Source organism: Suncus etruscus, chromosome 4 (assembly GCF_024139225.1).
Source record: "Suncus etruscus isolate mSunEtr1 chromosome 4, mSunEtr1.pri.cur, whole genome shotgun sequence".
Classification (NCBI taxonomy): Eukaryota; Metazoa; Chordata; class Mammalia; order Eulipotyphla; family Soricidae; genus Suncus; species Suncus etruscus.
In genome coordinates this window covers 3,886,784-4,175,141 of record NC_064851.1, presented here as the reverse complement: position 1 = coordinate 4,175,141, position 288,358 = coordinate 3,886,784, and the positions used below count along the sequence as shown (strand labels likewise).

Below are 288,358 nucleotides of genomic sequence, written 5' to 3'. Positions count from 1 at the left end.
AAGCCAAAAGGCCCCAGAATCAGCCCCAAGAAAAAAGCCTTCGCCTTCCACAGACCCTTGCTTTTATCTCGCAGAATCAGGTACCACCCAATGGTGGGAGCAGAATCAGGTACCACCCTAGGGTGGGGGCAGAATGCCAGGTCACACCCTAGGGTAGGGCACAATCACCCATAAGGGTAGGGTCAGTAACATAATAATCCCATTGAAATGTTTATATACACAAAAAGTGTGGGCCTGGACGGATGAGGGGAGGGGAGCAGCCTCGGACTTTGGAAGCTGAAGAGTCACTTTATACTACACTAGAAGCACCCCATGTTATTTCAGTGTAATGTAATGGGAATATTTCTCGGTTATTCTCTTACTGAGTAATATTTTTGAAACACTCCACATATAGGCCTGTGCTTCACCATCTGAGATAGTTCTCTGGCACCTTGACTCCTTTATATTCCCTGCATATCGTTTACTTTTTCTATAATGCAGTACCTATATCTGTGACAGATGAGTGTTTAATAAATAGATGCCATCCCACTAAATACATCAACATTGTCTTTTATTTGCATGATACTCAGCAATAATTGGGCATCCTGGTGATATGCATAGGGCTGTGGCTGCCCCAGCGATTAAATTTGATGCCTCCCACTTGTCAGGCATGTGCTCTGTCCCTTTGAGCCAGCTTTCATAACTTTATTTTTCAAGATCTTGCCTTTTCTTTTGTAGAGTGGTTACCGTTGTGCCCTATCAAATCCAACAAGCAGCACATTTCTTTCCTTCTTTTCCAAGGTGGGGGATTACACTTGGGGTCCTGTAAATGCTCAACATGTACTTGCCCCCATAAGCACTCTCTCTGGTCTCTGGTGCCATTTCGTCTTACATTCAGTCATTTCGCTGCTGGTGAGATGCCAGATGTCAGACGTGCTCCTCTGTAGAGAATTAGTATTTGGTTCTAGTGTCTCTAGAACTTTATCTTTTTCATCATTCTCGATTTTTATTCCTGGCAGGAGTACTGTTGTTGGAGAAGGATATGGAGAGCACTGTCTCTGACAGGATCCTCAACGATTTTCTAAGATCTCTTCAGGATGTGACTACGGTGAGGATGTTGTGTGTTAGATGGTGATTTGGCAGGCCCTCACAGGCTCCCACCAGGCGAAGACTCCCCTTCTTCAGGGAAGAGTTGTAGCCATCCTGCCATTCTGGCAGAAGAGCAGAAAGGCTTTCCTGTTAACAGAACACAAGTAGGACTCCATTCCCAGCAGCAGGTCAGCTTTTACATTCATCTTATGACCCCTCTCTTCAGCCCAGGTCCAGCTTTATTCCAATTCCGTTCACTGCCAGGGGTCACTGTGCTGTTTAGAGATGTCTCATTCTTGTAGATGGAATCTCTCTCCTATAGTGTTCTGATGAAGAAGACATCAAGAAAATCCTAAAGAAGGCTAACAGAAAAATTGGTGGCCTGAAATGGCAATATTCACAATGCCGGAAAGTCGCCCATGAAATCATCATGTTCCTGAGACAAATGGTAAAGAGATGAGGCCTTTGGGTTGATGTCTGTGGGAGTCAAAATAACACACGGGTCTGTACTCAGACATGGATTCTTTTGTCTGGAGATTCTGGCACCAAATGGGACATGGGGTGAGAGTCACTTCAGTATCTATCTCATGATCTGGAACTGGTTTGTGTAACCTGAGCATACCTTAGTGGTGGTGGTCCACACAGAATAGACAGACATGGCAGGTAAGGGCTGGTAGAAGCAGAGAGAAAGAAAACATGAAAGGTTGGGTCTTCTACCTTTTCACCTCAGAGTCTGACCTGGTATTCAGACTTACTAGGCATTCCCTGTGTTACAATAACTCAGTGGATCACCTCACTGTACTAAAGAATGTAAGATCATCAACATATATGCTAACTTACCTGTAGAGTATACCTCAAGCAGTTTCGCTAGCTGCACATATTTTGGTACTGAGTTTCTAACACGTCATTCATCTGGTGTCTCGTTTTCTGGGTTAAATCTCTCTGAGGTGTATTTCTTCTCATTTCCTGCCTGCCTTGGTGGTTTGGTAATTTGCTTGCTGCTGCTCTGGAACTCCTAGTCTTTGCTCCCATTCTCAAACTCAATCTGTAGACTTTGCAGGCCATTTGATGTTCTTCTTGGGAATTCTCGGGTTTCCTTCATTGGGAAGGTTGCATGGGATGCATGTTTCGGTGGTTGAGTTTGCTGTCCTCAGAAAGCAGATAATCTCTTGCTAAACCAAGCTAATTCATAGAAGGGTGGGCATTCATCTTGTGGGGATTAGCCTTGAGCAGTTAGATTTTCTCTTTCCAGACACCAAGCAAAGAACTCGAAGAGCTATGTATCACCGTGTTGGCTACAGCAGGGTCCTGGTCACCATATATTGTCGAGGAACTGTTGGACAAAAGGCATCATCCTCCCAGAGGTCTCTTGGTTGCTGTCAGAAATATCTGTGACCGCCAAGGTATGGATCCCTGCGGGGGAGCAGGAGTGGTGTGTGAGCCATGACCAGAGGTAGTAGGCTGGGCACACCGTGGACCTGCACTGAGCTAGATTATATGTGTATATTAGGCAAGAGGGAGACAACAGACGTTCTGCTGGGGACTTGGGAGAAAGATTCTGGAACACGGAAATAACAAAAATGTGTATAGGTCAAGGTAAATCTGAGGGTAAAGGTGCAAGCTTTGAGGAAAGGATAGGGCAGAAGAGAAGCACCACTGGACTGTGCAGAGCAGGGAGCGAGGCAGAACCTCAGATGGCTATGAATGTCTCTATGAATGTCTCTATGAACCTCAGATGGCTATGAATGTAAAGGGTCTCTCCCACAACCTCTGTCCATCCATCAGTTAGGTTGAATGTTGAAACAGTCAAGTCATTAGCCAGATGGTGATTCTGGCTCATTCCTGAGCTGTGGGTTGCAAGAGCAGTGGGAAGCAAGTGGGTATTTTGGGGACAGTGTGGGAATGAGGAGGCATGGGGTGGTCAGCAGGGCAGGCTCGGGGGCTCATGTGCAAATGTAGCTCCTAAACCAATGGTACAAGTCATCTCGCAGACTCTGACGATGCCTTTTTCTTTGTCCAGAAAGTTCCTAGGATTCAGGTGGGGGATGGAAGGCTCTGTCAGACCCAGACTTGTGGGCTGTGAAGGGAAGTCATCTTGCACGGAGCCCAGTATTTCCAGACAACCCCAAAGAGTGTTATCTCAAAGAACAAGTCCTAATTAGCAGTGAAGGAAGCAGAAAGTCATCCTTGGATCCTGACTGCCTGGAGTCCTTGGATGCAGGGCAATGAACTGAACCCAGTTATTCCCACCCTCCAGCTGTCCTCCAGATCCTTGTCTGGTTCCCAATCTCCTAGCCTCTGAGCCAGACTGACTCTTGAACTCTCTCCCAGGTACCATTCAATATACTATCAAAATATGGGACAGAATCCTGCACCTCCTGCCGATTAGCCGGGTTGAAGAAGACACGTTGGCCACCTTTCAATGTGAGGGTTGGGAAGGCCTGGGGAAAAGCTCTGTTGCACTCAGGGAGGAGGAAGGAAGGACAGGAAGAGGCAGAGTAACCCTCAAATGAACCCCAGAAGGCTAGAAAAAGAACAGACCTTCTCTTTCTGGTCTTAGAATAAGGCAAGTTACATAATGGAGATGAGACACAGTGGCTCTTGCTGGCTTCCAGCACTTTGCCTGATCTCCTGGCTATCCTGCTGCCGTCAGGGTGAATGAGATCTGAAATTTTGCTAGTGGGGTGATTTTTGCAGAACAAAATTCCAGAAACCCTTGGGCTTGGGGATGAGAGAGCTCCATTTGTGATCCCCTTTGTGGGAAGAGAATGGTAATAGGAACCCCAACTCTTCTTTTCTCTCCTAGTACTGAAATCAGTAATCACATGTGTCCCAAAGCATGTGAATATGAGAGCAAGGGATGAGGAAGAGAAGAAGAGTATGCTGAATGATTTGGCCATCAAGGCCTTGAACACCATTCTACTTTTAAAGGACTGTCAGTGCCTGGCTGAAGACAGTGAGGTGGGAGTAGCAGCGATGAGGTGGGAGGGCAGGTGTAAAGCTTGAGCCAAAGTGGGGTAGGGAGGGAGCAGTGCGTTCTCACCTTCTGGGACAGACACTTCCACCCACTCCTCCAGAAGAGCATAGCATCTCTCCTCAGGCTTCTCACCCCATCCTGGAAACGATGGGATCAGCCAACACCCTAGTGTACATTCAGCTTGTGGTGAAGGTAGCACTTTAGCTGAATTTCCAGTTACTCCTGATGTTCTGAGCCTTGTGCTAGGCTATCAGAATAAGATGGAGAAGGCCATTTCCTTAGATTTTGTCCAGCTTCATTCCTGAACTTGATCCCTAAAGTTTATTCTGTCCTATTTATAACTTTATCCCTGAACTTTACTCTTAAACCAAGGTGTATTTTGTCTCCTTGGGTACAGGTGACAGAGGAAATTCTGTCAGTATTAGGCCACCTCTTCTTTCTCCTGCCTTTGCCCAACGTGAAGGACCAAGTAAAGGACTGGATAACGGACAAGTTACCAGCTTTGCTATCAACTGACGTGACCCCCGTCTGTATTTCAGAAGTGAGTGGGGTGGTTCTGAGATTAAAATGTAGCCTGCTAAAACATTGCACACTTCTTTTTGTTTACTTTCATTTGGGGGCTGTACCTGACTGTGCTCAGGTCTTACTCCCAGCTCTGTGCTCAGGGGCCAGCGCTTTCTCCAGATAATGTTCAGTGACTATAGATAGTGCCAGGATTGAACCTGTGTTGGCAGCTTGCAAGGCAAGGTGCCTTGATTAACTCCATACTATCTCTCTGGCCTCATTCTATATTTCTCTTTGCTTTTTTTAATGGGGGGGGGGGTGAACATCCGGCAGGTCTCGGGTTACTCCTCCTCTGCACTCAGAAATTGAGACATAGGCTGGGTAACACCAAAGGATCTGAGAAGCTGTCCAGTTAGTACCCCACAGAGGAGGCAGAATGAGCTGCGTATTTTTCACAGTTGTTAATACACTCATTTGCATTCGCAAAGATGATGTGGTGATTTATTTTCAATGAATTATTTTAGATTGGGGCCCCTACCTGGCAGTGCCCCAGGTCACACTTCTTGCTTAGAACCACGGGGTCCTGTGAGCAAGTCTTTTTTTTTTTTTTTTTTTTTGGTTTTTGGGCCACACCCGGCGGTGCTCAGGGGTTACTCCTGGCTGTCTGCTCAGAAATAGCTCCTGGCAGGCACGGGGGACCATATGGGACACCGGGATTCGAACCAACCACCTTTGGTCCTGGATCGGCTGTGCTATCTCTCCGGGCCCGTGAGCAAGTCTTTTGAACCTTCTGAGCCAACTCCTGCCCCTAGAGGTTATTTTTGAAGGGGACAGTCTATTTGATTTACCTCATGTGCTTCCTGTGGGGTGTGAGGAGCTGATCAATTGCCACTTGCTTTCAGATTCACCGGCAAGTTGCAGGAGTACCACGTTATTGGCTACTGACTTTAGCCATCAGACCATCCAGCTTGGTTGACTGAGTACCATTAGGCTCCTCAATATTGCCTGGAAGTTCCCCATTTAAGAGAAAAGAACTGACTTATGCTAATGTCCTTTGCAGTTGACAACATGTTAGAGTAAATGCATGACAATAATAGTAAAAAGTTGCTAAAATATGCTTTTCTTTGTACATGAAGTGGTATAGTGATCACTGGAGTTTTTATCAGGATTAGTTTGATGTTTTCTAGAAGTCTTCTAAAAATCACTAAAACACAACAGCTTTGTAGCTAAAAACCAAAGAAGAATATAGTTGGAATTATGCAAAACCTTTAAGAGTCAAATGAGATAGTGGAAGGATTAAGGCACTTGACCCATGCAACTTGATCCCAGTTTGAACTCTGGTGCCACAAATAGTCCCTCAACCACTACTAGGAGTGAGCCCTGAGTGCTGCTTGTTGTGGCCCAAGAAGGTCAAAACATATTGAAAGGAAAACACAAAACATAAAAAAAAAAATTAAAAAGGTGTTGGAGTAGAATGGGAACATAGCAAAGGACCTAAGAGAAATCCAATATAAAAAAGGCAGTAGGTTTGATCCTAGCGTAAAAATATTCACATTAGTTTAAATGTTCTAAATGGCCCACTTAAAGTAGGAATTATTGGAAAAGTGCAGGTATATATTTCTTTTAGGATAGATGCAAATATAAATACACATTGGTTTAAAAGAAGAGGATAGGCGCGGAGCAATGGCATAGAAGTAGGGTGTTTATCTTTCACACAGCTGACCTAGGATGGACCATGGTTTGATCTCCCTGCGTCCCATATGGTCCCCCAAGTCTGAAGCAATTTCTGAGTGCATAGCCAGGAGTAACCCCTGAGTGTCACTGAGAGTGGTCCAGAACCAAAAAATAAAATAAATAAAAGTAAAATAAGAGGATAAATGTATGTAGTGGTAGACATAAAGGCTCTATTTGTGAAAATACCAAAGTAGATTTTAGAGTTAATAATATCACAAACTATCAAGATTCTCTCTCAACAGATAAGGCTCTTGCCTTGCATAAGATTGATAGGAATGTAATCTCCCAGACCTCTGATGGTCCCTTGAGCTTGCCAGGAATGAGTCCTGAGTGTAAGATCTGAATCATAATCAAGAAAAACACATGGAGTATTTCCACATCATGAATCTATGAAGAAGAGAATTCCCCAAACATGTGCCACCCACTAGGTAGAGAGAAACAATTTGGACTTTGTGACTAGGTTTCCAAATTTTGAAAGTTTGGGGAGCAATAGAAATAGATTTTTCCTTGGCCATGATGAATCTGATTCAATCCTTGAAATCAAAATGACAGTATTGAAAGATTCCTTGAGAACAGAGGCTGTGAGCAATTTTCTGACTTGTCAGGCTAGCTGCAAGGGAGCCATGGCAGTGTGCATTGAGGAATGGAAACATAGCAAAAGACCTACGATAAGTCCCATCAAAACTGGGCACCTCTGCCTTGGAGGGACTCCTGACAGGTCTAGGAAAGCAAGTGACAGTGGTGAGGAAGGCAACTGAGGGGCCTAGAAATGTTGTGGAGAGGGAGTAAGGAATGAGAGGTTGACTGGAGGCCTTGGGAAGCCCAGGCTCTCTGGACTCACTCTGTTTTCATGCCCACACAGTGTGTGTGCCATCTATTACGAGCTCTGCAGCAACACGAGTCCGGGGGTTTTGACACGGAAGGCCAAGTGGATGACATCATGGCCTTACTCCTCAAACAGGTGTGAATGGTGGGGCTGGTACATCTTCATATGTAGTGATTTTCCTCTATGTGAGCCCACATATATTCATAGTACCCATGGATACAATTACAGGGAAATTTTCTGATTGTCCTTAGAGAAAATGTATTTGGGTAGTGGCACCGAGTGATCTTTTTCTGCATAGCAGAAGTAGGTCAAATCCAGCTGAGCTGGAATGCTCAGAATGCTAGAATTCCAGGCTGTTACCACTTTCTCTTTGGGAGTTGCCAGTGTCCCCCAGTCAGGAAGGCTCTTATCTCTGTACAGGCTTCATCTGCACAGTGACTTTATTTATTTTATTGGTTTTTCGGGCCACACCTTTTTGATGCTCAGGGGTTACTCCTGGCTACACGTCAGAAATTGCCCCTGGCTTGGGGGGACCATATGGGACGCCGGGGATCGAACCGTGGTCCTTTCCTTGGCTAGCGCTTGCAAGGCAGATACCTTACCTCTAGCACCACCTCGCCGGCCCCTGCACAGTGACTTTAGTCATACACTCAGCAGGCTTTCCAGAAAGGCCAATTCATGGAATCTGCATAGAGATGGAGATGGTCTCACGTGCAATGGAACACATTTTATTTTGTAGGTTTGATAAGCCACTGTCCCTTTCCCATATGCTCTGGTAAATGGACACAAAGATCCAACCACACTATGCTTCCTCTGAAAGGTGTCAGTCCTTCTCTATAGGCACCTTTGATTAGGAAAAGACTATGGAACCTTTTACAAATGGCTGTTAAGTTTTGAATTTTAAATGCATGTCCACAGTGTCTTCCCTTTTGGCTCCTAGATTCTGTAGACTCCTAGATTCTATTTGCCTTTCTCCTGCTTCCAAAGGACCCTACATTTCAGGGCTGTGTTGTCTGGACCCCTATCCATGTCCTGGGACTCTGATGACCAGCTTCCCAGATCTGATGGCTCTTATCTTCCCACAGCTGAACAGAAGAGATGAATTTAGTGACCCACTCTTTGAGAAAACTGAAAGGATAACCTTTCATTGTTTGCATATCCTGAGTAAGTGAATCCCCTGTGGGTGGGGGGTCTCTGGACCCTCTTTGTCTCTTCCTGCACAGGGGAAGGAGTGGGGATTGATACCTTGAACTGTTTCCACCCTTTTATACAGATGCATATTGTAGCTGTGACTGAAATCAAAGGCCCTGCTCCTCTCTTCCCTGATTGTATCCCTTTCTCTTCACCTGGGGATGCTTTTGGCCTTGAGGACTCAGTGCATAGAAAGGGGCTGAGATCCTGAGGGATCATGAAATGCCTATCGTGAGGAATGTGCTGAGATGTGGGGTCAGGTGATGGCTCTGAGTTTAGTTCAGGTGTTTAATGGGAAACATGATATCCTCCCAGCATACCATGGCCTGTATTCTGATTTTGATACCCTTGTATTTCCACCCTCTCTAGCATCAATAAATAGTAGTAGGGTCCTGCACGTGCTGAAGATGGGCATGCTTTCAGAAGACCAAGAAAGTATAGTTTTGTCTGTGAAGGTGTTCATGAAATTGCTACGAGTGGGTGAGTGGGAATTGGAGTTTTGCTGCTTTCCTATGAGATGACCTTGCTCATCGTTTGCTGGTGCATAGTTTTCATTTGAGCATGGCCAAGTTAGACAGGCATGGAGAGAAAAGGATCGAGTAGGAATGATAAATTGTGCTCAGGATGAACATGTGCTAAGAATAAGGAGGAGATTTTTAGCTGCCAGGGAAGATGGGGAGCTCCTATGGAAGAAGGCAGGAAGACACCATTCTTATGCTAAGTCCAGGAGAATGATGCGCTGTTCAAAGACACCAAGACCACAGTCTCATGCAAAAGCAGGGGGTTTATTTTCTTACAAGCATATGCAGGGGCTGTGCTAGAATCCAGCATAAGCCAGAAACTGCCAGCTCTGAGCCATGAGCTTACAAGCTGTATATAGCATTTCAAACAATAGAAAGTTACAGTAGATTGATTTGCTTTAGGAAGTACATGATATCTGGCATTTGCTCAATCACATTTTTGTAAGGTGCAGGTGCAAGCTTACAGGGTTAACATGACCAGGTTAGAACCATGTCAGAACAGAAAGAAAGTTGAACTGTAACTGGGTTTACAAGGGGGGTAGGTGATCAGGGCAGTCAGGGAACTCAGGGGAAATTTTTCCTTTACACTTATGATAGAAATGCCTGGCAGTGCAGAAAAGGATGCAATGTGAGAGATGGACTCAAATGGTTGATCCCCTGATCCAGTGAGGATTGGGGATCAAAGTTAGCTTCAGAAACGGATTTAGGTGTCTTTCCATTGTCTAGGTTGAAGCAGAGCAATGGTGTGTGCTCCATGACTGCCACTTGGCCTTTTAATGTTTGTTTTTGCTGGTGTTCAGGTTTACTCCTGACTGCAATCAGGCATCTGCCAGGGGGGCTTGTGTTATTTATATGGTGTTGTGGATGGAACTCCTATCGGCCACATGCAAGATAAACACCCTACTCACTGCACTTTTATGCTGCACCCTTCTCCTCACACTCCACTCTATCTTATGCCACAAAGCAGCAGTGGCACCTGGAAGTTGACTTGAGCTCTGTACATGTCTTCCCTCTAGTGCCACCGAGTGAGGAGGTGAAGAGAGAGGTGGTGCAGGCAACCATTACATTGCTGCAACAGGATCCTGAGCCAGTGAGTAGACACACTGTGCTGGCTGCCCTGGGGTACTGAGGACTTTCTGAAATGGAGATGGAGGAAGATGGAAAGGAGAGGTGGTGGGGAGGAAGAGGGTGAGTTTTCCTCATGCAATTTTCAGTGACAGGAATTTCTGTGGGTCACATTTGGACTCTTCTGAATTTCATCAGGATTGAGAAGAGAATGGCTGCTTCTAACCTAATTTCTTTTTTATTTATTTATTTATTTTTGGTTTTTGGGCCACACCCGTTTGACGCTCAGGGGTTACTCCTGGCTATATGCTCAGAAATCGCCCTGGCTTGGGGGGACCATATGGGACACCGGGGGATCGAACTGAGGTCCGTCCTACGCTAGCTAGCGCTTGCAAGGCAGACACCTTACCTCTAGCGCCATCTTCCCGGCCCCTTAACCTAATTTCTAAGCCGTTCTGTGGGCAGCAATGTGCTGTGCCCAGTGGAGATTAGGTGGCATGACTTATATCTGAAACATCTGTGGTGCTAATTTCAAGGTGCCTCTTTTTTTCTTTTCATTTTGTAGGGTAGGGGTGCTGAGTGGGGAACACAGGCAGTGCTCAGAGGTTACTCTGCATCTGTCCTGGGGAGGTATTCCTGGCACTCTCAGTGCACCTGTGGTGCTGGGTCTTGAAGTCAGGATTCCAGCATGCATAGTACAATGAGCCCAATGTGCTAGCTCACTGAGGCTGCAGGAGCTTCCTTTAGCCAAGCTCTGTTGCTAGAGTTGCAGGCAGGCAGCACGGATGACCCTCCAGCTCAATACTGTACAGGGCAGGAGGGCTGGAGACCTTGGGCTTGGTGTATGAAATGAAGGGAACTGGCAGAAAACTGAGGGAACTCTTTTCCCAACCTCAATTGCTACCTTTTCAGAAACTTAATGATGTCAGGATCTTGGGGATCCTGCTTGACATTTCCAAGGAAGGCCAGGAGCATAGGATCTTGCCAGGACTTATAGTCTCTCCAGACTCCACATTCCTGCCAATCTTACTACCTCAAGGAACTAGATGTGCACCCAAAGGGCTCCAGTAAGATGAGAGGAGTTTAGCCTTGCTAGAACTCCAGGGCTGAGTCCAGAAGAATCTGGTCTGTTTGCAGCTCCCTGAACAGGCTCCCAGGGCTTCTGTCCCTAGAAGAAAGCCCTCCCCTCTTCTGATCCTTTGTGTCTTTTTCTGGTTCTTTTCCACAGCCGAGGGTTCATCCGGTGGTCTCTGGTTTTCTTCCCCTGCCTCCCCGAACTCCGCCTGCCCAGGTGCAGGATATCCTTCTGGACTTCATTGCGGTGCTGATCCAGCAAGACTACTTGATACCACCTGAGGGCAACAGCCTCCTGATAGAACTCATGCAAATGATTTTTAATAAACGATCAGTGAGTAGGACCAAGAGCAGGGTCTGGGCAGATGGTGAGCAAGGGAGGGGTGGGCTTCAGTACATGAGGGAGGGAGGCAACGAGAGTAGAGTCTGTGCAGGGGGCAGAGGCTCATTGTTCCGATTTCCTTTTCCATTTCCAGGTTAGATGGGGCATCAGGAAGAAATGTTCTGAAGTGTTAAAGAAGGTACATTCCCCCAGAGACACAGGCCTGGCCATGCCCACTATCCTGGGCCCCCTACCTTCCTGACCATGAAATATTTTGCCCTACTTCTTCTCACCTCAGTGTAGTCTCTACTTTTTCCAACTTCCATAGTTTTGCACACAGCCCCTGGGTGTTTGAGCAGTGGTTTGAAGGAGCAGCCGTGGCACTACAGGAGAGCCTAGAGGAGCAGCTGGACACTGCTCAGCCTTCGTCCTCTGAAATCTTGTGTTCATTACTGGCTGAGCTGTAGTTTTACATGGGGGAGAGATTCCCCCCACTTTTACCTCCCTGGCCTACTCCTCTCCAGGCTCTCAAGTGTCTTGAGGTCTCAGGTAGTACAGAGAAGAGGGTGAGGGAGATTAAATCATTGAAAATCAATCAGAATTTGCTGAGATAGCAGGAAGAAGAGCAGGGCATGGCTGTCTGTCTTCTTCCTGCAGTCATCACTGTGCTTGGCCCCACATTTCCTGGCCCCTGGCCCCTGGAGTGTTCCTCAAGCCTCCCCACTTAGAAGGCTACTGTGCCTCCTCTCTTCCCTCATGCCATGGTGGAGGAAGTCAGGATGTGTGGATGTTTTATTTAGATGTGTTGAGAGGGGTCAGCATGTTTGTTCAGGCTCCCAGGGAAGGAAGGTACTGGCTGGGGATCAGGGTGGAGGATTGGGCCAGATAGATTTGTTGCTGATATTGAAGCTTTTTGCCATATTCTCTGCCAGGTTTCTTTAGCCAAATTGATCACAGTGGTATGTCATCCTGAGAACCACACCATTTTTGTCCCCATGAGCGAACACTTACTTATAAGGTGTAGACAGGAATGGTTTCCAAGTTACTTCAACTACTTTAGCAGCTATCACCAGAGCCGTAAGTACCAGTGGGATTACCGCTGGAGGGGGGACTTTGGGGACTCAGGCTCCTCAGAAAACCCAGTTTAGGAAGCAGGAAGACTGAGTTTTCAAGGAAGAGGGTACAGATGTGTGGGGTTGGGGGCTTCAGGCCAGCATCTGGTCCAGAATGGGAGGAGTTGGATTAAGTGTTAGGGCATTGCCTAGATAAGAAGGGACATTTGGGGCTGGAGCAGTGCTGCAAGTGGTAAAGTGTTGGCCTTACCTACACTAGCGTAGGACAGACCACGGTGCGATCCCCCAGTGTCCCATATGGTCCCCCAAGCCATGAGCAATTTCTGAACGCATAACCAGGAGTAACCCCTGAGCATCACTGGGTATGCACTCCCCCCCAAAAAATAGAAGGGACATTTTTAGAAATAAAGTGATATAGGCATGGTTAGCTATTAGGATAAAACATGAGACTCATGATGTAAAACTATGTTAATTATGTTGTCATGAGACTGTAGCCTTTCGTGAACCTCACTTCCTTAATCCCAAGTCTGAGTCTCACTTTAACTTAGCCCATCTTTGATACTTATCTCAGTGGGACTCAGGGCTGGTTGACATAGTTGGCTTATATTATAGATGTGTATATGCTACTCTGGAAATAAAAACTTTTAAGACTGATTCCAAATGCCACATGTCTTGGTGGTTATTTGGCATAATGCTTCCTTGCCACTAGGTTATCTTCATCGTGGGAAGTATAGATAGGGGTTTGCTTGTGTGAGCTGGAGGTTGGTCGCCTAAACCTTGACTCACTATATCTTCTGTATTCTTTTCAATTTAGCCACCCACTTGACATCCCCACAGGAACTCTTGATCAATCTTTTGGTAAGTGATAATGGAAAGGAAGGATACTAGGTCTGTGACAACCCACTCAGTCATCCACGTTCATCCATGCAGCCGTTTGCTCTTGATTCCTCACTCCTTCCTTCCTCCCATCTACCGACCCACCCTTCCATCTTTCCATTGGTCCTTTAATCAATCCTTCCACAAAGAGTTGAGTACTCCTTAATCCCAAGCATTTAGCTGGTCCTGAGATAAGGAGATAGGCCCAAGGAACATGGGGGCTCTGAAGAGGGAAATCAAGGTCACATAGATCATAGAAAGAAAGTGGAAGCATGATAAATGTGGAATTTAGAGGGGGGAAGAACAGGGATGGAGAAGACCCAGACTGTCTCCTATGCGGCCTTCCGGTGAAAGCACCATTTTGTTCACCTCAGACAAATCCACGTCTTTCTGGATGTCATTTTCTTAGCAAGTAGGTTTTCAGTTTTTCATTTCCTCAGGAATGGCAGGGTAGACATTATAAATGCTTGGAGTGACAACAAGTGCTATTCTGTTGAGGAGTTCATGTTTGAAGTAAAGACATGTATCAAAATAACCACTCATAATGCAGTGAGACAAATCTAAAAACAGGAAGAAAGAGCTCGTGATGGTATTTTCAGAAAGCAGGGATTGACCTCTTCTCTGAGGGACTCCACTGGCAGGCATTCCCAAGCCATACAGGAGGAAGATGGAGTCAAAGAAGCTGAAAAGAGTTTTTTCCTGTATGGATTTTTTTAGAATAGGTTTTTAGAATCTCAAGCTGAGCTCTGCGATTCTGTGCTTTTCTTCTGATTTTCTCTACCTTCCATTAAGCCAGTCTGTGCCTCCTGTTTGAATCTGTTTGACTCTCTTCTTTTGAGTTGCTTGATAATTTGAAATACAATAGCCTCATTTATGAAAATTTATTTAGAAAAATGTGGGAATGGGGAGAGAGAGAGAGACTGAGACAGGCAGACAGAGAAATACATGTTCATGAGAGCACATGGACTTCTGTAGAGGAAGCAGTCTGAGAAAACATGTCTCCAGAATGGCCACTAAGCTGCATCTCTTTTTCCTTCAGCAATTAGCAAGGAATCCATATCTGCAAACTCAACTGGGGAGAAGCTCCCTCATGTTATTATCAGCCGTGCAACCACTCAGCTCCCCAGACCCTCTTCTCAACTCAGATTACTTAGATGTGTTTAGGAGAACAATTACTCAGCTTCTGAATATCCTGCTTGGTAAGGCCTTGCTTGGGAGTGGGAGCTAGAGTTGGGGCAGTGGGAAGATTCTATAAGAGCTGGAGACCCATGATATAGGTGGGATTTAAATCATGAGATGAGAATTGTCCTGTGTCCCAAAGGCTGAGTGTGTGGACTTCCTTCTCCCAGCCTTATGTAGTTTTTTGTTGTTGTTGTTGTTGTTGTTGTTGTTGTTGTTTTTACTAAGTTGAGTTCTGAGGCTGAGTTCTGGAAGTGTTGTGGGTGGATTAACAGGATTTGGCAACCAAGCAGGCCCAGGTATGTCTCCGGGCTCTGGCACTGATTACTTGAATAGCCAGACCATTGTGTCTTCTTCACTTTTGGAAAGGGACCATCTCCTGCAGCCTCTGTCAAGTGGGCTCCCCGTGATCAGGTGGGACTCTGGAGGGGATGAGATGAGGTGATAGGCATCTCAATTTGGGACTAGTTCTTGTGTATGTGCCTGTCCGGGCTTGGACATTCTGACAGGTCTGTGGGGTTCCTTGATCTCTCCTTTTCTAGAACATGATGTGCTCACCCTGAAGCAGCAGGAGTGGGAGAATGAGCTCCTTGAGGTGAGCACGCCCGAGCATTCCCTTGTTCTATGCCCCATCCCCTTTCATTCCTCAGGGAAGGTAATTGGGATGAGCTGCATGCAAGTCTTTAGGAAGGAGGAAAAGCCCTAGATAGCCCAGACAAGGAGAAAGCTATATGAGGCCCTACCTCACCTGACATGCTCCCAGGAACTTTTTTCCTGAGTCCCTGTCTGTTATCTCTACATCAGCATCTTTGACAACATCTCCTTACCTCCAGAGAGCAATTTCTGGAGGCTAAATGGATTGGGCCTTTGTTGTGTCCTCAAGTAGAATATTGGTCTTGGTTACCCATCCTTCCTTCTTTATGATAGACAATCAAACCTTTCTTCAAGAATGAACTGGGAGCCTGGGAGCTGGAGACAAGCTGCACTCATATTGGTGACATTCTTGCCAGTGTCTCTGTCTTGTCCTCCAGTCCTGAGAATGTCCTCTTGGATTTCAACTTTCCTCTCTGCCTGAATTCTTTGTCATTGTGTAGACCTTTCATCTTTCTGACCCACTTTCAAGGGCCAGAGTTTTTCCCACCACCATTCACTGTGATCCTCCTCTCCCTTTATTTTTTTCTCAGTTTTCTGGGAAATACCTCACTGCTGTCAACAATGATGACTGGCTAGAGCAACTTCTCCAAGTCCTCTTGGAAAAATTAAATGGGTCAAACACCAATTTAAGTGACAAGGTGGGTGTGGAAGTTGGGGATTAAAAGAGGGGGAACTAGGAAAACTGGTGTGGAGGAGATTGGGAGAATGTCCAACATCTATGGACCTTGGGGATGAGGAAAGGACTGTTGGTGGGTATAGAGGGAGTTGAGGATGGGAAGAAACTGGAAAATATTCAGGAAGAGCAATTTGATTAACTTGAAAGTGTTCTAGGGCCCGGAGAGATAGCACAGCGGCATTTGCCTTGTAAGCAGCCGATCCAGGACCAAAGGTGGTTGGTTCAAATCCCCGTGTCCCATATGGTCCCCCGTGCCTGTCAGGAGCTATTTCTGAGCAGACAACCAGGAGTAACCCCTGAGCAACGCCGGGTGTGACCCAAAAACTAAAAAAAAAAGTGTCCTAAAGGGCTTGGCTGTCCTTTTTTGGGTGTGTGTGTGTGAATCCACACCTAGTTGTACTCATGGCTTACTCCTGGCTCTGTGCTCATTTTTGTTAATTCTTGCAGGTACAGTATGTGATGCAAGATTCAAACCTAGATTAGCCATATGTAAACCTTAACCCCTGAAATCTCTCTGGCTCCAAATCTGTTGTCTTCCTTGTCCTTTCCAGTATTTTATGAGAGCAGAGATGGCACTTGGGCTCAGAAAAAAAGTTAATGGCTTAAGTATCAGAATGAAGTCAAATATCTGAAGGCCCCTTGTGGGTAAGGGTCTGTAGCTGGTAATTGGGATTAGAAGGTGCATGATATGAGGGGGTTCCATTCCATTGGCTTGTGCTCCTGTCCTGGCTTCTCTGTGCATTCGTGGGGTAACCAGGGTCCATATTCTTAGTCTCTGAGTGATATTAGTCACTTTGTTTGGGTAGAAACAAAAATCACCTCTGGGTTCCAGGAGAACAATGGAGGATCTAACAAGGAAATGGGGAGGGTGTTTCGTCAGTGTTGAAGCTAAGGGAACGCCAGAGCTGTTGATCCTCACAGATCTACAGATCCAGACATAATCCATAGAGTCTTCAAAACATGTTCATAAAATGAAAGATTGATTTGGGTTGTGAGATCTAAGTTTGTCTCCCTCTCACTGAGTAGAACTGATTTAAGCTTAGGTGGGGTAGGGGTGGAGTCTTAGGAAAGAAGTCTCATTCCCAGTGCAACATTCCCATCACCAAACCCAACTACAATCATGTTTGTAATCAAATTGTATAAAAAAAAAAAGAAAAAAGAGAGAAAGAAAAAAGAAAAGACAAAGCAATAGTTATCAAAACAGCATGGTATTGAAATAAGGACAGGTCCTCAGATCAGTGGAATAGGCTTGAATACTCAGAGAATGTTCCCCAGACATACAATCACCTAATTTTTGATAAAGGAGCAAGGAATCCTAAATGGAGCAAAGAACCCCTCTTCAACAAGTGGTGTTGGCACAACTGGCTAGCCACTTGCAAAAATTTGAACTTAGACCCCCAGCTAACATCATGTATGAAGGTAAAATTCAAATGGATTAAAGACCTTGATATCAGACCTGATACCATAAGGTATATAGAACAACACGTAGGTAAAACACTCCAAGACATTGAGACTAAAGGCATCTTCAAGGAGGAAACTGCACTCTCCAAGCAAGTGAAAGCAGAGATTAACAGATGGGAATACATTAAGCTGAGAAGCTCCTGCACCTCAAAGGAAATAGTGCCCAGGATACAAGAGCCACCCACTGAGTGGGAGAAACTATTCACCCAGTACCCATCTGACAAGGGGCTAATATCCAAAATATACAAAGCACTGACAACTTTACAAGAAAAAAAAGTTTAATCCCATTAAAAAAATGGGGAGAAGAAATGGACAGACAATTTGACAAAAAAGAAATACTAATGGCCAAAGGTACATGAAAAAATGCTCCACATCACTAATCATCAGGGAGATGTGAATCAAAACAACTGTTAGGTACCACCTCACACCAAAGAGATTAGCACACATCACAAAGAATGAGAACAAGCAGTGTTGGCGGGGATGTGGAGAGAAAGGAACTCTTACCCACTGCTGGTGGGAATGCCATCAAGTCCAACCTTTATGGAAAGTGATGTGGAGATTTCTCCAAAACCTGGAAATTGAGCTCCCATATGATCCAGCTATACCACTCCTAGGAATATACCCTAGGAACACAAAAATACAATACAAAAATTCCTTCCTTACACCTACATTCATTGCAGCACTATTTACGATAGCAAGACTCTGAAAACAAGCAAGATGCCCCTCAACAGATGAATGGCCAAAAAACTGTGGTACATATGAAATATTATGCAGCTGTCAGAAGAGACGAAGTCATGAAATTTTCCTATACATGGATGTACATGGAATCTATTATGCTGAGCGAAATAAGTCAGAGAGAGAGAGGAAGATGCAGAATGATCTCACTCATCTATTAAGAAAAATGAAAGACACTCTTGCAATAATTTTCAGAGACATCTCATCTATTAAGAAAAATGAAAAATGAAAGACAATCTTGCAATAATTTTCAGAGACAAAAGAGAAGAGGGCTGGAAGTTCCAGCTCACGACATGAAGCTCACCACAAAGAGTGATGAGTTTAGTTAAAAAAATAACTACTTTGAGAACTATCCTAACAAAGAGAATATATGAGGGAAATAGAAAACCTGTCTAGAGTATAGGCGAGGATGGGATGGGGAGGAGAGGGATATTTGTGACATTGGTGATGAGAATGTTGCACTGGTGATGATGGGGGGTGGGTGTTCTTTGCATGACTGAAACCCAACCACAATCAGGTTTGTAATCAAGGTGTTTAAATAAAATATTAAAAGAAAAGAAAAACCTCATTCCCAAGACTGTTCTCTCTGCTGTGACTAAATATTTATGAAATACCAACCACTAGGGGCTGGGAAGGTGGCGCTAGAGGTAAGGTGTCTGCCTTGCAAGCACTAGCGTAGGATGGACTTCGGTTCGATCCCCCAGCGTCCCATATGGTCCCTCCAAACCAGGGGCGATTTCTGAGCGCATAGCCAGGAGGAACCCCTGAGCGTCAAACAGGTGTGGCCCAAAAAAACAAAAGCAAAAAAATACCAACCACTTATTTGCAAAGCATTGTGGGGGAATGGCTTGGGCTTTGAAATGAAATGGCTAGGAATTCTGGTCTCATTGTCAGAGGCGCCCACGATGTAGCTTCTTTGCTCAAGGCTGTCCCTGTGATGTATGAACTTCTCCCTCCCCTCCTAGGCTTTCTTTTTTTTTTTTTTTTTTTTTTTTTTTTTTTTGGTTTTTTTGGGTCTCATCCGGCAGTGCTCAGGTGTTACTCCTGGCTCCATGCTCAGAAGTCGCTCCTCGCAAGCACGGGGGACCATATGGGACGCCGGATTCGAACCGATGACCTTCTGCATGAAAGGCAAACGCCTTTCCTCCATGCTATCTCTCCGGCCCCAATCCTAGGCTTTCTTGTACAAATTATTTGGCTTTGCCCTGTGGACAGCAAACACAACACATCTAGTAGAGAACATGGTCGTCTCCCTTCTCCAAACATCCCATAAGGACCTGCATGAGAGGAAGGTGAGTTGGACGTTGCTGGCAACGTTGGAAATGTAGTTTGATTTGGTCATGTGTTGATGTGGGACCTTCATCTTTCTCCCTTGTGGTCCTCCTCAGGAGGATCAGGGCCCACACCACACCTGGGGTTCAAAGGGTACAGAACTGTTGCATGAGTCCTACAGTGTGAGGGATGACCCGGTCTTCTCTGTTGGTCCACAGGGACCTCCATGAAAAACCCTGCAGTGCTGCTTAGGGGCCTTTGGGGATGTATGTCTTGATATTTGCATGATTGTGTTGTGTGCCTGGGATTGCATCTGGTTGAAAAGCTGTACTGAGACTAACTCTCTGGCCTCTTTTCAGTTCTAGAGGCAAGGTAGCAAGGTGGAAAAGGGGGGGGTCCCAGCTCTGTCCTGCACTAGCTTTGTGCCCATGGTTGCATTGCTGAACCCCACTGGGCCTTATTTTTCACCTTTCACAATGAGCCTCTGGTGACTTTCATGGTGGGTCTTTTCTGAAGTGTTCTTTTCCACGGCCGAGGGTTCATCCGGTGGTCTCTGGTTTTCTTCCCCTGCCTCCCCGAACTCCGCCTGCCCAGGTGCAAGGCCCAAACAGACAAGATTTCTCTGCTAGATTCCTCACACCCAATCATTTTCTCCCATTTGCTCTCTCCCTCTCTCCCTCTCTCCCTCTCTCCCTCTCTCCCTCTCTCTCCCTCTCTCTCCCTCTCTTCCTCTCTCCCTCTCTTCCTCTCTCCCTCTCTTCCTCTCTCCCTCTCTTCCTCTCTCCCTCTCTTCCTCTCTCCCTCTCTTCCTCTCTCCCTCTCTCTCTCCCTCTCTCTCTCTCTCTCTCGCTTTCTCTCTCTCCCTCTTCTCTCATCATATATCCACATGTGAAGAATTCAGGGTGCAATCTGATTATCTTTTTTTTTGTATTTGGTCTTTGGGCCACACCTAGTGATGCTCAGGGGTTACTCCGGGCTCTGTGATCAGAAATGGCCCCTGACTTTGGGGGACCATATGGGATGCCAGGAAATAGAATCGCAGTCCATCCTAGGTCAGTCACGTATAAGGCAAATGCACTACTGCTACACCACGGTTCTGGCCCCAAGGATCTGATTATCTTAAAATTTTATACATATGTGATTCTAGATGTACATAGTCTGGGATAATTTAGCAGCTAATGTTGGCAATGTCATTTCTCTATCTGGAGTTGCAGCAGTTCAATACAAGGACAGCAGGGGTGTCTGTGTGTGTGTGTGTGTGTGTGAGTGTGTGTGTGTGTGTGTGTGTGTGTGTGTGTGTACACATGCACGCATGTCACAGCTAGAGGTCCTCTCTGGAATTGATTCCTGGGTCCTCTCGGGAATTCCTCATAGCAATACTGGGGGATCATCTAACCCTGGGTTGGCCACGTGAAAAGCTAATGACCTCCACACTGTAGTATTTCTGCAGCCTCCAGGACACCAGATTCCCTTTCGATTTCCTGGTTTCACTTTTCTCTTCCTTCCTCTCTTCTTCACTCCTGGTTTTGGGGCAGGCAGTAGCTATAGGTTCTCCTGTGTTGTGGCAGGGGGCTCAGACTATCCATGTTTCAGGGCATTGCAGAGGCGCTCAGTGTCGTGTCCCGGAGCCATCTGGAGGTAGTCCTGGTCCAGCTAAAAACTCATAGTGCTGCGCTCACAGACAAGAACTCATCACCCATCCTGAATATGGCAGTGGTGAATATGGCCTTCCAGGGGGATGGGTGGTCTTCCAGCCTTTTACACAAGCTTTTTTGAGGAATCCCCTAGCCTCCCCCATGTCTCTGAGGCATATGTAGAAATGCTCTCCTTTTTCTCTATTCTACTCTGGGGCTGTTACACCCTTCCCTCACTTGTGTGCCTTAGTTTCACCATAACTCTACTAGTCCAGCTGTTCTCCAGCTTCCCTTTGGAGCCCTAAGAACAATCCTCTCTTGGTACCATCGCATCCCATTCGGAAGCAGCAGGAGGAAAACAATAGGCAAGTTTTTATCCTTCCCCACTTACAGGACCTTCAAAGTGAATGGGGGCTGGTGTGTGACACCATCTACTCCAGCTTCAGCAGAGTCATCGAAGAACACAAAGAAGACATTAAAATATATGTAGATGATATTCTTGTCCTCACCATTGCAAACTACAAGGATGCTATTGCTGAAAAGGTAGCAATACTCTTTCTCCTGTGACCTGCCCCTGCCTTTCTCTCCCTCTCTGCCCCTCCAAGGAAATCCAGATGGGTTTTGATAGACACTAGGGTCTGAGGCATGGACAACTATCCTACTTCTTCTGCCCACCCATTGAGTGCCACTAACTTGAGACTAACTTGGAGGAGGCCCCAGTAGTTTCAGGTCATTTGAAAAGTCTCTTTCCCTTCCATACCTTAAAGCAGGGGTCTCAAACTCAATTTACCTGGGGGCCGCAGGAGGCAAAGTCGGGGTGAGGCAGGGCCGCATAAGGGATTTCGCTTACCGAATATTCGCAATAAAAAATCGCATCAGTAAGAAAAAAAAACGCAAAAAATCGCATTTAACATTTGCATACCCCAAACGGAATTGCTCGGGGTATGCAAATGTTTAAAGCAATTTTTTCTTACTAATGCGATTTTTATTGCGATTATTTGGTAAGCAAATAATCGCGAATACTGAGATATTTGAAGGCCGGCCGCGGGCCACAAAATGTTGTACAGAGGGCCGCAAACGGCCCACGGGCCGCGAGTTTGAGACCCCTGCCTTCAAGCTCTCGAAGTTTGAGCAAAACCTGAATTCACTAGCATGTTTGCAGGAAGAGATCGTTGAAGGAAGTGGGGGCCGCCTCCAGCATTGTTCCTGCCTTTGTTCTTACTTTGTCTGGAACATGCTTCCCCAGAGTTGGGAGTCGAAGGCCCTGCACCCCCAACTAAGCAGCCTATGGGAGAAGGGATTGAGTAGACTGATGATCTCTTGATGACCTCATTGAGGAGGAAACCAGACCTATTGTCATTTGAGAGAAAGTAGGAGTGGGCCAGAGAGCAGACCCTTTACCCTGTAGGGGTGCCGAAGTCCCCCCTTTCCAGGGCTGCACTCAGAAGGATGATGTGGGGCCTTAGCTGAGGGAGGGTTCAGCTGTGGAGGGTTCAGCTCCTCATAACCAGATTACTTGGAGGCAGTTTTCTCTGGGCCCAGGACTATTCCTACCCAGGGGGTCTGAGCAATCTGATTGGTCCAGGACACCACCCTGAAGATGGTCTACCTGAACGCCCTGAGCAAGATAACGACCTCTTTAAGAACCCAGCTCATGGACAGCAATACCACTTTCCCACACGCTCAGGAGCTGGTGACCCTCATGATGGTAAATGCCATTCTGGAGGAGGTGGGTGGAAGTGCAGAGAGGAGGCAGAGAGGGTCCTCCCGGGACGTAGAGCTAGGGCTCACTCTGGGGCTCGCCCTGGCAAGGAGCTGGTTGGATTCTCTGGTCTCCTTTTCCCACCTGAGTGTGTCCTTTGGATGACGTGGCTGTGAGTCAGAGAGTTCTGTCTATCCTCTGGAGTCCTTAGAAGTTCCTGAAAATTAGACTTGTGGGGTGGGAGAAGTGGGTGAAGGTGAGAAAATATGCTCATGATCCTGATGGTCTCTCGTGGCTGGTGTGTGTTTCCCAGAAGTTACTGGAGGAGGAGCCAGTGGAATCCATCACCAGCCTCATTAGGCTAACGGCGCTCGGTGTAATCACTGCCATAAGGTACAGTGTGCCTATCTCTTCAGCTCTGCTGGTATCTCTGCTCTGTTGTTTCTACGCCTAGATCTTCCTTCTGCTTCTGCTGACAGTTACAGGGACCCAGGCAGTAGAAGCCATTTAGGGACCCAGAGCTGCCACTTCCTTTCCTGTTGCCCTATTTGGGAGCAAGGTTATTGCTCTTGGACAGAGACTGCCCCTTTCATCTCCACTGCCACTTGCTGTGGCTTCTATCCAGGGCTTGCTCCTTCTCTTCTCAGGACTGTCCTTGGTGAGACACATCCCTGCTGATCAGTGATCCTCCATTCCCTCCAGACACCCAGTGAATCAAAACTCCTATGTCATCCCCAAATATCACTGGCCCATTTATCATAGTCCTGCTTCCTCCCTTTTCTTCTTTTCCCTGTCTATATCTTCTCCCATTTCTTTTCTGTCTCCTCCTTTCTTTGCTTTTCTCCTAACCTCTTCTTTCTTGCTTTTGTATCTTTGTCTATCATTTCATTGCTTTCTTCAGCTGTTACACCTGGCCTCTCTTCTCTGATTACCTGTCTGCTTCTTCCCTGATCGTAGCTATTTTGAAGAAGAAGAAATAGAAGCACTATACACATGCTTTGAGAGTGTGCTCTCCCTCCCTGCCTCTGCATACAGTTTGTATGATGAAGGCGCTGATGACCACTTGGCGGACAATGCGGTATTAAATTCCTTCTCATTCAGTTCTCTGTTATTTAGGTATTTGGGGTTTGTAGTGGGATGGAAGGAATTTATAGGTCTTTTTTTGTTTTGTTTTGTTTTGTTTTGGGGCCACACCCAGCGGTGCTCAGGGGTTACTCCTGGCTGTCTGCTCAGAAAAATCTCCTGGCAGGCACGGGGGACCATATGGGACACCGGGATTCGAACCAATCACCTTTGGTCCTGGATTGGCTGCTTGCAAGGCAAATGCCGCTGTGCTATCTCTCCGGTCCCAAATTTACAGGTCTTAATGATAATGGAATCATTGGAAGGAAACTCACACCTGAGGAAGGACATTGCCAGCTCACAGAGTCTATTTTCTGTATTTTAAAAATCAAAACAGTTTTCATTGAAAGAAATTTAAAGTTAGAGAGATGTGAAGAGAGAGAGAGAGATGAATAAGAGAGAACTTGGAATTCTCCAGAATGGGTGGTAACAAAAAGCCCAGTCCTTTTGTTTTGCTTATGCTTTTGTGTTGGAGGCCACATGTGGTGGTGTTCAGAGAATACTCCTGACTCTGTACTCAGGGATCACTTCTTTTTTTTTTTTTTTTTTTTTTTTTTTTTGGTTTTTGGGTCACACCCGGCAGTGCTCAGGGGTTACTCCTGGCTCCATGCTCAGAAATTGCTCCTGGCAGGCACAGGGGACCATATGGGACGCTGGGATTCGAACCGATGACCTCTTGCATGAAAGGCAAACGCTTTACCTCCATGCTATCTCTCCAGCCCCCAGGGATCACTTCTGACTGAGCTCTGGGTACCATATGTAGTGCCAAGGATAGAACCCAGATTGGCCATGAACATGGCAAGTACCCTACCTGCTGTACTATCACTCCAGCTCCAGACAGTTCTCCAAGTCTGAACTCAATGCAGGAAATTGCCTTCCTTCCCAGAAGTACTCAAAACTGACCACTCTCCCCAACATTGGACCTTCATTCACTCCTTCCCTTGATAACAATGCAACCACATTGGATGTTCCAGTGTAAGCTTTAGGAAAAGTCCATGGAGAAACAAATTAGGGGTTCGAGGAGCAGGAGCCTTGCCCCATTTTTTCCATGGCAAGAGTTACCAGGCTTAGGGCAGGACTAGGTACTTCACTAAAGAGCAAGGAGTGCATACTCACCATTATACTTTTGTGTTTGTGTTTCCTTTTATTTTCTTTTTTGTCACACTTAGCAGTTCTCAGGGTTTACTTTTAGTTCTTTGTAGAGAGATCGCTCCTGGTTGTCCTGGGGTGGTCATATCGGGTACCAAGAATTAAACCCACAATTATCCCCACCGTTCTATAATTTGGGTCCCACCATGTGAGACCATGTGTGTCAGTAGCCTAGATGGCCGGCCTGCCTCCCTCCCACACTGGAGCAGGCCAGCCTCTGAGTCAGTGCTGCTGACAGAATCAACAGCCTTCTGGGAGCAGACTGCTAGGCATAGCCACGTCCTCAGCTTCTCCCAGGCGATTAGCACTTGGTGGAAACATCCCCTTTCTGGTGAACAGAACAGAGCAATTCCTTTAATTTGGTAGACAGCAAAAGAGGCCTCTTGGAACTGAGGACTTTAAAAAAGAGGAATAAGGGGCCGGAGAGATAGCATGGAGGTAAGGCGTTTGCCTTTCATGCAGGAGGTCATCGGTTCGAATCCCGGCGCCCCATATGGTCCCCTGTGCCTGCCAGGAGCAATTTCTGAGCCTGGAGCCAGGAATAACCCCTGAGCACTGCCAGGTGTGACCCAAAAACCAAAAAAAAAAAAAAAAAAAGAAGAATAAAACTTGGCACCATGTTATAAAAAGCCATGAATACAGTGATGATTATTCCATCTTTGCCCTCCTCCTCTGGGGGCTCTAGTACTTAATCACTCTCAGAAAGGTCACTTGACATCTGGTTCAGTGTGTCCAGGGAGACTCGCATTCCACAATTCCAATTGGGGCATGTGTCTGCCACTGTGAGTGGAATACGAAAGGCTAAGAGAAGGGTAGCATTCTGCCTATATTTTCCTCAGTGTATTTTATGAACCTGGCCTTATCTAAAAGTCTTTGATATGGTGATGCTTCAAATTGAATTTTGTGAAAGATCTGAGATATGGATCTAGTTGCTGTGTTCCAAATCTATGAACATAAATACACGGACATTATATATAAGTGTATTTCTACATAAACATAAATTTGTTCTAAAGCAAAAATAAAGTTCGGGTTGGGTTGGGGTGAAGGGTAAAGATGTCTTTTCCCCACAAGGCTCCCTATGATCTGTACATGAGGCTCAGACCCTTCGTGTGGGAAAAAGCAACAACAAAGAGATCTGGCAGGGTCTTTCAGGAGGGATGGGGCTGAGAACATGACAATTCTTTGAGTCCCTCTTGTCTCCCCAGGATATCTCCAGGAACACTCTGCAGTCTTTTCTAAACCTAATGAAGAAATTGGTTGCCGAGAAACCCTTTAGGATAGAGCGCTTTCTTGAGGTCAGTGGTGAAGAGCCAGGGAGGTTGCTGTATTCCTTTCCCAGGGAGACCATCTGATACCGCAAAGCAAAGTGCCTTCCAAAAGCAGAAGTGGACTCTCTTCAACTATGGGAAAACCCAGAAGTTCAAACTCAAGCTATGGGTGGGTTGATTCCTCCTTAGGGCCTCTGAAGTAGAGACTGCATCTCCTTCTCACTCCTAGTGCTTCCTGAGCATGGTATGGCCCTTCATTTATACGGTTCTCTCTGTGTGATCAAGCTCCCTTCAGATGGTGTGAATTCCCTTTCACCTGAACTCACCCGCAAAGGTGGTCTTTCTGAATAAGGTTTTGTTCTAAGGAGGTGGCTGCTTAGGAATTTGGGGGATTCTTGAATCCATTTGAGCAGATTGTGATCATGGCATAAAGTAAGAGATAAAATAGAGGCTGAAATGCATTTGCTGGTCCTTTAGGGAAAAGACATTGGACCTAAGTGATGTTGGTTTTTCCCTTGGAGAGAAGCTTTCCTCCTTCCTCCTTTACTTCCAGCCATTGCTGTGCCCACTGCCTTTTTCTTAACCTCGCACCTTCCTAGAGGTGCAGGCATGGGCATGGGACTTGTCCACACTGCCCTTGAGATATTTGTTCTGCTGTCAGTTGTGTGACCTGAGAAATGAACTTTAAATTTTTTTTCCTGGAAAAATGAGATAACACTTGTGCCTAGTTCATAGTTCATAGGTATCTTCAGAATAAATGGGATTTGCCTACATGTGGTGGATATGGAGATTATTCCACTGAATGAAATGAGTCAGTATGAGAGGGTTAGACATAGAATAGTCTCACTCATTTGTAGGATATAAGAAAAACAAAAGACTATATGGTAATAGTATCCAGAGCCCAGAGATGAGGGCTAGGAGGACCATGGTGTTTATGGTAGGAAGCATGCCACAAAGATTGGTGAAGGCAGTTAACAGTATAGAGAGTTCCACTATGAAAATGACAGTTGGAACTGTTCACTCTGGACAAGAATTGGGTGCTGAAAGGGCATAAAGTGACATGCATGGTACCCCTTCATTAACAGTGCAAACCACAGTGTCAAAAAAAAAAGGAAAAAGAAGAGAGAAAATCAAAATGCTTTTTCCAGAGTTCCATGGGGATTGGTGGGTGGGAAGCAGATTGGTGGGGACATTGGTGGCAGGAAAAGTACGCTGGTGAAGAGTGGTATACATTCTATGACAGAAACTCAATTATCAACCATTTTGTACCATGGTGCTTGAATAAAATATTTTTTAAAAAAAGAGGAATAAAACTTGGCACCAAGTTATAAAAAGCCATGAATACAGTGATGATTATTCCATCTCTGCCCTCCTCCTCTGGAGGCTCTAGTACTTACTCACTCTCAGAAAGGTCACTTGACATCTGGTCAGTGTGTCCAGGGAGACTCGCATTCCACAATTCCAATTGGGGCATGTGTCTGCCACTGTGAGTGGAATACGAAAGGCTAAGAGAAGGGTAGCATTCTGCCTATATTTTCCTCAGTGTATTTTATGAACCTGGCCTTATCTAAAAGTCTTTGATATGGTGATACTTCGAATTGAATTTTGTGAAAGATCTGAGATATGGATCTAGTTGCTGTGTTCCAAATCCATGAACATAAATACATGGACATTATATATAAGTGTATTTCTACATAAACATAAATTTATTCTGAAGCAAAAATAAAGTTTGGGTTGGGCTGGGGTGAAGGGTAAAGATGTCTTTTCCCCACAAGGCTCCCTATGATCTGTACATGAGGCTCAGACCCTTTGGGTGGGAAAAAACAACAACAAAAAGAATGAATGGGATCATGTTTCTTAGAGTCTTGGACAAAGGGATGAAGTGCAGGTTGAGATATTTTATTTTGGTGTCACTGTGATGCTTTGCCTGTCACGGTTATCTTTGTCATTCAAAGGAAACAGCTAGAGAAATAGCACAGTGGTAGGGCATTTGTCTTGCAAACGGCAGACCCAGAACCAAAGGTGGTTTGAATCCCGGCATCCAATATGGTCCCCCTTGCCTGCCAGGAGCTATTTCTGAGCCGAGAGCCAAGTAACCCCCTGAGTGCTGCCAAGTGTGGTCCAAAACAAAAAACAACAAAAACAAACAAAAAAACGGAAAAGAAAAGAAACAGCTACAACAGAATTGAAATAAGGGACTCTATTAGAAAGAGAACCTCTTCATCTAGAAAAGAAATCTCTCAGCATGAGTAGTAAAGCAGGTTTCAAAGCAGGCAATCAGGGGTGGTCTGGCTTCAAGTAGGTTAGAGTCAGGGTGACAGAACTCTAGGATACATATTTAGTAGTTTTTCACTAAACATATGCATATCTTTTTCTTTTTCTTTTTTTTTTTTTTTTTTGGTTTTTGGTTTTTGGGCCACACCCGGCAGTGCTCAGGGGTTACTCCTGGCTGTCTGCTCAGAAATAGCTCCTGGCAGGCACGGGAGACCATATGGGACACCGGGATTCGAACCAACCACCTTTGGTCCTGGATTGGCTGCTTGCAAGGCAAATGCCGCTGTGCTATCTCTCCGGGCCCACATATGCGTATCTTAAGGGGAAATGGTGGACCTGTGCAGGTGAAGAAAATACAATAGACATACTTGGCATGTACAGAAAATGGTAGAGGAACCCCGCCAGAGGCTTGACTTTTAGTTTGCTAATGAGGAGAAAGTGACTTTAGATCAAGACTCCACTCCACAGCGTCCACTGATTAATACTGGTCAGCCAGGGCTTGGCTCTGTATCAATTCAGTCAACCCAATGAATGTCACTAAGGGCTTTGCCAAAAAAGGAGTATATTTGTTTACAATTTGTATTTATCCCAAAAGCAGAGATTGTATTACTTGTAAACCTGGGTGGGTCTGGCTCAGGGTAGCCTGAGCTATCTGTCCTTACTGCCCTGCCGAGGGGTAGTCTATGTACTCAATAAAATTGGCATTTCTGGCAAGCAGCTGGCACTCTATCCGAGGCAGAAGACTACCAAACTACACACGTTTCACCCTCAGTTTGGTCTGAATTATTTCATGCATGACCCTGATTCAGACTCATTCACATGTGGGGCGATTTTACACTATTGCCAGGCATCTGGAATAGTGGTATAGCTGGATCACATGGGAGCTCAAGTTCCTTTTTTTTTTTTTTTTTTTTTGAGGAATCTCCATATTGTTTTCCTTAAAGGCTGACAGCTGCTTCTTTGACCTCAAAACAAGAGGGGTGACTGGAGTTGACTAGCACCTAGATAAGTACAAAACTGGGGACTGAAGAAATGAAAGGCCTGATACAAGGCCATCATAGCATTTCCCTCAAGGATAAAATAGCACAATTCTTAGGTAGCTCACCTGACACTTAGAAGGCAAGTTTCAGTCTCCTTTCAAGTTTCTAGATGTAGCTATAAAGGTCTGACTTTTATCTTCTCCTCCCTGCAGGTTCTCAACGATTCCTTAAACAGTAGAACAAATCCCAAGTGGGAACGTGCCATGTGGTGTGCTTCACACATTCTAGGATATGTGGAAGATATGAATTGTTTTAGAGTGAGTGTGCCTGGCCTGGAGCCCCTGCATCTTGTCTTCCCTTGCCCTGTCACTCACCTCTATCCCTGTCCTCCTGGTCTGTCCTAATTTCTTTTTATGTACCTCATCTCCCATCACTTCTCCCTCCTATTGTATTTGACCTTTTTTATTTCCCAATCCCTTTCCATTCTACTTGTTTATATTTGATCCCCTGTGCCTTCATCAGTAGTTAATAGATGTCCAAGTTGCTCCCTCTTTGAGGAGGCAATCTTCCATAGAATAAATCTAAGTAGAACGTAATCCTGATGACCATAACAAATGGCATAGAAATAAGAGATGAAAGCAGAAATGGTTGTAAGGGAGGGTCTTAGGAAAAACAGTCTAATTGAAATTGTAGAGAATTTGAGATAAGCTGGGGCCGGGCGGTGGCGCTGGAGGTAAGGTGCCTGCCTTACCTGCGCTAGCCTAGGAGACGGACCGCGGTTCGATCCCCCGGCGTCCCATATGGTCCCCCAAGCCAGGAGCGACTTCTGAGCGCATAGCCAGGAGTAACCCCTGAGCGTTACCGGGTGTGGCCCAAAAACCAAAAAAAAAAAAAAAAAAAAAAAAAGAATTTGAGATAAGCTTAAAGGATTAGCAGATTGTCAAGAAACCAAGAGGAGACTCGTGTAACAGAAAGCCTAACTAGAACTGTTGTCTGTGTTCTTGAAGCTACAACTTGCCAAATCTGTTTCCACTTGTTTTATGGTGGACTTTGTCACCTCTGATATCTCTGGCACTTGGTTCCCTTCCTCCTGATGGTTTTCTTGGATAACTCATATTAAGAGAGTGGTGGGGATAGCTTGTGACTTGCAGCTCTCCTGTTCAGATGGAAATTACCTTCAATGAACTTGGTCATCTGTTAAAGCTGCTGACTCTGGGCTGCCATGATGATTTGTGCAACGTCTTCTCCCTGTCTTCTCAGGCCCTCAACCACCTCTACTGTATTCTCCTGCAACAAAAGCGTATGGAGCACTTTACTTCCAACTTTTCTCTGGGATCCCTCTCAGGTGTCCCTTACATGGTGTCCATCCCACTTGCTTACACACACACTGTCCATGAGAATAGCAGCCAATAAGTATTTGAGTAGCTCTTGTTTTGTTCTTTCAGGAACCTGGCCCCTACCCCCAACACTCAGAAATAATTTCTTGGGAAAGAAAATTTCCAGAAAAGTTCTAGACAAGTGTCTAGAGCAGGGGTCCTCAAACTTTTTAAACAGGGGCCAGTTCACTGTCCCTCAAACCATTGGAGGGTCTGACTATAGTAAAAACAAAACTTATGAATGAATTCTTATGCACACTGCATATATCTTATTTTGCAATGAAGAAACAAAACAGATACAAATACAATATGTGGCCTGTGGGCCATAGTTTGAGGACCACTGAGGTGGCTCCCCCCTCTTCTGAATCCCATCTCTTCCCTGGTGCAGTTCCTGTCCAGATCAGGTAGCAAACTTGTCCTGAGATGTCACTTTTGTTTATTTCAACATCTACTGACTCCTTCCAGTCCCAAGGGACATAGCTCTCCTCCAACTGACTTAAATCATTAGTGGATTCAGGAGAAGCCAGGGTCAGTGACAGAAATGGGAGCCTAAGAAACCCTGAGTGGGTGAGGCTTCTGGGGGATCTTTGTTTCAGGTATGAGAAGAATAAAGTTGGGATTGGGGGAAGAGGATGGAATCCACGAGAGAGACATGGCCGACATGAACTACTACCAGAGCTATGACACATCAACCATTGGCCAGGTGAAGGGCAGAGTTGGAATACAGGGCCTCTGTTTGCAATCAGTCCTAGATTCCTCTGGAATTGCAGGATGAAGACTAGAATCCCCTCTCCTTCCCATTGTAGTGAGCTGTAGGTTGAGGTCATTATCCCCATGAGCTTTTTGGTCCTCCTCATTTGTTACCCATTTTCCCAGAAACTACTATTTTATGCTAATGATGCTTTGGGAAATGTACACCCCCAGTTCAGACCTTCCTCCCATCCTGCTCAGCTCTCCCTCTCCAGCCCCTGACCTCTGAGGTCCATGTTTCTTCCTCGACACCCCCATGATTCTGTCCCCAGAATATGTTCTCTCTAAACCTGGCAGAGGGCAGCTCAGGCCTAAGGCAAATGTTCATTGTGCTCCCAGGAGAAACTCTCCTTCCACCTTCCAGGAAGAACCAGGGCAAGGTGGGTGGCCCAGCTGCATTGGCCTAACTCTACTCTGTTGCAGGTGTTTGCTGAATTTTTTACTGAGACCCAGCTCACCACCTTCCTGCTGGATGTTGTGGAGGATCAGAAGGGCAGTGAGGTCGAAGTGTGTCTCACGGCTCTCCAGCTGATGAATGCCATCCTGAAAGAGTGGAGCGGAGACCTGATGCAGGTAGTGGGCTCCTCTAGCCAGAACGCAGCCTGCAAGCCTGTTATAGAGCATGCCAAATTCGTGTCCTCTATTGGCTACAGTGCATTCACTTATAAAATGTAATCCTGGGCTAGGCTTTCCTTGCTCTCACTGAGCTCACACATTTGTAGTCCTGACTCCTCATTGCACAGCCTTCTCTCTGGGGGCTTAGTAGCTGAGACAATCTCAAACAAGAGTTGATCTATATTGAATGGATCCATGAGCTTGATTTTATGAATCAGGAAATTGGCCTACTTGGGATCTCTAACCTAGCTCTGTATCCAAAACAAAAAAAGTGTGAGTATGAACTACTGGAAGGGGTGTTCTCCCTGGAGCATTTTATTACTATCCCATGAGTCCCTTGGGTATTCAGCTGCTTGCCCAACCCTTCCTCTTCAGGCAATCACCATCTAGTTGGTAGAACTAAAGGCCTCCTCTGCTGTAAGGTCTTCCCAAACCCTTCTACTTCTCAAATCCCCATGTCGTCTTTTTATAAATTACCAACTTGTTTTCTCAAAACCCTGTTCCCAAGATGGCAAGTTCCCAAGTTACTGAGTGATCTCTGCTTTCTTCCAAATAGTCAGAACACCTCATCAGCCTGGCTCCTCTCATGTTAAGAAATGTTAGCAACAACGAGACCAGAGTCACTGTAGAGTCCATTGTCTGCCTGATGAATGTGATGAACCATGCAAGTGCACAGGGAACCAAAGATATTTTCTGCACCATCGAAAAAGACCTATACCTTTTGATGCGAGAGGTATGGAGCTAAGTTATGGGGAATAGTTGGGAATAGTATGGAATGGGCTGAAGTGAACTGAAGGGTCCGAACCAGGCTCTTCAACTGTGCTGGAAAGGTTACAGATGCTAAGGGACATAAAATGAAGGACTTAGCTGCTTGAAATGGTGGGTAGCATGGCCCCCAGTGGACCCCCTTTGACACCCAGGTGCAGAACATACTCACTGCAAATCCCCACTCAGTTAGAAAAAAATCATCTGATATGAACTTGACTTTGGTGTTAAGGATCTTGTACAGATTTGACTCAAGTGAAGACAGGCAAGAGCCAAAACTCTACCCTCCTCCCAAACAGTGTAGGGACCCTACAATGTGAGGAGCTGCATAAAAAGAACACTTCAGTACAGATCTGAGAACTACATGGACCTTGACTTGGGAGAGAGGTGTCCTGGGTACTCCTGCTGTGCGGACACCCTCAAATTTGGCAGTATATTTTGGATTGGCATTACTTTTCTGTCAACCTGATCTCTGGACATTCCTTGATGGGAGGGGGTTGATGTGCTACTCATCTGTCCATTACTAAACAAGTACACCTAACAAAATCAAAGCTGGTATCCTTTCTCTCCAACCAAAACTGTGAGGACCTTAGCATTTTTCTCTTGGTGGTTCACATTGGATACAACGTACTGTTTTCTTTTGCAAAATTTCACTTATACATTCCTCTGACCTCTGTTTTGATATTGTTTACCTAATTTTTAATTTTATTTTTTTTTGTTTTTTGGGGGTCACACCCGGCAGTGCTCAGGGGTCACTCCTGGCTCTAGGCTCAGAAATCACTCCTGGCAGGCTCAGGAGACCATATGGGATGTCGGGATTCGAACCACTGACTTTCTGCATTCAAGGCAAATGCTCTACCTCCATGCTATCTCTCCGGCCCCTTAATTTTAATTTTTAATTATTTTTATTTGAGGGAGTTACACCTGGTGACACTCAGGGGTTGTTCCTGGCTCTGTGCTCAGAAATTGCTCCTAGCAGGCAGGGGGGACCTATAGGATGCTGGGTTTTGAACCACGTCTGTCCTGGATCGACTGTGTGCAAGGCAAACACCCTACTGCTGTGCTATCTCTTCAGCCCAATTTTTAATTTTTTAAATTGACTTTAAAACTTCAATATTAACATATGTGGCTTAAAGAGAATCATCGTTGAGATTCAGGAGTACAATGTTCCAACCCATCTCAAGAATAATGTCCCCTTCTCTCCACCAATGTCCCCAGAGTTCCTCCCACCCTCAGTCTGCATTTTAAAGTTCATAATCATTTGGTTCTCCTGCTTGCAATGTTGTTGGCTCTGTAGCTGATGTATGTTTTCCTATAACTATATACATGGATAACACCTTGACAGCATTGATGTGCTCATGTCTCTGGTGGCTCCTACATGTGTTACCTCACATCCAACACTACTTCACTGCTTCATAAGTTTTTTCCTTCATTGTCCTTTTCATGTTCTGGCCTGAGATCTATGTAGGGGGAGTACTTGGGTCACGCGTTTTGTTAGTGGTCTCAAAGTTACGGCACGAAGCCCGCTTGGCTTTTCTTACAAGTCTATGTCAGTGCAGAAAATAGTCTTTATTTTGCTCTTCTATTTGATGGTGTCATCTATGTATATATATTACATGTTCTCTGGCATGTTTATCTTAATTGTCCTGTATATATTTGTGTTTTATTTACACTTGAATATTCGACTCTAATAGCTTCAATCAATGTAGTCTTTGATAAGCATAACCTCTTTCTACAGATTTAATTACTGTTCTATCAAGACTTCTCCCCCATTTTTATTATTATTGTGCCCTTGAATGTGGACACAAAATCAATGTAGCGAGGTGTCCCATCCATGCGTCCTTCTTCTCTTGGGCACATCCATGGTGCTCAAGACTTCCTCCTGAATCTGTGCTTGGGGAATCCCTCTTTGCATTGAACTCCACTTGGCCACCCACTTGTAAAGCAACCGTCTTACCCTTTCTACTGTCTCTCCCAAATGGCTTTGGAAGGTGCACATTTCTTTGACGCTGCTAGTCCTCCTAAAAGATTGGTGAATGTCAATATTGGGTCCTGAAGCTTTTTCCCAATCATTCTCTACTGAGCTTTGGTGAAAGTAATACTTACCCCACATTTGCCCAAGACTTGAGAAGTCATGGGTAAACACCATGAATATGTGGACAATTGGATGTGACTCTGGCCAGTCTTTGACTATGGTGCTCTGTGAACTTGCCAGGCATTAGCTGACACCCAAGGCATTGCCCAAACTGTCTCTCTTGACCACATTCCCTGCTCCATTGGGGTCTACTCATCCCAACTGCTGCTGTTTACTAAGGGTGGTAGAGGCCACCCAGATTGGAGGGGAAACTGAACTGTGTGACTGAACCTCAGCACCCCTAAAAATTCCCTTGTGATTTCTCCAGTGTCCCCTTCTGTGACCTCCTTTCACAGCTGGAAGAAGTCCCAGAGTCAGTCTGCTCTTTCCTACCCATGGAACTCTAGATACATTCCAGAGCTGAAGTTTGTCTTGGAAGAAACCTCCTGTCCTCTGGAGAGATGAGTCCCACATATAACATTTCTGTTTGGAGCTCCAAGTAGATTTTTTTCCTCCTTATTTAGGACAATGATTTTCTTCTGTTTGTTTTTGGGTTTTTTTTGTCCCTCAAAGTGCCAATGTGGAGCCATTCTTTACTTGCCATCATGGTCCATCCTACTCATTGGCATCATAGCCTCCAATTACAGGTATTGACATTTCTAGTATGACTTTTACTTGGCACTGTGCCTAGCTTTGAATAGTTGCTTCATGTTGGTTCAGTTAGGGTATACTAAAATCCTAAAAGTGTGGCGTTCACCTCTGATGAGTATTAAATCAATGCAGCTGATGCACAGCTGAAGAAGTTTGATCACAGCATCAAGAAGAAAACTCTGTGTGCTTCAAAATTATGATATTCCTAACTAAATGCCTAGTCCCTTGATTATGAAGTGCCAACTACAGGGAAGGTCCATGGCTGCATATAAACCATTGGCTTGACTTACCTAGCACTGGACCTTACCTACCCCTATGATTTAATAACGCTGAGAGGCCTGAAAAGTATTTCTCAGGTCCATCAGCATGTAACCTGGCAGGCACAGAGAGAAAAAGCCCTTCAGCAACCTTTTTGCTTTTGATGGCAGGAGAGGGAAGAGGTGAGGATTGCAGCCACTGCCACCCTCGGCACTATGCTGAAACGAATTCGTCTCTTAAAACTGGGATCCAGTTTGAAAAATGAAATACGAACATTTATACTCCCACTGCTATTAAATTTTCAGGAAGAAAATCTCAGCATGGTGCAGGTAACTGTGGTCTTTGTTCCTACCATCCTCAGTTTAATCTAGTCCCCCTTCTACTAGACAAGACTCCCTTTCACTTACCTCTTTTATGAGCCCAGACTGCATAGTTTGCTCTACAGCCACCTGTGATGGGATGTACCAACTGCTCTGAACATGGTGCCCCTTCTTGTTGTGTCTGTTTTTTTCTAAGTGTGTTCTTCTTTCTGATGCTCTGTCCTTCTACATGAACAAATCCTATGTTTCACCTGATCCTGATTTCAAGTCTGTCCTTTCAGCCCCCAGTAAGCCCCTTGGAGCAATTGCTACAGTTATAGGACGAAGGCTTTGTGGCTCCTTTTCTCTCAACTGCACAGGTCTGTGCTGAGACCCTTGAACAATGGGCGAAGGTGATGGGGTGGTTGTCGCTAACCCACAAGGTCAAGAATATGGACTTTATCAACCCCAAGTGGAGGAAAACCATAGAGAAAACTATCAAACACCTGGTGAGTGAGAGTCTCTGAGGAAGCTCAGACACAAAATCCTTTTGAGGATCTCAACGCCCAAGGAGGAAGTGGGCAGCAATAATGGAAGATGCTTTGGGTTCCTGGCTTCTTCTCTAACAGCAGCTAACCTGAGAACCTGTTTGACCCTCTTAACATTTGAGTTCTGCCTTCAGAGGCTGAAATGTGTAGAAGATGGGCAGAGAGCAGGGCACAGAGACCTCCTTAGAGTTGAGTTGGTAGAAGAGATTAAAGTAAAAAAAAAAAAAAAAAGAAGAGATTAAAGTAGGCAGGAGTGATCAGGGCCCACATTTGTGAGCTGAGTAGAAAAGGAATTAGCACGAGCAATTTGAATGTTCAGAAACTTGGCTTTGTCTTGCATAGTCAATCAGTTGACACTTATGCTAATAATTAACACGTATTATCAATTAACACTTATGGGAGGGAATTGGGGCAGATTTTACTTGAACTCTAGAGCATGAGGAAGAGTCTCCAGATGTGGGTGTCCTGGCTGAACACTGCATTTTCTCCCTGACATTACATGAGAGCAAAATGCACTTACCATCACACTTGCCATGGCTGGTCTGTTCTGTTGTGGTGTGACTTGAGTCTGAATCTCTCAACTGCAGAGGTGGAAGCTGGCTGAAGCCAATAAGCTGCTGAAGATACTTGTTACCAGATGTGCCCGTTGCACATGAACCTGCACCACCCCCTACGCCTCCCCCCCACCCCCGCAGGTTGTCTGCTGATTATCTTCTCCTCCCTTTGCCTCCACAGGTGCTAAAGAGGAAAGGAAAATGGTTGGGGAGGTTGCTGTCTGATAACTTGACCTTCATCCAGAGCCCTCAGCCCTCCGTGAGGATCGCTGCACATAAGTTCATAGGTAATGCTGTGTTCCTGGCCAGCCTCGTCGTCCTCTCTTCAGGGGTGCTCAGTGGCTTTGTGCTAAAGGATAAGCCTGGGTTCTGCACCAGTGCAACAGTCCAGCACTTCTCCTCATTCTGACCTGTTCAGATGTCTTGTGACCTGGCCTCAAATCCTGCTTGGCAAGGTCCAGGAAAAAGAGGTGGCAGTTACCTGGGCCCCAACTCTGTGGGTCCTCCTGCCCCGTCTGTACTTCTGGGGAGGAGAAACATAGGGCACAGAAACGATGGGTCCAGAGTAAGGATAGCGGTTAAGGTTCATGAATTATACAGGGCCGAGGCTGTTTGATTATAGGCAGAACACAGGCACAATTCCCCCCAGGTAATTCAGGTTACAGCCCTGAAGACCACCCAACATTGCCTGGTCTGTCCCCAGAGCACCACAAGAGTTTCACATCTTGGATCCCTGTATGGAAATTTCCTGGCTGAGAATTGTCAGGAGGGTTCCCCCACCCACCCCCACCGCCCCGTGCCTCTCAGAGAAGATAACCCCCTACAAAAATGAATCATCTCCCACAGAGGAGCTGGTGCTATATAGTACAGTGGATAAGGAGTTTGCCTTAAATGCAGCCGACCTGAAATCTGTTTCCAGCATATCCTATATGGTCCATCAAACCCACCAAGAAGGGTCCCTATGCATAATGCTAGGAGTAACTCTGGAGCAATGCCAGATATGAACCAAAAAGAAAACAAAAAAGAGAATCGTTTAGCAGCTAGGGTGTTTGCCTTGCTTGCAGCTAACACAGTTTCGATTCCCGGGACCTCATATGATTCCCCGAGCCTGCTAGGACTAACTTCTGGGTTTTTTTTGTTTGTTTTGTTGTTGTTTTTGCTTTTTTTTGGGGGGGGTCACACCTGGCAGTGCTCAGGGGTTTCTCCTGGCTCTACACTCAGAACTCACCCCTGGCAGGCTTGGGGGACCATATGGGATGCCAGGATTTGAACCACCGACCTTCTGCATCCAAGGCAAGCACCTTACCTCATCATCTGGCCCCTATGCCACCCCCCCCAAAAAAAATTTTTTTTTTCAAGAAAAATCTTGATTCTACTGGAAACCCACTGTTTGCAAAGAATTTATGGTTGCAACCATTACATAAATTCATGATAGGAAGCTGACATGTAGCAATTTTAACAAGTGCAAAGATTGCGATTCTGGAGAAATTTTAACTCTGTCCTGTTTTTTAGGAATCATTCTGAAGGCTCTGCCAGAAATATCTGAGGAAGATTCAGAGGTGATAGAAACTGGTGAGTTTCTACCTTATATTTTTGGCTTCTGGGTTTCGCAGGGGATGTGGATAGAGTCAAAGAGGCAGGGTGGGGAAATCCTTTGAGACATGTTCCATGTCCTAAAATAAGGTAAATGTTATTGTTGTCTGTGGAGAACAGTAGTTGGGTCAAAGCACTTTTGTTTTGTTTTGTTTTGTTTTGTTTTTGTTTTTGGGCCACACCCGGCGGTGCTCAGGGGTTACTCCTGGCTGTCTGCTCAGAAACAGCTCCTGGCAGGCACGGGGGACCATATGGGACGCCGGGATTCGAACCAACCACCTTTGGTCCTGGATCGGCTGCTTGCAAGGCAAACGCCACTGTGCTATCTCTCCGGGCCCTCAAAGCACATTTTTACTGTCATTTTATTGAGAGCACTCTAAATGAGCCAATTAGTGACTGGCTGTGAGTTCTGGGGAGTGAGTGACACATTTGTGTTCAAGATCTAGAGTCCTGCTCCCAAAACACTTGTAGAGCAACAAGCTTACTCTCTTGTATTCATTAGAACATATTAGAATTCACGTTTCATTTAAGAGAAATATACAAATATCATGTCTTTTCCAAACATCAAAACATTACTACTTAGTGATAAGTGAAAAGTTCTATTGATCCCCAAACCTTGTTTCACTCTATCCTTCCTTGTCTTTTTGGTATGCATCAAATTAAGGTTCTATTAACATAAACAGACTCTTTAGGTATTTTTGTGATTTTTTTGAAATGTATTGATTGGCTGGTTTCTGTCCACATCCAGCGGCACTCAGGAGTTACTCCTGGCTCTGCACTCAGAAATCGCCCATGGCAGGCTGGGGGACCATATGGGATGCCAGGAATCAAACCGGGTCACACCTGGGTCAGCCAAATGCAAGGCAAACATCCTACTGCTGCGCTATCTCTCCAGCCCCATAATGTACATAGACTATTTGTATCACCTGTGAATATATGTGTTCTATCATATATGTGTCTTTCAAAAATATTCATTTTTTCCTTTAAATATCTTGATTACATATATGATTGTGATTAGGTTTCAGTCATGTAAAGAACACCCCCTTCACCAGTGCAACATTCCCACCACCAATGTCCCAAATCTCCCTCCATCCCACCCCACCCCCACCCCCAGACAGGCTTTCCAGTTCCCTCATTCATTCACTTGATTATGGTAGTTCTCAGTGTAGTTATATCTATAACTGCACTCACCACTCTTTGTGGTGAGCTTTATGAAGTGAGCTGGAAGTTCCAGCCCTCCTCTCTATGTCTCGAAGGATTGTTGCAAAAATGACTTTTATTTTTCTTAAAACCCATAGATGAGTGAGACTATTCTGCATCTCTCTCCTTCTGACTTATTTCACTCAGCATGATAGATTCCATGTACATCCATGTATAGGAAAATTTCATGACTTCATCTTTCCTGATGGCTGCATAATATTCCATTGTGTATATATACCACAGTTTTTTTAGCCATTTGTCTGTTGAAGGGCATCTTGGTTGTTTCCAGAGCCTGGCTATTGTGAATAGTGCTGCAATAAATATAGGTGTGAGGAAGGGGTTTTTGTATTGTATTCTTGTGTTCTTAGGGTATATCCCTAGGAGTGGAATAGCTGGGTTGAATGGAAGCTCAATTTCCAGATTTTGGAGGAATCTCCATATCACTTTCCATAGAGGTTGGACTAGACAGCATTCCCACCAGCAGTGTATAAGAGTTCCTTTCTCTCCACATCCCCGCCAGCACTGATTGTTCTTATTCTTGTGTGCCAATCTCTATGGTGTGAGATGGTATCTCATTGTTGTTTTGATTTGCATCTCCCTGATGATTAGTGATGAGGAGCATTTTTTCATGTGCCTTTTGGCCATTTGTATTTCTTTTTTATCAAAGTGTCTGTTCGTTTCTTCTCCCCATTTTTGATGGAATTAGATGTTTTTTTCTTGTAAAGTCCAAACAAGTGGAAGCAGAGATCAACAGATGGGAATACATTAAGCTGAGAAGCTTCTGCACCTCAGGGAATACATTAAGCTGAGAAGCTTCTGCACCTCAAAAGAAATAGTGCCCAGGATACAAGAGCCACCCACCAAGTGGGAGAAACTATTCACCCAATACCCATCAGATAAGGGGCTAATATCCAAAATATACAAGGCACTGACAGAACTTTACAAAAATATTCTTGTTTTTTCCAAGAAATATTTATGCTGTTGAAAGATACAGATATACTGTGTTGTAGGAGCCATATGGGATGCTGGGAATTAAGTCCAGTAGTACACAGTATGCAAGGAAAGTGACCTGTCCTACCTTTTAATCAATTTTTATGGTTGCAACTTTCCTATCTTCTCTGCACTGCTCTCCACATAGCAGCCGGGGTTTCTCAAAAGCAGGTCTACAGGATAACATCTACATGGTCATGCAGAAAGCATCAGTGGCTTCCGGCTTGTGTCTGTGAGGGCCAGAGGGTGGGTCCTTGCATTAGCCCCTAATTTCAGAAAGATTGGCCACAGCTGTCTGTTCACCCTTTCCATCCCTCTCCTCCCTATTTCCCCTCACTGGCAGATATAAGTGCACTGGCTATTTTTCCAAGATGAGTAATCAACCCCACCTGTGGCTGGAATAATTTCTGCCTGAATTTAGTACTGACTCATTCTCTGGACCTGAATTGTTCTGTAACTGGCCTTTCCAAAGGAACCTTCCCTCCCCAGTCAGTTGCCAGTTAGTCTCTGAAACTTCTTCCTTTATACTTCACTCAGCGTTGACTTTTTGTATTATCTTTCTGCCACTAGAATGTCAAAGTCTTGAGCATGAGGAATTAGTCTTATTGTTTGGCCCTGTTAGCCCAGTGCCTGACAACTTTAGTGTCCAGAGATAGTGCTCAGAGTACTCCTATCCAGAGATAGTTACACAGAAGTAACACCTGAGCACCACCTAATGTGACCAAAAAACAAACAAACAAACAAACAAAACCCCTATTGTTGACCTTAGATGTTTAACAAAATACTATGTTTAAAATAATACTGTTTTAAAAATTGCTTGTAGCTATTGCTTGTTGCTCAGTGGTAGAACATACCTCTTATGGGAAATCCTTGATACAAGCCCAGGCACAACAGAAAACTGATGCCAGGATAGTTAAGAAAATGGAAAGTGTTGTGTGTTGGGGAGGGGGAAAGGGTAAGTGATCTCATTTACCTGCCTTTATAGGAAAAATTATCTATAAAAAAATGCCCACAGCTATTCTACTTTCACTATATCTATGACTAAAATAAGTCCAAATAACTTCCTTAACAGTGATTAAGGGGTGAATAAGCGGGCCTTGTATAGACAGTGTTTGGAGAATGGAGAGTCTGAATTCACGTCCTCTCTGGTTGCAGCTCTTGAAGAAATCAATGAGTCTGAGCCATCCATACAGATGCTGAAATCTTCAAATCTGAGTACACTACACCAAATTCCTGCACCCCAGATGAGAACCAACTGTATATCTTGTATACCTGGCACAATGTTTCCATGTTGGAGAAGGAGTAAATTATTTTCATCCAAGAAAAAGGGATCTGGGGAAGCACTGAGGCGTAGACTGGTACGGATGGTGAGAGCTTCATCTCCTCCTATAGTAAACAATGAAGACCCAGGCTCTCTGATCCCACCTGTTGATGTTTAATGGCAATCAAATGCCATTCAAGGCAGTTCCAGAGTGGGAGTTATGACCTCGCTGCTGCAGGAAGAAGATCTTAAAGCTTTCGAGAGGAGACTCACTGATTATATCCATTGTTTACCACCTGCCACTGGATGTTGGAAAAGTGTCCTCCTTCACCTCATTCTGGAATCATCCATTTTTCACCATTAGTTGTATCACTCTCATCGGCTTGTTCTTTGCTGGAATACACAAGAGAGTTGGTGCACCATCATTTATAGCTGCTCAATGTCAAACTGTCTTAGCAGAGTGCATGTCTTGTGATGATACAGGAAAACTGAGTCTGACTGAAACTTAGGCCTCATGTTCAGTGACAATAGGCACGCATTATTGTGGCACCTAAACAGCCTTTCTTCAAATTAAGTTATCCGGCAAAAGCCATAAAGGATTTCTTTCACAGTTGTATATATGAAGTTCATAGACAAGAACTGTGCAATATTTACCCAGATTATCTTGATGTCAACTGGCCTTGTCAGTGCTTTGGTATCCTTGATTATCTGTGTTTCATTATTAGTGTCACTTTAGTACTTTAAATCTGCAAAGATCTTTGTAGGTGACATGTGTGTGTATGTCTGTTACTAAGTTAAACTTAGACACAAAACCTTTTATGTACTTTTTATAATGCATTTTTTGCAAAATACTGTAAAGAGCAAATCAATGCCAATGGTAAAGAGAAAATGTACTGTGGACTGTTCTCCTGTGCCAGTATTTCAGGAACATCTTGCATTTCCACAGCAGCTCTGAGTTGCTGTGTCTTCATCTCACACTACCCTATTGATCAGAATGCAGGAAGAACATCAGACAGCATGGACTGAAGAAAACTCATCTCCGTTATGTTTTAAGAAAGTATAGATGTTTAGAGAAAGAATTTGTGTTAAACCAGATACTGAGCTTCAGCCACTTTTGTGATATTTTCCAGCTCATTTGCTTTCACTGAATGCTAAATATACTTTATATTTTTTAACAATGTTAAGGATACTCCAAAGGCTTCTGAATAGACTGGCTTAGTTATAAATGGCGTGTTGTTAGGGATTTGAGAGCCCCTGTTTTAGGCCGTTGGGTTTGATGCTGTGGTAGACAGGCAGCATGCTCATGTCACACGAGTATCGCTGCCTGCCTGCATCACAAGGGAACTTGGGAGTCACAAACCAGTTCATAGGTGTCACTTTTTAGAGTATTAATGACATACTGTGCATGCATATTGGCCATGTGTACTGTAATATTCCTTAAAGTGAAACTATTGGGATTGCTGTAAATATTTTAAAGAACTGAAGGTGCCTTTTAGCTGTTTATTAGATTTTGAAAAAAGTTTAAAGTATTTCATAAACAATCCTTTAAATTTGATTATATTTTATATTATATATTTATATTATTTATATTGTATTATAATTATATGTAATAATAAATAACAAATATTATGCATTATATTTTATATTATAAATTGTATATATTTATATTTATGTAATTTATATTATTTAAATTCATAGTGTTTTAACTTTTTAATTAAGCAATTCAAAGCAAATTTTAACCAGGACAGCTACCATTTCGCTGAAATGTGTTCATTTTGACTTTTTTGAACTGTAGTAATAAAACTCTCTGGTCCTAAGAAGTCTTAAGAGGGTACTCTATTCTGCAGTGTTTTATTTTCTGTAAATTTTGTAGGTAAATATATATGTTCCACCTCATGCATTTGTAGTCCACCTTCTTCCCAAAGCTGAACACCCCAGCCTCTGTGGCAAGCATATTTGCCAAAGTTTCTGCGACCTTTGCCCTCAGGAAATTTGTAGATTAAATGCTATGATGAGTGAATTAGTGCTTTTTGGGAGGAGCACAGGTCAGGGTCACACTTACAGAGGTACTCAGGAGTTGCTGCTCCTGGTACCTAGGATACAGTGTGGGCCCAGGAAGGGAAACCAAGCCTCCATCATGCAAAGCATGCCTCAAGCCTGTTGCACTGTGTCTCGAGTCTAGGAAGAGGCGTCAGCCAAGTCATTCAAACTCACAGGTACACTGATCTTCTGGCTGAAAATCTTAGGGTGCCCTTGAGGCTTTGGGCCAACCCCTCACCTACCAAATCTCCAGCAGCTACAGTAGTATCCCACAGTTGCCACCATGCCTATGGTCCAGTCTCACGGTGTCAGGGCTAATTTCTTCAAAAACACCAACGAAACCAGCCAATGTTCCAGGCACACAGGTTGAAACTCTAGGGGTCTTTTTGGAGTGGGGATGGCAGCATTCCCCACCTACTCCCACATCTTAAAGCTGCCACCATGTAAGCTCATATCCCATTTCTAAAGATCCTAGGGTTCCTGGAGGGACACCTCCAAATTCTGCAATCCTGACAGACCAGTTTGAGCAGAGCAAATTAGAAGGGAAAGAAGTATGAAGCCAACTATGTGCAATAAACAAAACAGCACGGATGGCTCAACTAGCAACGAACAGCTAAGTAAACCCTGACAAATTGAATGGCTCCATTTAAGATACCACTTTTCTTTTATGGAAGTTTCGTTTGATAATTTTATTACCCAGTTGGTTGTCACAAGCAGTGTAAACTAAATTGGTTTAGAGTCCCAGGGGTCTCAAACTCAATTTACCTGAGGGCCACAGGAGGCAAAGTCGGGGTGATCCTTGAGTGCAAAGTCAGTAGTAAGTCTTGAACATTGGGGGATGTGACCCAAACAACTAAAACAAAACAAAACAAAGATTCCTCTAGGGCAGAGCCACAAAATGTTGTACGGAGGGCCGTTTGCAGCCCACGGGCCTCGAGTTTGAGACTCTGTGGTGGTGAAATCCAGAGACACTAGAGATGAAGATTAGGAGGAGCAGTCCATGGTAGGAAGCTTGCGACAAAAACCAGAGGGCAGTTAGAGAAGGGTCCACTATGACAAGAAGAGTTGGAACTGATCACTCTGGACCGATGGGTGCTGAAAGGGGGAAAATGGCAGGTATGCACCCTTTCTTTACCAGTAGTGCAAATCAGAGAGTCAGAAAAGCAAAGAGAGAAAGGGGGAGACAGAAGTAAAATGTCTGCCTCAGATGCAGGTGGGGGAGGGTGGGCGGGACTGCATCATCGAGGGTGAGAGGGAAACTGGGGTCATTGGTGGCCCTGATGTGCACTGGTGAAGGTTGGGACACATTGTATGACTAAGTCAATCATGAGCAACTTTATCTGTGAAAATAACTATTAGGGCAACCTTGTAAACATTGTTTAAATTTTTAAAAATGAACATACAAAATATGTAAGTGATTTTGTGCCTGGCTTGGGGTTGGTAGGAAACTGGCGACAATGGTGGAGGGAAGGTCACACTAGTAGTAGGATCAGTGTTGGATTTTAAAATGCCAGAAAAAACTGCATTGTCGACAATTTTGAAAACCACAATGTTTAAATAAAGTAAAAAAAAAATCATTTTTACAAAAGGCAGCAGCAGCAGCACAGCCATGGTGAGAATGTGGGTGTGGGAAGAAAAGGAGATTGAGTGATGCTCTCTGCTTCTAAGTTCTTCCCTCATAGACAAGATTTCATTTTTCTGAAATTTGATTTTTTTTCATTTAATAGTATATTTAACGCCATGATTACAAACATGTTTGTAGTTGGGTTTCAGTTATAAAAAAAAAAAGAATACCTCCTTCACCATTGCAACCTTCCCACCACCACTGCCCCCATTTTCCTCCTCTCCCACCCCACCTGTCTTTCAGACAGGCATTCTGTTCCTCTTATTCACTACCATTGTCATGATAGTTATTACTATAGTTCTTTCTCTAAATGCATTCACCACTCTGTGGTAAGCTTCATACCATGGGCCAGTTCCTCCAGCCCTCATGTCTATCGTCTCTGGGTATTAATACAATAGCGTGTTTTATTTTTCTTAACCATAGATGGGTGAGACTATTCTGTGTCTATCTCTCTCCCTCTGACCTATTTCATTCAGAATAATAGTTTACATGTCCATCCATGTCTAGGAAAACTTTATGACTTCGTTTTTCCTGATGTCTCCATAGTATTCCATTGTGTAGATGTACCACAGTTTCTTCAGTCAGTCATCTGTTGAAGGGCATCTAGGTTGTTTCCGGATACTGGTTGTTGTGAATAGCACTGCAGAGAATATAGCTGTCTTCCTGAACGATTCTGAATAAACCAAGGGGAGACTGGCTTTTCTTTGTATTGCAAATGTGTGAATTGCAAGTGAGTTCCGTGGGCAATGTCTGTTGGTGTTGTTTTCTTGCTAGGATTTACACTGTGCCCTCACACACACAAGGAAGTGTGCTGCACCTCTCAGCCCCACACGGGCAAACTGCTAGGAGGCATTTTGATAGAGAATTGACTGAAGCAGTTTATCAGCTGCTAAATTTTCTTAGGCCTTAATGAATCAAAAAGGAAGCATTTTTTTTTTGGTTTTTGGGCCACACCCTGTGATGCTCAGGGGTTACTCCTGGCTATGCACTCAAAAATCGAGGTCATTCCTAGGTTAGCACGTGCCAGTCAAATGCCATACCACCTGAGCCACCACTCTGGTCCCGGAAAAATTGTCTCAATTTGGTTTATGGGCCACATATGGGGGAGGAGTCCAGTTTGCCCAAGGCTGTATGCAACTGGGTCCCTTACAATCCTTCCCCACCATCCTTCGAGGCTATATTAAATCTCCAGAGAGTCCCTGAGGTTCGTAAGGTGAGTCCACAGGGCCATTGACAAGGAGAATCCACTGACAAGGGTTCCGGGAGTTTCCTGGCTCTAAGGAGGGTTTCTGGGTTGACATCCTTCTACTTGCCGACTACCAAGGTGTGTAGATCAACAGTGCAATGTTGTGGCTGGGGAAGGGGTCCAGTGTGGAGAGAGGAGCTGGCAGAGGCTAGAAAACTCAGTGTGGGGGGACAGAGGGATAGTTCAGGGGAAAGTAAGGCACCTGCCTTGCATGCATGCAGCCTACCTACCTGGTTTGAGGCCCGGCACACAGCTCGGCTAGGAGTGATCCCTGAGTGCAGAGCCAGGGGTAAGCCCTGAGCACCATTAGGAGTGGACCCTAAATTCCGAATAAACTCGGTGTCATGAGTTGAGAAAAAGTTACAATAGAACTACAATAGAACTAGACTATGATTGAACTTTAATTAAAGACCATCATCAACTGGCCGAAGTCAGAAAGCAAACCTCCTTCAGACGCCCTTCAAGTCAGCTGACTAGGTTTATCCTTATGAGAAACCTAATATTTTAAAATAGTATAATAACTCAACACAGGTTATTTAGGGAAAAACGGCAATGAAACACATGCTTCTACCCATTATCTTACAAAATCTCTTACTTTTCAACATCCCTAAAATTAGCATCACAGACATGGGTGAAATAAATCAGAAAGTTGAGAGCACAGGTGTTGAATTTGCTTAGTCTCACTGGTCTAATTTTGGGTTGAATGTTTGCCCTCAATATGTGGTTTTATTTTAATTTTATAGAATTTACAAACTTACAATTTATTTATAATAACAAATGAGTAATACAGGGGTAGAACAATACAGTGGGCAGGGCATTTGCCTTAAAAGCAGCCAATCTCAGATCCGTCCCTGGCATCCCGTATGTCCCCCAAACCTTCCAGAAGTGCCCCCAAATAAAAACAAACCAAAAATATAATATATTGAGTATGCAGACTCAATTTTATACGGATGTATCCAAAGTTCACGAAGTCCATTAGATGTAATTTCTTTAGGGTTTACTGCCAACACTTTTTGTTATATTGTATGGTTTGTAAATTCCAATAAGTTTCTCTGAAATCTCAAACATATTATTCTGAAGGGAGATGATGATGAACTGAGCATTTTTTTGGTTTGTCCTCAGCATTTACTTTTTGATGTACTTCCTTTACTTCCTTAACTGGTTAAAAATAAAAGACAGCATAAGCACCAAAACAAAGAACTGTTTCTATTCGTTAAACATTCACACTTAAGCCTATGATGTGAAACAGGTGATAATTTCGATTAGTTGAAAGTGTAACCTTAAAAAAAAAAAAAAGCAGATAAGGAGCCCGAGAGATATCACAGCAGTAAGGTATTTGCCATGCATGTGGCCAACACAGGATGGAAGGGGGTTCGAATCCCAGCATCCCATATGGTCCCCTGAGTCAGCCAGCAAAGATATCTGAGTGAAGAGCCAGGAGTAATCCCTGAGCACTGCCAGGTATGACCCAAAAGCTAAAATAAATAAAATAATTAAATTAATTAAAAAATAAAAGCTTTGGGGGGGCACACCCAGTGACACTCAGGGGTTATTCCTGGCTCTGTGCTCAGAAATTACTCCTGGCTTGGGGTACTATTTGGGATGCCGGGGATCAAACCCATGTTCATCCTGGGCAGCCGGGGGCAAAGCAAATGCTGTTGTGCTATTGCTTCGGCTCCAAAAGCAAATTTTAAATAAAGATCATGCAACAAATGTGTGGGAGTTTGGAAAATAAGTGTTTGCTGTTCTGCTGTCCCCAATTATTTTTTACACTACTATGCTTTGGAATACAAATCATTGGTAAGCATTGGTAAGCAAAGAGATATATGTAGTATGTATTTTATTTGCATTCCTAAATAAATTGCAATTCATACTAAGTGTTTATATTATAATGTAACTTTCAGACAGGAAAACACACAGACTATGGGGTAAATTCTCTAATATAATGGACTCTGGGAGCACATAGGGAAGAACAGTATTATATATTTGGTTTGTATCAATGATGGCTATTTGGGAAAAGAACTGAGGAATAGTACTTAAATTCCTAAGATGAGAAGTTGTGGGAAAGGAGTTGCTCCAAGCAGAAAAAATAGATATAATGTGAAAAAGTTTAGGAATGAGAAACTATGTCTCCCATATTGGGTAAACCATTAGTGGTTCTCTATAGAAATTTTAGAGTGAAAGAAAGATGGATGACAAAGGAGAAAATGTCTAAGGTCTATACCATATCTTTTAACATCGAGTATAAAAGTCAATGGGATCTCATGTGATGAAAATATTGCATGTCTACATGATTCAGTTATATAATTCTTGATATAATTTCAGATGGAAACGCTTGAACTATGGTGGAGGGGAAAAGTGCTGCCACAGAAGTAGGCAAGGGAGGGAAATGGCAACACTGATGAAGCGGAGTGGACACTGCTTATGCGATTGGTGTTGGAGCATTGTGCACCTCAAACTCAAATCAGAAATGTATTAGTTTTTTTGTTTTTTGGTTTTTTTTTTTTGTTTTTTGGGCCACACCCTGTGACGCTCAGGGGTTACTCCTGGCTATGCGCTCAGAAGTTGCTCCTGGCTTCTTGGGGGACCATATGGGATGCCGGGGGATCGAATCGCGGTCCGTCCTAGGCTAGCGCAGGCAAGGCAGGCACCTTACCTCCAGCGCCACCGCCCGGCCCAGAAATGTATTAGTTTTGTAATTCATGGTGAATCAATTAAAATTATTATTATTATTATTATTATTATTATTATTATTATTATTATTATTTGTTTTTTGGCCACACCCAGCGGTGCTCAGGGGTTACTCCTGGCTGTCTGCTCAGAAATAGCTCCTGGCAGGCACGGGGAACCATATGGGACACCGGGATTCGAACCAACCACCTTAGGTCCTGGATCGGCTGCTTGCAAGGCAAACGCCGCTATGCTCTCTCTTCAGGCCCAATTAAAATTATTTTTAAAGATTAAATCTCTTTAAAATGAGAAACATATGTTCTAATTATTGGGTTTAAAAGATAGTTCAAAGGACAGAGAATGTTTGCATGAGAAGGGCTCAGGTTCAATTCCTGACCTCACATGGTCTCCTGAAATTACATGGAGCTTTCAATTATAGAACCATGAACCCTGTTTGGTGTTTGTGTGTCTGACTCACATGCAAGACAAATGCTGTTACTGCTCAGCCCCAAGTTTGTCTTTTTTTTTGGTTTTTGGGCCACACCCGGTGTTGCTCAGGGGTTACTCCAGGCTGTCTGCTCAGAAATAGCTCCTGGCAGGCGCAGGAGACCATATGGGACACCGGGATTTGAACCAACCACCTTTGGTCCTGGGACGGCTGCTTGCAAGGCAAACGCCACTGTGCTATCTCTCCGGCCCCTAGTTTGTACTTTTTAATCAACTTAAAACTATTCATCTACTGAGTTACATCAGTCCAGAATTACAACACTATTTTTTATCATTGTTGTGCCATTCTAGAAGCAAAACACTAATTTTATTATTATGTCTATATAAAATATTTTAATTTGGGGGCCAGCGAAGTGGTGCTAGAGGTAAGGTGTCTGCTTTGTAAGCGCTAGCCAAGGAAGGACCGCGATTCAATCTCCGGGCATCCCATATGGTCCCCACAAGCCAGGGGTGATTTCTGAGTGCTTAGCCAGGAGTAACCCCTGAGCATCAAACGGGTGTGGCCCGAAAAACAAAACAAAAATTTAATTTTGAGGAAGAGCTTTAAATTCCTTCATTAATATTTGACATTTGTATATTTTATTATTTTTTATTGGGACCAACAGAACTTAGGGTTATATTATTTTAAACTTTTGATTTAAATAACATTTATTTATAGCATCACATAGATTTCAGGCTATAACATTGCATATTAACATCAGCACTAATTTTATCCCTAAAATAACTGCATTTTGGGGGGATTTTGGGTCACACCCGGCAGCAGTCAGGGGTTTCTCCTGGCTCTACACTCAGAAATTGCTCCTGGCAGGCTCGGCAGACCATATGGGATGTCGGGATTCGAACCACTGACCTTCTGCATGCAAGACAAACGCCCTACCTTCATGGAATCTCTCCGGCCAAAGTAGCTTGTATTTTTTTTACAGAACTGGTGAGGCTCCTTAATTGGATTTAGGTATAATCTGATTACTGCCATTTTTTCTTATAACTGAAGATTTAAGAAACTATTTTTTTAAATATATATATATGCATATATATTTTTTGTTTGTTTGTTTGGGGGCCACACCTGGTGATGCTCAGGCTATGTGCTTAGAAATCGCTCCTGGCCTGTGAGACCATAGGGGACACTGGGTGATCGAACCACATTCTGTCCTAGGCTAATGGAGGCAAGGCAGATGCCTTACTGCTTGCACCCTTTAATTGTGCTGATGTTGCTGATGTTAATATGCAATGTTATAACCTGTAATCTATGTGATGCCATAAATAAATGTCATTTAAATCAAAAGTTTAAAATAATATATCCTTTTCTCCTTTCCTTTCCCCTTCCTCTCTTCCTCCCCTCATCTCTCCCTTTTTAGGCAATACTGTTACTAAACAAGTATTATGAATAGCACTTCTTTTGCATTCCTAGTTCCTGTTTAGAGTGAACATTTCCAACTATTATATTATTATTATTATTATTATATTATTATTATTATTATAGTGATCCCTACTCTGTCTAGACTTCACTCCTTCCCTCATCATTTGGAAGCTTCCACCACTGGAGGGTAATCCTTTGTATCACGAGGCCTGAATAGCACTACATCCTTGATCCTAGCATGAGAGCAAATATCCAGTAGGCCAAGGATTCCTAAAATAGGTCCTAGGCCTCCTGCAAGTGATTTGATTTTGTCCGTTTGTTGTTGCTGTATTGTTATTGAGCCATATCTGATCATGCTCAGAGCTTACTCCTGGCTCTTCACTAAGGAATTGCTCCTGGGGGTGCTTTAGGAACCATATGGGATTAACTATATGTAAGGCAAGAGGCCCGCCTGATGTACTATCCATTTGGAATCCAGACAATGCTTTGGGAGGCTCTGTAGCAACCCCACCAAAGAATAATCCAGAACACATAAAATTGATTATAACTGTCGGAGAGATAGCACGAAGGTGGGGCATTTGCCTTGATTCCAGAAGGACAGTGGTTAGAATCCCGACATCCAATATGGTCCCCTGAGCCTGCCAGAAGCAATTTCTGATCATAGAGCCAGGAGTAACCCCTGAGCACTGCCAGGTGTGACCCAAAAACCAAAAAAAAAAAAAAAAATTTGAGGGGCTGGCGAGGTGGCGCTAGAGGTAAAGTGTCTGCCTTGCAAGCGCTAGCCAAGGAAGGACCGCGGTTCGATCCCCCAGCATCCCATATGGTCCCCCCAAGCCAGGAGTAACCCCTGAGCATCAAATGGGTGTGGCCCGAAAAAAAACAAAAAAATTAAAAAATATTATCACTACATACAAGACTATTTTATTAATGGAAAAATGCAATTGCTCTAGTCATATAACTCACATATTGTTGATATATATTTACGTACTTTGATTCCCGTCTTGATTTTTGGCTATCTCTTGAAGTTTGGACGATCATTACCTTTGTAACTTTTTCAAGGCCTTGTACCTAAAGTTTAACCGTAGACAAATTAGTATCTGAGATTGTAGTAATCCACAAAATGTTCCTCTAATAATTTACTATATCTCAGACCCTGTATAAATATCTCAATATGGAAATTGAAAATATCTTTTTTTGTCCCCCCATTCACAATACAGACCAGGCAAAGGACCTGGGTTGAGGTGTTGGGGTGCATTTACTGTACCTCCTCTTTCTATACAGTCAGTGTAAAGAATACAGCCTGTGGTAAGCATTGGGAGGCCTTATAAAGATCTATCTATCTATCGATAGATATGGGATAGCTATCTTAAAATAGCCGTATATATTGATTTTTCTGAAGGTCAATATTTCAAATGTATTAACTTATTTTTAAATATTTAATTCATTTATCTTTTTGTTCATTTGTTTTTGGTACACAACTGGTAGTACTTAGGGGTTACCTCCAGGCTCTATGCTCAGAAATTGCTCCTGACAGTTGTAGGGACCATATGGGATATCAGGGATCAAAACTGGGACAGGGCCGGAGAGATAGCATGGAGGTAAGGCATTTGCCTTTCATGCAGAAGGTCATCGGTTCGAATCCCGGTGTCCCATATGGTCCCCCGTGCCCGCCAGGAGCAATTTCTGAGCATGGAGCCAGAAATAACCCCTGAGCACTGCCGGGTGTGACCCAAAAAACACAAAAAAAAAAAAAAAAACCAAAAAAAACTGGGTCAGTCCCAGGTTGGCTGTGTGCAAGGCAAACACCCTACCTGCTACGCTATGGCTCTGGCCCCATTTTATCTATTTTTAAATGAGAAAACTATTTGAGTTAACCATCTCTGATTCTTTATAATGTCATCCAAAGATATTTTAAGGTGGTAAAAAAAACTAAGTGTAAGGCACAATAAATTTCAAGAAATTAAATAACTGTGTTGTTTGTTTTAATACGCTTTCAATCATATGGGGACTAAAAACTATAGTGAACTAAACAGGACATTTTGCTGTGGATAGGGGCATACAGGTTTTGGGTTACCTCAAGAAATTCTTTAACTACACAAGTATAAGCCAGTAAACACACTGAAGCTGGATTATTCATTTTAGAGGGAGAAAAAAACAGTTTAAGATAATTTCTGGATCAGAGTGGTGAGCCATGCAGCTCCCCACACATAATCAGTAGTTGTCAAAGCCATTTATCGCAAACCCATCGAAAGCATTATACTCACTGGGGGAAAACTAAATGCCTTTCCTTTAAGATCTGGCACAAGGCATGACTGCTCCCTTTCACCACTTCTACTCAATATAGTATTGGAATTACTTGCCTTAGCAATTATTCAAGAAAATGACACCAATAGTTTCCACATAGAAAAGGAAGAAGTGAAGCTATCTATCACTCTTGGCAGATTCTATGATACTGTACCTAGAAAATTCTAAAGACTCCACAAAATAACATCTAGAAACAATAGACTTGTATAGTAAAGTGGCAGTCTACAAAGTTAATATGCAAAAATCCAAGGCTTTTATATACACAAATAATGAGAGATAATAAAGTGATATTTAAAAAAATAATCTCCACTCACAGTTGTGCCTCAGAAAATCAAGTGCCTTAGAGTCAATTTAACTAAAGAAATAAAAAGTTATATTAAGAAATTTATTAAAAAAAAACACTGCTCAAGAAATTACAGAGAACACAAGGAAATTAAATATGTACCCTGCACATGAATTGGAAGGAATAACACATTAAAATGTCAATACTTCCCAAAGCAAAGTAAAGATTTAATGCAATACCTATAAAAACACTCATTTTTCAAAGAAGTGAATCTGATGTTCCTGAAATTTATATAGAGAAATAAATGTCCTAAAGTAATCCTTGACAACAAAAAGATGAGAAGAATCGCTTTTCCCAACTTTAAACTGTAATATAAAGCAATAGTCATTAAAACAATATAGTACTGGAATGAAGACAGACCCTCAGATCAGTGGAATAGACTTGAATATCTAGATGTGGACCTAAAAGCATATGAACAATTAATTTTGATAAAAGAACAAAAAGAATAAGTGGATCAAGGAAAGTCCCTTCAAGAAGTGGTGTTGGGAAATCTGGTCAACTACTTGCAAAATAATGAAATCAAACCTCTCCTTTTCACTATTCAGAAGGATCAAATCAAAATGGAGTAAAGACCTTGATATCAGACCTATAACTATAACATATAACCTATAACATAGAGAAAAAACATAAAAATACATTTTATGATATTGAAGCTAATGGCATCTTCAAGAATAAAACACCACTGTCCAACAAGTGGAAGCAAAAATAAACAAATAGGACTACATTAAATTGAGAAACTTCTGCACCTCAAAGGAAATAGTTACTAGAAGACAAAGGTTACTCATGAAATGGAAGAAACTATTCAACTAATACCTATCATATAAGGGGTTAATATCTAATATATATACATATATACACACAGATATATAAGGTACTGATGGAACTTTGCAAGAAAAGTAATCTAGCCATATCAAAAACTGGGAAGAAAAAATGAATAAACATTAAGAAATACAGATGACCAAAAGGCACAAGAACAAATGTTCCATATCAGTAATCCTCAGGGAGATGCAAATCAAAACATCAATGAGGTATCACCTCACACTACAGAGACACATCACAAAGAAGAACAACTAAGTGCAGGCAATCATGTGGGAAGAAAGAAGCTCTCACTCACTACTTGTGAAAATGCAAACTGGTCCAGCCATTTTGGAAAATAATATGGATTTTCCTCAAAAAACTAGAAATTGAGGGGCCAGAGCAGTGGCGCAGAAGTAAGGCATTTGCCTTGCACGTGTCTGACTTAGGACGGACCGAGGTTCAATCCCGTGTCCTTTATGGTCCCCCAAACCAGTAGCGATTTCTGAGTGCATAGCCAGGAGTAACCCGAGCATCACCAGGTGTGGCCTAAAAAACAACAACAACAACAAAAAAAAAAAATATATATATATACATATATATATATATATCCACTAGAAATTGAGCTCCCATATAATTTAGCAACAACACTCCTAGGAATACCACTTCCTATCCCACAAGAACACAAAAACACAAATACATAAATGCCCTCTTCACTCCCATGTTCACTGCAACACTCTTTACAATAGCCAGAATCTGGAAACAATCCAGGTGCCTGACAACAGATGAATGACTAAAACTGTGGTATATACACAATGGAATACTATCCAGCTGTTTGGGGAAAAAACCTGAAGCTATGAATTTTGCTTATACATGAATGCTATGAATATTATTATGCTGACTATAGTAAGTCAGAGGGAAAGGGATAGACATAGAATAATCTGACTCATTTGTAGACTACAAGAAAAATAAATGACTATATGGTAATAATATCCAGAGACAATTAGAGATAAGGGTCAGAAGGTTCAGTCCAGGGTTGGAAGTTTACCACAAGAGTGGTGAGTGCAGGTTGAGTAGAGAAGGGTATACTAGGACAATGGTAGTTGGAACTGATCACTTGGGACAAGAACTTCATGCTGAAAGGGAAGAAAGTGACCTGCAGGACACCTATCCTTTAACAATAGTGCGAATCACTGTGTCAAAAAGGAAAGAAAGAGATAAAAAGAAAGAAAAGTAAATTGCCTGCTCTAGAGACAGACAGGGATGGGAAGGAAGTTTGGAGACATGGTGCCAGTTAAGGTGCACTGGTAACGGGTGATGTACATTCTATTACTGAAACCCAATAATGAACAAGTGTGTAATGACAGTGCTTAAATAAAGCAATTAATAAAAAAAAACAACAGAATGCTTCTGGAGCTATACAGAGATAACAGGGGTTAAGGCATCTGCTTGGCATGTGCCTACTCTAGTTTGATCCCAAGTGTGCCATATGGTCCCCAAAGCAACATCAGGAGTGACCCCTGAGCACAGAGCCAGGAGTAACTCTTCTGTACCACTGGTTGTAGCTTCAAAAAAAACAACAACAAAAAGAACTAAACAGAAAATAAAATACATTTTCATTTTCTCTCATGATGTTGGTGCAAGAGGTATCCACCTAGAAAGAGGTTTTTGTTTGGGGTGACCATTTGTCACCTTGTGATTCAGCTTATTCACACTTCATATTTTTCTTTGATACTATGCATACTCTAACCACTCCTCTAGTAGTTGTAAAGATTTAACTCAAAAATGTATACATGTTTCCTTACACCATGTTGAGAGATATTCTGAAGGAAAGCTTTTATGTATAGTGAGGGTGCAAGAAATTGTGTTAGGTGCCAAAGTGATCAAGAAAGTTTTCTGTTATGTGTTTAAGTCATAACACACTAAATAATTCTAGATTTCTATTTTGTGGCTGTTTTTCATAGCTCTCCTGACTTCTCCTGAGAAGTGGCTGAAAAACAGCCACAAAATATAAATGTGATATATAAATATAATATGTCTTAATTTATCATAACAAAAGTAAACAGTCATTTTCCTTCTAAGTCTCACTTTGGGAGGAGAACCCAGCACCTTAAATATAAAAATATACTTTTAGATTCGTTTTCAAATTGCAGGAGAAATACCACAGATGCTCATTGAATATTGACTTACCAAAAACTTTCTGTAATACTGCTAATACAATTCAGAGAAAAGGTCCTTATGCAATATGTGAATGAACTAACTTGATCCTCTTCTGCTATCTACAATCATACTACAGCTTAGCCTTCATCTATATTGAACAGGACTACTTTGATATTTGGTCTACTCAAAGCCAAAGCAACCAATCAACTTAGGTTGTATATGAGTGGAAATATTAGTGTTTGTGAGAAAGTTGAAGTTCTAATGTTAATATATGCTGAACAAATAACATATTAATCTGCATATATGGTTCTTTTATTTATTTTTTGACTGGTCAGGAGGCACACTGAGCTACATCAGGTGATAATTTAGTCAACCAGGCAGAACTGAATTCAATACCAAGGATCTTAGAAGATAAGGTGCTATTTGGGCCTGCTCTGATATGGATCACCAGAAGACATTAGACAGTGCTTAGCAATTCCCAGGGCCACAACTCCTGGTGAGTTCAGGGACTTCCAGTGTTGATCTTGCAATACTGGGTGAGCAGGTATTAACAGGGGACATATCAATATGAACTTCATGCAAAATGTTACACTAGCACAGTGGTCTCCTGCTCTTAAATCAACCTTTCTTTACCTTAAAACATGTTTTTGGAATTATGAAAGGTGACTTGTAAACTTTTCGTAACCGGCAATCTTCTACAGATCCGTATATTAGGATGACAAATTCTGCAGTTTTGTCATAGATCTGAGTTTTGGCGTCCATTGGTATGTCTTTTACGGAAATATTACGGAGTTTTAATTGCAACTTGTAGTTCCAGTCCTATGAAAATAAAACAAAATTTCAGTTAGCTAGATATTAGATATCAATGCAAATTCCTTAAAAATTAACTTACAACAAAATTCTAATGTAATTTTAGAGAGAAGAATGAGCTAACAAAAATACCTCTTACCTCATAAGACAAACGTTCCTGGATTTTGCTGGCAGTAATAGAACGTCCAATTTTTAGCCACATTTGATATTCTATTGGGAATAATTTAAAACTTAAATATAAATGATATTTTGGAATAAATAATACCTGAAAAAGAGGATATTAACTTGATTATTTTCTTTTTTGTGTGTAGAGTTTAAGAAATAAGTTTTTCTTAAAAATAGCTTTTCTCACATATGCATATACACATACATATGAACTCAAAATTAACATTTGAAAATAGTTTGTATCTTTCATGCAAATAAATAAGAAAAATACAGAAATTAATTGCATTTATAATTGCAACCAAAATAATAAAATAACAAGAAATAAGAAATAAATGTAGGGCTGGAGCAATAGTACAGTAGGTAGGGCATTTGCATACGTGGCAAAACACTCATACACTGCCAGTGGGAACATTGCCTGGTTCAAATCCTAGAGAAAAACCATATGGAGGGTTCTCTGTAAACTCACAATTTAACTGCCATATAATTTTCCAGGACAGAAAAACATTCACTCAAAAGGATATGTGCACACTATTCATTGCAGTATTCAGTACAATAAGATATGTAAATAAGTAAATAAGATATGGAATCGATCTCAATGTCCAATGAAAAATGAAGTTATCATGAAGATGTGGAATTACATAATGGAATACTACAGAATGGTATGATATAATGAAATTAAGCAATTTGCTGCAATATAATGGAATTGGAAAGTATGTAAATTAAATAAGCCAGAAGGATAAACAGGATACAGTCACTCATATGTGCTATTAAGAATAACTGGATGTCGGGGCCGGGCGGTGGCGCTATAGGTAAGGTGCCTACCTTGCCTGCGCTAGCCTTGGACGGACCGCGGTTCGATCCCCCAGTGTCCCATATGGTCCCCCAAGCCAGGAGCAACTTCTGAGCACATAGCCAGGAGTAACCCCTGAGCGTTACCGGGTGTGGCCCAAAAACAAAAACAAAAACAAAAACAAAGAATAACTGGATGTCAGGGCCGGAGAGATAGCAAGGAGGTAAGGTGTTTGCCTTTCATGCAGAAGGTCATCGGTTCGAATCCTGGTGTCCCATATGGTCCCCTGTGCCTGCCAGGAGCAATTTCTGAGCATGAAGCCAGTAGTAACCCTTGAGCACTGCCGGGTGTGACCCAAAAACCACACACACACACAAAAAGAATAACTGGATGTGGGCTAGAGAGATAGCATGGAGGTAGAGCGTTTGCCTTGCATGCATAAGATCAGTGGTTTGAATCCCGGCATTCTATATGGTCCCTGAGCCTGCCAGGAGTTATTTCTGAGCATAGAGCCAGTCCTATAATGTCTCACCAATAACATATTTCCCTTAAATTGTTTGAACATATTTCCATTTAACTAATATTTATTTAAGTATGTCTAATACATGCCTGGGCAATGTCAATGTTTTTAGTATTGATACTATTGGTCAGTTTTTCATATTAAAGGTCATTATTTTTATGTTTTATACTTGTTTATAATTTATGTTTGTTATGACATATTGTAGGGTCAAGATTTTACTATTTCCTATAAAATGAATTTTTTTGAATATTGAATTTGAATATATAAAGATATACTTTAATTTTGTGGATCTGGTCAGTGTAAAGAAACAACAGAAGAAAGAAGGAAAGAGAGAAAATAGAATGCAATAGAGGACCCATTCCCATTGCACATATCATATTAAAATTTTGTTTTATGACACATGTATATATATGTATATCATCAGATTTGTAGACATAGTTTTAGAAAGATTATGGACAAATTTATTACATCCCTGGTAGATTTCACATATATCCATGTTTTTTAATATCTTTATTAAACACCTGGATTACAAATACTATTGTAGTTGGGTTTCAGTCATGTAAAGAACACCCCCCCTTTCCCAGTGCACCAACCCATCACCAATGTCCCAAATCTCCTTTCTCCCCACCCCTAAAATGAATTCTTTATTACACTAAGTTGTTCACTCAATTTATTACACTAAATAAATTTGATTATTATGGCTGGTCAGAATGTTGACTTATTCAAAATTTTTTTTGGAAAACAATGTAAGAACTTCTCAAAAAACTAAAAATTAAATGTCCACATGATCCAACAATTTTATTTCTTCATATCTACCCCCCAAAGGTCCAAATGGATATTCAGAAAAGACATTTACACTCCTATTTTTATTTTAGTACTATTCACAATAGCCAACATCTGGAAAGAAGTAAAGTATCCAAGAACAAATGACTGAATAACAAAACTATTATGTGTTTGTCTGTTAATGGAATATTGTTAATGTGTTAATAGAATAATACTTGGTTATTAAAAAAGACTATGTCATACATTTTACCACTAAATAATGTAACTAAAGGGTATCATGCTGAGTGAAATCATTCAGAAAGAGAGAAGCTGATATAGCATGATGTCCTTCATATGTGAGATATAAAGAAACATAGTAAGGGGATAACAAATGACCCAAAGGGACAGAATCTGAGAATATGTCTAGAGATCTGTCTGAGCTTAACATGGCCATGAGATGCGGCTGATGGTAGACCCTGAGACAATGTTGGTTAGAAATAGACACTCTGGTGGGTGTTTGGAGTTGAAACATTGGATGAATGAAATACTATCATTAACAGTGTGGTAAAACACAGTAACTAAAATCAAGTTTAGAAACTTATCAGACTGTTTACAGTATCATTTACAGTAATTCTACATATTTTACCTCACTTAAGTTCTCATAAAACCATTTTTTTTCTAGTTAAAGCTTACATTCAAATAGTAGTACAACTTTTGTAAGTCATTTTGCTAAGGCATGATACAAGTACATCTAATTCAGTTACAGGTTTTTCCTTTAGCTTTCTTACTTTGCAAATTATCATTAGACTGTAAACAGAAATAACCTTAAATTTGATAATAGTCACTTAATAAGATATGATCATAGGATGTAAGGTGATATTTTCTGACCTCCACTACAGTTTTACAGCTGGCAGAATATTTCATGGGTTCATTGGTTAAACAGCACAATTCTCCTAATACTGCCCCGCAGATCAGGTAATCTTTATAAAATAGCTCATTATCTTTCTCCTCTGACTCCCAGGGTATTTGGTCAATTACCAAACCTGGCTCTGATCTTTGAAGCTGTTCAGGAACAAGAAAAAAGTACAAATGCCAAATTATTGTATGAAAATAAATATACTACATTTTAATCGGCTTTGAACAATTTTGGTATATGCTTGTCGTTTTAATTATTTGTATTATTTGTATCTTTTTTTTTTTTTTTTTTGGTTTTTGGGCCACACCCAACGGTGCTCAGAGGTTACTCCTGGTTGTCTGCTCAGAAATAGCTCCTGGCAGGCACGGGGGACCATATGGGACACCGGGATTTGAACCAACCACCTTAGGTCCTGGATCGGCTGCTTGCAAGGCAAACGCCGCTGTGCTATCTCTCCGGGCCCTATTTGTATCTTCTTAAGCCAATTTATTAAATTAACAATAATTAGAAACAAGTATTAAATATGCACTTTCCCAGACATTACATTCACATAGATGATCTGTATTTGTTAAGGAATGGCAAATTTCCTGGCTCAATACATACTGAATAAATTTATACTGTACATTTACATACATGTCAATCTTATTGATGGTGATCTTTTGTCTCTGAGAAGTTTGATGAAAAGGGTCGGTCAATAGGATGGCATTCATAGTAATTGAACCAGAACAATATTGTGTGACTATAGATGCAGATTTTAGCATTGAAAAATTCTAAACTGTATAATGTTTTATTAGTGTTGGCAAGTATATTTGCTAAGAACTATGCCTTACCTTTATCATGCCTGAAATAATCACATAAATTCCTTGAGGTTCTGCACCTTCTTCAAAGATACATCCTCCACGGAAATATTGTATACGTTGACACCCAACCTATAAAAAAATCACACAAAACTTAAGTTATAAATATTTTAGTGCTTAGAGGCGCTAACATTGATATTTTACTTATTTATTTCATATCAGAAAAATACAAGAAAATAATTTTACAAAACTTTCAACATTTTTATTGAGGTACTGAGACGTATAGTACTGTTTATATGTAAACTATCACCTAGACACATATTACACATTCAATATAAATGAAACATTTTGCTATTGAAAAGTATAAACCCATAGAAGCCAGGAATGCATAAAGCTTCCAGAATCCGGTAGAGGGCAACTATAAGGGGGCCGGGCGGTGGCGCAAGAGGTAAGGTGCCTGCCTTGCCTGCGCTAGCCTTGGACGGACCGCGGTTCGATCCCCCGGTGTCCCATATGGTCCCCCGAGCCAGGAGCAACTTTTGAGCACATAGCCAGGAGTAACCCCTGAGCGTTACCGAGTGTGGCCCAAAAACCAAAAAAAAAAAAAAAAAAAAAAAAGAGGGCAACTATAAGAGCCAGCCATGAATAAAAACATTTGCTAGAAGTAATATTGTATTTTATTTTTATTATTTTTGGTTTTTGGGTCATACCGGCAGTGCTCAGGGGTTACTCCTGGCTCCATGCTCAGAAATCACTCCTGGCAGGCACAGGGAACCATATGGGATGCTGGGATTCGAACCAATGACCTTCTGCATGAAAGGCAAATGCCTTACCTCCATTCTATCTCTCTGGCCCCTAGAAGTAATATTTTAGCAGCAATTGTACATGTTGAAGCTTATATTTTAAATTATTTACATTATATATAATACCTGAGAAATCAACTTATAAAAGAAAATAGGAGCTATGTATAATCAAAACATAAAGTGATATGAATAATTTTACCTCCTCGGATATGAATTATTTTGTATGGGGCATCTACATGTGGTTTAAGCAAGAAATAGTTTAATAGTTTAATAAGATTATAATGAAAGGATAGAAATGGTTTCCCTGGATAATAAAAAGATAAGAGATATGATGTCCAATTCTGTATGTAGGTATTATACACTCCATGGCTTCTTACAACTTTTCCACATGCTATCCCTTTTCACATAGAAGAACAATGAGTTATAAAACATTCTCAGAAATGCCTCAGGTTTATTATATGGTTAATTTTGTATCAGTTTTTTATTGTTTTTATAAATTTTTTGACAAATTTTCATGACCTACCAGATTCAGTTATGTGACCCAATATGATATTACAACCCACAATTCAAGAAGATTGACTTTAAATTTCTAATAAGATCAATGAAATAAATACCTCTGTTAATCCAAAATTTTTAAATGGGTCAAAATATATTGTTGACCTCAAGATGTTACCAGAGAAGGATTTTTTTAGAAAAAGTTATGTCTATTCATTAATCCATTGACTTGTTATTTAATTCCCCACATAGTTATTGAGATCCTGTAAATTCCATGCAATGTACAAAAGGCCGGGTGTGATAAAAATTAGTAAGTAATGATATATAGAATAAATACATGTACAAGCTATGATAAGGATATAGAATTGCAATATTATATACTTAATAATAGTAAAGTATGACAGATACAATGGCAAAACCTTGGATCTCTAAACTGGGAATGAAATGAACCACAAAAACCTTCTATTTGTGACCTCAAAACTTAATTTTATGAGTACCTGTACCTCGGAAATATTACCAAGCAAGCAATTAGATGACTTGGCAGGGAATAGGAAAACAAAGGTCCTTTAAACAGCCCTCACAGGGGAATGCAACCTCGGAGTAGTATAAAATGTTTATGGAACTATTAGTGGATTAGGATGGTGATGTATAAGGGTCAATGTGATGACCAGCATCGAAGTCAGATCTCACATATTCTAAGAATGTGCTCTCCCACACAAGCTGTCTCCCTTGCCTGAACCTAAACTTTAAGACACCATATAATAGTATATTGTCCTTGCTATGAAAAAACCATATTACCATCATGAAGTTTATTTGACTTTCATCATTTTCAAGCCATGGAAGATTATTTAGTACTTCTCTATTTGTCAGAGGTTTGATATTAGGTTGAAGTTTGGTTACTTCTTTCTTTTTGGCCATTATTAGCTGAAAGCACAAAATTAAAAAATTGAGAAAACTTTGGTTCACAGAACTTTTGATAACAATCGTCTTTTTTGTGTGTCATTACTTTTTCTGTTCTCAGCTTTTTGTTAACGCATACAAACCTCCAACTTTTTACCTCATTGTATTTTATATTATATTCATATTCTAAAATGATGAGCTAAACTTTTAAAAGTAAGCTTTCTTATATATAATTCTAGTAAATATGTACAAATGTAGAAATCATAAATGCTACTACAAGAAGGATAATTTACAGAGGTAATAATATACAACACCGAGTAAGAGACAACATTCACAGCACTCTAAATCCTCTTTTAGGTTTTTATTTAGACACTGTTCCTCTCCAGAGGCAGCTACTCTTCCATCTCTTTAGAACTTTGTCTAGTTCTAAGTTTTATCCGCATGAAAATAAAGTGTATACTTGTTTGTATCTGCCTTAATTTTCTCAATAGTAGGTACCATACATTTCTGAAACTTGTCTATCATAATACAGGGAAAAAACATTAATTTATTCTGACAGTTATGTATTGGGATTTAATTTTATTTGCAAAAAAACTATGATAATGATATTTAGCACGTATTGTCATTTTTATATTTTGTTGTGAAGTACAATGTAAAATGTTTTGTTCAATATTTCCCCTCCCCGTGTTCAATTTTTAAATACTTTCTTTAAAAAAAAAAACTATAGTTGAGGGACCGGAGCAAGGAGCAAGTGCAGCAGTAGGGCATTTGCCTTGCACTCAGCTGACCCAGGACAGACCTCGGTTCGATCCCTGGCATTCCATATAGTACCCCAAGCCAGGAGCAATTTCTGAGCATAGAGCTAGAGTAACCCCTGAGTGTCACCGGGTGTGGCCTCCCCAAAATAACAAAATAAATTGCAGTTGAGGTAACTGTTAATGTTTACCGGTATATTTTTGTACAGAATGTTTGTCTAATTTTTTAATTTTTAGTAATATCTCTATTTAAGCACCATGCTTACAAACATGTTTGTAGTAGGGTTTTAGTCATTACAAGTACACTCCCTTCACCAGTGCAACCTTCCTACCACCAATGTCCCCCTTCGCCCTCCTCCCCCTTCCCCTGCCTGTATTATATTTCTCTCACTACCATGTCATGATAGTTGCTGGTGTAATTATTTCTCTAACTGCACCCACCACTCTTTGTGGTAAGCTTCATATAGTAGTCTGGTCCTTCCAGCCCTCATCTCTATTGTCTCTAGGTATTATTACTATAACGTCTTTCATTTTTCTTAAATCCCACAGATGAGTGAGACTTTTCTGGGTCTATCTCTCTCCCTCTCTCCCTCCCTCCATGTCCATCCAAGTATGAGGAAATTTCATGACTTCAATTTTCCTGATGGCTGCATAGTATTCTATTGTGTAGATGTAATACCATTTCTTTAGCCACTCATCTGTTGTTGGGCATCTGGATTGTTTCCAGATTCTGGCTATTGTTAATAAGAGCTTTAATAACTATAGGTGTGCAGAGGGAATTTTTGTATTGTGTTTTTGTGTCCTTAGAGTAATCCCTAGAATTGGATTGCTGGATCATATATGAGTTCAATTTTCAGTTTTTTGAAAAATATCCATTTTTGTATATATATTTTACCTAACAGCTGCATAGTGTTCCATTGTGTAGAGGTACTACAATTTCTTTTTTTTTTTTTTTTTTTTTTTGGTTTTTGGGCCACACCCGTTTGACGCTCAGGGGTTACTCCTGGCTATGAGCTCAGAAATCGCCCCTGGCTTGGGGAGACCATATGGGACGCCGGGGGATCGAACCGAGGTCCGTCCTACGCTAGCGCTTGTAAGGCAGACACCTTACCTCTAGCGCCACCTTCCCGGCCCCGTACTACAATTTCTTTAGGCAGTCATCTGTTCTTTGTCACTGGGGTTGTTTCCAGAGTCTGGCTGTTGTAAATTTTCCTAATTCTCTTGTTTTACATTGTAGATTTTACCTATTTTATTTAAGCTCTAAAATATATTAGCATGGAATTTTTAAATTTAATCAATTAATTTTTGACAAGGTAATTTTTATTAATATATTTAAGCACTATGATGACAAACGTGTTTGCAGTTGGGTTTCAGTCAAAAAAAGTATACCCACTTTTACCAGCAGCACAGAATTTTTGAAAATGTTTATGACATGGGGCCAGGAAAGATAGCACAGCGGTAGGGCATTTGCCTTGCACGTGACTGACCCAGGAAGGTCCCTGTTTGGTTCCTGGCATCCTATATGGTACCCCAGCCTGCCAGGGATGATTTCTGAGTGCAGAGCCAGGAGTTACCCCCTGAGTGCTGCTGAGTGTGGCCCAAAAACCAATCAATCAATAATGACAGGAAAGACATGAGAATTATAGAAAGATCCAAGTAAAATTAAACTTAATACAACTTATTTTAGATGCCGGAATTGAAAATAAGTGTTCATACATTATATTGAATGATTTGTATTTATTGCAGAAGTTAAAAATCATATAGCAATCAATCACAAATTGACTTTTACTGATGTATTTTGTTAATTCTGTTTGCTATTTTTTAAAGTTTTATTGGAACAAAAAACTATGAAGTAGATTTGTTCTATGCTTCCTAAGGGGTCAGACTGGCGGTTGGGAGGGAATCTGGAGAATTGGTGAAGGGAAGGTCATACTGGTGGTGGGATTGATGTTGGTACAATGCACACCTGAAACAACTATATTAGGAACACTTGGGAAATTAAGTTGTCCTAACAAAAATTCATTTAAAAAGCAAATTAGCAGTAATGTTCTACATTAGAATGTAAATATATACCTTCTCTTTAATTATAAAATTTACACAATTTCTTCTTACATAGTAATTATGAGAAAGCCTTTACCCTCACATTGTGTGCAGTTCTATTGTGATATTTTTTATTTTGAATTCCTGAGCATAACTTATTTAACACTACATTATTTTCCCTAATTTAAAAAGCCATATTTACATATATTAGATCACTATTTGATTCTAGGTCTGCAATGAATCCTTTTTTCTAGTGATATGGTTTATTTTTAATCCAATTCTACTTCTGTATTATTTGACTCTTATGGGTTTATAGGGTGCCTTACTGCTATTAAAGTGAACATTGCCTCACTGCTTTTCCCAATGGCTCATGTGTTTAAAATACATGAATTATAAACTTTATTATCTTAATTTTACTTGTATCATTATTTTATCTTTTTGAAGAAATTGTTATTGAAATTGTCTTCACAATTTTGCCATTTTTTCCTATGTGCCTTGTTTATTTTTATCCTCATTTCTTACGTTATTGTCTTTTTTTGTATGTAGCTGTGTTTTTTGTAGCTGAAACACAAACTAATATCTCACTTATTTTGTTTATATTATTTAGTTACTTTACTTTGGTTAACAAGAATATTTCACTTACCATTCTAAAGTATTACACACTAATTTGAGTTTAATTGGACTAAATTTCCATAATGTACACCCTCTAGGCATTTATTACATGATGGGGCACCACTTAAATAAGAAAATTTAAATTTTAGTTAAATACTCTATAGTTATAATAGGTCATGGGAAAAGTCATCTAAGAACCACAGGTATATTGATAATTATAAGCTTAGGATAAATAGATTCAGCATTCCCTTACTTTGGGAATAAAGCATGGCAAGAGAGCCCCTTATTTTGGCAGAAAAAAAATAGATCCTTAGAGAGAAAGGAAGAAAACTCTAAGATAGGTTTCTTTACTTTGAGAAATTATTTTAAGCTAAAATAGTTTGATTTCTGGGATTGCCTACAGTGCAGCGTCAACACAGGTTTAAGGTTTGAAGGTCATGACAGTTTGGAAGGCAAGTATGATTTCTTTTTTTTTTTTTTTTTTTTGGTTTTTGGGCCACATCCGGCGGAGCTCAGGGGTTATTCCTGGCTGTCTGCTCAGAAACAGCTCCTGGCAGGCACGGGGGACCATATGGGACACCGGGATTCGAACCAACCACCTTTGGTCCTGGATCGGCTGCTTGCAAGGCAAACGCCGCTGTGCTATCTCTCCGGGCCCGCAAGTATGATTTCTTAAAAAATTTTATTTACCTTCTTCATTCCAGAACTTTCACTTTTATTAACCATTCCCTTTGTCTCAAAATTGTTAACAATATCTAAAGATAGATTGATCATGGCATTTATCTGCTCCATTGTTTTCATTGGTATAGTAATTTCTGGGTGGTAAAATTCAAAGTAACCTGAAAAATAGCAAAATGTTTTCAATGTAATTAAACATTTTCAAATGTTTCATATATGTGTGTGTGTGTGTGTGTGTATATATATATATATATATTTTTATAACAAAAACCAAGATTTCTCCAAATCTATGGACTACAACCCTTAAAATAAGAAAATGACTCAGTTTTGAGGTCTCTGCTATTTTTCATAATTTACCATTATTTATGTCATTTTGCCTGATATTTCTTTTTCAGCAGCAGATACTTGTGCTTAAATTCATGAAAAAGCAGTGAATGTCTTAATTTGAGAATCTACAGTTCTGACTTACAAGGCTCTTGTAGATTCTAAGTTTGGAATTCACGACTCACTTTTCTATTCTCTTTGAATTTAATGTATTTTGCTACTTCTTACACACGGATTCCAATTAGGTTCCCTCACAAAGCATGGTTATTGACCATTCACACAACTTGTGCATTTATTTGTATAACTTACTATTGTTGTAGTTTAAATAACATGGTTATGATAGTGTCAATGTTTATGGTCTTGGTGCTCAAAATTACTACAACTTCACTTCAAAAATGTTTAAGAATTTGTAACACGTGCTCGCTTTGGCAGCACATATATTCAAATTGGAAGGATATAGAGAAGATTAGCATGGCCCCTGCATAAGAATGACATGCAAATTCGTGAAACGTTCCATTTTTTTTTTAAAAAGAATTTTCAACACTGTCCTTTCTAGCACTGTCATTTCTAGTCAATTTCTTTATTCTTTAATTTCTCTACTTTCCACTGATTTATTCAGCATTTATTGTGTATGTGTGTGTTTGTGTCTGTGCTTGATCCAAATGGCTGAATGCCCATTGTGTATTCTCTTCTTTATTCCACTTCGGACATTTTCTTGGGCATGACCTGTTGTTTAGTTAACAACAACTCACATCTCAAGATCCCTCAAGCTTGGCCTCAATCCTAGAGTTATCGAATTATGCTGCTGCTCAATATCAGGTATCAATTATACTTCTCCTCACTAAAGAGCACCATACTATAAGAACATATCTGTCTATTTCCAAAATTTGTTCTGCAACAGGTACATGTTTTATTATAAATTAGAGAATAGAGTGCCGAGTCCTGTTTGGGCATTAACTCTTTGAGCAGTCATCACAAATATTGTGTACTCTGCTCTTATTTCAGCATATTGTGAAGGTCTAAATATACAGATGGCAATTCTGTGTCGAGTGGAGGCAAAAAATACTGTTTCTTGTGTTAGTCAGAAAGGTACTGCACTTCTTTGTAATTTACTTTTATTTATTATGTTATGGGTCACATCCAGTGGTGCTTAGGGCTTCCTCTTGACTTTGGCACTCAGAGAACCCTTCTGTCATTCTCAGGAGACCACATGGACGCTGGGGACTGAACCAGAGTTTGCTGTATGCAAGGCAAGTGCTCTACCTTACTATTGCCCTGGCCGCCAGGAAGGTACTGAACTTATGGTTTAAAAGAAAATAAAAGAACACATCAATAATAACATGGAAATCATGGCATGCTAAGGGGTCTACTTTAAGCAGAATTATTCAGAAAGTACTAATAGTAATATAAAGTGAAGAGAATAAGGGTGGAGAGATAATATCTCAATATTTCTATCTAGCCAAATATATAATCCTATTTATTGCTGCGGTTACTCTATATTGACAGCAAGTAGGTTTCTACACTGTCCACTTTGTTATTACAACCATTTCCACTCTGAAGAACTGAATAGAAGATGGACATGCTGAATCTTTAGAATGAGAGCCACTTACCCAGCTCTTTCATAGCATGTGCGTCATTCCTTGTTATTATCCTTAACAGCAACTACAGAACAGAAAGAAGCATTGTGATCATTAGGGGGAAAAAAAGCGTATATAATGCTAACTGCTAATTGATGCATTTTAACCTCCACACATAATTTAAAAGAAAATGTGATCGCTTCTCAGGATCTGAATTTATCATTGTGCTATGTATTTCTCTGCTCCAGAAAGAGTGGGAAGTGCTTAGAAACATGATGAGTTAAACATATCTCTTTATTGGAATTCACTCTAGTCATTTGTTTTTGTTTTTGTTTTTTTTGGGGGGGATCACCCTTGACAGTGCTCAGGGGTTCCTCCTGACTCTACACTCAGAAACCGCTCCTGGCAGGCTCAGGAGACCATATGGGATGCCAGAATTCGAACCACCGTCCTTCTGCATGCATGCTATCTCTCAGGCTCTCACTTTAGTAATTTTGGTAATGTGCTTGCTTGTTGGTTGGGGTGGGGGGTTTGGCCACAACTGGCAGTGTTTAAGTGCAAATCCTAGAGCTGTGCTCAGGAATGACCCCTCATGCTTAAGAAACTACAATGCTATTGAAAACTGAAAACTAAACATATAAGCATAGTTGGTATTTTTCCATTTAATTTTGTTTATAAGATCCACCAACTTTGAGATAGAGTGACAACTTTCAACCTAAGTTATATAGAAGTACTTTTGTGTTTGTTTTACTTAGTCATCTGTGAGAAATAGAAAGATATTGGTAGTTGAGATTCAGTCATAAAATGTTCTAATATGCATCCCTTCATCAGTTTTCTTTTCCCAAATTACTCTCCCATCATTCCACTCTCCCCACCCCAGCCTGCCTTTATGACAGACACTTTTCTCTTTCACTTAAAGTAGAAGTTTTGGTCAATCTGTGTCAGAACAGAAAAAAACTAACACTGAATAATGCCTAAGTAATTTTTGTGCTTTTGCATTTTCTGCTATATATTCAAATTTATGGCTAAATATGAATGATTAGAAAAAGTTAAAAAAAAACTAAGGATAAAAAGCCAGAGTGGTGGCGCAAGTGGTAGGGCATTTGCTTTGCATGCGACTAACCTAGGACGAAACAGAGTTCTATCCCCCAAGCCAGGATCAATTTCCTAGCGCAAAGCCCTGAGCATCACCAGGTGTGGCCCAAAAGCAAAGCAAAACAAACAAAAAAACTAAGGATAACTGCTTACAATTGGTATTAATGTTCTAAAGCATACATTTTTTATTGCCTCACGTCTACTACTAGAATTCAATATCCCTTTCCAATTAATTCCACGTCCTTTCTCATTTACCCCTCCCAATATGGTTCAAGTTACAATTATAAAGATACTTTTCTTTCTATGCTGAATGTTCAATTTTCTTAGCTATGAAAGTTCGAGTTGATAGCATAAAAGCATTTCTTTTTTATCTAAGCTTTATGGTTACAGAGTTTTATTTTAATAATAGATTTTCCCCAAGATAAAGTCATTCGTGATTGAGTTACAGTTATACAATCAACAACAACTTTCACCAGTGTACATTTCTGACCACCAATGTTTCCAGTTTCTCTCTGACCCTTCCCGATGCCAGCTCCCCCCCCCCCCATTCCTGTCTCTAGGGAGTAAATTTTCATCTCTCTCTCTGTCTCTGTCTCTCTCATCTCTCTTCCTCAAACTCTCTCTCTCTAGTACAAAACATTTCTAATGCTATAATATCCTTGAAAGGTATGCATCTGATTAATGTAGCTGACAAATTTATGAACACATGTATGTAATGTTAATCTAATTTAGAAAATAAAACACAGGACTCAAACACCAAAATCTTCTTCGATACTATCTGCTATGTGACATTTAGCCTTAGTTTCTTTTCTTTCTTTCTTTTTTTTAATAAATTTTTTTATTTTTAATTAAACACCTTGATTACATACATGATTGTGTTTGGGTTTCAGTCATGTAAAGTTCTTTCTTTCTTTTTGTCGTTTTTGGGCCACATGCAGTGGCACTCGGGGGTTACTCCTGGCTCTGCACTCAGAAATTGCTCCTGGCATGCTCAGGGGGCCAAATGGGACGACGGGGATTGAACCTGGGTCTTTCCCGGCCACGTGCAAGGCAAACACCCTACCACTGTGCTATCACTCTGGCCCCAAGTTTCTTTTTTTTTTAAATCTCTTCTGTTTAATAAGAAATTAGACAGGTTTCTAGTTTGCCTGGAGCCTAGAGTTGGTCTTATGCCAGGAAACTTCAGGGGTAGTGGTCTCCTTGTATTTAGACCAAGGCTATTCCTTTCTATGACCCCCATATTTTGGTGGGCCTATGCAAACAATATTTGCCACTCTAACACCGTTTTTACTGTGCCCTTTTGACTAACCCTTAAAAAAAAACTCTTAAACTTTTGATGTTAACTTAAACTAATATGTATGTGCATGAATATATAACAATACTATGACTTCAAAGTTAAGGAGTCTCATAAATCTCATGGCTTTAGGTTGCTTTGTGTACTGCTAAGAAATGTTGTAATGTACTACAATCTGGGGACTTGTGGACAAAGTAATTGTACATGGGTTCTGCCTTATTTTTCTTAATGTTTTTTTGACTGTAAGTTCAATATTTAGGAGTCAGCAATGGGATTTCTTCTGAGAACTCTTGTTTATGGGCGATTGTTCTTTCACTGTAACTTTACCTTGTCCTCTTTGCATCATTGTTCTCATAATTAAAAATTAAAAATTAAAAAAAAGAAAGAAATTAGACAGGTTTCTCTTGTTTTATTGTTGCTTCGTTTCCATTGCCACATCTGAGCCCAGATTTCCTTTTGCTGCTTATTGTGAGAAAAATCAGATACAGAGGCTGAAAATTATGAGAAAGCTCTATTTGCTTAACAGTGTCATCAATTCTCAAGCGATATTTTATATTGAATTCATTTGCAGTCTGACAGATCCTGAAACTGAGATCCAGAGGGATCTGTGAGGGGACAAGTCTTTTTTGCTTATTTTTGAAGATTCTGTTTTTTCATTTGGGTTTTTTGTTTTGTTTTGTTTTGTTTTGGGGGGGCACACCACGTGGGACGCCGGGATTCGAACCAACCACCTTAGGTCCTGGATCGGCTGCTTGCAAGGCAAACACCGCTGTACTATCTCTCCGGCCCCCTTTTTTGCTTATTTTTTTGGTTATTGTTCACAACTGGTGGGTGCTCAGAGGAAACACCGCTAGCAGTGTTTGGGGGAACCAGGCCAAATCCAGGTTCAATCTACAAGGCAAGCACCGTACTATATCTCTGAACCCTTGTTTTGTCTTACTGTAAAGCCTCCAAAAGGATGCATTCCAAGAGCATTCTTGGAAAAGGGAATTCCAGGAGCTTCATCATTGACTGAAGGCATAGACCTTTCACACGGAGGCATTTCATAATCTGCATACCGGCTTAAGTTTTGATAGGGAGTTGAAGACCATCTTTAGAGATAGACACATTGTACAGGATGGGAGGAGGAGGAATAAGCATTTTCTTAGTACTTAACGTTTTTCTCACCTTTTTAACCTGGATAGAACCTGCAATTTGACCAAGGTTAGTCATTATGTCAGATTCCCCTTGGATATATCCTTTTAAAGCCGCATACCAAAGGGATTGCTGTTCATTCATCTTTTTATCGATTATTTGCAGTAAGCAGGGTCTTATAGGCTGAAACATAGAACAACCATTTAACATACAATTAGTAACAAGTTGTAGTTAATTATACGAACAGTTTAAAAAAAGAAGAAATGATATGGTCTCAACCTGAACTCTTAATAAGTTAAGGTTAAAGTTCTTATTTTACTCAAATTTCCCTGTAAATTTATGACCTTATTCTTGACCTATTTCTCTTAACAGAATACTACTGTGTTGATAAAAAATTCTTGGAGCAAGAGAGATAAGATTTTCTTAACAGAAAAGAGAAAACTGTTCTTGACTGATTTGAATTCTTCGGAAACCATGTGGGGCCAAAGAGATAGTACAGTGGGCAAGATGCTTGCTTTGCATGTGCCTTTTTGGGTTTGATTACCAGCACCCCTATCTGATTTTCTGAGCCCCACAAGAAATAATCACCGAGTTCAGAGTCAGGAGTAAACCCTGAGTGCTGTTGGGTGTTGCCCGGCAATCAAAACACACCAAAACAAGATAAAATGTTTAGAAGGAAAGCAGTAATAATATTTCACTGCTAAATCTGCTACTTGTAATTGATCTAACTTTGATATTTCTTTATTGAGGGATTAAGTCTCCATGTTTTATTCTGGTATTGTTGTGAAGTCCTTTCATTTCAGAAGAATCCTCTTTTCCATATGTTTTCCTGTCTATGAACCAAAATGACCAAACTTTGTTCTCCATTCATGTGCAAATAAGCCCTAAAGAATTTATAATCATTTTTATAAAATTCAGTTTAACTATAGGTAGGTATAGAAATTCTTCCTTTTGGGGGGGGGGTGTATCTGGTGATGTTCTGTTCTAAATCATTCCTGGCAGTTCTTAGAGTACTGTGTGTGGTGACAGTAAGTTCAGGTCAGCATCATAAAAGGGAAAGTGTCATATGTTCTGTACTACAGTATCTCTCTTGCTCCAAGAATTTTTTATCAACACAGTAGTATTCTGTACATCCTATCATTTTGTATTTTTTAAGAAAACAATCAAATTATTTCTTTTTATAATTGCTTCCTTTAAGCACTATGAATACAAAATTGTTCATGAGTTTCTTTATATTTTCTAATAATATCTTGACTTCAGCACCATGTTCACAAACATGCTTGTAGTTGGCTTTCAGTCATAACAAGTACACCCCCCTAGGGGCCGGAGAGATAGCATGGAGGTAAGGCATTTGCCTTTCATGCAGAAGGTCATTGGTTCAAATCCTGGCATCCCATATGCCCCACCCCCCACCCCCCGTGCCTGCCAGGAGCGATTTCTGAGTGTGGAGCCAAGAGGAACCCCTGAGCACTGCCGGGTGTGACCCAAAAACCAAAACAAAACAAAAAATAATAATAAGTACATCTCTCTTCACTACTGAAAACTTCCCACCACCAATACCCCCAACTCCTCCTCCTTCACCCCCTGCCTGTCTTCCAGACAGGCATTCTATTTCTCTCACTCACTCCCATTCTCATGATAATTATTGGTGTAGTGATTTCTCTAACTGCTCTCACTATTCTTTGTGGTAAACTTAATATCATGGGCTGGTCCATCCAGCCCTCATCTCTATTGTCCCTGGACATTATTACAATAATGCCTTTTATTTTTCTTAAATCACAAGTGAGTGAGTTTATTCTGTGTCTTTCTCTCTCTCCTCTGGCTTATTTCACTCAGCATAATAGTTTCCAATCACACCCATGTATAGGAAAATTTGATGCCTTCATTTCTCCTGACAGTGGACAGTATTATAGTGTATTAGCATATTGACAATCAAAATTACTTGTGGTTATTTATCCCTTTGCAATATAGTCTCTGGAAGCAGAAAATGAAAGCCATGACACTGATAAAACTAACTTTAAGTTCATACTCCACAAAATAACCAAGGAGAAACTTGCAATTTTGCAGCATAATGGTTCCTTACCTTTAGAATACGTAATATGCGAAGAAATTGTACAATATTTGTGATGGTCAATAATCTAACAAGATCAATAGTAGGAATTGTTTCGATAAGTATTAGTGCTACTATTCCAATGATGGTAACTGATAACTCAAATATATTCAATGCGTATGAAAAATATTCTTTTCTCATTGCCCCAATCTGTTGAAATAAAAATAAATTATAATAGTTAGCTTGTTTTGCCTTTTTTTATTTTGGTTTGGGGCCACAACCGGTGACGCTCAGGGGTTACTTCTGGCTCTGCACTCAGAAATCGCTTCTGGCTTGAAGGACCACATGGGACGCCAGGGGTAGAACCCAGGTCCATCCTGGGTCAGCCGCGTGCAAAGCAAACACCCTATCGCTGTGCCATCACTCTGCCCTCACTATGTTTTGCTTTTATTATGTTACTTTATGGGATAATGAATGCATGACTAATTAGGGTTTATTTTAAAACATTCCTTGACATCATTTATCTGAAACACTAACAATAATGTTATAATAATATGACATAATTTGGCCACAGCTGTAGGGTGTTTGCCTTGCAAGTGGCCGACCCTGAGCCAAAGGTGGTTCAAATCCCGGCGTCCCCTAGGGTCCCCGTGCCTGCCAGGAGCAATTTCTGAGCAGATAGCGAAGAGTAATCCCTGAACACAGCTAGTTTAGTTTAGTACAGCTAAATTATAATTTATATATAATGCAATAGAATGTATTATATAATTATGTATTACAAAGTTACATATTTTATTTTTTTGGTTTTTGGGTCAACTCGACAGTGCTCAGAGGTTAATCCTCGCTCTCTGCTCAGAAATTGCTCCTGGCAGGCTCAGGGGACCCTATGGGATGCCGAGATTTGAACCACCACCTTCTGCATGCAAGGCCAATGCTTTACCTCCATGCTATCTCTCTGCCCCCAACAAAGTAACAAATATTTTTAAAAACTATCATATAATACTTTGTTCCTTATATATTTCAAGTGTTTTAATTAAAATATACTATTATTAATCATTGTTATATATTCCTGTTGTAATTATCCCTTCATAGTTGTATGAAATTCATTTTACTTTCTTGCCATTTAAGCTTGAAGTAGATTTTTTTACTTCATATAAGGATAGTATTTTCTGCCATTTAATTTTTCCACTATATCTATTCACCTTGGTGCTAGAAGTTCTATCCAGCAAACAAACAAACAAATATATATATATATATAAGGAATTCAAATTAAGAAAGAAAAATTAAAATGATCAAGATTAACAAATAACAGGGTAGAAATTGAGAGCCTGTTTAGAGTACAGGCGGGGGTCGGATGGAAAGGAGGGAGACTTGGGACATTGGTGATGGGAATGTTGCACTGGTAATGGGTGGTATTCTTTATATGACTGAAACCCAAACACAATCATGTATGTAATCAAGGTGTTTAAATAAAAAAAAATAAAATTAAAAAAAAAGATAAAAAAAAAGAAATGGGAATATAATCACATCCTAATTACATAGCTTTGGGTTATTTGTACAATTAAGTTATCTGTTAAAAAGTTAATGATTGTTAATAATGCAATTCTCTTTGGTGACCTGATTGATATACTAACATTTATAGTATACTGCAGTCCATTAATTGAGACGTACTTGTTGAATAAACCTTGACTATTCAAATGTAAAAAAAAAAAAAGCATCAAGAAAATAGAAACCCATAGAAACTGATATCATAAACTAGCACATGAAATTACAGGTCTGAAATCAATATACTAAAACTGAGTGTTTCCCTGCTGCAAATAATAGATAGACTAGAAAAGAAATAAAGAAAGCAATTACATTTGTAATCACAGTACGAATGATTTATTAAGACTAAACACGAAGAAAGAAAGACGAACAATGAGATATTATTCTATAAAAATACTGTTGAAAGAACTAGAAAATGCCAAAAAAAATGGGAAGAAGGAAGAAAAATTTAGGAAAGCAGCCAGTTCAGTAGTACAGTAGGTAGGTAGACGCTTTACTTGCACACAGATGACCTGGGTTTGATCCTGGACACTGCATCTGGTTCTCTGAATGCCACCAGTAATTACTCCTGAGTAAGTGTTCAGGGCTTCCTCTTGAGCACAGAGACAGGATTAAGCCCTGAAAAACTTTAGTTGTAGCCTCTCCCTGTCCCCCACCAATACAGACACCACTTTGCACAGGGACTGGGGAACTAATTCAAATAACTATAATACATTTTTCCCAAATGTTGTGAGGCTTAGATTCTATCTTTGCTAAGTGTATAATCTCTCTCTCTTTTCACTCACACACACACACACACACACAACACTGCTGAATTTAAGTCTGGAGGTTAGAACTAAGATGGCTCTAGTGTTCCATGGCACCATTAGGTTCAAGTAAGCACCCATTGCTGGCCCAACCATTAAACCATAGTCATTTGTCTGAGTTTCCTTGGGAGTGTTCCCTGAATCACCTGAGTAGGCGTTGGGAACCCCCTCCCCAAGATATAGGTATTTCATATGAACGGGAAGCTTCAGAAGTCGTTTCCCTATTGTTTTACATAATGACTGTGCCCATTTAGATTCTCATAGAGTACAAGAATTGCCTTCTCTCCACATCTTCTCGCCTGTCCTTTTTCTTTTGTAGAATAGTCATTTCACATATATGAAATGATTTTCTTATTCTCATTTTGATTTTTATTTCCCTAAAAAGGGGTGATGAACATCTTCTCATGTGTCTATTGTCATTTGGTATGTTTTCATTAGTGGCATGCCTAGGTACAGTTTCTGTTTATTTTTAAATTGCATTGCAGGTTAGGTCTTCTAATCAGCCTACCTGGATTTGATCTCTGAATAGAAATTCTACATGCTCTAGACATCTTACCTCTGAGGTTATGTATTATCAAAAATACATAACACTGATTCAAAGATGTGTGTCCCCAATGTTTATTGCAGCATTAATTACATTAGTCAAGACCTAGACACAGTCTAAAGCCCTTTACCAAAGAGAAAAATATGATGTGTTAAATATACAAAATGAATACTATGCAGCAATAAAAATAGATAAAATCATGCTATTTTGTAAAACATGGTTGAAACTAGAGAGCATAACATTTAAAAAGTGAAAATTTGGTAGTAGGAAAGAAAGAAAAAGAGGAGGTAGGCTAGAGGTAACACATGGGCATTGGTCAAGATCCTAAATATTTGGGTGCTATAAAGGTGAGGTAAATGTGTACAAGAAAACCAGGAAAGTCAACACTATTATAAACATGGAACTGAACTAAAATGAATCAAAACAATGGAACTGGTAAGGAAGTGGGGATGGGGATGGGGATGGGGGAAAACATGAGAATATTGGTGGGGGGAGGCTGACACAGTGGTAGCTTTGAAATGAGAATGCTGTACACCCTGAACTCTTGTTATCAACAGCATTGTAAACTCATGGTGCCTAAGTATTAAAAAATTAAAATTTAGAAAATAAAATGATCAAATACTTTGAAGAATAAATGACCATCAATTTATGTGACTTCATGAATCTAGTCTAAAAACATGCAATTATAGCATCCGTGTACTTACTGCTCTGAGAAGGTTTTAAAACATTGCTAGTACCTTTGAAATTCATTCTGTCATACACCATTAAATTTTTATTCTTGGCAATGCAATATAATCCTTTATACTATGTATATATTTTATTTATTTATCCTAAAAAAACTTTTTTTTTTTTTTTGGTTTTTGGGCCACACCCGGCGGTGCTCAGGGGTTACTCCTAGCTGTCTGCTCAGAAATAGCTCCTGGCAGGCACTGGAGACCATATGGGACACTGGGATTCGAACCAACCACTTAGGTCCTGGATTGGCTGCTTGCAAGGCAAACGCCGCTGTGCTATCTCTCTGGGCCCCTAAAAATAACTTTAAAACTAAATATCATTTGTTTGATGACAGGGATAGTTGCATATACTCCTTGAGAAAAATAGAATGTTGAAAATAGACATAAGACATGTATACACAAATACACAGTTTGTTAGCCATAAAATTTGGACATAAAAACACAATTTAGATTACCTTTAGTAGGGCTTCCAATGTATAAAAGAAGAGAAAATAACAGTGACAATATAATATTTCATTGCCGTAAACATTACTGGAGTAAGATGTCCAAAAAATTATTATAACAAAGGCATTCACTAATACCAAAAGGTATCCACAGTACTGAAATTCATCAGTAAATACTATTTTGTGATACAATTGAAGAGGAAATCTATTAAAAAATTAAGAAAATATCAAAATTTTAGTTTTTTTTCTAGTTTATTTCAAAATCCATACAATTTTTAAAAGATGCCTATATATTTTTCCAATATTCTAAAATTAATGAACATATTTTGGCCTAAACGATCTATCCAACAGAATTTTTTGTACTCTGAGAAAATATACATTTGGAGCCAGAGAGATAGCATGGAGGTAATGTGTTTGCCTTGCATGCAGAAGGTTGGTGGTTCGAATCCCGGCATCCCATATGGTCCCCCGAGCCTTGCCCAGGAGGGATTTCTGAGCAAAGAGCCAGGAGGAACCCCTGAGCACTGCCGGCTGTGACCCAAAATCCATATATATATATATATAGATATATATATATATATGCATTTGGCTTACTATTATAGAGGGTGTTTGTTAAAATATTAACAAATCTACTTGCCTAAAGTAGCTTCAACCCAATGTCTGTTTCTTTTCCTTCTGAATAAATCTCTTGGTTGTCCAAAGGGATAATTTAAGTTTTCCCTACTATTCTAGTATCATCTATTCTCCTTTCAAAACCATTAGTGTTGTTTTTATATATTTAGCCATCCTATGTTAAATACATAAACATTTTTGGTTTTGGTTTTAGGGTTACACCCGGCTGCACTCAGGGGTTACTTCTGGCACTACACTCAGAAATCGCTCCTGGCAAGGCTCGAGGGAACCATATGGAGATATCAGGATTTGAACCACTGTTCTTCTGCATGCAAGGCAAATGCCCTACCTCCATGCCATCTCTCTGACCCCAAAAGACATAAACATTTAAAAATGTTTTATTCTAGTGGAATTGAATCACTTATCTTTATATAATTCCCACTTTTTTCTTACTACGCTTTGTCCTTAGTGCTTTTTTGCCTGATGTAAATATAGCTAGCAGTTTTCCTTTATTTCCTTTTGCAATTTCAAAGTGAAAGGATACAGATAAGTCTTTCTTTTGGTGACAGAATACAAACCGAAGTTTCTTTAAAAAAAAAAAACCCAGACACTTTATGTAATTTTATTGGAGTAAAGATTTAGTTCCTTTGTATAAAATAATTTTCATTTAAAGTATGGATTTACCGTTATTTTCTTTTTTACTCTTAAAAAGCTTGTTAGTGCTTAACTTTATCCTTTCATGATTTTGAAACCATCTTTCTATAATATATCTGTACAGATGATAATTTTTCAGTCATAAGAAAGAATCAAATATTGACATATGTTACAAAATAACTTAAAATATTTTTAGAAACTAAAGGAGTCAGAAGCAAAAGGCTACATACTATGTTGTTTCTATTTACATGAAACATCGAAAATAGGTCAGATAAAAAGTAGATTAATGATACAGGAGCTGAGAAAAAGGAAAAAAACAATGACTGTTTAGTGGTACTGGGTTTACTGAGAAAAGATATAAAATTTGTAACTTTTTTTTTTTTTTTTTTGGGATTTTGGGTCACACCAGGCAGCACTCAGGGGTTACTCCTGGCTCTGCACTCAGAAATCGCTCCTGGCAGACTTGGACCTATGGAATGCCGGGGTTTGAATCACTGTCCTTCTGTATACAAGGCAAACACCCTACCTCCATGCTTTCTCTCAGGCCCCTAAAAGTTTAATTTTTAACAATGTTTTATTATGTAAAATAAAATTCATTTTAATAATAAAAGAGTAATACCATCTCCTCTATAAAAAACTATTTTGTATGTGTGATAATAATTTTTGTACACTGCTACAAATACTGAGCAAAGTTTTCAGAATATAATTTAAAATAAGTAAATAAGAAATTTTAATTTCAGTGGAACACAATAGCTTATCTAGTAAAGATACTAACCTTGAATGTACTCCTTTTTATTTCTAGTGTCATACTCCCAATTGGACAATGAATCTGTAATGAACGCAAAGAGTCTATGCCTGAAAGAGTGAGTCTTTATTGTCTCAATAACATTATACCTAAAAGATAGGTAAGAGGTCTTTAACACATTTAAATTTTTTTCAGCAGTTTAATACAGAATTGTCAGAAGGGTGAAATATACTATTTAGTGATGACTAGGAATGAGAAACTTCATGGACATAGATCCAAATAATTAAAGTATATAGGTAGAGGACTAGCAGGGTTGCACAGTGATTAAGGTGCTTGCCTTGAATGCAGCCACCCTGGTGTGTATCCCCGGGATTGCATATTATCCTCCAAGGACTGCCACTATTGAGTGATCACTGAGCACAGAGTATGGAGTAAGTCTTAAAGACCCCTGAGTTGCTCTCAAAATATTAAAAAAAAGGGTAGATATATAATTGTGAAGTTATATTATGGAATTATTTCACTCATTAAATAATTTTTTAAATAGATATCTATGGTTAAAAATAGTAGAACACCAAAGTTTCAGGGAGATAAAGCATACCATGCTTTATTTAATTCAAATATATTTGCATTTTCATGTTGGATCCACCATTGCCTTATAGAGTAAATTACGTCACTAATCTGTTTGCTCTGTCAAATGCAGTTAAAATAGCCATGAATACCCGTATATGAGAAAGGACATGTAAAACATAGAGCCCATCATGCATCATCCCACCTTCTGGGAAAATAGAGAACTTAACAGATAAAAAGTATTTCTTGGAAAATAAGATTAAAGTGATCACTTGAAAAAGTAGTCAAAGTCCCTCAAAGCCATTTTTGGTAACACCTATCTCAAGTAGTAGTTTTCTATTAGGGTTTTTGTGATATGGTTTGATCTTATTTACTCATTCTTTTGGCCAGGGGTCCTCAAACTTTTTAAACAGGGGGCCAGTTCACTGTCCCTCAGACCATTGGAGGGTCTGACTATAGTAAAAACAAAACTTATGAACGAATTCTTATGCACACTGCATTTATCTTATTTTGCAATGAAGAAACAAAACAGATACAAATGCAATATGTGGCCCGCGGGCCGTAGTTTGAGGACCACTGCTTGGCTTTTCAAGGAATTCACCTACTTCTATACTTATATATACTTATATACTTCTAGCTAACTATATTCATTGACTTTATCCGAAATTATCCTTGAATTAAGTCACCTGATGTGGTTAATACTAGTCATTGAAATCTATTAGTGAATTTGAACTAAAGGTAAATATTGTCCTATTATAATAGTCTCACTTTAAATTTGGGCAATTTTCCTAGTATACGAGTTTAATGGAAAAGAATGAAGTCATTTCAATTTCTGTGATTCAATATAATAATGTAATTTTGTGAATGTTTATATGACTTGATTCATTCATAATGAAAATATTTAACACATAGCGTGCTTTTAAGTTCTGGTATAAATCATAGAAAATACTTGTCTTTGCTTCAAGGACAATAGAGGAATATATAGAGGAATCAATAGAGGAAAATATGCAGTTACCGATTATAGTTAGGGGTAGAAAATATTGTTAAGAAGTTAATAAATGAGAGGACAGATATAGACTCTCAAAGGATCATTTAATATACTTTGGAGTAATTAGAAAACCACCATGAGGGATGGATTTTTTCTTTTCTAAATTTTTTATTTGTATAGTTTTACAAAGTTTCATAAATTCAAAAAAATGTGATATTATAAGCATATGATACTAAGCAGCTCAAATACTAAGCAGTTCAGATTCCTAAATCCTGCCTTGCATTGTTGAATCAGCTCTTCAGTGATTTTAGTAACACTGCTGTAAAAAATAACAATGATCACCAATTGACTCTAATTAGTCTAAGTTTTAATAACTCCATTTGCCTTTGTATCATAACAGACAATTATGAGTATCTATGTATTTTTAATTTCTTAATTATGTTTTTGGTTTTGGGGCCACACCCTGTCACACTCAGGGGTTACTCCTGGCTATGTGCTCAGAAATCGCTTCCTGGCTTGGGCGACCCTATGGGACACCGGGGATTGAACCACGGTCCGTCCTAGGTCAATACGTGCAAGGCAAACGCCTTACCACTGCACCATCACTCCGGCCCCAATATAAGTATATTTGTTTGTGCCTGCAAGGGGTCAGGCTGTGGTTGGGGGGACACTGGAGGAGGGAAGGTAACACCACTGTTGGGATTGGCACTGAAACATTTAATGCCTGAAACAGTTGTATTATGAACAATTTGGTGTATCACAGTATTGTAATAAAATAAAAATAAACTACAGAATAAAATCAAAACAATGTGGTATTGGGATTATAGACCTCTACCAGTGGTCGGCAACCTGCGGCTCGCGAGCCACCTGTGGCTCTTTCTACTTTTAATGTGGCTCTTCTGTGTGAGAGCCGGGCAGTCGCTCCAGGAGTCAGGACTCTGCTCCTAGCCTCTGTCATTGTGCGCCCTGTGTGGCTCTCAAAATAAATTTCAATCGTGGTTTTGGAGAGATTTGGCCAGTTGAAAAAAAAGGTTGCCAACCACTGCACGGTCTAGACCAATGGATTAAAATTGAGATTGAGACACCAGAGATAAACTCTTACATATGCATAGAATTAATTTACAACAAAACATAAAATGTATGAACATTTATACTCATAAAATGATTAATAAATCATAAAATCAAAATAAATAGAAAAATAATCACAATATTTCAAAGCCAAAAATTCAAAATAAAAATGTGCTTGGCACACTTGTCAATAAATATCAGCTCCTTAGTCAAATTATTTCACTTAGGTGCTTACACAGGCACTTAGAGAAGGTCCTGGCACTGTTGTCTAAGCATCTCAGTCGTAGGCTGGCTCTTGACACAAGACACACACAGGCCTACTGATTGGAGTGATTAGCAAGTGACAAAATCAGCTCCAAAGATAACTCAGCAAAGAGATGGTACTTTACACAAATGTGATCAATAGAAAGTTCTCCTGTGATTGGAACACCATTTCACTTATCTTCACTTATGCTCCACTGTATTTGGCATAGTTATGTACAAAGCTTTGTACATTTACCACTAATGTATATGAATCAAAACTGAATACAACCCTACTTGTGCTTTATTATTTACCAAAAGTTTGCTCAGCCCTTTAATAATTTTTTCACACAATTCACCTCTTTATCCCTTTACTTGCAATGTCCCTTGACATTACACATGTGATGTTGAATAATACAGTGAACCAATTACTTGGTAATTCACTTAGGTGGTAAAAATCACTTGCATAATTTCCCAAATGCAATCCAAATAGGATGGAGAGAAGCATTCACACGGTAATATACTTACTCTTCCTTGTCCACAAAGCTTTCTGCTGTATGTATTAACATCTGCATAGCATCATGGGAAAGAATCCCAGACCTGTATTGTCTCTGGTAGCTTGCCTAGAGGAAATATTGAAACAAACCATTATTGAGCATGGAGCACCACAACAATTTATTGTATTACTCCCTGTGGGAAAATAGTCTGTGATAAAGAAATCAACCCCCCAAAATAACTTGTTATCTTCATAAAAAAGAATCTTTCCAGGTAGTCCAGAACATGATATCACTGAGAAAGTAGCTCTGAGCTTTAGGTAATGAATAAACTGGAATCAAAAGTGGTAACTGAAAATTATATGTCCAAAAATAATTGGAATCCTGTGAAAACAGTTATGGAAACTATTGCAAGCTGTATCCTCAATAAAAAAAAACTTAAAATTGAATTGAATTACCCCTTTCTTGTAAGTTTACAATGCTTGCTGTGAGATAATACAATGGATAGAGCATTTGCCTTGCTAGCAGCCAAGCCAAATTTGAACCCTGGCATCACATATGGTTCACTAAGGCGCACCAATAGTGAGCACAGAAAATGCTGAGCACTTTTATTCCTGAGCACAGAAAGAGGAGTAAGTTCTGATCATCACTGGGTGTGGCCCCCCAAACAAAATGTTGACATGCTTATAAGGATGTTAAGAGATCTACTATCAAAGGACCCTGTTTTACATCTCTAGTTCATTCCATTTTCTTAAACCGCGTTAATGAAAGAACTCACCTATCTAGTCTATAAGGATTCAATAAACTGCTACTTCTGCAGACTGAGGACCTGTGTATCTATTCAGCCCATATATCGATAGCACAGCCTGCTTCTGGCAACATGTTTGCTGCTAAGGTAGCCATATATGTTGCTGTCATTGCCTTTGTATAAAATATCACTTAGATCACTGCATAGAACATGCTAAATTGGGATGTACAGTAGAAAGAGAGTTCTCTGTTTCATAGAAGACATTCTGTCTGCAAATCTTTTATAGATATTCAAATAGTTTAGTTTTGAGGGAAGCTAAGAAAGGATAGGCTCTTCCAAAACATCAAAGACAGGAATTCTTCCTCTACCTCCTTCTATGAAGCTAACAGTACATTAATACCCACACTTCTATGTTATTTGATTGCTATTGAAAATATTTTAAATGAATATAACTTACATGTCTAATGATGGATAATGACTAGGTATAGTATGCTCACAGTGGATTGCTCAGCTATAGAAAAGAATGAAATAATGCCATTTGCAGCAACATAGAACTGAAAGAGATTATGCTGCTCAAAATAAGTCAGGAGAAATTCAAATACCAAATAATCTCTTTCATGTGTGGGAAATAAAGGAACAAAGCAATGAAACAAAGTCACAAAACCATTGATTTCTGACCTCTGAAGAGATTATTATATGTAAAGAGGAAAGCAAGAACGAAATATAGAGTGTGTCCGCTGGTTGGTGGTGGTGGAGTAGTATTTTTGGCTCTTTGGAATGGGTATAGTGTAGAAATACACTTGAAAGGATGAAATAGTATCACAGGGAGAGAGAGATAATACAGTGGTTAAAGCCCTTCTTATATATATGCAATGGATCCTAGTTTGATCCCTAGAACCAATAGGTTCCTTGAACATAATTAGTAAAACAAAATTAAACAGAAAATAAGCAAACACAAAACTCCAATCCCCAAAACACAGTGTTGCAAATCAATGTTATCTCAATTCAATATAACTCAATGTTATCTCAATTCAATATAACATGAAAGTATAATAAGGTACTATTCGTGCTGAGAGAAGTCGCCTCTTGGCTAGTTCCATTGCTTCTATTTCCTTTTCACCGGTTGTTTCTTCTTGCTTTATCTATGTAAAAAAATATAAAAAAACAAATCCAAAAAGGAACATGAAAAATTATACACGTCTATGAGAAACCTCTATATACTATTTTTTATTCTTATTAATTAGTTTTTGGGCCACATCCGGCAGCACTCAGAGGTTACTCCTGGCTCTGTGCTCAGAACTCCTCCCTGGCAAGCTTGGGGACCATATGGGATGCAGGAATTGAATCGATTCTATCCCAGATTGGTCACGTGCAAGGCAAATACCCTACTGCTGTGCTAGCTCTCCAGTTCCATCTATATACTATCTGTTGCAAGTCAGCTCCTGAAGAAGTTGACTGATGGAGGGATGGAGGATGAGGCCTTTCTCCTCCAGCTCGGAGCACACGTCTGCCACCCCGTCCAGCCGACGGTTCTGAGGTGAAATGACGGGTAACCAGCTCGCAGACAGTCAGGCTTGTGGAAATATTAGCTTTATTCGGTGGACAAGACTAAGTCCAAAGACTCAGCCTCAGTTCCAGCCAAAAGCCTCTCGCCTTCCACAGACCCTTGTTTTTATCCCCCAGAATCAGGTACCACCCAATGGTGGGATCAGATACCACCCAATGGTGGAAGCAGAATCAGGTACTACCCTAGGGTGGGGGCAGAATGCCAGGTCACACCCTAGAGTAGGGCACAATCACCGATCAGGTTAGGGTCAGTAACATAATAATCCCCTAAAATATTTACATACACAACAACTATCAATGTACATTTTGGGGGTGGTTTTAAAAACTACAGGTAAATCTCTTATGTGTAAAAGGTTCAACAAATTTTCTTATCATTTGTTCAGCTATAGAGAAGGTAAATTGCTGATTTTGGTGGGAGAGATTTTGGCTCAGAGCTCATTCCTGCTATTGCTCCAGGGAATCATACATCCTAAGGATTCAAACCCAGGCTGCTTGTATGCAAAGCAAATATATGCATATCCCGTTGAGATATTTTGGGGCACCCAAATAGACTTTGTATGCACAAAATGAAGTTATGTTGTCCCACAGTGATTACAAAATTTCTTAAGGCCTTTTACTGTGACAGTAAATAATTACCACTATGACTTCTCTGTTATTTGCATGTACTGTTTGTAAATCACATTTAAAGCATGCATCTTATTTAAGGGCAATTCAATCTACTCTGAAGCAATGAGCAAATGATACCATTTACTTACCACACACGGGTTTTGAAGTATAGCTTCACGCTCAACAATATCCCAATTCAGTTCAACAAGATCCGTGTCCAATTTGAGGTCAGCAACTGCAGATTTTGTTAGTTCTTGAAAGTGTTGAAACACATGATAACGTGATCTATTCTCAGTGTCTGTAACGCTTGGAAGACCTTGGATAGAAAGAGCATATATGTTCTAAAAAGTTAAGTACACCATTTTGATGTGGATGATAAAAACATTCTCATGATTATTTTTACTAGATTTTGGGGGGTGTTATTGGGCCACATTTGATTTTGCTTTGAGATTATTTTTATCTCTGAGATTATTTTTATCCTGGTAGTGCTCAGGGGACCACATGTGGTGCCAGGCATTAAACTGGGTAAGTTGTATGTTAGGCAAGTTCTTAAATACCACTACTATACCTCCAGTCCTTTTCATTAGTTTAAAAAAAAGGATTCAATGTAATTTAGCTGTACAAATTAATAATAGAACAATTACATATTTCTCACAGAAGCTGAGGTATCTGAGCATGGTAATAAGAATATAAATAGATATTTATTGAATGTTTGGGATATCCTCAAAAAGCATTTTTCAACCTGCAGTGTCAAAGAAATCTTCTAATCATCTTAGTCATCATTCGACATCAATGAGTCCCTTTCCCCAGTTCAATGCATGAGGAATTGAACTGAAATTCTGCATTTTATATGTTAGCTGTACTGGTTTGGTTCACAGGGTGCCCAAATATTTGTTTATAATTCCTAGTGTATTTGCAAAAGTGTTTTTAGATGAGAGTAACATTTTCAAAATGACTTCTCTCAGAATACAAAGCAAAAAGAAGGCCCAAAGTAACGGAATATGTGATACAAAACTGAGTCCCGATGGCAGGAAGATAACAGTGATGGGGAAAGGACCCTCAAATAGTGGAGGAAAAGAGCAGATGTTCTAGTTGAAGGTATGGGATAGGAACATTGTGTGCATCAAACATTAACATTTACAGTATTGTAAATCACAGTGAATTTAAAAATATGTCATTTTAAAAATTAAGAAATATTAAAAGATAACATGTAAGTTGAAGTTGGTAAAGAGAATAAGCAGATTGCTCTCAATGGGCAGTACTCATTCAATTTAATAAGCCTTCATGTAATCAAAGTCTACTTTGTAAATCTAATATCTTTAGCTGGGACATTAGCCCTCTTCTTTCTAATGTTATACTTAAATTTACACCATAGGCTTTCTGGTTATTAGGTCTTTGCATGAAAGCACTTGGCTTCTATAAATACATGAATGCAATTCTTTGAAGAAGCATGAATAAAATCCCTCCCTTCTCTTTTCTCTTATGCACATATATGTAAATATACACACATTTTCTTCTTACTTCATCTAGACAGGTTTGTATTTCTAAATCCTCTCCTTTCCATCTAATTTTCCTCTTCTAGTTGTATCATTCTTTAAGATTCCAACACCTCGAAAACACTCTTTCCTTGAACATCCTGTTTTATCTTTCTCAGAAATGTAGTACCTGTTGTGTTTATGCTTTTTTAAAACTGTGGTTCTTTTGGTTTAGTTTGGGGGCCACACCTGACAGTGCTCAGGGGTTCCTCCTGGATCTGAGTTCAGAAGTCACTCCTGGCAGGCTCAGGGGACCAATGGGGTACCAGGAATCGAACCCCAACCCATTCCGGGTCAGCTGCAAGCAAGGCAAACACCCTCCTACTGTGCTATCACTCTGACCCTGTGTTTATGCTTTTCTAAAAAAAATGTTTTGTTTACTCTGATGCATACATAATTCTCTTCTAGTACCACACTGGACTTATTCCTACTGTCTTCTGCCTGCCCAGAATTGAGTGCTCCAGGGCAGGAGCCACAGGGCCTACAACCAGCAGTGTGCCTGGAACTCACAAAGTTTGTCCATGCTGGGCATTGACTCTGACTCTAGAGCTATCTTTCCAGCCCAATTAATCTTTCAAATAAATAGATGTATTGGCCGAAGCTATTATGTGCTTTCACAAAGATTTGTCATTATACTATTTCCTCATTACTAAAAACACTTAAGCTTATTAGCATTTGTTTCTTTATTCAGAATAACAATTTTAATTAAAATTAATTTTAATTACCTCGTCTGATAACTGCCATTAAAATGAATCTACCAAGAAGCAGGTTAATTATACATATTAAAACTCCATAAAATAATATCTAGAAATAAAAAATATATGAAGTCAGTGATCATGACAATTTCATATAAAGCATTTGACATTTAGAAATGCCTATAATTATTCAATACAAGGTGGAAATTTTGGTGTCCAAGTACACAAATATATCTTGGGGAATATCATCTTCTATCATGCATTTTAGCCAAATTTGCAGGACCAAACCATCAAACAAGGACTTGTGTTTTGACAGGTAATTACGGAGACATTGTAAAAAAAATAGTTCTCTTTACATTCTTATACTGCATTTTTAGAACTTTGGAAGCATCCCTATAATTTCTTCATTAACTTCTAACTACTATATACATATATATACATACATATATACCTTTGTGCATAATTTCACAATTTTGTGCTCAAGATTATTTTTAGTAGATCAGTATCAAACAAACATTCTCATCGAGGTTAAGAGAACAACTTGGAGATCTTTAAGTTTCCCTCACATCAAACTTTGCTTCTCTGGCATTCCTGCATTATTTCTTTTTTTTTTAAACAATATGGAATGCTTAACGAATTTGCGTGTCATCCTTGCACAGGGGCCATGCTAATCTTCTCTGTATCCTTCCAACTTTAGTATATGTGCTGCCGAAGTGAGCACTCCTGCATTATTTCTAAGGAGGGGTATGATTAATCTCTCTTCTGTTACTTGATATCATTCTCTACTTATGTCAAGTTGATATCCATAGATGAGTGGAGAGCTACTTTTCAATCTCAGACTACTCATGTTTGCTTAGTTATGGTGTTCAAACATCCAAAACTTAGGTTAGATTCCTACCTAGTCTTCTAATCTTTCACATAGAAATTAGGTACAGACAATTAAAGCATACACACTTCTGAAAGCTACTCTAAAATAGGAGTGGATACCTTTTCCCTGTCAAGTGACATTTTGATATATGTAATATGGTTTTTGTGGATATAATACAGACTGAGAAACCAAGCAGGAGCTGGTGGGATGATGATTGGACTCCTATTTTCTTAACTACCATGGCCAGACCACTTGCTTTCCAATACTTTATATGACCCTCCAGCTTGATATTGACCATCGCTGGATTAGAGAACCAATGGGAAATAGTAATAGATTTCACCAGAAAACTCATATAAAAATAGTTTACTTTGTTTTGTTTTATTTTTGGTTTTTGGTGCTCGTTGGGGTGTGCTCAGGGCTTACTCCTGGCTCTGTGCTCCTGTGCACATTTAGAAGCTCAGAAGGCTTTGTGGGGTGCTAGAAATTAAGCTTGCTCAGCCATCTGCTAAGCAAGTGCCTTACAAATGGAACTACTCCAGCCCCATTGTACTAAAATTTATGACCTAGTTCTTCAAGGGGTGGCTCAAACACTCATAATTAGAAAAAATGGTGTATAATTTGCACAAACTAAAATGTAATTTTATACTATTTCATAATTTTTTTGCTTTTGGGGCCACACACTATGATGCTCAGGGGCTACTCCAGGCTATGCACTCAGAAACAGCTCCTGGCTCAGGGGACCATATGGGGTGCTTACCAACTGCATTATATTCCACTATTCTCTAGTTACTAGAACCAAGTTCACACCCATTCTATTCATAACGGGTTTTCTGTTATATGCAGAGCTGGATATGCAAAACTCCTGTAGTGGTCTTCAGTTCTATCTACCCATATGACATAACTATAAGTTAAGGTTGAGCCACAACTCCTGTTTTGCACATTACAGCTATGCATTTCAACTATTCCCAATCATCTTAATGTAGCAAAACTCAACCAATGTTGATTCACAGTTTATGTCACATGGACAGTGCAAATGGATGGGAGCAACATACACAGAAAATGTACCTACAATGCATTTGATCACTGCTGGACAGAGGGGACTGCACTTCCGAACTCCATAGCACACTACCTAGATATAACCAATCCTTTAAGACCAAGAAGAGGGATAGGAGAAGTACATAATATAGAGAAAAACACAGCAAATCATACAGAACAGAGAGGCAGAAGAAAAGATTTTAATTGAAAGACCAAAATAAAGCCTTAGAAAATAAACGTAAGTTAAAACTATTTGGAGAAAACGTCAAAGTAGTACTTATAAATATGCTCATCCAATGACTCACAACGACGAATCCTAAAGATGGGGATAGTATACTGAAAGTATCAAGATAAAAAAGGGAAATTACATTTAAAAAAGCATCCTCAAGATTTACAGCAGACCTGTTGCAAGGAATCCTCAAGGCCAGAAGGCAGTGGTGGGATATAGTGACAAAACTCAATGAAATGAATGCTTCACCTAGAATACTGCACCCAGCCAGACTCACTTTCAGGTTTGAAGGAAGCATACATAGCTTCATGGATAAACAACAGCTCAGAAATTTTACAGACTCAAAATCAGCCTTGAAAGAAAAACTTAAAGGTCTCCATTAAGACAAGACAGAACAAATGACACAACAAACTTCTACACAGAGGTGACACTCAATTCCATTACAATTATCTCTCTCAACATCAATGGAGTAAAAGACCAGTTAAAAGACACAGAGTGCTAATATGGATTAAAAAGCTGAATCTGGGGCCCAAGTAGTAGCACAGCGGTAGGGCATTTGCCTTGCACGTGGCTAACCTAAGATGTACCATGGTTAGATCCCCTGGTGCCTCATATAGTCCCTCAATCTAGGAGAGATTTCTGAGCACATAGCCAGGAGTAATCTCTGAGCATCACCAGGTGTGATCCAAAAACAAACAAACAAACAAAAAGCTGAACCCAACATTCTGCTGCCTAAAAGAAACACATATGACTAGTCAGAACAAACATAGACTCAAAATCAAAGGTTGGAGGACAATAATCCAAAAACACAACTCCCTTAAAATGTTGCAGTGTCAATATTAATATCATATGACACAACTTGAGACATAAAAAATTTACAACAGGAAAAGATGGATGGACATTTCATAATAATCAAGGAATGTGTACAACAGGAGTAAATCATATTCCAAACTTATATGGACCCAATGAGGGAACAGCAAAATATTTTTTAATTGATAAATCTTAAAGAAGACATCAATAGCACAAAATAATAGAGGGAGAACTCAACACCACCTTGTCACCCCTATCTAGGTCAACCAGGATGAAACCTAACAAGAATATACTAGCTCAAAAAGGAGAAATGAAAAAAATTGGACGTATATATATATATATGGCACTCCATCCTCAGAAAACTGTATACACATTATTCTCCATTGCACATGGGTCATTCTCCAGGATAGACCACATGCTGGCCCATAAAACACACCTCCATAAAATCAAGTGAATAGAAATTTTACAGATTACCTTCTCAGATTACAATGTACTGAAATTAGAAGTGAACTGCAAATGGACACAGAAGAAACCTTGAAAACCAGGAAATTAACAGTTCACTATTAAACAACCAGTGGTCAGATTAAATTTAAAAAATCAAAAAATTCCTGGAAACAAATGTAAATGAAGACACAAATTATCAAAATTTGGGGAATACAGAAAAAGCATTTATATTTATAGATTTGCAAACACACATCAGGAATGAAGAAAGGGCCTACATAAATAACTTAATGTTGAACCTTGTAAAATTAGAAAATGAACAACAAAATGAAACAAAATAGGTAGGCAGAAGGAAATAACAAAGCTTAGAGCAGAAATCGGTGAAATGAGAATCAAAAACAAAAAAACAATTAGAAAGATCAAGGAATACAAAAGTTAGTTCTTTGAAAAAATAAACAAGATTCATAAACAACTAGTAAAACTCACAAAGAAAGGGAGAGAGAGAAACTTAATAAACCAGATTATAAAAGAAAAGGGGATGATCACTACAGATATTCTAGATTCAAAGGGTAATCAGAGACTATGAAAAACTGAATGCCACAAAACATGAGACCATCGAAGAATGGATAAATTCTTGAACTCTTATAATATTTTATGGTTGAATCAGGATGATCTAGCATATCTAAAGAGACCCCTCACTATTGAGGAAATTAAAATAGTAATCAAAAGTCTTCCCAAAAGCAAAAACTCAGGCCCAGATGGATTCACTAACAAATTCTTTCAAACGTTTCAGGAGGCAATATTATCAATCCTTTTCAGGATCTTTCAGAAAATTAAGGAAACAGAAACATTCCCAAATCCCCAAGTTTCTATGAAGCTAACATCACCTTGATACCAAAGCCAGACAAAGATGTTGCAAAAAAGAAAAATACAGACCAATATCTGTGAGGAGCACATATGCAAACATCCTTAACACAATCCTGGTAAATAGCATCCATCAAGGTCATACACCATGACCAAGTAGTTTTCATTTCAGGAATGCAAGGGTGGTTTAACATATGTAAATCAATCAACACAATAAACCACATTAATCAAAAGAAAAATAAAAACTATATAATCATATCAATATGCAGAGAAATCATTCAATAATGTACAACACCCATTCATAAAAAACAACTCTCAACAAGATGAGACTTCTCTCAATATAGACAAGGCCATAAATATAGACAAGGCCATCTACCATAGCCAGTGGAAAAATATTCTCAATGTGAATACACTAAAAACCTTTCCTCTGAAATCTGGTAGACAAGGCTGCTGCCACTCAACACTCCTATTCAACATAGTATTGAAATACTTGACATAGCAATTAGGCAAGAAAAAGATATCAAGGACAATCATATAAGAAAGAAATAACTCAAACTCTCACTGTTTTCAGATGGCATTCTACTAAATCCTGCTTTAAAAAATAAAAAATGACACATACCCTGCTCATGGAATGGCAGGATTAACATAATTAAAATGGCAATAATTTCTGAAGCATTATACAGATTTAATGCAATTCCTCTAAGCAGTGGTCCTCAAACTATGGCCCACAGGCAACATATTGTATTTGTATCTGTTTTGTTTCTTCATTGCAAAATAAGATATATGCAGTGTGCATAAGAATTCGTTCATAAGTTTTGTTTTTACTATAGTCAGACCCTCCTATGGCCTGAGGGACAGTGAACTGGCCCCCTGTTTAATAAGTCTGAAGACCCCTGCAAGGATACCATTCTTCAAAAACAAAGTGGATCAAATACTCCTGAAATTTATTTGGAACAAAAACCATCCAGGAATAGCTAAAGAACTCCTAAGGAAAAAAATGGGAGGCATCACTTTCCCCACTTTAAAATGTACTACAAAGCAATAGTCATTAAAACAGCATGGTATTGGAATAAAGACAGACCCTCAGATCATTTGAATAGACTTGAGTATTCAGAGAATTTTCCCCAGATATAAAATAAATTAGACTTTTTTATTGATATCTTTATTTAAACACCGTGATTACAAACATGATTGTAGTTGGGTTTTAGTCATGTAAAAAAAAAAACACCCCCCTTCACCAGTACAACATTCCCATCACCAGTGTCCCAAATCTCCCTCCTACCCTTCCCACTGCAGGCAGTACTCTAGGCAGGCTTTCTACTTCCCTCTTTCATTCACTTTGTTATGATAGTTCTCCATATAGTTATTTCCTTAACTGCACTCATCACTCTTGTGGTGAGCTTCATGTTGTGAGCTGGACCTTCCAGCTCTCTCTTTTGTCTCTGTGAATTATTGCAAGAATATCTTTTATTTTTCTTAAAACTCATAGATGAGTGAGACTATTCTGCATCTCCCTCAGACTTATTTCACTCAGCATAATAGATTCCATGTACATTCATGTATAGGAAAATTTCATGACTTCATCTCTCCTGACAGCTGCATAATATTCCATTGTGTGTATGTACTTCACTTTCTTTAGCTATTCATCTGTTGAAGGGCATCTTGGTTGTTTCCAGAGTCCACCTATTGTAAATAGTGCGGCAATGAATATAGGTGTGAGGAAGGGATTTTTGTATTGTATACTTGTGTTCCTAGGGTATATCCCTAGCAGTGGTATAGCTGGGTGGAATGGAAGCTCAATTTCCAGTTTTTGGAGGACTCTCCATATCGCTTTCCATAAAAGTTGAACCACCAGCATGATTAAGAGTTCCTTTCTCTCCACATCCCCACCACCACTGCTTGTTCTCATTTTTTGTGATGTGCGCCAATCTCTGTGGTGTGAGATGGTATCTCATAGTTGTTTTCATTTGCATCTCCCTGACGATTAGTGATGTGGAGCATTTTTTCATGTGCCTTTTGGACATTAGTATTTCTTTTTTTGTCAAACAGACTAACATTTTTATTTACTATCCTACAAATGAGTGCATTCATTATATTTTTATTCCATTCAACTCTCCACATCCACCCATATATAAGCACATTTTGTGAAGTCTTAAATCTTAAAAATGATCCATCAAGTGCCATCAGCTACGTGCAAGGCAAATGCTATACCACTGTGCTATCTTTCTGGCCCTCCCTTAGTAATTTTTGAACATGCAAGCATAATATTATTTATAGTCAAGATGCAATCTAGTTCCATAGCATTTTATATTTATATGAGAAGTTTTGATGACCTTCACCTAGTTCCCCTATCACTCATTCCCTGTCTCTTGAAAACTACCAATTTGTTCTGTTTGTGAATCTGATTTTAGCTTTCATACTTCACATACATATTTTCTAATACTGTAAAGTAATATTTTGAGACACCTTTTGGATAAAGCCTATGGAAATTTATGTATGTAAATTTTATGTATCTTAAAATGCATTAACTAAATATTTTTATAATATCTTTATTTAAACATCTTGATTACAAACATGATTGTGATTAGGTTTCAGTCATGTAAAGAACACTCCCTTCACTAGTGCAACATTCCCACCACCAATGTCCCAATCTCCCTCCATCCCACCCCAACCCACCTATACTCTAGACAGGCTATTCAGTTCCCTCATTCATTCACATGGTTATGATAGTTCTCAGTGTAGTTATTTCTCTAACTGCACTCACTACTCTTGTGGTGAGCTTCATGAAGTGAGCTGGAAGCTCCAGCCCTCCTCTCTTTGTCTCTGAGGATTGTTACAAAAATATCTTTTATTTTTCTTAAAACCCATAGATGAGTGAGACTATTCTGCATTTATCTCTCTCCCTCTGACTTATTTCACTCAGCCTGACAGATTCCATGTACATCCATATATAGGAAAATTTCATGACTTCATCTCTCCTGATGGCTGCATAATATTCCATTGTGTATATGTACCACAGTTTTGTTAGCCATTCATTTGTTGAAAGTTGTTGGTTGTTTCCAGAACCTGGCTATTATGAACAGTGCTGCAATAAATATAGGTGTGAGGAAGAGACTTTTGTATTGTATATTTGTGTTTCTAGGGTATATCCCTAGCAGTGGTATAGCTGGGTGGAATGGAAGCTCAATTTCTAATTTTTGGAGGAATCTCCATATTGCTTTCCATAAAGGTTGGACTAGACGGCATTCCCACCAGCAGTGGATAAGAGTTCCTTTCTCTCCACATCCCCGCCAGAACTGATTGTTCTCATTCTTTGTGATGTGTGCCAACCTCTGTGGTGTGAGATGGTATCTCATAGTTGTTTTGATTTGCATCTCTATGATGATTAGTGATGAAAAAATTTTTTTCATGTGCCTTTTGGCCATTTGTATTTTTTTTTTTTATCAAACTGTCTGTCTATTTCTTCTCCCCATTTTTTGATGGGATTGGATGTTTTTTTCTTGTAAAGTTCTGCCAGTGCCCTGTATATTTTGGATATTAGCCCCTTATCTGATGGGCATTGGGTGAATAGTTTCTCCCACACAGTGGGTGGCTCTTGTATCCCGGGCACTGTTTCTTTTGAGGTGCAGAAGCTTCTCAGCTTAATATATTCCCATCTGTTTATCTCTGCTTCCACTTGTTTGGAAAGTGCAGTTTCCTCCTTGAAGATGCCTTTAATCTTAATTTCATGGAGTGTTTTACCTACGTGTTGTTCTATATACCTTATGGTATCAGGTCTGATATCAAGGTCTTTAATCCATTTGGATTTTACCTTCGTACATGATGTTAACTGGGGGTCTATGTTCACTTTTTTGCAAGTGGCTAACCAGTTCTGCCAACACCACTTGTTGAATAGGTTTTCCCTGCTCCACTTAGGATTTCTTGCTCCTTTGTCAAAAATTAGGTGAATGTATGTCTGGGGAACATTCTCTGAGTACTCAAACCTATTCCACTGAACTGAGGGTCTGTCTTTATGCCAATACCATGCTGTTTTTATAATGTCACTTTGTAATACAGTTTAAAGTTGGGGAAAGTAATACCTCTCATGTTCCTTTTCCCTAGGAGTGCTTTAGCTATTCGAGGGTGTTTATTGTTCCAAATGAATTTCAAAACTGTTTGATCCACTTCTTTGAAGAATGTCATGGGTATCTTTAGAGGGATCGCATTAAATCTGTATAATGCTTTGGGGAGTATTGCCATTTTAATGATGTTAATCCTGCCGATCTCTGAGCAGGGTATGTGTATCCATTTCCGTGTGTCCTCTCTTATTTCTTGGAGCAGGGCTTTATAGTTTTCTTTATATAGGTCCTTCACATCTTTGATCAAGTTGAGTCCAAGATATTTGAGTTTGTGTGGCACTAATGTGAATGGGATTGCCTTCTTAACATCCATCTCTTCCCTATCATTATTGTTGTATAAAAAGGCCATTGATTTCTGTGTGTTAATTTTGTAGCCTGCCACATTGCTATATGCATCTATTGTTTCTAGAAGCTTTTTGGTAGAATCTTTAGGGTTTTCTAAGTAGAGTATCATGTCATCTGCAAACATCTGCAAAATCCTATCTGGATTCTCTTGATTATTTTTTTCTTGTCTAATCACTATAGCAAGTATTTCCAGTATATGTTGAAGAGGAGTAGTGAGAGCAGACAGCCTTGTCTTGTACCTGAATTTAATGGAAGGCTTTTAGTTTTTCTCCATTGAGGATAATATTTGCCATTGGCTTGTGGTAGATGGCCTTAACTATATTGAGAAAGGTTCCTTCCATTCCCATCTTGCTGAGAGTTTTGATCAAGAATGGTGTTGGACCTTATCAAATGCTTTCTCTGCGTCTATTGATATGATCATGTGATTTTTGTTTTTCTTTTTGTTGATGTTTTGTATTATGGTGATAGATTTACTGATGTTAAACTATCCTTGCATTTCTGGGATGAAACCTACTTGATTGTAGTGAATGATCTTCTTGATGATGCATTGGATCCTATTTGCAGGATTTTGTTTAGGATCTTTGCATCTGCATTCATCAGGGATATTAGTCTGTAATTTTCTTTTTTGGCAGCATCTCTGATTTTGGCATCTAGGTGATGTTGGCTTCATAAAAACTGTTTGGGAATGTTCCCGATTTTCAATTTCATGGAAGAACCTGGCTAGGATTGGTAGTAGTTCCTCTTGAAATGTTTGAAAGAATTCATTAGTATATCCATCTGGGCCTGGGCTTTTCATTTTAGGCAGACATTTGATTACAGTTTCAATTTTCTCAATAGTGATGGGGTGTTTAGATATGCTACATCCTCCTTACTCAACCGTGGAAGGTTATAAGTGTCCAAGAATTTATCCATTTCTTTTAAGTTCTCATGTTTAGTAGCATAAAGTTTCTCAAAGTAGTCTCTGATTACCCTTTTGGATCTCTGTAATATCTGTTGTGATCTCCCCCTTTTCATTTCTAATACGGGTTTATCAGGTTTCTGTTTCTCTTTTTCTTTGTGAGTTTTGCCAACGATCTATCAATAGTGTTTATTTTTTCAAAGAAAAAACCAACTTCTGCTTTCATTGATCTTTCTGATTGTTTTTTGGTTTTCCACTTCATTGATTTCTGCTCTCAGCTTTGTTATTTCCTTCTGTCTCTCTAATTTTTGTTCCTTTTGTTGGTCATTTTCTAATTTTATGAGTTGTGTCATTAAGTTATTCAGGTATACCCCTTCTTCTTTCCTGATGTGTGCTTGCAAAGCTATAAATTTTCCTCTCAGAACCGCTTTTGCTGTGTCTCATAGATTCTGGCAGTTTGTGTCTTCATTATCATTTGTTTCCAGGAAAGTTTTAATTTCCTATTTGATTTCATCTCAGACCCACTGGTTGTTCAGTAGCAGGCTGTTTAATTTCCAATTGTTAAAGTTTTTCTTCTGTGTCCCTTTGTAGTTCACATCTAATTTCAGAGCCTTGTGGTCAGCAAAGGTAGTCTGTAAAATTTCTATCCTCTTGATTTTATGGAGGTATGTTTTATGTGCCAGCATGTGGTCTATCCTAGAGAATGACCCATTTACATTGGAGAAGAAGGTGTATCTATGTTTTGGGGGGGTGAAGTGTCCTATATAGATATACTATTCCTCTTTCTTCCATTTCTCTTTTCAGGGCTAGTATATTTTTGATGGGTTTCAGCCTGGTTGACCTATCAAGTGTTGACAAGGCCATGTTGAGGTCTCCCACAATTATTGTGTTATTATTGATGTCTTCTTTCAGATTTGTTAATAATTGTATTAGATAATTTGCTGGTATCTCATTGGGTGCATATATGTTTAGTAGTCTGATTTATTCATGTTGCACATATCCCTTGATTAGTACAAAGTGTCCATCTTCGTTCCTTACAACTTTTCTGAGTATACGTTGGTGACATCAGATATTAATATAAACATCCCAGCTTTTTTAAGAATGTTGTTTGCGAAAAAAACCGGCTAACCTTTGCAAAAGCTGGCTCCCTGTGTGTGACACCAGGCGGGGAAAATCCGCGAAAGTACACCGGCCCAGTGGGGCTCAGCTGTGAAAGACTGTGAGTGTGACCTGTCTATGTCTGTCTACTGTCCTCTTGCGTGAAACTCTTGCGAGTGGGGCAAAAAGAGGCTCAGAGGAGCACGGCCGCGTAGCGAAGCGGAGCGGCCGTGCACTCTTTCTAAGGAAAGAACTCCATTGCAACAAGAAGGAAAAATCACACTAAGAACGGCGCTATATCACAGAAGCAAACATTTCTCTCTGGACTGTCTTCTCTGTTGCATGCTCAGGCCTAAGATTTGACCCAGTGTGAGGCTTCATCCACGGAGGACTCCCCTCCCTTAGAGGCAAGTCAGCCCATCCAGAAAGGGAGGAGCCAGAGGAGTGTGCTGCCTACATAATATAGACAATGAATACCACTACAACACGTAGAAAAACCCACAATACAAGTGTGACAATGGGGAAACAACGCAGGCCAGCATCAGACATAGAGAATGAAGATGACAATTCTGAGGACCAGATAATGACTGAACAACTAATCAACCTCTCAGATAAGGACTTTAGACTAGCAATATGGAAGGTGCTCAACAGACTCCAAGAAACCATGGATCGAGTTGAACAGAACACTAATAAGAACCAAGAAAATATGAAGGCAGAAAAGACAAAACTCCAAACTGAAATAACATGTCAACTAACAGGACTGAAAAAGTCAGTAAACGAAGTGAATGACAAAATGGATAAGCTCTGGGACAGGGTATCAGAAGCTGAGAATAGACTTGGTGCTGTGGAAGATGAGATACATAACAATTCCATACAGCAGGAGAGATTGGACAAAAAACTTAAAGCAAATGAGCAGACAATGGAAAAAATTAGTCAAAGAATGGGAACAGACGAAAATAGAAGTCTATGATAAGATCAACAGAAACAACTTAAGAATCATTGGAGTCCCAGAGACCCAGGAAGAAAATTTCCAGGAAGAATCAATGGTCAAGAACATCATTAAAGAGAAACTTCCAGAGCTAAAGAATATATGTGATCAAATCCTGCATGCCCGAAGAGTACCAACCAAAAGAGACCCCAGAAAAACCACCCCAAGACACATCCTAGTCACAATGACAAATCCCACAGATAGAGACAGAATTCTGAAAACAGCAAGATCAAAAGGGGAAATCATGTTCAAGCAAGCTTCCCTGAGATTTACAGCAGACCTGTCACCAGAAACGCTCAATGCCAGAAAGCAGTGGTGGGATATTGTGACAAGACTGAATGAAATGAATGCTTCACCCAGAATACTATACCCAGCAAAACTCACTTTCCGGTTTGATGGAAGAATACATGGTTTCACAGACAAAAAACAGCTCAGAAACTTCACAGACACAAAACCAGTCTTAAGAGAAAAACTGAAAGACCTAATCTAAGACAAGACTACCCAAAAGACACACCAAATTTTGAAATAAAGATGGTGTTAAATCCCAGGACAATTCTTTCTCTCAACGTCAATGGACTAAATGCACCAGTTAAGAGACACAGAGTGGCTAAATGGATCAAAAAACTCAATCCAACCTTCTGCTGCCTACAAGAAACGCACCTGAATAGTCAGAACAAACATAGACTCAAAATAAAAGGCTGGAGAAAAGTTATCCAAGCAAACAACACCCATAAAAAAGCTGGAGTGGCCATACTAATATCAGATAATGCAAACTTTATACTCAGGAAGGTTGTAAGGGACAAAGACGGACATTTTATATTAATCAAGGGGTACGTAGAGCAGGAAGAATTCACTCTCCTAAACATATATGCACCGAATGAGGGGCCAGCAAAATATTTAATACAACTGTTGACAAATCTGAAAAATAATATCAACAACACAATAATTGTGGGGGACCTTAACACGGCTTTGTCAACACTGGACAGGTCAACCAGACTGAAACCCAACAAGAATATACTAGACCTGAGGAGAGAAATGGAAGAAAGAGGCCTAGTGGATATATATAGGACACTCCATCCCCAGAAACCTGGATACACATTCTTCTCCAATGTACATGGGACATTCTCCAGGATAGACTACATGCTGGCACATAAAACATACCTCCATAAGATCAAGAGGATAGAAATTTTGCAGACTACCTTCGCTGACCACAAGGCTCTGAAATTATTTGTGAACTCCAAAGGGACTCAGAAGAAACACTTTAACACCTGGAAGTTAAACAGCCTCATGCTCAATAACCAGTGGGTCCGAGATGAAATCAAGGAGGAAATAAAAAGGTTCCTGGAAACAAATGACAATAAAGACACAAACTCTCAGAACTTATGGGACACAGCAAAAGCAGTACTGAGAGGAAAATTTATAGCTTTGCAAGCACACATCAGGAAGGAAGAAGGAGCTTACCTGAGTAGCTTTATGACACAGCTAATAGAACTAGAAAATGCTCAACAAAAGGACCCAAGAATAGGAAGACAGAAGGAAATAACAAAGCTGAGAGCAGAAATCAACGAAGTGGAAACTCAAAAAACAATCCGAAAGATCAACGAAAGCAGAAGTTGGTTCTTTGAAAAAATAAACAAGATTGATAGACCACTGGCAAACCTAACAAAGAAAGAGAGAGAGAGAAACTTGATAACTCGTATCAGGAATGAAAAAGGAGAGATCACTACTGATATGACAGAGATTCAAAGGGTAATCAGAAACTACTTTGAAAAACTCTATGCCACTAAAAATGAGAACCTGGAAGAAATGGATAAATTCTTGGACTCTTATAATCTTCCACGGTTGAAGGAAGAGGATGTAGCATATCTAAACACCCCCATCACCATTGATGAAATTAAAACAGTAATCAAATGTCTGCCGAAAAACAAAAGCCCAGGTCCAGATGGATTCACTAATGAATTCTATCAAACTTTCCAAGAGGAACTACTGCCAATCTTGGCAAGACTCTTTCATGAAATTGAACAAACAGAAACACTTCCAAATAGCTTTTATGAAGCCAACATCACCTTGATACCTAAACCAGACAGAGACGCTACCAAAAAAGAAAATTACAGACCAATATCACTGATGAATGCAGATGCAAAGATCCTCAACAAAATCCTGGCAAATAGGATTCAATGCCTCGTTAAGAAGATCATCCACTACGATCAAGTAGGTTTCATCCCAGGAATGCAAGGCTGGTTTAACATCCGTAAATCTATCAACATAATACACAACATCAATAACAAGAAAAATAAAAACCACATGATCATATCAATAGATGCAGAGAAAGCATTTGATAAGGTCCAACACCCATTCTTGATCAAAACTCTCAGCAAGATGGGAATGGAGGGAACCTTTCTCAATATAGTGAAGGCCATCTACCACAAGCCAGTGGCAAATATTATCCTCAATGGAGAAAAACTGAAAGCCTTCCCTCTAAATTCTGGCACAAGACAAGGCTGTCCTCTCTCACCACTCCTATTCAACATAGCACTGGAAGTACTTGCTATAGCGATTAGGCAAGAAAAGGATATCAAGGGAATCCAGATAGGAAAGGAAGAAGTCAAGCTCTCACTGTTTGCAGATGACATGATACTCTACTTAGAAAACCCTAAAGACTCTATCAAAAAGCTTCTAGAAACAATAGACTCATATAGCAAGGTGGCAGGCTACAAAATTAACACACAAAAATCAATGGCCTTTCTATATACCAATAGTAATAAGGATGAAATGGACATTAAGAAAACAACCCCATTCACAATAGTACCACACAAACTCAAATATCTTGGAATCAACTTGACTAAATATGTGAAGGACCTATACAAAGAAAACTATAAAACTCTGCTCCAAGAAATAAGAGAGGACACACGGAAATGGAAACACATACCCTGCTCATGGATTGGCAGGATTAACATCATCAAAATGTCAATACTCCCCAAGGCATTATACAGATTTAATGCCATCCCTCTAAAGATACCCATGACATTCTTCAAAGAAGTGGATCAGACACTTTTGAAATTCATTTGGAACAATAAACACCCTTGAATAGCTAAAGCAATCATTGGGAAAAGGAATATGGGAGGAATTACTTTTCCCAACTTTAAACTGTACTACAAAGCAACAGTTATCAAAACAGCATGGTATTGGAATAAGGATAGGTCCTCAGATCAGTGGAATAGGCTTGAATACTCAGAAAATGTTCCCCAGAGATACAACCATCTAATTTTTGATAAAGGAGCAGGAAATCCTAAATGGAGCAGGGAAAGCCTCTTCAACAAGTGGTGTTGGCACAATTGGATAGCCACTTGCAAAAAATTAAACTTAGACCCCCAGCTAACATCATGTACAAAGGTAAAATCCAAATGGATTAAAGACCTCGATATCAGCCCCAAAACCATAAGATATATAGAACAGCACATAGGCAAAACACTACAGGACATTACAGGCATCTTCAAGGAGGAAACTGCACTCTCCAAGCAAGTGAAAGCAGAGATTAACAGATGGGAATATATTAAGCTGAGAAGCTTCTGCACCTCAAAGGAAATAGTGCCCAGGATACAAGAGCCACCCACTGAGTGGGAGAAACTATTCACCCAATACCCATCAGATAAGGGCTAATCTCCAAAATATACAAGGCACTGACAGAACTTTACAAGAAAAAAACATCTAACCCCATCAAAAAATGGGGAGAAGAAATGAACAGACACTTTGACAAAGAAGAAATACGCATGGCCAAAAGACACATGAAAAAATGTTCCACATCACTAATCATCAGGGAGATGCAAATCAAAACAACGATGAGATACCACCTCACACCCCAGAGAATGGCACACATCACAAAGAATGAGAATAAACAGTGTTGGCGGGGATGTGGAGAGAAAGGAACTCTTATCCACTGCTGGTGGGAATGCTGTCTAGTTCAACCTTTATGGAAAGCGATATGGAGATTCCTCCAAAAACTGGAAATCGAGCTCCCATACGATCCAGCTATACCACTCCTAGGAATATACCCTAGGAACACAAAAATACAATACAAAAACCCCTTCCTTACACCTATATTCATTGCAGCTCTATTTACCATAGCAAGACTCTGGAAACAACCAAGATGCCCTTCAACAGACGAATGGCTAAAGAAACTGTGGTACATATACACAATGGAATATTATGCAGCTGTCAGGAGAGATGAAGTCATGAAATTTTCATATACATGGATGTACATGGAATCTATTATGCTGAGTGAAATAAGTCAGAGAGAGAGAGAAAAACGCAGAATGGTCTCACTCATCTATGGGTTTTAAGAAAAATGAAAGACACCCTTGTAATAATAATTTTCAGACACAAAAGAGAAAAGAGCTGGAAGTTCCAGCTCACCTCAGGAAGCTCACCACAAAGAGTGATGAGTTTAGTTAGAGAAATAACTACATTTTGAACTGTCCTAATATTGAGAATGTATGAGGGAAATGTAGAGCCTGTTTAGGGTACAGGCGGGGGTTGGGTGGGGAGGAGGGAGATTTGGGACTTGGGTGATGGGAATGTTGCACTGGTGATGGGTGGTGTTCCTTTTATGACTGAAACCCAAACACAATCATGTATGTAATCAAGGTGTTTAAATAAAAAAAAATTAAAAAAAAAAAAAAAAAGAATGTTGTTTGCTTGGATGATTTTCCTCCATCCTTTGATTTTGAGTCTATGTTTTTTCTGACTATTCAGGTGTGTTCCTTGTAGGCAGCAGAAGGTTGGGTTCATTTTTTTGACCTACTTTGCCACTCTGTGTCTTTTAATTGGTGCATTTAGTCCAGGGGTAGAGAACATGCGGATTGAGCCACATGCGGCTCCCAGTCAAAATGAATGTGGCTCTTTGCCTCTTATCATTATTTTGTATACTGTGGCTCTTTGCCAAGTTTGGATTTTGTTATACTGATTCTGAGGAGGGACTTCTGAGGAGAGAACTCTGAGCACGTAGTCCCACCCCACAAGCTGCATCATCCCATCTCCCATCCCTCAGAAACAACTGCATGGACCAGCGAGTGGTGAGACCCCTGTGTCACAGGTTGTTACATCTTGCCGTTAGTTCTTAGAGTGGAGGATAAAGCACACCTTCACCATCACTGCAGGATTTTTACCCTCACTCAAAATGGGCAAAATGCAATATGTGTTTAACATAGTATTGTTAAAATTATATGCTATTGTGTGTGTTTGTCTGTTTTGGCAGGTCACTGTGTGGTGTGGCTCTCTGACTCTCACAGTTTAAAATTTTGGCTCTTTGTATCGAACTTGTTCGCCACCCCTGACTTAGTCCATTGTCATTGAGGGAGATGATTGTCATAGGGTTTAATGTCATCTTTGTGGATAAAGTTGCTGTGTTTGTTGGTTTCTCTTGTCTTAAAGTAGACCTTTCAGTTTTTCCTTTAAGACTGGTTTTTCATCTGTTTCTGAGCTGTTGCTTATCCATGAAGCTATGTATCCTTCCTTCAAACCTGAACATGAGTTGGGCTGGGTGCAGTATTCTCAGTGAAGCATCCATTTCATTCAGTCTTGTCACAATATTCCACCACTGTCTTCTGGCCTTGAGGGTTTCTTGTGACATGTCTGCTATAAGTCTTAAGGATGCAATTTTTTGCATGCAATTTTGAATGCAATTTCCCTTTTTTATCTTGCTGCTTTCAGTATTCTATCTCTATCTGTGAGATTTGTCATTGTAAGTAGGATGTGTCTTGGGGTGTTTTTCTTTGGGTCTCTTTTAGCTGCTACTCTTCAGGCATGCAGGATTTGGTTGCATGCATTCTTTAACTCAGAGAGTATCTCTGTGATGATGTCTTTGATGGTTGATTCTTCCTGGGGATCTCCTACCTGGGCCTCTGGGACTCCATTGATTCTTATGTTGTTTCTGATGAGTTTATCAAAGACTTCTATTTTCATCTGTTCACATTCCTTGAGTACTTTTTCCATTGTCTCATCATTTGTCTTAAGATTCTTTTTCAATTTCTTCTGCTGTATTGTGTTGTTATGCATCTCATCTTCCAGCAATGCCAATTCTGTCCTCAGCTGCTGTTACCCTGCTGAAGAGGCCATCCACTGAGTTTTTCAGTTGAGCTACCATGTTTTTCAGATCTGTTATTCCAGTTTGGAGGGGTTTTTTTGTTTGTTTGTTTGTTTTTTGCTTTCTCTGAGTTCTACGAACATCCTCCATATTTCAATTCTAAACTTTTTTTGGGGGGGGGGTCCCACACCTGGCGGTGCTCAGGGGTTACTCCTGGCTGTCTGCTCAGAAATAGCTCCTGGCAGGCACAGGGGACCATATGGGACACCGGGATTTGAACCAACCACCTTAGGTCCTTGCTGCTTGCAAGGTAAACGCCACTGTGCTATCTCTCCGGGCCTGATTCTAAACTTCTTATCTGAGAGTTTACTCAGATGGTTGAAATTTTTTGGGTCATCAGAGCTATCATCTTCATTCTCTGTGCATGGTGTTTGCCTGCAAGGTTTCCCCATTGTCATACTTGTAGTGTTGATTTTTTTCTGCGTGTTTTGGTGGGGTTCATTGATTAAAAAGGGTATGCAGCTGGGAAGCGGAGCGGCTGTGCTCTTCTGCGGCCTCTAGGCGACAGTTTTTTGGGGGGCTCTTCCTAGCCCTCTGAGGAGAGCTTGAGGGAATCAGAAAAGAGACACAAGCAAAGCCAACAGGTCCCTTCAAGTTCTCAGAGTCATCAAGGGCACAGGAGGGAAGATTCTCCACAAAGGTATCAGCTCTCTGGTTGGCGACCCCCATAGCCAGTCCTTACTCACTCTTTCTTGGCTTCTTGGCCTGAGCAGTTCCAGGATGCAGTGTTTTGGGGGCCCTTCCTAGCCCTCTGAGGAGAGTTTGAGGGAATCAGAAAAGAAACACAAGCAAAGCCAACAGATCTCTTCAAGTTCTCAGAGTCATCAAGGACACAGCAGGAAAGATCCTCCACAAAGGTATCATCTCTCGGCCTGGCAACCCCCACAGCCAGTCCTTACTCACTCACTTTCTTGGCTTCTCGACCTGAGCAGCTCCAGGATGCAATTTTTTTGCGGGGCCTTTCCTAGCCCTCTGAGTTAACTAAAAATTTTTAAAAAAATTTACATCTTTGTTGATACTTGCAGTTGATACATATTTATTTTTACCTTCTACTTATCAGTTTAATAACTACATAATGCTATTATCTTCTAGTTACAAATAGTAATGACTTGTCCTCTTTATATCTTTTATTTATTTGTTTATAATGTCTGATATAGACATTATGCATGATAAGTCAATCACCCTCTGAGCCCTGCCCAAGGTTATTTCATTTGTAAATAATAGAGAATTAAGTTAGCATTCTTGACTTATCACTTGACTTCCTCTTTCTCTGTATTAATAGCTTAGGTATAAGTCACAGCTAGATTAAGAAAAGAATGCAGATTTATTTTCAAATAGTTACTACTCAAAATCCATCTCATCAAATAATTTTTTACTATTAAAATTTTATTTCACAGCATGCCTACAGAATGTCACCTTAGTTACCATCATAACAACTCATGTTTGTTGTATATTAAATATATATATAAATAATGTGATACATATTTAAATGCATTTTCTAGTTCTCATAATAACCCTTTGAAATAGTGGTGAATCAAAGCTGTCTTTACCAATTTCTGAGAGCTGACTGATTGCTAAGTTAACCAGTATTAAAAAAAAAAAAAAAAAACAGATTAAAAAGAAGGAATTGGGGCCGGTGAGATAGCATGGAGGTAAGGCGTTTGCCTTCCATGCAGAGGACGGTGTTTCGAATCCCGGCATCCCATATGGTCCCTCGTGCCCGCCAGGGGCGATTTCTGAGCTTAGAGTCAGGAGTAAACCCTGAGCACTGCTGGGTGTGACACACTAAAAAAAGAGAAGGAATTCCTGCTTAAAGATTTAGTTTTCATATATTTGGTATTATTTAGGTAATCAGATATGTAATAATTACCTCACCGTTTTCCTCTTTAAACTCAAAATTTATATTAAAATTGTGAAAGTATTAGATCAATTTTAATGCATGCATAGAACCTTTTTTGAAGAGCTCCAATAATTATCTAACCTTAAAATAAAGAATAAAGAGAATTATATTATCATGTTTTGTTTATGTATGAATTAATGGTTGAGTTTAGGAGTATTACATTAAAGGTAACTTTATTAAAAATCTTAGTACCTGGCAGTACTAGATATTATTTTTAAATATTAACAATTATAGAAGCAGACAGAATAACATGTTTCTGTTTCACTTGATGGAGAATAGGAATAAATCAAAATATTTGAGTGCACTACCTATCTTGTTATTAAATGGTTTGTTTGAAATATTTCAATTTTAATAATTGACTGTGAGACTATATTAAAGAGATTTGGACATCCCTATGCTTAACTGGAAAGAGGTGAGTTGTTAGTGATAGCATTTCCCCAAGCTTGCTATATAGCTATCATTTTCTGTTGAACTATCTAACTACTAAGACATTTTAATGCACATCAATAGTTTTAATACAACATCTCTCCTAAGACACAGCTTTCTTTACCTGAGATTTTTGTTCTTCCGTTGCAAAATCAAAATGTTCAGAATAGGCAAACATAAGGGCCATTGTTATATTGGGTAATCCTTTCAATTTGGTCGAGGCCATTATAATGGACCAACGCCAATTGTAGCCATTAATCATCCTAGACAAAAGATGGCCCATTGATAGACAGATTATAAGCCTAAAAGACAAAATAAGAAATAAAAAATTAGTATTATTGTAGAAATTCCTTCTCTTTCAATCTGCTCAATTTCAGTATATTCCCTATGTAATTGCTAAGTTTTATATAAGTAAGTCATCCGTCACATACTGTTTGCCTGGCATCAAAGGAAGACAGATGAATTTTCCATAAAATGACATGCCAAGAAAACTAAATTATTTATTCTGTTTCTTCTACTAGATGATCAGTACCACTCAATATTTTGCTTCAGTGATACTTTTTCTTTTTTGTTATTGTTTTGTTGTTATTTGTGGGCCACACCTGGTGGTGTTCAGGGGTTATGCCTAGCTTGGTGCTTGGAAATTTCTCCTGGCAGGCTCAGGGAACCATATGAGATGCCAGGAATCAGACCTGGGTCTGTTCTAGGTCAACTGCATACAAGGCAAATGACCTACCATTGTGCTATTACTCCAGCACCAAGTGATACTTTTTCACAGTAACAAACCTATTAGAGAAGTTTTGTAGATAAATTCTGAATTGTATATAAGGAGGAGGAAGAAGATAAGGAGAAGAAGGAGGAGGAGGAGGAAGAAAAGAAGAGGAAGAAAAAGAAGAAAAGAAGGAAGAAGAAAGAAGAGGGAAGAAGAAGAAGAAGAAGAAAGAAAGAAAGAAAGAAAGAAAGAAAGAAAGAAAGAAAGAAAGAAAGAAAGAAAGAAAGAAAGAAAGAAAGAAAGAAAGAAAGAAAGAAAGAAAGAAAGAAAGAAAGAAAGAAAGAAAGAAAGAAAGAAAGAAAGAAAGAAAGAAAGAAAGAAAGAAAGAAAGAAAGAAAGAAAGAAAGAAAGAAAGAAAGAAAGAAAGAAAGAAAGAAAGAAAGAAAGAAAGAAAGAAAGAAAGAAAGAAAGAAAGAAAGAAAGAAAGAAAGAAGAAGAAAGAAAGAAAGAAAGAAAGAAAGAAAGAAAGAAAGAAAGAAAGAAAGAAAGAAAGAAAGAAAGAAAGAAAGAAAGAAAGAAAGAAAGGAAGGAAGGAAGGAAGGAAGGAAGGAAGGAAGGAAGGAAGGAAGGAAGGAAGGAAGGAAGGAAGGAAGAAGAAAGAAGAAGAAGAAGAGGAGGAGGAGGAGGAGGAGGTGTGGTGGAGGAGGAGGAGGAGGAAGAAGAAGAAGAAGAAAGAAGAAAGAAGAAGAGGAGGAGAAGAAGAAGGAAGAAGAAGAAGGAAGAAGAAGAAGGAAGAAGAAGAAGGAAGAAGAAGAAGAAGAAGAAGAAGAAGAAGAAGAAGAAGAAGAAGAAGAAGAAAAGAAGAAGAAGAAGAAGAAGAAGAAGAAGAAGAAGAAGAAGAAGAAGAAGAAGAAGAAGAAGAAGAAGAAGAAGAAGAAGAAGAAGAAGAAGAAGAAGAAGAAGAAGAGTTAAATAAAATGTGAGATAAATTTCTCCCATTTATTTTCTGGGCAGATTTTAATCATGCTGAGTCTTTTCAAGAATTAATCAATGAACTTATATTTATCACATTTTCCAGCATATAAGATGACTGGTCATATAAGACGAGCCCCTACTTTTCCTGTTTAAATATAGGGTTTGAACTTTATTCACCATATAAGACTACTTTTCTCTTTTAACACACACCAAATGGAAATTAAAAAAACATAAGAGAAAAAGAGTAAAACCCTCAAAAGTTAACAGTATATGTTTAATAAAGCTAGACTTTGGAGTGCCAACAATTATTTTACATTTGTCATTATTAGTGAGTGTCTTTGATTTTTTAATTGTGATCTACATTGAGAGCAGGGAGAGGGGGCTCCTCCAAGAGCAGCTGGCTGGGGTGCAGTGATCAATAGGACAGGTAGAGGAAGACAGAGCACCGGAAAGCTGCACACCATCAATGACACCTGGTGGCTGGATGGAATTCAGCGCTCGGTAACTCAGCTCCCCCATGTGCCCTGAAAGATTAATCAGGACAAGCAGAGGACTGAGTGACCTGGCAGCTAGATGGGGCGTGGCAGTAAGAGGGGGGCGAATCACTTGTTCCAGAAGCTGGAGTAAGTTTCAGCATGCTGTATACCAGCATATAAAATTACCCCGACTTTTAAGAAGTTTTTCATGGGTTAAAAAGTCATCTTTAGGGCCCGGAGAGATAGCACAGCGGCGTTTGCCTTGCAAGCAGCCGATCCAGGACCAAAGGTGGTTGGTTCGAATCCCGGTGTCCCATATGGTACCCTGTGCCTGCCAGGAGCTATTTCTGAGCTGACCGCCAGGAGTAACCTCTGAGCACTGCTGGGTGTGACCCAAAAACCAAAAAAAAAAAAAGTCATCTTTACGCTATCCTAGGTGCCATCCTAGGTTCAGTGCAAAGACCAAGATCACCAACCACAGAAGATGGGTTAAAATGACACTGAGGGAACAGAACTTCTAGAACCACAAAGACTGACTTCATCATAAGTCCCACTCCTGGACCTGTGCAGATACTGAGATCTCTAGATACAGAGGTCTGATTTTATCACCCAGGATGGAGCAGAAGTCTTCCAAACACCACGAAAGCACCACCGGGAGAGTAAATGATCCTGAACAGAGTCTATAGTTAATCCCATGATAATATACTCCAAGGGTGGAGAAACCCCATATCTCTTAGGTCAAGTGAATTCCTTTTCGAATGACCCCAATATTTACTGTGCCAGGGCAGGAGGGGGAAAAAAGCAAAAAGCACAAAACATTGTTTATTTTTTATATATTATTTTTATCTTCATTTATTATTTTTTTATTTACCTATCTATTTTTGGTCAATTTCTTTGTTTTGGTGTGGTTATTGAAGTTGTTGTCCCCATTATACTTATTTTTTTCTCTTCTTTTTTTTTTTTTCTTTCTTTATGTGCTCTGCCATGTTTCTTATCTCAAGACCATGGCTTTTTTTTTTCTTTGTGGTGCTTATCATTATTGTTGACACTTCTTTCTGTACTGGTGGAGTGTTTCTCCTTCTTTTTCTCCTTCGTCTCTCAAACCGATGATGAGAGCCTCTAGAAGGATTCTGCCCATTTTCGGCGTATTAGACTTTTACTCCAGTTTATTACTTTTCGCTTAGCCAGGAATAACCCCTGAGCATCAAACGGGTGTGGCCCGAAAAAAAAGAGAAAGAGAAGAAAGAGAAAGAAAGAAGAGAGAGAAAAAGAAAAATGGGCTGAAGCAATAGCACAGAGATTAAATCATTTGCCTTGCATGTGGCTGACCCACGTTTTATCTCCAGCAGCCATATGGTCCCCTAAGCCTGCCAGGAGTTATTCCTGAACCAAAAGTAACCCCTAGGCACCACCAGATGTGCCAAAAAAAGAAAAGAAAAGAAAAGAAACAAAGAAGGAAGGGGAAGGAAGAAGGGAGGAAGAACTGAGGGAATGAAAGAAGAAAAGTATGAGAAAGAAAGGAAAGAAGAGAGGAATGGAGGGATGGCAGGAGAGGTAAAGAAGAATGGAGTGAGAGAGGAAAGGAAGGAGGGAGAAAATAGGAGGAACAGAGAAAAAAGTAAAAGTAAAATATGTTACCATAGAAGACACAGTCATTGGATTGTGAGATGTCTGTGCTAAATAACTAAGGAAGGAAGGAAAAGAAAACTATTGAATAGATTTACTCAAATATTTAATTAGATTACTAAAACAAATGAACTGTTAATAATCAATAAAATAAATTTGTAGATTCAGTGAACACTATGGAAGGGGAGGAGGTGAAGGAGAGATAAAAGGAATAAGCAGAAGAGATAGATGGGAGACCATTGAACTTTGATGGTAGGAATGAAGTCAGTTATACTTAGAGATCTGAAGCCAACAATAATACAATGCAGAAGGTAGTTTACAAGTATAATTTAATTAATACAAAAATATGTATTATGTACTATTAAGAAAAACAAAAAGATAATTTTTACCTATGTGTCTAACTTTATAAAATATCATAGGATTAAAAATCAGCATGAACAAAACGTATGATATATTAATGGCTCTTGCTCGTTGGTATTTTTTCCTAATTACAAAGTTTTTGGATTGCTTTAAAAAGTAGTTTAAATTACTGAGAACTATTTGTTGATAATGCCTCGGATCTTTTGAGTCATTTTTTTGTACTATGAAACATTTTTATTATTAAATATATTTTAGCCTATTCAATTTTATATAAAAATACAAAAATCATTCTTACCTTAATACTAAAAGTGTGAAGTAGGTGGTTAATGAAATATAAAGATCAGACAACATAATATATAAATATGTGTGTGCAGGAATTAGAAGTCCAAGGAAAACAAACACAAAATGATAAGCAACACGTAACATCAGGTTCAGGAATCTAAATTTTCAGAAAAAAATAAGTTAATTAATATGTTTATTGCAATACTTATCTCTATGAGATTGTTCTAGGCATTAGTAAAATAATAAAAATGAATACTAATATCTAAGTGGCCTATAATGTAATGAGGGAGAAAGAAGCACTAAAATAAGCAAACTATTTTGAAGCTGACAATGCATATAGATTACTGTTTTCCTCTTAGTTTTTTCTCTTATTTTAAAATCAGGCTACATTTATATTATTTGATATTGTTTGTTCTGTTTTGAGGTCACACCAAAGTGCTTAGGATTTACTTCTGGCTCTTCATTTAGGTACAACTCATTGTGGGGCTTAAGAAAGTATATGTGGTTCTGGGGATCGAATCTGGATTGGCTGTGTAGAAGGCAAGTGCCTTACCCTTTCTCTCCACTCCCATCTATGCAATTTCAAAGAACTCATTCTGGCATCACAGTTGATTCATCTTGAATATACTGATTTTGAAAACCTTGCATTATTTTTGTTGTTGTTGTTTTAATTTTTATTTTTTAATATATTTTTCATTTAAGTAACATGATCATAGTTGGGTTACAGTCATAACAAGAACACCCCCCTTCACCAGTGTAACATTACCCCCTCCCCCCTTCCCATCCCCTGCCTGTATTCGAGACAGGCATTCTACTACAGTTATTTGTTTTGAAGTTCAGTAAGTTGTATTTTTTTTTCTTAAAGGATAAGAGTAAAAAATATAATAAAGGTGTGATAGTGGCAATCGCCGTTGTTTGCATAGGTCCAGAAAAATGGGGAAAATGGAAAAAAATCCTTGACCTGATTACAAAAAGGCCTCACCAAAGAAGTTTATTGGCATAAGACCGACTCTGAGTTCCAGGCATACCAGTCCATCCAACTCCAGTCATTCTCAAGTTCCTGGTGAAACTTTTGCACACTTTAACTAATGTTGGTATCAGATTCTTATATTTAAAGACTCTGAATTCTGTGCATTTTTTTCATCGATGTCAGGCTGATGTGGAGCATCCTCTAGTTTCAGCATACCATTCAATGCATAGCGATCTTCCCTGCATGCATACTGTGGCTGAGTCGTCTGGGTGTTAGGAGCACTCTTTTGAGTAAGTCAATGCCAAAGCAGTGGTAGGTGTTCCCTGGTAGAGGCTTGGATCCTGGTAATGTTATAGACAATTGTGGTTGTGTCCATAGATGGTATCCATTGTTCAGGTGTGTGTGGGCGATGCCCATTCTTCTGAGGTCTGAGCCAAATCATTATGCCAATGTTCAGGGTAAAAGGCCTAATTACATTACCAAATTTGTGTTCCCATCTCTATTAGATAAGAACTTGTTTGCATATGTATTATTTTCCCATTTTAATGTGCCTATGCAAAAGAGAAGCAATGCCACAAGATATTGATGGTGCATTTGGGGGCCGATGAATAAAGTCCAACATTCCCCGTAACTTGGTACATACATGAAATTTATACAGCGATACTCTTTTACCAGTATTGCTTATAAAACAGATCTCAAAGGGGGGAAATCAAACAATCAAATAACAAATCCAGTAGGCAAAATTGTCACTCTATGAGGATATTTGAAAAGAGTTATAGATGTAAAGGAAATACATCTGAGATATACACGTGACCCTTTTATGTTTTAGAAATAGTCAAGAGGGAGGGGGGTGTTTCCGAGACACCACTTTGGTCTGTGATTGGACTAACGAAGAGAGCATGGAGCCATGCCCTCCCCTTGTTGCCTGCTGAAGCTTCTGACTCCCTGAGAGGCTTTTGCTTCCTAATTACTGGAAGTTGAAAGTTCAGCAGTCCCTTCCCAGACCCTTGCAGGAACAAGGAAGCCTGGGGTCTCTTTTTTAATTGCACCTCACCAGAACCCACTTGCTGGGACCCAGAACAGTTGTCCATGAATAACCCTGGAAATGAGGAGGAAGGAGAGAAAAGGCTGTGGGGGGCAGCTGAAGCTGCATCTTCACCTTATCTTGGCCAAAAAGCCTACAGCATGGAACTTTGTTGTGACGCGTTGCGTGCTGAAGCTTCAAACTCCACCAAAAAAATTACTGTGAAACATATGTAATCCACCTTGGGCAAAACAAAAATCCTTAGTACAGAAAAATGCTTAAATGTGGGGTAACAAGAGCTGGGAATGAGGGAGTAAAGGAATAAAACCAGCGCCTACACAGCATTCAGGTAATGACAAGCAGAGGAAAAACAATAATATCCATAGCGCCCCTGCGCAGTTTCACAATGGATAGGTATAATAAGAAAAATACCCTGGGAGTAAGAAATGGCTGACCGGGGGAAGTGCCAGGTAAAGTGCTGACTGACTCACTTGCGGAGTCCCCGCCTGGCGGTGCTTCTTCTGAGGAAACTGAGGACCTGAAGGGAGCCCTGCCCTGTTCTTCTCTGTCTTTCCTGAACTCTGGAAGCTCTCCTCAGAGCCCTGGGAAGCGAACCCCCAAAAACTGCATTCTGAAGCTACCCAGCGAGTGGAGCCCTGGGAAGCGAACCCCCAAAAACTGCATTCTGAAACTACCCAGCGAGCAGCCCTCCTCAGAGCCCTGGGAAGTGAACCCCCAAAAAAACTGCATTCTGAAGCTACCCAGCAAGTGATCGAGTGACCCTTTGCTCTTTCTAAGAAAAGAACACCATTGCAACAAGAAGAAAAGATCACACTAAGAACCGTGCTGGATCACAGAAGCAAGCATTTCTCTCCGGACTGTCATCTCTGCTGCATGCTCAGGCCTAAGATTTGATCCTGTGTGAGGCTTCATCCATGGAAGACTCCCCTCCCTTAGAGGCAAGTCGGCCCATCCAGAAAGGGCAGAGCCAGAGGAGTGTGCTGCCTGCATCATATAGCCAATGAATACCACCACAACACATAGAAAAACCCACAATACAAGTGTGACAATGGGGAAAAAATGCAGGCCAGCATCAGACATAGAGAATGAAGAAGACAATTCTGAGGACCAGAAAATGACCAACCAACTAATCAACCTCTCAGATAAGGACTTTAGACTAGCAATATGGAAGATGCTCAAAGAACTCAAAGAAACCATGGATCGAGTTGAACAGAACACTAATAAGAACCAAGAAAATATGAAGACAGAAATCACAAAACTCCAAACTGAAATAACATGTCAACTAACAGGTCTGTAAAAGTCAGTAAACAAAGTGAATGACAAAATGGATAAGCTCTGGGACAGGGTATCAGAAGCTGAGAATAGACGTGGTGCTGTGGAAGATGAGATACATAACAATTCCATAGAGCAGGAGAGGTTGGAAAAAAAAACTTAAAGCAAATGAACAGACAATGGAAAAATTAGTCAAAGAATGGGAACAGATGAAGATAGAAGTCTATGATAAGATCAACAGAAACAACTTAAGAATCATTGGAGTCCCAGAGACCCAGGAAGAAAAATTCCAGGAAGAATCAATGGTCAAGAACATCATTAAAGAGAAACTTCCAGAGCTAAAGAACATATGTGATCAAATCCTGCATGCTCGGAGAGTACCAACCAAAAGAGACCCCAGAAAAACCACGCCAAGACACATCCTAGTCACAATGACAAATCCCACAGATAGAGACAGAATTCTGAAAACAGCAAGATCAAAAGGGGAAATTACATTCAAGCAAGCATCCTTGAGCTTTACAGCAGACCTGTCACCAGAAACACTCAATGCCAGAAAGCAGTGGTGGGACATTGTGACAAGACTGAATGAAATGAATGCTTCACCCAGAATACTGTACCCCGCAAAACTCACTTTCCGGTTTGATGGAAGAATACATGGTTTCACAGACAAAAAACAGCTCAGAAACTTTACAGACTCAAAACCAGTCTTAAGAGAAAAACTGAAAGACCTAATTTAAGACAAGACTATCCAAAAGACACGCCAAATTTCGATATAAAGATGGCATTAAATCCCAGGACAATTTTTTCTCTCAACGTCAATGGACTAAATGCACCAGTCAAGAGACACAGAGTGGCTAAATGGATCAAAAAACTCAATCCAACCTTCTGCTGCCTACAAGAAACGCACCTGAATAGTCAGAACAAACATAGACTCAAAATAAAAGGCTGGAGAAAAGTTATCCAAGCAAACAACACCCATAAAAAAGCTGGAGTGGCCATACTAATATCAGATAATGCAAACTTTATACTCAGGAAGGTTGTAAGGGACAAGGATGGACATTTTATATTAATCAAGGGGTATGTAGAGCAGGAAGAAATCACTCTCCTAAACATATATGCACCAAATGAGGGGCCAGCAAAATATTTAATACAACTGTTGACAAATCTGAAAAACAATATCAATAACAACACAATAATTGTGGGGGACCTCAACATGGCTTTGTCAACACTGGATAGGTCAACCAGACTGAAACCCAACAAGAATATACTAGACTTGAGGAGAGAAATGGAAGAAAGAGACCTAGTGGATATATATAGGACACTCCATCCCCAGAAACCTGGGTACACATTCTTCTCCAATGTACATGGGACATTCTCCAGGATAGACTACATGCTGGCACATAAAACATACCTTCATAATATCAAGAGAATAGAAATTTTGCAGACTACCTTCGCAGACCACAAGGCTCTGAAATTATTTGTGAATTCCAAAGGGACTCAGAAGAAAAAATTTAACACCTGGAAATTAAACAGCCTCATACTCAATAACCAGTGGGTCCGAGATGAAATCAAGGAGGAAATCAAAAGGTTCCTAGAAACAAATGACAATAAAGACACAAACTATCAGAACTTATGGGACACAGCAAAAGCAGTACTGAGAGGAAAATGTATACCTTTGCAAGCGCACATCAGGAAGGAAGAAGGAGCTTACCTGAGTAGCTTAATGACACAGCTAATAGAACTAGAAAGTGCTCAACAAAAGGACCCAAAAATAGGGAGACAGAAGGAAATAACAAAGCTGAGAGCAGAAATCAACGAAGTGGAAACCCAAAAAACAATCCGAAAGATCAAGGAAAGCAGAAGTTGGTTCTTCGAAAAAATAAACAAGATTGATAGACCACTGGCAAACCTAACAAAGAAAGAGAGAGAAACTTGATAACTCGTATTAGGAATGAAAAAGGAGAGATCACTACTGATATGACAGAGATTCAAAGGGTAATCAGAAACTACTTTGAAAAACTCTATGCCACTAAAAATGAGAACCTGGAAGAAATGGATAAATTCTTGGACTCTTATAATCTTCCACGGTTGAAGGAAGAGGATGTAGCATATCTAAACACCCCCATCACTATTGATGAAATTAAAATGGTAATCAAATGTCTGTCCAAAAACAAAAGCCCAGGCCCAGATGGATTCACTAATGAATTCTTTCAAACTTTCCAAGAGGAACTACTACCAATCCTGGCAAGACTCTTTCATGAAATTGAACAAACAGAGACACTTCCAAATAGCTTTTATGAAGCCAACATCACCTTGATAGCTAAACCAGACAGAGATGCTACGAAAAAAGAAAATTACAGACCAATATCGCTGATGAATGCAGATGCAAAGATCCTCAACAAAATCCTGGCAAATAGGATTCAATGCCTCATTAAGAAGATCATCCACTATGATCAAGTAGGTTTCATCCCAGGAATGCAAGGATGGTTTAACATCCGTAAATCTATCAATACACAACATAAACAACAAGAAAAATAAAAACCACATGATCATATCAATAGATGCAGAGAAAGCATTTGATAAGGTCCAACACCCATTCTTGATCAAAACTCTCAGCAAGATGGGAATGGAAGAAACCTTTCTCAATATAGTTAAGGCCATCTACCATAAGCCAGTGGCAAACATTATCCTCAATGGAGAAAAACTGAAAGCCTTCCCTCTAAATTCTGGCACAAGACAAGGCTGTCCTCTCTCACCACTCCTATTCAACATAGCACTGGAAGTACTTGCTATAGCGATTAGGCAAGAAAAAGATATCAAGGGAATCCCAGATAGGAAAGGAAGAAGTCAAGCTCTCACTTTTTGCAGATGACATGATACTCTACTTAGAAAACCCTAAAGACTCTATCAAAAAGCTTCTAGAAACAATAGACTCATATAGCAAGGTGGCAGGCTACAAAATTAACCTACAGAAATCAATGGCCTTTCTATACACCAATAGCAATAAGGAAGAAATGGACATTACGAACACAACCCCATTCACAATAGTGCCACACAAACTCAAATATCTTGGAATCAACTTGACTAAAAATGTAAAGGACCTATACAAAGAAAACTATAAAACTCTGCTCCAAGAAATAAGAGAGGACACGCGGAAATGGAAACGCATACCCTGCTCATGGATTGGCAGGATTAACATCATCAAAATGGCAATACTCCCCAAGGCATTATACAGATTTAATGCCATCCCTCTAAAGATACCCATGACATTCTTCAAAGAAGTGGATCAGGCACTTTTGAAATTCGTTTGGAACAATAAACACTCTAGAATAGCTAAAGCAATCATTGGGAAAAAGAATATGGGAGGAATTACTTTCCCCAACTTTAAACTGTACTACAAAGCAATAGTTATCAAAACAGCATGGTATTGGAATAAGGACAGGCCCTCAGATCAGTGGAATAGGCTTGAATACTCAGAAAATGTTCCCCAGACATACAATCACCTAATTTTTGATAAAGGAGCAGGAAATCCTAAATGGAGCAGGGAAAGCCTCTTCAACAAGTGGTGTTGGCACAACTGGATAGCCACTTGCAAAAAATTGAACTTAGACCCCCAGCTAACATCATGTACGAAGGTAAAATCCAAATGGATTAAAGACCTTGATATCAGACCCAAAACCATAAGATATATTGAACAACACATAGGCAAAACACTCCAAGACATTGAGACTACAGGCATCTTCAAGGAGGAAACTGCACTCTCCAAGCAAGTGAAAGCAGAGATTAACAGATGGGAATATATTAAGCTGAGAAGCTTCTGCACCTCAAAGGAAATAGTGCCCAGGATACAAGAGCCACCCACTGAGTGGGAGAAACTATTCACCCAATACTCATCAGATAAGGAGCTAATCTCCAAAATATACAAGGCACTGACAGAACTTCACAAGAAAAAAACATCTAATCCCATCCAAAAATGGGGAGAAGAAATGAACAGACACTTTGACAAAGAAGAAATACAAATGGCCAAAAGACACATGAAAAAATGCTCCACATCACTAATCATCAGGGAGATGCAAATCAAAACAACAATGAGATACCACCTCACACCCCAGAGAATGGCACACATCACAAAGAATGAGAATCAACAGTGTTGGGGGATGTGGAGAGAAAGGAACTCTTATCCACTGCTGATGGGAATGCCGTCTAGTTCAACCTTTATGGAAAGCAATATGGAGATTCCTCCAAAAACTGGAAATCGAGCTCCCATACGATCCAGCTATACCATTCCTAGGAATATACCCTAGGAACATAAAAATACAATACAAAAACCCCTTCCTTACACCTATATTCATTGCAGCACTATTTACCATAGCAAGACTCTGGAAACAACCAAGATGCCCCTCAACAGACGAATGGCTAAAGAAACTGTGGTACATATACACAATGGAATATTATGCAGCTGTCAGGAGAGATGAAGTCATGAAATTTTCATATACATGGATGTACATGGAATCTATTATGCTGAGTGAAATAAGTCAGAGAGAGAGAGAAAAACGCAGAATGGTCTCACTCATCTATGGGTTTTAAGAAAAATGAAAGACATTCTTGCAATAATAATTTTCAGACACAAAAGAGAAAAGAGCTGGAAGTTCCAGCTCACCTCAGGAAGCTCACCACAAAGAGTGATGAGTTTAGTTAGAGAAATAACTACATTTTGAACTGTCCTAATAATGAGAATGTATGAGGGAAATGGAGAGCCTGTTTAGAGTACAGGTGGGGGTCGGGTGGGGAGGAGGGAGACATGGGACATTGGTGATGGGAATGTTGCACTGGTGATGGGGGGTGTTCTTTACATGACTGAAACCCAAACACAATCATGTATGTAATCAAGGTGATTAAATAAAAAATATATATTCTAAAAAAAAAAGAAAAATACCCTGGTAAGTCCTAATGCCAGAACCTTTTGTGCTGCTATTCTCACCTAGGAACTCCTCCAAAGGACCCACCTCGCTGCCTTGCCCAGCCACGTGGCCAGGCAAATCCCTGGAATACCGTAGAAAGGAGGTAGAGAGGTGCTGGGGTGACCCATGCCCTGCACCCCTTCCTAGGCCTGGTTACAGAGGCCTTTGGCATGGCAGAGGGCTGCCAAATGCCATGCTGGCAGGACCTCCCGGCTCGGCTCCCAGAAAGGAAAGAGAGCAAAACCTTGCATTATTAAGATGAAAATTATTGAAATGAAATACTAAACTTTTGGTAATAGTTATATAATTACACAGTGATATAATTATACTTTTGCCTAAAACCTAGCTAATACTTATAAAAACTTAATGAGTCATTTATTCACAAAATTTCCTTTGTAGACTACTTGGTATTTGTGAACATGTGCCTTTTGCTCCAAGTACTACACAAGTAAGGAAAATGGCATCATTCCTAAGTTCAGACTCTCATCAACTTCAGGTAAAACATTTGACAAAGAAAATTCATATAAATTAGTCGTGTTTAAATCTTGAAACAGTAGGAATTTACTTCTTGTCCACTTCTTGTTATTTAATATTTACTTTGTGTTATTTTCTAATTATTTTGTCTTTAAAGTCAGCATCAGAGTTATTAAAAATTAATACCAGGGCCCGGAGAGATAGCACAGAGGCGTTTGCCTTGCAAGCAGCCGATCCAGGACCAAAGGTGGTTGGTTCGAATCCCGGTGTCCCATATGGTCCCCCGTGCCTGCCAGGAGTTATTTCTGAGCAGACAGCCAGAAGTAACCCCTGAGCACCGCTGGGTGTGGCCCCCCCAAAAAAAACCAAAAAATAAAAATAAATAAATAAAAATTAATACCATCAAAAAGCAGTGATCTTATTTTATAAAAGTGAGATGTTTGAATTTAAATATGTGTTGCCAATGCTAGGGAGATAATTCAGTGGGCTAGAGAACAAGTTTTTACATGCAGGAGGTCTAAAAACATGACGCCCCCAAACACTTCCTGCTGTCACTACCAACCACTAAGCAAGGAGTAGACTACACAGCAAATAACAAACATACTGTGGCCCTCGAATAATAAATATTTGTATGCTGCCAGACTCTTTCCTAAACATTTATTTAAAAGATGGCAGATGTTTTCCTATACAGATGACCAATAAGCTGACTAAAAAATGTGCTCATCCCAGACATAGAAATGACACTGTTCTTCACAACAGCTACAGGAAACAAATCCCGTCTGGGATGTCCTTAATACTGCTGGGACACCATCAAGTGCCAGCTCTAAAATGATATTCTGACAATGAGAAAATGGGAACAACTTAACCTAAGAGCAGGTTATCCTACCCCATCAGCTAACAATAAGACAAAATCAGAAGACTTGTCACCCTTTGGTCTGTCCAAAAGCCAAGATTGTGATCTACAGATGACTGGCTGATAGAGCCATGACTGGACTGTATGTATCCTGGGACCAATAAAAAAGCCCTAGTCTAGAGTTTGAGCTATGGCCTGCACAACAACCATGATCTCCAGTTCCAAAGGTCTGTCTGAGACAATTGCAATGGAATGGGTCTTCTGGAAACATCCTAGGATCAACGTAAGGACCAAGACCACCAACCACAGAAGACGGATTAAAATGACACTGAGGGAGCAGAACTTCTAGAACCACAAAGAAAGAATTCATCATAAGTTCCACCCCTTGACTTGTGTAGATACCGAGACCTTTAGATACAGAGGTCTGACTTTATCACCCAGGATGGAGCAGAAATCTTCCAAACAGCACGAAAGCACCAAGGGGAGAGTAAATGAACCTGTACCGAGTCTATAGATAATCCCATGACAATATACTCCAAGGGTGGAGAAACTCTGTAGCTCTTAGGCCCAGGGATTCCTTTTCAAATGACCCCAATATTTACTCTGCCTGTGCAGGAGGGGGGGAAAAAACAGAAAACAATTTTTCTCCTTTTTTTATTTACCTATCTAGTTTTTGTTGATTTCATTGTTTTGATGTGATTATTGAAGTTGTTGTCTCCATTTATATTTATATATTTATTTTCTTTCTTTCTTTTCTTTCTTAGTGTGCTTTGCCATGTTTTTATTTCAAGATCATGGCTTTTATGTGGTGCTTACATTTATTGTTGGAGTGCTCACTGGATATTTTATTTGACACTTCTTTTTGTACTGTTGGGGTGATTCACCTTTTTCCCCTTCGTCTCTCAAACCCATGATGAGAGCTCATTTACGGCATATTTGATTTTTACCCAGTTTATTACTTTTCTCTTCTTAAAACAAAACCATGTAACTTTATCTAGTCCTGCTTCCAAGTTACAGGAGGAAATAAGGGAGCTACCAAGACCAAACAGGTGTAAGACCACTAAGTGGCAAGTTAGGCACAGAGGAGACCACGTATACTTGCAGCCCCGGGGGTGAGGGAGGAAGATATGGGAGGTAGGATGGGAACTGAGGTGTAGGGAGACAATTCGATGATGGGAATCCCCCTGATATTAAGTTAATTAACATGTACCTAAAATATTATTGTCAACAATATGTAAGCCACTATGATCAAAATAAAAATATTATTAATAAAAAATGTGCTCATGTCACTCATGCTAGAGAAATGGAAATGAAACCAACATTGAGATGTCATATCACACCAATAGGAATGACACATCCAAAAGTCTGACAGCATCCAGTGTTGACCGGGGTGTGATGAGAAAGGTTGGTGAGACTGTTGTCTGGTTCAGTTTTCTGAAAAGCACACAGGCATCAAAAAATAGTAGCATAATTTTTATATGAACCAGCTTATCATCTTCCCCAAAGCATAAAAACATCAATTCAAACGGATATATCTACCTCTGTGTTCATTCTATCAGTACACTAGCCAAAATATGGAAACAACCCAAATTTTTACAATGATGACTGAACCATGAAGTTAAGGTGAAAGGATAGAATTAGAGAGGGAGCTGGATATATGATGATGGACGTGTTGTTAGAATTGTGTGTATGGAAACTATCAAAAAATATATTAACAATACTTCCACCAACAAAAAATTTTAAGGATGAATTCACCTCTACATGCGGGTGCATTTTCAATAAAGTCAGGAAAACATAAAAGGAATTAAATAATTTTAAAAGTCCTATATTTGGGGTCAGATAAATAGTAGAGAAGAGAAGGAGCATGCCCAACCACTGCTGACCCCACTTTGATCCTCAGTACGCAACCCCACTTTGATCCTCAGTACGCAGCCTGGAGACCCCTGAAAAATATTGGGATGTTTTAGTAATCCCTAAAACTGCAGAGCCCAAGTAGCACCACACCATTGGACCCTGAAATTAAACCCCAATGTTTCATGAGTTTGTGAGTCATCTTTGTGCATGTCATGCTAACTTTCTCTTTATCATCCCAATTTGACTATATGTAGTGCCAAAGCGAGATTCTTGAGCACAATTGGGAGGTTCCTTTGCCCCTAAATAAAAGTTCCATTTATATTTGATAATCATAAATTATATTGATAAATCTGTATTTCTTAAGGTAGCAAAGGGTCATCAATGTGCTTACATATTAAATATAGCACCCAAAAAATGGGGGCCACACCTGGCAGCTCTCAGGCATTACTCCTGGCTAGACACTCAGAAATGGCTTCTGGAAGGCACGGGGGACCATATGGGATGCCGGGATTGGAACTCCGGTCTACCCTGGATCGGCCACGTGCAAGGCAAACACCCCACCCCTGTACTATCTCTCCATCCCCCAAAAAAGTTTTAATAAAAGGAAGTGTGGGATCCAGAGAAAAGTACATGTGTAGGGAGCTTGCTTTGTATGGGAAGATCCTGGGTTTTATCCCTGGCATTCCTTTTTTTTTTTTTGGTTGTTTTTGATTTTGGGTCACACTCAGCAGCGCTCAGGGGTTTCTCCTGGCTCTATGCTCAGAAATCGCTCCTGGCAGGCTCAGGGGACCATACGGGATGCCGGGATTCAAACCACCGTCCTTCTGCATGCAAGGCAAATGCATGCTTTCTCTCTGGTCCCTATCCCTGACATTCTTAACGGTCCCTTGAGCCGGCCAGGAGTGATTCAGGAGAGAGCAAAAAGTAAATTAAAAGAGAAGTTTTATACTTTCATTCTCATTGACTTGATTTTATACACATAGGCATAATTTACATTTTACATTATTAAAATTTGACATTATTTTATTTTATTACATATTATCAATATGTAAAAGGAAACAGCTTTCAAAATCAAAACCAAAAGGATTGTGGAAAGAAGACCAAATAACAGGTTTGACAGGTTGGAGTAATAGCAGAGTAGTTAGTATAGTTCGGGCAGAGTGAGTATGGGTGGAAGGTATGAATATGAATCAGAAATGATAGGACATATTGGATAAAAGGAATTTCCTCTTGTTTAAAATAACTTTATTTATTTATTTATTTTGGTTTTTGGGCCACACCCGGCAGTGCTCAGGGGTTACTCCTGGCTGTCTGCTCAGAAATAGCTCTTGGCAGGCACAGGGGACCATATGGGACACCGGGATTTGAACCAACCACCTTTGGTCCTGGATCGGCTGCTTGCAAGGCAAACGCCACTGTGCTATCTCTCCGGGCCCTAAAATAACTATTTTGTAGTCCATAAAATGAAAGGTTATTAGATACTAAGATATTATCAGATTAGAAAATGATTTTGGTGTTGAGGAAGTGATGCACACTGAGACTCAGCAAAATAAGCAAACAAAATAAATATCACATAGGATCAATGTACTGTATACAGAGTTGTTTGCAAAATTTTAGAACTGAACCCCTCAGGGTATAAGCTATGTTGGGAGATGGCACGTCTTTTTTGTAGACAACAGTATGGGCCCACAATAGATTACTAGACTGATGTAGTAGTATTTGACATTACTGTCTTAGATTTCTGTCCTATAGAACAAGAATATATATGTGTCATGATTTTTTTTCAGTTTCAATATTGGGAATATTACCTAAATATTGTTGAGGTATCATGCTTTACAATAGCATTAAAGCCATTATTTTATAGTTGCAGCTCTGCTATAAAACATTTCTCCACCAGAAGGTCACTATCTCTCTGCTCCTTCCCCCTCAATATCTTTGGCCTCTTCAGTACCAAATTCTCCTGATGTTTCAAGATTTCTTTTCATCGGGGCCTGTATAATCCCCCCCTTCTTTGTTTCTTTATGCTCATATAGATCACTTGGTATTTGTCTTTCATTCCCTGGTTCACTTGACTTTACATGGCAATTTCCAGTTCTAGCAAACTTAAAAAATTGTGTCTTTTCTTATATCTTAATAATGTATTTAGCATATGAATGGGGTATTCATATAGTGCATTCTATTTTGTATATAGACCACACTTATTGGTTTCTTCATCTCTTGTTAAGTACTCCAGTTGTTCCTATATGTTAAGCAAAATAAATCATGCTACACATTTCTAGTTTGTTTATAGATTGTTATAGAGTTGAGGGAGATCATGGGGAAATAGAAGTAATATGTATATACTCAAGATGAGGCAAAATTCTAAAATTTTGCTTAGAATTAGAGGATTAGAAGGCATAGACAACAAATTCTATAAAGAATTTTTGTTGATTAGTTTCCAGGTTTGTATTTTCTACCATATATATATATAGATATAGTTATTATGATTGTAATATATAGTTTCTAATGTCTGATCTCTCTGAAAAAGTGAGTTACTCACTTAACAAGAAGTGATCTGGTTTCAGAGTTAAATTTTGTAGAGCTTACAAAAAGTCCCATAATGGCCACGGCACATATTCCAGACATTCCGAGTAGTTCGCCTAATTAAAAAAGAAAGCATTAATTCAACATCAACAGTGGCACAAATGTTACCAGAGATATTTTGGATATAGTGACATTATAAAAAAAATTACTCCCATTCTCAGTTTGTGCCAGACAGTAATACTACAGCTTCAAGTTCATCTACACCTCATTGTGGTAAGCATCCTTACTCTTACTTTGGCATTAACTATGTGGCCACAATATGGTGCTCATAGAACTTTAAAAAATGCTCTAGAAGTCTTATCTTGTTTTCAGAAGGGACTTTAAGAGAATTACCATATTTTTTGTAGCATAAGATGCAGTTTTTCCCCAAAAGATGCATCTTATGGAGGGAAAACTGCCTGGAGTTGAAACCTGAGTGCAGGGGAGGAGAGCATCTAAAAACTATGTGCATAAGTCTTATGATCAAGTAGGTGTGTCTCATAGAGCGAAAGATATGGTAAATCATGGATTAACTTTATGTGCTTCTTTTAAACATTAATTTTATAGCAGTATTGTAGTTTACAGTACAATGAGAGTTTTTTAATATCTTTAGAGCTAAAAGCAAAATCTTGCCACCAGTGTTTAAAGATACCACTACCATTATTCTGTAGTTCTCTCCCTCCCCTAAACTCCTCAGTTCCCATTTGATTCTCAAGGTTTGTTTACATTAAGGATTCTTTGTTTCTTTATACACACATTTATGATTATAGGATACGTGTCTGTTATTTGAAGACTCATTTCATTTCATCCAAGCTTCCTCAAACAAATTTTTATATTTCTATTTTTTATTTCTAATGCTGAATAGTATTCTATTGTGTATACATACCACAATTTCTTTGTTTACACATCAGTTTCTGGGTATTTGGGGTTGTTTCCAGATTATAACTATTGTAAATATTGCTAGAATGAACATAGCTATTGTTTACAGATTATTTTTTTATTTTCATGGGCATAATTCAAGGAGTGGAATCACTGGGTCATTTGGAAGTTCTGTTCATAATGCTTTGGAGAAGTCTACAAACTATATCCAAGTAATCTAAACCATAAACAGTACTATAAATGAGTACCATAAATAAGAGTTTATTTCTCGGGCCTGGAGAGATAGCACAGCGGCGTTTGCCTTGCAAGCAGCCGATCCAGAACCAAAGGTGGTTGGTTCGAATCCCGGTGTCCCATATGGTCTCCCGTGCCTGCCAGGAGAGGAGCTATTTCTGAGCAGACAGCCAGGAGTAACTCCTGAGCACCGCCGGGTGTGGCCCAAAAACCAAAAAAAAAAAAAAAAGAGTTTATTTCTCACCACATCTCCATCAGTACTAATTTTCCTGGTTTTTTATTTCATATACGACATTCTTGCTGGTATAAGCTAATAATAGTACTGTCGTTTTCATTTTTTCCTAGTATCAGTGGTATTGAGCTTTTTATCACATATCTTGGATATTAGTCCTTTGTTCTAGTGCATGGTGCAGAAATAAATTTTCCCATTAGGTAGGTAAATTTCCTTTAGGTAGGCCTCATTTCTATTGCATTGTTTCCGTGCATTTATTCTAAATGTTTTCCCTGGCACTTAATTTTTGCATAATTTAGCACACTTACCAGTGTAAAAGACAAGGTAGAATATTCCAAAGAGGAAAGGTGTATAATTAACATCACCTTCACAGAAAAATAAATGATCTATCCACTGGTTTTGAACCAGTTTTGAGGCTAGATATCCAAAGAGGGAACTTGTAATATAATGTGAGAAGATGTACTGCAGGATCTCATAGCCTATAAGAAAAAAAATATATAGAAAATGGTTGGAAATACTCTTAATTTCTGAGTCAATTTTTCCTTTACATAATTATCTTTAAAAGTCAGTACTTTTTGTCATTATCTTAAAAGTATGTACTTTGGGGTAGTTGTGTCATATTTTCTTATTCCTACAATGAAAAAAATTAAGTTTTCAAATGCCATAAATTTAGTAGTTTTGTGCCAGGTGGGAAGATATGGGAGCTGGTATTTCCAAAGTATTTTGGGAATATGAAATGGGAAAAACATTGTTTGGAACTTAAACTATCCCAAAGGCCTGAAGACCTTTGACACAAAAGAATTACAGTCTGGATGCAGTGTTGGCTCTCTGAGAGGAGAGATGCCTGCCTGGACCCACTTAGAGAAATGGCTCCACTGTAGGAACAAAAGCAAAGCAAAGCATATGAAAAGCCCCCCAACAGCTCCAAGCTCTCCCCCTTGACAACTACCCTAGCATCAAAGAGGTAGGTGGGGAGGACCATTTAGAAAAGAAGAAAGTAGGGGCCCAGAGCAATAGCACAGTAGTAGAGTGTAAGGAACGACCAGGACTAACCCAGGTTCAATCCCTGGCATCCCATCTGGTCATCCCCCACCCCACCCCCGCAGCCTGCCAGGAGCGATTTCTGAGTGCAGAGCCAGGAGTAACCCCTAAACACCACTGCATGTGCTCCCTCTCCCCCCCCCCAAAAAAAAAAAGAAAAGAAGAAGAAAAAGAAAATAGTAAAGCTAACTTGATCGAGGAAAGTTGCTTCTTTGGCCCTCCTCTGCCAGAAATGTGTGTTTTCTGACTTTAAGGAACACCTCCTTCTTCTGGAGCATAAATATTCCCCACGTTCCTGTTTGGAAACTGTACTTGTGCTTTTTGCCACTCTGGAGAAGCCTGTTTGCTCTCTTGAGCATGTATCTTTATCTGCCTCTTCTCCTCTCTCTTTATTTCCCTAATAAACTTGTTTAACTTCATTACTTTCCATCCCCTGACATTCTTTTCTTTGAGGAACTTAGACCTTTTAGAAAGCCTGGGTACAATTTAGGACTGACTCAATCCCTGCAATGTCTCACACCTGTCCCTATCTGGATTCCATGGCTCTCTGAGAACTCAGGAAGTTCAAAACATCCTTCTTGGTTCTTATGGATGCAGGAACATGAAAGCGTAAGACAGTTGGAAAGCTGTATTTTTCCTTTTGGAAAAGACAGTGCAGTGGCTAGGTCATTTGCTTTCATTTGACAAAACTGGGTTAGATCCCTAGCACCCTATATGGTCACCTACACCCTACCTGAAACCCTGAGCACGGCGCTAGGAATAAGCTCTGAGCACCTATAGGTGTAACCCCCAAACCAACAAATTCTTATCATTATTTTCTCCATTTCTTCACTCTGTTGATGTAATGACCAGAGTTTGCACTCTCCAAATCAATGCAGAGGTAACATATAAAAAAAAATAAATAATTTCTTAACGTTATTATAAAATATTTTTTAGCACATGGACAACCTTGAGGGGTCTACCTGGAAAATAGTGCCAATTCCAATCCAGAGTTTGTACTCTATCATGGTCGTCCCAGGAAGAAGTCTAGTTTTGATCAGGAAATATACTTAAAAGCTTCTAGGCTTACTAATGTCCTGTTATTTCTGGTCCCGAATCTCCCATCTTCTGTATACTCTCTACTAATTCATTATAACATTGACATATCATTTATTTTATGCATACTTAGATACATGATAAAGAAAAAACCCAGGGCTGTCCAAATATGATAAATGAGCTCAGGGATCTTTGAATCTCTGCTTATAAAAAAGCACGGCTCTCATGCAATGCAACTCATATATTCTCCCAGAGATGGCAGCTTTTGTGTTGCCTACAGGGCACTCAGTCCATGATAAAGAAAAGGAAAAGTGTCTCCTCTCATTGCTTATAGGCACACATTATATAAAATTATAATATAATAATATCACATGTTATATATGTTATAAATACATATATAAGCATATGTAATTATAGAGCGCATTTCTCATTTTTGACAAGAATTGTTTTAACTAGTGTGTGGGAAGCAAAAAGTGTTGCGGGTGGTGCTGGCGGAGGGAGGTGGACGCTGATAAACGGACATGTGTTAAACCATTGGATGCCTGAAATCCAACTTGCAATTTGACCAGGACTAAATGATTTTTTTTCAAATTCCATTTCAGTCTTATATTGTGGAATGTTATTTCTGTACCTCTGATTAAAGACTTCACTAAAATCTCACTAAAAATCATGACTATAAGTGTGGTTATACATCTTAGAGGGTAAATCACTATATAAATATATAAAATAGTTATAAATCACTATAGCTATGGAAAACACTATTTTTCTGTCAGCTATCAGAAAAATAAATTCTGATTGTATGAAATTAAAACTAGGTCCTGGGGCCAGGTAGGTGGCGCTGGAGGTAAGGTGTCTGCCTTGCAAGCGCTAGCCAAGGAAGGACCGCGGTTCGATCCCCCGGCGTCCCATATGGTCCCCCCAAGCCAGGGGCGATTTCTGAGCACATAGCCAGGAGTAACCCCTGAGCGTCAAACGGGTGTGGCCCAAAAACCAAAAAAAAAAAAAAAAACTAGGTCCTCACCTATATAGATGTCCATCTTTTGTTGACTGGTATTTATGTTAATGATACTAAAAAATATAAAAAAAGACATGATGGTGGTTATCAGACTTTCTCCGTTAATTAAATTGACAAGGCTTTTAGGAAGACCTGTAGAAGGAAAACAGATTTAAGTTAGGAAAAATATCAATAGTAAAGAAGAGTATTTTATTAGTAATCAGATTATCTTTAATAACTAATTCCTCTACTTACTTAGGTTTGTTATGTGTAAAAATTCCCCTGCAGAAAATTTAGCTGTTTATTAGTTGTAAGTTAAGAATGGACAATCATTACTATGATGAATTTAATTTTGGATTATTATGATGTATGCAAGCAAAATAGTCTCTGAGAATTTTTATTCCTTGTTTTAAAAGGCAAATGAAACAGGAAATTCATTATTTATTCAATTCAGAAAGTTTGCTTCTAAAAATATACATATCACTTGGTGGATGTGTTTAAGGTTAGAAACAAGTAGAATAATTCAAATTCATAAACTTGTGCTTTATAAACCATGACACCTAAACATGACATTAAGGAAATTATTTCACATGTGACACTATTATTAAGCTGAGTCTTTATTCCTTTCCATGGTTTTAAAAATAATTTTTCTGAATGGAGAGCACATCGTGATGTTGTGTTACATTCATCCATTCTAATTTTCTTCTTTTCCTGATGATATTTTAAGTGTATGTATCCATTAATTGCAATTTTATTCTTAATTCCATAGGTCTCTGTGGTAGTAAAACTTAACTGGATATCTTTAATCTTTAATGGTTTTGTGTATGTTCACAGGAATAAATTGTCATTTCGAAATATTATTACACAACTTTGTCTTGTGAATTAAGAACTCTTTAGCTGGATCACAATCAAGTGTGGTAGTACGCCATTAAAAAGAAGAAAGCAGTGGCTTTGTGTGAAAGCTAACTTGCCTAGTTGGTAATTTCTTAAAGTGTGTCTCTGAATATGTAGCTTTCCTGTAGGATTTGGTTATTTCTTCCCACAAATAAATCTAGTAAAAAAATTTTTTTTAATTTTTGGGTCACACCCAGCGGCACTCTGGTTACTCCTGGATCTGCACTCAGAAATTGCTCCTGGCAAGGCCAGGAGACCATATGGGATGCTGGGTTTCAAGCCACCATCCGTCCTGGTGGCACCATTTGCTCATATTAGCAGCATTAACGCTATACCCTAATGGAGAGTGGTGAAAATTATATAGGAGAAAGGAGATTCTGCCAAGTTCAGAACAACCTAAATCACAAAATGCCCAGAAGGTCTTCTAGGGAGTTGAAAATTTAATACAAAGTTAAACTGAGTTTAACAAAGTTCAAGCCACATCATCAGGACTGCCAGACTTCTGAAAAATAAGAAATTATTATTTTAAGCCACTATGTTTTAGAACTGATATTGTTCAGAAAAACTTTGCTGATAATGTGTACAATTATTCCATTTTAGAAAACAGACTCTAACACAATGTGCATCTTTCAAAGTAAATAACAAAAAAAATTTAAGAGAAGTGACTCTCAAAAAAGAAGTACATGCCATCTATATTTTGAGAATACAAGAACACACACCATACATACCACAAAAGTTTTAGTGCCATTTACCAACAGCTTCACTCCTTTCCAACCTCTTCCCCTCTGACAGTTTAGGGAGTTAAAATATATATTGAAAACTCTTACTTTGAAAATATTGGTAAAAATGTTTCCAGTAGAAACACACTTCTCTCCTCACCCTGTCTTTCACATATTTTTATTTTGTTTTGTTTTGGGGCCAAAACAAATGCTCAGGGTTTACTCCTGGCTATGCGCTCAGAAATTGTTCCTGGCTTGGGGGGGACCATATAGGACTCTGGGGTTCGAACTGAGGTTTGTCCTGGGTCAGCAGCATTCGAAGCAAATGCCCTGCCACTGTGCTATCGTTCCAGCCCCCTTTGACATCTTTTAAAAGATGCAAAGTGAATAGAAAAAAAAATTTCCAAGCTGGTAAAAATTTATGAAAAGAACTTGACACATTAAATAAATTACTTACATTCAGGCTAGGAAATCTGTAAAATACTATATTAGCAGATTATAAAATTTGTTGAAACGTAACCACAATGTACATGTAATATGCAACAGAATTTGTGGGTTCAAAGTGGAAGCATATATAAAGGTTGGTGGTTCCAAATAATCACATTTAAATGCAAATTTAAATAAAATATACAGAGTATAGGGAGAAAAATAGTCCTTAATCCTTGCAGATTATTAGATTATGGTTTTATCACTGCACCTGTGATTCTTTTTTTTTTTACTTTATTTATTGATTCATTGATTGATTGATTTCTAGGCCATACCCAGCCACACTCGGGGATTATTCCTGCACTCAGAAATCACCCCTAGCATGTTGGGGAACCATATGGGATGCTGGGAATTGAACCAAGTCCCTCTCGGGTAGGCCACATGCAAGACAAATGCCCTACAGCTGTGCTATTTCTCTGGCCCCTGCACCTATGATTCTATGAGCATTGCTGAGCACAGCACTGGAGACCCCTAAGAGACACTTGAGTAAGGTCCTTCAGCACTCCAGAAGTAATTCTAGTGCCATGTTAACAGCACTGCAGCCTGAGGATCTAGCATTTAACTTCCAGCCCCACTGGCTAAGAAGTGTTATTTGGAAGACCCTTCCACACTATATATATATATATATATATGTATGTATGTATATATATATATGTATGTATATATATATACACACACATGTATTTACACATGACTCACATATACATATATATATGTATATATACACACTAAGAAAGTTAATCAATGGTATTTTATTATGTTATGGGTATTTTTATGCTTTTTCACCAAGAGCCTAATTTTTCATTTAGTAAACAAAATTGTGGTAGATAAAAAAAAATCTTAAAATTAGGAGCTGAAGGGTCAGAGAGGTGGCACAAACTGATAAGGTATCTGCCTTGTTCGAGTTAGCCTAGGATGGACCTCGGTTCAACCCCCTGGCGTCCCATATGGTACCCCAAGCCAGGAGCAATTTCTGAGCGCATAGCCAGGAGGAACCCCTGAGCATCACCAGGTGTGGCCCAAAAATTAAAAAAAAAAAAAAACATTAGGAAGAGATACTACAATAGGTAAGGCTTTTGCCTTGCATGAAGATGACCCCTATTTAATTCTTCCACCACACATGGTCCATGGATCATCAAAAGTGATCTCTGAAACAGAGCCAGGAATAAGCCCTGAACACCACACTATGGGTGTTGCCCTCAAATAGAGAAACCCCTCAAATTAGAGAAACAGAACATAGTTCTAATATTTTGAACATAATAATAATAAAGAAATGTTAACCTACCAAGGTTTCTTATAGAGGCTTCTGTTTGCATGGGATCTCCAGTTACAAGCATAATTGAAAACAATGCCCATGAAGTGGTATGTAAAAGAAATTTATGCATAGATGACACATACCAAAAAATTAAGAGATAATTTATCAGGAAGCCAGGAGCTGTGATTAAAAAAATCTGCAAAGATATATAACAAATATAAAATTTAGATTGCTTTTGTATTCTATTTGTAAAGCAGATTAGGATTATTAGATATGTAGAATCACATGTTGGGAGGTGATGGGATGCTTGTCTCACATACAGTTAACCCCAGATTTGACCACTGGCAATACAGAGAACCCGGCCCCCAAGTTTCATTATGAGTGACCTCAAAACAGAGCCAGGAGTGAACCCTGAACACAACAGGAGTGGCCCCCAAATTTAAAAAAATTAAAATAATCAATTTAAAGGAAATATGTTATTTATTTATCCAGTGATTCCTAACTATGGAACAATAGAAAAATATTGAAATGTGAGTCTATGCCCCAAGATAACAATTGTAGAAAAATTATTGCAGCTTAGAGATTTTTAACTTAAAATTCTTTAAATGTGTTAAATTGACTTACAAACTAAATAGTGGTTTAATGTTACCACACCATATTTACCACCTAAGTGCCAATACCCCTTCAGTGAACCCCATCTACCCTTTCAACCTATTACTCCACCCCCTGGGCTCTGCTCAGAGGTTACTCCTGATTCAAGAATCGATCCTTGCAGCCTTGGGGACCACGTGGGGTGCTAGGATTGATCTTGGGTTAGCCATGTGCAAGGCAAATGCCCGACCCACTGTACTATCACTCTGGCCTCCTGGAGCATATTTTAAATGTTATTGTGTGAAAAGAAAAAAGCATTGAAACTCGTGTGGCTCTTGATGTTAAATCAATACCATTTTAGTGATCAATTGAAAATAAATATGTGTAAAAAGCATTATATTGTCCCCTGAATTGAACACTATATAAATTATATCTCAATTTTAAAAAGATAAAAGAAATAAGGATAGCAATTTCATAAAGATGCTAATGGTTTTACTGCCAAGCTCAAATAAAAGCAAAAGATGTAAAGGAAATCTTCTCACTACATCTTGTCGTATATTTTAAATTATTTTGTTAGAACCTAAAGTGTAAAATTAGGGAATGCATGGTTTTAAAGGGTTGTTATTTTAAAAAAAAAAAGAATATTACACTGCTCTTCAAATGCTTTATCAATCTATACGACTACTAATATGATACAAATTACTGCCTCATTCCCTCTCTTAACACATATCACACATTTCTCTAAAGTTCTCTCAATGTAAATTATTATTCTTTCCTAAAAATAAATAAAATAAGCAAGTTTCTAGAGATATAATAGTAAAGGAAACCTCCATATTCCTTTTCTGTCTCAATTTTTACTAAATCAAAAAAGTTATATATTTTCCTATTGAAAAAGCCTGTCACTTTCATTTTTTGTTTGTTTGTTTGTTTGTTTGTTTTGGTTTTTGGGCCACACCCGGTAATGCTCAGGGGTTCCTCCTGGCTATGCGCTCAGAAATCGCTCCTGGCTTGGGGGACCATATGGGACGCCGGGGGATTGAACCGCGGAACGTCCAAGGCTAGCGCAGGCAAGGCAGGCACCTTACCTCTAGCGCCACTACGCCGGTCCCTGTCACTTTCTTTTAATATAAATTTGTTCACTACCAGCCATTCATAAATGTAACTACTGTATGTATGTAGATAACTATATCTACATATATATGTAGATATATAGAGAGAGAGACAGAGAGAGAGAGAGAGAGAGAGAGAGAGAGAGAGAGAGAGAGAGAGAGAGAGAGAGAGAAGAACAGCAGTGATCAACCTAGGGTTTTCACATGCAAAGTATGCACTCTAGGCCTTTGCACTATCTCCTACGAGTCCCCAGTTGCATTCTTAGAATTACTTTTTTTTATCTCCATGGTATTTTTCAGTCTTTTCTAGATATATACCAAAATATAATTTACTCATCAAAATATAAAGCTGAAATTAACTTTTATTTAATATTGTAGTAGTTCACAAGTAAAGAATATTGAAAGATGGTACCTCTTACCTGCCAGAATATTTTTTGGAGTTTGTAAACATGCATGTGAAATGTGACATTAAAGATCATTACTGGCATAAATAGATGAAAAAATGGCTTTTGGTTTATCCAGTGTATGACTTCGGCATAGCTCTGCACCTAATAATATGAAAATATGTAGCTGGTTATCGAACCTGCGTCCATCCTGCAAAGCAAGTGCCCAAGTGCAAAGCAAATGCCTTACCACTGCACGACCACCCCAGTCCCAGCATTTTATTTTTTAAAGGGAATGTTTATAGCTACAGAGGAATAAGTACTAAGGATTACTTAGATTTTTAAGGGAAACAAGGGGAAGATATTAAGTGTAGGAACTAGCAAAACAGTAATAACAGTAATAGCACAATGATCTGCATGTGGACAGACCTGGGTTTGATTCCCAGCATCTCATACGTTCCCCTGAGCCTGTCAGAAACGATTTCTGAGTGCAGAGCCAGGAGTAACCTCTGAAAGCCTCTGGGTGAGGCCCAATTAGCTATGACATTATATGTATAATATAAAAAAAATCGGGGGCCGGAGAGATAGCATGGAGGTAAGGCGTTTGCCTTTCATGCAGAGGTCATCGGTTCAAATCCCAGCATCCCGTATGGTCCCCCATGCCTGCCAGGAGCAATTTCTGAGCACGGAGCCAGGAAAAACCCCTGGGTACTGCAGGGTGTGACCCAAAAACCACACACACACACACAAAAAAAAAAAATCTGTGTATTGTAGGATAAAGGAAACAAAGGTAGGAAAGATAGGTTGGTGGTGAATAAATTTATATGAAAAGGTAGGAAAATTACCATAGTTTTCGATATTCATTAAGGAAACTGAGTTCCTAGTGGATTGTGTGTTAGCTCTGCATATGAGAGATACTTCATGCCAGGATATGTTGGTTTTTTTTGGTGTTAAAGACTTCTTTTTTTACAAGTGTTATCTTCCCAACATGATAAGCCTATTCTTTTGCTTCTATTCTAAAGTTGATTTCTTTTTGTTTGTTTGTTTTTCAAGCCACACCCAGTGACGCTCATGTGGCTAGGTGCTCAAAAATTGCTCCTGTCTTGGGGGACCATATGGGACGTTAGGGGATCAAACCATGGTCCGTCCTAGGCTAGTGTGGGCAAGGCAGACACCTTACCGCTTGTGCCACCACTCTGGCCTCCATGCTAAAGTTTTTTACTTCATTGTCCAGTGTTATTAAGTCTTCTGATGCAATAGAGTAATTGAACCTACTTTCCATTATAAAATGCTCTAAACTCAACTTTCTTCACAAGTACAACCCACTGTGTGTGAACATATCATTAAGGTCCATTACTTCTCATGGAAATGGGAGTTCATGAAAGAGGTACAAAAATTGTTGACACATGAGTCCAGAGCAGTGGCACAGTGGTAAGGCATTTTGCCTTGCTCACGACTGACCTAGGACTGACTGGACCACGGTTTGATCCCCCGCGTCCCATATGGTCCCTCAAGCCAAGAGCAATTTCTGAGTGCATAGTCAGGAGCAACCTCTGAGTGTCACTGGGTGTGACCCAAAATAAAATAAATAAATAAAAGACAGTTTTGAAATATACCCAGAGAAAATAGAAAGGAGGGCTGGAAGGCCCAGCCCAAGATAGGAAGCTTACCACAAAGAGTGCTGAGTACAGTCAGAGAAATAACTACGCCAACCATTATCATGACAATGGTAGTGAGAGAAATAAAATACCTGTCTGAATGGATGTCATTGGTGGCGGAAAGGTTGCACTGGTAAAGGGTACTTTTATGACTGAAACCCAACTAAAAATATGTTTGTAATCCTGGTGCTTAAATAAAGTTGTTGTTTTTTTTTTTTTTTTGGTTTTGGGGCCACACCCAATGACACTCAGAGGTTACTCCTGGCTATGCACTCAGAAATCGCTCCTGGCTTGGGGGACCATATGGGATGCAGGGAGATGGAACCTGGTCATCCTGGGTTGAGTGCATGCAAGGCAAATGCCCTACCGCTGCGCCACTGGCTCCAACCCCTAAAGATACTTTTTAAATGTGGTCTTTTGGGAACAAAGTCATGAGAATAGCTCGTGCATTATCTATGGCTGCTTTTTAGCTAAGTGATGTCAGTTATTACATAGAACCTATAGCTTGCATAATAAACTAACTGGTCTTGTATAGAAAAAGTTTGTTAGCGAACCTTGACCTAGATTACTGCTTAGTAATACAATGATGCATTTGTATATACTTTAAAGTAAATTTTTTTCCCTTCTCTTCCTCTCTTCATCTGTTCCCAACTATTTAGAATCCTTGAACTTTCTCTACACCATATAGCTTGGCTGGCTCTGGCTTCTCATGTTTAACTGCAGATAAAAGGTTCAATTTATGTTTCTGGTACAGAAAAGGTCAGGCACACTTGAAGATAAGTCTTTATACTATTAATTAGGATCCCATACAATTTGCTTTTTTGGGGAGAGGGGAACGCTTGGGGAATGATATGTAGTCAAACCCATGTCAAGTGCTTTCCTCTCTGTACTCTCGTTCTGTTACCATACAACTTTTTTAACTGTGGAAATTAATTGAATGTCAGAATTCTCTTTTGTTTTTTTCTTTTTTGTTTTAAAGACCACATCCAGCGGTGCTCAGGCTTTACTCCTGGCAGGCTCGAGGACCATAAGGAATGCAGGGGATCAAATCTGGGCCGGCTGCATGCAAGGCAAATACCCTACCTGCTGTCCTATTGCACAGACTCCCAGAATTCTCTTATGACATGAGATTTTCATGTATAGCTTCAAGAAAGGCTTGCCATCTATTTTTTGAAGTTAAATCTACATTTAAATAAGCTGCGAGGCCAGAGAGATAGCACAGTGGTAGGGCTTTTGCCTTGCATGCAGCCCACCCACAACGAATGTGGGTTCAGTTCCCGGCATCCCATATGGTCCCCCGTGCCTGCCAGGAGCGATTTCTGAGCACAGAGCCAGGAATAACACCTGAGCACTGCCAAGTGTGACCCCCAAACAAAAAACAACAACAACAATAAAAAACAATCTGAATACCCATAAGTCATAGTTTAATAACTTTACAATTATTTGTTGTGACTTTTACACTTAATTTTACACATTAACTATTTTGACTGTTTAGCTGAAAGGATTTAATTCTTTTATACCTAATTTCTTTTTCCATACATCTGGATCTACTGTTATCCAATTCACAAGCATCTATCAGTAAAGACACCACTATTATTATAAAGTTACTTAACTTACATATAAATTATATGAAATTTGCATGTAAATATTAATATTTACAATACACACCTTGTCAGATGTAAAAGCAAATATTTGAAAAATGCATCCAATTACAAAAAGCACCACAGGAAGAAGATTTGCAAAGTCTTTTAGGTGCTCTTTTAATAGTTCTGTAAAACAAATAAGTGTTTACTGAGAGGCAGTGAAAATCATACTTCTAGAAATTTTAATATATATTTATTATAATGTTGAAAATGAAATAATAGCCCACTCTACCCACTGCTTATATTTTTACAATTGAAGTCCTACTTCACAAACTTACCCTCACATAATTAAATTGCTAATATACCAGATTCCTGATTGGGTTTTTTTTTGTTGTTGTTGCTGTTGTTGTTTGGTTTTGGGGGGGGGGTTTGGGTCACACCCGGCAGCGCTCAGGGGCTACTCTTGGCTCTACTCTCAGAAATCGCCCCCGACAGGCTTGGAGACCATATGGGATGCTGAGATTCAAACCACTGATCTGCATGCAAGGCAAACGCCTTACCTCCATGCTCTCTCCAGCCCCAAATTCCTGTTTTATTTCTTGTATGATCTATCTCATTTCCTTAGGATTCTTAACACATACTGCCACAACCATTGGCTCTGGCTTACATGATTTTTTTAGCAATTTTTGTACATGTAAAATATTATTTTCTTTAGCATTTTTTGCAATAAAAGGTTAAAAGTGGATGGGAGAGATAGTACAGATTTAGGACGCTTGCCTTGATGATATCTGGTTTTATCATTCCACCATCCATATCACTCCACCATCCATACCATATATGCTGCCCTGACAGAGATTAGTGGCATTAATAACTGCTAAACAGGTCTAGATGTAACCCCCAAACAAAAACAGTCAAAAGAGATTTGAGAAAAACTGAACTTTAATAAAATCTAACAGATCAAGAAACCAATAAGAACCAGTACTTTGACCAATATAAAAAATTAAACAATTATATAATAGAAAAATCTATAATTAATATTTAAGTTTATTTAGTATTATTATCAAGGTATAATAAAGAATATAAAAGCTCTTCCCCAAAAAAGTGCTTTCTTTTCATTTCCGAGGTTCTTATTTATCCATGTATCCTTTAAAAATTAAAGAGGTTGAAATTTAAATGGGATCAAGGTTTAGGTAGATAGGATGACCCAGGTAATAAATTTTTGAAAAATAATAAAACAAAATGTTTAGCTCTAAAGTAGCCCAAAGTCATGATAAAGACATCCCATTGAGGATTCAAATCCTGGGGGGGGAAAGGGGGGCAGAGAGAATGCACAGCAGTAGAGCATTTGCCTTGCATGCAGTTGACCTGGAAGGTACTGGATTTGATTCCCAGTATCCCATGTGGTTCCCTAGCCTGCTAGAGGCGATTTCTAAGTGCAGAGCCAGAAATGGCCCCTGAGCACCACTGGGTGTGGCCCGAGGCCCAATCAATCAATTGTTCAATCAATCAATAAAGTTTGAAAAAAGGTTTTAAAGAATCCAAATCCGAAACTCTTTGGAGCTGGAGAAACTGAGGCACCAAGCAAAGAGAGGTGGACCTCTCAGAAAAGGGCAGTGCAAGGTTTTCCCTGTGACAGGCCCAGATTAACTTTTATGCTAATAAAAGAACCCATGGGGTACACACTAACATGTGGTAGAATAAAGATAATTCAGAAATCTATTATTCTACAAATTCTTCATTCATATAAAGGAAATAGAACAATTGACATAAAATTATAAATTAAACTGAGTATTTATAAGACGATTAATATTTAATATGTCTAACATTTAAATCTATCTACCAATTGAATCCACCATGACTGGCAAGAAGGCAGTCATGAATCCGACAGAGAATAAGAACATACACTAGATACTAGAAAAATCTCTTTTAGGGGAAGACTATTGTTGGATTCATTGAATTAAAAAAATATTGGAATGTAGGTGGGAAGTTAGGAACAAAATTTAGTGTTACTGCTTCCATCCTCAAGTCTGAAGGGCAGTAGTATAAGATATGCCTATAGAAAATACAACTCAAAAAAGTTCTATTTGAAGAGACAGTGGGGAAAGTGGAGAGACAGCAGCAGCAGTAACAGCTGAAGTAGTGCAGAGGAGACTTGAGATTCCCAGAGCATCTGATCCCTCTACAACCCTGAATATAAAATCTCCTGAACCCATGAGAGAGAGCCCAGCAATGCAGCTCCAACATCCTAGAAAGACACAAAGGCCAGAGTGAAAATCAAGGCCCAAGGGAGATTGCTGGAGAAAAAAAAAAAATGGAGGCAGAGCAGCATTAAGCAACAAAGGCCTTACTGGAAGTAGCTACCAGGCGATGTTCCCAAGGACAGGAGTTTGGCAGTGAGTCTTTCGCTGGCTGGGTCGTGGGGTGGGACATAAAACTCCACAAATCTGTGGAGCCAAGCTTGCAGGACACGGATATTAGCGCCAAGAGAGTGACAAGGGAAAGGCCTGTAATTTGGCTCGATGGGGGTGAGGTGCCGCCTAGAAGACATCAGGGAAGTGATGTTGGCTTGCCAGATGGCATATGACTCTGTTGCAGGTATGACTCAGGCCCAGTTGTGCACCTCGCACTGCAGAGCTCCAATTGGGAAGACAACACAGAACCCCACCCCACGTAATGGATGATGATCGTCGGTAGCTCTGCAGACTCAGTGACCTAGAGAGCCTCTCTGAGAACTTTAGAGAGGATAGTGGAGAATTTTCAAACCATTCAAAGAAACTATGGAAATGAACAGCCAAGCCACTGAGACTCAAGAGGATATGAAAATATGAGAAAATTTCAAACAGAAATAACAGGTCTGAAGAACTTGGGAGGAGAAGTGAAATACTCACTGGAGAGCCTTCCCAGCTGCTGGCAAGCCGGGTGAGTTAGAAGATGAGCTGTATAGCATAATTGGGAAAAGAACCTTAAAATAAAAGAATGATGCTGCAGTAATGCAGTTCGGGTAGAGAAGGGTCTACTGTGACAATAATAGTTAGAACTGCTTACTCTGTACAATAACTCAGCTTTGAAAGAAGATTCAAGTGATAACAGGGCATTCCTTCATTGACCATACTGAAATACATGGTATCTAAAAGGGGGAAGAGGGAGAGGGAGAGGGAGAAAGTGAGTGATGGAAGGAGGGGTTGAGTTAAATGCCTGTCCTAGAAGCAGGAAAAAGGAAAAGGTGGGAGGAATACTGAGGACATTGATTTCAGGAAATGTTCACAGGTGAAGGGTGGTATACACTGTAAGACAAACCCAATAATTAACAACATTGTAATCATGGTGTTTTAATGAAAAGAAACAAAATAAAATAAAAACACCAATAATTGGACAATAAAATCATTTATACTTACCTGCAATAATACATATCATAGGCAATATGAAAATGATTTTAGGAAGGTCCTCACTGTAAGGAAATAGATCTGTCCAATTTTCCATAATGGAGGCACTAGGATTGTCACACAGTTTGGCTGACTGAAAAGAAAATTCCATATTTATTCATTATTATTTCTAATGATATCTGAGGATTTATAAAAATTGGTGATTGCAACATTTCTGATGTGTGGGAAAAGCACCAACACAACATGAGAGATAGTAGCCAGTCAGTGTTTCCTATGTTCACTCACAATTTCAAACACTATTCATTCTGCATCCATTAAAGTATTTAAAAGAAGAGTATTTATTTTGGTTTTGGGGCCACACCCAGCGGTGCTCAGAGGTTACTCCTGGCTGTCTGCTCAGAAATAGCTTCTGGCAGTCATGGGGGACCATATGGGACACCGGGATTCGAACCAACCACCTTTGGTCCTGGATCGGCTGCTTGCAAGGCAAACGCCGCTGTGCTATCTCTCCAGGCCCAAGAAGAGTATTTCTTTTCTTTTCTTTTCTTTTTTTTTGTTTGGTTTTTGGGCCACACCCGGTAACGCTCAGGGGTTACTCCTGGCTATGTGCTCAGAAGTTGCTCCTGGCTTGGGGGACCATATGGGACACCGGGGGATCGAACCTCGGTCCGTCCAAGGCTAGCACAGGCAAGGTAGGCACCTTACCTTTAGCGCCACCGCCCGGCCCCTTCTTTTTTTTTTAAGAAGAGTATTTCTAATAAATTTACAGTACTGAAATGGGTGCAGGTCAGTAAGCTGTAGGAATGGACAATTTATCAAGCTTCTAGCAGTGGTCCTCAAACTATGGCCCGCGGGCCACATATTGTATTTGTATCTGTTTTGTTTCTTCATTGCAAAATAAGATATATGCAGTGTGCATAAGAATTCGTTCATAAGTTTTGTTTTTACTATAGTCAGACCCTCCAATGGTCTGAGAGACAGTGAACTGGCCCCCTGTTTAAAAAGTTTGAGGACCCCTGTTCTAGAGTCATGTTTTGTCCAGATGGTCAAATTGGAAAGTTGGTTGACTGAAATTATTTTAATCTTGCGTTGTTGTTGTTCTGTACAAACAGAAATTAATATTATGATGAAATGCAATTATATCTTTATCTGATTTTAAGTGTGTTGTTATTTTATCTATTGTATGATTACATAGCATCCTCAAACATTAGTAAACTATTGAAACCAGAAATAAAATATTGAAATAAAACAGGAGTGCTGTTACTATTTTATCCCTGTTAAACCCAGAACAATAATTGCAGGTCTTGCCATTTCTTTGTTCAAAGAAATTATTAATAGCTGCAATCAGTTGATCTCACCAGTTTACATCAGTCAATAAACTTTTAAATAAGGGTTTTTAAATCTAATTAAGGAATTATTTTAATTCTACCTCCCATACTAGACATGTCTATGCTTGTCATCAGCATCTTTTCGGTCTTCAAGCAAGCAACTAATTATGTCTAAAATTTTTTGTCTTATAATCCAGCATTTTAATTATATATGTTTTATATGTATATTATAAAAGAGCCTTAAGTTGATACATAGTTATTGTGAACTTAAAAACAAGCTTTTTAAAACAAAGATCAATTGTATGCAGTACAGTAATGACATACTTCTTCTATGTTTTATTGTAAGTTGAATTTCTTGTTTTATAGTTAAACTCTAAGTTCTTTCTGCTTTTACTACATCCCCAGCATCAAACATCCTCATCAGTACCATTTAGAAAGGCAGTATCCTGGGCCCGGAGAGATAGCACAGCGGCGTTTGCCTTGCAAGCAGCCGATCCAGGACCAAAGGTGGTTGGTTCGAATCCCGGTGTCCCATATGATCCCCCGTGCCTGCCAGGAGCTATTTCTGAGCAAACAGCCAGGAGTAACCCCTGAGCACTGCCGGGTGTGACCCAAAAAAAAAAAAAAAACAAAAAACAAAAAAACAAAAAAAAAATAAAAAAGAAAGGCAGTATCCTATGTGTGCCATTGCAAAAGTTTCCTAGATTGTCATTTCTCTCTTAAGTCACCTGTAATGTTGATGATGATGATGGCTTGAGAATTTTCCTAGTTGCTTCCTATCTCCAGCTACTTAAGTTCCCAAGCCAATTTGAGTGTGTAACTGAGGTGAGCAGTCACTGAGATTTCCCCCAATTCTGGGGCAAAACTGATTCCTTTCTATTAGTTGGCCTGTGTTCTTAATCTGACATGGTGTTCAGTGTATTCCTACTTGACAGCCTTTGTTTCTTGGATTCCTAGCTCCCTACATATCAGGACACGGCTGGCTCACCTTCTCAGAGGTCCTGCATCCCAGAAGCCTTGTGTGATGTGGAGACTAGCTGACAGATCAACGGCCAGGGCCCTGACAGTTATTCCACCAAGCCCCGCCCCTGCTCTGCCTCGAGGGGACCCGGGTTGGTCCCTGCCTTGACCTCCTAGCTAGCAGGCCAGACCTGCAGTTCCTTCTCCCGACGCCAGGAGAGCGCTGCGAAATGCTAGCGGGAAGTCGCTAGGCGGAGACACTCTTGCCCCCCGGAAGCACCGCGCTCCCACAATGCACCTGGTGTGGACCCTGCGTCGCGCATGCGCAGAGGGGCCCAGGCTTCTGCCCAGAGGTGCCAGAGGTGCCAAGAAAAATGAGGTAAAAAGATGAAATCTTTGGAAAGCTAAAAGTTTATATAAAGAGAAGAGGTTTGCTATTCTTTCAGAAAAATGAAGGGACCTACCACCATATAAGTAATTCAATGCCTTTTCATACAAGAACTCAAGCTCTACTACAGCACCGTGTCCCTTGAACGCATGTGACGGCCACGGAACAGGCCTGGCATTCTTCTCTCCCTAGCCATCAATGCATTAGCTTTCATGGATCTGCTGTTGGATGTCACATATGAAGGTCAAGAGGTTATCCAGAACCTTTTCCCTGTTCTGCTGGAAACAGGTCTACAGGATGGTCATCTTCTCTTGAGTCTCCTTCTCCACTTTGGTGCTGCAGCTGCCGTGGGATCCCAATGCAGTAGCTTCCTTGGCATTGAAGTGCTTCTCCCTCTGCAGGCGGTACTGTTCGATTTCTACCTGAGCTGCTTCTTTGGACTGCTTCAGTCTCCGATTCTTTTGCTTGTGGGCCTCCAACATCTTCTCGGTGGCCCACTTCTCGGCCTGCAGCAGCTGTTGGATGCCCTGCGGCTGGCTGGCCATGGCACCGACGACTGCCTGGAGGATCTAAATTTTCTTTGGTGATTCTGTGAACGGTGGGAGGACAAATAGCAGGCCTGGCTTGGTTTGGCCTGCTAGGAGGTCAAGGTGGAAACCAATCTGAGTCAATGATTTAAAAGTCTGAACACACCCTAAACATTCTTATAGAAATCCTACATCCGCAAAGGAACACACATGGTAACCTACAAAGAACCTTTTCTTTTAGAGCAAGCACCTTTTTTGAATCTCTATGAATTCCATCTTCTGACTCTGATTCTGGAGATGCAAAATCGTGAGGACTTTCTTCTTTGTCAAGTCCAGGACACTGTCCTGAAATTGTAAGAAGAATGCTCACAGAGGCAGGATCTTTGAAAGACATTGTAGTGTTAACGTGGTGAACATGTGATCCCATCTACTCAAAACAAAAGCTCAAGAAGGTCAGGCCCTCCTTGATCCTTCAGTCTGAGTTCAAGGAGACGAAGAAATAGCCACCAGCTGTGCCTTTTAGCTCAAGCAACATATTAATATATGTCTTAGTATATTTCTTAGATATAGTAAAAAAAAATTTAAGAAAGAAAGGGATTAAATTATTCTCCCTAAAGCTTTCTTGAAGGTCAGGGGCTTTATCAATGAAAAAATAGTAAATAGTTCTTTGTTGTTACCTATGTAAAGCAGCAGCCAGACTTAAATCAGCCCTTTCTAGCACAATGAATTCTAGTAGCATCGTCTGGCCTGCTTGTAGTATCTCTTCATCAAAATTCCTAGATTGTAGAATTTAAGAACTCGTTACATCTTATTACGTGGTGTATTGATACTTGCTTAGAAGTAAAGAAAAAAAGAAAGGAAGGAAGAAGGAAAAAGAAAAGAGAGAAAGAAGAAAGGAAGGAAGAAAGAAAGAAAGGAAAGAAAGTTAAAGTCTGTTTAACGCTCAACCTATTTTAAAGTTTTCTCCCTAAATGACTGTAAATTGCCTGTTCAGAATCCTTTGTTTTCATATTTTTAATATTTTATTGGAATCATGATGGCTGACAAAGTTCTTCAGAGTTGGGATTTAGACATACAAGGCTTCAGGGCTATCCCACCACTGATGTCAACTTCCCCCCCACCAATATTTCCAGCGTTCCCCCCCAAGCCACCACCACTGCCCCACCGAGCCGGCCAGTGAGTTTTTGGTTGTTCCAGGTTGGGCCTCATGTTTCCTCTGTCCCCACCCCACCACGCCCCCAGGGTCACGGCCTAGACTTGCCTGCCCTCACCTTGCTCCCCAGTTGCCACAGCATCCCTGCAGAAGCGCCCTGAAGCAAAGTGGGTCCGAGGCAAAGAGGAAGGGTCAGGGAGGGGCATGAGGAGAACAGGCAGGCCGGGTCTCAGGATGGGTCCCCCTTGAATGAGGTGGCACCACCGGGCCAGCCAGACCACGGGGTCACTCTGTCCTTCTGGCCACTGCGACCACAAGAACAAAGGTGTGAGGGCCCCTGGACTACCCACGAGCCCCAGGGATCAGAAGACATTGCCTCTCCCCACTCTTCCCACACCCACACCCGAACCCATGGGTACCAAGACCAGACAGTCGTATGTTCATTGGATGAAAATAAAAAATGATCAAACTTGAATACCAAATCCAAAGTCAATGACAACAGAATCAATACCCAATCTACAACAAACTGTACAAGGGGGGAAACAGTTGTACAAACATTACTTACATAACATAAGGGGTGGTATAAAGGAGGGAGATGTAGGATGCATGCTGGGAACAGGGGTGGAGGGAGGACAACACTGGTAGTGGGAATGCCCCTCATTCATTGTCGCTATGTGCCTTAAATATTACTGTGAAAAATTCGTAATTCACTTTGGCCACAATAAAAATTAAAAAAAAGGGGGGGGGACCAGAGCCAGAGAGAGAAGAGATAGGAGACGTCATTTACCCAAAACACCACCTGGGCTCACTACTGAGAAGAGAGCCTAAACAGGGCCCCCTGAGCAATGCTGCATGTGGCCTCAAACTCCTCAGTCTCTTTTCAATAAAAAGAAATGAATTTTAAATAAATACTGAAGAGAGTACAGATGTTTAAGCACTTGGCCTGCAGACCCCCATTTGGTACCCAGCAGTGCATATGGAACAGAAAGAGAGGGGGGGGGAGAGAGAGAGAGAGAGAGAGAGAGAGAGAGAGAGAGAGAGAGAGAGAGAGAGAGAGAGAGAGAGCTAGGTTTGATCTGCGCATATCGAGCTAAGAGGTTTAAACCTCAAGTACTGCTGGGTGTTGCCCCAATTCTCTATCTTCTCCCAAAACAAATAAAAACTTCTTTATAAACACTCCCAGTGAATCTTTCCTAGGAATAAATAATAACATGGTGCATAGAGGAATGAGCAGGACTTTAGAGTAAAAAAAAAAAAAAAAAAAAAGGAAGAAAGATTGGTGGGTGAATGGACAGATAGAAACAGACAGAGCCGAGGGTGTGCCGCAGCGCCTCCTGCTGGTAGGGAGGAGCCTACCTCGGGCCTTGCTCTTACAGATGTGCCCTGACAACCGCAGCACAGCCAGGAGTAATCTCTGAGCACCATCGAGAGTGATCCCTGAGCTCAGAGTCAGGAGGAGCTCCTGAGCACTGCTGGGAATGATCCCTGATCACCGTCAGGAGAGAGTCCTAAGCATCCCCAGGAGTGACTCTCAGCACCACTGGGAGTGATCCCTGAGCTCAAAGCCAGAAACTCCTGAGCACTGCCAGGAGTAAGCCTCAGAGCCAGGAGTAAGCACAGAGCCAGGAGGAGCTCTTGAGCACTGCTGGAAGTGATCCCTGAGCACCGCTGGGTGTAGCCCACGTCCTCCAAAAAATAATGGGCACAGCATAGGACTAGTGAGACAACCAGTAAAACAAGAGTTGGGGAGCAGAGGACAAATACAAGGTCAGAAGGGGGCCAGGACCAGAGAAAAGTTCTAGAAAAACATTACGGTAGTTATCCTTCGTCTCTTGGGTTTCAGGCAGTCCCTCATGTCTGTGTGAATCAATTTATCATATCGACTGAGTGAAGGGTAGAGCCTGGGAGATGTCCAATGCTAATTTGGGTCTCCCTTCTCCTGAAGTCAGATACAGTAAAGCCATATCTGTGGGTAGTTTTCATATTCACCACTGTCATTCGCGGCTTCATCAATGCTGAACTGTTCTTATATTGATTTAAATAGTGTCTGGGGTGCTGGGTGAAATGCTTGGGGACCTACAGAGACAAACCCTGTGGTGTTCAAAGAATGCCATGTGACTCTGGGGATTGAACCCAGGGCAGCTGCAGGCTGAGCATGTGCCGTACCCCTACTTAGGCCCTTAAAGCATTTTCTTCCATGAGTTTTCCATTGTTACTTCTTGGAAGAGGAAGATAAAGTTCAGAAGAGTGTTGGGGGGGATGCTTTATTGGGGGGCCTCTGTATGGTAATTGAGATGTTACATTAACAAACATCAGTGATGCTACTCGGGTATGAGGAAAAACACAAAGCTCTCTACTACTTTTCCAGGGGTCCCTCTGCAGAAAATAGTGCTGCCACTGAGAACCACTTATAGATCAAATCAATTTCTTTATTTGTAGTAAAATGAGAATTAACCCCCACCCCTATAAAAAGCCCCATCACACTGTGAAGGAAATTCATTGATTTATTCAAAATGTGACTGTCTAGCAGTGATGGCTAACCTTTTTTTCAATTATTAGTATCTTTATTTAAACATCTTGATTACAAATATGATTGTGATTAGGTTTCAGTCATGTAAAGAACACCCCCTTCACCAGTGCAACATTCCCAACACCAATGTCCCAAATCTCCCTCCATACCACCCCACCCCCACCTGTTCTCTAGACAGGATTCCCAGTTCCCTCATTCATTCACATGGTTATAGCAGTTCTCAGAGTAGTTATTTTTATAACTGCACTCACCACTCTTTGTGGTGAGCTTCCTGAAGTGAGCTGGAAGTTCCAGCCCTCCTCTCATTGTCTCTAAGGATTGTTGCAAAAGTGACTGTTATTTTTTCTTAAAACCCATAGATGAGTGAAACTATTCTGCGTCTCTCTCCCCCTGACTTATTTCACTCAGCATGATAGATTCCGTGTACATCCATGGATAGGAAAATTTCATGACTTCATCTCTTCTGACGGCTGCATAATATTCCATTGTGTATATGTATCACAGTTTCTTTAGTCATAATGCAATCTAAAGACACCCATGGCATTCTTCAAAGAAGTGGATCAAACACTTATGAAGTTAATCTGGAACAATAAACACCCTCGAATAACTAAAGCACTCCTAGGGAAAAGGAATATGGGAGGCATTACTTTCCCCCAACTACAAAGCAATAGTTATCAAAACAGCATGGTATTGGATGGCTAACCTTTTTGAGCCCGAGTGCCCAAACTGCCACACAATGCCCGGTCCTCCCAATGGCCAGTCCGTCCCTGTTGCCAGGTGATCTGCAAAGCAGACACTGCCAAACTCACCTCCCGCCAAGTCGCATATCTTAATTGTGGACCCCTTCCCACGTGCCAGCTGCAAGGCTTTGTGTGCCACTGCTGGCACGCATGCCATAGATTTACCATCGGGAGTCTAGAGCCACAAAGGATTGATCTTACCTACCATTTGTCTGGCAAGAGTTGGATTAGGAATATAGAAATTGATAAAACATGGAGTAAAAGAGCCAGCAGACTTGGTATGTTTGCTCTCTCTTCCTCTCTCTCTCTCTCTCTCTCTCTCTCTCTCTCACACACACACACACACACACACACAGAGAGAGAGAGAGAGAGAGAGAGAGAGAGAGAGAGAGAGAGAGATTTTCCAGTGTGTCAAGTTGGGTGACAGGCAAAAGGGCAGTAAGTTCTGGGAGCTGGTGGAAACTTACTGCTAAGAGAACAGACATTTGTGTCTGCAACTATGTTCTTCCTCTCTTCCATGTTGTGAGTGCCTAGTAGAATCAGGAGCTCTTCTAAGCATTAGGGATTCAAGCCTGTATATGACTTATTGTCTTTTATCTCCCTTGACACCACCTTCTAAGGCCTGCCCCAAATGACTGAGCTCTTTGGGTCCCCAGGCCCTGCAGCGCAAGCAGAAGCGTCCTCTGCCATTAATTGAGCATTCACCCACTATGCCTCATATTATGAATCAAAGTTATTTCTCAGGGAATTTTGCATTTTAGTGGTTGTAACAGCTATAATAAAATTAAGAAATGGCTGATTTATTCTTTTGTGCTTTATATTCCCTTTGGATTAATTTTGGTAGTAACTGGGGGGTAAACAATTCACAAATCCCTGAATAGTGAAATTTATGCCCTGACAGAATTGATCACTACACACAGAGCCAGTAGTAAGTCTCAAATATCACAGAGTGTACACACATACACACACACACACACACACACACACACACACACACACCAACTGGATTTAAGTCCTAAAGACATACAGTTGTCTTAAATTTTCTGATCAATTGATCCTTATTAGAAAGCATATCTTGGGCCCGGAGAGATAGTACAGCAGTGTTTGCCTTGCAAGCAGCCAATCCAGGACCAAAGGTGGTTGGTTCGAATCCCAGTGTCCCATATGGTCCCCCGTGCCTGCCAGGAGCTATTTCTGAGCAGACAGCCAGAAGTAACCCCTGAGCATCACCGGGTGTGGCCCAAAACCCAAAAAAAAAAAAAAAAAGCATATCTTATTCTGTCTTGGAAAATAAAGCATATGAAAGATAGGGTAAAGGTGGTTTAGGTGAGCTTTCAACAGAAATGTTTGGTCTCTTACAATATTCTTCACACTTACTTTCTTATGTTTTTCATTTGGACCAAAATTGATGGTACTTGAGGATTATCCTGACAAAATTCTAGGCAGCAGTGGGTGACTTTCCTAGCAATACTTAAAAGGTTTCAGGGAGTGAACCCAAAACTCCCATATGCAAAGCATGTGCTCCAGCCATTTGAGCTGCCTACTACCCAGCTCTATAATTATTCCATTTACCACCATAGTATTTTCACCCAAACCGAAGGTATAACTAATACAACTTTATTTCCACATAATATTTTGTTTTCTTTAAATTTTATTTATTTTATATGCATGCTGAAGACAAATGTCTGTAAGTACTTCAGTCAAATAAACCAGGTTTATATAATGATTCCATGAGTAAGCACATTTATATACATATGATGCAAATTTATCCATTGCCTACCTGAAATTTAAATTTACCCAGCTCTTCTCCTGACCCATTTCCTTGTTTCTATGGCAAACCATTCTTACTAAAGAGCAAATGAGAAATATATGAAAACTATAAAGGATAGATGCAAAATCTCATGGCTTTTCTATTTACATTTAAAGAAAAGAAAGAGATGTTAAAAAAACAATCCTATTCACAATTGTACTTCAGAAAATCAAGCACCTTGGAGTCAACTTAATTAAAGAGGTGAAAACCTATTTTTAAAAAGCCCTACAAAACACTACTCCAAGAAATAAAAGAAGACACATAAAATGGAAATATATATGCCCTGCTCATGAATTGGGAGGATTAACATTATTAATTGGCAATACTTCCCAAAGCATTGTACAGATTTAATATAATCCCTATAAAATACCTATGATGTTTTTGTAAAAGTAGATCAAACACTCCCAAAATTCATTAGGAACAATAAATGTCCATAAATAGCTAGAGCAATCCATGGGGAAAATATAGGAGGCATCATCACATCACTTTCACCAACCTTTTATATAGCAGTATATATGTGTGTGTGTGTTTGTGTGTGTATTAACATACATATAATGATTCCATGAGTAAGCACAGAAGTCATTAAAGTCATCAAAGCAGTATGATATTGGAATAAAGACAGATCCTCAGATCAGTGGAATAGACTTGAGTATTCTGAGACTGACCCCAGGTAGACAATCAATCTTTGATAAAGGAGCAAGAAATACAAAGTACTCCATTATCAATTGTGCAAAATACAGTTTCAAAAGGGGAAATTGGAGAGAGAGAGAGGGGAGAGAGAGAGAGAGAGAGAGAGAGAGAGAGAGAGAGAGAGAGAGAAAGAGAGAGAGGATTTGGAAACATTGTCAGGAAGTATACACTGGTAAAAGGGTGGTGTACATTGTTTGGCTGAAACTAAATCATGAACAATTTTTTAGCCACGGTGCATAAAGTATTAAAAATATCAAGAACAATGCTTATATAAAACAATTTTGACAACTTTGGCTTATGCATTTTTCCTCTTCCTTTACTCTTGTTTTTTATATCCAGTGGAAATGCTGGGGCTAGGGAAATAGATAGTTCAAAGTGTTGAAATGAATATTCTGCACTTGAGTTCAACACGCAATATATAGGCCCATGAATACTAAATAATGTTCAGTGAAGTTCTGGTGACTACTGACTGCTACTGGAGTACCTTGGTGGTCCCTAGCATAGGGTCATTTGGTTATGAATCCAAATTACTAGCTAAGGGGAGGTTTTCCCCAGAAAATAAGGTAGATTCACTCATAATTCTCATCATAAGACCACTCATTGTGCATACTGAAATTAATTCTATTAAAATATAGATAAAATAGGTTACATAGATGAAATTATCTAACTGAATATGAGGTTCAAAACACAGTAAGTTAGTTCTTGAAACATAAAAATGCAATTGTGATTGTATCTTTACTCTTGAGTTAGAGAATTTGAGTATTCATATATTTCCAAATACCTGTATTGCTTTACCTAGGCAGGAACGCATTCATTTACTTTAATATTCATTCTTATATGTTGGAAATTTGTCTCAGTACTTAGTTTATATAATATATATATATATATATATTGCATTCCAATGAAAACCAGCATCTCTCTATGTGATCTTTCTCACTTTCTATATACTGATAGGAACATATAAAATGAAGGTGAAAATAGCAATCAATAATGGAATATGTTTACTGTTATGTACTACCTTACTATTTGCCTATTTGAGAGTAAAGAAAGTTAAGATTCTATATTTAGGAAGTTTATTTTATGTACTCTGTGTCCATGTATATCTCTCTTCTTTCTCTCTCTCATCTTTGTATCTCTCTTTGTCTGTCTCTCTCCTCTTTGGTTTTGGGCCACAATCAGCAGTGCTCTAAGATTACTTACTCCAGCTCTGCACTCAGGAATCACTCTTGACAGTTCTCAGGATCATATGGGATGATGGGAGTTGAACCAGGGTTTGCTGTGTGCAAGGCAAATACCTTCCTCGCTGTACTAATGCTCAAGCCCCATATTTCTCATTCTTATCTTGATGTCTTATAGTCAATGACAAAGAATCCAGAAAGCACTGACGAGCTTTTTTTTTTCCACAAAGTTTTAATTTATATTTTGTGCTCAAGTGGCACTTAGAAATTACTATATTGGTTTCAGAAGAAAATTTTTGGGTTTTTTTTTTCCAGTGACTATGATGTTCCCAAGTCACTTGTACCTTCATAGGTGACATTTATAAAGTCTGTATATTTTTATATTTGGTTTACATCTTTATATAGGCTTGGATAGATTAACCTTAAGACCATAAGGAATGGCGCAGAACACAAGATCCGACATCAGAAGCTTAAAATCTTTGGGGGGTCGGGTAATCACAAACCTGCAAGAAAATTCAAAGATGAGTTCAGAATATTTTGGCTGAGACTGTATGGAGAATGACAAGAGTAGAAAAATCATTGTGCTGGGGTAAAGAAAGATACTTTTATTTAGTTTCAACTTGTTTGTTTTTAAGTAGCAGCCAATATGAGAACTGCTTCATTAGAAATTAGAGATTAACTTTGATATCTGACCATTAGATCCAATTATCCTTGTTCTTAATCAAAGTATCTATCTCTCTGAGTATTGCTGCTCTCAACATAAGGGTAGAACTTATTTGGACTTATTTATAATGGCCTTTTTAACTCTATTAGTCACTCTATCCCTTAATATGCATAACACTGAGGAATTCAATTAGCACAGTGCTGAGCACAGAGATTGAATTGACAAAACTAAAAGCTTACATGCAATCCCCAGGTATTTCCATCCAGGATTTGTCACACCTACAATTATGTACCAACTTTGACGCATTATGTTGTACGGTGAATGAAGAAAAGGAGTAACATTAAGCCAAAGCTCGAATTGAAACCTTAAATAATTAAAAAAAATAGTGACTAGACAGAAGTCTTACAGACCATTCTGAGCCTGAACCTCTACAAAAAGACTGAGAGAAATGGTAGTCACAGAATGAAGCCCTGGGAAAATTCTGGATAAATATGAGTTGAATCACTACATCAATGAACATGTGAGAACATTGATACAGTATATTCTTACATGACTTTTATTCTATATTTCTTCATTTTTATCTCAAGCAATTGCCTCTTTTTTCCTCAACATATCAATTCACAACCTTTCATGAACAACTTTCTACTTTTTCATTTATGACTGAGTATCCTTAAACTTCTATAAAAAGTTTATTGCAATATATACTGCTATTAAAATAGGAAATACAATTTCCTTCTCTGAGATTCTCTCATGTATAGGCTGTGCATTCTCCTAAATACCACACAGGAGTTTCAGACATGTCGGAAGAAAGGGATAGAGAAAAAAGCATCATGTTTCCAAGTACTACTTCCAAACCATTATTCCAATCCCACCCCACCTTTGTGTTAATGTTCTACAGCCATAGAACTCTTACTTTGAACTCCTCTATACCATCTGCCAGACTTCCTGACTGTTTTCAAAAGTGAGCTATTGTTTCTTTTGAGTTTGAGTTTTATCTCAGATGATTGCAGTTTACAATACCAACATCCAGTACATTTATTTTCTTTCTATTACACAGAACTCTTTATCTACAAGCTACCTTCTTAGCCATACACTTGATGCCATAATTTCTTTTTTTTTAATTTTTTTATTTTGAATTATGAGAACAAAAGATGCAAAGAAAGAGGACAAGGTAAAGTTACAGTGGAAGGACAATCAGCCATAACATAATTCTCAGAAGTCCCCTTGCTGATATCTTAACTTTGAACTTTCAGCCAAAGAACGCTAAGATAAATAAAACAGAATCCATGTACAATTACTTTGTCCCTCAAGTCCCCAGATTGTAACACATTATAATATTTCTTAACAGCACACAAGGCAATCTAAAGCCATAAAACTTATGTAACTCCTTAAACATTAGAGGCAGAGTATTTTTTACATTTCCATGTACATGCATATTAGCTTAAGTTAATCTCAAATTTTAAGTGGGTGCATTTTAAGGATTAGAGTCAAAGGAGCACAGTAAAAACGGTGTTAGAGTGGCAATTGTTGTTTGCATAGGCCCACCAAAATATGAGAGGCATGGAAAGGAATAACCTTGGCCTAAATACAAAGAGATCCTACCCCTGAAGTTTCCTGGCATAAGACCAACTCTAGGCTTCAGACAAGTTATCGTCTGATCCAAGATATTGTCCTTAGTGCCAACACACTTTTCACACAGTCTCTGTTGTTGGTATCATATTTCTGTATTAAAGATTCTGGAATCTGCATATCCTAAATTGAAGTCATGATGTGGAGTGTCTTCTCGTTTCACCTCACCATGAAAGGGCAATGCAGGAAGCCCTGTCCTGAAAGCAGGTCATTGTTAAGTCTTCTCATTGTTAAGGGAAGTCTCTCTTCAGCAGGATGATGTCTGAGCAGTGGTAGGGTCTTCCGTGGTAGAGGATTGCTTCCAGGTGATGTTATAGACAAACCTCACAATTAAGGGGCAATACAGCAAGCCCTGTCCAGTAAGCAGGTCATTGTTTTTGTTAAGTCTTCTTAGTGTTAAGGGAAGTCTTTTTTGAGTAGATCGATGTCAGAGCAGCTGTAGGGTCTTCCCTGGTAGAGGAATGCCTCCAGGTGATGTTATATACAACCTTGGATGTTTTGTAGATGTCTTCTCTAGATCAGGGGTGAATGGAGAATGCCCATTCTTCTGAGGCCTGTACCAGGTCTTTATGTCAATGTTCAGAGTGTAAGGTCTCATTGCACTACAAGATTTGTGTGTTCCCATCTCTATTAGATAAGAACTTATAGGTATGTATAGTATTTTCTCATTTTAGTGTGCCTAAGCAAACAAGAAATAAAGCCACGTGGTGCTATCAGATATATACATTTCCAAAAATACCCATGACTTGGTTCAAACATAAGCATTAAACTGAGGGATTCTTTCACACCAAATTTCATATTGAACAGTTCACAAAGAGAAGATAAAAAACATGGGGGGGGATCATCACTGTATAAGAAAATATTCAGCAAAAGTTACAGCTGTCAAAGAAAACACCCATAAAATGTTGAAGAGACATAAGTGTCCTTTTTATGCCTTTTAAAATAGTTGGGTGAGTGTTTTTGTTTTGTTTTGTTTTTTAGTTTTTTGTTTTTGGGCCACATCCGGCGATGCTCAGGGGTTACTCCTGGCTGGCTGCTCAGAAATAGCTCCTGGCAGGCACAGGGGACCATATGGGACACCGGGATTCCAACCAACCACCTTTGGTTCTGGATCGGCTGCTTGCAAGGCAAACGCCGCTGTGCTATCTCTCCGGGCCCATTTTGGGTGGGTGTTAACACCAGGGCACCACTTTGATCTGTGACTTAGGACTCTACAGTACTTAAGTTAGAAAGGGTAAATGAGGAGTAATGATGATAGGAGTTAAGGAAGTTAAAGAGAAATATGATCTTATGAAGGGGTATGCAAAAGGGCAGAGTACAAAATGGACATTCTGCATATATAAAAACATAATTCAATGATCGTGAGTACTATTAATGTTTCTTGTGCGCGCGGGGCGATTTTGAAAATATAGACTGGACAGAGATTACCAGTGACTTCAAGAAGCTGGGAGGCCAGAAGTTCAGGGCCCCACCCAAACCCTCCCTAAGGAGCTGAATGGATAATGGAGGAAAGCCTAGGGTACCTTCGAGCTCCACCAAGGGGCCCAACTTACCGGCTTGCCCAGGCATGTGGCCCAGGGAAGCCCTGGAGATCTGAAGCAAGGTGGTAGAGGGGTGCTGGGGTTACCCAAGTCCCACACCCCCACTAGGCCTGGTTAGGAAGGCCTCCGGCATGCGGGAGCCTGCCAAACCCCCTCCTGCTAGACTCCTGGCTCCCAGGAAGGAGAGATCCTTCAAGAAGCTGGGAGGCCAGAAGTCGCCATAATTTCTTATACATCCTATTCAACCTCTCTTTTTTTTAAGAGTGTGTTCAGAAACAACCCAGTTGTGTCAAGAAACAACCTCAGCTCTATGATCAGGGGACATTCCTGCTGTTGTTGGGAAAGCATATTTGAGACAAGGGATCAAATTGGTATCAGATACATTCAAATCAAGTGCCTTGATTTCTATACTATCCTTAAGACATCCCAAAATATCCTAACTAATTATTTAGTAAATACTTCTCTATACCTATCTTTCTATAATCTTTCTCTCCTTTTCCTTATTCTAAGATTGTATTTTTTACTTATTTGGTTTCAGGCCACATTCAGCAATGCTCAAGGATTACTTCTAACTCTATGCTCAGGGATCACTCCTGTCAAGACCGTTTGGATAGCAGGAATCAAACTTGGGTTGGCTGCTTGTAAACAAGCACCCTACCCTCCTATATTATCTCTTAAGTACCCAAGAATCTTAAATTTACCAGGATTTACCATTTCTTCTAGCCTTTATACCACAATGTTGTATCACTTCTATGATTCCACATAAACCTCTTTTCAAATTCAACTGTGAAATTGAACTTTTATTCTTTCTCAAAAACTCTCAAATTAATACTCACTCTATCTCTTCTCTTAGATAGCACTTCCTGTACACCAAAGTGAGATAAAAATCCCCTCACATATGCCACTCATTTGGAGGTATGTCTTTTGGGGGGTCACACCCGGCAGCGCTCAGGGATTACTTCTGGCTCTATGTTCAGAAATCTCTCCTGGCAGGCTCGGGGGCAAATGCCTTACCTCCATGCTATCTCTCTGGCCCCTGGAGGTATATTTTTATGGCATTCCCTTTCTTCTTCCACAGCACAAAAACATATTTTTCTTCACACTGTTTTTAAATAATTCGACTTTTCTTTCCATCTCATTAGAATAGGTTTTCTGAAACTATTACTACTCTTTATAATCATTTCTCCCTTCACTTGAAAGGCATTTCTTTATAATTTATTGTCAAAGTTTCAGCGTAACAGTTTTGTTTGAACCTACATTACTGTGCTTTGTCTTGACCCATCTTTTATCCTCCTGTCTTTTATATCAACTTCCTCTATTTAAAATGCTGCTATCATATTTAACATTTTAAGATGGAATTTAGTCACACAAGTCCCATAATTTATGTTTATAAGGCACAGTGACTAAAGAAGTACTCAATAAATATTTACTCAGTGAGTTCAGCTGAAACAAGTAAATTATTCTTGAATGGATGGTGACTTTGAGTTTTTAAAAGTTGCATAGCCGGGCCCGGAGAGATACACAGCGGCATTTGCCTTGCAAGCAGCCAATCCAGGACCGAAGGTGGTTGGTTCGAATCCCGGTGTCCCATATGGTCCCCTGTGCCTGCTAGGAGCCATTTCTGAGCAGACAGCCAGGAGTAACCCCTGAGCATCGCCAGGTGTGGCCCAAAATCCAAAAAAAAAAAAAAAAAAAAAAAAAGTTGCATAGCCATGAATAATGTTTGTTAAAAAAGAATCTTCATTTTTATATATGAGAGCTATATCCTAATTTTATTGTGATTTATATTTAAGCCATATTATTACCTGTTCTAACATTGTTATCTACACCACCACCCCCATTTTGCAAAACTGTGAACCTTACATTCTGATTCCTCTTTCAGATTTATAAAAGATCTTCTATACTTGGGCACAGGGATAAGATTTTACAAATTAGTGCACTCACCTTTTTGGTTCATCTTTTGGATCTTCTTCGTCCATAAGACGATATAGGCCAAGACATATAATTCCAAATTTATCTAAAGAACCGCAGAATAATTGTTCAAATGATGTTTTGGGCTGGGGAGAGAAAAGAAGCAATGACATAGTAGTCATTCAAAAATAAACACTTACTGGAGTGTCACTTGCTTTTCCTTGTAATACAAGTTGGTAATACACAAACACCTTTTAAACATATTTTTCTGGTGACAGTGTGAAGTGACAAGAAAGTTCTATTTGCAACTAATTTTTGACTATAATCATGATAATTTTGTGTCCGTTTGGCTGTAAAAATATCTGGTGGTGGAGCCAGAGTGGTGGTGCAAGAGGTAAGGTATCTACCTTACCCGCACTAGCCTAGGACTGACAGAGGATCAATCCCCCGGTGTTCCATATGGCCCCCCAATCCAGGAGCAATTTCTGTGTGCATAGCCAGGAGTAACCCCTGAGCATCACCGGGTGTGGCCCAAAAACCAAAAAAAAAAAAATCTGGTGGTACAATATGCTTACAGTTATGCTTGTTCATATTATTGCTCTTTTGGTAACCATGAAGAATTAACAATGATTAACAGCCTTGAAATTTCAGTTGAGAAAGGACACAACTTGATCTCAAGATAAATTTTTCCTGATTCTGTGACAAATGCAATACCAAGCATTTATCTTGATCTAGTTCTAGAGTGTGAGATAACCTAAGCTTTACCACAAGGCAACAAATTAAAAGCAGCACAAAAGGGTCTGATGAAGAAACTCCTTCAATTCTGTGATTCCTTGGAATAAAGCACAAAGCAAAGATGAGATGTAACTGTAGAGACTGAAGAGCATGCAATTAAATTTGGGGGGAAATAAAACACCAAAATCAAAGAAATTAGGAGAAATGTTTTTTAAAATCTGGAGACATAAAAATGAACAAAAGACCAGTTGTTAGGTTTTCTGTTGCTTTTTTGGTTTTTGGGCCACACCTGGTAGTGCTCATTCCTCAGGGGTCATTCTTGGCAATGTTCAGGGAACCATATGGGATGCTGAAGATTGAACCCAAGTTAGCTGTAACAAGGCAAATGCCCTACCTGATGTGATATCAGACTTCAAAAGACTAGTTTTTAATGGGATGCAGTAAAAGTGATATGATCATACTGGTGTGCTCCAGTAAATAAGAGTTTTAAATAAGCAATCAAACATCATATATGAAGGGATTGAAAAAAAAGGAGAAACAATAAAACCAAAAGCTATTATAAACAGGAATGCCATTAAAATAGAATGGAAATAAATTAAATAAAAGCAAATGATTAAAAAACATGAGTGGAGATACCTTTTCTACATTGTGTTTTTGAGTCCCTAAGATACACTTTCATGGGCCACATTTCTGAGTCATATGGAAGCTGTGTTCCTAGCTTTTTGAATAATATCCATATTGTTTTCCAACAAGGCTGGGCCAGCCTGCATTCCCACCAATAGTAAATGAGAGTCCCTTTCTCTCTGCCAGCTCTGATACTTCTTGTTCTTGATGTATGCCAGTTTCTGTGGTGAGAGGTGATATCTAATTGTTGTTTTGATTTGCATCTTCCTGATGAAGAAGCAATTTTTCATGTATCTTTTAGCCATTAGTATTTTTATTATTAATTTTTATTTAAGTAAATAAATGAAAGCAAGAGGTGTGTCATTGAAAGGATAAAAATAAATATAACTAAACTAAGACAGAAAGAGAAGATTCTGGGGTTTTTTTTGTGTTTTTTTTTGGGGGGGGGGGTTTTGGGCCACACCCGGTAACGCTCAGGGGTTACTCCTGGCTATGTGCTCAGAAGTTGCTCCTGGCTTGGGGGACCATATGGGACACCGGGGGATCGAACCGCGGTCCGTCCAAGGCTAGCACAGGCAAGGCAGGCACCTTACCTCTAGCGCCACCGCCCGGCCCCCTTTTGTTTTGTTTTTGTTTTTCTTTTTGTTTTTTTTTTTTTGGGTCAGAAAGAGAATATTCTAATGGAAAAATTAGAAATTAAACAAAAAAACTCAAAACATATTATAGAAATACAAAAGGTCACTAGAGACTACTATGGATATCTATTGGTAAATACAAATTGGACTACCTGAAAAAGATAATGTCTTGAATTTAAACAATTATTAAGATGAAATTAGAATGAGACAGTTTACAAAATTCCATATAAACAAAAAGAAACATAAAGATTATATGATCATATGGACCGAAGCAATAGCACATCAGTAAAGCATTTGCCTTGCATGCAACTAACACAGGATGGACCCCAGTTTGAATCCCAGCATCCCATAGGTTCCCCCCAAGCTTGCCAAGAGAGACTTGTGAGTTCAGAGGCAGGGATAACCCCTGAGCATCCCTGGGTGTGACCCCCCAAAAAATTATATGATCATATTACAAGCCACTCAAAATCATTGCACAATAGTCAATACCTATTTAAAATGAAAACTCACAAAAATATGGGAGTAGGAAAAGTATAATTCAATATAAATTCAATATATGGCAAACACATAGATGATATAATATTCAGTGGTAAAAAAAATTGAACACTTCTCCCCTATGATCAAAATACAATTATGTTCACTCTCCTTATTTTTCTAACAACATAATATTTATAGTGCTAGCTAGATAAGTCAACTTTTCTCCACATCGTTAAGAAAACTAGAAAAACTAAAATGGCAACATGGATATTGGGGTAACTATTGGGATTTCATTCAATAGTAGGAGTTTATATAAAAATATGTAAACAATTCAACAGCAACCCAATCAAAATATGGATAAAATACCCTAACATACATTTACTCAATACAGATAAACAGATTCTAAAAATATGAAAAATGCTAAATTTCTTATTACTATGGAAATGTAGATAAAACCTAAAATGAGATGTATGTCACACCTTTGAGAATGGCCTACATTAAAATATTAGGAATAACAATGTTAGCAAGAAAGTGGAAAAAAGAAGTAGTACTTTTAAACTATTGGTAGGAATGACAAATGAGAAATTATTCCTGATTCCAGCAGGCTTCGGGATGATGGTGAAGATCAAATCTGAGTTTATCACAGGTAAGGCAAGTAACCAACCTGATGTGTTATTTCTCCTGTGCTAGTGAGAAAATTTTAAATCTGCAAAATGGGGATGATAATAAACACTTCAGTCTACTTCCCAGATGTCATAAGAATTAAGATAGCATGAGAAATGCTAGGAATTGTACAATGTCATCTAGATGTAAAGTGTTCTTGTTTTCTATTATTCTAATAACTGTTAATTTCTGTTATTCACTGTTCTATAGGCTTGATAGGAATTTAAATTATCTGGGTCATATTTAGAAACTCTAAGTGATAATGAAGGAGGGAGCACTGTCATGGGAAAAGAACGCTTACCTCTATTCTTGATAAAACGTTTTCTTCTAAGGGCAGGAGCCCCAGCTTACATCTCGTTCTTCCAGTTACAAGTGTGCTATTGTGCATAAGATCCTGGGACTTTTGCTTATTATTGTCAAAATGTGATTGCATGTGCGAACTTATTCCTCCTCTTACTAACATCTCAAGAAACTCGAGGACATGATAATTGTAGAAGGCCTAAGAAGCGATCATAAATCAAGTGAAAAGTCAGAAGAGCCAATTTATAGGCTGCAAAGAGCCGATATTCAAACTAAGACTTGAATACTAAGATGACATCACTGTTTAAAAGGAAAATGACAGTATCAAGAAGTTTCTCTTATATTAAAATCAAATGCTGGCAATATGGGTATAAAATGCAAAAAAAAAAAAAAAAAAAAAAAAAAAGCACTGACCAATTTCTGTTCTCTTTACCAAAAGACCAGGAAAAAATAAAACTGATATGGAAGAGTCCCCCATCCCAAAATGACCAGACTTTCAAGACACAAATACGCTAATCATCAATTTGTATTTAAATTTATGGAGATTTTTTTGGTTTTTGGATTTGGGTCCTCACCTGGTGATGCTTAAGGGTTACTCCTGGCTATACATTCAGAAATTGCCCCTGGCTTGGGGCACCGTATGGACACTGGGGATCCAACCAAGACCATCCTGGGTCAGTCACATGGCAAGGTAAATACCCTATCACTGAGCTATCACTTGGCCCCTAAATTCATAGTTTTTTTTTAATCTTAAGGAAGGTCTGTACAGTGTTCTTTTTTTTTTTTTTTCTTTTTTTTGGGGGGAGGTGGGTGGGTTTTGGGCCACACCCGGTGATGCTCAGGGGTTTCTCCTAGCTATGCGCTCAGAAATTGCTCCTGGCTTGGGGGATCATATGGGATGCTGGCCATTGAATCGAGGTCCATCCTGGGTCAGCCGCTTGCAAGGCAAATGCCCTACCACTGCGCTATTGCTCCAGCCCCTGTCCAGTCTCTTTTAAAGGTGTAACTCCTATTACCCCTTGAAAAGATAAATATACATGTTGTCTTTTATAGATGTAATTTCAGAAGTAGCATTTATTAAACTGCTCAAAGGCAACGTTAGAGTCCAGATGTCAATCTTTAACTGTTTTCAGCCTTCTCTTGGGCAATGTGTGCTGGAGGTATTTCTAAGTTACCAGGATGTCCCTTTCAAGCAGCAGCTACACACAGTTTTTGAGTTTTAGTAATCCAACTTCCTTAAACACAAGCACATGATGGTCCCACCTCACTCTCTCTGTCCTACTGAACTCTATGTATAGTGTTTCTACACAATGAAGCTGACTACTACAGTGTACACTCTCTTCTACTCTAACACAAGTCTCAAGACCCACCTTCACAGTGCTACAATTCTTAGCTAGATAATCAAAACTTTCGACTCCTTTTCCTCCTCATATCTCCCATCTTATATTGCTTGCCCTTATATCTCTTTAACCTCCACGTGTTACTTATTTAAGTTCCACATTTTGCTTATTTTGCCACTAATGTATTCTCACCACCTACATTTCTCCCCACTCCTGTACAGAGTGGATGATTAATTAGCTTACAGAACTCAAACATCTCTTTCACTTTGTGCAGAGAGTTGAAAGACTCATCATCCCAGTTGGAGTTCTTTTTTTGTTTGTTTGTTTTGTTTGTTTTTGGGTCACACCCGGCATCGCTCAGGGGTTCCTCCTGGCTCTGTGCTCAGAAATCGCTCCTGGCAGCCTCAGGAACCATATGAGATGCCGGGATTCAAACCACCGACCTTCTTTATGCAAGACAAATGCCCCACCTCCATGCTATCTCTCCAGCCCCCAGTTGGAGTTCTTATGTGAGAGATCCTTGAGTCCTCTGAGCATTGAGAAACCCCCATCTTGAACCTGTATCCAGAGAGAAGGCCAGCATGAGAGGAAAATGGACTCAATTCTGGACAAAATTTATCCCAAAGGTTCTTTAGTGAATTTTTTTCTGTAATCTGCAAGCAGATATTTTGATTTTGCAGGGGTGGTGTTGGTGATGGATTATGTCTCAACCAGTATTTTTCAGGGCTTATTCCTGATTCTGTGCTCAGAAATCACTCCTGGGACTATATGCGGAGTCTGGATGAAAGGGGGCTCCATGCATTCTAGGAGCATTTCCGGAAGGTAAGCATTCCTTATCTTTTGGAAATATTTTGAAGAAGAATCTCATCATCTTTAGCATCACAGAGATTCATTTTCCAGAAACACTTGGAGTCGAATGTCAGACACTATTTGTTTATGTTATCATTCCTCTAATCATCAAGGGTTCCTGATTCAAGAGACTCAGAATTTAAATTGGAAAGTGTAAAATTTTTGCTTCATTGCCAGTGGGTTATGAGAAAAGGTAAAATCTTGTATGTGAGAGAACTTTTTCTTTCTCTCTTAAATCAAAGGGCATTTAGAATTATTGTGCATTATAATAGTCTATTCAAGTGATAAGACTCAAAAGTCTTCTAGGTCTCCCCTGTTCATCTGTACTTACTGAGGCCAGGAGGGAGTCCAAGAAATTGCCAGAGAAGACAGTGCCTGTTGCAAAGGCAGTGCTGAGATGTAGGTTTGTCCCTGGAAAAAGCCCTTCCATTCCACTAAGTTGTTCAATAAAATGAATGTTGGAAGGATTTTCTGAAAGGCGAAAGTCAAATGAAAAGTCAAGAAGATAATATAAGAATATTATGACACACAATTGCCAAAGAAATCAAGGATTAACCACTTAATCCAACATTTAAAGCCTACTTTGGTATAAATGTGGCTTCTGCCCCTACTCTGCATATAGTTTTTAATTTCCATGTCTCCCACCTCTCAGTCCACAATACCATTCTGCACTTCCTATACCCTGTGAACACTTATATAAGACACGTTTTATATATTCCTTATTTCCAAGGATTATCTTTTTTTTTTTTTTTTTAGTTTTTGGGTCATACCTGGTGATGCTCAGGGGCTACTCCTGTCTCTGCACTCAGAAATACCTCCTGGATTGAGGGACCATATGGGACGCTGGAGGATTAAACCGAGGTCCATCCTAGGCTGGCGCGGGCAAGGCAGACACTTTACCCCTTGCGCCACCACTCTGGCCCCCCCAAGGGAATATCTTTAAACTTCAGATTTCTTTCTCCAGAAAATTTCCCAATCTTTACCCTTATATATCTTTTAATAGAATAATTTGTAAGTAAAATAAGTTAGGGAGAAGAAATCTCAATAATTGAACTAACGAGTAATATGGGACCAGAGCGATAACACAGTGGTAGGGCATTTGCCTTGCACATGGCCAACCCAGAGCCAACCTGTGTTTAATCCCTGGCATTTCATATGGTCTCCTGAGCCTGCCAAGGGTAAATTTGAGTGCAGAGCCAGGAGTAACCCGAGTGCCACCAGGTCTTAAGAGAAATATGATTGAACATGATAATCACAAATATTCTTTTTTATTCTTTGTGAATTTTTAGACTAGACTTAGTTGAACACAGAAATTTTTTTTTTTTGTGGTTTTTGGGTCACACCCGGCAGTGCTCAGGGGTTATTCCTGGCTCCAGGCTCAGAAATTGCTCCTGGCAGGCACGGGGGACCATATGGGACGCCGGGATTCGAACCGATGACCTCCTGCATGAAAGGCAAACGCTTTACCTCCATGCTATCTCTCCGGCCCTGAACACAGAAATTTTAATTTTAATTTTAAAAGTGCTTCATAGAAGATTCTAATCCATCGTTGATTGTGGGGGCCTGAGATTTTACATATTCAGAAAGCTTCTAGATGCTGTTGATGGTCATTATTAAAAGTTTATAAGGAAAAAAAGTTTATAAGAAAATTTTATCATTTTCTTTAGACAGAGATGGATGGAAATAATGTCTATTTCTGGAACAAAGATGTCTTCTTACTGTCCATCCAAAGACTCTGGCTTCCTAAACTCAGGGGTCCTCACTCATAAGGTACCTCATGAAAGGTATGGGTTTCACTTGTGATTCTGCATGTCACCTCTGGAAATGAAAAGTTACTCATCCATCACTGAAAAGTAAAGACAATTCCAGTCACAGCTATGTGGTGAAAGTTATACATATTTTCACTCATGTGGTGATCTTATGCCTTCTAATGGTATCCAGGAAACGGGAAGGCTCCCTTGTTAATCTAAAAGCTACATGTAGTTTTTGACCTTTCACAATCTTGGACAGCCGTATTGCACATCTAAACAAATCTGCTTCACAGACTCCAAAAACATTTCTAAGGCTTATTTAGTCTTTAGTTCATTTCATTTTTACATAATGGTGAGGGAAATGGCACTAGTGAATCATTTCCTTCTAATAACCATATTTTGGGGGGTTTTGGGCCATACCAGGTGATACTCAGGGGTTACTCCTGGCTATGTGCTCAGAAATCGCTCCTTGCTTGGGGGAACATATGAGATGCTTGGGATCGAACCGAGGTCCATTCTGGGTCAACTGTGTGCAAGGCAAATGTCCTACTGCTGCGCTCCCACTCTGGCCTCTAATAACTATAATCTTATTATAATTATAATCTTATTATAAAATAAGAATGAGGCAGAGCCATGGCATAAGCAGTAGGACGTCTGCCTTGCACGTGCTAACCTAGAATGGACAGTGGTTAGAACCGGTGGCATCCTATATGGCCCCCCCAAGCCAGGAGCAATTTCTGAGCGCATATCCAGGAGTTACCCCTGAGCATCACTGGGTGTGGCCCAAAAACCAAAAACATATAAATAAAATAAGAATGATCAGGGTATAAATATAAGGAACCCACATTTTGTATTTCTACATACTTTTCTCTTTTTATATAACCACCTCTCAATACAAACTCATCCCAGCTGACCTTGTCTAACTCTTGGTAAATTATACATTTGTCATTTTTTGCCATTTACCCACACAGACAAATGTACCATGGTACAAATCTTGTACCATGTGGGCCCAATAGCAATAGTGTGACCTATAGCAGCTTGTCAAGAAAATGTGGATTGACTTACTGGGTTTATCTAAAAAAGGACTGTCTGGTGCCAGAGACTCTTAATTCAGTTGAACAAATATGAAAGTCTCTGAGAAATGACCAGGTGCTCTTCTGGACCAATGAGAAGTTTAAGAACCTCTTCCCAACCTCTTGGATTACATGATATTCTTCTATTAAATATAATTATTGTGTGTGTACCACAGAACTACAGATTGTTCAAAGGGTTAGAAAATTTTAAAATAATGTAAAAATGGACAGTTTCAATGTGGCTAAAAATGGGCTGAAGGTACCAATCTGAGCAAGTACTCTGAGATATTTATAGATTAAATTTGAAGGGTTATTTGGTTTAGAATCCAAGATCACCAGACTGATTCCTTATTGCTTTGTAGTTACTCAAATCAAGAAATGCTTGTGCCTAATAGTTCATCTTTATTTCCTTACTTCTTAATTTAGGGTATCTTTATTTTATTTATAATAAATAAGTTATTATTTATTATTATTTTATTTTATTTATTATATTTATTAAATATTATTATGGCTCATGCAGCTTTGGTAGTCCAAATGTAAAATAATTATTACAAATTTAGGGACCGACCCCAGATGTACCAACAATATCTTGTGGCATTGCTTCTCTTTTGCATAGGCACATTAAAAGGGGAAAATAATACATATGCAAACAAGTTCTTATCTAATAGAGATGGGAACACAAATTTTGTAATGTAATTAGGCCTTTTACCCTGAACATTGGCATAATGATTTGGCTCAGGCCTCAGAGAATGGGCATCGCCCACACACACCTGAACTATGGAAACAACCACAATTGTCTTTAACATTCCCAGGATCTAAGCCTCTACCAGAGAAGACCTACCACTGCTTTGGCATTGACTTACTCCAAAGAGTACTCCCAACACCCAGGCGACTCAGCAACAATCTGCATGCAGAGCAGATCGCTCTGCAATTAATGACATGCTGAAACTAGAGGATGCTCCACATCAGCCTGACATCAACAGAAGAAATACACAGAATCCAGAGTCTTTAAATATAAAAGTCTGATACCAACTATAGCTAAAGTGTGAAAAAGTTTCACCGGGACCTTGAGAATGACTGGAGTTGGATAGACTGGTATGCCTGGAACCCAGAGTCTGTCTTATGCCAATAAACTTCTGGGGTGAGAAGGGTGGGCCTTTTTGTAATCAGGTCAAGGATTTTTTTTCCATTTTCTCCATTTTTCTGAACCTATGCAAACATTGGTGATTGCCACTATCACACCTTTACTATATTTTTTTACTCTTATCCTTTAAGGAAAAAAATACAACTTACTGAACTTAAAACAAATTACTATAGTAGAATGCCTGTGTCAAATACAGGCAGGGGATGGGAAGGGGGGAGAGGGTAACGTTGCACTGGTGAAGGGGGGTGTTCTGGTTATGACTGTAACCCAAATATGATCATTTACTTAAATAAAAAATATATTTAATAAAAAAAAATTTAGGGGCCGAAGAGATAGCATGGAAGTAAGACGTTTGCTTTTCATGCAGAAGGTCATTGGTTCGAATCCCAGCATCCCATGTGGTCCCACAAACCTGCCAGGGGTGATTTCTGAGCACAGAGCTAGGAATAACCCTTGAGCGCTGCCGGGTGTCACCCAAAAACCAAAAAAAATTTTTTTTTCAAAGCATTTTTCAGGTACTAATAGCAGATGTTCATTTTTGAGTGGATGCAATCTGTGTCTAATGATTCCCTGGTGGGTGTTTCTTTTTTTTTTTTTTTTTGGTTTTTGGGCCACACCCGGTGACGCTCAGGGGTTACTCCTGGCTATGCGCTCAGAAGTCGCTCCTGGCTTGGGGGACCATATGGGACGCCGGGGGATCGAACCGCGGTCCGTCTCCTAGGCTAGCGCAGGTAAGGCAGGCACCTTACCTCGAGCGCCACCGCCCGGCCCCCTGGTGGGTGTTTCTTACATTTTCCACTAATTATTATTGGTATTAAATCCTAGTGTAGCCTCAGTGCCTCACAAGTACACCCTTGTGTATGAACGGGTAACATCCCTGACCTTACTTTGGCCCCTAGAGACCTTCATACCTAGAATTCTTTCAGACTTGTTATTTTTCCATAGGTACTGGTAAAAAAAAAAAAGAAGAAGATGATGATGATGATGATGATGATGATGATCTATTAGTTATTTCTGCTTGAATTTTAGTAGAGTACAGCTCTACTGAAGGATTGGGAGAGAAACCAAAGTAGAAGACTTAAAGACTCCAAGAGTGAGTGTGTCTGGAAAATCATATCCCCCAAATTTCTCACTCACTTTGCTTTCCCTATGAGATAAGGATGCTTGAGAAGATAATAGTTATAGGAAGGGAAGGGTGGAATATGGGAGAAAGTACTACAAGCCTATGACTTCTTCCACAGAATACTTTCTAAGTAGACTGAACCAGTTAATTCAACACTTCTCTATTAACTGGAAGAGTGGAGAAGGCAGGCACTGTTTCTACAACTTGACAGCAGTCATACAGATTCTAGATTGTATCATTAATAAGAAGAACAAGTGTGTATTCCAGCAAGCAATGAATAATCTCTTAGCCCCATTTTAATGTCTTGGTCCTCTAACTTGAAAGAACAGTGACACATGAGTTATGAACCACAAAGTTTTACTCCTTGATTTTTTCTTTTTGGTTTTTTGTTTGTTTGAGAGCCACACAAGGCAATGCTCAGGAGTTATTCTTGACTATGCACACATGAATTACTCCTGGCAGTGTTTTTAGGGCCATATGAGATTTGAGGGATTGATCCCAAATTGGCCACACACATGAATTACTCCTGGCAGTGTTTATAGAGCCATATGAGATTTGAGGGATCAATCCCAGGTTGGCCACATGCAAGGTAAGTAACCTACCCACTAGACTATCTCTCTAGCTCCTAAGTTTTGTTCTCAAAACTCTACTTACTCAGTTCTGTGAGGGCAGGGACTCTTCGGAATTTGCCCTTTCTTCCCAACTGTGGTGAAACTGCAGATATACAAAATAACAAAGAGGAGATCAGAAAGTACTAACTAGTTACTTATGAAACTTGACAAGGGTTTTTACCCAGATTGTGCCAATTGTGTCAATTGACTTTTATCTTAGCAAAATTAGCCTTATATCTGAATATTATATCTTCTATATTTAGAAAAATTTCTGCTTGGGCATTTACCCTATATCCTTTTGAGACATGTAATGGTCACTGTGTATATTCTAAAGGGAGTTTATATAAAGTACTAAAGAAGTAAGATTCTCCCAATAGCTTCTTACATTGTATAGGTAAATATGATTATTCTTTTATTTGTTTTGTTTTTGGGCCACACCCGGTGACATTCGGGTTACTCCTGGCTACGAGCTCAAAAATTACTCCTGGTTTGGGGGGCAACATGGACGCTGGAGGATCGAACCGCTGTCCATCCTGTGTCAGCCGCGTGCAAGGCAAATGCCCTACCACTGCACTATTACTCCAACCTGAGATTATTCTTGATAATTATCCATAGATAGTGGATAGTGGCTCGGACAGGCAGTGCTTAAAACCATATCCATATGCCAATACAGTAAACTATAAATAAATACAGTTGCTTTCTGCAAATTTTTGAGGATGCTACAACTGGTTTTTGCCTCCCAAAGCTATTTTTGTCTTTGAGACCCTCTCCCACACAGTTTCGGCTTATGCCTTCGTTTTAATTTTTTTCAATAGAACTTACAGCCTAAGGCCTGCTTCAACTCAGAATACTTTGGGAACGGAAGGTCACATAAAAGACATTTTATTTTTTCAATATAATATAGATTTCTCTCCTAATTCAGGAAAGAGATTGACTTTTGTGACTTTTTACTCCAAAGATCTGGCACATTGCACTAGACTGAGATGCAACTTTGCCATGTAGGGAACTATGGAGAGTATTAAAATCCAGCATGATACTAGAGTTTAAGTCCCAATGGTACACAAAATATGTAAAGGAAGAAAAAAGAAGGTTGGCTTTAGTTAATTGGCCTACACCCAGCAGTGTTGGGGGGCTTATTCCTGGCTCTGCACTCAATAATTACTCCTCACAGGGCTCAGGGAACCATATGTGGGATTGAACCTGGAATAAACACATGAAAGACAAGAACATATACATTTATCTTATCATAAGTTATACAATGAAATTCCTTGGTTTATTTCTAGAAATGTTTTGATAATGTTCCGTAATTAGGGAAATAATTGAAAGCTACAATTCTACTTATAATTAAAACGCACTTCTGGCCGGAGAGATAGCACGGAGGTAAGGCATTTGCCTTGCATCCAGAAGGACGGTGGTTCAAATCCCGGCATCCCATATGGTCCCCCGAGCCTGCCAGGAGTGATTTCTGAGTCTGGAGCCAGGAGTAACCCCTGAGTGCTATCAGGTGTGACTCAAAAATCAAAAAACAAAAATGTACTTCTATTTTGGAAGATGGTGAAATATGTAAAGAATACATGGTTTACCGAGCCAAGTATGTGGTGGAGGAAGAATAATATGTAGAATGACTTAAGTATGTACTTAACAAATGATGAGAAAAAGATGGAGTGAAAACCAGCTACCAGAGGTGCCAGGAAGAGAGGTGACTCCTTTGTCTGTGAAGGCAGGCGGGAAGGATATAGCCCTGGTGTGAAAATGGCGACTGGGAGAAGCTGAGGGGACCTGTCGGCTTTGCATGTTTCTCTTTTCTTCTCTCTCCTGAAGCACTCCTGAGAGGGCCAGGAAGGGCTCAGCAAAAACTGTCTCCTAGAGGCCCCAGAAAAGCACGTGGCTGCTCAACTTTGCTTCGTGCCAGAGAGCTCTTTCTAACTTATGAACCCAACCATAACACTCAGAAAAAAAAATCACACTACAAGCGTGGCAATGGGGAAACCTCGCAGGCAAACACTATGCACAGAGAATGAAGATGATAGCTGTGATGACCCAAAAAATACCAGACATCTGATTACTCTCTCTGGTAAGGATTTTAGAATAGAAATATGGAAGATCATCATGGTGGAAGAAAAAGAAAACAAAACATAGCTCTAGCTGAACTGAACACAAACACAGGAATCAGAAAACTCCAAATTGAAATAACAGATCTAAAAAACACAGTAGCTAAACTGAAAACCTCAATGAAAAACCTCTCCAACAAGGTAACAAGCAGCCGAGGACAGAATCAGTGAACTGGAAATATGAAATGCAGAACAGCTCATACAACAGAAGAAATTGGAAACGAAATTTAAGGCAAATGATCAGACAATGGAAAAAGTACTCAATGAATGTGAACAGATAAAAATAAAAGTCTTGGATAAACTCAACAGAAACAACTTAAGAATCATTGGAGTCCCAGAGGCCCAGGAAGGGGATCCACAGGAAGAATCAACAATCAAAGACTTCATCACAAAAAACTTCCAGAGCTAACAACTGCATGCAATTAAATCCTGCATGCCCAAAGAGTACTAGCTAAAAGAGACTCAAAGAAAAACACCCAAGACACATTCTAGTCACAATGATGAATCCTACAGATAGAGATAGAATACTAAAAGCAGAAAGATCAAAAAGGGAAATTACATTCAAAGGAGTATCCATAACATTTACAGCAGACATGCCACAAGAAACTCTCAAGGCCAGACAGTGGTGGGATATTGTGACAAAACTGAATAAAATAGAGGCTTCACCTAGAATACTGCACCCAGCCTGACTCATGTTCCAGTTTAAAGGAAGGATACATAGCTTCACAGATAAGCAACAGCTCAGAAACTTTACAGATGCAAAACCAGCCTTAAAGGAAAAACTGAAAGGTCTACTTTAAGACAAGACAGACCAACAGACACACTAAACTTATACACAAAGATGACATTAAATCCCATGACAATCATCTCCCTCACTGTCAATGGACTAAAAGCACTAGTAAAGAGACACAGAGTGGCTAAATGAATCAAAAAGAAGAACCCAACTTTCTGTTGCCTACAAGAAACACACCTGATAGAACAAACATAGAATCAAAATCAAAGGCTGGAGGAAAATTATCCAAGCAAACAACACCCATAAAAAAGCTGGGGTGGCCATATTAACATCAGATGACACAAACTTTAGACTCAAAAGTTGTACGAGACAAAGATGGACACTTTGTACTATAAAGGGATGTGTGCAACAAGAAATTTCACTACTAAACATATATACACCCAATGAGATACCAGCAAAATATCTTAAACAATTATTGACAAATTTGAAAGAGAACATCAATAATAAAACAAAAAAAAGAGTGAGGGCCTGGAGAGATAGCACAGCGGCGTTTGCCTTGCAAGCAGCCAATCCAGGACCAAAGGTGGTTGATTTGAATCCCGGTGTCCCATATGGTCCCTGTGCCTGCCGGGAGCTATTTCTGAGCAGACAGCCAGGAGTAACCCCTCAGCACCACCGGGTGTGGCCCAAAAACAAAATAACAATAATAATAATAATAATAATAACAACACAATAATTGTGGGAGACTTCAATACTGCCCTGTCAACACTTGTAGGTCAACCAGACTGAAACCCAACAAAAATATACTAGCCCTGAAAAGATAAATGGAAGAAAGAGGCCTAGTAGATATATATATAAGACACTCCATCCCCAGAAACCTGAATATATATTCTTCTCCAATGTACATGGGTCATTTTCCAGGATAGACCACATGCTGGCACATAAAACATACCTCCATAAAATCAAGAGGATAGAAATTTTGCAAGCTACCTTTGCTGACCACAAGACTCTAAAATTAGATGTGAACTACAAAGGGATACAGAAAAAAAAAACTTTAACAACTGGAAATTAAACAGCCTACTACTGGACAACAAGTGGGTCGGAGATATAAGCAAAGAGAAAATCAAAACTTTTCTGGAAACAAATGGCAATGAAGATACAAATTATCAGTATCTATGGGACACAGCAAAAGTGGTACTGAGAAAAAATTTTAGCTCTGTGAGCACACATCAGGAAGGAAGAAGGGGCATATCTGACTAGCTTAATTACGCAGCTTATAAAATTAGAAAATGATTAACAAAGGGAATCAAAAATAAGGAGACAGAAGGAAATAACAAAGCTTAGAGCAGAAATCAATGAAATGGAAACCCAACACTCTCTGAACAAGTGAAAGCAGAGACAAACAGATGGGAATATATTAAGATGAGAAGCTTCTGCACCAAAAAAGGAAATAGTGCCCAAGATATAATAGCCACCCACTGAGTGGGAGAAACTATTCACCCAATACCTATCAGATAAGGGGCTAATCTCCTAAATATACAAGGCACTGACAGAACTTTACAAGAAAAAATCTAATTGCAACCTTCCGTGGGGGACCCCCGACCCGCAGGGGTGTGGAAATGAAGGTCGCTAGTAATTCGTGGGTTTGCCCGAGCAGAACCGATCTGTGAAGAAAACCTTGAGAAGTTAGTAAGAAAAGTCCTCAAGACAACACATGCTGTTCAAAAGGGATTTATTGCCGGGGAGATCAGCTTTTAAGGGCTGAAATACGTCAGGGGGTGTTACAGGTTTTCCACCAATTACAATTGCAAGCACTCATTAGCATAAGCTGGGGGCAGGTAATAGGGAGGGGTAAAGAGGTAGAGAGCACATGTTTATACTGAAAGCACAAGATTCAAACAGGGTTCTATCAATTGTACTCAGCAAGCATAAATAAAAAACCAGCTGTAAACATATTAATCTTTTGCTAACACAAAGGCAAGTTGCTCTATGATTTTCTTTCTGGCTGGATGTATTGGGCTGCTTTGAATTACTTTAGTATTTGTCTATTTCCTTTGTTCTCAGGGCATGGGCGCCTCTGGTCACGTGGGTGACAAGGTCAGGGATTTCTGAGGTGTCCTTTGTTCTAGGTTCCATCAGCTAGGCTCCCCGTAGTCCCCCCTTTTCTGTAATAATAAAAGAAAAAGAGCAAAATGGGTGGAGTGCCTGTCTTAGGTTACTTTGGTGGGCTTCCAGTTCTGGACATGGCAACAAGAGACCAAATTAAAAGTTTTTGCGTGCAAAATATTAGGAATGCCATGTTTGCACCCAGACACTGGCACCAAGCTATCCCCGTCATGAGCATCTCCACAGCCAGGAGCAGAGCGAGCAGGGGCATTTAGCCAGATACTCAAAACTCCTTAAAGCTCAGAAGTTGAAGCATAGGTTTATCCATAGCTTCATGTCCTTCGGGGTGCATTTAAGAGAGCCACTGATATTGGACCTACACTGAACATTAGGGTAATCTCATTAACCTGATTCTTAACAAATCTTGTGAGGCGACGGAATGCCTAGGGGCCAAAGGAAAAAGTAGCAAAAAGCCAATGAAAGGACCAAATTAGGCAGCAGCTTGGACAGCCAGGATGAGGTAAAGGACCAATTTTTATGTCAGGACTCATCTTAATCCCTCTGTCTATTTCTATCCTCTAGACTTTCTTCCACAAGTCTAATGCTATCTTTAACTAAGCCAAGTTTATTTTAAAAAAGCAACATTCTACTATAAGGATGACACAAATTTCCCCCTCCCTCAAAAAATGTCAAATTTAAACCACAGCGGTTTTTCTACACTATCTCTGCTAGGGATTCAACAGTGTGTTAAGTAGTGTAAACTTCTTTTAAGTTTGTAAACATTTCTAACAACAGTTATAAGGCATTAACAGATTTTAGAGTATGAACCAATGAATAAATTTCTGTGCTCACACCAATAACACCCAGGCCTCTCAATAAGGCTAGGGTGAAGGCAGTGTCTGATTTTCTACTGCAGCGGGAGAGAGACACAAGGTTATATCTAAGAGGTAATAAGGCAATTTTTGGTCTAACAGTCAATATAGGCATTAAAACAACAGGGAGATGCAAATCAAAACAACTATGAGGTACCATCTCATGCCACAGAGATTGGCACACATCACAAAGAATGAGAACAAGCAGTTCTGGTGTAGATTGGAGAGAAAGGAACTCTTATTTACTGCTGGTGGGAATGCCATCTAATCTGACCTTTATGGAAAGCGATATGGAGATTCCTCCAAAAACTGGAAATTGAGCTCTCATAAACCAGCTATACTACTCCTAGGGATATACCTTAGGAACATAAAAATACAATACAAAAATTCCTTCCTCACATCTATATTCCTTGCAGCACTATTTACCATAGCCTCTGAATAACCAAGATGCCCTTCAACAGATGAATTTTAGGCTAAAGAAACTATGGTACATATACACAATAGAATATTATGCAGCCATCAGGAGAGATGAAGTCATGAAATTTTCCTATATGTGGCTGTACATGGAATCTATTATGCTGAGTGAAATAAGTGAGAGGGAGAGAGATAGACACAGAGTAGTCTCACTCATGTATGGGTTTTAAGAAAAATAAAAGATATTTTTGCAATAATTCTCAGAGACAAAAGAGAGGAGGGCTGGAAGGTCCAGTTCATGATATGAAGCTCACCACAAAGAGTGATGAGTGCAGTTAGAGAAATAACTACATTGAGAACTATCATAACAATGTGAATGAACGAGGAAAGTAGAAAGCCTGTTTAGAGTACAGGTGGAAATGGGGTGGGAGGAGGGAGATTTGGGACATTGCACAGTGAAGGGGGGTGTTCTCTACATGACTGAAACCCAACTACAATCATATTTGTAATCAAGGTGTTTAAATAAAGATATTTAAAAGACAAGACCAATAAACTAAGACTCACAAAGTAAGGGAAAGAGAGAGAAACAATAAACATTATCAGAAATCTAAAGGGTGATGTCATACAAGCTTTTACTACAAAAATTCAAAGAGTAATCAGATTTTAAATTGTGAAACATTATGCCACAAAATGAGTATCTGGAAGAAATGGATACATTCTTGGAGTCCTAAAATCTCCCAACGTGAAACTAAGATAATCTGAATACTTGAACATACCTATCGTAATTGAGAAAACTGATATGGTAATCCAAAGGCTTCTCAAAATCAAAAGTCCAGACCCAGATGAACTAGTGAATTCTTTCACACCTTTAAAGAGGATCAATTGCTAGTCCTTTTTGGTTTTCCCAAGAAAAACAAGAAACAGAAACATTCCCAAAAAGAGACAATAGAGTTACGGGCCTGAAAGACCTACTCACAACATGAAGTTCACCACAAAGAGTGGTGAGTGCTGTTAGGGAAATAACTATGCTATCAACTAGCATGGCAATGTTAATGAATGAAAAAAATAGAATGCCAGTCTTTTTTTTTTTTTTTTTTTTTTTTTGGGCCACACCCGGCGATGCTCAGGGGTTACTCCTGGCTGTCTGCTCAGAAATAGCTCCTGGCAGGCACGGGGGACCATATGGGACACCGGGATTCGAACCAAACACCTTTGGTGCTGGATCGGCTGCTTGCAAGGCAAATGCCGCTGTGCTATCTCTCCGGGCCCAGAATGCCAGTCTTGAATACAGGCAAGGATAGGGGAAGTCGGAGGGAGGCATTTGTAGCGGGAAGGTTGCACTGGTGAAGGGAAGTGTTCTGTTTATGACTGAAACCCCACTACAATCATGCTTGTAATAATGGTGCGTAAGTAAAGATTTTATTTCAAAAAAGAAATTTTTATGTACAAAAATTATATTTCATACAATTGTCCTAATATATAAATATTTTCCAATATTGAGAAAAGATTAGAATCATAATTGTATTTGTAATATACTGAAGATTCATTAATGCACAGTTTAGGTAATTTATATGGAATTCCTCAATAACACAGCTCATTGCTCTTTTTGTTTCAATTAATTACTATGTCAAACATCTAAATGACTAATTATTTTAGGACAGAGAGAATACAAAGGTAATAATACTATAGGTGTCCTAAAAAATATCCAGAATTTTCACCATCTCTTTCTAATCTGAAGTAAATTATTATTTTAGTCTACAGAAATCGGAAAGGATTTTAAGTTTTTGGTTTTTGGGCCATCCTGGTGGCACTCAGAGATTCTCCTGTATTTGCATTCAGGAATTGTTCCTGGTAGGCTCTGGGGACCGTATTGGATGTCAGGGATTGAACCCGGATTGGCTGTGTGCAAGATAAATGCCCTACCTGCTGTGCTATAGCTCTGCCCCCCAAAATTGAAAAAGACTTCACAGAGTTGATTTTAGACATAATATTAGACATAATTTTAGACATAAATTTTAGCCATGAAACTAATAGCAACTTAGATATCTAGAAGATACAATGACAATAGATGATTAATCTACATTATCATTTATCACTAAATTCTGTTTACTATATTTATTGATATTTGATTAACATCAACAATAACAATACTTAAAGTTCCATTTTTTTTCTTAACACAGTAAGACAATGTTAGGTTCATTCTTTCCAGAATATATCATTTTTATTGGTTTATATTTCTAATGATTGAAGTGTCATTATATAGCAAAATATGATTATATATCAAAATATATAGCTTAAAGAGGTCATAGGAGACATAAATATAAAACTGTATTCAATAAGAGAGGACTTAAATTTCTCCCTTATTCCATTATCCCTAGCCACTTTCTGTTGGAATGGTGTTCTTACATCTCTCCATGGTTGTGGGTGAAGTAGGAAAAAACTTAAATGATTTGATATTGAGGGTAGCCAAGATGTTCTCTGAGTCTACCAAAGTTGCACTTCTTGATGACTCTGATGTGGAAGGTAGAATAACACACATGGAACATTTGTCGATGTTGACTGCAAAAAGATCTTTAGTATAAAGTGCTGATCCCTAAAGAAAGAAAACCAGGTTTAGGAGGAAATGCCAAATAGAGAGATTTATGTCATGGTTTATCCTGATGACCATAGGAGGTCCAGCCTACATTGACTTGGTTTTACGATAGCATTTCCTGATCATTGACAACTTAACATAATCACTCATCAATATTTTATTGATTGTATTGTATTGTATTTTATTGTTTGAAGGTTTCAAAGGATTAAGTCTGGAGAGCACCAAAAAGACCATTTATGTGACTCACATGGAAAAAAGAGAATCAAGTAAAGGTAAAAGTGAAGTCAAAAATTTAAGAGTAAAACGTTATGAATCTAAAGGCATATTTTACATTCTCACTCTTTCTTTCTAGATGATACTTTTCCCAAGATGAACTAACAGAGTAGTATTACTTCTTTCCTTTAGTGAAAAAAAAAAAGGACAGATTTAGTCTATCTCCAGCAAGATTAGACTCTAATATTGATCAAAGTTAATGCTAGAAGCTCTGGAGACTTTAGATCATTTTATGTTTTTCCTTTCTTTGGACTAAAATAATGGAAGGGAAATAGGAACTTTATGTCTACTTTTCTTAAGAAATAAGTAAAATAAAATCATTCATGACATTTGATAAAATATTTTTTTAAATATTGCCAGCATTACTTTATAAAAGTAAAATGCCTTGGTAACCATTCATACAGCATATTGATTTGTTTGTTTTTATCCAGGAGCTTGATAGTAAACAATGGAATATAAACCGATGAGGGTTTAGAAACAAATATAGTGACAGTCATGATGCCACAGATGAATAATTGATTCATTTCTCAAACAAGTAAGCCTGATTCTTTATATTTATATTTCTACCAAGTAACATAGTGAATTTCTACCAAGTAACATAGTGAATTACTTTCTATAAAAGACACATGCAGAAAATGTGGAATGTTAGAGCATAAAGACTGGCCAATGTTGTCTTGCGTTTGGCCATTAAGTCAAAATCAGATTCAAAAGATGTAGAGAAACTTATTTCTGTCATGATTATAAATTTATAAATGTATAAATTTATAAATTATTATAAATTTAATTATTTATGTCATGACATAAATAATAATCATAAAACATAGTGACTCCTCTCCTCAGCATAAATTTAAGAACCACAGTACTTGAGTTTATGTTCAAAATCTGCTGCTCGGGGCCGGAGAGATAGCATGGAGATAAAGTGTTTGCCTTCCATGCGGAAGATTGGTGGTTCAAATCCTGGCATCCCATATGGTCCCCTGAGCCTGCCAGGAGCGATTTCTGAGCATAGAGCCAGGAGTAGCCCCTGAGCACTGCCAGCTGTGACCCAAAAAAAAAAAAATCTTCTACTCTCCTGATGTGTGGACTTGGGCAGGCTACTTACTTTCCTGTCCTAAAATATCTGCCCCCACAAAGTAATTTTTAAAATTAAATGAATTAAAATATATACAAAATGCTTAGAAGGATTCCTGTTACCTGATAACTATGATAAAACTATAAACTTAATTTTATGGTCTATTTTGACTATTTGCTATGATGAGTCATAATGACTAAATTAATTTCATTAATTATTATTATTACCAAATAATTACAAACTTAACACCATGGTGTCATCACTATAAGAATTCACTATTATTTATATGATACTCACAGGAAGAATAAATAGTTTAGGAAAATGTTCAAGAAATTGCCATTCTTTCTTCAGGTAATCCAGAGAGCCAATGAATACTATATCTTTTAATTCTTGTTCAGTATAGTTGCTGGCTCTTAAGGGCATTACAAAATTCTGAAGTCCCATCAGCCTCGATTGTGCATCACCAAAAATACAGACTACCACATGGTTCTGAAATCCATGTTTTAACTTGTCAGTCTTTCTCTAAACATAAGCATGCCAGAGGTTAGTCATTTTAAGAATCATGATGTGAATCCTTCAGAGAGGCGTCTTTTCTCCTACCCTCTTTCTTACTGATAACTCCCACAGTAATATTGTTACACAAATGTAATAGAAGTTTGCAATTTTCTTATCAAAGATGGAACTTAGGCATAGTGGCATGAGTATACTTTTCTTGGGGGGGAGGCGGGGGTACTTTAGCAGAGCTCAGTGGTTACTCTTGGCTCTGTGCTTATGAATCACTCCTGGCAAAACTCACAGGATCATAGGTGGTGCAAGTAGTTTTATGCAAGGCTAATGAACTCTTTCTGGCCCTGTTTATGCTTTTAAAAATATGTGTGTAGTTCCTTCTGATTCCACTTGTTAAAGTTTCCTATTTGCCAGGATTTCATAAATTCAAGTTTATACAGCAATCATTTATCTAGGTACAAAATAATGAAATCAAACACAGAAAATATTTCTAATTTTCACTGCATGCTTTTAGACTATAAATGCTTAAATATTTGGTGAGAAACTATGATATTTCAAATTCTATTGATGATCCAGTACCTAAGGTGGTTGGTTCGAATCCCGGTGTCCCATATTACCAGGTGCTATTTCTGAGCAGATAGCCAGGAGTAACCCCTGAGTGCCACCGGATGTGGCCCAAAAAACAAACAAAAGAAAAAATTCTATTGATGAGCCTATGCCTTCTAAAAATTAGTTGTGTGGCATGATATGTAATAGTTTTCATATATTTCATTCTAATGGAAATACATATTTGTTTGAACTATATAGAAATGTCTTTTTATAGGTCAAAAGTAATTACATATAGAACCAATTTTTATTGGTTCAATGCAATGCACTGAAAAGATTGAATAGATTCTTTTCAAAGTAGAGGGAAAAATTCATGAAGAGTATAAAATAATTGGAAGTTTAGAAGAATTATATTTTCTCCAAAATATTAAATTATACCCAAAAATATTGTCAAATTTCTATTTGTTAACATCTCCCCAACATTTCTAAGTTGGAAATCACTTAAAATAAAAAAATTTTTTCATTGTGCCTACACATACATGCATTGAAGACTAATAAACACAATAAGTTAAGTTAGAAATAAGAAAACAACCATTATGGCAGCTTATTTTAAGCTAATGTTTGATTTCTTTCAATAAATAAGCCAATATCATCCATCTCTCATTGAACTGGAAAGGAACATGTCCTGAATAAGTTTTTATTTTGGTTTATCATGAGCTGCATTACAAAGCTAATTAACATACTTTTTTTTTTTTTTTTTTTTACGGGACGCGCAGGACGGGCGAGGGGGGGGACGCGCGGGAGAAGCGAGGGAAGAGAGAGCCGGGCCGGAGCCAGGGACTGGAAGGGGGGACCGAAGCCCCCCCCACAACGGGCCCATCCGCCCCCGACCCAGGGCGGACGACGGGCTGCCCCCCGAGGGGTCTTTAAACCTCCGCGCCGGAACGCGCTAGGTACCTGGGCCAGGCGGGGCGCGAAACGGGAGCGAGACCGACCGGGTGGAAGAGAGGACGCGCGTGGCTAGGTCCGGGACGGCCGACGGGAGGGCGCGACGCCCCCGAAGGACCCTCCCGACCACGCGGACCGACCACCCGCGGCGGCCTCGGAACCGACGCGCCCCCGAGCGGGAAAGTGAGGGACGAGGAGAAACGGACGGGGCCAGGCGAGTCAGTTGAGCGGAGGGGGACACGCAGGACGCGCGCGCCCGCTCGGCGAGCGGGAGGAGGACGGAGAAGGACGGCCTCGAGAGACAGGAGCGCAGGGAAGAGGCGAGGAGGGGGCGGCGGGGGGAACACCCCGAACGCACGCAACCCCTCGACGCCGTCGCGCCCGACGCTCCTCATCGCTCTCTCGCGGCTCGCCACCCGCCGCCGACGACAAAGCTAATTAACATACTAATTAACGTCTCTGAACTGCAACAGTTTTCAGTTAAAATGGCTTAAAATAGTAATCAAATGTGCTGCAGAAATAATTGACTAAAAGTACAATGTTTTGTATGACAAGTGGACTTGGACGTGCCCTTTGGATACCCCCCACTGGAATGACTGTTGAACAAGCCCATGGACACACCCCCTTGTCATGCCAGGTATTAAAGGGAAAACTTGAACCTTTTCGAGGTGGCCCAGAATAGTGACCAGAGGGGCCGGAGAGATAGCATGGAGGCAAGGCATGCCTTCATGCAGAAGGACGATGGTTCGAATCCCAGCATCCCATATGGTCCCCTGAGCCTGCCAGGAGCAATTTCTGAGCATAGAGCCAGGAATAGCCCCTGAGCGCTGCCAGGTGTGACTCAAAAAAAAAAAAAAAAAAAGAATAGTGACCAGAGTAGTACCTACTGGTCCCCAAGGGGTCCAGAGATAAAGCATCAGAGAGATGTTACCTGCTTGTATCTATTCCCTTTTCTTTCTTTCTTTTTTTTTTTTTTTTTGTTCCAGGGCCTCCCCGGTGCAGAAGTCAGTCTCAAGGTGGAATCGAAAGTGTGCTTAGGTTCTCTCCTCTCTTCTCTCTCTGTACTGGGCCAGTGTTGGCATTCCTGGATGGGCATGAGACTCCCACCCAGCAGCCAAGCCCATGGGCTTCTACGTGCCCTGTAGCACCGGGCACTACCAGCCCTGCATGGCAGCCATGGACCTCTGCAGTGCTTAGCTCACTAATTGTTTAGTGATGTTGGTGTTTTATTTATTTCTTTTGAAGGGGAATGTGCCTGACAATGTCCAAGGCTCACTTCTAGGTGAGTCTATGCTTTGGAGTCACTCCTGGTGGTGTTCAGGGGACCATATGGTACCAGGAATAAAATCAATCTAGTCCTCTCTAATGTAAGACATGTACTTATGTCATTAAGCTACCTCTTTCTCTGGCCCTATTCAGTAATTGGTCAAATCTGAATCTCATTGAATTCCTAGTTGTTTTAGTGGAGGATGTCAACCATTATCAAACTATTAAGCATTATCAAATGTGTTTATAACCACTTCCTGTCTGAGTATTCATATTCTTGAGCATATAGAGAGTCAGAAAATTTCAAATGGATGTGGCATTCTTCCTTAGGCCAGTTCTTAGCTGGCCTAAGAGACAAGCTTCTATAAAACTGCAATGGATGACATTTAACAGAATAAATATGGAACATTTAATATCTCAATCATTGGAGTTTTCCAAATAAGCATGTTCTGGGAAATACTTTCATTCCAAAGGTGTTTCTCTGGATAGGAAAAATTAATCTACTTGTCTGGAAATCTTTCCCAAATAATGATACTAATGATACTACTCTTAACCAAATCTACTAAATAATTGTCTCTAATCTGATTACTTTTAACTTGAGTAATGAAGCCTTGAATAATATTTAATGCAACACACCTGAAGTACAACAAATTCTCTTCTGAGTACCACACAAAACAATTAGAAACAAGATATATTTAAAAAAAATGTGTGATTGGGCCTAGCTAGAGAGGCAACATATTGAAAAGATATGTAGCACAAAACTATTTCCAAATTGAGAAGGGGAGAGTGGTGAGAGTGAAGTCAGGAAGAGGATACTCTACTGATTTAAAGGAGTTTATATTGACTATTTCCAGTTGACCCTTTTGCACACTAAGTGAAATCCAAAGTCTCCCTCAGGTTTTTATTTTAGATATTTCTTCTGGCTAATCAGAAGTTTCAAAATCCTTAGAATTTATAAAACTAGAAGTTTCTCTAAACATTCTAATAGATACAGTTGTTATTCCAAACTATACTTCAAGTTGACTATAGAATCAAGTATTACAAGCAAGATAACATAATAAAATGTCATCATAATTAATAGAAGCATGTTTGATTCCATGTCTTATAGATGGCATTATGTGATAGATGACTCTGTCTGCAACCAACTTCCAAACCTTCCTGAAGATTTTCTTCCCACTGAGAGCATGTTCAGTTTTCTGCTCAATGAGTGTTTGTTTATTTTGCTCAGTTTAAAATAACATGACTACAAAACTGGCAAGTTTCAGAAAACCCAATTATCTTCTATTCCATATAAAAGATACAAAAATTTTGTGCTTCTGATTACGTTCTTTTTTTCTGATTATGTTTGTACAGAAGTTGAAATTTAGTGACACTGAGTTACAAAGAGTGTGAGTGCATACGTGATATATGTGTGCATGTGTTTAAAAGAAAAAATATGAACTAAAGTACTTTTGGAATACAAGATAAGAATACCATTGTCAATTTGTCACAGTTAAAATTATGCAATGCATGCTCATTTTTATTAGTTAAGTTTGCCAAGTGCTGCTTGCAAGGTAAACAGATTACTGAGATTCTAGTAGCATTTCCAACTCTGGAAAAGGAGAATAGAATAGATGGGAATCTGAAAATCAGGTGTCAGCATTTAAATTGGGGGACAAGTATTTGTATATCTTAGCTGATTGTACTTCATGTAATTGAACTAGTTTCCTTGAGAAGACTGACAGCAATAGAATTCTAATACATACAACAATTCACTATGTTATTTGGGAGTGAGTAATCTCTAGCAGATATATTCCTTACTAAAGTGCTAAGTAAAAGCACTGTCGGCTTTAAGGGGAAAAAACATATAGAAAATATAAACTTTGAAACCAACAAATTAGAATAAGAATTTGGTTTTATAAAGGAAAGGTTGCATAGTCTTTGTAAACGGTACATTTCCTTTGTGAGTTTAAGTTAATTAGATTTATTAGCAAAAGAGCAAATTTTAGGAGAAAATAATTCTGCATAAAGGAGTCATCTAAATGAGTGAATAGCTATCAAAGGAGGAAGAGGCACAGTTGAAGAAGAACCTGATCAAATTGCTTTGTCCAGCATATTACTCACATAGTTTTATGAAATGCTATGCATCACTGTGCATACATTCATGTGGCTGGCTAGGTCTACGTTTTTATTTCATAATGTGTGCTTTGAGAGAAAGAGAAGTTGATTATGACTAGTAGAAGTATGCCATTTACCCTAAAAGTAACCTGTTTTAGTTAAAATGTGGTTCAAGATCACCTACCAGAATCACATTCTCCAAAGGAGTCGCTTTGCACCAATGAAACATGCCACTGCTATCAAGCATACTCTTCTCTTGAGTCTGAAAATTCCTAAATAGAAGGGGAAAAGTTATTCCAAGAATATTGAGGGCTGGTATAAATCAAATTTAAAATGTCAAACTCAGCCTTGAGCCAACTTGATAAATTTTCTACAGAACTGAGATTATTATGTTGAGTACTATGTTGAGGTGAAGACTGGGACAGAAAGAGGTGAGCTGAGTTTGGGAAGAGGGGCACTAGTAGAAGAGATTGTGATACAAAGGTGTGCATGAAATTCTGCCATTAACAGTATTGTAACTCTGGTGGAAAAATATTAAAGTTTATGTAATGACCTCATTGTATTCTTAAAATAATCTTACCTCTCTCACATACTTCTCTATAGCAAGCATGCTATTTTGTTCAAACATCACAGGTGTGTAGCTATATTTTCCAATATGCTAAACATATTCCTGCCTCTGTCTTTCTTTTTTTTTAAGTTTACCATAATTTTATTATAATTTAATATACATAATTACATAAAACAAATGAAAAATAGGTGAAATTTGTTTCTTCAGATGATCCTTACTAATTCAAAAACCTTGAAGTTTACTATCTTCTACTGTCTTATTAGAAGGATAAAAAACTTTGAATGAAAATCCACTTCTTGGAAATGAGCCAGGATTTATGCAGAGACATTCAGTATTGGTCAAAGTGAAAGGATCATATTTATCTGCAATGACAAGCAGATCAGGCACAGGATACACTCTCAGAGCATAGTCATATGCCCAATACACTGGGCACACATAAAGAGGTAGAGGAGTGAGGTGTCCTTGAGATAAGATGGTCTTTACGAAATGATTAGGAATATCTAAATTTTTGCTAGGAAAACGAACACAGTTTCTGCACATTTTATTTACTAAGTCTTCTCGAAAGATAATAACTTCTTGTGTACAATATTGAATTCTGCAGGGATTAGTAGTAAAAACTGAAAATGGTACTCATTGTCTAAATTCATTAGTAATACTTTCAGCAAGTGGTGGCCTTGGTAGGATAGAACCAAATCCAGGGTCCTCTGGGCCAGGAACAAACACAAAACGACTGCTTTGGTGAATATTTGGATATTCACATATTATATCTGCCAGAGTTTTTAGAGCATCTTTCAAAGCTTGAACCTGGTTTTTTCCATATGGTGCAGATGAAAAATTGCCACACAGTATAAAGCAGGTAGGTGGTGATGGTGAATAACCAGAAAACATAATGCGAAATTTTTCCAATACTTCTGCTTGGTCCAACCAAACATCAGATACAAAAACAAACATGGCATCTTTATTCTCATCTTCGAGTTGTTTAAGTTTTGCAGAACTTTTCACGGATATATTAGAAGGCCCACCAAAAAAATTTATATTTCCATAGTATGCCCTAGTAGTACAAGAGGGTTCGGTGGGTGGAAATCCAAATGCATTAACATGAAACACTTGATCTTCAAACCAACCTTCGGCTAAGACAAAGCACGACTCTGTGTATAAGCCACTATGAAACTGGTACATGAAGGTTAAAAAAAATGCTTCTATACTATGGTGAGAAAGTCAACTTAACTTTTGATACCAACAGTACTGTTTAATAATACAAAGACTTCACATCTGAAACTGTGCAGGGACTGTAACTTTTTAAAAGAAAGTTTTAAGTTCGAAATATCTCCAGGGAACCAGAGCAATAGGAATAGCATTTGCCTTACAAATGGTCAACATGGATTCCTGGCACCCTATATAGCATCCTCACCTTCATATAGATCGCCAGGAGTGATCCCTGAGTGAAGTGCCAAGAGTATTCCATGAGCACTGCCAGATGTGACTCTGAACCTGCCCCCCTCCAAAAAAATAAAGTCTCCAGGTCTGATTCCCAGAGCCTGCTAATACCGACAGCATTGCTCATTCTCAGCATATTATAATAAATTTCCTCGGTGATCTATCTATCTGGGTTCTCCAACTGAGGGGAAATAAAAATTGTTTTGTCTCTTTATTTGAGTAACTTCTTTTGGGGCTCACCTTGCAATGCTCAGGAGTCACTCCCAATGTGCTCAGAAGACCAAGGGTGCCAGATACCAATCAAGGACTTCCCAGGGCCAGAGCAAAGCACAGCAGGTAATGTGTTTGCCTTGCATGTGGCTGACCCAGGTTTGATCCCTGGCATCCCATATGGTCCCCCGAGCCCATCAGGAGTAATTTCTGAGTGTAGAGCCAGGAGTAACTCGAGTGCCACAGGCATGACCCCCCCAAAAAATAAAAAATAATAAAAAATAAAAAAACCAGGAAATCATGCACTCAGACCCTTGATTAATCTCTCCAGCCCTGTTTTTCTTAAATTATGTGCCTGAATTTGATACAAATATTGTTACATAAATAAACCAAATATGTAAATCTGGGAATAGAGATAGATATTCAGTTACCCCAATTCATATAAAAGATTTTTAAAACAAAGGATATAGCTTTACTGAGATCTACTTGCACTGTTCCTGTTGGATCTTCTAGAAAATATTTTCCCTCCTTCAACTGGGTTATCATTCCAAGAACAATTACATCTCCAATTTTTGTTGTACTGCCCAATAAAGTTTCTATTGTTTTAAGCTGAAATTTGCTTCCACTTTCATCAGGGTTAGACCCAATCACTGGAGGAGTAAACAATTCATGTCTGCATGTCCGCTGGTGCAAGATGGTATAACGTTCACAGAACAGCTCTGCTTTATCTCTTGCTGTTCCAAATAAAGTTGGTGGAGGGTGGTTGGTCAGTGACAGGGGAAGAAATTTTTTTCTTTCTGAATTATACACAAAGCGTGGAATATCAAATGCTCCTATAATATTGAAAATATGTTCTATTGTTTCCTCTACAGACTGACTGCATTCCTGGACTGCTGTTTCCACCACAGATCGTTCAATCATGTTTGATGACAAGGGTTGCTTTTCCACTGCATCAATGATCTTTTCCAATGCATCCTCAAGCTCCACTTCATTGATAGACTGGAGAGCTTCTAGAAGGTATTTAGTAGCTTCACCCCGGAGCAGAAAGCCACGCAGCTTGAAAGCCGAGAGAGTCCGACTTCTCCTGCCTCTGTCTTTCAACACAGTTTACCTGCTAAAATTATCTCTATTATTGGGACTTGAGCGGTGGCGCAAGCAGTAGGGCATTTGCCTTGAACCTGCTAACCTAGGATGGACGTGGGTTCAATCCCCGGCATCCCATATGGTCCCCCAAGCCAGAAGCAATTTCTGAGCACATAGTCAAGAGGAACCCATGAGTGTCCCCAGATATGACCCAAAAACAAAACAAAAAAATTATCTCTATCATATAGCCACAAAGATTACTCAAGTCATAATACAAACAATTGACTTGAGAAAGCTGACCTGAGCACTCCATTTAAAATAGTGAAATTCAGGGCTGTAGTGAAAGCACAGCAGTAAGGCATTTGCCTTGCATGCGGCTGACCCAGGACAGACCTGGGTTCAATCCCTGGCGTCCCATATGGTTCCCCAAGCGAGAAGCAATTTCTGAGTGTGTAGCCAAGAGTAACCCCTGAGCATCACTGGGTGTGCCCCAAAACCAAATAAATAATTAATTAAATAATGAAAATTTTGTTATTGAACTAACATATAGAAAGGTGCTTTGTGATCTAAAATCAAATAAAGAACCAAAAGTTTCCTATACCATATATCACCTTCTAAGTGCTAGATAATTAACTTTTTTCGTTTTTGTTTTTGTTTTTGGGTCACACCCAGCGGTGCTCAGGGGTTACTCCTGGCTGTCTGCTCAGAAATAGCTCCTGGCAGGCACGGGGGACCATATGGGACACCGAGATTCAAACCAACCACCTTAGGTCCTGGATTGGCTGCTTGCAAGGCAAACGCCGCTGTGCTATCTCTCCGGGCCCAAATAACTTTTTTCATTTATTTTATTATTAGTCATGTTCACACTGTCATTCCTGATTAGCACATGAAATCCATAGAAAAAGCACACATTGACATGTTTATGCATTGCCTCAGTAGTAGCATTACCCTCACATTTCTAGTCACAGAGTGCTTACTAACTAAAAGAGGGCTGATGAATACATCTAAAAATTTGCATGAGGTGCTTTTGATGACTCTGAGGACTTCAAGAGAAATCTTTGCTGTGCCTGTCTGTCTTTCCGGAATACTTGAAGCTCTTCTCAGAGACCTAGGGAGCGCACCCCCAAAAAACTGCATACTGAAGCTGCCCAGAAAGTGAGTAAAGTCTGGCTGTGGGGGTCGCCAGGCAGAGAGCTGAGCCCTCTGACCTGCGAAGGCTCTGCCCTGCTGTGCCTTTGATGACTCTGAGGACTTCAAGAGAAATCTTTGCTGTGCCTGTCTGTCTTTCCTGAATACTTGAAGCTCTCCTCAGAGGCCTAGGAAGTGCACCTCCAAAAAAAACTGTCACATAGAGGCCCCAGAAGAGCCACACTCTTTCTAACCAATGAACCCCACCACAACACGCCTAAAAAATCACACTACAAGCGTGACAATGGGGAAACCTTGCAGGCAAACACCATGCACAGAGAATGAAGATGATAGCTCGGATGACCTAAAAAATTCCAACCATCTGATTAACCTCTCGGATAAGGAGTTTAGGATAGAAATATGGAAGATGTTTGTAGAACTCAAAGAAAGCATAGATCGATCTGAACAGAACACAAAGACAGAAATCAGAAAACTCCAAACTGAAATAAGAGATCTGAAAAACACGGTAGCTCAACTGAAAAATTCAGTGGATGGCCTCTCCAGCAGGGTAACAGCAGCTGAGAACAGAATTGTCATGCTGGAAGATGAGATGCAGAAAAACTCAACACAGCAGAAGATATTGGAAAAGAACCTTAAGACAAACGATCAGGCAATAAAAAAAGTACTCAAGGAATGTGAACGGATGAAAATAGAAGTCTTTGATAAACTAACAGAAACAACATAAGAATCATTGGAGGGGCCGGCGAGGTGGCGCTTGAGGTAAGGTGTCTGCCTTGCAAGCGCTAGCCAAGGAAGGACCACAGTTCGATCCCCCAGCGTCCCATATGGTCCCCCCAAGCCAGGGGCAATTTCTGAGTGCTTAGCCAGGAGTAACCCCTGAGCAGCAAACGGGTGTGGCCCGAAAAAAAAAAAAAAAAAAAAGAAAGAATCATTGGAGTCCCAGAGGCCCAGGCAGGAGATCTCCAGGAAGAATCAAATGTCAAAGACATCATCAAAGAGATACTCCCAGAATTAAAGACTACATGCAATCAAATCCTGCATGCCCAAATAGTACCAGCTAAAAGAGATCCAAAGTAAAACACCTAAGACAAATCCTCATTACAATGACAAATCCCACAGATAGAGATAAAAATACTAAAATCAGAAAGATCAAAAAGGGAAATTACAATCAAAGGAGTATCCCTAAGACTTACAGTAGACATGTCACAAGAAACTCTCAAGGCCAGAAGACAGTGGTGGGATATTGTGACAAGACTGAATGAAATGGATCCTTCACCAAGAATACTGCACCCAGCCCAACTCACGTTCAGGTTTGAAGGAAAGATACATAGCTTCATGGATAAACGACAGCTCAGAAACTTCACAGATGAAAAAACAGGCTTAAAGGAAAAACTGAAAGGTCTATTTTAAGACAAGAGAGACCAACAAATACAGCAAACTTATCTACAAAGATGACATTAAATCCTATGTCAATCATCTCCCTCAATGTCAATGGACTAAATTCACCAATTAAAAGACACAGAGTGGCAAAATGGGTCAAAAAGATGAATCCAACCTTCTTCTGCCTAAAAGAAACACACCTGAATAGTCAGAACAAACATAAACTCAAAATCAAAGACTGGAGGAAAATCATGCAATCAAACAACACCCTTAAAAAAGCTGGGGTGGCCATATTAATATTTGATGACACCAACATTATACTCAGAAAAGTTGTAAGGGACAAAGATGAATACTATGTACTAATCAAGTGATATGTACAACAGGAAGAAATCAGACTATTAAACATATATGCACCCAATGAGAGACCAGAAAATTATCTAATATAACTACTGACAAATCTGAAAGAAGACATCAATAATAACACAATAATTGTGGGAGACCTCAACACGGCCCTGTCAACACTTGATAGGTCAACCAGACTGAAACCCAACAAAAGCATACTATCCCTGAAAAGAGTAATGGAAGAAAGAGGACTAGTAAATATATAGGATACTCCACCCCAAAAATTCTGGATACACATTCTTCTCCAATATAAATGGGTCATTCTCCAAGATAGATTACATGCTGACACATAAAACATACCTTCATAAAATCAAGAGGGTAGAAATAGTGCAGGCTACCTTTGCTGACCACAAGGCTCTGAAATTAGATATGAACTACAAAGGCACACAGAGGAAAAACTTTAAGAATTGGAAATTAAACAACCTGCTGCTGAACAACGAGTGGGTCTGAGATGAAATCAAAGAGGAAATCAAAACTTTCCTGGAAACAAATGATAATGAAGACTCAAACTGCCAGAATCAATGGGACACAGCTAAAGCAGTCCTGAGAGGAAAATTTATAGCTTTACAAGCACACATCAGGAAGGAAGAAGGGGCATAGCTGAATAACTTAATGATGCAGCTCATAAAATTAGAAAATGACCAACAAAAGGAACCAAAAATAGGGAGACAGAAGGAAATAACAAAGCTGAAAGCAGAAATCAATGAAGTGGAAAACCAAAAAACAATTCAAAAGATCAACAAAAGCAGAAGTTGGTTCTTTGAAAAAATAAACAAGATTGATACACCATTGGCAAAACTCACAAAGAAAGAGAGAGCGAAACCTGATAACCTGTATTAGAAATGAAAAAGGGGAGCTCACGACAGATATTGCAGAGATCCAAAGGGTAATCAGAGACTGCTTTGAAAAACTTTATGCTACTAAACATGAGAACCTAGAACAAATGGATAAATTCTTGGACACTTATAACCTTCCACAGTTAAGTAAGGAGGATGTAGCATATCTAAACACCTCCATCATTATTGAGGAAATTGAAACTGTAATCAAACATCTGCCCAAAAAGAAAAGCCCAGGCCCAGATGGATATACTAATGAATTCTTTCAAGCCTTTCAAGAGGAGCTACTACCAGGCTCGTCCATAAAACTGAAAAAAAGGGAACACTCCCAAATAGCTTTTATGACCCAACATCACCTTGATACCATAACCAGACAGAGATGCTGCCAAAAAAGAAAATTACATACCAATATCCCTGATGAATGCAGACTCAAAGATCTTCAACAAAATCCTGGCAAATAGGATCCAATGCATTATCAAGAAGATCACACACCACGACCAAGTAGGTTTCATCCCAGGAATGCAAGGATGGTTTAACATCCGCAAATCTATCAACATAATACACAACATCAACAACAAGAAAAATAAAAATCACATGATCATATCAATAGACTAGAGAAAGCATTTGATAAGGTCCAACACCCATTCTTGATCAAAACTCTCAGCAAGATGGGAATGAAAGGAACCTTTCTCAATCTAGTTAAAGCCATCTACCACAAGCCAATGGCAAATATTATCCTCAATGGAGAAGAACTAAAAGCCTTTCCTCTAAATTCTGGCACAAGACAAGGCTGTCTGCTTTCATCACTCCTCTTCAACATAGTACTGGAAGTGCTTGCTATAGCAATCAGGCAAGAAAAAGATATCAAGGGAATCCAGATAGGAAAGGAAGAAGTGAAGCTCTCACTGTTTGAAGATGACATGATACTCCACTTAGAAAATCCTAAAGGCTCTACCAAAAAGCTTCTAGAAACAATAGATTCATATAGCAAGGTGGCAGACTACAAAATTAACACACAGAAATCAATGGCCTTTTTATACACCAATAATGATAGGGAAGAGATGGACGTCAAGAAGGCAATCCCATTCACACTAGTGCCACACAAACTCAAATATCTTGGACTCAACTTGACCAAAGACATGAAGGACCTATACAAAGAAAACTATAAAGCCCTGCTCCAAGAAATAAGAGAGGACACACGGAAATGGAAACACATACCCTGCTCATGGATTGGCAGGATTAACATCATTAAAATGGCAATACTCCCCAAAGCATTGTACAGATTTAATGCGATCTCTCTAAAGATACCCATGACATTCTTCAAAGAAGTGGATCAAACACTTATGAAGTTCATCTGGAAAAATAAACACCCTAGAATAGCTAAAGCACAAAAGAAAAATGGGAGGCATTACTTTCCCCAACTTTAAACTGTACTACAAAGCAATAGTTATCAAAACAGCATGGTACTGGAATAAAGACAGACCCTCAGATCAGTGGAATAGGCTCGAGTTCTCAGACAATGTTCCCCAGACATACAATCACCTAATCTTTGACAAAGGAGTAAGAAATCCTAAGTGAAGCATGGAAAACTTCTTCAACAAGTGGTGCTAGCAGAACTGGTTAGCCACTTGCAAAAAAAGTGAACATAGACCCCCAGTTAACATCATGTACGAAGGTAAAATCCAAATGGATTAAAGACCTTGATATCAAACCTGATATCATAAGGTATATAGAACAACACGTAGGTAAAAACACTCCATGATATTGAGACTAAAGGCATCTTCAAGGAGAAAACTGCACTTTCCAAACAAGTGGAAGCAGAGATAAACGATAGGAATACATTAAGCTGAGAAGCTTCTGCACCTCAAAAGAAATAGTGCCCAGGATAGCCACCCACTGTGTGGGAGAAACTATACACCCAATACCCATCAGATAAGGGGCTAATATCCAAAATATACAGGGCACTGACAGAACTTTACAAGAAAAAAAAACATCTAATCCCATCAAAAAATGGGGAGAAGAAATGAACAGGCACTTTGATAAAGAAATACAAATGGCCAAAAGGCACATGAAAAAATGCTCCTCGTCACTAATCATCAGGGAGATGCAAATCAAAACAATGATGAGATACCATCTCACAACACAGAGATTGGCACACATCACAAAGAATGAGAACAAGCAGTGCTGGTGGGGATGTAGAGAGAAAGGAACTCTTATCCACTGCTGGTGGGAATGCTGTCTAGTCCAACCTCTATGGAAAGCAATATGGAGATTTCTCCAAAAACTGGAAATTGAGCTCCCATTCAACCCAGCTATTCCACTCCTAGGGATATACCCTAAGAACACAAGAATGAAATACAAAAACCCCTTCCTCACAGCTATATTTATTTTTTTTATTTTTTTATTTTTTTTTTTTTTTGGTTTTTGGGCCACACCCAGCGATGCTCAGGGGTTACTCCTGGCTGTCTGCTCAGAAATAGCTCCTGGCAGGCACGGGGGACCATATGGGACACTGGGGTTCAAACCAACCACCTTAGATCCTGGATTGGCTGCTTGCAAGGCAAACACCGCTGTGCTATCTCTCCGGGCCCACACCTATATTTATTGCAGCACTATTCACAATAGCCAGGCTCTGGAAACAACCAAAATGCCCTACAACAGACAAATGGCTAAAGAAACTGTGGTACATATACACAATGGAATATAATGCAGCCATCAGGAAAGATGAAGTCATGAAATTTTCCTATACATGGATGTACATGGAATCTATCATGCTGAGTGAAATAAGTCAGAGGGAGAGAGAGAGAGAGAGAGAGAGAGAGAGAGAGAGAGAGAGAGAGAGAGAGAGAGAGAGAGAGAGAGAGACGCAGAATAGTCTCACTCATCTATGGGTTTTAAGAAAAATAAAAATCATTTTGCAACAATCCTCAGAGTCAATGAGAGGAGGTCTGGTGTGAGAAGCTGTATGGATCTAGAGCAAAATTGGAGTTTCTGAGACTATTTTCTCTCTTGTCTGTGTGCGGTCTAGCATAAGCCCAGAGCTCAAAGGAAATGGCTCACCACGAGAAATTGAAAAAACTTAGAAGTTTTCAACCAGATATCTTGGAGAAGCGAGAGAACATCTATAGGACCCTAGTAACTATAGCCAGAACCAATCAGCTTTAAAGACACGTCCTGTTGAATTTTAACACCTTGGTGGGCCCTCTTTAACACCTTGGTGGGCCCTCAGCTTACATGTAAGTTAGAACATTTTGTGGTGAAATGCTTGACCTAGTTACTTCTAGTTTTCCCCCTCCCCATTTCATGCTATTGATACATAGAAAAAATATAGTTAAGATAAAGCAATAAAAAATTTTAACATTTATTGCTAGCCCTATGCCTTATTTGGATATAACCTTTGCCTCAGGCCTGATTGACAGGCTGAGCACGCCTCCCTTTATGCATTTTCTTTTTTTTTTTTTTTTTTGGTTTTTGGGCCACACCCGGTGACTGCTCAGGGGTTACTCCTGGCTATGCGCTCAGAAGTCGCTCCTGGCTTGGGGGACCATATGGGATGCCGGGGGATCGAACCGAGGTCCGTCCTAGGCTAGCGCAGGCAAGGCAGGCACCTTACCTCTAGCGCCACCGCCCGGCCCCCCTTTATGCATTTTCTATATAAACAGTGTATATCCCAATAAACTTGCTTTTGAACAGCATCAGTTGTCTTGAGCCTGTTTCTATTAACCTCTCACAGTTCTATTACAGCATAAGACCTGATCTGCTCGAGAGACCTGCGAATAACTAGCGACCCTTAACCAACCACTCCCGCAGGTCGGGGGTCCCCCTCAGGGAGTCGCAGTCTGGAATTTCCAGCTCACTTCATGAAGCTCACCACAAAGAGTGGTGAGTGCAGTTATAGAAATAACTACACTGAGAACTACCATACCATGTGAATAAATGAGGGAACTGGAAAGCCTGTCTAGAGTACAGGTGGGGGTCGGGTGGAATGGAGGAAGATTTGGGACATTGGTGGTAGGAATGTTGCACTGGTGAAGGGGGGGTGTTCTTCACATGACTGAAATCTAATCACAATCATATTTGTAATCAAGATGTTTAAATAAAGAAAAAAAGAAAAAAATTGAATGTGTATTTTGATCTTTGTTAAAAAAAACTTTTAAAATAATTCATATATTTTACCAATAAAGTCCAAGAGAGAGCAATTCATGAAGCTGATATGAGCAAGGTGCTGACTTGGAGAGGAGTAATGCTCAAAGTCCCCATTCTTTCCTTTCTTCGTATAAGCACAGTGAGATTGATCTTCGTGACTCCATATTGCCACTGCCGTATGAAAGGCGGTGACTGACAGAGAAATTGGACTTGTCTGCCCTCTTCTAACTTCTAGCAGGTAAAGGTGAGCAACCTAAATATCTTTGTCCTACTCACCCTATACTATACTAGAGATAACATTCTAGCACAAACCCATATAGACATACTTCAAAAGTGTGGAATACTTAAAACTGGAAAAGCCCTAAGAAAACCATTTCTGTAATCACATAAAATTTGTGGGGAAACTCCCTTTGTTTGAGATTTCTGTAGTGTAACTCTCTCTGCACTTCAGAAGATTGAAGATTATGACAAGTCTTGCAAAGAAGATGTCCTTTAAACTACCTAATACAGCAATTTACATCTCGTCTATGAACAAAAAAAAAATTACTTGCTTAGGTATGTATGTACTTATTTAGTTCATTTAAAATACACAATAGTATCTCTTGAAAATACTATATTAAATCACACTTTAGATTTGGGAGTTTATAAGTTATATAACATCTACAGGCTCAGCAGGAAAGTCATTCTGCCTTGCTGAAAATACAGAAGTTCACTATATGGAAAACTCAGTAATTTAGACACTCTTTTTTGGGAAATTATATTCCTAGGAGAAATACAATCTGTTACTGTCCTTGTGTAGAAGGATTAAGAGTGCCCCTGTGAAAGTATATACTAGCTTCTTTTTCAACACCTCCAATGTAATTACAATTAATTCTTTCTGAGTTCTCACTCTGTGCTGGAGGGGCACCGGTGGCTCTCAAGTGTTACTCCTGGTTCTGCGCTCAGAAATCGCTCCTGGCTTGGGAAATCATATGGGATGCTGGGGATCTAACCCAGGTCCATCTTGGGTCAGCCACATGCAAGGCAAACAGCCTCCCACTGTGCTACCACTCCAGCCCCCCTTTTTTGTTTTGTTTTGTTCTTGGTCCATACCAGGCAACCCTCAGAGGTTACTCCTGGCAGCACTGGGAGACCAGATGGATGCCGAGATCGAACTCAGGTAAGCCCCATGTAAGGTAAATGCCCTATCTGTTGTCTTATCGGCCTAGCTCCAATTCTGCTATCTTTAACAAGATTAAATTTTTAATTAATATCTTTATTTAAGCATCATGATTACAACCCTGTTTGTAGTTAGATTTTAGTTATAAAAAAAGAATACTCATCCATCTTATCTGTCTGGATCTATTCCCATTCCTTCAGTCTGACACTGCAGTTGAAGTTTAAGTAAGTTCTTTGAAATATTATGCCTATGTTGCCCATATATTTCATGATATTTCCAAGAATTTCCTTACTTAAACTTAGATTTCAGTGTCAAAGCTGAAGTAATGGGAAGAAAAGATCCAGACAGATAAGATGGAGTGGGAAGAAGTGTTTGTCTTCTAAGGTTTTGAAAACGTTTCTAGAATGGCCAATTTAGGTGCCACCTCTCGACTTCAAATTTATCTATAGAGTGACTCTCTTACTTAATCAAAAGGTATCATAAGGTCAGTTGCAATGTCAGTATGATCCAAATGAGCTACCTTGATCACTGAAAGTAACATGACTTTTATAGTTTAAGTATAAATCCCATGTCATATCATAGAATTCTATGATATAGATATGATATATATGATATTGAGCCCTATACAGGCTTTCTTGAAGATGAATAGGTTGAACAATGATGTCTTTATGCCGATCTTGTTAAAATACATACCTGAGAAGAAGAAATCTAAGACAAACTGGTTTTGATTTATGATAGGATTTGGAAAATTAGCTATATAACATATTCACTGAAACTTCTTTCGTCTCCATGGACTGTTTTCTAGATATTTTCCCTCAACTGTTGATAAGTAATCTTAAATTACCTTCACAAAATTAGTTTACTGCTCTGTTCCCTTGGCATACAAGTCTGTAACTATTACTATAAATTTTCTTCTGTTTTCTTGGCTTTTTATTATTTCCTTTGCTTCTCTTCCTTTTCCTCCTTCAAAAAATTAATGGAAGTTCTTGGTCTGGTAATTAAATCACTTTCACACACGGAAGTTGATTTTCTTCAAAGTACATTTTAACTGCTCTCCTACTAGCAAACCAATCACTATGCAATGTTCTATCACATATTACAAAGAACAAGAACAATCATTGCTGGCACAGACGTAGGGAGAAAGTCTGATTCACTGCTGGTAGAAATATAAACAGGCACAGTCTTTTTGGAAAACAATATGGATATTCCTTAAAAAGCTAGAAATTGAGCTTCCATAAGAAGCAGCAACTCCCCTCCCTGAGACCTAAAAACACATGCTTATGACTCCATAATATCGTTAAGATAAAAATAATGATATCATTTTTAATGTTAAAAAGTCAGGGTAGGGGCCGGAGAGATAGTATGGAGGTAGGGTGTTTGCCTTGCATGTAGAAGGATGGTGGTTCAAATCCCGGCAGCCCATATGTTCCCCCAAGCCTGCCAGGAGCGATTTCTGAGCATAGAGCCAGGAGTAACCCTTGAGCACTGCCAGGTGTGACCCAAAAACAAACAAAAATATAAGTCAGGGTAATAAAAACGTGACCTGAAAAATAGCAGAGTATACAACCTTCTCTTATCACAAGAATATCTAAGTTATTTGATACATTGATATATTTTATGTTTTGGTTGGGAAGAATTCTTACTTAATATACTGGGAGAGACAAGAATTAATTTACGTTGGTGAGAAAAAAAATCCTCTTGGTCAGCATATGAGTTGAAAAGCAAATATTTAAGCTTAAGTAAAAATTTTATTAACCAGTGATTCTCAGAAAATTGTGGGGGATCAGGCTCATCCAAGACTCTTACCTGATAACAGAAGTACTTTCTTGGGGCTTACTTTCCCTTTCAGACTCCTGTCTTGAAACAGAGAATTCTTCTTCTTCCTTGTTGTTTGTTGATACTAATGGTGCAACTTTGCCTGCAAGAGCAAAGTAATTTTAACAACTTGTAGGAGATCTTTAGACCACTTAGCTTTAGCCACCACTTTTTTGTTTTGTTTTGTTTTGTTTTGTTTTTTGTTTTTTGTTTTCGGTTTTTGGTTTTTGGTTTTTGGATCACACCTGGCAGCACTCAGGGGTTACTCCTGGCTACACGCTCAGAAATTGCTCCTGGCAGACTCAAAGGACCATATGGGATGCCGGGATTTGAACCACCATCTTTCTGCATTCAAGGCAAACGCCTTACCTCCATGCTATCTCTCCGGCCCCACATATTTTTCTTATCTGTATAACAGGACTAATACTAGATCTTCGAAAAAGGATTGAGACTGACAGGATTAATTCAGGAATGTGTAAACTGTAATAGTCATTTTGATATAGGGAACACATAAGTTATTACTTTTTGTATTTGTGTGTTAGTTCCATGGAACCAGATTGAAGTTGGCATCCTTTGAACACAATGGACTGGGACTGTGGTTGGAAGAATTGTCCTTTGGAATTGCATGTATGATTGAGAACGAGGTGGGGGAAGGTCACTCATACTCTGGTTACAGTTGCTCATTTTAAATCAGTCATTTTAAATCTCTCTACCAAGAGGGCCTGTCAGACAGAAATGGAAGTGGCTAAGATATCAAACCTGAAAGAGGGTGCAAGAGTAAAACTTGCTCTTTGATCCTTCACCTGAGTCAGGGTAGACTGCTGGAAAAGCATCAGGTCTCACCTATCTGCCCTGAGAAAGAACAACAGAAGGCCAAAGAGCTGCAGAACTTAGGGCCGCAAAGAGCAGGCTAAGGAGATTGCAGAACAGCATAAGGCAAAACAAGTTCCGTCATATACTGGAAAAGTCAACTTGAAGGAAAACGAATATTGTCATCCACTGGAGAGAACTGGGCAGTAAAGGGATAGGACAGGTGAAATCACTCACTAGAAGGCCATCAAGAGAACAAAACACATGACATGAGATGTGGGAAGCAGAGACCTAGACATTAGGTAAGCCCTAGAACTACTGACTTAACTGTATAATAAACCTTAATGTCATAAGTATGTTAATTTTATAATATAGAACTCGAGGATTCACAGTGAAGAAAGTATATTTTTGGCAACATTCATGTCCAAATAATCTTCAAGATCAGTTGTTCTCTTCAACTCTTCATTGACCCTGCATTATTCACTTTCATGAACCTGATTTCCGCACAGATTGAACATGGAAAAAAGATGATCTAAGAAGTTATCAAGGAATGAACAAAAATCGGATCAGCCATCACTGTGACTCCTCTTCCCAGACTGCTCCAGTACAGAGGACACAACCTTTTCTTCCAGTGTGGATTCAAGGATCATTTCTGTATCTATCCTACTCAGATAGTGAATTCACATGCAAAAAGTCTTTAAGCCCTCAAATCACGAAGCTCAGACAGAGTCACCAAAGAATATGGTATTCCAAAATCAAATTCTTTCTGAACATTATTTTTCATTTCAGTTCACAGAAATAGTCCATCAAGTCAAAAACACACTTTAGAAGAAGATACAGTCTTCTAGTAGATGAGTAGGCAGTGACAGCATCACAGTTGTCCAGAGAGCCAGGTTTCAAAACAGATCACGCTCCACCTGTGATCCACAGAAGCCTTAATTCACAAATGTCTTCATGAGAGATTCCAGCTTGAACGCTATTTTTTTATTATGCTATGGAGGAATATTTTAGATCTAAACAACCAATGAAAAAATCTAAATGAGGGGCCGGAGAGATAGCATGGGATAGGGCGTTTGCCTTGTATGCAGAAGGACGGTGGTTCAAATCCCAGCATCCCATATGGTCCCCTAACCCTGCCAGGAGCTATTTCTGAGTGTAGATCCAAGAGTAACCCCTGAGCACTGCTGGGTGTGACCCCTCCTCCCCAAAAAAAGAAAAGAAAAGAAAGAAAAAGAAAAATCTAAATGAGGACTTGATGATTAAAAACTCCCAGTTTTTAAGGTCTTGCTAGTTTAGATAGTAGCTGAATTATCAAATATAGAAGGAGACAAACCCCAACAGCTTAGAAACTATAGAAATTTAAGGAAGTCTCTTTTCTCAAATCCAAGCTTTCCAGTCAAAATTTGTCAGATATATGGGGCCGGGCGGTGGCGCTGGAGGTAAGGTGCCTGCCTTGCCTGCGCTAACCTAGGACGGACCGCGGTTCGATCCCCCGGCGTCCCATATGGTCCCCCAAGAAGCCAGGAGCAACTTCTGAGCGCATAGCCAGGAGTAACCCCTGAGCCTCACAGGGTGTGGCCCAAAAACAAAAAAAAAAAATTTGTCAGATATTTAAAGGAGATGGGGTGGTTAGAGAGGTAGAAAATTAGGGGGGAAGGGTGTTCTGTTAATGACTGAAACCCAACTACAATCGTGTTTGTAATCATGGTGCTTAAATAGTTTATATTTAAAAAGGAAAGAAAAAGAATATTAGTGGGTGCTATGTAAGAATCTCTTGACATTTTTGTGACAGCTTTGGAACTTCTACTGTCGTTCTTAATAAAATTTTTTCTGAGGCACAGTGATAGTTTATAGAATTTTAGAAATTTAGAAATTGTGGATGCATGTACATAGTACGGGGTGGAGTGGGGAAGGGACAAAAAGAGCAGACCACATGAGAATCAGGGAGGTGGTTGCCTACTAGAAGAATCACTCTTCATTTCTTCTATTCTTCTAAACCTTCTATTTACTTCTAACTCTCAACCTTTTTGACCTTCCCTCCACCCCTTAAATTGGATCTAACCTCTAGGCTCATTACAAACAGGTTTGTAGTTGGGTTTCAGTCATAAAAAGTACACCTCACTTCATCAATGAAACCATTCTTCTCTGCCCTCCATCTACCTCCTCTTTTATTTTTAAATAACATTTTTTATTCTTTTTTTTTTTTTTTTTTTTTTTTTTTGCACACACCTGGTGACGCACAGGGGTTACTCCTGGCTATGTGCTCAGAAATCGCTCCTGGCTTGGAGGACCATATGGGATGCTGGGGATCAAACCACAGTCCATCCTAGGTTAGAGCATGCAAGGAGCCCTACCTCTGTGCTATCACTCCGCCCCCCAAAATTTAAAATTCTATTTAATTCTGTTTACATTTTAAATTTTAAAATTCTATTTAATTCTGTTTAAATTTTAAATTCTATTTAAATCTGTTTGTAACCATGATGCTTAAATAAAGATATTATTAAAATAAATAACTTTTATGGGAATGAGTGTCTTGCCCTGGAAGTATAAATTATTGAACTTCATGTCCATACTATCAAAGTTAGTTAAATTTTCTGTTTTGTCATGTGTTGGTAAGCTTCAAGTCCTTGGTTCCTTTCATTTATTTTTAGTGCATTAGAGGGTTGGGGAGAGGGCACATTGGCTGCACTCAAGACTTACTCCTAGCTCAGTGCTCAGGGATAAATTCCTGGTGAAGCTCAGGGGACCATATGGTGTGCTGGAATCAGATCCAGGTTGGTCTATGGAAGGCAAGTGCTTTATCCACTGTACTATTGCTCTAGTCCCCAAGTTCTTTTTTGAAATATAATTCTCTGGAATAAATTAAAGATATTATTCATGAGTTTAAATCTTAAGACCAAGAGATAGTTTCCTTCTACAGTGATACATTGGGTGGCCTTTGGCAAATTCAAAATAAAGTTCACTCCCAACACGCCAAAGGCATGAACATTCTTATAGTCCTCTGCTGCCACCTTCTGGCAAATCAAAGTCAAAAATAATTGACATCCGCAGGGTGCCAGTTTAATAGGATGATATTTAAGGATCAGGTAGACAGAATGTCTCTAAGAATAATGAAATATAGAAAAAGTAACAAAAATATTGAAGTTAAAACCCATTTTAAAAAGAACATTCTTACTAATTTATTTCCTAGAAATGTTGAGATGTATGTCACAGAATGAATAATACTTGGCATATAGGAAAGCAGGGATTTTTCTCAGTGTACAAAATAATTTACACAGACAGAGAGAAGCTTCATTATTTAAAGAATCCGTAGTAATTATTCATTTTCTGAAACATTTAATTTTATACAACGGTTAAAACCGATGTATGAGGGGCTGGAGAGATCGCATGGAGGTAGGGTGTTTGCCTTTCATGCAGGAGGTCGGTGGTTCAAATTCCGGCACTCCATATGGTCCCCTGAGCCTGCCCAAGAACCATTTCTGAGCATCGAGCCAGAAGTAACTCCTGAGCGCTCCCAGGTGTGACCAAAAAAAAACTGATGTATGCATTATGCCTCTAATTTATTTGAAGTTTTTTTACTAGTACACTGTGTTTTCAATTATTTACTGCATGAAGTCATTGTAAACCTTGATAGATAATAACTGATATTTATAATGAGATGATATTTTAAATATACCATTTTCCCAGTCCTTTAAAAATATTCATAGGGGGGCTGGAGAGATAGCACAGCGATGTTTGCCTTGCAAGCAGCCGATCCAGGACCTAAGGTGGTTGGTTCAAATCCCAACATCCTATATGGTCCCCTGTGCCTGCCAGGAGCTATTTCTGAGCAGATAGCCAGGAGTAACCCCTGAACACCGCTGGGTGTAGCCCAAAACCCCCCAAAAAATATTCATAGGATGTAGCCCCTATTTTATTTTGTCAGTTTTGGGGAAACATTATTGTATAATTTCCTGAAATACTATAGTTTCTAGGTTTTGTATGTAAATTCTTGAATCTAAAGATCACTTTAGATTAAATGCAGTTCAAGGTCTTTTTCTGGATTCAAAGTTTAACATTCACTATAGTATTTCAGGAAATTATTCAATAATATTTTTTCTTTCCCAAAAAAAAAAAAGAAAAGAAAATTCTTTGGCTTTCAAGGGCAAAATTGAAAGAAATTTAAAGAAAGTAAATAAAATGTTAAAACAATATTTAGTTCTGGGTTTATGGCCATCTCCTCACTGAAGCTACTAATAAAGTTTTTGAAGTACACACAAAGGGACTAGAACATATAGAGGGTAGGGTTTACCTTGCTTGCAACCAACCCACTTTCAGTTCCCGAGCCCCAGGTGGTCCAGGAGCAATGCCAGGAGTGTAGAGTCATGAGTAAGCCCCGAGAATTGTCAGGTGTGCCCCAAATAAACAATTAAATGAAACAAAACACAAACTAAATATTCTAATAAATGGTTATGGACACACAGCAGATGAAAAGGGCATGTTCGAAAATCATACATAATCTTAATCAGAACTTGCACAAGCCTGTGGTGTTTGAGCTACAGATTACGTTGCCCCTCCAAACCCAAACCATCCTAACGGGAGTTTCTTTCTAAATTGGGTGGAGCTTCAGTCCCTCCACTTCCCAGTTTTGTATCTCTGGAAGGCACAGGACATCAACATTTCTTATTCCCCAACAGCATGTTAATACAAGCAAAAGCTCAGGTCCACAAGAATGGCAAGAATGGGATGGGGTGAAGGGAGATGGTTCCATGAGACAATGGAGTAAATCCATACCTTTCCCTCTTCCAGCCTGAGAAGTATTTGGCAAGTGTGACCCGAAAGCTGGAGAGAAAAATGGGTAAAAAGCACAAATTATTATCATTCCACTTTCACGAAGGCAGATATTCTACAGCTTGAAAGGTAATGCTGCTGCCATGAGTTTTGTCCATAAAAAGGCATGCCTATTGCTTTAATTTAACTACTTTAATTTAACTATTGCTTTAATTAACTACTAATTTAATTTAACTGTCTATTCTTCCCAACTGGGGCAGGTGGTGGTGGTGATGGTGGTGGTGGTGGTGGTGGTGGTGGTGGTGGTGGTGGTGGTGGTAGTTCTATTTTTCCCAGGAAGACCAATACTGAAAACCTAAAACTCCTCCCAAGGGAGTTGGTTTTAATATGGAACTTTGTATCAGAAATTGAATGTCCACCTTTCAAGTTGTGCTTGCAAAACAGTGATATTTTTAAAGATAAATAATTGAAAAAGTGAGAGAAGCAATGTCTATCATAGGTCAGAGATTACTATACAAAGTCAGGAAATGAGATAGCTAATTTGAGGCTTCAAAGCCTGGCCTCAAAATCTTAAAATAAATAAGAATAAGTAAATAATTCTACTTTAAACTCTCTTTACCATAAAATGTAGAAGTCTTTAAGATTACATATAGACAGCAGGGGGTGCAAGGGTCATGTATTTTCTGCTTATCACAAACCCCATGAGTTATTTGATCTACATCTAGAATAACAAGTTACTATAAACTTAGTGTTTACAACAGAAAACCATTATTTTACACTTCTAGGTCACAAATTTTTTTTATTATTTTAATTATGACAACAAAGATGCAAAGAAAGAGGACCGGGTAAAGTTACAGTGGAAGCCCAATCACCCATAAACAGAGTTCTCGGTAGTCCCATCGATGATATCCCAGCCTTGAACTTTCAGCCAAAGAACACTAATAGAAACAGAACTGAACACCTGTACAATACAATTACTTTGTCCCTCAAATCCCCAGTTGTAGTACATACTATTTCTTAGCAGCACACAATATAATCTAAAGACATTAGACCTATGTAACTCCCTAAACCTTGAGGGCAACGTACATTTCTCTAGTTCCATGCACATGCTAACTAGTTTAGGTTAACATCAAAAGTTTTAGTGGCTTGTTTTTCTTAAGAATTGGAATCAAGGGAACATAGTAAAAAATGGTATTAAAGTGGCATTTGTTTGCATAGGCCCACCAAAACATAAGGGACATGGAAAGACAAATTATGGTCTAAATACAAGACCTTACCCCTGAAGTTTCCTGGCACAGGACTGACTTCAGGCTCCAGGCAAATTAGTTTGTTCAATTCAAGTCATCGTCTGTAGTGGCAATACACCTCCATTCCTCACATAGTCTCTGTTGTTGGTATCATGCTTCTGTATTAAAGATCCTGGAGTCTGCATCTCCCATATTGCAGTCAGGAAGGTGCAGAGCATCCTCTCGTTTCACCTCACACTTAAGGGGGACTAGAGAGAACCATGTCCTGTAGAGCAGGTCCTTGTTGCTGTCAAGTCTTCTCAGTGTAAACAGAAGTCTCTTTTTAAGAGGTCGATGTCAGACCCTTGGCAGTGTCCTTCCTGGCAGAGGACTGCTTCCAGCTGTTGCTGTAAAAGACCTTGGATGTTAGTTAGCTTGCCTGGTTCCGGCGTGAATGGAGGATGCCCATTCTTCTGAGGCCTGTGCCAGGTCATTATATCAATGTTCAGGGTGTAAGGTACATTGTACTGAGATTTATTAGATAAGAACTTATCTGTATGCATGATGTTTTCCCATTTTAATGTGTCTATGCAAACAAGAATCAATGCCATGGGGCGTTATTGGTGCATCTGGAGGCAATAGGAACAAGACCAGCAATTTCCATGACATAGTTCAATCATAGGCATCAAACTGGGGGACAGTTCCACCAACGATCCTTACTGAACAGCTTACAAAGAAAAGACAAGATGAAAAGTGAATAGAAACATCATGGTAGAAGAATATATAGAGAGTTACATCAGCTAAAGAAAATACCATTAAAATATTCAAAAGATATATGTGTTCAATTTATGTCCTTCTAAATAGTTCTGGGATTTGTTACATATACTGTCATATACTGTATGTCTTAGGTCAGAGATTAGAACTATGTGTTACTGAAGTTAAGAAGGGTAAATCTGGGGTACTGATGGTTGGAAGGAGAAAGTGTTCGCCCCCGCGCGGTTTGCAAAATGTAGACTGGTATGAAATTACCAGTGACAGACTGAGTATAGCTAAGCAGCTATCTGCCACCCACCAAATCAAACTCCACCCCCTAAGCCCCTCCCTAGGCCAGTGTCCCGAACTGGACCACCCCTACCCTAGGCTGGACCACACGGCCGCTGGCACATGGGGGGGCCTGCCAGCTGCCTGTCCACGCCGGCTAAAAATCCTGCTCCGGGAAGGGAGGGAGACCCTCCCAAGCCCGGAGCTCAGGGACCTGCTCCCCACCCTAGGCCAGGGACCCGGCCCGGCCCGGCCTGGGGGTGGGGAAAACCCCGGGTGCCCCATCAGCTCCTCCCAGGAACCCACCTGGAGATCCGGAGGAATGGGGGAGAGGGGGCTCGGGTAGGTCACAAATTTTTAAATGAAATAGTATTAAACTCCCTTGGAAGGTTCAGGGTAGAATCCTTTCTTGATCCTTATCTCTGCAGGCAATTTTTAGCTCGGTCAATTTTACTCCAATTTTTGCCTCCATTTTAGATAATGCTCTTCCTATATTATAGGAACCTATAGGTTATATACAAAAGTATATGACCTTATAGCAGGGAAATATATGACATTACAGAAATATATGAATTGCCATTACAAAATATCATAGAACATGGAATCTATTATCCTGAGTGAAATAAGTCAAAGTGAGGGAAGTAGACGCAGAATAGTAAAAAAAAAATAAATAAATAAATAAATAAAAGACGTTATCGTAACAATGCCCACAGACAATAGAAATAAGGGCTAGAAGGACCAGCGCATGATATGAAGCCCACCACAAAGAGTGGTGAGTGCAGTTACAGAAAGAGCCTGGGAACAAATGCATATAATGTGTATAAATGTAAAGGAAAACTAGGGGAGGAATGCAATAGGAAAAATACCCAAAACATATTCGATGAAAATTTCCCAAATTTGATGACACTTTAACCACTCTGATTACTTTCCAATAACTTCTGTAATATTACAAAAGCATAAAATATTAACACAATATTCTTTCGTTATATTATAGTTCAAAAGTTCAAACATAACATAATTATTTTCAATGGGTTAAAACCATAGCACTGAATGCCTTGAGAAGTTCCTAGATAATGTATTTCTTTACTTTCTTCAGATTTTTTGAGATTATATTCCTTGGAGCCGGAGAGATAGCACTGCAGTGGGGCGTTTGCCTTGCATGCGGCCAACCCGGGAAGGACCTGGTTCAATTTCTGGCTTCCCATATGGTCCCCTGAGCTTGCCAGAAGCTATTTCTGAGTGCAGAGCCAGGAGTGATCCCTGAGCATCACCAGGTGTGGCCCAAAAACCAATCATCAATAAATCAATAAATAAATAAACCATTAAAAAATATTATATTCCTCATCTTATGCACCTTCCTCCATTTTCAAAGATATATCATAACATGTTTGTCTCTCCAAATATGCTTTTAATCACAAGAATTTTTTTCATTTGTATATAAACAAATTCTTTTTACTCTCTTTCATAGTGACCTTGTTCTCCAGTTCGACATTAAATAAATCCAGGTTGGGCCCGGAGAGATAGCACAGTGGCATTTGCCTTGCAAGCAGCCGATCCAGGACCAAAGGTGGTTGGTTCGAATCCCGGTGTCCCATATGGTCCCCCGTGCCTGCCAGGAGCTATTTCTGAGCAGACAGCCAGGAGTAACCCCTGAGCACTGCCGGGTGTGACCCAAAAACCAAAAATAAATAAATAAATAAATAAATAAATAAATAAATAAATAAATAAATCCAGGTTAATCTCCCCCAATGTTATGGACCTGTGCCAGTTAGAGACCAATGAGCACTGTTTGGGTGAATCTCCCTAAAAATCTTTTGCCCAGGTTGATAGTAAAATGGGTAGGTCACTTTCCTTGCATGTAGTTTATTTGAGTTTGATTCCCATCATTTCATATGAGCACCATCAGGAATGATCCCTGAGGGCAGAGGCAAGAGTAAATTCTGAGCACTGCCAGGAGTGGCCACAAAAACAAAACAAAACAAAATGTTCTTCAACTAGAATAAAATTAATTGAGAAATCAATTATAGGAAATTGGCAGAATTCACAATGATAAGAGAAACACATCCTAAATAGCCAATAGATTTAAAATTAAATTAATCAAAATTATAAGATTCTTTCAGATGAATGAAAGTCAAAGCATAATATCAAAATATGACATTTAGTAATACATAAAAATATGACAAGTCCTTAACATAGTGCTTAGAGGAAAAAGTTAGCATATATTTCTATAATAATTAAAGTTAAATTCTAAAATCAATGGCCTACCTTAAATTTTCAAATAAGACACAAAAAATATATAGCAAATTAACAAATAAAGTTGAAATAAAAAATTTGATGAGTAAAAGTAGATTGAAATATTTAAAGATAATAAAAAAACAATTTTTTTTGGTTTTTGGGTCACACCTGGCTCTACTCTAAGAAACCACTTCTGGCAGGCTCAGGGGACCATATGGGATGCCAGGATTCGAACCACCCTCTACATGCAAGGCAAATGCTTTACCTCCATGCTATCTCTCCGGCTCCAATAAAAAACAATTTTAACAAAAGTTTTCTTTTTTGTTTGTTTGGTTTTTTTCGGGGGGAGGGTCACACCCGGCAGCGCTCAGGGGTCACTCCTGGCTCTACACTCAGAAATCGCCCCCAACAGGCTCGGGGGACCATCGGCATCGGGGATGCCAGGATTCAAACCACCATCCTTCTTAATGTAATAATCAAAGATAACTGCAAACAGATAATAATCTTGAATAACCCGTAGCTCATATCATAACTAAGGCTTTTTGCTTAATATCAAAACCAGGACATAAACTCTTTCTTACCTCTTCTATCTAGTATTCTCAAAACTTCCAAGACAATTCAACAAAAAATAAAAGGCAATTCAAAAGAAACTATATGAACTAATGAAAATTTTTCAGATAGTTTATATAAAATTAAAGCCACATTAAAAGTCCTATTTTTACACTGACAATGAGACATCTAACAAGACCAAGAACATTTCACTTACATCAATACGAGAAAAATTAAACACTTATGAATCAACTTAAAAGTAATAGAGTATTGATTACCTAGAGGGACCCCAAAATGTTAAAAAAAATAAAACTTTAATACATGCAATACATCTTTCATATCTGACTTACTATTATAAAGAGATAAGTATCATACATCCAAAAGCTTAATTTTATAGATGCAGCAGAAAGGTAATTAAAATCCTAACCTCCTTCTTGCAAAACTGATATCTTCATCCTAAAATGCATTTGCAATTCCAGATATAATTGCAAAACTCCTTAAATAACAAATATGTAGTAATTATTATCTCAAAAGTTCAAAACTTATACAAAAAACTATTTATTGGGTTAGTATAGTATTGGCATAAGACTACACAGATAAAATGGATAAAATAGAATGTCAAATTCTAGAAATAAATTCACATCTTTATAATTAACTTTATAATTTCATATCCACATAGAAGAGAATGAAGTCAGACCCTCTCCTCACACTCTCTCTACACACAAAAGAACTTCATATGGGCCACTAAACTAAAGCTGAGCTAAAATATGCACGTCTCTTCTTTTTTTTCTTTTCTAATAGGGTCCAGACCAGGTAGAGCTGGGGTAACCAGGAAAATTTCCAACAGAATTTTGCCTGACAAGGACTAGTGGTGCTCAGAGGCTACCAGAGTTCTAGCATGTCATACAAGGGATCCATTTCAGGGTCTCACACTTGCTAGACATATCCTAGATTGACCTAGACCATCCTGAATCTCTTTGGAGCACATTTTCCTGTCTTGTGGGAAGCTGATGTAGATTATTAGTAAGGTTTCTTTAACTAGTCAAAGATACGGATTCTTCTATCTTCTATCCCTAGAGTAGAAGTATCTGCCAGCTCTACCAACTACTTGGTCAAGTTCAAATGGTTATTTGTAAGGTCTCCTGTGACTTTGGCTAAACACACAGAAGTTCAAAAACAGTTACCTTCGACAATTATTCTTCGGCTTCTGGCTTTGCAGTTACATTTTTCAATTAGATCTGGATCAGACACATTGCCATGACAGTAGACACAGTACAAATAAGCTCTAGACAATAAAAGCACATCAAAAGCTTCAGCATAAGGACGTGTGGTGGAGCCACAGTATGCTTGCCATTATATTGTCTTTGCTTTAAGGCTTTTGATCAGACCCTTACCCAATCAATGAAAAAAATACCTTTTCACTTCTCTTGCAGATTCAGCAATAAAGAACCCTAATGTGTTCTTACGCAGCTTAATTTGTGCTGGTGGATTTAATAGCAGGCGTCTAGAAACAGAAAAGAACAGACGTACAATAATTTTTCCTCTGATTTTCTTGATTTCTGGAAAATGGCGATATTTTTTATTTTTATTGTTATTTGTTATTTATTTGTTTGTTGTTTTAGTATATAATTACAGATGACAATCACTAGTTGTCATGCAATCATGGCAATTCCCTTTCTCTGCCAAACACGGTAGAAAATATTAATTGTATATGCTTAATTTGTTTGATAGGTGCTAAACATGCTTAGAGTAGTCAAATAACAGAATATATAGTTAAGGGTGAGATCTTGGGCTAAGTCTTGAATCTGCGATGGTCAAACAAACCAGAAGCTGGCAAACTGTGCTAACTGCAGCTATCCAAAGCCAAATAAATCTAGTTTATACAAGTTGTTTATCTGTAGCCATAGTGTTTATCCTTAGACTATTTGCCCTAAGTATTCAATTATATAGTTCACATATTTGATTCAAGTGTTTCTTTTTTTTTACAAGAAATTTTGAACTAGTATATTTTTACTTTATCTTTGTTGAAATTAGATAGTAAGAAAATTTTGAGAGCAGGAATTCCTACTTCTGTATTACTTGAACGTTTTTATTTTCTATTTTCTCCTGACTGTTTTAAAAATATCTATCACCTGGAAGGTAGGTATATTGAGTGAAGTAAACCAAAAGAAGAACAAATTATGACCTCACTTATCTGTGAAATATAGAATAATTGAATGAGGAAATGTAATGTAGTAAAGGGGGAAGGAGTCTGGATCAGTCTTGACTCTAGAGTACACGGAGGACAAATAAGGAAAGAAAACAAAGGGGAAAGGAAGCAACTGGGCTGTCAGGAATATGAGTAATATTAGTAATTAGTACTATTAGTAATGTCAAGAATGATATAGCTACATTTCAGAATCACAAACTCAACAACATTGAAAATATGAGATCTGGGTCCGGAGAGATAGCACAGCGGCGTTTGCCTTGAAAGCCGATCCAGGACCAAAGGTGGTTGGTTCGAATCCCGGTGTCCCATATGGTCCCCCGTGCCTGCCAGGAGCTATTTCTGAGCAGACAGCCAGGAGTAACCCCTGAGCACCACCGGGTGTGGCCCAAAAACCAAAAAAAAAACAAAACCAAAAACAAAAACCAAAAAAAGAAAATATGAGATCTAGGGCCCGGAGAGATAGCACAGTGGCGTTTGCCTTGCAAGCAGCCGATCCAGGACTAAAGGTGGTTGGTTCGAATCCCGGTGTCCCAATATAGTCCCCCGTGCCTGCCAGGAGCTATTTCTGAGCAGACAGCCAGGAGTAACCCCTGAGCATCGCCGGGTGTGGCCCAAAAAAAACAAAAACAAAAAATATATATGAGATCTAGATTACAATTCTAGAATTTTGAAATGTGCCTGTCAAGATGGCAGGTGGACAAAAGTGGGAGTAGCAGGAGTGGGTGTGAGAACTCGGGTGGAGGGATGCTGACATGCAGTGGGATTAGTGTCAAAGTATTGTATGACTAAAAGTTAACTAGCAATAAATCTGGCAAAATTAAATCTCAATTTTTATTAAATAAAATAATCTGAGAAATATCATCTATGATCCTTTATCCAATGCCCTCTTCCAGTTAGTTGAGTTTTTCTATTTCTTCATTTCTCAGGATCTTTCAGTTTTAGTTATTCCTAATACAGTGAAGAATTAACTGTAACTTTTACTTTGAACATGTTGCAAGTATTTCTTTCCGCATTGTTTGTTTTTGTCTTTATTTTGGGGTCATATTTTTTTTTGGCAGCAACTCCTGACTCTGTATTCATGAATCACTTCTGGTGATGCTCAGGGGACTTTATGCAGTCAGTGCTGGAGATCAAACTAGAGTAGGCTGCATGCAAGGTAAATCATTGTGTTGGTAGAAAGGTGGTGGAAAAGGAATGGCTGATGAGAATGTTGTCTGGTTCAATCCTTATGGAAAACAGCATGGAGGGTTCTCAGTAAACCAAGAGTAGAGTGAGGTCATAGGACTCAGAAATTTTACTTTTGGGTATCTATCCCCAGGAAATTCAAGAGGACATATGCATACCACTATTTATCACTATTTATCACTATTTATCGAAGCACTCAGTACAACATGTGAATGGATCATAAATATGCCGTACATAAATACAATGGAATACTACATAGCTTTGAGAAATGATGCCATCATGTAATTCACCAACATGGTTGGAACTGGAAGATATCTTAAGTGAAGTAATCTAAAAGAAGGATAAATACAGTATGATATCCCTTATATGTGTTTTTTTAGAATAATTACATGAAGGAATGCAATGATTTAAAAGGTTGCTTAGATACTCTCAGCCTCAAATATAGTGAGAAGGATTGGCAGAGAGAAAATGACAGATATGAATAAGGGGGACTTGGGTCAACGGTATTCAGGTACATTGGTGGTGTTAAGGAAGAAGAGTGCTAAATATCAAACTACCGAATCAATAACACTGAAATAACAAGACTCAAACTTTAACAATCAAACTTAAACAGATGCCTGTCAAGGAGCCGTTGTGGTAGCACAGCGGTAAGGCGTTTGCCTTGCACGCAGCTAATCTAGGATGGACCTCAGTTCGATCCCTCGGGGTGCCAGATGGTCCCCCAAGTCAGGAGCAATTTCTGAGAGCAGAGCCAGGAGTAACCCCGTTAGCATCACTGGGTGTGGGCCCAAAACAAAAACAAGAACAAAACAAAATAAAAAATGTCTGTCAAGATGACAGGCTGGGAGGAGGTATGGAAAGGAACCTGAGAACATTAATGGAGATTGACACTGATAGTGGTATTTGTGCCTAAATCTCAAATATGAATAACTTTGTAAATCACTTTGTAATGTCACTGGGAATGCACACAGCCAACTAGACCTCACACCAATGCTGCCCCTTATGGATCAAAGTGAGGCCATGACTGACCACAGTCAAGGTTACTATAATAGATGCTTCCAGAATTTGGAACATCTTTTGGATTTGTAATTTTGATCATTAGAGAAATTTTTTTTCTTTTGTTATGAAAATAAAAATCTTACAAGTATATTCTGTGGAAATATTAATTGTTTACCTAGTCAGACTTTGTATATTTGAAACAGTAGAAAAGTAAAAAATTTTAAACTTTTGGTTTGACATACTAAAGGTGAATATTTGGGGGGGGTTGCAATTTTTAATTTAATTAAAGAATAGTAATTAGCAAAGTTGAGATTTAATCATTGATAGTTGAGTTTTAATCTTATCAGATTTCATCACCAATCCCACTTCCAGTATCAACATTCACAACCAGTGTTTCCATAGTTGGTCACCTTCCATCCCCTCACCCTCTACCTGTCACCTTGTGCTTTTGGTGTAAGATATATCATTTTCCCAAATCACCAGTACAATAGAAGCCCCAACCTGTTACTTCCCTTTATCCTTTTATCATCTTCATTTCTACCTTGATTTCTTTTTGTCTTTGCCCTTATCCTCCCTAATCTTGGGGAGGTTCAATTGTGATCTAGGCATTTCCCTTTTATTTCACTATATTTCCTTAGTTGGTTTTTGTATATACCACAAATAAATTAGGTATTTCTGTTTGTCTTTCTTCTTCTGACTTATTGTGCTCAACATCATATCTTCTAGTTCCAAACACATTGCAGAAAATTGCATGATTTCATCATTTCTTGCAACTTCATAGTATTTTATTATGTATATATACTATATCTTCATGATCCATATATTTTTGGACAACTAGGTTGATTACAGTTCTTAGCTGTGGTATTTATTGCTGCAATGAATAGTGGTGTTTATATTCATACTTTTGAATGAATACTTTTGTCTGAAGATAAATACCAAAAAGTAGAATTGCTGGATTGTATGGCAGCTTGAATCTGATCAGAAAATCCTCCATATTATTTTCCAGTGGGGTTGGACAAGACAACATTTCAACCACCAGTTCCTTTTTACTACATCCCTACCAGCACAAATTTTTACTACTGTTTTGATATGTGACATAGCCACTGGCAGAAAATCATATTTCACTGTCATCTTGCTTTGTATTTCCCTAATAATAAGCGAAATTTAGTACTTTTTTTCATTTGCCACTTGGTGATAAGCTTGTTTCTCTCTTAGAAATTACTGACCTAAATCATTAGTGACAATACTAAATGGATACTCCTAACAAATAACAAAGTGCTTGTATATAGCTATATTTTTAAAAACTTTTTTATAAAGATTTCTCCCTCACTCAACTTTAAGAAAAAGTTATCAATACCTGGGTCCATAAAACATGGATTTGTATTCAATGGCTATTAACATTATGTTCATCTTCACAAAGCAGAGCCTGAAAGAAAAGCAAGTAATTTGGAGGTCCGAAAGCAGAGCAGTAAATGAATTCAAGTCACATAACTAATACTCTATATTTGGCACCTGGAAATCACCAGCTTCCAAAGGTAAAATTTTCACTAGCAAGTAAATCTATCCTGATGTGACTCATAATAATATCAACTGCACAGAGTCAGAAATTGTCTCACAGAGACTGCAAGCTTCTATATGGTGTAAAAATCATGCATTCTTTATTTTAAGATTTAGTCATGAAGCCTGACCTGAAGTGAACCCTTTATGAAGATGAGAACAGTATGTATGAAATATTGGGGAAATATTTGTCTTCACTTACCGGCAAACTTCATAAAAACTCATTCCAGCAAAATCGTCAGAGAGGCGTTGAGTCAAGATTGTGTTACTCAGGCTTTTATAAAAGTCATGCTGCCAGGGATTTTTAAGACAAACCTGAAATGCACAATATGCCACATGAATCATATCTTTGTATTTAAAATAGGATTTATCATTCAAATTGTAATTGTAACCAGAATATGTTGATCTTAGATTGTAGAAAGATTTGTACTGGGTTTTGACTAGAGAATTGACATAGGAAGAACTGGCCTTCAAGCATATACCTCAGTTATTCTTAGCAAAAAGTTGTAAATGAAGTGAAAGCATCACAACTTAATTTACTTCCACCTGACATTTTAGATATCTTACTGTAAATTATAATATTTCTTTTTTAATTTATAGATAAATTTCACATATTTTAGCATGTCATGTAAGAATAAAACAAGATATGTGATATATATATTTTTGTAACAAAACAAATACAAGGCACTGAAATCTTGCTATAATTTTATTAACATTAAACCAATCACATAGTTTATTTCTAAGCCAGCGACATATTTCAAATAAGAAATAAAAGTATGGGGCTGGAATGGTGGCGCAAGCGGTAGGGCATCTGCCTTGCATGCACTAACCTAGGATGAACAGTGGTTTCATCCCCCGGCATCCCATATAATATTTCTAATGTCTAAAAATACAATAATTTGGGGGCTCATGATAGAAGAAAGTGATAAGTTATATGGAATCTAAATTGTTCCTCTCTACATCTGGCTGACTAATATTGGTTTGATAAATGTATTAATTGTATACTAATACAAAACAGACCAAGAAGAAAAACTTTAATCATGCTTTAGCCCTAGATAAGAAGAGAAAGAGGAGGAGGAAAAAGAAGAGCAGGATAAAGAAGAAATAAGCTCCCAATCTTGAACCAAGATGATCTGGAATATCTGAACACACCTATCACTGAGGAAATTGGGATGGTAATAAAGACTCCTCCTCCCAAAAAAAGCCCAGACTCAGGTTGATTCACTACTAAGTTCTTTCAAACCTTTAAAGACTTACTGCCAATGCTTTTCAGGCTCTTCCAGTTTAGTGAAGAATAAACTCTCCCAAATAGATTCTGTGAAGCTAAGAACCTGATACCAAAGGCAGAGAGAGACACAGACAAAAAAAAAAAAATACAGCCAATATCCTAGGGGTTGGAACGATAGCGCTATCCTTGATGAACACAGATGCATACATGCAAAGATCCTGAACAAAATACTAGCAAATAGAATCCAACAGCTTATCCAGAAAGTCATACATCATGACCAAGAAGAATTCCAACCAGGGATGCAAAGATGGTTTAACATACTCAAGTCCATAAACATAATACACCATATCAATAAAAATTATATGACCATATCAATAGATGCAGAGAAAGCATTTGATGTGTTCCAACACCCGTTAATGATGAAAACTCTCAACGATATGGAAATGGAAGGAACTTTTCTCAATGGAGTTAAGGCTACTTACCACAAGCCTATGACAAAGATTATACTTAATGGGGAAGGCATCCAGATAGGAAAGGAAGATGTCAAACTCTTACTGTTTGCAAGTGACATATTATATTTAGAAAATCCTAAAGACTACTAAAATCTTCTATAAACAATAGATTTGTATAATAAAGTGGCAGGCTACAAAATTAAAATTAACACACAAACCCATGGTTATTCTACATACAAATAACGAAAGAGAAGAGATATTAACAAATAATCCCATTCAAAGTTGTGCTGCAAAAAGTAAGTACTTAGCAGTCAATTTCTCTAAAGAGGTGAAAGACCTATACAAAAATATGTACAAAACACTGCTTCAAGAAATATAGGGGCCGGTGAGGTGGCGCTAGAGGTAAGGTGTCTGCCTTGCAAGCGCTAGCCAAGGAAGGACCGCGGTTTGATCCCCTGGCGTCTCTTATGGTCCCCCCAAGCCAGGGGCAATTTCTAAGCTCTGAGCCAGGAGTAACCCCTGAGCATCAAATGGGTGTGGCCCAAAAAAAAAAACAAAAAACAAAACAAGAAATATAAGGACACAAGGATTTGGAGACATATACCCTGATCATTATTTGGGAGGATTAACATGGCTCCCAATAATATTTTCAAACAAGAATGACATCATCAACTTATTGAAGGTCAGTATAATACCTGATACCTCTCTATAGACTTATCAGCTCCATCATTAACACATCAAAGGTCACTTGTGGAGGCCTTCTTGTTTATATTGTTGTTTTGTTTTGTTTTCTCTTTCAAATCCTGACATGTGAGGTCATGAGGATAAAGGTGAGAATCAACATTAAATTGCAATATTACCTTTGTACTTTGCTTTATAAATAGAGACGTCAGAAAGGTGCACAATCCTGGCACCAAGCAGCCTTGGGCGATAAATCCAAGCTTGAGTTCAGCAAAGCAGATGATATTGTCACCACTATTCCAGTCCCAACTGGGAATTTTTGACAGAAAACTCTGTTTTATGGCAAAAAGTAGACCAAACATTATGAATGAACATACAACAAAATTCTTTCTGGATTTAATTTTATTTACTATACAAAAAAAATGCAAGTGAATATAAGCAATTTAAAGTGAGAATATCAATTTCTCCCACTTTTAATTTGTTGTTTGTTTGTTTGTTTTGGTTTTTGGGCCACATCCAGTGACGCTCAAGGATTACTCCTCAATCTGTGCTCAGAAATCGCTCCTGGCTTGGGAGACCATAGGGAACGCCGGGGGATTGAACAGCATTCCGTCCTAGATCAGCGTGTGCAAGGCCAACACCCTACTGCTTGCGCCACCGCTCCAGTTCCAACTTCTCTCACTTTTATTTTTTTATTTTTATTTTTTTGTTTTTGTTTTTGTTTTTGGATCACACCCAGTAGCGCTCAAGGGTTACTTCTGGCTCTATGCTCAGAAATCGCTCCTGGCAAACTCGGAGGACCATATGGGATGCCGGGATTTAAACCACCGACCTTCTGCATATAAGGCAAATGCCTTACCTACATGCTATCTCTCCGGCCCCCTTCTCCCACTTACAAAAATGAAAATGTTTTGAGCTGAAATTTCAGATTGGCTTATATCTCTAATTGTATGCTTTTAGTTTTTTTTTTAGTTTTGCTTTACTTAAGTTATACCAAGCATGGAAAAATACTAATTTTAGATGCACAACATTATTCAAAAGTACTCAATATTTGATAGTGTGAGATACCACAATAGGTCTAGTTAACATCAATTACCACAATTGTTGCAATGTTTCTTTCATGATGAGCATCCACCTAGCAAGTGACAGATATACTAAAGCTATTAGCAGCAGTCACTAGTTTTATATTTAAAATTGAGTATTGATGAGGGCCGGAGAGATAGCATGGAGGTAGTGTGTTTGCCTTGCATGCAGAAGGCCGGTGGTTGGAATCTCAGCATGCCATATGGTCCCCCGAGCCTGCCAGGAGTGATTTCTGATCGTAGAGCCAGGAGTAACCCTTGAGCGCTGCTGGGTGTGACCCAAAAACAAAAAAAATTGAGTATTAATTTATATTTAACTGTGAGTTTATATGTTTTGACATTTGCACATTTACCCCAAAATTTCAATATGGTCACCACCAATCTTTTCTCCATGAGTTCCAATTGTGTTTTGATTTTGGTTTAATTCCACTTATAAGTAAATGTATATGTTACTTCTCTTTAACTTTACACATCAATGTAACACACTCCAGTTGACCCATGTTTCCATAAATAACAAAACTTAATTTTTTATGGCTGGCATGTATACATATATTGTATACATTTTATATATTTTATGTATTTTTGCTTAAGAAATTATAATTTGGGGCCGGCAAGGTGGCGCTAGAGGTAAGGTGTCTGCCTTGCAAGCGCTAGCCAAGGAAGGACCGAGGTTCGATCCCCCCGCGTCCCATATGGTCCCCCCAAGCCAGGGGCAATTTGTGAGCACTTAGCCAGGAGTAACCCCTGAGCATCAAATGGGTGTGGCCTGAAAAAAAAAAGAAATTATAATTTCTTGTGTTGATTACATAAATATATGTTGTATTATCCCTTTTATCATTACAGAATACTCAGCCTTTATTGTAATACTTCCTTTTAGTCTATTTTATTTAATATCAGCATAAATTTCCCCCAAATTTTTGGTTTCCAGTTTCAATTTGTAGTGTTCACTTTTAGACACCGAGGGTCCTTACAATTGAAGTGAGTCTCATATACTCAAAAGACAGATAGGTATTTTTTCTTTGCAAATCACTTGGGAATCTCTATGTAGTTATTGAATAGTTCACCTTAGGTTTTACATTTCAAGTGACAATTGATAGGCATACATTCATTGTCACTTGTCAGCTCTGTTTTGTAAGTCCTCTGTTCCTTTCTTATTTTGTTCTCTTGTGATTTGAAGACGTTTTAAGGAAATATACTTAGGTTTAGTTATTTTTGCCTACCTACTATGTTTTTTCTGTGTGGTTATCGTAGGTCTTACATAAAATTATATTCATGGCATCTGTATTAATGTAAACATTAACTTTTTGTTAATGTTTAAAAGTAAACATTAACTTCTTTTTTTTTTTTTTTTTAAAAACACAAAATGTTATCTAATTTATTTCATTGAACAGCAGTAGGTAGAAAGTGTGCATTGTTTGAAGAGGGTTTCTAAGCTCGCATTTGCATCATACAGTTGCCATCGGGTTTAAAACCAAATTGTAAACTCTTAAGAGTTTCTACTGAATGTTCAGAACAATTAAGGAATTTATTTTTTTTTTTATTTAAACACCTTGATTACATACATGATTGTTTTTGGGTTTCAGTCATGTAAAAAACATTAACTTCTTAACAAGTTTTCCTCCATAATATTGTACTGCTGCACATTTCACTCTGCCTGCCTCTACCACCACAGCTGGCTTTTGTTTTTTGGGGTTTTTTTTGACTTTTGGGGGGGTACCACACCCGGTGACACTCAGGGGTTACTCCTGGCTATGCGCTCAGAAATCGCCCCTGGCTTGGGAGACCATATGGGACACTGGGGAATCAAATCGAGGTCCATCCGAGGTCGGTGCATGCAAGGCATACACGCCTTACAGCTGTGCCACTGCTCCTTTGCTGTTTTTTGTCATAATTTATAGCTTTAAAATCTTTTTTTATTTTTGGCTTATATTATTAGGGGTTTCTCATGAACATAAGACCAACACCACACCATAACTAGACTACCAGTATCCACCTACCACAATTTATAGCTTTAATATAAACACCTGGGGGTCGGAGAGGTGGCACTAAAGGTAAGGCGTCTGTCTGCCTTGCAAGCGGTAGCCTAGGACGGACCGCGGTTCAATTCCCCCAGTGTCCCATATGGTCCCCCCAAGCCAGGGGCGATTTCTGAGTGCATAGCCAGGAGTAACCCTTAAGTGTCAAACGGATGTGACCCAAAAAACAACAACAATATGTGTGTGTGTGTGTGTGTGTGTGTGTGTGTGTATAAAACACCTGCAATTTAAACCTATAATGTCAAAACTAATGTAAACATCTAAAATGTAAACACCAAGACAAATTTAACAGCTCTGATGTTAAAATCCTTCTGAATTTTACTATGTTTTTATCTGTTTCGGTATAATTTACACATCTTTGTCGGTTTCTGTTTGTTTCTGAATTGTATCTTTCCTCCCATTTTTAAAAATTTCCTTTGCCATGTCTTGTAATTATGTTCTAGTAATAGTAAAAACTCCTCTAGCTTTTACTTGCATAAAAATCTATTTGCCTTTCAGTTATGGTTAAAACATTTTCAAGGTATGGTTACAAACTTTTTATATAGAGACCATAAAATTACAAACTATTTACTTAGCTTCATGACCTTTACAAGAGAAGAGTGGAGGAACTGAAATGCTCTGCTACCTTGTTATGGGGACGAAGTATCTGTATGATGATTCTGGTTTTCGGGAAATAGTTCTTTATAGACAGCACCCTGTAGCAACAACAGACACCACATCAGCAATATGTCGAGTACAATGGCTCTATGTATCATTATATTCAAGTTGACGTGCATGCAAGCATATTAAAAGGAAGGGGAGAAAAGTATGGAGGCGTTGACAAGATATAGCACAGCTGGAGCTGGAGAGATAGCATGGAGGTAAGGCGTTTGCCTTTCATGCAGAAGGACGGTGGTTCGAATCCCGGCATCCCATAGGGTCCCCCGTGCCTGCCAGGGGCGATTTCTGAGCGTAGAGCCAGGAGTAAGCCCTGAGCACTGCCAGGGGTGACCCAAAAAAAAAAAAAAAAAAGATATAGCTCAGCAAGTAGGGTGCTTGACTTGCATACAGCTGCCCCAGATTTGATCCCAAGCACCAGATGTGGTCTCCCAAACATTGACAGAAGTGATTTTTTTTTTCAGACATGCTTCTTAACTGAAATGCAACTGTGATCCAAAACTCAACAGACATGATATTGATGCTGTTTCTTAGCTCAAAATCTTCTGTTTAATGAAATCTAATGAGTTCTTTGATTTTAGTGATTTAGTTAAATATATGGAAAATACCTCTTTATTTTAAGTTATTAGTAATTATTGAAGAAACAGACATGTCAGACAATTTAGTCTTTAAACTCAAATACATTAACTAAAGGAGAGCTTCTATTTTTATAACTTAAAGCAGCTCATAGACTAAATGTATTCTCACATTTCTTAATTTTAGAAATTAAGAAACTAAGGTTTATGTCACCTATATTGGTTACAGCACAAAGTCTAATCTTTTACTCACTATTTACAAGATCATTTTCAGCAAGAAATACATTTATTCTGTTCTGGGTATTATACACATATTATAAATTCATAATTATGATTGTTTGGATATGTTGTTACAACATATTCAAAGTCTGAACTCAGAGATACTTAGAAACAAAAGTGGTAATAATGACTCTAATCTTCTAACTACTTACCAATAATCAATCACAGTTACTCATATTAAACCACACACATCATTTTATCAAAATTTCTGGAGAAAAATTCATTAAGTAAACTTCACTAATTGGGTTCAAAATCATAAGTGAATCTTTACTTAAATGATTTGCTAAAAATATATTATGAATGTTGGTTATAGTGGCCATATGTAAACAGCTACCAAATACTTTTATGTGTATGTTTATTTAATTGAAGTAATCTACATGTAACTCTAGAAAAATACACATAGACACAGATAGGGTCTCAGGACCCTCTATTTTCATTTTTTTACCTCAATCTTAATTCTTTGCAGCAAAGTAATAACCAGACACTTAGAATATGATGACTAATATTGTTTCAGGTTTATCGTTTTTTTACTCCTGTACACTGGACTTTATTTTTAAAAAGAAATAAAATTAACAATGTAATGGATAAAACTAGTACCATTTTCTTTTTTCTTCTTTGATTTTATTTTTGGGTTTTGGGCCAGATGGGTAGTGTTCAGGATGTATCTCTGGCTCTGTGCTCAGGGAACACTCCTGGCCATACCCAACTATTTTCTATGCCAGGTATCAAACTCAGCAAGCAAGATCCTACCTAATCTAGTATCTCTCAACCCTCAGATTGCCAACTTTTTTTTTTTTTTTGGGTCACACCCGGCAACACTCAGGGGTTCCTCCTGGCTCTATGCTCAGAAATCGCACCTGGCAGGCTAAGGGGACCATATGGGATGTTGGGATTCAAACCACTGACCTTCTGCATGCAAGGCAAACACCTTACCTCCATGCTATCTCTCTGGCCCCAGATTGCCAGCTTCTTACCTCATAATATTTGTAGTATCTTCTTCATGTGAATCCCCACTTGAAGGATTGGCTATAATCAAGCATGCTTCTGCAGCTTCCATCTAGTTTTCAACAGAAAGAGTAACCATTTTGTAAAACATATAAGAAATTTTCTAGTGGTAGGGGTGGGGGAGTAAAAAAAGAAAAAAGAAAAAAATTTTCTAGTTCCCCATTTGGGGCTTTCTTATGGTTTCTTTTGTCATAAAATGTCACATGAGAAAGAGAAGATACGTGGGTAAGAGTTGTGATAGGATGCTTCCATATCCAACTCAGTGCTGGAAGTGATACAAATGCAGATGGTTTAATCAAAGCCTTGGTCATAAATCTCTAACGCAGATGTAAGACTTTAAATGTAGACTTATATCGATATAAGACTTTAAATATATTTCACTTTAAAATAGTGAAACAGGTAGTTATTATTCTATAGAAATTTGAATTGGTATTAAGTGCTGATTTATAAGCTTATTAAAGCAACCACTTGTTTATGTCTTTCAGGATATAAGAGAATGAGGTGCTGAGAATCTGTTTGGCTCAAAGCAAACCACCACTCAATGAGTGTGGATTCTAAGTCTTCAGGTTTTGGAAAATTATAGAAACAGCTATTATCATTTCTTTCTGTGGGATATCGAATGATTATGCTTAAACCATTGTTTCTTACTTCAATCTTTTTTAATGTACTTCATTTAAACACCATGATTACAAGATTGTTCAGAATACAGTTTTTGTTCACAGTTTCAAAGCTGTTCACAATTGCCTTTTGATAATATTAACTGACAACACCATTCAGCATCTCATATTTACTGCCATCAATGTCCCCAGTTTGCCTCTTCCACATGCCCTCATCTGCCTCTAGACTAGTTTTTTCTTCTCTCTCTCCCTATATTTTTTTCTCCCTCTATCTCTGTTTTATTTCTTTTTAGACACTGTGGTTTACAATAGAATGGGAAATGGGTACTGTGTGTGTCACTTTAAGTCCTTTAGACACTCAGTTCTTGTGTACTGTGATCATCTCCAACTATCACTGTCATAAGGGTCTTTTCTCTACCCTGATTGCACTTCCATTATTTATGGCAAGCTTCCTACCTACCATGGATGGGCCTCATGGTCCTTAGTCCTATTGCCATACTCTCTATTTATTTGTATCCCACAAATGAGTGTTGTTATTATTTAGCCTTCTCCCTTTAATTCATTTTACTTAGTATAATCCTCTGCATATCCTAAGCAAATATGACTTTATTTTTCCTAACAGCGACATAGTGTTCCAGTTCTGATGTATCACTGTTTCTTTATCCGCACATCTTTTCTCCAGCACTTGAGCTGTTTTCAGATTCTAACTATTATAAATAATGCAGTGATGAATTACAGAAATGCAGAGGGCTTTTCTACATTGTATTTTTGTATCCTCGAATATTTTTCCTAGAAGTGGCATTGCTGGATCATACGGGAACATAATTTCTAGTTTCTTGAGGAATATCATTGTTTTACAAAAAGGCTAGAGCAGTAAACATTCCTACCGACAATGAGAGTCCCTTTCTCCCCGCATTTGAACCAACTTTGATTGTTCTTGTTTTATGTCATGAATGCTAATCTCTGTGCTGTAAGATGAAATCTTGTTTTGATTTAAATCTCCTTGATAGGGGCCGGAGAGATAGCATGGAGGTAAAGCGTTTGCCTTTCATGCAGGAGGTCATCGGTTCAAATCCCGGCGTCCCATATGGTCTCCCGTGCCTGCCAGGAGCAATTTCTGAGCCTGGAGCCAGGAATAACCCCTGAGCACTGCCGGGTGTGACCCAAAAACCAAAAAAAAAAAGACTAAAAAAAAAATCTCCTTGATAAAAAAAAATCTCCTTGATGATTAAACATGCAGAGCACTTTTTCAAATGCTTTCTGCATTTCTTTTTTTTGAGGAAATGTCTGTTTCTTCTACCCATTTTTGGATAAGGGTTAGATTTTTTGTTTTTTGGCTAAGCTCTACGAGTGCCTTGTATAGCATAGATATTATGTTATCAAATGAGTATTGGGTATTTCCTCCCATGATGTGAGTAGTCTTTGTATTCTAGTCACCATTTCCTTAGAGATGAAAAGCTTCTCAGTTAGTCCCACTTGTTTAGCTTTGCTTCCACTTGCTTGGCCAGTGATGTTCATCCCTGTAGATGCATTTAGCTTCCATGTCAAGGAGTGTTTTGTCTATGTTTCGCTTGATGTATCTTATAGTTTCAGACCTGATATAAAGATCTTTAATAGGGGCCGGAGAGATAGCATGGAGGTAAGACATTTGCCTTGCATGCCGAAGGTTGGTGGTTCGAATCCCAGCATCCCATAGGGTCCCCTGAGCCTGCCAGGAGCAATTTCTGAGCACAGAGCCAGGAGTAACCCCTGAGCACAGCTGGGTGTGACCCAAAAACACAAAACAAACAAACAAACAAATGAAGATCTTTAATACATTTTGATTGGACTATTCTGCATGTCATATAGTGGTCTGAGTTCACTTTTTTGCTTGTTGTTGGCCAAGTTTTCCAAGACTTTTCTTCACCAATTTTTATATCTTGCCCCTTTCTCAAAGATTAATTGCTCACATATGTGAGGATCAGTCTCAGAATGAATATTCAAGTCTGTCCTATTGATCTGAAGTTCTGTCTTTATTCCAATTTATTCTGCTTAATAACTGCTGTTTTATAGTACAATTTGAAGTTGGGGAAATTGCTGCCTCCTTATCTTCATTTTTCCCTAGGATTGCTTAAGCTATTCACAGAGATTTTATTGTTCCATATGAATTTCCATAGTGCTTGATCTATTATCATTATAGAGATTGCAATGAATCTGATGGTGGTGTTGGCGGGTGGTTCCCTTTCCTTGTATCCTCTTTTATTTCTTGAAGCAGTGTTTTGTAACTTTTCTCTGCATATGTATTTCAACACTGTAGTTACATAACATCAAGATACTGGATATTATAAAACACAATTGTAAATGGTATTATTTTTCATTTTAGTTTTATTTATCTCTTTCTTCTCTTTTTTTTTGGGGGGGGGGCAGGTTTTGGGTCACACCTGGCCATGCTCAGGGGTTATGCCTGACTCTACACTAAAAAATCACTCCTGGCAGGCTCAGGAGTTGGGGGGCATATGGGATGTCGGAATTCAAACTACAGTTCTTCTGCGTGCAAGGCAAACACCCTACCTCCATGCTATCTCTCCAGCCTCTTTCTTCTCTTTTATGATTTTTTATATAGAAAAGTCATAAATTGTCCATGTTAATTTTGTAGCCTGCCCCTTTAGTATACAAATCTATTGTTTCTAGGACCTTTTTGGTAAAGTCCTTAGGATATTCTAACTACAGTATTATGTTGTCTGCAATTAGTGAGAGGTTGGCTTTTCCATTTTCTATTGGGAGCCCTTGTTATCTTCCTCTTGACTAATTGCGATGGCAAATACTTACATTACCATATTGAATAGAAGTGGCAAGAGTGGGCAAATTTGTCTTGTGGCAGATCTTGGGGAAAGGAATACTCCATTGTTTTAAATTTCTTTGAGGCCTCACCCAGAAGAGCTCTTGCTTACTCCTAGTTCTGCATTCATTAGTTAATACTGGCAGGGCTTGGGGACAATACGATGTGCTGAGAATTGAACCTAGATCGGCCACATATAACGCATGTACGACTACCTCTGTACTATTGCTCTTGACTGTTTATTTCTTTTTAAATTTTCTTTTCTGATTTTTCTCTTTTTTATTTTTCTTTCTTCTCTCATGCTCTTTCCTCTTTCTTCCTTCTTTCCTTCTTTCTTACTTTATTTTTGGCCACACCCAGAGATGCCCATGGCTCACTACTAGCGCTGCCCTCAGGCATTATCTTGGGGGGCTCAAGGGACCTTTTGGGATGCTGGAGATCAAAACCAAGATGACCATATGCTTACAAATGTTTGACTCCCTGTGCTATCATTCTATTTCCTGAATTTGTTTTGTTTTGTTTTCATTTTTAAAGATGTTATACCTATCAGTTTTGGTGACCTGGGATAACCTCCTGGAAGAGTTCAATCCACTAGTCAACAAGTGTCAGATTGGTGATGCTCAGGAACTGATAGGACCAAGGCATACCTCATGGTGCTGAGACTGGTGGAGACACAATCGCAATACTACACAGCCACTATGACTAAATCTGTGGTGCTGGGAAGATGCCAGGCATATAATTGATGATGATCAGGAATTATGCATTACTAGCAGGTGGAACCAGGGCTTCCCAAATACCAGCCATGAGCTATATCAGTTGAGGTTTTACCTGGGCCTGCTTCAATTCTTCTTTAATTTTTTTAAACTTTATTTTTTTTTTTTTTGGTTTTTGGGCCACACCCGTTTGACGCTCAGGGGTTACTCCTGGCTATGTGCTCAGAAATCACCCCTGGCTTGGGAGGACCATATGGGACACCGGGGGATCGAACCGCGGTCCATCCGCTTGTAAGGCAGACACCTAACCTGTAGCGCCACCTTCCCGGCCCCTAAACTTTATTTTTTTACTTTATTTATTTATTTATTTATTTTGGTTTTTTGGGCCACACCCGTTTGATACTCGGGGGTTACCCCTGGCTAAGCGCTCAGAAATTGCCACTGGCTTGGGGGGACCATATGGGACACCGGGGGATCGAACCACGGTCCTTCCTTGGCTAGCGCTTGCAAGGCAGACACCTTACTTCTAGCGCCACCTCACCGGCCCCTAAACTTTATTTATTGATTGATTGGCTTTGGTCCTAGTGGTGCTCAGGGGTTACTCCTGGCTCTGCACTCAAAAATTGCCCCTGGCCGGCTGAGGGACCATATGGGATGCTGGGAATCGAACTGAGTCCCTCCCTGGTCAGCGGCATGCAAGGCAAATGCCCTACCACTGTGCTATCTCTCTGGATCCCTTTGTTAACTTTATACATTTTTGCTGGGGGTGATGGTGTAACTTGATTCACACCATTTGATTCACACAGTGTTGTGAAATCTAATATATGATTGAAACCAGGCTTTAATCATACATGAGTTGGATGTTCTTCATTAGGTTTAATCCCAACTTTAATGGTGTCTTAATATGGTTTATTTTTTTTTCTTTTTCTCTGAAAAAATAGGGAGCCAGCAATTTTAGAAAAATTTAGAGTTTATTGACTCTAAGAAATCTGTCATTTGGTAAGAATTCTATTTAGATGACATCAATCATTTTTTGCTTTCCACAGCTTTTCTAGCTACTTTAGTCTCAAAACTGTGACTGCTCTAGATAGAAAATTTTGTAAAACAAGCAATTTAAGAGGCTGGAGAGATAGCATGGAGTAAGGAGTTTGCCTTTCATGCAGAAGGATGGTGGTTCAAATCCCGGCATCCCATATGGTCCCCCGAGCCTGCCAGGAGTGATTTCTGAGCATAGAGCCAGGAGTCGCCCCTGAGCACTGCTGGATGTGACCCAAAAACCGAAAACAAAACAATACAAAAAGGCAAGCTCTACCAGGGAAGACCCTACCACTGCTCTGACATCGACCTGCTCAAAACTGAGCAGACTTGACAGCAACAACAACCTGCTTACAGGACAGGGCTCTCTGCATTGCCCTTTAATTGTGAGGTGAAACGAGAGGATGCTCTGCACCATCCTGACTGCAATGTAGGATATGCAGATTCCAGGAGCTTTAATACAGAAACATGATACCAACAACAGAGACTATGTGAAAAATAAAAGTATTGGCACTACATGACCTGGATTGGACAACCTAGTTTGCCTGAAACCTAGAGTTGGGCTTATGCCAGGAAACTTCAGGGGTAGGGTCTCCTTGTATTTAGGCCAAGGCTTTTCCTTTCCATGTCCCTCATATTTTGGTGGGCCTATGCAAACAATAATTGCCATTCTAACACCATTTTTACTGTGCTCCGTTGAATCTAATCCTTAAGAAAAACAATCCACTTAAACTTTTGAGGTTAACTTAAACTAATATGCATGTGCATGGAAATGTAAAAAAGTACTTTGCCTTCAATGTTTAAGGAGTTACATAAGTTTTATGTCTTTAGATTGCTTTGTGTGCTGCTAAGAAATATTATGTACTACAATCTGGGAGCTTGAGGGACAAAGTAATTGTACATGGATTCTGTTTTTATTTTTCTTAATGTTCTTTGACTGAAAGTTCAAAGTTAAGATATTAGCAATGGGACTACTGAGAATTCTGTTTATGGGTGATTGTCCTTCCACTGTAACTTTACCTTGTCCTCTTTATTTGCATCTTTGTTCTCATAATTAAAAATAAAAAATTAGGGGCCAGGCGGTGGCGCAAGAGGTAAGGTGTCTGCCTTGCCTGCGCTAGCCTTGGACGGACCACAGTTCGATCCCCCGGCGTCCCATATGGTCCCCAAAGCCAGGAGCGACTTCTGAGCGCATAGCCAGGAGTAACCCCTGAGCGTCACTGGGTGTGGCCCAAAAACCAAAAAAAAAAAAATTAATTTAAAAAGCCAAGCAATTTAAATATTAATGTAAGTAAATAGGGAGATCTGCTTGAAATATTTTGAAATACTTCACAAAAGGAAGTTGGAGATTTACTATAATTTCTTTACAGTCTTTTGTAAATTAATCTAGTCATATTTTCAATTATTTTGAGGATATTGAGTAATAAGCTTTTGAGAGAACAAAATATTTTAACACTGTAAATACTACAATAGTACAATTACAAGAACTAGATGTTACCGAAACTCTTTTTAGATCCTTCATTTTCAGAGCAGATCCATAGATGAAAGTTGTATAGGCCAAGTAACACCTAAATAGGGCTTCCAATTCCAATGAAGGAACAACTCTAGATAGAGAATAAAATTCAAAAAGGGGGGAAGGAGGTTAATTTCTGTTTAGAAATTGTTCTATTTACTTAGCAAAAATTCTAATCTTCTCTTTGAAATATCCATTCTCCATTACTTACCTCAATTATCTCTTTAGTGATGCCAACATGACTGAGTTTAATTTTAAAACTATATCTGAATCTTAGGTCTAAGCAATTATAGTGATATGAGAAAATATGATTCTAGCCTCCATACTATATTTTGCTGTTTTTTTAAGGTGACACCTGGATTTGCTCAGTGTTTAATTTTGACTCTATGCCATGTCAGATATGGAACCTCTTTGTCAGCACACAAGGCAGAGATTTTACTTGCTGTATTATCTGTCTGGTCCCATATTGTATTTAAGTTAACCAGACTTGAAATATCACTTTGATTTTATATAAAAATATACCTGTATAAAAATCACCTCAATTTTTTCACATTTTTAGCAGAATACTCCAATTTTTAGTGCTTTCATATGTTCAACAAACCATGACTTTGGTATTTCATATAGGAGTTACAATAAACGTTTTGAACACTCTATGGTTGATGAATAGTCAATAATTTTACTTTATGTTATTTTCATACCTGTTTTTAATAATGTTTGTATTCCTTGAATTTTTAAATATATAAAGCAATTTAAGTAGTGCTAATACTAAGCATAAATAATTTACTATGATCAGACATTGCAATATATACAAATGTACTATTTTGATGATTAATATGTATTCTTTGTACGCTAATATTACTATTTTTGTATTTTGGGTCACACCCGGCAGCACTCAGGGGTTACTCCTGGCTCTACGCTCAGATATCGCCCCTGGCAGGCACAGGGGACCATATGGGGTGCCGGAATTCGAACCATCGTCCTTCTGCATGAAAGGCAAACGCCTTACCTCCATGCTATCTCTCCAGTCCCAATATTCCTTTTTTTGTAGTACACTGAAATTTTGTTAAACTTTTTGTTAATCTAATTTTAAGAGCACACAAGTATTTGTTAAACTGAATTGTCAACTTAAATACTTGTGTGCTCTAAATATTAGATTAGTTAAATTGACAAGATATAAAAAATATGATTAATTAAGCAATAAAAAGATATACAAATATATGTGACACTTTTGTACATATATACATAAAGTTGTTGAGTTGAAAAAGAAAAGAAATATTTGCATTTGTGACATCATAGATGAAACTGGAAGGCTATATGCTGAGTCTCAGGGGCTTGCTTTTCAACCATCTAACACCATTTTGATCCCTGGCACTACATACGGTCTCTCCCTCAAACACTTCCAAGAATGATCCTGGAGAACAGAAGCAGGAGTAAGTTCTGAGCACAATGGAAGTGCTTTCCACTCTACTCCCCCTCAAAAGAAGAAAACATCAAAATTTAAAAAAAAAACACACCTCTATAAAGTAAGATGTTGAAATAAAAAAAATAGTGGATTGGCATACATGTAAAACAAGAGCTTCTGCTTTAAAGTAAAAATACAGGGGCCAGAGTGGTGGCGCTAGAGGCAAGGCAGATCTGCCTTGCAAGTGCTAGCCTAGGACAGTTTGATCTCCAGCGTACCATATGGTCCCTCCAAGCCAGGAACAATTTCTGAGCTCATAGTCAGGAGTAACCCCTGAGCGTCAATGGGTGTGGCCAAATAAATAAATAAATATAAACTAAATAAAAATACACTCAGAAAAAAACAGTGGAAGTGGGGGAAGAGGACTGAGCACATGCTTTTCACACAAGAAGCTAGGGTTCAATTCCCCAAATTGCATATGGTCTCTCCTAGAACTGCCAGGAATAACTTTATAGCTTAGAGCCAGGAGTATCACTGGATGTGATCTGTAAACCAAACAAATTAATAAAAGCATAGCCAAATATTTAACATCAAATGAAACAGAATATTTACTCATTGCTGTTACGCATGGCAGTGCTCAGAGATCACTACTGGCAGGGCTTGGAGGACCACAGAGCCAGAAATTGAATCTCAGTTGGCCATATGCAAGTCAGGCACTCTGCATGCTATACTACCACTCTGGCCCAAGTAGACAAAATAACAACATCACCGGGAAGGGGCAAAAAAAAAAAAAACAAATAATAACATCACATACAAAGGTTAATAATCAGGGCCGGAGTGGTAGCGCAAGGGGTAAGGCGTCTGCCTTACGCTCGCTAGCCAAGGATAGACGGCGGTTCGATCCCCCGGCGTCCCATATGGTCCCCCAAGCCAGGAGCGATTTCTGAGCGTATAGCCAGGAGTAATCCCTAAGCGTCACCGGGTGTAATCAGAAAATAAAAAGGTTAACAATCAAATATAATAGCAGCAATTTAAAATGAGTAGCCCAATGTTGAATGTGACCCAGAATCAATTCCTGACACTACATGACCTTCTAGGCACCACTCTGTGAAGTCCCAGAGGTCCCTACACATCCCTAAGATAGCCTGGGTGGTCCCTGGCAGAGTAGGACACAGCTGCAGTCTATCTTGAGCCCTGGCTTTGAATTATTGTCCTAGCTGAGTATCAAGGAGGCCCTCTGAGAACTGATTGATTCATTCCCTCATTCCACCAAAAAAAAAAAAAAAAAAAAAGAACAGAAAGCAAACAAAAATGTTAATGATAAAACAGATGACCCTTCTACTAGAAAAAAGAACTAAAGAAACAAAGAATTTTTATATTGAATGGAACTGTCAAAGGATGCCAAAATTGTTCAGTCTCACTGGAAATCAAAATAAAATAAAACATTTTCTACTGACAATATTTTTCTATTACATATGTATTTTACAGTGTTTCACGAAACATTCTTTGATAGTAGAAAGCAAACAAACATTATATGGCAAAAAAAAAAAACAGAATTGTTTTCTGAAATGGGGAATAGAGCATAGGTTTAGGGGCACATGCTTACAAGTGAGGAACCCTAGGTTGATCTCAGAACCACTTGGTATAATTCAAAAGGTCCTCTGAATACCACTGGGCACCCCTGAGTGCCACTGAGGTGAATCTCATTGTCCTCAGCAATGCAGGGCTTAGGCATTGAATTACTGGGCACAGTGGGCTGAGAATGCTGGGATTGTCCCCATCTAGAACTCCTGGGCACTACTTAAGAGACACCTCTTCCCTGCCAAAAAAATAAAATAAATCCTTTTTGTTTTATTTAAAATTCACATTTTTATTTTCAAGAATTAGCAACAATTGATTCTAAAGTAAACAAGAGATGGGCACAGATTTTTGCCAAATATATGGCAAATGTAATCTTAATACTGCAAAATAACTTAATAGTTTCTGTACAAAAAATCATTTGGGAATACATATCTATAATATTTTCAGAGGTTGACTTTGTAAGATTGTTTTTTCTTTTCAATTTATGTTTCTAATGACTGATTGATAGTCTAAGAAGTTTTTCCCATAAAATAGCCACATACACAGACATACATGTTTCAAGCATTAAATTAGAGCCCAGGAGCAAGACAGAAAGATAGACTTACTCTCCCAGAAAGACAACTTCAGTGTTGAGCTTCCCAGACTTAAGGCGGAGAAAATTCCCTAGAAAAGCACCCACACTCTCCACGGTGATATTTCCACAAACGACAATGAACCTAGGTGACAAGGACATGTAAAGTGGCTTCTTTGAGGAAGAGAACCATATTTCTGTCTTTAAAGATAAATAATTGACATAAATTGAACTTTAAGTACATTTGCTATTTGAATCAAGGATGTTAAAAATAGGAACCTCAGGGCCGGAGAGATAGCATGGAGGTAGGGTGTTTGCCTTGCATGCAGAAGAACGGTGGTTCAAATCCCGGCATCCCATATGGTCCCCTGTGCCTGCCAGGAGCGATTTCTGAGCGTAGAAGCCAGGAGTAACCCCTGAGCACTGCCAGGTGTGACCCAAAAACCAAAAAAAAAATAAGAAGAAGAACCCCAATGACTACATCTTCAACATATAATAATCTTTCTAGATTTGACTCCATACACAGGGCTTTTATAGAATACAAAAAAACTATGAGAATCAATAAATTTAGTAGCTTTTAATAACTATATATTGTATAAATATATAATTATTATATTATGGATTGTTCATATTATTTTATTGGCATGATTTTTTATATTTTAGCTGTCAACACTATTAATAATAGTTTCTCATGGGCATAATTCCATCATCACACTCATCACCAATATACCCATCTCCTACTCACTCACATCCCTCCATCTCCCCCCTTAAATTCCCCCTGTGGTCTATAGATAATCCAGGCCACCCAGGAGATGCTCAGGGACCTCCACTGCTGAAAATGGTAATTCTTAGAAAAGTTTGGATGCTGAAAATCTAACTGGGGCTGGCAATGTGTAAGGCATGACCCTGATATCTGCTAGATATTGTTTTGGGGTCTGGTCTATGCCTGGTGGTTCTCAAGGTTCAGCCTTGGCTCTGCACTCTTAAGGACCTTCCAATGAACTTTGGAACACTATATGGGGTGCCAGATATCAAATCCATATTGGGAAGTGTTCTTCTTCCCAATATCCCTTTAGTCCCTGACTTTATATATTTAAAGAATTTATTGTTTCTTCAGTATTCACTTTTATTTGATTTTTTATTCTTTTTAGTATTCACTTTTAATATAAGACCTCCAATTGATGTATTTTATATATTAAAAAATCATACTGGGGGCCGGGCAGTGGCGCTCGAGGTAAGGTGCCTGCCTTACCTGCGCTAGCCTAGGAGACGGACCGCGGTTCGATCCCCCGGCGTCCCATATGGTCCCCCAAGCCAGGAGCGACTTCTGAGCGCATAGCCAGGAGTAACCCCTGAGCGTCACTGGGTGTGGCCCAAAAACCAAAAAAAAAAAAAAAAAATCATACTGGAAACTCAAGATATAAATAGCCACAAAAACAGGATTAAAGCAAGTTTAGCTTACTTCCTCAATATAAGGCTGTGAAAAAAAATATAGATGATCTGCAGAGTACTATAGAAAAAGATAAAATTTATTCTCATACTGACAAAACTCTTTCCCTAGGGTTAAGAAAAATAAGGACTGAGGCGAATGAATTGAATCATTTTACATTTAAGCCATGGCCTTAACTTGATTCATTATGTAAATCTGGTAGAAAATTAACTATATGACAAAATGAATTAGAAAACTTAGTTGAGGGGCCGGAGAGATAGCATGGAGGTAAGGCGTTTGCCTTTCTTGCAGGAGGTCATCGGTTCGAATCCCGGTGCCCCATATGGTCCCCCGTGCCTGCCAGGAGCAATTTCTGAGCCTGAAGCCAGGAATAACCCCTGAGCACTGCTGGGTGTGACCCAAAAACCAAAAAAAAAAAAAAAGAAAACTTAGTTGTCAGTGAGAAAGAATATGAAACAATTGCCCAAATCTATAATACTTGTTGTTTTTGTAATTTTATTTTACTCACTATTTAATCATTAAGTATCTATGGAGTTTTGTTTGTTTGTTTGTTTGCTTGTTTTTTGGGGGGTTTTTTGTTTGTTTGTTTGTTTGTTTTTTGGTTTTTAGTTTTTGGATCACACCCGGCAGCACTCAGGGGCTACTCCTGGCTCTACGCTCAGAAATCACCCCTGGCAGGCTCGGGGATTCGAACCACCATTCTTCTGCATGCAAGGCAAATGCCCTATAGCTGTGCTATCTCTCTGGTCTCATCTATGGAGTATTTTATATCAAGAAATAAATATTATCTTCTCTTGTTATCCTAACAAAACCCTCCTGAATAAAATACTTTGCCAATATAGTTACCTAAATCTAACAATCTGTGTTTAGTATAAAGGGAATATGTCTATCCTAAACTGTAGAAATTGCAATTACAGTGGTACTTACTTTTTCCCTTTACATGCTTTATAGGAACGGTTATATTTCCTCTTTTGGGCTAAAATTTCCACCATTTCCGGAATATAATTAGCAAATGTGACCTAAACAATTAGCACATAAAATCTAAGGTTTGTTTTCAAATATATTTCAAGATTTTGAGATTATAAATTCTTGAAGGTATATACCTATATATTTGGATTATACCTTTTGTTACCATATAGATATATGGCTATGACCTGTGTTCCAAAAGACCTTTTTCTTCTTCATTTTTGCTTGTATATTTAGGTTAATATTGTTCATTACTTTACAACATTCAAATAAATAAAATTGAAGATAGGCAGAAAGAAAATTTTTTTCATTTATCAATTCTTTTTTTTTTTTTTTTTTTTTTTTTTTGGTTTTTGGGCCACACCCGGTGGTGCTCAGGGGTTACTCCTGGCTTTCTGCTCAGAAATAGCTCCTGGCAGGCACGGGGGACCATATGGGACACCGGGATTTGAACCAACCACCTTTTTGGTTCTGGATCAGCTGCTTGCAAGGCAAACGCCGCTGTGCTATCTCTCCGGGCCCTTCATTTATCAATTCTATCCATCCTGTTTGCTATGGGATGTTTTTTTTCATTTATCAATTCTACCCATTCTGTTTGCTATGGGATGTTATTAGAGATAAATTTTGGTATGTAACAGTATGGAGAGGATTATCAGAAAGGTGAAGTAGTTACATCACTGAAACTAATGATACCATTTGGAAAAGAGGGTTCCAGTTGTGCTTCCAAATGCTTGAACTTTATAAGCACTTATCTGAAGTCCAAGTTGGGAGAAAATTTACCTAATGTTTGGGCTGGAAGAAATAAAACTTAAGTGCCTATTCCTCTTTGGATAAAAGTTTTATCTGATGGGCAAAAGATGAATAAAGTCAGATTACTAAAGTCAATGTAGAAGTTAATAACACGTTTTGTCTCCTTAATCTACCATATCTTTTTCCTAATAATGCAGTTTAGAAAATATGGGCTCTGTATATCTTGAAATTTTCATCTGATATCTGCTCTGTATAATGCAACATTATCTTTCATGTGAATGCTGCGCTAATAATATCATTAACCAAATGCAATTTGATTTCTATTCAATAGATATTGAATCTATTTTTACCAAGCTTCCTAGGATGAATAATATGATGAAGGTCCGTCCTAGCAATGTGTTGGCTACAAAATCTCCATAGCCAACTGTTGTAATTGTTGCAATAATCAGATAAATACACTCAAAGTATGATATAGTCTGCGAATTTCTAACTTTGAGCCAGGGGTCACCGAAGTTTTCTACCTGTTCAAAGAGAATACATAGAAAGGTTTTTAAATAAAACGCAAATTTTACAAAGAATAAGCAAACTAATGGGTTAGTTTGATTCAATCCAAATGAAAACTTGAATGATACCAAGGTTGCTATGTAGGTTCCGCAAGCTTGTTATGGTAATTTTCTGTCATAATTATTAATAAAGCATGAGGGGTGAAAAGCTTATGGCCAAAATCTAGATTGCTTTTATGTGGTCACATCATTGCATCTTGGACCCACTGATCCCTAAAACTTCTCAGAATCAGCATTATTAGTCATACTCAAATTTTTTTTTTTTTTGGTTTTTTGGGCCACACCCGTTTGATGCTCAGGGGTTACTCCTGGCTACGTGCTCAGAAATTGCCCCTGGCTTGGAGGGACCATATGGGACGCAGGGGGTGGGGGTCGAACCGTAGTCCTTTCCTTGGCTAGCGCTTGCAAGGCAGACACCTTACCTCTAGCGCCACCTCGCCAGCCTCGTCATACTCAAAAAAAATTTTTTTTTGGGCCACACCTGGCTTTGCTCAGGGGTTACTTCTGGCTATCTGCTCAGAAATAGCTCCTGGCAGGCACGGGGGACCATATGGGACACCAGGATTCGAACCAACCACCTTTGGTCCTGGATTGGCTGCTTGCAAGGCAAAAGCCCGCTGTGCTATCTCTCCGGGCCCCATACTCAATTTTTATCTACTCAGAACTATCATTAAAAAAATACTTTCATGAACACTTAATTTCTATAAGCTTAGGCACATACATGCTAGTATAAGAAATAGTAAATTGGGGCCCGGAGAGATAGCACAGTGGCGTTTGCCTTGCAAGCAGCCGATCCAGGACCAAAGGTGGTTGGTTTGAATCCCGGTGTCCCATATGGTCCCCCGTGCCTGCCAGGAGCTATTTCTGAGCAGACAGCCAGGAGGAACCCCTGAGCACCGCCGGGTGTGGCCCAAAAAACAAAAAAAAAAAAAAAAGAAATAGTAAATTGACAAAACTTTCCAAGTTGTTCTCTCACCTCCACAATATTTTTTAAGTGATTAAAACATAAACTAATGAATCAGAATGATAGAACAGCAGGCAAGGTGCTTTGGTTCATATATGTTTCCCTGAGCCACTACTAAGAGTGATCCCTGAGCAAGGAGCCAGGAATAATCTCTGAGCACCATCAGGTATGCCCTCCCAAAACAAATAATCTTAGGATATTAAACTCCTTCAGAATATCTCAATGAAACCAAATGTATTCAACTATAATTAATATTAGAGGAAGTTGTACATATAATTACAGCATATAGGAGAAATCATCAATAAATCACAGGCATGATTATATGGTTATTTGAAGATGTAAATTTATTGGTTTTCTCTGCTGCTATTCAGTCCTGTAATGATTTTTTGTATATCTTTATGGCCATTTGTAACTCACATTCCTATTTATGGATTTATGAAAACATTGCAGTCTTTAAAAATTATTTGATTAGAGCAGCACGATTTACTAAGACATTCCTTGTTGATCTTTAGACATACAATGTCCCAGCACTGATGCTGCTACCAGTGTCAATTTTCCTTCACCAGTATTTCCAGGTTCCCTCACCTACCCTTCTTCCATGGCCCTGGCTTGCCATCTTGACAAACATTTTTGTTTTTTTGTTTTTTTGTTTTTTTTTTTTTTTGTTTTTTGTTTTTGGGCCACACCCGGTAACGCTCAGGGGTTACTCCTGGCTATGTGCTCAGAAGTTGCTCCTGGCTTGGGGGACCATATGGGACACCGGGGGATCGAACCGCGGTCCGTCCAAGGCTAGCGCAGGAAAGGCAGGCACCTTACCTCTAGCGACACTGCCCGGCCCCGACAAACATTTTTGTAAGATTGGTTGGTAACATTTGGGCCTCATAATTTTAGTGTTGCTGACTTTATGGTTTGTGTGTTAGCTCTATTATTTCTTAATACCACATATCATCTAAATTCTCCTGACCTTTGCCCACTGGTACTTCCCATTTATATCTTCTTCCTCCATCCACCTATCTTCTTCATTTCTCTCCCATACTCTGGTGTCAAAGGAGACCTAGGCAGCCCACCTTTGCATTTTCTCATTTAGTTATTCTAAATACTACAGATAAGTAATGTCATCCTGTGTTTATTCTTCTTTACTTGGCATAATATCTTTCATTTCCATCTATGTTGCAGCCAATTGCATGATCTCATCATTCCTTATAGTTGTGTTATATTCATTGAAAAATTAAAATTTTGGGCCCAGAGAGATAGCACAGCAGCGTTGCCTTGCAAGCAGCCAATCCAGGACCAAAGGTGGTTGGTTCGAATCCCGGTGTCCCATATGGTCCCCCCTGCCTGCCAGGAGCTATTTCTGAGCAGACAGCCAGGAGGAACCCCTGAGCAACTCCGGGTGTGTCCCAAAAAAAAAAAAAAGAAAAGAAAAGAAAAAGAAAAATTTAAATTTCAAATGAACATTTTTACTATTTTAAAGTTTCAATTTTATGTCTTTTTTGGGGGGCCACGCCCGGTGACACTCAGGGGTTACTCCTGGCTCTGCAGTCAGAAATCGCTCCTGACTTGGTGGCCCATATGGGACACCAGGGGAATCGAACCGAGGCCCGTCCTGGGTCAGCTGCGTGCAAGGCCCTACCACTTGCGCCATTGCTCTGGCCCCTTACATCTTTTTCATATATCATATTTTCTCCTTAGTTTTACTTTGTTTCCTTGGGGAAAATATTCTGTAATTTTTGTTCTTATAATGATTCTGTCATGAAACTGCTGTATATTGAAATCTTTCTGTTTTCCACCACAACCTTTTTTTTTGGGGGGGGGGTCACACCCGGTGACGCTCAGTGATTACTCTTGGCTTTGAGTACCATATGGCACACTGAAGGATCAAATCTCTGTTCTCCTAAGATAGTGTGAGCAAGGCAGATGCCTTATGCCCTGTGCCATCACTCCAGCCCCCCCTTTTTTTGGGGGGGTCACACCGGCAGCACTCAGGGATTGCTCCTGACTGTAAGCTCAGAAATCGCTCCTGGCAGGCTTGGGGGACCATCTGGGGTGCCGGGATTCGAACCACCGTCCTTCTGCATGCAAGGCAAACGCCCTACCCTCCCTCCATGCTATCTCTTCGGCCCCCATTTTCATTTTGACACAATATCGGCATAGGCATTTTATTGGTTACATTCTCTCTAAGACTTTATCTTTAGGCACAAAGAACATTTAGCTGAAGTTAAATATGAGTGTGTTAGGAGGTAAATTAGGGGGCCAAAGAGATAGAACAGGGGTTAAGATACTGACCTCACACAAACCCAGGTTAAGCTCTGCCCCAGAATAGTGCCCCTGAGCACTAAAAGGAAATATCCCTGGGGGTGGGGTGGGGAGGAGGGAGATCTGGGACATTGGTGATGGGAATGTTGCACTGGTGAAGAGTGGTGTTCTTTGCATAACTGAAACCCAACTACAATCATATTTGTAATCAAGCTGTTTAAATAAAGATATATATATTTAAAAATAAAAAGAAGGAAATATCCCTGAACAGAGCTAGGAGTAAACTCTAAGCACTGGTGGGTGTGACCCAAAAGCAAAAGTAACAAACAAAAAAAGTAAGTGATATGTTTTTAAATATCAGTGCTCATTAATGAAACATGCTGTTTCTTTCCAAAAATAATTCTGGTAGCCCACTCTTCCAATCATTCACCAAAGATTATTTTTTTCCTTATAAGTAATATGTGCTCGAAGAGCAGATGTAGTCCTCAAGAGTGATAATTAATTAAAATATTTTGTATATGTCTCTCTAAAATGCCTTGATATGTCTTTCTAAGCACACAAAGATATTCCCTTGCTAGATTTTTTTGTTTAGTGAAATTTACTGGGAGTCTCAATAACATTTAGAATGTTCCAAATCTAGATGAGCTGAAACTCTGGTTTTAAATTGCTTCTCAATTTCTTTTTTTTTTTTTTCTTTTTTAGCTTTTTTGGGTCACATCCAGCAGTGCTCAGGGATTACTCCTGACTCTATGCTCAGAAATCACTCCTGGCAGGCTCAGAGGACCATATGGGACGCTGGGATTTGAACCACCGACCTTCTGCATGTGAGGCAAACAGCCTTATCTCTATGCTTTCTCTCTGGCCCCGATTCTCAATTTCTTTGGTAAATTGTATTTGACATATTTCTGCTAAACTGAAGATAAAGAAAGTTTGGGAGTTTTATTTACACTTTTTCTTTGTTACTGTTTCAACCAATTTAGAAGAGACTCTTGTAAATGATTTATGTTATATTTTCTTCATTCGTTTTCTTCAAAGTCCTCTGTAGACTATCAAGATCACATTTCAATTTCTACATTTTCTAATGGATAAATTTTTTTGGCGCTGAAACTTAGGAATTGCCCTTTTTGTTTTGTTTTGTTTTGTTTTGTTTTTGGGTCAAACCCGGCAGCGCTCAGGGGTCAGTCCTGGCTCTATGCTCAGAAATCGCCCCCTGGCAGGCACAGGGGACCATATGGGATGCCGGGATTCAAACCACCATCCTACATGAAAGGCAAACGCCTTACCTCCATGCTATCTCTCCGGCCCTGGAATTGCCCATTATTGAAACCCATTTACCAAACTGCTTCTTAAGTGGTCTAAGGATAATTTTTCTCATAGGTAAAGGAAATAATTAGGGGTCAGAGAGATAGCATGGAGGTAAGGCGTTTGCCTTTCATGCAGGAGGTCATTGGTTCGAATCCCGGTGTCCCATATGGTCCCCCGTGCCTGCCAGGAGCAATTTCTGAGTGTGGAGTCAGGAATAACCCCTGAGCACTGCCGGGTGTGACCCAAAAACCACACAAAAAAAAGGAAATAATTACATATAGAAATAAATTATGGAAGGAGAGATAGCATGGAGGTAAAGTGTTTGCCTTGCATGCAGAAGGACGGTGGTTTGAATCCCGGCATCCCATAGGATTCCCCGAGCCTGCCAGGAGTGACTTCTGAGTGTAGAGCCAGGAGTGACCCCTGAACACTGCCGGGTGTGACCCAAAAACCAAAAAAATATATAAAAATAAAAATAATTTAAAAAAAGAAAAAAATGGGGCCGGGCGGTGGCGCTAGGGGTAAGGTGCCTGCCTTGCCTGCGCTAGCCTAGGACGGACTGCGGTTCGATCCCCCGGCTCCCCCGGCGTCCCATATGGTCCCCCAAGAAGCCAGGAGCAACTTCTGAGCTCATAGCCAGGAGTAACCCCTGAGCGTCACAGGGTGTGGCCCAAAAACCAAAAAAAAAAAAAAATTATGGAATAACTAGGAAAGTTCTTAAGCTCCCATCAAAACTCAGCTATTCCTTTTCTACAACTCTCCAGCTTTACTAAGGGTGAAATATTTCACTCTTTATTCTTTTATTTATAATGATGCAACACTGATGAAAATATGGAGATAAATTTCCCTAGTATTTATGCTTTTAAAGAATGAATATATTATTTCCTTTCCTAAGAGTGGACTTTGAAAGAAGAAGGGACATAGATATTTTGAGTGTAGGAGAAATGCTTGTGATAAATATAAGAATATTGAGAATTCAGAAGGGATATTAACCAAATAAACTGCACACGGTTTACAGTGATTGGTATGGGACTTCAGGAGGTCTATCTCCATTCTTCAAAGGCTAAGCATTTCCTGCAGACAGGCAATATTAGAAGTTGGGTGAGGTGCTTACCAGGTGTATGAATCCTGCAGCAGTGAGGCAGCAACTCAGAGTTATTGTTAGCAGCTTAGAAAACTTCATTGAGTTCCTAGAAAAGAAAGATAAAGAGCATTTGTGTTCTGATATGTTCTGAGAAAATATAAATGTCTCTACTCTAGCATGTTGAATGTACAGTGTGATTCATGGACAAAATATAACAGCATCACCCTTACTTGCAGTCTACTGGAAGTGACCTGCACCCAATCTACTGAACTGCACTGTCACACAAATGTTCTACTTGATTCATATGTAAACTCGAGACCTTGTAGCACAACACTACAGCAAGGCAATCACAGGCACTTGTTTACCAAGAAGAAACTTTTTGGTCTGATTTTGATTTGAAATAGAGAACTTACTGGATAATCTGTAGCCTACTATAAAATATGTTCAAGTTTGTTGCCTATCTTCCAATATAACAAAGCATAATGTGATAGAAATTCAGAAGCATTCAAAAACTAAATTTCTAGACAAGATAGGGCTACTTATGACACAAGAGAAGCCCTTTGGGTTTCCAACTTCACCATGAAACATGGGCATTCAACAGAGAAATTCATAAGACTGTATAGTGATATCTGTAATGAGATAAGAGATATTAAAATTTCAAGAGGGTGGGGCCGGGAAGGTGGCGCTAGAGGTAAGGTGTTTACCTTGCAAGTGCTAGCGTAGGACGGACTGCGGTTCGATCCCCGGGAGTCCCATATGGTCCCCCCAAGCCAGGGGCTATTTCTGAGTGCATAGCCAGGAGTAACCCCTGAGAGTCAAACGGGTGTGGCCCAAAAACCAAAAAAAAAAAAATTCAAGAGGGTACATTAGAACTAAGAGCTTAAAGCTCTGGGCCAGAGCAGTGGCACAGTGGTAGGGCATTTGCCTTGCACACAGCTGACCTAGGACGGACAGCGGTTCAATACCCCAGAGTCTTATATGGTCTCCCAAGCCAGGAGCAATTTCTGAGCACATAGCCAGGAGTAACCCCTAGCATCACCGGGTGTGGCCCAGAGACCAAAAAAAAGAGCTTAAAGCTTCGGAAGCACTGTTCTCAAGGGATTTAGGGATTTTACTGCTGTTTTTGAAATGTTAAGTGACACCAAGTTTATGAATAAAATTCATTTTTTAAACTGGGCAATTATTTTCTCAAAGGAATTGTTTCATATGACCAGCTAAGACAAAGAAGTGATGTAAAACAGCAAATTTGAGGACAGAGTAGTTATATGGCAGGTGGAGCACTTGCCTTGCATGCAGCCTATCTGGGTTTGAACCCTGGCTCTCTATTTGGCCCCAAAAGCAAGCCAGAAATGAATGCTGACTGCAGAGCTAGGAGTATGCTCGGAGCACTGCAGGGTGTGGCCCCAAACCAAAAAATAATTACTAAATAAATAAATAAATAAATAAATAAATAAATAAAACAAATGTACTAAACAAAAGCATCTAAATTTCTTTGACTCTGCAGGTGAATGTATGGGTTGAAAAATGGGAGAAAGCTGGTGGTAAGGTCAAGAATTAAAGCCTGGGCCGGGCGGTGGCGCTAAAGGTAAGGTGCCTGCCTTGCCTGCGCTAGCCTTGGACAGACCGCGGTTCGATCCCCCGGTGTCCCATATGGTCCCCCAAGCCAGGAGCAACTTCTGAGCACATAGCCAGGAGTAACCCCTGAGCATTACCAGGTGTGGCCCAAAAACCAAAAAAAAAAAAAAAAAAAAAAGAATTAAAGCCTAATAAATGTATAGTTTTCTATTAAGAAAAAATAGTCTTTAAAATAATTGCAAACATTTTTTGTTTTTGTTTTTGTTTGGGGTCACACCCAGCAGCGCTCAAGGATTTACTCCTGGCTCTATGCTCAGAAATCGATTCTGGCAGGCTCAGGGGACCATATGGGATGCCGGGATTCAAACCACCGTCCTTCTGCATGCAAGGTAAATGCCCTACCTCCATGCTATTTCTCGGGCCTCAAATTGCAAACTTTCTAACCAGTATGTAATACTATTCTCATGAGAGAAAGTATTTTATTAATATGTTGGAGGTTAGGAGAGTTCACAATATTTTGGAGGAAAGATAACTAAAGTTGAATGTTCGATTATCATTTTAAGTTTCTATATTGAGCATGTAAGTTAATAGCACTTCCAGCAAAATTAGCATCAAGACCTACCTGGTCTTGATAGATCCAAGAATTTGTAAAATTTGTGGGAGTTCTAGCAGCCGCAGTGCTCTTAAGAACCTTAAACCTACAAAGAAATGGAAAGGACAAAGCTGCTGAAAGAGGAGGAGCAATTGCAAGGAGTGTTGAGTACATCGCAGTTGGAATGGTGTCTTTTCTTACCCTACCAGAATACTCAAAATATATTTTAAAGTGACATATTTAAACTAATCCACTGTAAAATACACCCTTGCTCTCACACTGAATATGTTATAACCTAGAGTAAACCTCTTTTTTCACCTTCTCACATATGTATAAAATGAAAATGGTAAACATTCCCACAGCAGCTGGGCCCAGAGAGATAGCATAGCGGTGTTTGCCTTGCAAGTAGATGATCCAGGACCAAAGGTGGTTGGTTCGAATCCCGGTGTCCCATATGGTCCCCCTGCCTGCCAGGAGCTATTTCTGAGCAGACGGCCAGGAGTAACCCCTGAGCACCGCTGGGTGTGGCCCAAAAACAAAAACAAAAAAAAATCCCCACAGCATAGGACTGTTGAGCTAATAGAAAGCACAGTTTTAGTAGCATGCTTTCCAAGTGTGCTGAGCACTGCTCTTTTACTCAGTATTCTTTAGAATTGAAAACAAATCACTGAAAAGCTCCTAACTCCACTTAAAATCTAAAGTAGAGTTATTATGTCATACTTGCCAATGTTTATGCAATGGTCTACTTTATATAGGTTGATAATAGTTAGGAATGTGTTTATGTAATGATTATATAAAAATCACATGAAATAAGGCCACATCTTTTTAAGAAATAATAACTAAATAGAGCAAATCCTGCCTTGATCTGATTCATAATTTTGAAAACCAAGAGAGTCTTTTTCTATCTCTCAAAACATGTGTGATCCCAGAACAAAGTTGGTGCTGTTACCGATGCTGGAGTCTTCACAACCTCTCAGGTTGTGAATGAATTATTAGTCCATAAATAATATGTAGCTACTGTGCACTAAGTATGATGGTTGGTACTACAGCTAAAGAAAAATGCGCTGAATGTACATTACAAAAATATAAGATCTCTTTGAGGACTTTCTTAAAATTGCATTCAGACTTTAAATGAAAATGAATGGTATTGAAGTTTCTAAAGTTGGCACCAAGACTTACCTGGACCTGATACCTCCCAGAATTTGTAAAATTTGAGAAATAAACACTGAACAGTTTATAAAGAGAAATTCAGAGATTTCTCCTGATTCACACAAGACACTCACCTAGCCAATTACGCTTTAAATAACAGGAAATGAAGGGTGTTGGAATGGTAAAGATATCTACAATAGTATTGATCTGCAACCAAAACTTGATCTTATCATCAGCTGCCAAAAACTATGAGACAGAAACAAAGCACCACAAATGTTGTTACCTTCAAGAATTTAAAAATGAGCAGTTGTTTTATCCAGGGACATCACATTCACCAAATGAAATTGATCCTATTATATACATCTCAAACATCTCAATCTATCTTATTCATAAACATGCATTTAGATAACTATATAGATGAGCATACATTAATATAGGCATAGAGACTGAGCCTTTAGTGCTTAGCAAATGGACATAAGTCTGTATTCTGATTTAACCCTCTGGATTCTAAATAAATATTTTGTTTATTTGGGTCACACATAGCAGTACTTGGGGAACCCTATAGGATTGAACCTGGAACTTTCACATGCAAAATATATACGCCAGATCTTGGAGCCATCTACCCGAACCTTTGAATAAATACTTTGATCTTCCAGCATATCCTAGAACTTTTGAAGTTATGTAATTATAATAAACAAACACTATTTTTTAACAAAGAAGATACTAGGTTTAAGATAAAATTCACACCCAGGGACGCCAAAAAAAAAAAAAAAAAAAAAAAAAAAAGATAAAATTCAATGGAAAAAGCACTGACGCTGGCCAAGACAGAGACATGTATATCTGTCTGTTCAAGGCAGGTGACTTTATAGCTGCTGGTCAAGGCAGGTGTGGATGAACTTCCCAACTTAGATTAAGAAAGCAAGAATTGAGATGGCATGGGGAAAAAAAATAATAATAAAAAATAAAAATAAATTTAAAAAGAAAGCAAAAATTTCAAGAATGGGAAGTGGACCATTGTAATAAAAATATTAATGGTTGTTGTCAGAAAATTTTAGAAGGAAAATCACAGAAGCATGTATGTACATATACATGTATGTATATATGTATATGTAGCTGTATGCATTTGGGTATGTATAATAGAGCTGACTCTTGATCACTAAACCTGTGGAAAATCCACTTGTCATTTGTACTTGATTCTCCTTTCCTATGGATTCTGCATCTGGGGATTCGATCAACTTTTTTGCAGATTGACTGACTCTGTAAATGAGACCAACAGGCAAAAAAAAAAAAAAAAAATCCACGAGTACAAGGGCCTGTGCAGTTCAAGCCATGATGTTCAGGGAAAATGGCTGACAAATTGCTTTTATTTCACTAGACTTATACTCTGATTTCACATCTTGAGAAAGCTTGATCCCAGAAAACACAAGAAAAAAGTAAAGACTACCATATTATGAACGAATAAATTACTTTGAGGACAAGTTCTTCGGCATAACACATAAAAAGAAAGTGTGTTTCCATGAACTTGCCATTTTAAATGTATTTTAATGTTATATATTATATATATTTGAATTATATATATTTATATGTGTACATTGTGTATATGTACATTGAACTCATGGACTCAAACATGCAAGGCAAGTGTTATAGCACAGAGTTGTATTCCTGGCCCATAATTTGTATTTTGTGTGTGTGTGTGTGGTTTTTGGGTCACACACGGCAGTGCTCAGGAGTTACTCCTGGCTCCATGCTCAGAAATTGCTCCTGGCAGGCACGGGGGACCATATGGGACACCGGGATTCGAACTGATGACCTTCTGCATGAAAGACAAACGCCTTACCTCCATGCTATCTCTCCGGCCCCCCATAATTTGTATTTTTGGCAATGTTTTCACAGTGAGGTATTTAGATATTTTTTAACTTTCTTAATGATTATGTATGTTTTATATCTTTTTTCAAAATTATTTTCATTTTCTATTTTCTGTAAAATAAAAGATAATTTGTTCAACACCATGAATATGCACACACAGTAAAAGGTCTTTTAAAGTTAATGTTATATTATTTTGTAGACCATTTTATTTTGTATTCTTCTACAGCTCAGAGTAAAATTGCTGCATGAGCAAGCTTCTAGCCAAAATATTTTCAGCAAAATTTTTTAGAATCGGGGCCAGAGCAATTGTGCAGCAATTCGGGCATTTACATTGCATGCAATGACCCAGGACAAACCTCGGTTCAATTCCTAGCATCCCGTATGATCCTCCAAGCCAGGAGCAATTTCTGAGCGCATAGCCAGGAGTAACCCCTGAGCATCACTGGGTGTGGCCCAAAAACCAAACAATAAATAAAAAAATATATAAGATTTCTTATAACCATGGCATTATTTCATATATATATTTCATATGTGTCTCATATGTTATATATAACTGTGTAATTATTTGTAGAGATATAACTATATATATATTTTTAAAATGTAATAAGTGAATGCATTAAAATCTATATCTTGGATAAGTACTTAAAAATTCATGCGCATTTAGTAATTTAGGGCACAAAACCTCTTACATTAGAGATTTAAACAAAAGCACCATCTTATATTGTGCCTGTTATATTTGTATACTCCACTTCATTTTTACTTACTCTCAATCCAAAATATATAGCAAAAAAACCATTGATTATCATGTCAAAGGAAATGGTTATATCATCATATGCAGTACAGCTTGCAACAGGACTGAAAAAAAGAAACAAGGTTAGTTTGTATAGCTGAACATTTTAATATTTTAATATTTGTGCAAATATAGGACTAAGGAACAGAAAGTAAATTTATTTATATGAATAGGTTAGACATGAAGAAAATTGCATTTCTCCTGATAGCAAATATATTAGAAAACCACTGGACTTTGTATGGAACTAAAATTAACAGGAAAATTATCTGTTTTTCTGAGTTTAGTCATTTCATTTTCATTTTAGCAATAGAATTTAGAGATATCAAGATGATGGGGATGCACTTCTTGGTTTGAAAGACCAACCAACCATCTAGCTGGTCTTCTGCATGTTTCTATTGTAGACCTAAACTAGGTAAAGCTGGACTGATATGAGAAAAAAAATTAGAAAAAAAATTGCTTAAATATCTGAAAATAGCCACACATACACAAAAAGAAAAGACTGCTAGTTTCCCTAGTATCTCTAAATTTGCAAATTTTTGAGGCTCTGAAATTCAAATATCACTTCAGCATAATGTAGTGTAATTACAATTCCCAGGTATACCAGCATAGTATCTAATCATATGGATTAGAATGTGTCATGTCCATTGAATATCTTAACTTTAGGACTAAAGCAGGAATGCCTTTACAAATAAATCATAGAATACTTTGCTTCATTGTAACTGGACAATGCATTCTAGAACTTTCCCTTTTCTTAGGTTATAGAAAGTCTGAACCACATGAGAAACCTTGAGATGATTTCAGAATTTATGATATAACATATAAGGAACAAAAGATGAAAAATCTATTCTAAGTGACCCCAGAGAAGATATGACAATTGGAAGCTTGAAATCTCTTGGACTCTAGAAAAAAATAACACTGTGCCACACACATTTCTTAGCAATACTGTACGACAGGATACAGAAAACTCATACTTTTTTTTTTTTTTTTTTTTTTTTTTTTTGGTTTTTGGGTCACATCTGGCAGTGCTCAGGGGTTACTCATGGCTCCAAGCTCAGAAATCGCTCCGGGCAGGCTCGGGGGACCATATGGGATGTTGAGATTTGAACCAATGACCTTCTACATGAAAGGCAAATGCCTTACCTCCATGCTATCTCTCCGGCCCCTCAACTCATACTTTTTCTTGAGTTTGTTTGTTTTTGTTTTTGGGCCACACCCGGCAGCGCTCAGGGGTTACTCCTGCCTCTATGCTCAGAAATCGCTCCTGAGGGCCGGTGAGGTGGCGCTAGAGGTAAGGTGTCTGCCTTCCAAGCGCTAGCCAAGGAAGGACAGCAGTTTGATCCCCTGGCATCCCATATGGTCCCCCACAAGCCAGGGGCGATTTCTGAGCACTTAGCCAGAAGTAACCCCTGAGCATCAAACGGGTGTGGCAGAAAGAAAGAAAGAAAGAAAGAAAGAAAGAAAGAAAGAAAGAAAGAAAGAAAGAAAGAAAGAAAGAAAGAAAGAAAGAAAGAAAGAAAGAAAGAAAGAAAGACAGACAGACAGACAGACAGACAGACAGACAGACAGACAGACAGACAGACAGACAGACAGAAAGAAAGAAAGAAAGAAAGAAAGAAAGAAAGAAAGAAAGAAAGAAAGAAAGAAAGAAAGAAAGAAAGAAAGAAAGAAAGAAAGAAAGAAAGAAAGAAAGAAAGAGAAATCGCTCAAAAAAAAGAAAAAAGAAAGAAATTGCTCCTGGCTGGCTCAGGGGACCCTATGGGATTCCATATGGGATTCAAACCACAGTCCTTTGGCATGAAAGGCAAACGCCTTACCTCCATGCTATCTCTCCAGCCCCTCAACTCATACATTTTTTAAGAGTTGTTTTTGGTGTTCAATGGAAGAAATTACACATTTTCTAATTTTAATAAGATTGTGTCTGTTTTTATGTTGTATGTGTACAACTTTGTGTGCATGCACTCATACTGAGTATTATTTATGAGAGAAATTTTTGAGTAAGCTAATGATGTGCACTTATATATGATGATGTAGTTATCTGATGAGGTAATAGAATTTTACTCACTCTGTTGAATTGATGAAATAAATTATAAGGGACCCAATACTTAGTAAAAAGACAAGGATCATCTGTAAAAGCAACAAAAACATAAATGGATTATTTCATTCTTCTGATAATTAATATAGGTAAACCAACACAAATATTCATTTTAATCATGACATGAATATATTACCACTTTTTACACATGATTCTAAGTTGGCCTTCATTTAAGAATTCATTGAACCTTTAATGATCTTCAATAAATGATTTGAATCCATTTTATTTACCTAATTTTAATATAAAAATAGTTTGCCATTCCTGTTCTTCCTAAAACTTTCTCACTTCAAACCCTGTCATTTATTCATTTACCCACCTATCAAACTTATTAAGTTCTTAAGATGTTATGTACTACTTCATTACATGTTAGAAAAAAATATTATTATTATTATTTATTGTTATATATATCTTATGTGTATTTTAGTATTACACTGCACTAAAACTTGTTTCATAGATGCATCCATTTCAAACATGTGTTTCTCTTGGCTATGCCACTTGTGGAGCACCTGACCTCCAGGGATTCTGGGTTGGGGAGTTGGGTAGCCCAAAGACCACTAGCTGTAGGAGATCCAGAATCCTGCTTTAATGGAGCAGCTCTCTTATTGTATCCACTTTATTAAAGCACAACTCTGGGGGGAAATTACATCTATGCTATTTCTAGTTTCTCTCTTATTGGCAGTTATCGTCTTGAGTGAGTGGCAGGTGCATTTCTTTCATAGAAAGAGAACAGAGATAATTCTTTTTTTGTTGTTGTTTTTGGGCCACACCCGGCATTGCTCAGGGGTTCCTCCTGGCTGTCTGCTCAGAAATAGCTCCTGGCAGGCACGAGGGACCATATGGGACACCGGGATTCGAACCAACCACCTTTGGTCCTGGATCGGCTGCTTGCAAGGCAAACGCCACTGTGCTATCTCTCCGGGCCCGAACAGAGATAATTCTATGCTCAAGGACCTCTCTTTGCCACCATCAGTCAAACTATCCTTCCCTTTTGTGTCTGAAGTTATCTTCTTTCATTGAGTTCTGAAGTCAGCCAAGTTGTCCCTTCCAGCCCAAGGCTAGATATGCCAATGAAGGGAAAAGCCTAATATACTTTCATTTTCCCTAAACACATCCTTACAAATAGTTAGAATTTTGACCAGAAGGAAAGGGCTATTCATGAGGAAATAGAAGTGAGTGTATTTTTAACACATCAATGTATCTGGTCTGCAAAATAAGCAAGGTTGTAAATTATAAACAGTAATTGGTCCTTTCAAAATCTCAAGATGCATTTGGATGAAATATTTTCAGGCTTAATGATTTCAGGACAAAATGGAGTGACTTTATTTTACTTTGATTAGTATTTAATTCATTTTCTATTCAAGTGACCTCCTAGGACAAGATGAAGATTTTTTTTTTTTTTTTTTTTTTTTTGGTTTTTGGGCCACACCCGGTGACGCTCAGGAGTTACTCCTGGCTATGCGCTCAGAAGTTGCTCCTGGCTTCTTGGGGGACCATATGGGACGCCGGGGGATCGAACCGCGGTCCGTCCTAGGCTAGCGCAGGCAAGGCAGGCACCTTACCTCCAGCGCCACCGCCCGGCCCCAAGATTTTTTCTTTATTCACCCCTTTGGGAATTATCCCTGGATTAGGCTATCTTTGGCCAGTTTATATTTTAGAGTTTGGGACACATTCACCCATGCATAGAGGTGGCACTTCACTCAGGAGTTATTCATGGAAGTTCTTAGGGGACCATGTGAGTGCCAGGGATTGAACTCAATTCAGCCATGTGCAAAACAAGTGCCCTATCAGTTGTATTATTGCTTCAGCCCTGACCTTTGGCCACTTTAAATTTATCAAATGAGTTGGTAAATGTGATTTGGGAAGAAATTGTTGGCTTTGAGACTGCTATCAGATCACTATGATCTCAACTTAGTGTTCTCTACGCATTATAAGAATTTAATGTTTACTCTCATGGTAAATTTAATGTTTATTCTCATTGTAATAATTTTTGAGATAAAATGTAGCTTCGATTTAGGTATAATAATTATTTCTCGGGGCTGGAGAGATACCATGGAGGTAGGACATTTGCCTTGCATACAGAAAGATGGTTCGAATACAGCATCCCAGATGGTCCCGAGCCTGCCAGGAGCGATTTCTGAGCATAGAGCTAGGAGGAACCTAGCTGGGGGATCGAACCAAGGACTGCTCTAGGTTAGCGCATGCAAAGCAGACGCCCTACAGCTTCTGCCACCGCTCTAACCCCTGAGTAAATAATTTTTGGTATAAAATATTTTATCTGTTCATTCCTACCAATTTCCCTATACTATTAAACAGAGGATGGCATTTTTTTTGCTATTTTTCTAGTGACTCTTTAAATATATATATATATATATATATATATATATATATATATATATTGGTACTTTTATAAATCCAAATAAAATTTGAACATTTAAATGATTTCAACCAATAAGTCATTGATAATATAACAAAGAACAAAACATAGTTTATCAAAACACCCCATACCAGCAGGAATTTAAGAAAAAAGGAAAACTTGGGACTACCTAAAAAGAAAAGGATTCCCAAATAATCCAAAAATGCACAAATTTCATGGAATGAATTTTACTTAGATACTTCCAAACCATAAACCATATAAATTCTCATATAACAGGTACTAGAAAAAATGCAATTTTATTAATTACAAAATAATCATTTAAAATATACCATTTATTATATAATATACCATTTATTAAATATACCCATTTATTTCTATCATATCATATCATATTTATTAAATATACCCATTTATTTCTACCATATCACCATTAGGTGGCAGCATAACCTCGAATTACCTTTTTTTGTTTGTTTGTTTGGTTGGTTTTTGGGTCACTCCCGGCAGTGCTCAGGGATTACTCCTGGCTATGCGCTCAGAAATGGCTCCTGGCAGGCTCGGGGGACTATATGGGATGCCGAGATTCAAACCACCGTCCTTCTGCATGCCCTACCTCTATGCTGTCTCTCCAGCCCCTCAAATTACCTATTTTTTTTTTTTAAATTTTCAGATCAACTACTAAAATGGTTAGTGGAAATTCATTTATAGAGCATATGCAATTTTCAGATAATGGAATATAAACATTTCATAAAGTGGTTTATTTCTCAAGGAGCACATATGCATTGGTGAAGATAGGCATATACATCTGTTTTTAATTACTGCTCATGAACAAATCAAAAATTTGAGGATGTTTAGTCTTAATAGGATAAAAAAAAAGTGAAATTTTCCCCAAGAAAATAACTGAACTAAGTATTAATATGTACAAGTTAGAGTAAAATAGAAAGTAGTTTTTGAATAGTATAGAAGCACAAAATAGTTTAGTATTAATAAAGTGTACTTAAAATCAAATAGAGGGAAATTAGCTATAAATTGTTGGGGGCACACTTGGCTTGTGCGCAACACTTACTCCAGTTATGCACTCAGAGATCTTTCCTGGCAAAGTCAAGAGCCAGGTACGATGCAGGAGACAACTGAAATCAGCTACTTGCAAGCACTATCACTCTGGCCCATTAGCTATACATTTAAATGATGCAATCAACATCACCTTTCTTTTTGGGGGGGTTTGGGGGGCCACACCCGGTGATGTTCAAGGGTTACTCCTGGCTATGCACTCAGAAATTGCTCCTGGCTTGGGGGACCATATGGGATGACGGGGGATCGAACCACGGCCCGTCTGAGGCTAGCGTGGGCAAGGCAGATGCCATACTGCTTGCACCACCGCTCCAGCCCCATCATCACCTTTCTTTTTTTTGTTTTGTTTTGTTTTGGGGGCCACACCCGTTTGATGCTCAAGGGTTACTCTTGGCTACGCGCTCAGAAATTGCCCCTGGCTTTGGGGGACCATATGGGATGCCGGGGGATCAAACCGCAGTCCTTCCTTGGCTAGCGCTTGCAAGGCAGACACCTTACCTCTAGCGCCACCTCTCCGGCCCCCATCACCTTTAATATATAGTTTATTGCTATATGTTTCTGAACATCATGTGAAATGTAAGATAAACAACATGCAAGTCTTTGTCCTAGTAAATTATTTTTTCTAATTGATAACCTGAGAACAAATACAAATTATGCAATAAAAAATAATATTCATTGTAAAGAAAAGGCAAACCAAGTAATAGATGGAAGAGTAGTGAAAAACAGTTTTGAGTTCCTACCAGGGAACACCACAGATTCACCTAAATGAGAAACTCACCTAAATGTCATGTTTATGGCTAAAGTTCATTAGAAAACAATCGTGAGGGACCAGAGCAATACCGCAGGGAATAGTGTTTGTCTTGCATGTGGCTAACCCAGACCGACCTAGATTTGATTCTCAGCATCCCATATAGTCCTCTGAGACTGCCAGGAGTGACTTCTGAATGCAGAGCCGGGAGAAACCTTGAGTGTCAAGGGATGTGGCACAAAAAAAGAAAGAAAAAGATGAAAGAAGAGAAAGAAAGAAAGAAAGAAAGAAAGAAAGAAAGAAAGAAAGAAGGAAGGAAGAAAGAAAGAAAGAAAGAAGGAAGGAAGGAAGGAAGGAAGGAAGGAAGGAAGGAAGGAAGGAAGGAAGGAAGGAAGGAAGGAAGGAAGGAAGGAGGAAGGAAGGAAGAAGAAAGGAAGAAAGAAAGAAGAAACAGAGAAGAGAAAAAAAGAACGACAGAAAGAAAGTAAGAAAGAAAGAACGAAAGAACAAAAGAAAGAAAGAAAGAAAGAAAGAAAGAAAGAAAAAGAAGAAAGAAATATAGAAAGAAAGAAAGAGAGAAAGAAAGAAAGAAAGAAAGAAAGAAAGAAAGAAAGAAAGAAAGAAAGAAAGAAAGAAAGAAAGAAAGAAAGAAAGAAAGAAAGAAAGAAAGAAAGAAAAGAAAGAAAGAAAAAGAAATTTAGAAAGAAAAGGAAGAAACTTAGAAAGAAAGGGAAAGAAGGGCCAGAGAGATAGCATGGAGGTAAGCCGTTTGGCTTTCATGCAGAAGGTCATCGGTTCGAATCCCGGCGTCCCATATGGTCCCCTGAGCCTGCCAGGAGCGATTTCTGAGCATGAAGCCAGGAGTAACCCCTGAGCGCTGCTGGGTGTGACCCAAAAACCAAAAAAAAAAAAAGAAAGAAAGAAAGAAAGGGAAAGAAGGGCCAGAGAGATAGCATGGAGGTAGGGCGTTTGCCTTACATGCAGAAGGACGGTGGTTCGAATCCCGACATCCCAATATGATCCCTGAAGCCTGCCAGGAGCGATTTCTGAGCGTAGAGCCAGGAGTAACCCCTGAGCGCTGCTGGGTGTGACCCAAAAACCAAAAAAAGGGGAGAAGGAAAGGAAAGGGGAGAGGAGGGGAGGGAAGGGGAGGGAAGGGAAGAGGAGGGGAAGGGAGGGAAGGGAAGGGGAAAGAAAGAAAGGGGAGGGAAGGGAAGGGAAGGGAAGGGAAGGGAAGGGAAGGGAAGGGGAGGGTAGGGAAGGGGAGGGAAGGGAAGGGAAGGGAAGGGAGGGGAGGGGAGGGGGGAAGAGAGGGAAGGTGAAGGGATAGAAGAGAAGGGACGGGGGAGTGTAGGGAAGGGAAGGGAGGGGAGGGAAGGGAAGGAGGGAAGGGGAAAGAAGGAAAGGGGAGGGAAAGGGAGGGGAGGGAAGAGGAGGGAAGGGTAGGGGAGGAGAGGAAAGGGAAGGGGAGGGGAGGGGAGAGAAGGGGAGGGAAGGGAAGGGGAGGGGAGGGAAGGGGAGGGAAGAAAACTACAATGAAAATGTGCTTACCAAAACACGGCCCACCAACGTCTCTGCTGAAAGTAGCATTTCTATGGTATGATGAAATGCTCCTTGCAAGTGAAGACTTGAGAATGTTTTTTGGGGGTTGCCTTTTGATAAGATGGTTTTCTAAAAGCAAAAATAAAGGGTTTAAGACTTATCTGGATCTCAAAGAAAGTAATGGGATTCGGGGCGGGGGGATCGAACTCCCTGCTGTGTTATCTGTCAGAAATCACCCCCATCATATCTAACTCAGGGAACCCTGAAGTTGCTTATTCAGTATTTCATAAAATTAGTTTTACTGTTTTTCTACATGACCTGTTAATATTAAATTCTACAGTCTGTAACATGACTTTATCACACACCCTCGGTCCCAGATTGTTCAAACTGACATACTGTACTGGTCAGGATTGGAAGGGATAGGTTTCTTTCTGCCTAAAGAAGAAGTATTTTATCCTTTATCTCATTATCCATGGACCAAAAAAAGCATTACAAAATGGATTTATTTTAGTAATTGCTGAAGTATTTGTCTTTTAGAGAGAGAACAAAAAGGAGCCTCAAATTGTGGGGGTTTTTTGTTTGTTTGTTTTTTGGATTTTGGACCACACCCGTTTGACGCTCAGAGGTTACTCCTGGCTATGCGCTCAGAAATCGCCCCTGGCTTGGGGGGACCAAATGGGACGCCGGGGGATCGAACCGCGGTCTATCCTACGCTAGGGCTTGCAAGGCAGACACTTTACTCTAGTGCCACCTTCCCGGCCCCTCAAATTGTGTTTTTAATCAGAAACTTTCTTTGACTTACATGTATTATTATTATATCAATTATATTATACATTATGTTATGTCACTATATTATGTTAGTTTACCTCATTATGTTAATTAATTTTGTCTCTTGAATAAATTCTTTTTTTTTTTTTTTTTTTTTTTTTTTTTTGGTTTTTGGTTTTTGGTTTTTGGGCCACACCCGGCGGTGCTCAGGGGTTCCTCCTGGCTGTCTGCTCAGAAGTAGCTCCTGGCAGGCACGGGGGACCATATGGGACACCGGGATTCGAACCAACCACCTTTGGTCCTGGATCGGCCGTTTGCAAGGCAAACGCCGCTGTGCTATCTCTCCGGGCCCTCTTGAATAAATTCTTACAATAAAAAATAAAGAAAAAAAGGAGCCTCAGCAACTTCATGCTACTTACCTGTTAGATTCTAGTAAAATTAGAAAACTTTATTTTTTTTTTGGGGGGGGGCCACACTCAGCGGTGCTCAGGGGTTACTCCTGGCTGTCTGCTCAGAAATAGCTCCTGGCAGGCATAGGGGACTATATGGGACACTGGGATTCGAACCAACTACCTTTGGTCCTGGATCGGCTACTTGCAAGGCAAACACCGCTGTGCTATCTCTCTGGGCCCTTCTTTTTTTTTTTTTTTTTTTTAACTAAAGCCATACCCAGATGTTAGGAGTGAGTTTCTCACTGACCATGACTATGAGGTTTCTCACTATAATTTCTCACTATAAGGAACCTCACTATAAGATTTCTTACTTAAATTGCTTGATGGTGTGAGATTTAGGAATTGGTACTCAAATAGAGGTATTTGGGGCCAGAGAGATAGCATGGAGGTAAGTCATTTGCGTTGTATGTAGAAAGACAGTGGTTCGAATCCCGGCATCTCATATGGTCCCCCGAGCTTGCCAGGAGCGATTTCTGAGCATAGAGCCAGAAGTAACCCCTGAGTACTGCCAGGTGTGACCCCCCCAAAAAAAATTAGAGGTATTTGGACCACCAGACTCCATCTGGTGAGGTTGCTGGAGATGCATTGGATCAGGTGGTGATAGGGCTTAAACTCAGCAAAGAATGAGCAAGGCCACCTGACCTATCTCTCATTTAATCATTTAAATCCTTTAAAATAATTTAACCCTTCTAATCATTTATTCCTATATTTTAATTTTAGAATAATAAGGACTCTATTAAGTCATGAAAAAGGCTACAGTTTGAGCCAAATGTCCCTGTATATCAAAAGATCTTTTTTTTTTTTTTTTTTTTTTTTTGGTTTTTGGGCCACACCCTGTGACGCTCAGGGGTTACTCCTGGCTACGCGCTCAGAAGTTGCTCCTGGCTTCTTGGGGGACCATATGGGACGCCGGGGGATCGAACCGCGGTCCGTCCTAGGCTAGCGCAGGCAAGGCAGGCACCTTACCTCCAGCGCCACCGCCCGGCCCAAAAGATCTTAAATGTACATTGGAACATTCTAGCAATGCACATGGGAACAAGAAATGACCACACAGTGCTTAAACCTCAATTCTTAGAAAAATAATTTTATGTGGAGTCAGAGATTTAGAATGGCCTAATTTTTCTGATCATGTATTCTGAGTGGTAAGAAGAAAAGTCTCATTAAATAATTGCTTGAGGGCCCGGAGAGATAGCACAGCGGCATTTGCCTTGCAAGCAGCCGATCCAGGACCAAAGGTGGTTGTTCAAATCCCGGTGTCCCATATGGTCCCCATGCCTGCCAGGAGCTATTTCTGAGCAGACAGCCAGGAGGAACCCCTGAGCACCACCGGGTGTGGCCCAAAAAAAACAAAATAAAATAAAATAAAAATTGCTTGAAAAATCATTTTAGCCAATAATCTCACTCTAATTAATCTACAGTTCATCATGTACATTCTAACATAACATCTGAAAATCTATTTTTTTCAAATATTCAATGTGACATTAATGTTTAGCAAATTTGAATTACATCACAAAATTGGAGGTAGGAAAACAGCAATGTAAATTAATTAAATGTAAATTGATTTCAAATTGATAGTAATCTTTTGAAAATGGACATTTTAAATAAAAAATTACTAATCATCAAAATTTTTAAATTGTGTTCAAATGTGAAACAATTTTATATTACGTTAACTTTTCTAAAGATATCAAGTAAATCACCCAATTCCAAAGCCATTCAATACTACATAATTTGAAATGTTTTTTAATTCTTACAAATCCTTATTTCAGTATTCAAAAGCAAAATAATATAGTTTTTTTGTTGCTCAAACTCTACTTCACATTTTGTACTGCTCCCTATTTGAAATTCAATATTACCTCTGGACTGAAGAAATCTAAGTTATGAGTAATTATGGAAAAGTAAGTTTGAAACAGAAATTTGATATTAAAAAATTGATACTCAATTATGATCTAGAAATGTTAGAAATAATGAAGTAGAGTGACTATACTTTTTGCCAAGTTTACATTATATCTTTATTGCAGTAAGTACCTTAATAAATATTAATATATATTTCTTATTAATATATACCTTAGAATTTTTTTGTTTTTTGAGCCACACCCATTTGATACTCAGGGGTTACTCCTGGCTATGTGGTCAGAAATTGCCCCTAGCTTGGGGGGACCATATGGGACGCCGGGGGATCAAACCGCGGTCCTTCCTTGGCTAGCGCTTGCAAGGCAGACACCTTACCTCTAGCACCACCTCACTGGCCCCAACCTTAGAATTTTTTAATAATTTTTATTGTGACCAAAGTGAATAACAAATCCTTCACAGTAATATTTAAGGTACATAGTGACAATGAATCAAGGCCATTTCCACCACCAGGGTTGTCCTCCCTCCACTCCTGTTCCTAGCATGTGTCCCATATCTCCCTCCTTTGCCCCCCACCCGGAGTGCTAGTGTAACTGTTCCCCTCTGTGTATAGCTTGTTGTAGATAGGGTATTGATTCTGTTGTTGTTGACTTTGGTTTTGGTGTTTAAGTCTGATCTTTTTTATTTCCACTCAGTGTTCATACAGCTTTCTGGTCCTGGTACCATTTATTTTTATTTTTCCCCTCAACTCATGAGGAAAAACAAGATGATTCAAGTTGTGGTAGTTCTGTTGGAAGAAGACCAAAATGACAAAAAAAAAAAAGAAGAAGAAAAACATAACAAAAAACAAACAAATGAACACAACAATTAAAAATAAATAAAAAACAGTAACTACAAGCACCCAGCAACAACAAAAAGTCACCAAATAATAACCACAAGAGTGAAAAAGAAAGAAAAAAAAAAGAAGAAAAAGAAAATAAATAAATAAAAAGAGGAAAAAAACAAAGGAAGAAGTGCTGATGTGGCAAGGTTTTGTACTTTTTTTTTCCATAGGCACAATAAGTATTGGGGAAATGAGAAAGGGAATTCCCTTGGCCTTAGAGATTCAAGGTTTCTTTGCCCTTGAGGCATACTGCATTGGGACAACTACTGACTCCGTACATGCTCATTATCACACCCAACATCTTTTTATGGTGTCAGGAAACTTTCTATTCAGTTGTGGATAAAATCAGGCCTCTTTAGCTAGAGGTCTTGATATTTGCACAGGTCGTAGGACAAAGTCTTGGATAGAGTCTTTAAGGTTCTAGAAGTTCTGTTCCATCATTGTTGTTGTAATCAGTCTTTTTGTAATAAGTGGTCTTGGTTTTTGCTCAGATCCTAGGCCGAAACCTAGGATAGAGTCTATATATAGATACTATACATATATATATATCAGTGCTTCTCAAATAATGGGGTGTGCCCCCCAGGGGAGGCATGAGGCTCCCTAAAGGGGTCCCGTTTGACATACACTGTCATAACAACCTAAACCCCGTGTTTATATCTCTGTATGTCTCTGGAGCTGAGAGTTGCTGTGTCCTGCTTCAAACCCCGCTTAGAAAAGCTATGCATTGCAAAATGTGCTCATTGTAGCCACTAATCCAGACATCACCTCTGATTAAAAAAATCAGCTCAAATTATTTTATATATTTTTGTTTTGCAGGTTAAAGTTTTTTTTTGATAAAGATACTATTTACAGTCATGCAGGGAGGGCACAAAAATGTTTTCTTCTTTATAGGGGGGGGCCTGACAATTGAGAAGTACTGATATATATAACATATATATATAACCTTAGAAATTTTTTGCTATTTTTATGCCACTGCTTTATCTTTGAATATTGAAAAATAAGAAATGTAGAACCACTGTCTTTAAATTTCTGTGTTGAACACATCTCAGATCCAGATATTAGAACCTCCTATTTTATACTGCCAATGATCTTAAACTCACCAAGTTGTTTAAAATTCTACTGTTTGGGGGGATGGAGCGGTGGCGCAAGCAGTAGGGCATCTGCCTTGCATGCGCTAACCTAGGATGGACCTCGCTTCAATCCCCTGGCATCCCATATAGTGCCCCCAAGCCAGGAGCGGTTTTTAAGCGTATAGCCAGAAGTAAACCCCTGAGTGTCACTGGGTTTGGTCCAAAAACCAAAAAATAAAATAATAAAATTCTACTGTTTTACATAAGTATGTGATATTAAAAGGAATTTTTTTTTTTTTTTGGTTTTTGGGCCACACCCGGTAACACTCAGGGGTTACTCCTGGCTATGCGCTCAGAAGTTGCTCCTAGCTTGGGGGACCATATGGGACGCCGGGGGATCGAACTGTGGTCTGTCCAAGGCTAGCGCAGGCAAGGCAGGCACTTTACCTCTTGCGCCACCCCCCAGCCCCTAAAAGGAATATTTTAAGCAACTTTTCAGTGCTAATTCTGGTGTTGGGGCAAAAACTGCTTTTTTATTAAAATTATTGTGATCTATGCATGTTTTGTTTCAAGTTCTTTTTTTTGTTTTGTTTTGTTTTGTTTTGTTTTTGGGCCACACCCGGCGATGCTCAGGGGTTACTCCTGGCTGTCTGCTCAGAAATAGCTCCTGGCAGGCACGGGGGGACCATATGGGACACCGGAATTCGAACCAACCACCTTTGGTCCTGGATCTGCTGCTTGCAAGGCAAACACCGCTGTGCTATCTCTCCGGGCCCTTGTTTCAAGTTCTTAAGTAACCTTCCATTAGTAAGACACTATTGTTCTTGCCTTGTCAACTATTGTTCTTGCTACTTTGTCAACACTACACATCCTTACAAAGCTTGATCCATTATGAGAAAACCTCTGGGTGGAAGTTATGACTGAAGATTATAAAGACGTGCATATATGGAATAACCCAGTATGTTCTGCTAGTATGACATGAGAAAGCCAGCCTATGCAATAAGTACATGTACCTAATATGTGATTGATTTCTAAAAATGTATTGTTTTTATCACTTATCCCACCTATGTCACTGACCATTGAATATCCAATATGAAGATATAGATATTAGTAATGTTCATATCTCTTTTTGGAATAGTGACCTATATTTAGATCCAACATTATGCATCATCCTTACATTTTTTTACTTCTTCAATCCATGGGAGATGATCCCTGACTCTGCACCCATGACCTGTTTTCACCCTTGAGCAGCATCAGCTCCTTTATAAGGTACTCAGTCAGGACAGGCTCTGTGAGTATGCGAAAACTGAGTGAATCCTACATAATTTTATAAACACAAATATGAAGAAAAACCTGTCTAAGATATTCATAAAGTGGAATCATAAGTAATGAAACTTACCAGGATAATTCCTGTTATCTTGGTGCTCCTTATTTTTAAGGACCTCCAAATTATTCCTTGAAATAAGTAGTATGAAAAGCCCACCGAAGAAGATCACAATGGAGGGGAGTATAAAGGCAAATTGGACATCAACTGTGCAATCCATTTTCCCCAATACTTTTAATTGTAATGTTGTGTCTCAACTGGAAACATCATGACACAGAATTGGAATGGACAGATGTCATGATTGTTCTATGATATCTATCACATCATGTTCTGTGATGCCATGAACACATGATAATCATTCCAGGAGTTAGAGTTCATTTTTGTTAGTATGACAAACCATGTGCTTTCAGACACAAGGACTCACTGACTAACACAGTGTTGATTCAGAATCTAAAGAACAGAGGCAGACGTCCAATTTTTATGTGCTTTTCTGTGAGAAGATAACTTTCTGTGATCTTGAATACATTGTGTTATCTAGTTTGTGCATACCACTCCTGAAATAGTATCTGATTATAATACTTTGTTCTTCACCTGAGTCAACATCATATTCTGAGTGGTTTTGAAAACACAGATAAGAGAAGTCATTCAGGATATTTGTTTATCCTTTCAATAAGAAAGTCATGAAATAGGGGCCAGAGAGATAGCACAGCGGCGTTTGCCTTGCAAGCAGCCGACCCAGGACCAAAGGTGGTTGGTTCGAATCCCGGTGTCTCATAGGGGTCCCCCCGTGCCTGCCAGGAGCTATTTCTGAGCAGAGAGCCAGGAGGAACCCCTGAGCATGGCTGGGTGTGGCCCAAAAACAAACAAACAAACAAACAAAAAGTCATGAAATAGAGAAACCAGTATTGGAGAATATTTTACCATAGTGACAGTGGTTAATGGACCACTGCGGCTGGAAGTCTGTTCCCCTTATTTTTCTTCATGGTGCTGCCATTGCCTTTCTTAATTTCTCAATTTCTGCTCTTATCAGCAGACTCATAAGGTAAAATTCAAAATGAGAGCAGTTTATTTTAATTTCTCTGGCATTTTCAGAGAACTAATAATGAAATGCTTTTCAGTGTGTCAACATAACATTCAGACTATCAGAGCCCGGTGTCTGGTGAGGGCGAGGTCTAGTTTCAACTAAATTATTGCAAAATGACCTAATGTGATATTATTTTCTGTGAAGTCTACCATGACTCTGCTCTGTATGATAGATTGCTTATATAAGATAGTCTATAATGATGAGGGGAAAAAAACGCTTTTCATCAAAAATATTGTTTTGGACGTAAAGAGATAGCTGAAAGGTTGAAGTGCAGGTGTTGTATGTTCAAAGTCTCCAATATGATCCCTAGCACAGGGTCACCCTGAGCACATCTGGGGTGTGGCTCTGGTAGTTTCTAGTGTGACTGGTCCCACGCAGCACCACAAATTAGTTCCAATAATCTTAACTCCAAATAGTCAACCCTGAGCTGCCATATTGAGAGCATTGTGACAAGCCACCATGAGGGAGGGCTCCAAAACAGGTAATTAAGGTGCAGACATTTTTCTTGATGAACAAGTTATGCATTTTAAAGATTTACCCAGGGATCAGAGAGAGAGTGCAGCAGTAGGACACTTGTCTTGCATGTGACTAACCTGGGTTGGATTCCCAGCACTCTAGATGGTCCCCCGATCCCAACAGGAGTGATTACGTAGCAGAGTTACTACCTGAGCATTACCCAGTGTGTGCCCCAACCAAAAAAGCAAACAAAAGATTAACCAAATGCACATAACTATACCATTTAGTGAATGAGTGAAAGCATTCAATCCACTACTTGATTATCATTTTATATACAAATATACAATCATGGAAAAATATTGCAACATTCTGTTCCATATCTACCAATTAATTTTAAGGAGGAAAAGACAAAAAAAAAACTATTGAGTCCTAGAAACACCGACCCATTAAAATAAGCATAAAGTAGTCAAAAAAATAAAGTATATTAACTTACTATAGAGTCATACTTCCTGAATTTAATAAAGAAAAAGAAGTGAATATTCATTATGAATTTTGAGGAAAAGTGAGTTCAAAAATTAGTCCCTCTAGTTCCTTCTGTGGAATCTCAAAAAAAGTTTTTTTTACACATTATATGTCAATAACACAATATAAATAATAGCCTTTAAATTTTATAGGTTGGAATATTTGTAATATCTATAAAATATTTAGCTTATAGTAAGTACTGACCTTTGGCTGATGGTTAACTTTCTTATTTTAAATTTATCTTAAAATTTTATTGAGTGGGTGGAGAAATAGCATGGAGGTAGGGCATTTGCCTTTCATGCAGAAGGGCGGTAATTTGAATCCTGGCATCCCATATGGTCCCCTGAGTCTGCCAAGAGCGATTTCTGAGCATAAAACCAGGAGTATACCCTCAGCATTGCCGAGTGTGACCCAAAAACAAAAACAAAAACAAAAACAAAAAAAACTTTTATTGGGTTTAAGAAGTTTCTGAGGGGCTGGGAAGGTGGTGCGAGAGGTAAGGTGTCTACCTTGCAAGCGCTAGCGTTAGGACGGACCGTGGTTCGATCCCCCCGGCGTCCCATATGGTCCCCCCAAGCCAGGGGCGATTTCTGAGCCACATAGCCAGGAGTAACCCCTGAGCGTCAAACGGGTGTGGCCCAAAAAAAAAAAAAAAAGAAGTTTGTGAACTTTTTTAACTAAAATATCTTCAAATATTATTTCAATGTCTTCTAGCCTGTAATGTTCTTTTTACTATTTATTTTTTTCTTTTTCTTCTATTTTCTATTTTTCTTTCTTTTTTATTATTTTAATTTTTTGTGTTTTTTTATAATTATTTTTTATTTAAACAACTTCATTACAAACATGATTGTGGTTGGGTTCAGTCATGTAAAGAACACCACCCATCACCAGTGCAACATTCCCATCACCAATGTCCCAAATCTCCCTCCTCCCCACCCAACCCCCCGCCTGTACTCTAGACAGGCTTTCTATTTCCCCCGTACAATCTCTTTATTAGGATAGTTCAAAACGTAGTTATTTCTCTAACTAAACTCATCCCTGTTTGTGGTGAGCTTCATGAGGTGAGCTGTAACTTCCAGCTCTTTTCTCTTTTGTGTCTGAAAGTTATTATTGCAAGAATGTCTTTCATTTTTCTTTTTTTTTTTTTTTTTTTTTTGGTTTTTGGGCCACACCCAGTAACGCTCAGGGATTACTCCTGGCTATGTGCTCAGAAGTTGCTCCTGGCTTGGGGGACCATATGGGACACCGGGGGAATCGAACCACGGTCCGTCCAAGGCTAGCGCAGGCAAGGCAGGCACCTTACCTTTAGCGCCACCCGCCCGGCCCCCAAGAATGTCTTTCATTTTTCTTAAAACCCATAGATGAGTGAGACCATTCTGCGGTCTCTCTCTCTCTCTCTCTCTGACTTATTTCACTCAGCATAATAGATTCCATGTACATCCATGTATAGGAAAATTTCATGACTTCATCTCTCCTGATGGCTGCATAATATTCTATTGTGTATAAGTACCACAGTTTCTTTAGCCATTCATCTGTTGAAGGGTATCTTGGCTGTTTCCAGAGTCTTGCTATGGTAAATAGTGCTGCAATGAATATATGTGTAAGGAAGGGATTTTTGTATTGTATTTTTGTGTTCCTAAAGTATATTCCTAGGAGTGGTTATAGCTGGGTCATATGGGAGCTCGATTTCCAGTTTTTGAGTAATCTCCATATTGCTTTCCATAAAGGTTGAACTAGACGGCATTCCCATCAGCAGTGGATAAGAGTTCCTTTCTCTCCACATCCCCCGCCAACACTGCTTGTTCTCATTCTTTGTGATGTGTGCCAATCTCTGGGGGTGTGAGGTGGTACCATCATAGTTGTTTTGATTTGCATCTCCCTGATGATTAGTGACGTGGAGCATTTTTTTCATGTGTCTTTTGGCCATTTGTATTTCTTCTTTATCAAAGTGCCTGTCCATTTCTTCTCCCCATTTTTTGATGGGATTAGATGTTTTTTTCTTGTAAATTTCTGTCAGTGCCTTGTATATTTTGGAGATTACCCCCTTGACTGATGGGTATTGGGTGAATAGTTTCTCCCACTCAGTGGGGGGCTCTTGTATCCTGGGTGCTATTTCTTTTGAGGTGCAGAAGTTTCTCATCTGTTAATATCTGTCATTCCCATCTGTTAATCTCTGCTTTCACTTGCTTGGAGAGTGCAGTTTTCCTCTTTGAAGATGCCTTTAGTCTCAATGTCCTGGAGTGTTTTACCTATGTGTTGTTCTATATATCTTATGGTTTCAGGTCTGATATAGAGGTCTTTCATCCATTTGGATTTAACCTTCGTACATGATGTTAGCTGGGGGTCTAAGTTCAATTTTTTGCAAGTGGCTAGCCAGTGTGCCAACACCACTTGTTGAAGAGGCTTTCTTTGCTCCATTTAGGATTTCCTGCTACTTTATCAAAAATTAGGTATTGTATGTCTGGGGAACATTCTCTGAGTATTCAAGCCTATTCCACTGATCTGAGGGCCTGTCTTTATGCCAATACCATGCTGTTTTGATAACTATTGCTTTGTAGTACAGTTTAAAGTTGGGGAAAGTAATTCCTTCCATATTCTTTTTCCCAATGATTGCTTTAGCTATTCTAGGGTGTTTATTGTTCCAAACGAATTCCAAAAGTGCCTGATCCACTTCTTTGAAGAATGTTATGGGTATCTTTAGAGGGATAGCATTAAATCTGTACAATGCTTTGGGGAGTATTGCCATTTTGATGATGTTAATCCTGCAATCCATGAGCAGGGTATGTGCATCCATTTCCATGTGTCCTCTCTTATTTCTTGTAGCAGATTTTTGTTTTTTGTTTTGTTTTGTTTTTTGGGCCACACCCGTTTGACGCTCAGGGGTTACTCCTGGCTATGTGCTCAGAAATCGCCCCTGGGTTGGGGGGGGAACATATGGGACGCCGGGGGATCGAACCGCAGTCCGTTCCTTGGTAGAGCTTACAAAGCAGACACCTTATCTCTAGCGCCACCTTCCCGGCCCCTGTAGCAGATTTTTATAGTTTTCTTTGTATAGGACCTTCACATGTTTAGTCAAGTTGATTCCAAGATATTTGAGTTTGTGTGGCACTATTGTTAATGGGGTTGTTTTCTTAATGTCCATTTCTTCCTTATTACTATTGGTGTATAGAAAGGCCATTGACTTTTGTGTGTTAATTTTGTAGCCTGCCACCTTGCTATATGAGTCTATTGTTTCTAGAAGCTTTTTCATAGAGACTTTAGGGTTTTCTAGGTAGAGTATCATGTCATCTGCAAACAGCGAGAGCTTGACTTCTTCCTTTTCTATCTGGATTCCCTTGATATATTTTTCTTGCCTAGTCACTATAGCAAGTACTTCCAGTGCTATGTTGAATAGGAGTGATGAGAGAGGACAGCCTTGTCTTGTGCCAGAATTTAGAGGAAAGGCTTTCAGTTTTTCTCCATTGAGGACAATATTTGCCTCTGGCTTATGGTAGATGGCCTTAACTATATTGAGAAAGGTTCCTTCCATTCCCATCTTGCTGAGAGTTTTGATCAAGAATGGGTGTTAGACCTTATCAAATGCTTTCTCTCTGCATCTATTGATATGATCATGTGATTTTTATTTTTCTTGTTGTTGATGCTGTGTATTATGTTGATAGATTTACAGATGTTAAACCATCCTTGCATTCCTGGGATGAAACTTACTTGATCGTAGTGGATAATCTTCTTAATGAGGCACTGAATCCTATTTGCCAGGATTTTGTTGAGGATCTTTGCATCTGAATTCATCAGCAATATTGGTCTGTAATTTTCTTTTTTCATAGCATCTCTGTCTGATTTAGGTATCAAAGTGATGTTGGCTTCATAAAAGCTATTTGGAAGTGTTTCCGTTTGTTCAATTTCATGAAAGAGTCTTGCCAGGATTGGTAGTAGTTCCTCTTGGAAAGTTTGAAAGAATTCATTAGTGAATCCATCTGGGCCTGGGCTTTTGTTTTTGGACAGACATTTGATTACCATTTTAATTTCATCAATAGTGATGGGGGTGTTTAGATATGCTATATCCTCTTCCTTCAACCGTGGAAGATTATAAGAGTCCAAGAATTTATCCATTTCTTCCAGGTTCTCATTTTTTAGTGGTGTAGAGTTTCTCAAAGTAGTTTCTGATTACCCTTTGAATCTCTGCCATATCAGTAGTGATCTCTCCTTTTTCATTCCTAATACAAGTTATCAAGTTTCTCTCTTTCTCTTTCTTTGTTAGTTTTGCCAGTGGTCTATCAATCTTGTTTATTTTTTCAAAGAACCAACTTCTGCTTTCGTTGAACTTTCGGATTGTTTTTTGGGTTTCCACTTTGTTGATTTCTGCTCTCAGCTTTGTTATTTCCTTCTGTCTCCTTATTTTTGGGTCCTTTTGTTGAGCACTTTCTAGTTCTATGAGCTGCGTCATTAAGCTACTCAGGTAAGCCCCTTCTTACTTCCTGATGTGTGCTTGCAAAGCTATAAATTTTTTCTCTCAGTACTGCTTTTGCTGTGTCCCATAAATGTTGATAGTTTGTGTCTTTATTATCATTTGTTTCCAGTAACCTTTGATTTCCTCCTTGATTTCATCTTGGACCCACTGGTTATTCAGTATGAGGCTATTTAACTTCCAGGTGTTAAAGTTTTTCTTTCTGTGTCCCTTTGGAATTCACAAATAATTTCAGAGCCTTGTGGTCAGCGAAGGTAGCCTGCAATATTCTATCCTCTTGATATAATGGAGGTATGGTTTATGTGCCAGCATGTAGTCTATCCCTGGAGAATGTCCCATTTACATTGAAGAAGAATGTGTATCCAGGTTTCTGGGGATGGAGTGTCCTATATATATTCACTAGGCCCTCTTTCTTCCATTTCTCTCCACAGGTCTAGTATATTCTTGTTGGGTTTAAGTCTGGTTGACCTATCCAGTGTTGAGAAAGCCGTGTTGAGGTCCCCCACAATTATTGTGTTGTTATTGATATTATTTTTCAGATTTGTCAACAATTGTATTAAATATTTTCTGGACCCTCATTCGGTGCATATATGTTTAGGAGAGTGGTTTCTTCCTGCTCTACATAACCCTCGATTAATATAAAATGTTCATCTTTGTTCCTTACAACCTTCCTACCAGGCATCAACTATAGTGCAAGGAACATCTATGCAAGATATGAGGTAAGGAAAACAGCAAATACTTGAGGGATTGCGTGGCAGTGTCTCAGAATGAGACTGACTGTTCAGTGGAAGATGGAGGTTGAAGCCAGAATAGAACATCATCTCATAGATCCCAAAGAACCAAGGAGTAGGGTTTTGGGTGGAGGAGGGAACCAATTTGATCTCAAATTTAGATATATTTTGGTGTTGAGGCTGCGCTCAAAGAAAGACCAATCATTTAGTGCTGCCAGAGAACTCTTTCTTTAGACTTTCAACTATGCAGGAGATGTCAGGACTTACATTTTAGTTGTAGACACAGACCACGTGTGACCTCTCAAATGGGGGAATCCATGGTGGTTGATCAGAACCATGGTGCTGAGCTTCTGAGAGTCCCTGAGCAGAAGGAGCCACAGGACTCTCTGGGGCAGCACAACGGCTTATGGGCTTTGTTCTATGAGTCTCCTTGTCAGAGCTCAGCAGACACCATCTAGTGTGGGCCAGACTGAGACTAAAACTGTTATTAGCATCTTTATGGATAATATCCCTGTAAATCCTCCGTGAAGAGACTTGATTCCGTGTTCACTGAATCATACTGTGCTGCTAAGACGAGGCTTCTCTTAGTTTCTCTGAGTCCTCACTCTCCCTTTTCTTTCAGCGCTTGAGAGCAGCCACCAGGACTAAGCGGCTGGCAGTAAGGGGAAAGAAGCAGCCTGTTCACAACTCTGCAAGGGGGGTCTCTCCTCTCCCTGCCATCCAGTAAGCCCCAGATCTGAACACTGAGGATGTCAATTTAGACACCGTCCCTCAGAAAACTCAGGTACCTCTAGAGAAGGAGGGAAGGCTGGTGAGCTGACAGACAGATCCTGAGTGACATCGGGTGTCCCAAGACCTATAGCTGGGTATGAAGGGGAGGACTGGGCAGTGCCCGCTGCACTTCAGGAGAAAAAGGGTGAAGATAAGACTCTGGAATGGTGCCTCCAGAATTGCTCACATTCCCTGAGGGTGTGGAGGATGCATCCTGTCTAAGGAAATTGTGTTCTTAGGGTTCCCAGGGCAGTTGTGGGAATTCCTGAGATGGTCTGACAGGCCTTGGCCCAAAGCAGGCGCCTTTGTGAGTCTTGGGCTATTCCATTGCTGGGAAGATCCTGGGGGTACAGGAGACTGACCTAGGCCGGCGTCCCAGCAGACCCAACCAGAAGCTCTGGTGCAGCCCCTGATGATCACCTCCTTCCCTGTCACAGGAGGTTTCATAGTCTGTGCGAAAGGAGAGGAGAATAAAGCACAAATTCTCTACCGAAGGTGATTATTTTCCTCTTCCCCACATCAACCCTGGGTCTCGGGGCTGCAGACCTGGATAAGGCCGGGGGAGGCCTTGACAATGAGTGTGGGCGGCCATGGGCAGTTGGGGGTGCGGTGACGTCCTGGGCAGAGCTGGGAAGTGAGAAGTGGAATTCATGTGGGCCACTCCTCCGGACAGACCTGGTGGTTTTGTTCCTCTTTCCCTGATATATTCTTTTTTTTTTTTAATTTTTAGTTATGAAAACAAAGATGCAAAGAAAGAGGACAAGGTAAATATTCTTGTTCTCTGTTTCTCTGCAGACACCTGACCTAGCGCCGGGACTCCACATGCCATCGCCGACCCCACATCTTTGGGCCAGTTGAGCACCTGGCCCCGGGGACAAACAGCTGACCACCACCTGCAGCGCCACCACAGATGCTCTGTTATCCTGGTCTCTCAGGCACTGTGGGACACCACCGTCTGCAGGACCATGGCATTTACCTTCCTGGTCCTACCCCCAGGATTAGAACGCCCACAATATGCTTCGCTGCTAGCTCTGCGCTGGTTCTCCTTATTGTTCTCACCACCCCAGCTGCAATTCGCAGCTGGTCCAACACTCAGAAACCGTCTCTTCTGAGACCTTGCTATCAATGCTATGGCAAAATTCTGTCCAGCCACTGGCCCTATTAAGATCCAGTGTGCCAGGAGCCGGGACCTTCAGGAGGAAGGACTTCCTTCCCACAAACTGACCAGTCTTTTCCCATTGTTTTCACCCACACAGGGGTAGGACCATGCTGGTCCCAATTCTCAGAAAACGTCACTTCTGAGACCTTCATATCAATCCTATGTCAAACTTCTGTCCAGCCCACTGGCCCTAATAAGATCCAGTGTGCGAGGAGCCGGGACCTTCAAGAGGATGTGCTTCCTTCCAACACATGTCTAGTCTTTTCCATTGTTATCACCCACACGGGTAAGACCATGCTTGCCCAATACTCAGAAACCATCTCTTCTGAAACCTTGATATCAATCCTATGGCGAACTTCAGTCCAGCCCACTGTCCCTATTAATATCCAGTGTGCCAGGAGCCACGACCTTCAGGAGGAAGAGCTATCCTCTACTAGCTTTGTGGAGCAAGAACAGGAATGCTGGGCTTTAGATTCTGAGCCTAGATCAAGTCACCAACAGGCTCAGGGCTAGTGGATGTCCAGGGAGAGTCATGTCGTAGAAGGACCTGGAGTTTTCATTTTCTGAGAGGCTTCATGCAGGGACAGAACCAGGAAGCTTCCTATAATTTGTCCTCCCCCACCAAGGTCTCAGAAAAATGCATTTATCGGGGCCGGGCGGTGGCGCTAAAGGTAAGGTGCCTGCCTTGCCTGCGCTAGCCTTGGACGGACCGCGGTTCGATCCCCCGGTATCCCCATATGGTCCCCCAAGCCAGGAGCAACTTCTGAGCACATAGCCAGGGAGTAACCCCTGAGCGTTACTGGGTGTGGCCCAAAAACCAAAAAAGAAAAAAGAAAAATGCATTTATCAAGGCCATTAGAATTCTTTGTTGTTGTCTCTGTATAAGGGCAGAAAATGAATAAATCTCATTCATTTTGAACATATTGGTTGTTCTGAATCTGTTATTTGGAGACAGGGAAGATAGAGGGATGACACTGCTTATAGAGTCCCCACTGGCTCCTGAAGCTTCTTGGAGAGCAGCTACCGTGTGTCCTCTCCTCCAGAGGAAGGTTGGGGGTGATCACAGCCTTCAGAAAATGTAGAGCAACAACCACCCCCTTGCAGAAAGATTATCAATGGCTACTTGCCCCTAGAAGAAGTTTTGTTGTGATCAACAAGAATTTGGGGAGCAGAGGTGGACATGAGGGAATATGTGAATACCTGGGTGGGAGGGAAGCACAGATACACATGGGGGAGGATATTGAGTCCCCACTGGAAAGACCCTTTCAGAAGGGATGCCTATTCTAGGACTGTCTCTAGCTCTGGTTATGGGATACTGAACAGAAGTGTTAGAGAAGGATCACTGAATGGATGGGCCCCCACACCCCAGGGGGTTCCAAAAACCTGAGAGGAGGGAAGTAAAGCCTCCTGGGAGAGTAGAAGTCAGAATAGTAGGATAGTCTTTTGGGAAAAAATTTGTTCTCAGAGCATCAAAGTGTATGTATTTTTCCTCTTGAACCATTATGTATCCCCCTCAGAGGTGATTACAGGCACAAGCCCCTACATGCTGATCAGATTACCCCCCAAAATATCCTGCCACCTGCTGGGTTGTGTGTATAGTTCTTCAAGAATGTGACCAGATATAGCTTCCTTTATTAGGCTATATTAGGATCCTCTAATAGTCAAATTGATGACAATACAAAAACACTCCACTCGTTGCATAGACATATACCTACCACGATACGAATGTCATTGCAGGAGTCGGGACAGTTTTCCCAGAAGAAAGTCATTCCTGATTATAGAAATTCAGGGATATATGTGGGGAACCCACTCATGCAAATGTGGTTTTGGGTAAAAGACACAAATAGCTCATTTCTAAGATCTTCAGGAAAAGGTATCATTCAAGAGATCAACAAAGAGGAGATATTTCTCCAGGTGACAACACGATTTGCTAGAATTCTTTCTGAATGGCTGTTCATAAACAAAACAGCCAGTGATTCAAAGGACTGCCCATATACATTGTACTAGAGTCCCACTTTCTGTCTCTAAATGAGAATTAATTTAGTCATGTATAGTTATAAACTATTATGTTTAGTTATAATTTATTTAATTATAACACTGCCTGAGTGATAGAAAACCAGACCCTTTACATTGCTCTCTGTAACCTGTACCCAAGTTTCACCTGAGAGCAAGAATGCAAAACCAATTCAGAAGTTTACTACAATATCTCTTGACCAGAATTATGACCAGGAGACAGAGAAGAATAAAGTTTCTGTAGAGGCCCATCATGCAGATTCCTATATATTTTAATATATAAAAACTTTTATATATTTGTTGGCACTAGCCCCACATCCATTTATTCTGGAATTTGTTCAGTCCTCTGGAAATCATGGTGACATCTGCATTTCAAAGTAGAATATTTATGTACTACAAAACCCAGTTATAAGTCTCTCAATAATTTTTAGTTCCAGGATTGAAATCTCACTCCATATTTATTCTGGCAAGCTCTCCTCTTCATTGCTTTTCTATATAGACAATATAGCCAACCATCAATCAGCCAATATAACAAACAAAAACTCTAATTCCTAGTGCTCAGAATCCCATCTCTCTGCTCTGTTCAGATTTCTATCCTACAAGGGGCTGATCATAAGTCAATTAAATATTAAATGAAAGTATCACAAATTACCTTCTCACTCTTTTATTCCTTTCTTGCTTTAGAAATTAGTGTCCTTCCAACCTCATAGAAAAGCAGCTTCTCCAATATTTGTATTGACAAAGACCTATACTCTAGTCTCCAAGGCTCATACACCTCCTATCAGGGGCCCTTCTCGCTCTCAGTCAGAGGCATATACATTCTTTCACATTTAGAGTCGCTTATTCAAATAAATGCTAAAACCCAAACTGGAGCATCCTCCTTTCCTGTAGTTCTTCCCTAACTCTTTCTGTGATATTGTGACAGGTATTACCAAGTGGCTACTACCTTGATGACATTAAAATCTACAGAACATCTTACCTTCTGTCTTTAGAACATCAGCTTCAATCCCTTTACAACAGTTTCACAAATATATACAAATGTTGGTGATTTAAAAAAAAAAAAAAGCTATGAAGGGGCTGGAGCTATAGCACAGCAGTAGAGCATTTGCTTTACACATGGCTGACCCAGGATGGAGCTGAGTTTGATCCTAGGAGTCCCATATGGTCCCCGAGCCAAGAGTGATTTTTGAGCACATAGCCAGGAGTAAGCCCTGAATGTCACTGGGTGTGGCACAAAAAACAAACAAACAAAAACACAAAAATAAGCTATGAAGCTTCCCATGCTTGGGCACTAGGTTGAACTCTGTTTTGTTCCATTTTCGGAAGTCTTCTTATTAAACACTTCCCTCAATCTCATATACTGTTGTCACTTAAACACGTTGAACACAATGTCTACAGAGCCTAGAAGTACTCAAGCATCCTCTTTATAAGTCATTTTATATTACCTCAATTTTTCAATATGTTTAGAAGAAATATGTGGGAAAATAATTTTTCTTTGAACAAGTATTATTGAAAAAAGTCATAGTTGTCCTTAAAACATGCCTCTCTTCACTCTTATTCAAATTTTTATCAAAATAAAGTATTAGAGAAAAGTTAATCCATGTTACGAACTATAAGGAATGGCATCAAACTCAGATATTGCTTTCTATTTAGGAGGATGTGCAGAAACCAAAATATAGATGAAAAGGTTTTTGAGTGGAAGGATTAACCTGAGTTCTCAGACAATGCTATTGATAATTAAAAATTAATTCATTGCAGTATCAATTTAGTACCTTTTCATCCTATTAAATTCTTTTTCAGTAAAATTTAGAATTGTACTTCCAGACATGTGTTCAAGGAATAATATAATAACATTTTGTATTAAAATATATGCCAAGGGGCCGGGCAGTGGCGCTAAAGGTAAGGTGCCTGCCTTGCCTGCGCTAGCCTTGGACAGACTGCGGTTCGATCCCCCGGTGTCCCATATGGTCCCCCAAGCCAGGAGCAACTTTCTGAGCACATAGCCAGGAGTAACCCCTGAGCATTACCGGGTGTGGCCCAAAAAATCAAAAAATATATATATATGCCTGGGCCCGGAGAGATAGCTCAGCAGTGTTTGCCTTGCAAGCAGCTGATCCAGGACCAAAGGTGGTTGGTTCGAATCCCGGTGTCCCATATGGTCCCCCATGCCTGCCAGGAGCTATTTCTGAGCAGACAGCCAGGAGTAACACCTGAGCATCGCCGGGTGTGACCCAAAAAAAAAACCAAAAAAAAAAAAATAAATATATATATATATATATATATATATATATATATATGCCAAAAAAATATTACCAATTAGTAAATATCCATCTACCCAAGAATGGAAAACACCATATGGTTCTTCCATATAATAAGAGACCATTTTCAGTGGACACATTTATAGTTATTAATTTGGGGCCAGACATAATCCTGAGTTTAACATATGTCCAAAGGGGCCGGGCAGTGGCGCTGGAGGTAAGGTGCCTGCCTTGCCTGCGCTAACCTAGGACGGACCGCGGTTCGATCCCCCCGGCGTCCCATATGGTCCCCCAAGAAGCCAGGAGCAACTTCTGAGTGCATAGCCAGGAGTAACCCCTGAGCGTCACAGGGTGTGGCCCAAAAACCAAAAAAAAAAAAAAAAAAACATATGTCCAGATTACAGGTAGTGTATGTGACCAAAAAGTGAACTGATGAGATGCAATCTAAAACTTCAAAGAAAAAAGCAAATCAGGAAAGCAGAATGCATTAACTGGGTTAGATCTAATAAAAGCAGATGTATTATTGGTGTCATTACATGGTAGTATAAAAAACTGGTGTTAGAAAAGAAAATGGCAAGTTAGGGTTCAGGGACATTGGGGACACTGGAGTGTGCATTGATCATCATCCTGTTGAACAGGGTAGACTGAAGGAGCTTCCATGCCAGTTTGTCTGCTTCACACTTCATGAAATCTTGTCGATAATAACAGTGAGATAATGAATTCAGGCAAGACAGTAAGACCACAGTTACCTTGAATTCCAAGATTGACTGACTTTAGCTGAGGTCTTAAAAGTGAGGGGTGAATAGTTGCTGGAATTGAAAATTCAGCTTGTATAATGATAGACCTGTAGACAAATCACTAAATATCTTTAAGACTCAGTTTCTTCGTAGCAACTTGGAAGAAGGTGTGCATGCCTCGGGCCTTAGCGGGAGAGATGTTTTTCGTTTCTCTGCCTGCCTGCGGCTGGCCTACATGCACGTGCCTATACGAATGTGTCTCATGGCTAGGGTTAACATCTCCACATATTAAAGTTCTCTCTCTCCTTCCTATAGAAAAAAAAAAAAAGACTCAGTTTCTTATCTGTCAAAGGGACTCAAAAGTTTTCAACTCTAGAATCTTGTTGCGGCAAATATCTGAGATGAACCCTGAAGAGTATTGTGGAACCCCAGAAACAGATGCAGGAATATTGAGAATTCAAATTTTTCTTTGGGGAGATGATCCTAGGACCCAGGCAGACTGACACAGATGCAAGAAGTGTGCTGGGCCCCAGGGTACTGGCCTCCTATATAGGAGCTAAGACTGGAAGTTCTGTATAGAAGCCTTTCTTCTTGGATGTCATCTGAGTTTTTCTTTCTTCAGAAATATACATACTAAATCATAATTATGCAGATATTAAGATAATTAATAGAATGGCATATGTATTTTGTGAGAAAATGTGTATCACCATTGATCATTTAAAGGAAATATTTATCAAGAATGTACAATATTTTGGGTTTCTTATAAAATATTAGCTTTACTAGAGTTACTTATGACTTTCAAAATGTCTGTGTGTGTGAATGTGTGTTTATTGATTTTTTTGGTTCCACAATTTTATTGCTCAGGGGTTATCCTGGCTCTGTGCTCAGAAAGTACAACCTAGAAGTCTCAGGGAAGCACATAGGATGCAAGATGGAACCCTTGGTTGCATGCAAGAAAAAACGCTCTCTCCTCTCTGTTACTGCTCCAACCACAATTGTATATGAACATTATTGTGTTTCTTCTTAACAACAAGCAAGTCGACATATGCAGTTTGGACCATACCTTTGCCACCACATAATTTTTCTATAAGAGTTTAAATCAACTTGTTGATCAATCTTGAAGAAAATTAAGTTTTGAGTCTTTATTTATTTTTTTTTTTTTGTGGTTTTTGGGTCACACCCGGCGATGCTCAGGGGTTTTTCCTGGATCTGTGCTCAGAAATTGCTCCTGGCAGGCACGGGGGACCATATGGGATGCCGGGATTCGAACCGATGACCTTCTGCATGAAAGGTAAACGCCTTACCTCCATGCTATCTCTCCGGCCCCGAGTCTTTATTTTTTAATTAATATCTTTATTTAATTAAATTAATTAATATAAATTAAATTGATTACAAACATGTTCGTAGTTGGGTTTCAGTTATAAAAACGGACATCTCCCTTTACCAATGCAAAAATCCCACCACCAATACCCTCCAATCTCCCTTCTCCCCAATACCCTGCCTGCTTTAGAAACAAGCATTCTGGGCCTGAAGAGATAGCACAGTGGCGTTTGCCTTGCAAGCAGCCAATCCAGGACCAAAGGCGGTTTGGTTCGAATCCCGGTGTCCCATAGGGTCCCCCGTGCCTGCCAGGAGCTATTTCTGAGCAGACAGCCAGGAGTAACCCCTGAGCACCGCCGGGTGTGGCCCAAAAACCAAAAAAAAAAAAAAAAAAAAAAGGAAGAAACAAGCATTCTATTTCTCTCACTCATTCTCATTGTCATTGGTTCTTCATTTTTGATGCAGTTTAATCACTCAAAAGTCATGACTTGGATTAACAAGACTGATGCTATCAGAGAATGTTTTGTCCATTGTCTAGAAAATATTTCCACTCTATTTTATCATTTTAGGGGGTAATTGATATAAAAGAAAATGGCAAATGTATTTATTGGGGAGGGATATTTTGCACAAGGGTAAATCTTTCTTGGGGGGCCCCACATCCATTTGATGCTCAAGGTTACTCCTGGCTAAGGGCTCAGAAATTGCCCTTGGCTTGGCGCGGACCATATGGGACGCCGGGGATCGAAACCACGGACCTTCCTTGGCTAGCGATTGCAAGGCAGACACCTTAGCTCTAGCGCCATCTCACTGGCCCCTCACAAGGGTAAGCTTTTTAAAATGAAAGAACACATGTTAGTATTTTTCTGATATTTTCTTCTCACTAACCAATAACATTTAGTGTACGACAAGTTCTAGCGTAACTTATGTTAGAACATCTCTATTTTATTCTGTGGAACAGTATTCTATTTTCTAGCATGTTTCCTAAGCCTGGTATTTTTATGGCATTAGCTTGCATTCAAAGATTTGACTATATTGTTCAACTGTATCACTAAATAATTCACATTCAGTTCTCTGTGTTTTAAAAAGTGTCCCAATTTCTTTCTCACATTACTTAGGAAAAATTTTTTTTTTTTTTAGTTTTTTTGGGTCACACCCGGTGGTGCTCAGGGGTTACTCCTGGCTGTCTGCTCAGAAATAGCTCCTGGCAGGCACGGGGGACCATATGGGACACCGGGATTCGAACCAACCACCTTTGGTCCTGGATCGGCTGCTTGCAAGGCAAACACCGCTGTACTATCGCTCCGGGCCCTTTACTTAGGAAAATTTTACTTTGAAATTTAGTCATCATATTTATTCTGAGGATAGAGAGTGTGCTCCCTGTATTTTCCAATAAACTCTTAATTGAAACACTATAGCACTGGTTTTCTAAATTTCTAACATTGCTGTCTGAATATTTTCTCTTATTCTTGTTTAGAATTCCAAAAGACATATATTTTTATTCTTTTCTCTTTTTGAAATATCTTCCGGAGCTTGATTCTAATTATTACTCCTTTTTATTTGCTGAGATAAATTAATTTCAGCAAGAAGTTATTTTTCTTGCTATAACCTATTTTTACCAATAACTAAAGACAATTTTGGTTATCTCAGCTTGAGGTATGGAACACTAGCTCATGTAAGATTATTAATAATAATGAAGACATTTTGCTCTTTACAAGATAATACCAGAGCAAATAATTTCCTAATTATTTGACAAAATAGGCAATAGGATAGATGTTTAAACACTTTACTTGAGAAATGTTTCTTCTATAAAATAACTTCTCTCTCTCTAGTTTTTGATTTATTAATTTTATTTTTCTTGCAGCTGCATCATCTTAAAATACTAAATATTTTTGGGACTTTTTATATTTTTCACCCTTCTTCCAGTTTTTCTTTTATTTAGTTTCTTAATTAAAGTGGACATAAAATTTTATGTAAAGTATATCATTTTATTCACATTTTTATACTTATATTCTCTTACCTGAAACTTTAGTTTTTTAGGACATGCAAGTTTTTATTTTGTCTATTTTCCTCAGGTACAATTATCTTTTCTTTTTTTTTGTTTTGTTTTTTTTGTTTTTTTTGTTTTTGGGCCACACCCGGCGGTGCTCAGGGGTTACTCCTGGCTATCTGCTCAGAAATAGCTCCTGGCAGGCACGAGGGACCATATGGGACACCAAGATTCGAACCAAGCACCTTTGGTCCTGGATAGACTGCTTGCAAGGCAAACGCCGCTGTGCTAATCTCTCCAGGCCCTTTTCTTCCTTTCTGATGATCCTTGTGGCTATATACTTTTTTTTTGCGGGGGAGCACACCCGGTGACGCTCAGGGTTACTCATGGCTATGCGCTCAGAAATCACTCCTGGCAGGCTCTGGGGACCATATGGGATGCCTGGGGATCAAACCACAGTTCGTCCTAGGTTAGCCCCGTGCAAGGCAGACACCCTACCGCTTGCACCACCACTCCAGTCCCTATACATTTATCTTTTAACTCCACCTTTGCTGTGTCTCTTAGGTTTCTGATAACTTATGTCTTTATCCTCATTATTTTTCCAGAACTTTTTATTTCCTCTATAATTTCATCTAGGATTCACTGCTGATTCATTTCCAGGTTTTAAAGTTATCTCTTCTTATTTGCTTTAAATTATACACTAGAGGGCCAGAGTGGTGGCACAAGTGGTAGGGCATTTGCCTTGCACTGTACTAATCTCATAACTGTATCTCACAGTGGTTCAAATAAATTTTTAAAAAGAGATAAAAAAAAATCTCTTCTCAGGAGCCGAAGCAATGGCACAGCGGTAGGGCATTTGCCTTGCATGCGACTGACCAAGATGGGACCGAGGTTCAATCCTCATCGTCCCATATGGTCCCCCAAGCCAGGAGCGATTTCTGAGCGCATAGCCATGAGTAACCCCTGAGCATCACCGGGTGTGGCCCCAAAACAAAACAAAAATACTGTTGGGGGGGATAAAACACAGCGATGAAGTGGTGGGCACTTGCTTTGCATGAGTTGATTCAAGTATGATTCCCTGAGCCAGAGAGAAGAGAGGCAAGAGAGGTGAGAGAGAGGAGACACAACCTTAGGGTCCTAGACTGAAACATTTGCTCTGCACATTGCTGTCCCAAGCTGCCAGTTTTCACCCATGTCAAGGCTGAAGGGAACCCCAACCCCACCCCAGTCTCCCCACCTCTGTAGAGTCCTGGTGAGACGCACTGACTCAGCCAGGCCTTGCTGAATGTGAGGATGATCTCAGGGCTCAGTCTGGGGGTCTCCTATGATGTGGGGCATCCACACCTCTGGTGACAACCCCCCAGGGCACCACTCCTGGGGAAGCTGGGAAGCCAAGGAAGAGCCAGGCCCCCCAGAGGTGCAAGGTGGACGTGGGGGTCTGGGAGCAGTGGGGCAGGGAGCCTTGTGGAATCCTCAGGAAGGATCCTCACGACAGGAGCCCGGTTGTCCCCCTCATCTTAAACACCACCCCCTCATCTTAACACCACCCTAGTATGGAGGAGGGGCTGGAGGGCTGTGCTTCCAGCAAGATCTATCCACCTGTTCCCACTTGTCCATCCTCTACTGCCATTTGTCTACTTGTCTGTCCTCTGCTGTCCCCACCCCCAGGCACTACCCTGGGCACCCCCAGGCTTTGCTCACCAACCATCACCTGAGAATGTTCTGGAACAGTGGTCAGCAACCTGCGGCTCACGAGCCACATGTGGCTCTTTACACTTTTAATTTGGCTCTTCTGTGTGCTGGGAGGCCAGCTCCAGGAGTCAGGACTCTGCTCCTAGCCTCTGTAAGTATGCACCCTGTGTGGCTCTCAAAATAAATTTCAATCGTGGTTTTGGCGAGATTTGGCTGAGTTGAAAAAAAAAGGTTGCCTACCACTGTTCTGGAACATCCATGAACACTCTCCCCAACCCATTACCTGAGCCATCTCCCGGTGCCCTTTGTAGAAACCTGGGGCCTGACACTGCAGCTGTAGCCTTTACCAACTCCATTCTGCGGCCCTCTGCTCTCCAGTCCATGCAAGGAGCCCCTCATACCCCCCCGACCCCAGTTGGCCCCTTTGCTCCAGCCTCTGCAGTATGGAGAGATCCAGATCCAAGAGAAGGGTCCAGCCCCCCAGGACCAGCCCCAGGCAGCCATGGGGGAACCCGAGAAAGCCAGCCCCCGGGCTGTGCCAGAGCCTAGGGCATCATCACTTAGGATCCCTCAAGACCCTCTGCATCCCCCTGGCCAGACCTCCTCTCCATGATGCCCCCCTCAGTCAGGCATGTCCAGCCCTGAGGGAAAGTAGCTATGTCCATGCCCTCCGGCGCCCACTTCGAGGAGGGGGGCGGGCAGGCCAGGGTCGTGGAGCACCCCCACCCGCCAGGCAGAAAGGGGCTGAGGTTCCCTCCCAGAGGTGGACCAGAACTGGGCACTGGCAGGTAGAAGGAGCTGAAGGAACCGCAGGCAGGAGCGAGCACACTGGGTTGCCTCCTGGCACCCCCAGGGGTTCCCCAGGTTTTAGGTGCCAAAACAAAACAAAACCTCCCCACAGCTGCTTTTTTCTAACAGTATCACATTATCAGCTGATCTCTCTCCATCCCCTGCCCATGAAACTGGTTTCGTTGTGGTAGTGAATGTTGGCTGTAACTGCACCAGCTTACACATTATTAATCTTGGACATTTTGGTTACCTTCCACGTTCTTGCTACTGCAAATTGCCTAAGAGAGGACCAGAGAGATGGCACAGGGCTGGAGCGATACCAAGAACGAATAGAGGGCCACCTGGGTTTGATCCCGCATTCCATATGGGTCCCCTGAGCTTGTCAGGAGTGATTTTGAGATGTGCCTCAACACTCCCAGGTATGGCCCCCAAACAACAAATAAAAAGCAATAGTTGTAATAGCTTCTCTTTCAGGGGTGCTTCTAAGA

General features: G+C 39.5%; 2 protein-coding genes, 4 non-coding genes and 2 pseudogenes across 6 annotated transcripts; 2 read left to right on the top strand and 6 right to left on the bottom strand.

Annotated features, from left to right (window-relative positions):
- The first annotated feature begins 42,491 nt into the window (after positions 1-42,491).
- Positions 42,492-42,796, top strand: LOC126006347 (nuclear envelope phosphatase-regulatory subunit 1-like; annotated as a pseudogene).
- A 9,079-nt stretch (positions 42,797-51,875) lies between these two features.
- On the bottom strand, positions 51,876-144,649 carry SLC9C1 (solute carrier family 9 member C1). The gene is made up of 24 exons (XM_049772457.1): positions 144,463-144,649; positions 142,187-142,287; positions 138,897-139,025; positions 136,808-136,973; positions 133,451-133,576; positions 130,662-130,832; positions 128,986-129,085; positions 110,711-110,888; positions 90,455-90,533; positions 88,344-88,510; positions 87,084-87,164; positions 85,309-85,403; positions 79,919-80,111; positions 75,868-76,044; positions 73,818-73,967; positions 70,295-70,346; positions 68,373-68,521; positions 64,174-64,299; positions 62,111-62,209; positions 61,253-61,426; positions 58,267-58,392; positions 57,951-58,136; positions 52,704-52,783; positions 51,876-51,948 (listed from the first exon to the last, which is right to left on the bottom strand). Exons 1-24 carry the CDS (start codon positions 144,647-144,649, stop codon positions 51,876-51,878), a joined length of 3,165 nt encoding a protein of 1,054 aa, XP_049628414.1.
- LOC126007841 (small nucleolar RNA SNORA51) lies at positions 52,908-53,037 on the bottom strand. The gene has a single exon (XR_007495320.1). It is a non-coding gene; the product is annotated as a small nucleolar RNA SNORA51 (small nucleolar RNA).
- LOC126008437 (U6 spliceosomal RNA) lies at positions 69,101-69,207 on the top strand. The gene has a single exon (XR_007495768.1). It is a non-coding gene; the product is annotated as a U6 spliceosomal RNA (small nuclear RNA).
- LOC126008475 (U6 spliceosomal RNA) lies at positions 91,039-91,145 on the bottom strand. The gene has a single exon (XR_007495804.1). It is a non-coding gene; the product is annotated as a U6 spliceosomal RNA (small nuclear RNA).
- LOC126007651 (U6 spliceosomal RNA) lies at positions 126,611-126,712 on the bottom strand. The gene has a single exon (XR_007495158.1). It is a non-coding gene; the product is annotated as a U6 spliceosomal RNA (small nuclear RNA).
- Positions 144,650-148,291: 3,642 nt separating the features above from the next.
- LOC126006340 (V-type proton ATPase subunit G 1-like) lies at positions 148,292-148,728 on the bottom strand (annotated as a pseudogene).
- A 1-nt stretch (position 148,729) lies between these two features.
- Positions 148,730-278,843, bottom strand: LOC126006916 (potassium channel subfamily U member 1-like). The gene is made up of 35 exons (XM_049772456.1): positions 278,790-278,843; positions 276,462-276,542; positions 255,780-255,841; positions 253,692-253,782; positions 251,196-251,307; positions 249,943-250,018; positions 247,776-247,851; positions 241,924-242,094; positions 240,785-240,876; positions 238,442-238,552; positions 234,839-234,944; positions 228,127-228,209; positions 226,267-226,336; positions 222,703-222,855; positions 220,365-220,477; positions 219,963-220,031; positions 215,627-215,716; positions 215,404-215,497; positions 205,215-205,232; positions 202,780-202,817; positions 200,805-200,831; positions 198,061-198,077; positions 193,384-193,407; positions 192,612-192,618; positions 189,581-189,668; positions 184,330-184,554; positions 182,501-182,687; positions 173,902-173,961; positions 168,488-168,627; positions 165,969-166,166; positions 162,567-162,679; positions 157,210-157,291; positions 149,959-150,145; positions 148,910-149,032; positions 148,730-148,797 (listed from the first exon to the last, which is right to left on the bottom strand). Exons 1-35 carry the CDS (start codon positions 278,841-278,843, stop codon positions 148,730-148,732), a joined length of 3,306 nt encoding a protein of 1,101 aa, XP_049628413.1.
- Positions 278,844-288,358: the final 9,515 nt, after the last annotated feature.

What these genes read in the sequence shown, in the direction of transcription:
- SLC9C1 (XM_049772457.1), bottom strand. Translation starts at nt 144,649, where the DNA reads ATGTCTTCTAGGCGGCACCTCACCCCCATCGAGCCAAATTACAGGCCT. An exon ending in TTGCTTTTACATCTGACAAG is followed by an intron (nt 139,026 to 142,186) that starts GTGTGTATTGTA and finishes TCATATTATTAG; the next exon opens with GTGCAGAGCTATGCCGAAGT. An exon ending in CATTGGAAGCCCTACTAAAG is followed by an intron (nt 76,045 to 79,918) that starts GTAATCTAAATT and finishes TTATTTCAACAG; the next exon opens with ATTGGGGCAATGAGAAAAGA.
- LOC126006916 (XM_049772456.1), bottom strand. Translation starts at nt 278,843, where the DNA reads ATGACTTTCTTCTGGGAAAACTGTCCCGACTCCTGCAATGACATTCGT. An exon ending in TCCATGTTTTATGGACCCAG is followed by an intron (nt 215,717 to 219,962) that starts GTATTGATAACT and finishes TTCTGTTTCTAG; the next exon opens with ACGCCTGCTATTAAATCCAC. An exon ending in CTAAACTATTTATTCTTCCT is followed by an intron (nt 182,688 to 184,329) that starts GTGAGTATCATA and finishes TTCTTTCTTTAG; the next exon opens with GGATCAGCACTTTATACTAA.